Below are 247760 nucleotides of genomic sequence, written 5' to 3'. Positions count from 1 at the left end.
AATGATAATAAAAAATCACAGGCAACATGTTTGAGACCATACTCCATGTTCACCAGTGTACGCTGTGCTTTATGCCCTTTTTCTCTTTTCATTTTTTAAAATTATTTTTATATATAATTTTAGTTATTGATGGACCTTTATTTTATTCATTTATTTATATGCAGTACTGAGTATTGAACCCAGTGCCTCACACATGCTAGGCAAGTGCTCTACCACTGAGCCACAACCCTCATTTCATTTTTTCATTAAAAAAGATATGGCAGGGGCTGGGGAAGATAGCTCAGTTGGTAAAGTGCTTGCCTTGCAAGCACAAGGCCATGGGTTCGATTCCCAGCATCACAAACAAAAAAAAATATATGGCAGGCTGTTCACTATCTATACAACTGTTCTCCTTGTTCCTCTTGTTTTGGTAGCCCAAAAGAACAAATCAGAATCATTTTGAGTCACTCCTCTTTATCCACTCCTCTTTCCCAAATACTCTTTCTTTCCGAAGCACCCTCTGCAGCTGATGAGGGACATCTGACTTATTTCTGGTCAGTGAATACCCTAGAAAAATTCCCTGGAGGACTTCTGGGGAAGGTAGAGCCTCACATGGAGAAAGTCTTGGCCTCCTTCTGTCTTCCTTTTTGTGATGCTGGTGTGTATGTGATGGCTGCTCAGAGTCATGGGAATCATCTCATAGTCACAAGTTCATAGAATAATGATAAAAAAAAAAAAAGTTAATGTGCTAAGGGTGGCAGAAGACCTCAGCTCTCCATGGTATTGTTAAGCTGCTCACCCCATTCTGAACCATCTTCCTATGATTTACTTACGTAACGAACTTGGATATTTAACACTTAAGTCATTTTCACTTGAAGTTTTTGTGTTTTATTGCTACAGGAATTACTAATGGATATAAGTCATGATAATAGAAAAATGGCATGTCATTTGCCATAAGTGCTGTATATTACTAGATCATTTTTTATCTCATGAAACAGGTACCACTATGAACCCCATTTTACAGGTGAAGAAGATTAATGCAGAGATATTAACATGCTAAAAGTCACTCAGCAAGTAGTGAGTACGAATGGGAATCCAGGTGATTTGACTTCAGAACTCAAACTCTCAATAATTACATTATCCTGCCTCCTCCCAGGCAAGAGCATAGTTGTATAAATCATATATATACAATCAATGGAAGATTATTAAATACATGATCAATGGAATTAATCAGGAATCTGTCTCTCCTCCTTACCTGTCAGCCACACTGTCTTCCACCTGGGACAACTCTTCCTGGTGGAATAGGCGGCTGCTGCAACTCCAGGCTTATTATCCTCTCCTATGTTGTTCTCAGTGGAATGAGAGAGACTCTGTTCCATACACTTCCAACAAGAATTCTGGGTTTGAGCTTCCCTGCTTTTATTGATCTCTAGCCTAATTAGGAAGGACAGGTTGATAATGCTCTGATGGGCCAGGCTTGGGTTGGATACTCACCTCTGGTTCCCAGGGAGGAGGAAGCTCCACCCAAACCATAGTCTAAAAATGGAAGAAGCATATTTGTCCATAGGAAATGGAATTGCTATTCCCAGAAATGGGGGAAATGGATGCTGGATTGATACACCCAGTCTGTATCTGTTATACCTACTTCATTCCTCAGAACTAGTGGTGACATGCAAACTCATATAGCAAAAGGACAAAATAAATGTTTAAAGGCATCAAGATGAAGGTAAAGGACATATGAATAACGAATTCGGAAACAAAATTGACATGGAAATTAATACATGTAAATAATTGTAAAATGCAAGATAGAAACTATAGCAATGGGGCTGTAGCAGAAAAATATACACATTTAATATACGTAAGGAAAAAAGACTGGAAGAAAATATTCTAGTGTATTGACAGCTTTGTAAAGTGCCTGGAGATAAGAGAGGGTGGGCAGAAACTTCTTTTTAAGCCTGAGGTCAATATTAACAATTTATCAAAATAAATTAATGAGAAGAATATGATTTTTTCATGTAGACTTGCTGGAAGTCTCCAGAAGGAAATTAATAACTTTTTTTTTCCTCAGAAGAATGTCAGTTGTGTAAGGGATCCCACGAAAACCACGCAGACACAGGGAATAACATAAGGGAGTTTATTAAGCAAACAGAGTGTCTCCCTGCAGGGTAAGAGAGAAAATGAGAGGAAAAGAGAAAGAAAAGAGAATGGGCGTGCGATAGAGAGTGGAAAAGCAAGGAGGAGAAAGAAAGTGAGTCAGGGGGAGAGAAAAGATGGCAGGGTAGCTACCCTTAAGCAGTTGAATTCCGTGGGCTAATGGGACCAATAACGGAGAAGGATACTTGCAAGCTGACTGATGAACCAATAGCTAGCTAGGATGTTCACAGACTGACAGTAGTTGGGAGGTGGGGAAAATGGCTGCAATGGAAAGGGCAGGGAGAGCAGCTTTGTACATTACAAGTTGCAGCCTTAAATAGAAGCCCACCACTGAATCTGCCCAAGTATGGGTCAGAGACTAACTTAGCCCTGGACAGCCACAGCAGGAAATAGGGCAGGGAAGAAGTCATTTATTGGATGCCTGGGAAGTTATCTGGATATAACTGTTTGGTTGGTTCTTTCCAACAAAAGGATGGATAATTGACTCTTCCTTTAGGGACAAAAAAGTAGACTGATGGGGTAGTGGGTACATAGAGAGGCCTGAGGGAAGGCAGAGAGTCTCGGGAGATGAGAAGAGTATGACCATGGCCACGTGGTTCTCTAATAAGAAGCAAACGTGCCCAGGCTAGAGGACCAGCACCTGATTTTCTGTCCCCTACAAGTCCCCACTCCTCTATGAGACATGACTTTGGGAGCATTCCTGCAAAGAGCTGTTCATCTCTTCATCCAGTGTGTGTGTGCCAGTCGGGGAAGGTGGGGATGGCAGTGCTGGACCTAGGAGGCTTATGCTCACCACCCGCTGCCCCTTCCTCTCCTGGGCCTCAGCAACTTCTTCATCCTGAACAGCCAGTGGGCGAGAGGTCTCTCCCAAGAGACAGTGGCTTAGATATGGAAACACATTTGGTGGTCTTCAGAAGCCTGTGGGATCAAAGCTGAATTCTTTGATGGGCCCTCGCACTCAGGCCTGTCCACCTTCAAGACTTGGTTTTCCCTGGATGTGCATTGCTGTCTCCTGTCTCCCTTCGTTGCACGTTGTGTCTTTTCTGCACGGACTATCCTCACACTTCTCTTTGCCTGATGAACTTGTCCTTTAAGACCCTGTTCCAGTGTCACCATGTCAGCACACATATTCTTGCTCACTGTCAATCTCTCTGCTGCCACCCTCTCCACAGTAATGTCATTTCCTCTCTGAGCTTCCTTGCTCTCCCACAATTCTGGACAGGAAAAGATTCTGGTACTGACACAAAGAGCCTGAGACTTCTCTTGCCTTCTTCACATGGGTCTTATTCCTAGACCGTGAGTTCTGGGAAGTCGGAGAACAAATATTGTCCTTGTTTTGTCCCCACTATCACCTAGCACAGTGCCTGACATAGGTAAACAGTGGTGAATGTTTGGAGAATGAATACAAGCACATGAATGATAATGAGTTCATTCATTCATTCATTCATCAGTGAATTAATCCAACATCCTTTTAGTGACAGAATGCTATGGTATAAACATTTCTATAAAATACAGCATTGTATGTTAGAATATTCCTTAAAACTTTATATTTCAAATACTGTAATGTATTAGCATATACATATGAATTATTAATAATATGTACATGTACTATGATAGGTACTATGATAATTTTTCTTTTTTTGGTGCTGGGCTTTGAACCCAGGGTCTTGTGCAAACTAGGCAAGTGTTCTACCACTGAGCTGCACTCCCAGACCCACTAGAATAATTTTTAAAGAAATATTTCTTAATCTCTATTCTTTTCTCTTTTTTTTATTGTAAACAAATGGGATACATGTTGTTTCTCTGTTTGTACATGGAGTAAAGGCATACCATTTGTGTAATCATAAATTTACATAAGGTAATGTTGTTTGATTCATTCTGTTCTTTTTTCCCTTCCCCCCACCCCTCCCATCCCTCTTTTCCCTCTATACAGTCCTTCCCCCATTCTTGCCCCCCTCCCTAACCCTAACTCTAACCCTAACACTAACCCCTCCCGCCCCTCATTATGTGTCATCATCCACTTATCAGTGAGATCATTCGTCCTTTGGTTTTTTGAGATTGGCTTATCTCACTTAGCATGATATTCTCCAATTTCATCCATTTGCCTGCAAATGCCATAAATTTATCATTCTTTATGGCTGAGTAATATTCTATTGTATACTTATACCACAGTTTCTTTACCCATTCATCAATTGAAGGACATCTAGGTTGGTTCCACAATCTGCCTATTGTGAATTGAGCAGCTATGAACATTGATGTGGCTGTATCTCTGTAATATGCTGATTTTAAGTCCTTTGGGTATAGGCCAAGGAGTGGGATAGCTGGGTCAAATGGTGGTTCTATTCCAGGTTTTCTAAGGAATCTCCACACTGCTTTCCAGAGTGGTTGCACTAATTTGCAGCCCCACCAGCAATGTATGAGTGTACCTTTCTCCCCACATTCTCACCAATACCTATTGTTGCTTGTATTCTTGATAATCGCCATTCTAATTGGGGTGAGATGGAATCTTAGGGTGGTTTTGATTTGCATTTCTCTTATTACTAGAGATGCTGAACATTTTTCCATATGTTTGTTGATTGCTTGTAGATCTTCTTCTGTGAAGTGTCTGTTCATTTCCTTAGCCCATTTGTCAATTGGGTTATTTGCATTCTTGGTATAGAGTTTTTTGAGTTCTTTATAGATTCTGGAGATTAGTGCTCTGTCTGAAGTATGAGTGGCAAAGATATTCTCCCACTCTGTAGGCTCTCTCTTCACATTGCTGATAGTTTCCTTTGCTGAGAGAAAGCTTTTTAGTTTGAATCTATCCCAGTTATTGATTCTTGCTTTTATTTCTTATGCTATGGGAGTCCTGTTGAGGAAGTCTGGTCCTAAGCCGACATGTTGAAGATCTGGACCTACTTTTTCTTCTATAAGATGCAGGGTCTCTGGTCTGATTCTGAGGTCCTTAATCCATTTTGAGTTTAGTTTCGTGCATGGTGAGAGATATGGATTTAGTTTCATTCTGTTGCATTTGGTTTTCCAATTCTCCCAGCACCATTTGTTGAAGAGGCTATCTTTTCTCCATTGCATATTTTTGACACCTTTGTCTAGTATGAGAAAATTGTATTTATTTGGGTTTGTGTCCGTGTCCTCTATTCTGTACCATTGATCTACCTTTCTATTTTGGTACCAATACCATGCCGTTTTTGTTATTATTGCTTTGTAGTAGAGTTGAAGATCTGGTATTGCGATACCCCCTTCTTCGCTCTTTCTGCTAAGGATTGCTTTAACTATTCTGGGTTTCTTATTCTTCCAGATGAATTTCATAATTGCTTGCTCTATTTCTGTAAGGTACATTATTGGGATTTTAATTGGAATTGCATTGAATCTGTATAGCACTTTAGGTAGTATGGCCATTTTGACAATATTAATTCTGCCTATCCAAGAACATGGGAGATCTTTCCATCTTCTAAGGTGTTCTTTAATTTCTTTCTTTAGTGTTCTGTAGTTCTCATTGTAGAGGTCTTTCATCTCTTTTGTGAGATTGATTCCCAAGTATTTTATTTTTTTGAGACTATTGTGAATGGGGTAGTTTTCCTAATTATTCTTTCCAAAGATTCATCACTTATGTATAAAAATGCATTAGATTTATATACATTGATCTTATATCCCGCTACTTTACTGAATTCACTTATGAGTTCTAAAAGTTTTCTGGTGGAATTTCCTGGTTCCTCCAAGTATATAATCATATCATCAGCAAATAGGGATAGTTTGAGTTCTTCTTTTCCTATTCGTATCCCTTTAATTTCTTTGGTCTGTCTAATTGCTCTGGCTAGAGTTTCAAGGACGATATTGAATAGAAGTGGTGAAAGAGGGCATCCCTGCCTTGTTCCAGTTTTTAGGGGGAATGCTTTCAGTTTTTCACCATTTAGAATGATATTAGCCATGGGCTTAGCATAGATGGCCTTTACAATGTTAAGGAATGTTCCCACTATCCCTATTTTTTCTAGTGTTTTGAGCATGAAGGGGTGCTGTATTTTATCAAATGCTTTTTCTGCATTTATTGAAATAATCATGTGATTCTTGACTTTAAGTCTATTGATATGGTGCATTACATTTATTGATTTCCTGATGTTGAACCAACCTTGCATCCCTAGGATGAAACCCACTTGATCATGGTGCACTATCTTTTTAATATGTTTTTGTATGCGATTTGCTAAAATTTTGTTGAGAATTTTTGCGTCGATGTTCATTAAGGATATTGGTCTGAAATTTTCTTTCCTCGATGAGTCTCTGTCTGGTTTAGGTATCAGGGTAATATTGACTTCATAGAATGAGTTTGGGAGGGTTCCCTCCTCTTCTATTTTATGGAATACTTTGAGAAATATTGGAATGAGCTCTTCTTTAAAGGTTTTGTAGAACTCAGCTGAGAACCCATCAGGTCCTGGACTTTTCTTTGTTGGTAGGCTTTTGATGACTTCTTCTGTTTCATTACTTGAAATTGGTCTATTTAAATTGTGTGTGTCCTCCTCGTTCAGTTTAGGCAATTCATATGTCTCTAGAAACCTGTTGATGTCTTCGAAATTTTCTATTTTGTTGGAGTATAGATTTTGAAAATAGCTTCTAATTATGTTTTGTATTTCAGTCGTGTCTGTTGTGATATTTCCTTATTCATTCCGAATTTTAGTGATTTGCGTTTTCTCTCATCTTCTCTTTGTTAGTGTGGCTAAAGGTTTATCAATTTTGTTTATTTTTTCGAAGAACCAACTATTTATTTTGTCAATTTTTTGTATTGTTTCTTTTGTTTCAATTTCGTTGATTTCAGCTCTAAGTTTAACTATTTCCTGTCTTCTACTACTTTTGGTTTTGGTCTGTTCTTTTTCTAGGGCTTTGAGCTGTAGTGTTAGGTCGTCTATTTGTTGAGTTTTACTTCTTTTATTGAATGTACTCCATGAAATAAATCTTCCTCTAAGTACTGCTTTCATAGTGTCCCAGAGATTTTGATATGATGTTTCTTTGTTCTCATTTACCTCTAAGAATTTTTTAATTTCCTTCCTAATATCTTCTGTTATCCATTCATCATATAATAGCATATTGTTTAATCTCCAGGTGTTGGAGTAGTTTCTGTTTTTTACTCTTTCATTTATTTCTAATTTCAATCCATTATGATCTGATAGAATACAAGGTAGTGTCTCTATCTTCTTGTATTTGCTAACATTAGCTTTGTGGCATAATATATAGTCTATTTTAGAGAAGAATCCATGTGCTGCTGAGAAGAAAGTGTATTCGCTCTTGGTTGGATGGTATATTCTATAAATGTCTGTTAAGTCTAAATTATTGATTGTGTTATTCAGATCTATGGTTTCTTTGTTCAATTTTTGTTTGGAAGATCTGTCCAGTGGTGAGAAAGGCGTGTTAAAATCACCTAGGATTATTGTGTTATGGTCTATTTGGTTTCTGAAATTGAGAAGGATTTGTTTGACATACATGGATGAGCCACTGTTTGGGGCATAGATGTTCATGATTGTTATGTCTTGCTGATTTATGCTTTCCTTAAGCAGTATGAAATGTCCTTCTTTATCCCTTTTACTAACTTTGGCTTGAAGTCCACATTATCTGAAATGAGGATGGATACCCCAGCTTTTGTGCTGAGTCCATGTGCATGGTATGTTTTTCCCCATCCTTTCACCTTTAGTCTATGGGTATCTCTTTCTATGAGGTGAGTCTCTTGCAGGCAACATATTGTTGGATCTTTCTTTTTAATCCAATCTACCAGTCTATGTCCTTTGATTGATGAGTTCAGGCCATTAACATTCAGGGTTATTATTGAGATATGATTTTTATTCCCGGTCATTTGGTTCATTTTTTAAATTTTATTTATTTATTTATTTTTTTGACACAACTTGGTTCCTCCTTTATTTAACAATTCCTTTAGGATAATTCCTCCCTTTGCTGATTTGCTTCTTTGTTTTTCATCTCTTCCTCATGGAATATTTTGCTGAGAATGTTCTGTAATGCTGGCTTTCTTTTTGTAAATTCTTTTAGTTTTTGTTTATCATGGAAGGATTTTATTTCATCGTCAAATTTGAAGGTAAGTTTTGCTGGGTATAAGATTCTTGGTTGGCATCCATTTTCTTTCAGGGTTTGAAAGATGTTGTTCCAGGCCCTTTTAGCTTTTAGGGTCTGGATTGAAAAATCTGCTGATATCCGTATTGGTTTCCCCCTGAATGTAATTTGGTTCTTTTCTCTCACAGCCTTTAAAATTCTGTCTTTATTTTGTATGTTAGGTATTTTCATTATAATAGCCTTGGTGTGGGTCTGTTGTAATTTTGTGTATTTGGATTCCTATAAGCCTCTTGAACTTGATTTTCCATTTCATTCTTCAGATTTGGGAAATTTTCTGATATTATTTCATTGAATAGATTGTTCATTCCTTTGGTTTGTTTCTCTAAGCCTTCCTCAATCCCAATAATTCTCAAATTTGGCCTTTTCATGATATCCCATAGTTCTTGGAGATTCTGTTCATGATTTTTTACCATCTTCTCTGTTGTTCAACTTTATTTTCAAGGTTAAATATTTTGTCTTCAATGTCTGAGATTCTGTCTTCCAGGTGTTGTATCCTATTGGTTATGCTTTCTGTGGAATTCTTAATTTGGTTTATTGTTTCCTTCATTTCAAGGATTTCTGTTTGGTTTTTTTTCCAATATCTCTAACTCTTTATTGAAATGATCTTCTGCTTCCTGTATTTGCTCTTTTAACTGTCAATTGGTGCAATCATTCAATGCCTGCATTTGCTCTTTCATCTCATAATTCAGTGCCTGCATTTGCTCTTTCATGTCATCATTTGCTTCCCTGATCATTTTAATTATGAACATTCTGAACTCCCTTTCTATCATTTCTTCTGCCATGCTGTCGTTGGATTTTATTGATGTGACATCTAGATTTGTTTGGGGCATTTTCTTCCCTTGTTTTCTCATATTGTTCAGGAATCAGTGGGTCATTAAGATATTGCAGATTTCCTCTATCGACTTATAATGTCCCTGAAGATTGCTAGTATATCCCCTCTTATCCTTCAGTAGCCTGAAGTCTTGGAGGAAGTTGATAGTGCGGTGCTCCACAAGGAAGCTGCCTCTCTAGGGGTGGTGGCCTTCAGGTGGGGTATATTCCCTGCTAGTGGGCAGAGGTGCCTCCACTTGTTGACCAATGGTCAACCAAAGGGGAACTAGGCTGCGGGCTGAGGCAAGGCCTGTTTGGGCCTGCGTCTCCAGTTTTACTGTCGTTGTGGGAAAATCTCACCCGGCGGGGAAGAATCACCCAGTGGGGAGGTCTCGCTGGTCAGTTCCCCTCCTAGAGGTTCCCCTCAATCTACAACTACCGCCTGGGCCGGGTTGCCTTCCTCTGCAACGTTCCCAGGGGCCTGGACCTACCTCCTGGGCCTGGGAGCCTCATCCTTCGCAGACGAGTCTCCTTAGGCTACCCCTCCTCAGAGAAGCTGCCCGCAGTCCTGGAACCTTCGCTCCACCCCTAAGCGTGTCTGTGTGCGGCTCTTCCACCAAGAAGCCTCCTAGGTCCTGGGACCCTGCTCTGCACCTAATCGCCTGGCTATGCGGCCCCTCCTCTGAGCAGCCACCTGGAGCTCCATATAGTCGCTCTGAGTCCCAGCGACCCACCGCACGCCTCTTCCTCTGGGCAGCTGCCCGGTGTTCCGGTGCGGTCGCTAGGAGTCCAAGCAACTCACTGAGCACTTCCTCCTCCCAACAACCGCCCGTAGCCCTGGTGCAGTCACTCCCGAGTCCAAGTGACCCGCGGCGCTCCTCCTCCTCCTCCGGGCAGCCCCCCAGGTGTTCAGGAGCGGTCGCTCTGAGTAATCTCTATTCTTTTTATATTTACAGATTTCTCATGACAAGACAAGGAATGACTTGGAGAAAATTAGGAAGTCCAAATTCTAATATCTAAACTCTGACTGGTTTTAAATAGCAGTACACAAATCTTTCTGATTCTTCTCCCAAGTATAAGATGACAATGAAGATATGTTCTTGCTAGTAATAATCCTACATGCTGGTTTGATTTCAGAGCCCAAGAAATAAACACAAAGATAGCCATTAAAAGCCACAACTAAATTACCAAGAGAATAAAATGAAAAGATCTCACTTCTGAAAGATGCCTGAAATTTGGATACTTCCACTCAATTTCATTTCAACAAAGAATTATTGCATGTCTGCATTCTATATTGAATCAGTTATTCATCAATTTATTCAATAAATGTTTATTGAGCACCTGCTACATGCCAAGCCTTGTTCTAGGAACTAGAGATAGAGCAACAAGCCAAACAAAAACCTCTGCATTCATGGAACTTACGTGCTAGAAGCATGAAAAAAAAAAGTAGATAAATACTGATCATGATAAGGGCTATGAAGAGAAACAATGTTAAAAGGGAAAATGAGTTAGGAAGCATCAGGAGAAAGGAATGGGGCATGTGGATATTAAACACATGGTTACAGAATGTGACATTGAAAGAAAATCTGAGGAGGTCTTGAGTGATTTTTGGAAGAAGGGAGGGGATATTCAAGCACATGAATACAAGACAAAGATATTCTTTATGGTCCTACCCTCAGGGAGCTTGCTTTCCACTAGTCTCTATTTATTATTGATGATCTACACTAATTGAAGGGTGCTGTCAAACTTGAAAAATAAAAAAAACACTTCCTTAGGTAGAGGTTGACTCAAACTTTGAAGGATGGAGAGAGGTGATGTAGGCTGAGGACAGCAGGGTGAATAACATAAGCAGAGATGGCCCTAGACAGAGAGTAACACACCTTCGAGGGAAAAGTGAGATATGCCTTGCTCCAACAGAAGCGTAAGGGACAGAGTGGGCTCCATGGTGTAGGCCTATCATCCAGTATGTGAAGAGGCTACAGGAAACCACAAAACAGGGAGAAGCATGATGAAACAAGTGCTTTAGTGAACTTAATCCAGCAGCAGAGTTAGATTCATTTAGAATAAGGTGAGGCAGCAGCAGGGAAACCATTTAAAATCTTATTTTTGTTATCCAGATGTGACTTTATGGACCAGAATAGAAGCAATGAGAACAGTGATATTTATAAAGGAGTGACATCTATAGCTTCAATGACAGGCCCAGGCACAGTGGCACAGGTTTTTAATTCCAACAATTCTGGAGGCTGAGGCAGGAGGATCACAAGCTGAGACCAGCCTCAGCAACTTAGTAAGACCCAGTCCCAAAATAAAAAATAAAAGGCTGGGGAGGTAGTTCAGTGGTAAAGTACCCCTGGGTTCAATCCCTAGTACCAAAACAAAAAGAGTAAATGACAGGCCTTGGGAAGTGATTAGGTCTAAAGAGTAAACAGAGAGGATGAAGTTAAAGCTGACATATTCACAAAGTTCAGAGAGAGGCATGTAGATGGAATCATTCCAAGTCTGAGGACTCTGATCCAAAGAGGCTGTGACTCACCGTGGATCACACGATTAGTCAAAAACTGAAGCCACAGTCCAGATTTCCTGCTTTTCCCCACTAGGTGACTCCAAAGTTTTAAAACCTGGGAAATAGGAAAGCAGTGTCACCTACAGAAATGGGTGATTATAGAGGACTAGCTAACTCCCAGTTGGGTGGGGGAGATGGAGAGTTTTCATTTTGTATGTGTGGAATCTGAAGATGTTTAGGTGGAACTATCTGAGGGATAGGCAAAACTGTAGACGGGAGATGGCTCTTGCTATACTGTGTGTGATCTTGGGTTACAGGAGTTGCTTGTTATAAAATAGGTAAGGTGTGATGTAAAGAAAGAGGTTGGCTTTGGGGGGAGGTAACAAGGCACTGGGAAAACTAGAGTCGAATTTAGAATGATTGATATATGATCTGTCCTAGAAGTCAAGGGAGGAATTTTATAAAGATGAAAAGCAAAATTGAATGACATAAAGACAAAGACAAAGAGGAAGGCCAAGAGAGGCCTTTGGGTATGAAGGGAGGATTTCCAGAGTTCACTTTGGACGGAGGCTGTGAGGATAGTCACCCAACTATGGAACTAAAGAGATAGTGAGAATGAGGGAGAAAGGCACTTGGATGGCTCTTTTTTAAGTTTACCAGTGATCTGGGAATGTGTCCAAGAACAAATAAAGCTTGAAAATAGGCATTTGATTAAACTAATGGTAACACATTCATGGTGATTTGTTAAACAACTCTTAAGGAAATTTGGAGTCATTTCTAAGCATCAGGGAATTGAGAGTGAGGAGGATAATGATACTGGTCTAACCTCTACAGTTAGGTACCAAATACTACATTAAGCGGAACACATGGGAGGTAAGAGGGAAGATTTTTATGATTCCCTTTACCCATCCAAAATGTTTCCTTCATTGAGAATTATGAAAAATTGACATGTTCTCATTAGGTTTTATTTGTGTTTGTGTGGAAACCAGCATATTTTTGCTCTACATGAAAGTGCATCATAAACATTCAGAAATTTCAGGAAGCCCACCTGAAAGGCTGACTTAGTACACATTGAACCAAAAACTCTAGTTATGTTTTCAGTGAAATATTCATTTGTTCCTAGATTGAAGATGTATTTACAGAATTACTCTTTCAAATGCTTTCTTATCCAAATGTTTGTTCATAAATATAGTGTAGCAAATATACTTTGGAGAATTTTGAAAGTTAGAAACAAATTACCCTCAAAAACTTTCTTTTCTTTTTTTGCATTTTATGTAATGTTATACTTATGAATTTTGTCTTATATATTTGAAGGCATTAATATGGGGGAAGGGGAGTTACTTAAGTTCTGAAAATTATTAAGACAGTGGAATCCAAACACAGAAGTAACAACATCCAGGTCACTGACATTTTAGTATCAGGTTGCAAATTAGATTGTGTTGGATCAGCACTGACCAATAGGAAAATAATGTGGGCCACAAATGGGAGCCATATTACGTGATTATACAATATATATTTAATGCAAGCCACATTGTACAAAGGGGAAAACAGGTAAAATTACTTTTAATAATATGCATTTTATTTACTTAATATGATGTGTTCAAAGTACCATTCTGACATGTGATCAACTCATGAATCATTAACAACATATTTTGCATTATTTTTCCTTACTATCTCCAAAATCTAATCTGTATTTATTTTCCAGTCTATATCAATTCAAATTAACCATAGTTTCAAGCAGTCAGTAGTTAATTATGGCTTGGGACTATCCTATCTGGACTGTGCAGTTTTGAACAAAAAATGTATTGCTTTACTATTTTTCAAGAGCAAGTGGACAAATAGAGAGTGCACTAGTATAGTAGTATAGTACTACTAGAATTAAACCAGCAACTTGAAGCAAGCACTGGCTTTCCCCCTTTGGTCATTGGGACTTTCTGATGTCTTCCTTGAGTTCAAGGCTGGGTTTCTTAAAAGGTATTTCAGTCTGAAACCAAAATAAACAGGGATGCACGGTAATCCCGAATCATATGGATGCTGAGTGTTAGGTTTCCCCAGAGGAAAAAAATTACCCCAGAGTGTAAAAAAAAAAAAGTTTTTATGACTCATAATATTTACGCCTTGTATTCATTTAAAGTGCCCCAGGAAGAATGATGAGCTATGGCTTGCAAAAGCTGATTACTTTCCTAAGAGATTACACCAACTCTTTTTTTTTTTTAAACTGCCTTCTCCAAGGAATGGTGTCCACTCTTAATAAGGTCTATCCTGAAGAGTCCCAGCGTTGGTTCCCGACCTCTCCAACTTTCTGCGGCAGGAGGAAGGCACGGGCTCCCCCCGCTTGCCCACTTCCCTGGCAGCTTCGCAGCTCCGGGCAGATGGAGTTTCCGGCCTGCGCTCCGTGGTGGCCGAGTCACCAGCCCGCACTCCTCTCTGCCTGAGGTCAGGCCTCTGGGAAGAGCGCGCGTCGGTCTGAGTATCCGGAGGGCCGTTCCGCGTGGTGTCCACGCCCTGGTCTCCCGCCGCTCCTGCGTGCCAAGCCGGGCGGGTGGCTGCGCCTGGCGGCGGTGGCTGGACTGGCCGCCTCAGCTCTGAGGTTGGGCCCTCCCCCGGGGTGATTTCAGCGAAGGTGGAAATGCGGAAGTTTCCCTCCCGGACTGACAGATGAGGCTCGCGTCCGACTCGGCATGCGCTGCAGCAGCTCTGCGGCGCGCCGGGTCTCCACTCTCGGTATCCCAAGACCCTAGAGGCCGCCGAGCCTCCGACTGGCCATGGCCACGCTACCAAGCGCAGAGCGCCGCGCTTTTGCGCTCAAGATCAACAGGTAAGACTCGCTGGGCAGTGCAGTGGATGAGGACCGTCCCTCCCCAGGTGCCAGAGCGCTTCTTACCTCCCGGTACTGGAAGCGAGCAAAGTCCTTGCGAATCCGCAGCGGGGCGCGCCTGAGCCTGGCGGCGCGGCGGCCCCGAGTCCCAAGGCTTTTGCCCTTGGAGTGGCTGGCCGCGCGAGAGCCAGAGAGCTGGGCTCAGCCACGTCCTACCCTAGAATGTCAATCCTCCCGGTCGTCCTCAGCCACCTGTGTCCCTTCTCAGAGCAACTTCTTTCTTCCTCTTCCCGACCCCGCCTCTCTCGCGCCATTTGGGGTTCTGACAGGTGGCCCCGCGGGCAGAGTGTGATGGGCGCCGAGTCCGCCGTGTTGGGCTAGCCACCGAGCTTCTAATAAATTGCTCCTTCCTTTCAGGCAGTTCTGAGAAGGGAAAAGAAGCAAAGTGGCTAAAGTGAGAGTTTTGCTTTGAAGCAGTTGCTTGAAGACTCCTGTTGTCCTGGGTAGGGCTCTTTCCCTTTTCGTTTTCTTTTTCCATAAAGTTTGGCACCTGATGACATCGCTTTTGAAGCAGTTGCTTGAAGACTCCTGTTGTCCTGGGTAGGGCTCTTTCCCTTTTCGTTTTCTTTTTCCATAAAGTTTGGCACCTGATGACATCGCTATTTTTATTCCCTGGTCTAAAGGAACCATGAAGTGGAAAAAGTAATTTTAAAAGTTCTTCATTTAACTAAGCAAAAAGGAGTGACCCGTAGCTGAATTTTTTAGATTTCTAGCACTCTGGCAAAGAACTCTGGACACGGGGAACCCTACTCATCCTCCAGTCCAAAATCAAAACTGCACAAACTAAATGCAAGCACATTTACTGCCCAAAGTTCTCAGCAAAGGTGCTTTAACTGCAGTTTTTCCTCCACTGAAAACTGCTGACAAGCAATTTGGGGACATGTTTGCCTGAGAAATTTAGACCATCTAGTTAAAAGATAATAAGAAACTTGTCCTGAAGTGTCAACTGATTTTTCTTCTGCTCTTCCACTTCTAGGATTTTTCACTCTTTTAGTTGAGCCTCTAGGGGCTGGTTCCATAGTAAAATTTGTCTTTGTGTTGCTAGTGTATGAAGTTTGAGTCACCAGAAATCTGAAGTCCAGAATAAGGAAGCGGTAAGGACTTCCAAAAGGTATATTGAGCTTTATTAGAGCTTTATTTGTTTCCACCTGCTGGGTAGCTGTGAGTGAAAAACATTTGTTTTGCCTTACTATTTCTTCCTCTGGAAAAACATTTATTTTTTAATATGGACTGTATATTAATAATAAAGGCCAAAAGCTATTAGTCTGAAGGCATTAACTATATCAGGGATTTTTTTATGGGATTTTTTTTTCTGCATTAGGTGTCATGGTTGTTGTGTGCCAGGAGGGGCAATTCATTTGGGGGAATCGGGAGAAATCAAACCAAAGTCATTGATGGGTATACCACTTGCACGTAGCTGCTTCTCTGTACCTTGGCCCATGAATTTTAGGGCAAGAAGTGTGACTTGGGTAGAAAGATGATCAAGACTGTGAGGTTGGGTGGGGTCAATTTGCTGGGTGCAGCCAGGACCCAGATTAAACTTCTAGGCAATTTTATAAGAGGTCGTAGGTTGATATAACCCAAGGTTTAGGAATAAAGGCCTGGCTGGAATCAGATCAGCTTGCAAAGGGGCTGTCTATTATAAACTGTGTGACATCAGGTCTGTTATTTAACCTCTCAAACTTTGATTTCTTTATATGTCAAATGGGGATAATCAGAGTATCTGCCTCTTATGACTGTTGGGAGGATTAAGTGAAATAATAAATACAAAGTGCTTACAGTGCCTTGCTTAAAATAAATATTAAATAAACATTAACTATCAATGTCAATGTTACCATCAGGTTCAATGTTGTCATCATCATCTCTAGCAGCATCATTTTCATTGGTGCATTATAATTATACATAATAGTGGGATTCATTGTTACACATTTGTACATGCACACAATAGAACAACATAATTTGGTCACTTTTGTTCCCCAGTATTTCCCCTTTCCTTTCTCTTCTCCCTCCCCTTGGTCTCTTCCTTTACTCTACTGGTCTTCCTTCTATTTTCATGAGACCCCTCTTTTTCCCCCTTTTTTCTCTCCAGCTTCCACATATGAGAAAAAAACATAATCCTTTACTTTCTGAGTTTGGCTTATTTCACTTAACATAATGCTTTCAAGTTCTATCTATTTCCTGCAAACGATACAATTTCATTCTCCTTTATGGCTGGATAAAACTATATTGTGTACATATGCCACATTTTCTTATCTATTTATCTCTTGATGGACAACTTTGTCTGGTTTTGTAATTTGGTTATTGTTAATTGTGCTGCTGTAAACATGGGTATGCATATATTGCTACAGAATGCTGACTTTACCTCCTGAGGATAAATATAGCTGGGCTGTGTGGTAGTTCTATTCATAGTCTCAGGGAACCTTACTGATTTCCATAGTGGTTGTACTAATTTACACTCCCACCAATAGTGTTTAAGTGTTCTTTTTCCCCCATGTTCTCTCTGACATTTATTATTATTTGTGTTCTTGAGGGTTGCCATTCTAACGGGAGCAAGATAAAATCTCAGTGTTGTTTAAATTTGCATTTTCCTGATTCTAGAATCATCATTTTTGAGAGCCTAAGAGGAAAGGTAGGAAGGAGAGCTGAAGTTGGCACTCTCTCCAAGTAGAGACTAGTGTGGACTGGGCATGGAGACACCCGTGACCCATTGGAGCTTTCCTGGGGCTAGTGTTCTCTCTCATATTCTTTCCATCCCTGTGCCAACACCCCAGACACACTCAGTGGGACAGATGTGTGATGGAATATGACCAAGAAGAGCCCTCTCAAGTTGAAGCTAATATAAAGTGTTCACTAATCCTCAGGCAAGAATATGGATTGCATATTTCTATTCTTAGATTTCTACTTTCCCTTTTGAAGCACTTTTTTAGGGGGTGGAAGAATTATGCTGGAATTATGGTAGAATGTTCAAAGGAGTGGATTAATAAGAATATACCCAGTATTTATGAAGTTTACCACATGTTGATCACTTACTATGTGCCAGATGCTGTTATATACTTAATGGATTATGTCATCAAATCCCCAGAAAACTATAAGATTCAAGTGAAGTCTCAAAGAGGAGATGAAAATGAAGCTTAGAGATATAGTTGTGTAGGCCATGTAATTTGTTACAGGTCACACACTAGCAATGGCAGAACTGGGATTGCAATGGTTCCAAAGACTGTTCTCTTAATTGGACCTATACTATTTTGATCCATGTATCTTAAGAATTCCCTTTAAATGCAATCAGGGGATTAATTTTTTGATCACTTCAGTAGCAGCCTTGGCAAATTGTTCTGTTTCTGATTAGTGCTCTATATGTAAACAAACTAACAATGTGATGTTTTGCAATGTTGAAGGTGGAAAAGAAAATGTTTTCCCTTGCATGCCTACCTTTTAGTCTTTAAAATAGATCAAATAACAAAGGCAAGACACTACTGAAATATGGCCATTGGTACTTTCAGCATGTGTTCATATTTTTCACCTTTCTTCTTACAATAATATAAACTATCCTTTACAAATATTTATAGGGTAAAACTAGTATGCTTCCTATTAATGAGCTATTGAAATCTGATATATTAAAATTTGTATTTGAAAAGAGCTTAGTCTGTCTGTCCTCAGTAACCTCAAAAGGGAGTGAGCAGACTATACCACAGCCTGTGAAGAATGTCCCCAACTGTTTTTAAATTCTGTGGCTTCCTGCAAGCAGCTTTGCCCAGTTCAGGCTTAGGGCCAAAACCAAGGAGGAACCTGTGAATGCCTGTGGCAGCCATCCCCCACATCTGCCCTGGCTCTCTCCTGCTCTTATAAAGACTAAATTCTACATGGTGAGGTGTTGGACATCATCATATAGGATTGTTCTGAGCACCAAGTTTAATTGTTTAGCTTGTTATAGTTAAGTATTTGTCTGGAACCCACAGCTCAGGATGTTATATGAAAAAGATCCACCACTGAATTTTCCTGAGTTCAAAGAGTGAGATTTAATTTCTCATAAGCATCACATACTTGTTTTCATTTCAGTTTTAATTGTCGCTGATTTCTTATGTTCAAAAGAACTAGATCTGAATTAAACAGTTCATAACATTTGCATCTGGATATTAGGCACTGATGCTTTAAATGTCATCATACAGTCCTTGAAGGAGCATCCAGTCTTGTTCATTACCATTGTTCTTATTTAAATTTAGTGCTTTTATAGATTATATAAATTATTACTAATACTATGAAAATTCATTAAACAAAATCTTGACTTCTTTCAGAAAGAATAGGTGTAGAACTTGATCTAATACTCTAATAAAATAAGAACTTAGATAAAAAGAGCAAATGTAGGGGCTGGGGAGATAACTCAGTCAGTAGAGTGCTTGCCTTGCAAGCACAAGGCCCTGGGTTCGATCCCCAGCACAGCAAAAAAAAAAAAAAAAAGAGCAAATGTATCAAGTGCAGAAAAAACATTAATGATCCTTTAGGCATTCAGGATTGAAAGAAATAAAATGCAATGGTTTATATTTCTATAATGCCTACTGTGTGGCAGATATGAGTCTGTCTCTACGTACCATAATTCATTCACTTCTAAAGTAGAAACAATTACTATACTCATTATACAGATGGAGAAACTGAGCATAGAAAAGTTATACAAATTGTCCAAAGTTACAAATAGTTAATTAAGGGCATACCTGGGATTCCAATGCAGACAGATTGACTCCAAAATTCTCTCCCTTAACCACTATAACACGCTTTTTATTTAAATGAGTAACACTTATTGACTATTTATTGCCTACTTAGTATTGTGCCAAATACTTTATATATCTTCGTTTCATCTTTTAAAAAAGAGGAACAAAGTTGTTGGAATAAGTCATTATCAGAGTGATTTTATGGAAGATAAAGCAAGCTGCTAAGAGAATAAAGTTACATAAAGCTTGCATTCAGGAACAACCCCAAATTCTGATGTGCTATTGCACAGGAGGGTGACTGTAGGTAACAATAATAAATTGTACATTTCAAAAAGCTAGAAGAAAGAATTTTGAAAGTTTTTACCATAAAGAAATGAAAAATATTTGAGGAAACATGTATGTTTAACCTGACTTACACATTATATAATATTCAAGTATAAAAAATCACATGGACCTGGAGCCTGTAATCCCATCAGCTTGGAAAGCTGAGGCAGGAGGATCCCAAGTTCAAAGCCAGCTTCAGCAACTTAGTGAGGCCCTTAGCAACTCAGTGGGATCCTGTCTCTACATAAAATACAAAAAAATGACTATGGATGTAGCTCAGTGGTTAAGTGCCACTGAGTTCAATCCCCAGTGCAAAAAAAAAAAAAAAATCACATGGCATCCTCCAAATAATGTACAATTTCATATCTTTATGTATCAGTTAAAAATAAAGTTAATTTAAATGAAAAAAAAAAAAACCTGCATAATTTTGGCACAAGGACCAGAACAACACAAGGTGTAGAGACCTCTCTAGGCAGTGTTTGCTACTTTTGTCTGCAAAGATAATACAAGCATTACAATACTTGGATTCCCATGTGTAAAATACAAACAGTGCTGTTTGTATTCAGACACTGTTTCCCATGTGTCTGAAATACAAACAGTGCTGTTTCTTAGCACCACTGGTGGCTGGCGGAGGCAGGTGATGGGGCGTTTAGGAACTACTTCATTTGTCTGCTGTGTTCTCGACCAAAGACTGATAGAGGCTCTCAGGCCATCAAACTCAGAATCTTTGGTCTTTAATGTTTAAGAGCACTTCCTTCCAGATTCCTAGAAAAGCTCTTTGGAACTTCACGCATCTAGTGCTATTCTAAAGATGGCTTACAGAACATGTACTGAAAGAACCTTCTGCCAAGGTGAACTTTTCTCCAGTAGGTGTTCTTTAAGCCCCAACAACTCATGAGTGTCTGTGCAGCTAATGTTTACTTCTTCATGGACCTGTGGAAAGATGATATGTGATTCTCAAGGGAGAGGAGTAGAGCTCAGGGGACCAGGTCTCCTGTCTCAGTTCCCCACACAGAACTAGAAGGTCAATGGGATGATGTCAAAAACACCTAAACTTTCCGTTCTCTTTAACAAAGCAGAGACGTGACAATACTAGACTTCTTGCTGGGAAACACTGAGAATCAGAAGCACTTGGGACTTTTTGTGGCAATCAGCTAGGCACTTATTAATGTTTTGGACAAATAATGGGTTAAAGTGATGGTAATGTGCTATCTTTGTTCCCAGAAACCTGCAATCTAATTTATTACCTGTCAGTAGCCAGAAAGGCTCTCTGGGCTGTAGGTAAACAAATGATGTTAATGAGTGTAGTTAAGTGTGGTTCCTGTGCTTCTGGAGTTTGCACATCAGTAGTATGGTTTGTTATATTGACACACAGGGTACATGGAACAAAACCAGGATGGCATCTCTGAAAGTACTTATGAACACATTTGTATGCTGGGGTCCTGGTGAAATCAAACAAATTGCTAAAGTCATCCTGGAATATAAAACAGTCCACGGTGTCCCACTGCATTTTGATCAAATGACTCTGATCATTTATTCATTCATTCATTCATTCATTCACTCATTCCATCTATTTAGGATTATTATGTTCCAAGTGATGAGCTAGGCTCTGGAAGTACAAACACAAACAAAAGCAGAAACAGCATTCACAGAGCCAGATTTTTTATAGCCCTTTATTTTTTTTCATCCATGTTCATCATCAAATAGAAAAGTATGGTAAGCAAAAAAGAAAAACAAAAATTACTCACCTTTCTACCATCCATGAATTATCATCTGTTAATATTTGGATATATGTCTTTTCAATTTCATAAAAATGAGATCATGTTGTACAAACTACCTTATAATCTGTTTTTTAACTTAAAAACCATAAACAACTCTCCATGCCAATCATATAGATCCACATTATAATTTAGATAGCGGTACAGTCATTTACTGTATTAATGCTCTATTATCAGGCATTAAAATAGGTTCCAGTTTTTCACAATAATGCAGAGAGCTTGATGGGGCAGTCATAGCCATACATCTTTCTGTGCTAGTGCAAATACTTCCGGACACATTTCTAATAATGGAATACTTTGGTTAAAGGAGAGAAACATTTTTCAATCTTTTGATTGCCAAATTAGCTCCCAGAAAAGTTATACCTATTTATACTCCCACCAGTGGCCCTAAGAAGGCTACTTTCCCTGCATTCACACCCCTAAGGAATTTTGTCATTCTTTCAAATCTTTTTTAAAATATTTTTTAAATGTCGATGGATCTTTATTTTATTTATTTATTTATATGCGTTGCTGAGAATTGAACCCAGTGCTAGACAATCGCTCTACCACTGAGCCACAACCCCAGCCCTCTTTCAAATCTTTATTTACCAATCATGATGACCCCTTCCCTTAAATGTTTCTAACCTCTTCCTGTTTAGCTTCTCTCCTAGGTTACTGAGTGACCTCTGAAGTCATTCTGTAGTGGTGAAAACAGTCATACAGTTCTCCTTTTTTCTTTGTCTTACACTCGACAAAAGATGGTGATCAAATACTTCCAGCTTTCTCTCTTTCTGCCCCATTCCTTAAATAGGTGGGTTAATGATAAAGATCCAAAATTTTTCCAACAACTTAATTCTATCTTGATTCTGTTGTAAACTCTAGTTACCAGACTTTGAACTGAGCTTTTTATTTTGTATAACAATGTAGTCCAGACTACTTCTCTTTTGAGTGTGTAAACCCTGGTTCTTTAAAATAAAATAACAACTTGGGAGACTGAGGCAGGAGGATCACAAGTTCAAAGCCAGTCTCAGCAACTTAGCAAGGCTTCAAGCAACTTAGTGAGACTCAGTCTCAAAATAAAAAATAAAATAGCTGGGAATGTTGACTCTGTGATTAAGTGTCTGTTTTAGTCAGCTTTTTCACTGCTGTAACTAAATGATCTGATCAGCACAATTATGAGGAGAAAAGGTTTATTTGAGGGCTCATGGTTTCAGAGGTCTAGGTTCATAGAAGGCTGGCTCCATTCCTTGGGACTCAAGGTGAGGCAGAACATCATGGTGGAAGAGTGTGGCAGAGGGAAGCAGCTAATATCAGAAAGCAGAGAGAGACTCCACTTGCCAGATACAAAATATATACCCCATAGCCACGCCCTAATTCCCACCTTCTCCAGCCATAATCCCATCAGGGATTAATTCAGTGATTGGGTTAATACTCTTACAACCTAATTATCTCTCCTCTGAACCTTCCTGCATTGTCTTGTAAGTGAGCTTTTGGGGAACACCTCACATCCAAACCATAACAGTGCCCCTGGGTTCAATCCCTGCTACCAAATTAATTAATTAATTAAATGATAAACAGAAAATCAGAATTCTTTTCAATAACAAAATGAGATAACTCCTTGTCTGTGTTTTCACTTGGACAAGAGTATAGACAGTATAGGGTTTTTTTGGTGGGGTTTTTTTTGTTTTGTTTTTTTTCACGCTATTTTGTGTTCTCTTTCCTCTGGGATTGGCATGTGAGTCTAACACAACATGTAAGTATCACTGTGCTCAGAAACCTTGAAAGCTTCTTGACTCCCCCTACCACTCTCATCATTCAAAGGACAAAATCCATTGTTCTTTTATGATAGAGGCCACAAATTAAACAGTGAAACTGGAACTAGATAAAGAAATGCAGAACTGTGAATTAATCAGTCCCACCCTCTTTCTCCCATCTCTTGATAAATTAGTAGCCTTATAAATACTAGACTGGTTAGTTCAATATTTCATCCACCCATTCATTCATTCGTTCATTCATTCATTCACTCATTCTAGCTCTGGGGATTATTATATTCTAAATTCTATGCCAGGCCTAGAAATATAAACACAAGCAAGCCATGGTCTCGACTGCAAGGAGTGAGGAGACAAACTTAAAATCATGAACAGGAAGAGGAGGGAGGCTTCCCTTGCCTCCTAACCCTGTGTGCTATGTGCTGTGCCTTCAGAGGGGTCATCTTTGGGGTTGTGCCACTAGGGATAAGGCAGCGACATTGTCCAAAACATTTTTGGAAATCCTTTTAGAATTACTCTCAGAGACTAAATTACGTTTATTTTTTAAAAACAAGTTCGATGGGGCTGGGGTTGTGGCTCAGTGATAGAGCACTTGCACAGCATGTGTGAGGCACTGGGTTCCATTCTTGGCACTGCATATAAATAAATAAGATAAAGTTATGAGGTCCATCTATGATTTAAAATATATTTTTAAACTAAGCTCAATTTCTAATAGTGGAATGTTTTAGTTGAAGGAGAGAAACATTTTTTTTTTCAATTTTTTGATTGCCAAACTAGCTCCCAGAAAAATTGTGCCTATTTACACTACCAGTGGCCCTAAGAACGCTCTTTTCCAAAAAATGCTCTTTTACTCTATGGGAGAATCTGCTTTATTTTATTTTATTACTACTTGAAAGGTTTCAAAAGTATAGAAAATACATGTGAATACTTATGATTATGTGGCTAATATTTGAGGACCTAATGAAAAGAATTAACAAATATTAGCATCTTATCACATTTGCTTTAGATTTTTTTTAAATTAAAAAAGTGTGAAGTGCCTCTTGATCCTGTCACTATTCTTGTCCCCTTTATATGCCCTCACAAGTGAGCACCATTGTGAAGTTTCCCTGTGTTCTTGTATGTATGTACATGCATATTCACAAGCTTTACACTGGGTAATTTCTGGGAAAAGCCAGAGAGTTATTAGCACACAAGCAAGCCTATTAAATTAGCTAATGTCAATTTGAGTTAAAGAAGTAACTGTAAAGTCATGGAGCTGTTTTTTAGGTTCTTCTTCAGACAACTTGGAAAGCAATTGCCAAGTTCCAAAAGTAATTTTGGAAAGTGCAGCTTTAGATGGGCTTAGTGGCACATACCTGTAATTCCAGTGGCTTGGAAGCCTGAGCCAGGAGGATTGCAGGTTTGAAGCCAGCCTCAGCAACCTCATGAGGCAGTAAGCAACATTATGAGACTCTGTCTCAAAACAAAAAAAAAGAAAAAGGACTGGGGATGCCGTTCAGTGGTTAAGTGCCCTTGGGTTCAATTCCTGGCACCAAAACAGAAAAGAAAACAGCTTTATCACAATAAATTACATGACACTATTCACATAGAATTATAAAGAAAAGAACAACAGTTGTTTAGATGACCGTGTTTACATCTGACAATGTTTTCCAGTCACTCCTTATATTATGGCCATGTTACTCATTGCTTGAAATGGCAAAAAATTTTTCAAGAAAAGTTTTTCAGATTATTGGACCCATGATTTGTATTTAGCCTGAGATAAACAGATGAGTGGATAAGGTGTTTATTTTTAAACCTATGGTTTTAAAAGTGTGAAATAAAGATTTTTGTCTCATTGCCTAGAGACTTAGTTAGGGGAAGTTTGTAGATTAGCAAGAGGGTATAGTATCTTCTCTGAAGTCTTATTACAGCCATTTTGGCACTGGTATAACTGAAAGGTCCAACTTACTTTACCACTGTTCTGGGAAGTGTCCTCTCTCTGCTGCACTGTACTTAAATTAGAAAAACTGTAAGAATGGCCTTGAGTTAAAATGCTTATCTCCAAGATTCTACTTAACTTTGCTGTACATGGAGCAGTACTGTACACCCTGCAAACATCTTCCCTGGAGGAACTGGTAGAGCTCTCTGTACTCAGCTCTCTGCTGTATAACGTGAACACTTAAGAAAAGGTTGGATCTTGTGTGGAAGTTACTCAACTGGGGTAACTAGGGAGGAAAACTGAAGTCCTCTAAAGGTACTAGTCATCATGGAGGAATTTATCCTGGAAAGAAAGTCCACTTTCCCTTATGCTAGTGGAAAAATTCAGGTTCAAAGTCCACTGACAATGTGGGAGTCCCTTAGCCTGCTAGTTAATATAAATGTTGCAGGGCATGATGACCATCTGTTCTCTGTGGGAACAGGACTGTCATCTCTCTGTTGACATTATAGCTGGTCCATTTCACCTTCTAATATCTTATTCTTTCATTCCATATCCCTACCTGCTCTCACAGTATCCCTTCAGAAGGGGTTTTTATTTTACCAATTTTATTCTCAACCCAATAATTTTCATTCAAATCATCAAGTTTTTTTTTTATTGTCCATAAATTTCTTTAAGCATTATAGGAGCTTAAAAAGCAAACAGACAATATGTGTCCTTGGAATTTGACTGGAGCAGGCAGGTTAACATAAATGCAAAAGTTAGGGCATATGGGAGACAGTGTTGAATCGTGTGGCTGGGGAGGGTGAAGGGTAGGAATGACAGAACTCAGAAGGGAAGGAACCTAAAATGACCCTGGTAGGCAGGAAATATCTCCAAGAATGTGAGGCTTTAGCCAGGCCCAGAAGGCAGAGAGGTGACTGACACATGAAACTGATATGGTGGGAAGAATAGCGAGCAGTGTGCACAATGGACTGGGGTTTCTTGAGAGGGGTAAGGAGGCGTGACAGGCATCCTATGAGGTGCTGAGGTCTTGGGACTAGACTGGGGTAATGAGAATGGGAAAAGGGGGGCTGCTTCTGTAGACATTTGAGAGGGAATCAGGATGCAGGGAGCAACTAGATGTTTATTTGTTCACTCATTTCATGCATGTTGATTGCCTGCTATCTGCCTAGCACTGTTCTAAGCCTGGGGACAGAGTAATGAATAAGTCAGATAGAATTCTTGTTCTAAAAGAAGAAATATTCCAATGACAAGATAATGAAGAAATAAGGACATATCAAATATAATATGTACTATTTGAAGAATACCAAAAGGCATGTAAGGATGTGGATACTTTGGACAGACTGGTCAAGGAAACATTTCTTCACCAAGACCAGGCAGGGAATTACCAAGAGAAGAGGTAGAAGTAGAGGCAGAAGTCTGTTTGGTGTGTAGGAAGACAAGCAAGGGCTCATGCATCTGGACTGGAGTAAGTGGGAAGAGAAGAGCAGAGATGAAAAGGGAAGTAGGCCAAGAAATTATGTAAAGGGGCAGTGAGTGAAAATAGCCTAAATGTTATTAAGTGCAATGGGAAGTTTTTTGGAGCAGGAATCTGAAATGACTGATTGTGTTTAAAAAGATGACTCTGAACACCCTGCAGAGAAGCAAAGAGGCCAGTTGGGAGGCAGGGTAGTATTGTGGGGAGCTGCTGAGGCAGGACCAGAGAGAGCTGAGTCAAGTGGGAGCGCAGAGGCAACTCTGGGATGCATTTTGGAGCTTGGACTAATGGACTTGACACAGGGTGTGGACAGTGAAAGAAAAAGAGAAAGAAAAATATCTCCATGATTGGAGTTATGAGTAGATACTAATGCTTTTGATAGAGATGGAAAGACGGAAGGGGAAGTAGGCTTTTAGGGTGAATCAAGAGCTTAATTGGAGACATGATGTTTAAGATGCTATTGACATTCAAAAATAATTACCTTCTATGCCATTTTATTTAGGAATCTGAAACTCAGGGGAGATGTCAAGTCTGGATTTTTAAATTTGCAAATCTCTATATACCATGTATTAAATGGTGTTTTACTAAGAAGGGAAAGAGAATTTTAAAATGATCCTGATAGGTTTTTTAAGAGCCCAGAAAGTTATGTGTACAGTATATCATTGAAAGACAAATATGCACAGCTCTGTATCAAGATGAATAGATCAATACTCATATATGACAGAGATAGGGTGGGAAGGACATGTGCTATAATGTCAAGAGCGTTTCCCCTGGGTGGTAGGATTATTAATGATTTTCCTTTATTTGCACATGGGGTGTGCATTTATGGGTGTATGTATATTTTCCAAGTTCCCTTCAAATCTTTTGTAATTGGGAAAAGTAACATTTGTAAAAGTAATGACACCAAGATTTCCATTCTGGGCAAATTAGAGAAGGATGGCACCAATGATTAATTATGAAAATTGGGACTTAGAGTTAGTTTTGGGAGGATGCATCAGTACTTCCTGTGTAGAGTTTTTAAGAGGATACAATAGACTGTACATTTATACATTTATACATACTTGCTGTTCCTTCATGAAGGAGGATTGTTACTTTTACCTGTGAAAGATGTTGGAGTCACTTGCAGACAAGCATTGAGAGCCAACCTGGGCTTTGTCACATTATCTTTTTCCCTATTCTGTACACTCAACTGTGCCCCAAATGGGGACTGCTGTGTGTCCTGGAGTGAGGACAATAGTGTAGAGTGACAGTTGCTCTCTGAAGGTATTCATTATAATAAGCCACTGAGTGGTTTTGATTATTTATTATCACAGAGTAATCTTGTCTACCTTGACTAATACAGATGAAAATAAAATACTACTTTTACTGGGCAGCTGGGATATAGGCTTGAGGACTAAGTCATGGAAAATATTGGTTAGGAAGCCACCTCTGAGGTGAGAATGGGGACTGAAGAATGGATCCATTTTCTGAATAGGAAAAGAAGAGGACCAGGGTAAGAGTCCCTGCTGGTTGGTATGAGAGAGAAAAACTACAAAGAGAGAGGAGGGAAAATTTGGCCAAGATGTAGCTCACTGGTGTCCAATTAGAAAGGGGGGAAGCTAACAGGACAGTTGAAAGGTCAGAAGCCAGATTATGAGGGAAAAGACAGAGCCTTTGGGCTTGCCTTGACTAGGTCATTGAAATCCTCTGAAACAGCAGTTTTACTGGAGCTGTGAGGAAGGAAGTCATTTTTCATAGGGTTATGGAGGGAGCCAGTTCAGAGGAAATAGAGGAAACTGATGGAGGTCACTCCTTTAAAAAGTCTGCACAAGGCAGAGGAGAAGTGGGACAATGGTGACCAGAAGTCTCCTACAAGACTGTGACTTTTACACAGACATAACACGCCGTGATGAAAAAAGGAAGCTCAGATCTTAGAACAGGGTGTTTTTCCCCCATAAAATAACACTTAGATGAGGAGAACATTGTTCAGCATACCTGATGCTGTCTGATGTGTAACCACTTTCCCTTCACACTGGCACTAAAACCTCTAACAGTGAACAAAAGCATTCTTCACAGGAGATTTTGGAACGCTCACTGGCACTGTCATATACAATATTATTTTTAAAAAGTTGCTATTCCTTTTAACTTTATTTAAACTTATCTTCATGTGCTCAAAGTAGAAAATTAAAGGACTTTGATAATTATATTTTGCTACTTAACAAACCACCTGTTGTATCAAATTGCATTACCCCAAGAGAGTCCTGAGCCCAGGTACCTGTGAAGATGATTTTATTTGGAAATCAGAACTTTGCAGATGTAACCAAATTAACTGGATTGGAGTGGGCCCTAAATCCCATCCTCACATCCTTATAAGAGACATGGGTACATACATAGACAGTCATGTGAAGACACAACAGATTGGAAATAAGTGCCACCACAAGTCAAGGAATGCCAAGGACTGCCGCAACCCACAGAAGCAGGAAGAAGCAAGAATCATTCTTCCCTAGCACCTTCTGGAGAAGTATCACCCTGCAGACAATTTGTTTCAGACTCTAGTCTCCAGAACTATAAGAGAATAAATTTCTATTACTATAGGCAATCCATTTGTGGTATATTCTTATGGCAGCCCTAGGAAATCAATATACCAACCTTAAATTTAGTGACTTAAAACAACAGCCACTTTCTATTCCCCATGATTCTGTGGGTTGTCAGTTGGGTTGGATTCAGCTGACCAGTTCTTCTGCTGGTATTGCTGAGGTTATTTACATGGCCTCATTTACGTAGTGGTTCAAATGAAGCTGCAAGATGGCCTCCCTCGTGAATCCAGGGTCATCGTAATGACTATCCGATGGGCCATTCCATCTTCTTGTGGTCTCTCATCTTTCAGTAGTCTCAGTGGTCTTCTTTACATCCTTACATGGTGGAATGAATATTCTAAGAGGATGAGGGTGAATGGCTTCTTGAGGCTTAAGTATGGAATTCAGCTACATCACTTCCACCACGTGGAAGTCATAAAGCAACCCAGTCTTAAGGGGTAGGGAGAGAGACTCCACCTCTTGAAGGGAGAAGCTGTGAAAATATTTGGCCATTTTAATCAACCCACACGCTTGACAGAGAAAGTGATCCTGTCCCATTTAAAACTTAAGAATGTTAAAGCTGAGGGTCTTGTCTTTCCCAACTCACATAACAATACCCATTTCATTGGCAGAGAAACTGAGAACAGAGAACCAATTATATATCTCCTTCCAAGATCCCAAATGAGTCATGCTCTGTGAGAGACTTTTTGGCCCATGGAAGACAACTGTATATCTGGAAGAGTTAAAAACAGTCCTGCCTTGAGGCAAGCAAATGAACTTAATAAGTTCTTGGGTCTCCCTTAAATCCCATAATTACATTGATGGAGCCCAGATTGCAGAGCAGTTTGGTGCAGAGATGAAGAAGCAGTTTGGGAGTATCAGAGAGACAAGGTCCCTGAGAATTGCCATATGTCACTCAAAGGAGCAGGATTTGAGACTAAATTAAATTACCAGGATTAGTGAGCTCTTTGTCCTCCAGATTTACCAAATGAGCTTAGAAACTCAGTAACTGCTGCTGTCCACTATAAGTTCTGGGATGGGAAGAAGTAAAACTGAGTAGTGGAAGAAAATAGAACAGAGAAACAGTGACTAAAGTATCAGGAAGATATGTGCTGGGAGAAGTCTCAGGAGGATCACCCCTATATTTTTTAGGATTGCTTTTAACTGCTGCTAGTAACAGACTAACAAACTACACAGTAACTTAAAAAATATTTATTTTTTCCTTGTTTAATAAGAATGCTAGTGGTCATTAGTCCACACTTGGTGTCATGGTCCAAAGTGCCACTGGAGACTCAAGGTTTGTGTCTTTATTTCCACTTACATTAGTGTTTGTTTTCATCCTCACCATCACAAGATGACTCTGAAACTCTGTAAATTGAGTGAATTTTAGAGACAGAAAGATGAGAGGAGGCAAAAAGAAGCATGCCTTCCAATTTTCCCCCATTCAAGAAACTTTTCCAGAAGCTCATATAATTTGTTTATATATTTTATTATTCAGAGATGTATTACTTCTATCTACAAGGGAATTTGGCAAAAGTAGTTTTTACTAGCCCAGTGTACTATCACCCCCAATAAAATTAGAGTCGAGTTAGAATGAATAGTCTAATGAATATTAGACTGGATAATAACAGGCAACTATCAGCCTCTGCCATATCCCTTAACAATTGCTATGGGTATGAATTAGTGATGGAACTTCAATGTGGTATCAAGACACCTTCACTCCACCAATACTTATAGTAGACTAAACTCCCCTAATTCCAGGAGCCTGGTCTAATAGGGAAGAATGTTGGGGCTGCAGGTTCAATATTAACCAAGATAAGGGGGCTATTATAACAACAAAACCTAAAATCTCAGTGAATTAACTAACAAAGCTTATTTCAGGTTTATCTTATAGTCAGAGGCCGGTCAGGTGGCTTCTCTCCAAGAAGTGATTCAGGGACCCAGACTACTTTCATCTCAAAGTGCTGCCATCTTGTGACTTTCAGGTTATATTCTGGCATCATTCTACCAGTGGCTAGAAAGAAGAAAGAATGAAAGGTTGTGCATCCAATTCTTAAATTCCTCAACTCAAGAGTGGTGAATAGCCTCTACTTACATTCTATTGGTGAGGACCAATAAAATCCACCTATATGCAAGGAGGGATGGGGAATATTGTTCTCGCCTAGCAACTACACTCCATCAACCATTCTTCACTGTGAAAAGAGAGCATGAATGGGTTTGGGGAGGGGGTGCAGCTAGCCCTCTGTGTCACAAGGTCCAATCACAAAGAAGGAGCCATTATCAAAATGTTCAGTAAACATTTATAGGCCTGGTTTGGTTTGCTAGTGGTGGAAAGACAAAAACCATGTTGTCTAAGTCACAGGATATGAGTGTAGGGACTACAAGGGAAACAAAAGTCAGAAAAATATAGCTATTGCACCTGATGTTCTAGGAAGAAGCAGTGGGAATTCAAGATGCAATTGTTCTACAAAGCAGGGCATCAGTTAGTAGGGAAAAAGCAAAAACATAAAACCTATAAAGAACACCAGAAGTGAGCTGGGTATGGTGGCGAGCATCTGTAGTTCCAGCTACTTAGGAGACTGAGGCAGGAAGATGGCTTGAGCCCAGGAGTTTGGAGCCAGCCTAGAGCAATATAGTGAGATCAAATCTAAAAACAAACTCCATCAGAAATGTCATAAATAACCGAATACTTTATGGAAATTCCATAAATTGAGATTGCTCAGTCATTTTTTTCTAAGAAAAACCAATTTTAAAATATTTTAGGGAAAAACTACAAGATTGAGATTTTAAAAAAATAGCTTCTGAGTAAACAATTTTGAATTCATACTTTATTGAGATGAAGCAAGATGTTTCTGATTTAAGAAAAAGCAGCATTCTAAAATACTAAAATTCTAAATATACTTCTAAAATTTAGTTCACTGCTATGTGCGAGGAACATGTCATAGTCTAACTTGTCCTCCATGAGAGGAGAATTTAGACCAGAAAGTGTTGTTTTGCTTTTCACAACTAGTTCACTTTGGGTTTGTTGACTCCACTTGTTTTATTTGCTTTCTAATTATGGACTAATTGGTCTTCCTTACTGATGTTAGCTGCTGCAGTAATAATAACAACCCACAGAGCCCTTGCTGCAAGCAAATAGTATCATCTTTGAGTCAGAGCTTTGGGAGACAGGCAGGTTTGGATTCCCATCCCAGCTTCATGGCTGCTCCATGGGAAGACCTTCCACAAGTTCTTTACATTCCCTGAGTCTTAGTTTTCTCATCTATAAAATAGGAATATTAATAATATCAACATCATAGGATCAAACAAAAGTAAATGGAAATGAGAAATGGAGAAATGTTTCAGTAAGAGCCACCACCACAACGTGAAATAAGATTTCAACTCTTTTATAAACATGGGGCTTGTGTTCAAAGTGGACTGAGCTTGGTTTTCTGTGACACAGCTGTGTGCACACACATGCACATAGGTACACATTGCACAAACTTCGAAGGAGAATGATTGAAAGGCAAAAGGGGAATTTTGACCTTAAATTTCTCCAGACTGCTCATTCTCTAAGAACTGAAACAGATGACAGGTAGGGCTGGGGATATAGCTCAGTTAGTAGGGTGCTTGCCTCACAAGTACAAGGCCCTGGGTTCAATCCCCAGCACTTCAAAAAAAGAAAGGAAAAGAAAAGAAAAAGAAAAAAAAAAGATGACAGGTATACCCGATTGCCTTTCCAAAAAGTAACTTTGATGGAAAATCCTGACAGCTATGAAGTACTACAAAGGGGACGTGATAGAACCACTTAAGTAATGCATGCAAAGGGATCATCATGGACGTTTACACGAAAGATGGGAAAGAAACAAAATGTTGAAAGAGCAAAACCATTAAGGAGAAGTAATTGGTCCTGAAGAACATCAACTATAATTACAGCTGGATACCTGCAGCCATGCTTCTTGGTCTTTTCCAAAATGAAGAGTGGCTTCTTATCCCAAAATCTATATGTGTTAATTACAGAAAAAGCAGTAATGCAGATAAGCAAAAATTTTAAAACTAAAAATTACTTCCAATTTTTGACTTTAAGTTAATCACTTTTAACAACTGGCTATGTATTTTCAGATATATACATGTTTTCTACAAAATTGAAAGCATGCTTACATTCTGTTTTTTCACCTGCTTTGTTATTTAAAAGTATACCATGAACAATTTTTCATGTCACTAAATATTCCTATGTTACATTTCCATTGTAAGAATAGAGCATAATTTATTGAACTAATTCTCTATTGAGCTACATTGAATTCCAATTATTCAACATTAGAAACAGCACAATACTGAATACATGTGTGCATTAATCCTTGACTGCATCTTTAGCATTTCCTCAGGATAAATTCTAGAAATGTAATCACAGGTGTCCACTGATACATATGACTGCCTGGTAGTCTTTTTGGAAGTCTTTGTATAGCATCTGTCTTTAAAATGAAGTTTAAAAATATTTTGAATATTACAGCCTTCCTTCTTGGACAGAATGACTCTCCATTCTTGGAGAGTTATTTAAAGGTAGTTTGTGTTCAAATAAGTACCAACTAGTAGTCTGTATTTAATAGGTGCCTTCAACAACAAGTCAACCTCAAAAGATTGGACTGAAACCAATATGGTGATTGAGTCAGGAAAACTAAAGATATATTTGATTTGGATAAATATTAATTACTTATGTTTGCTGGTGACCACAGCTTTTGAAATGAATGCTTTTCTGGGTAATCTTGGTCCTATTTGAGGATATCTTTATATGAATTACCATTTCCAGCTACATCCAAGAATCTGTAAACTAGCCCTCTTTAGGCAATTAAATGTAATTTACATATATTCTAAGAGAATAAAGTTACATAGAATATAAGACCACCTGGAAGAAATTACTAATGTATTTTGCACAATTTCTTTTTTATTGCCAGAGTGACAACTACTTACATTTAAGTCTGATGTCTAATTCTCTGTCGTATTCTTTAAATAATTAATTCATCCATTCATGTAACAATGGTTCTTGAGCATGCAGTATGTGCCAAACACCATGTTAGACTTTGGGCATACAGAAAGATTCTGCTATAATAGATATTACATTGTAATAATGAAAACAGATATTCAATATGTGCACAAATCAATGCATAATATAATGTTAGATAATATCTCAGTTTTCTTAATTGTTAAATAAAACTGTAATATTCCATTCCATGGGGTTGTTATGAGAATTAAATGAGACTGTGGAAATTTATTTACCATACACATGTTTGGTAAATATTATGTCTCTTTCCTTTTATCTTTTGGAAAAGGATATAAATCATTGAATTCTCACTTGAGAGGAAGAAATTTTCAGTCTTTATTCTACATTGAAGGAAGGAATAGATAAAAAAAATTTTACCCGTTTGTTTTTAGTAAAATTAAATATCACTTGCTTCTCCACTGAGAAGGGCATCTTGAACCTTTATTTTAAGTACTTACGATGTTTTAAGTTTTCTTTTGCTGCTTCTCAAACACGGCCATATTGCCTTGCTACACAAACTCATAGGACCTTAGGGGAATTGTACACTTCATCTCTCTGGGTCTCAGTTTTCTCAAGATGGAGTTGTATTAGATGATTTCTAAAATTTGTTTCAGAGTTAACACCAGCTTGTCTGTATAAATTCTTCCCTTAGTAGATCTACCCCCAAAAAAATGAGTACTATGCTTCTGATTATTCTTGAGAAGATTAGGATTCAAGCTCACCAAAAATGATGAACATTTATCTGTGACTTTAAAAAATTCTATTTTGCTGAGAAGCGAAAAAATCAGTTGTGGAAAGATAAAATTATAATTTGTCGTCATTGATGGGGAAAACCAAATATAAACTAGGAGAACGTGATAAAAACTAGTGATAAGTTTCTTGTCATGAAAGAGGCAGTCTGATCATGAATAATTGTTTTTAAAAATTAATTCTTGCATTTAATGAGCACTGCCTATGCTCTTCACATGCATTACCTTGTATAATTCTTGTATTTACCCAAGGATGCAGATGTGGAAACCGAAGCTAGAGTAGGTTATGCAGCTTACCCAGGGAGGTGAGTAGTAGTACTGTGGTGGAGGTCTAGCTTGGGCCAAACCCATACTTTTAACTGCTTATGTCTTGTCATTGCCAACCATTGCTATCCACAAGCCAACTTTCTTACTGAACTAAGTTTTCATCATGTCCTTTGGTGGAATCTGTTGAGATTGTTTTTCCATATGCCATAATATGTTCAGTTTCACCTCAGATGAGTCATAGGATTAACTTTTGAGAACAATGGCCCCCATCCATTCTAAATAGAACTAGAGACCACCTGAAAGGACCTGGAAATCCTGCAGTGTACCTCTTCATCAGAGCTGGGAGAAGATTTTAAGGGTTTTTTCTATCTTTCCATGAGAGAAGCCAAAACTGACTTAGCTAAGAACAAAGTTGCATTTTCAAACCAAAGATGCTCACCTTTCCCTCCAACTACATTGCAAAAACTAGGACAAAGCTGCTCAGTCTTCAGGGGCTTAATCAATTCAGTGGTATAATGCATTAAGCTTGATTATGAGATGGAAGAGAGAATTTGGGGGATACTGGGAAGCATCCTTTCTATGTTTCAGTGTTTCATTCACTTCTGACCCCTTACAACCAGACTCTGGGTGCTGCTGACATTATGAAGTACACTGCAGATGCACTGAGGTGGTATTGGAGAAGAAGGGTGGTGTGATGGAAGATGCCATTCTGTTAATCACACTTGAGTTCTAGTCTCTCCACTGCTACCAATTTGGGTTCCAGATATAAAGAAGAAAGGTCAGATTGGTCTCTTGACAGTTCAGTGTTTATTGATTTACACATTGTTTTAGTTAGCTTTTGCTGTGACTAAAAGACCTGACAAGAATGATTTTGAAGGAGGAAAACTTTATTTGGGGGCTCACAGTTTCAGAGGTCTCATTCCATAGACAGCTGGCTCCATTCCTCAGGGCTTGAGGTGAGGCAGAACATCATGGTGGAAGAGTGTGGTGGAGGGAAGCAGCTCAAGACATGATCAGGAAGCAGAGAGAGAGAGCTCTGCTCAACAAACACCAAAGGCACACCCCCAGGGGCCCACCTCCAGCCATACCCTACCTGCCTGCAGTTACCACTCAGTTAATCCCATCAAGGGGTTAATTCACTGATTGGGTTAAGGCTCTCATAACTCAATCATTTTACCTCTCAGTCTTCTTGCAATGTCTCACACATGAGCTTTTGGGGGACACCTAATATCTAAACCATAATACACATGTTCTGCTTAATCCCAAGATTCCCAGGGTGCCCCAGTTGTCCACTGCTGTGTCCTCTACTCCAGAGCCACGTTTTCCCTTCTTCCTCACACCTCCCATTCAAGTAGTTCTAGATGAAATGGAGTATGTGTTGTGTGGGGGTTGGTCTGTATTTCTCATGACCTGAAACTGGAGGGCTCTGACACCCACCTGTGCTTCTCCCCCTGCCCTCTAGATAGGATGTCAGTGGAAGGGACTCTTGGCTCACAACCCTCCTTCTTTCCACAACTCCATCATCCTCATCCTCAAAGACAATCTTGGAACCATGGTCTTTAATATTAGCTTCCAAAACACTTTTCACCACAGTCCATGGAAGGATATACATTTTTACAACCTTGCTTCTCTCTCTCTCTCTCTCTCTCTCTCTCTCTCTCTCTCTCTCTCTCTCTCTCTCTCTCCCCCAAACACAAACACACACACACACACACACACACACACACACACACACACACACACACAGAAGCAGAAGTTTTAGAAACCATATTCGACTTGTACAATTTCCAATGCACCATGACATTTTTTGTTCTTTTATATTCTATTACATTCCAAAAAAAGCAGATCCTATCCCACTCAATAAATGATCTCAGATCCAAATTGAATAAATCAGTTTTTCCCTCTCATATAACCAGAGCACTCTACTCTTCTTCCCCAGTGCTAGAGATTGAACCAGGGGATTCATGCATGCTAGGTAGGTACTCTACCACTGAACCCCATCCCCAGCCTTCATTTGTAACTCTTCATTCATGTGATTGCTTATTTAATATCCTCCCTACTTGTCCTAGTGGACCATATACTTTAGTAGGGTGGGATTTGTTCATCTTTGAATTGTAAGACTAGCACAACTCCTAGCACATAATACATGTTTAATAAATATTTATTAAACAAATTAATAGACTAGTAAATGTGCCATTTTTCCCCAGGTCTAGAATCCCATCACACTCTTCAAATCTAAAATCTGTTCCCCACTGTGGAGGTTTGAAACTCAAAATTATTGAAGGTGCTTCCCACCATAACCACTGGAAGCCCCACTGGTGTTTTCTTCCCAGTCCCTCTGTGGTTGATCATGAGAGATGGGCCAGCCAGTGCATTTTTAAGAAGACTGTCTATTATTTTACCAAGTTCTTGGATCAGGTGCCTTCAGGGGAGTTGATGGTAGGACTCTCCAGAAGAGGGCAAAGCTCTGGAAGAAACAAAATACTTGGGTTTTCTAAACACTGGCCTTTTGTTTTGCCCACACCAGGTGAACTTATTCTTCTGGCTCACCCATGTCCTAAGGGTGCTTTGCTGGTTCCTGATGTCAGGTCCCAGGCCTATGAGGCCTCATACTCTGTGAGCTGTCTATGCTGCTGTGGGCTGTCCTTAGCTAACAGCCTGGGTTATTTAACCTGCCAGTATATTTTCTTTTTTTTTTTGGTAAGTAACTCTTAAAGATTTCAGAATACATCTCTAATGACAAAATAATTCCACACTTTGGCAAACAATAAGAAAATGGAAGGATTCTCTTATTAGTACCCCAGTGAGGTTGACCTCTACCCTATGCTATCATAGGATGACTTTATTTGCTGTATTGCTGCAAGTTAAATGAAGAAGCTAATACCTGGAGCATCTTCTTTGTTAGGTACCAAGCACCTCCCCAACTCTCTCTCTTATCCTCACACAATTTCAAGTCATTGGCAAGTAGGGCTACAAACCAATTGTTGGGTAGCAATAAGATGCAGAAATTAAATCTTCATATTCATTAGACCAAGTGACATGGGACTTCAAGATAAATATTCAAGCAATTTAGACAAGCAAACAAAAATAACTACAAAGGGCATCTAAAGAATGTTTCCTTTGACCTACTTTTTATCTGATAAAGACAGGAGAGGGGGAGAAATGAAACATAGGAGCATTTAAAGGATTATTCCTTGAGGTACATAGAATGGCAGATATGTGTTTGAAAACTCTAAAATATACCTATAAAATTATTTCATTCTCTAAGTGGTCTTGCTATTGAATTAGACAGTGGGAACGTAATTTTTAGCTAATTTGCCAGTTCAATGAAATCTTCACCAAGCCCAGGAAAGTTATATAAATGGTGGTATCTCAGAAAAAATGAGATTAACATTATTTTTAGATAAATATTAAAATTGGCATTCCTTAATGAGCACTGAAAAATACCTGCGAATTACAAATGTTGAATATGAAGTATTTAAAAGACTTTAAATGACCTGAATATTTGACATTTAGTAAAAGCATTTTCTCACAGCCAAAGTATAGTTCCACAGAAATTACTATTCACATCTGAAATATAGAAAAAGCATTTTTGAAATGTATCATACTATTATTTTGAATTTGCTGTTAGTTTTTCGATGTATCTTTAAGGTCAGCCGGAAAAAAAAAAAGATAAATTGCTATTTTACATATCTTCAATACTTCCACATTTCATAAACTCATCAAATATGACAAAGTAACATGCTGGCAGAATTTACTTGAATTTGCTTATCTATTGACTGGAAGGGTATTTTTGACAGCAAATCTCCTGTGGCGTCCATTTCTCATTTTAAAAATATTCAAACTAGATGATGGCAGAGAAATCTTTCTTTCAAAAGCATGACAGTCTCTGGGGAAATAAATATTTCCAGCCTAGATTCTGTCGACAGTATCATTGTCAATAAATGAAATAAAATGCTTCTAATTCTGTTTCATCACGTGAATGCATGTTATGTTGAAATCTGATCTTATGCTTAAAAAAAGTTGAATAAACAAGCTATATAAATTTTGTATTGAAACTTCAATATGTTCAAGAAAAAGAATCTTGTAGTAAGTACAATTTAGAGATTCCAGTCACTTGGAGGACTTGAGAGCCTCATTTGGAGTGATTTTCCTGTGAACACTGTCACCTTCTGCCACAGTCACCCCCCACCCTAGGCTTGTGTCCTCAAAGCACCAGAAGGACTCAGTTCTCTTGCTGAGGCTGTTTCTCCCTACACTCTCCTTGGCCTATGCCTTGTAGAGAAAACAGATTATCACCCTTTAGCCTCCAACGTTGAACTTTTCATCATGTGGCCTGACTTGCTTCTGGTTTTATTTGGTCACGTTTACCTTTCTTCTTTTGAAAGAAACACCATTCACCTATGTGGTGTGTTCTTTTTTTGTTTTCTTTTCTTCCTTTATCTCATTCTACTATCAAGGCCTGAGGAAAACTATGATATAAATCAAGTTGCCTTTAGATCCTCCTCTTCCTGTTCCTGTCCACCTACTTCCGGCATGTCTGGGATGCCCATCCGTATGTGGTCTCCAAGGGTTTTATCAGTACCTCTCTTTGGTCTTTTCTCCCAACCACCTTCAAAACCAGCCCTCTACTAATTTGTCCTTCAACGTGAACTGGTTTGTGGCTCAAAAGTACTTAGTGGGTTATCGCTCATAGATTAGGTTGTGTTTTTACTGAGATAATGTTGTCACCAAATGCAGGGCGCTGCCTGTGGAAGCAGATCTAACTCTGGAAAATTAGGACTTCTCAGGACCATTGTAATCTTATGGCTGATATTTATGGCCGAGAGTGCTATTTATTCTGGGTGAAAGAGTGAAGTAAGGCTCAAGCTCAGTGTATGCTTATGGAATGAAAATTGCCTCCACCACAGATGAGCCACAGTGGTGGTGGGGGGCACTATGAGCCCAATATCTGCCCTTCTTATTTCTCTCTTTGCATTCATTGTCTTCATAATTGATGTTGCTACAGTAAATGCTTCTCTTACCTGGGATTACACAGGATGTAGGGAAGGTCTAGGCAACTGAGAAGTTTCCCAGAATAGAGGGCTGATTTCAAGGACTGGTCAACTTTCAGGTTTAAAGAGAACCCTGTGGCATGACTTTTGGGGACAGAACTGCCTTCCCCAGAGCATTCCCATCACCCCCAACTTGCCACCTTGAGTTCTCCTGCCAGCCCCAGAGCATTCCCATCACCCCCAACTTGCCACCTTGAGTTCTCCTGCCAGACCATAAACTCTGTGAAGCAGTAAAGACAAGTCACCATCCAGGCTTAGCCTGCCTCTGACTGCAGACTATTACTCCACAAAGGTAAATGAGAAGAGAGAAGCCGGTGATGGTTTACACACTGCCAGCACTGCTCTGACAGCCTCAGTAAATCTCCTTCCAAAACTTTAATATATGATATTGAGCCTTTCTTCTCTGTTCCTACTTGGTCAGAGCATTTCACATCTGCTAGGCCGTAGTTGGCCCTTCAAAGGATATACTATTACTTTTAATTATGCATCTAGACAATTCATAACAGTTTGAAAGCTCCATAAAATTGCAGTTGGCCCAAGAGCCCTATCCCTTATTTTAGAACACAGACTTAGAAGGGAGGAGCCATGTCTTATAGCGATCTGAACTCCTTGCCTGTATTGCACAGGCTAAGGATCTTTTCAGTTGTCCTTATGTCCTGGCACAAGCGTTTACCCTATCGTTGGAAGCATGTGGGGCTCAAGATGTGAGGGCAAGTGGGGGCTGGGTTGTTTATTATTAAACTGACAGGAAATGGCCAAGGTTCATGTGCTACTATTTTCACTTAGGCAAAAGAGGAATTAAATTAATTAATTGCTTTATAGAAATTCCTTTCTGCATTCTTTAGGGAAAATCTTTCAATGTGAGCTAAATGATCAAAAGGGGGAGTTTTGAGCTCAATAGCTTTGACATTGTTCCTTGAAGAAATGAAACAATTAAAGGCACTGATTTCCCCTAAGCAAAAGACCAATTACAATAATATATCTACATAAAACATTCCCAATAGCCTCATCAAAACAGGACCCTTGAATACCTTGTAATAACAACTCCCCCACCCCCAACTTTTTTTTTTTTTTTAACACTTACCATGTTTTAAGACCAAGAGTTTCTTACCTGGAAACTTCCATGCTAACTCCAAAATTTCTTCAAGTTCTACCATTTTGGAAAGAACAACATTTAAGGGGCCTAAAAGGGAGGACATCCTATTGAAGAAATGGAATCAAAAGCAGAGTTGCTAGTAGATGCATATTCCCAGGAAAGAATTCCCTGAAGGTAGGAGAAGGTCAACAGCATCTGATGCAGCAGAAAGATCAAGTTAGAACAAGACTGGGAAGAGGTCACTGGCTGTCCAGGGAAAGGTGGTCAGTGACTGTCTCAAAAGCAGCTTTCACAGAAGTGAAGGGAGCAGCTGCCTGGTGGTCAGGAGAGGAGAGCAATGGCAAGGTTGAGGCAGGTCACTGCCCTCTGAAGGGAAGGCTTTCTTTTCTGATGGGAGTAAGTGGAACAGGTTTACAGAAAGCAGAAAGGAGTCCAGGGATGGAGAATGATTGTCAAGACCATATGAGCAAAGATCTGGAATAAGACTTGAATGAAATTCCTGTATCAGGTGTTTCTTCTTCCTTTCCTGCCCCACATCCCAATAAAATATTTGGAGCATTAACAGACTTCAAAGGACTTCTTTTTTGAAAAACAAAAAAGGGGGCACAGGGAAATTTGGGGCGGTATTGAATGTGTTTATTACTGTGTGGTGATGGAACCTTGATTTTTATCCAAAAGAGGAAATACATCAGAAAGGGCTTCACTTTTCTCATGCTTGAGATTTGTTCCTTGCTGAAACACGAAGAGACAAAGATGTACACAAAAAGCACATCGTAGCTGATGAAAAACCGATCTTTCATAATTGCTCTTAAATTTTTTGCCCATCGCTAATATGGGCATTTGGATTGTGTTTGAAACATGTTCCAGGATGACTTATCCATGAAAGCTTTAATGATATTGGAGCTGGGTTCACAGTGTCAGCAACAGGCCCAAACCTGCTTTCAGGGATAAAGTTTAAAGTCCTGTCATGGGAAAGCCTTCACATGCTGAGCTTACCATTGCTAAATTCCTGGGGAAAGAAAATACCAGAAGCTTAATTTCTGCAGAAGCTTTCCCTGAGATGTTCCTGGTGATAAAATTTTCTATTAGAGCTATCTCTGTCTCCTTTCTTTTCTGTACCTACTAGTAAAGTCTTGTGCAAGTTTCTTAACCTTTCTTGGCCTCAGTTTCCTTTATAAAGTGGAGGTAATAATACCTACCTCACAGAGTTGTGAGGATTAAATGATCTAATTAGAACAGTCCCACTTAGAAAGAAGACTCTATTGAGTGGGACTCACTTTCTTAATTATAGTAATAATAGGGATAGTACTAGGTTTTTCCAGGTTATAAGGATTATAATTACACTCAGGTTAACTCAGATAGTGGTGCATTATTTTAAGGATTCATCAGAAAGTAAGAACAGGAAGCTGCTTAGCCCATCAGGTCCTCAGCACCTAGTCTGACAAGTTTGGGACTCAGGAATTCTACCTGTTCCTCCTTCCTCTGTTGCCAGCCCTGCTGACATCCCTCCCTCTCATGGCTCTGCTCACTCATAGCTTCTGTTGCTTTACATCTTCTGCCTAGTGCCTCCTCTCTGAGTGTCTTTAGGCCCCTGCCCGCCCCACCATCTGTTCAACTGAACCAACCCATTCGTCCAAGATCACACAAGTAGCAGATCATGAAGCAGGATCTGAGTTACGGTTATCATTCTTTGGAAAATGATTACTATGTAAGATAATATGAGGACACTGAGAACAATTTCTTGTACATTTGCTTATTTTTTTAAAAAAATCCTGTATATATGTTCTTGCATACATTCAGACAGGCTTTGTTGTAAACATGTGTTTTAACTTCCTAATCTAAGGAAAACTAGGAAATGAGTGAAGTTGGTTTTAAGGTATCCCAAAACACAGAAGGCTTTATTCTGTCCTTGGGACAAGGTTTGGTTCAAAATATCTTTTTCTCTGAGATCAACCTTGAAAACCTAATTTTATCCTTTTTGGTCTCCATCCTTCCTGGAAGAGAACTGGACCTCTATTCCCACCATTGCTTTTTGAGGACCCATTATCTTCCTCAGCTCCTTAGGTCCCACAGGATGGTTTGAACTTCATCTCCTCAATGTCCCTGTAAGAGATTAGGTGGTATAGATTAATCTGATGTAGCAACCTAACACTGTAGCAAGGTTTAGTTTGTATATTAATCTCTCATTTAACTAATCATCCATCTTTTGTTGTATGTTTTAGGGCATTATGTGCATAGCGAGTTACAGTTGATCAGCAATTAATTTCTTTCCACTTTAAATCATGATCCATAGATTTCTGCCTATTGTACTTACCTAAAGCAACCTTTTAAAGGAAAAAGACCACAATATATTTTCCTGAGCATTAAGAAACCTCAGCTCTTGTCCCAGATTTACCATTTGCAAGGTTTGTTAGCTTTAAGCAGCCGCTAGCCTCTTTGAGCATTTGTTGACTTTTCTTGCGTACTTTATCAGAAGTGAGGCTCAGGAATGGGAAGGTGAGCTTTCATAAGACCCTAGAGGTTATGTTGATGTAAGAGATTGACGAAGCTGGAGACGTGTTCAAATGCCTGCCTGTGGGGAGCACCAAGCCCTGGGCCAAAAGGGCCACCACAGCAGATGCTGGCTTTGCACCCACCCCACAGCCTCTTCGCCTTATGTCGTGGCTTTAATTCAGAAATGGCTTTAGGTTTTTTCCTTCTGAAAATCGCATTCCTGTTATTTGCCATGGATTAACCTCATCATAGCTTGTATAATACACAGTCACCTGAAGCAAAAGCATTTGAACATCCTCTGGAAGCATAACTCCATGCATTAGGAAAGAGGGTATGCCCAAGACTTTGAAATGTGTTCAAATACAAGAAGCTTTTAAAACAAAATATTCTAGAACTGTAGAAAGCTAAAGCTAAGTGTTATTGCCTCATTGAAGGTTTAAAAAACAGCAATGCTATTTTTAGGGAAGTGTTTTTCCTTTTGGGCTTAATATTTGGGAACCACATAGGAAAGTGGTTTAATAAGAACCATGTTATTAACAGTATTACATTCTTAATATAATAGCCCAACCTAGGCAGAATTGCAAACTCTTGGTAGGTGTGCCAGTGGCTGAAGAAGAATTTGGTCAACAAGTTCTCTTTGAGAGATATAATTCCATTTCACAATTTTTTGTGGATTAAGATTTCTGAAAAAGACCAACTTTCTAAAACTTCACAGATTCTGCAAAGAAAATGAGGTCGGAAAATGAGTATTTCTCAACTCTTACTATTTGGTTATTGGCCAGTGTATCTGGCTGAGTTGAGTGCATGTTTTCTGAAGCAAACCCTGTAATCGTTCAGCATTTACAGTCCACTTCATGCCTCTCCTATGGACAGTATTAGGTCTCTTTTATTTTTCCTATAAAAGTTCTTCTCTTCCTCCTGCTTCCTTTCTCTTTTCTTATTCTTAACTTTTCTAATTAAAATGTCTTGAAAACTTTACATAGTGGCAAGGAGTAAAACATTTACTTAGGGCTTCCTGGGAATCTTGAACTTGATGCATTATGGATAAATCTTTTCCCTGCTGGAGGAAGTGGGAAATTGTGGACAGAACCACACTAACTTGCATTCTTTGACTTCCATCCAAGAGAGCACCAAGTATGCATTATTACCTGGGATTTCGAGGTTGGTTTAATGGTAAGGTAGGTTTCTTAATCAGATTTTCCATCAGTTTTGAGTTTGCAAGGCAGTCTTTGCTTGTTCCCTGAGTGTGTTTAGGTAGACTGCATCTGAACCACTGGGGTTGTTAAAATACAGGTTCTGGCTGTGCTCAGACCAATGAATCTAAATCCCTGGAGGTAGAGAAATCTTCATGGCTGACCAGCTCCCTAGTTGATTCTTATGATGCTAAAGTTTTAGGATCACTCCTGGAAGAAAAGAATTTCAAGACAGACATAGAAAGGCAGGTGTTCAACATCTGCTAAAGTTCACCTTGCTGATTCAGTCTTAGCTTGAATAGCGGGTCTTGACTTTAAGTTCTCTAAAAAAAAAAAAAAAAAAAAAAAAAAAAAAAAAAAGGAAGAAAAAAGAAAGAAGGCAGATAAAGGAAAACAAGATTATCAGTCACATATGTTCCCAATTATCAGTATCTTAAATAATTTTCTGAGAGTCTCAACAGAAGGTCTTTAGGTCATCCTTATAAAGATTCTGAGATTCTCTTGACTGTTTTAAGATGGGTAATATGGAGTGAATCAATTAGTACAGAAGGAAATAAATTTATGTAAAATCTCCATATTTTCCATGTTTCCTGAAAAAAAGATCATGTATATATATATATACAATTCATGTCTTCTAGTCACTTATCATTTTTCAATACTAAGAGTAATAAAGGGGCTGGAATTGTAGCTCAGTGGTATAGTGCTTGCCTAGCATGTGTGAGACCCTGGGTTCAATCCTCAGCACCACATAAAAATAAATAAATAAAATAAAGGTATTGTGTCCATCTACAACTAAAGAAAAATTACAGAAAAAATTTTAAAAAGAGTAATAAAATAATATAAATTTTGCTATTTTTAAATTTTTTTTTATTTTTACAGACTGCATTCATTGTACACAAATGGGATACATCATTTTGTTTCTATGGTCGTGCAAGATGTAGATTCATACCATTCATGTAATCATACATGTACATCGGGTAATGATGTCTATCTCATTCCACCATTTTTCATACCCCTCTCCTCCCTCTTATTTCCCTCTATGTAATCTAAAGTTCCTCCATTCTTCTCTCTTTAATAAAAAGTATAGTATTAATCCAAAGTTACATATGAAAAAAAAATACTAGATAAGAGACCTCTTTCCAAAAACAGTAGAGAATTGAAGTTAGCCAGGATTCTTGACCAAACGTAACTTCTTGGTTCATAACTCAGGCCTCACAATCTCACCAAAACAAATACTCTGCAATACAGCAGCAGCTCACACCTATAATCCCAGCAACTCAGGAGGCTAAGGGAGGAGGATCACAGGTTCTAGGCCATCCTCAGCAATTTACAGAGACCTTGGCTCAAAATAAAATAAAAAGGGCTGGGGATGTTGCTGAGTGTTTAAGTATCCCTGGGTTCAATCCCAAGTGCTGCAGGAAACAAAACCAAACCACTTATCGCTGTCACTGTGAATAATATTTAGGGCACAGAATGTACTCTCATTTATTAAAGGGATTTTTACTTGCACGTATATCACTCCAACATACCCAACACTTCAGTAAGGGATAAATAAAGGAACTTATTTTCATACGCAGATGGAAATTTTCTTAAGGATACAGCATTAGGATTTTTTGGCAGATAGTAAATAGAACACAAGAATGAGCCTCTTTCTAAGCCCAGCAGGAAATAATATTTGCAGAAATGATAAAGGACATAATGGTTTCCTGGAAAATGTTGGCAACTGGCCTTGCTCCTGGAAAATGATGAGTACTGAAGCTAAGTGAGTATAAATATGCCTATCCAGGCACAAAACCTGGAAGAGGAAGACTCAGTTCTCTAAGACAGAACAGACTCTGCTTCAGAACCTGGTCTGGTCTCCCAGTTCTTCTCTGCTTTAGTACCCTTTTTGTAAAATGGTGATATTACTGATTACAGGGAGAGCTGTTATGAGTATAGATGTGGCTTTACACACTATGCATGATTCCTGGAACCCGTGAAGATATAAAACTCTGAAGCCTCAGGGTGATTTCCTTTGCCCTGTGAATGACTCAACTTGATTAGGTGGGGTGGGGTCTGAGTACCTCTTCTTCTCCAGCAATTTTCCCTTCTCTCCACCATCTCCACCTCTGTTTGCCTCTTTCACCAGCTGTCAGGAACCACTGTGAGCTCAAAGGATCACTGGATAGGGCAATGTTTAACACAGAATAATGGTAGCAGAAGTGCAGACATCAATGCACATCGAATATAAGATTCCTAAGGGCTGGGCACACGGGCGCATGCCTCTAATCCCAGCGGCTTGGGAGGCTGAGGCAGAAGGATTGCAAGTTCAAAGCCAACCTCAGCAACTCAGTGAGGCACTTAGCAACTCAGTGAGACCCTGCCTCTAAATAAAATATTTAAAAAGGGTTGGGATATGGCTGTGGTTAAATGCCCTGGTTTCAATCCCTAGTACCAAAAAAAAAAAAAAAAAAACCCTAAGGGCTGAGACTTGGCCACTGTTCTCATTGCAGAATTCCAGAACCTTGAGCAGGTGGGTGCCCAGTTGTTTGTTGAAAGAATAAATCAACATCACACATTTGAGTTTATGCCTTCTCTTTCCTTTCTACTATTTTCAGATAAAAAATTCTGGTCATTTTATAATTTTCCTAATCTGGCTCACTTTCATTCTAAATATTCACCTTCCTAACCTCAGACTCCATCTCACCTGAGAGTTTTTTCCTAAAGGAAACAATAGTTAATAATTAGTAACTTAATAAGTTAGGAAGGATGCAGATTCTTTGTTCCCATTCTTCAAACTAAAATAAATTTTGAGGAAAGATGGAGGTAGTTTGGGACTAGAACAGAAGGGAATAGGAGAAGCAGTTATTTAGGGGTGTATTCACTATTTGTAAAACGTGGTAGACTGGTTAAATCTGGCTAAATAGGAAATACAGGTATCATTAAATAAATGACTGTTAGAATCCTGATCTTCAAATTAACTTGCTAGGCAGGGTTATTTAGACTGAGGAAGGATGACTTTAAGTCCTAAGTCACTGAGGGGAAATGGGTAAAGGCAAGGAGGCTGGCAGACAGAGTTGATATTTGTCTGCTAGCAATAGACCAGTAGTTCTCAAACTTGAATGCCAATCAGAATCTTCTTGAAGACTCATTAAAACAGACTGCTGGGCCACGGATGGTGATGCACACCTGTAATCCCAGTGACTTGGGAGGCTGAGGCAGGAGGATTAAAAGTTCGAGGTCAGCCTCAGCAACTTAGTGAGGCATTAAGCAACTTAGTGAGACTCTGTCTCAAAAGAAAATAAAAATAAAAAGGATTGGGAATATAGCTCAGTGCTAGAAACCCCCTGGTTTCTATCACCAGTACCAAAATTTAAAAAAAAAATAATAATAAAGTAGATTGCTTGGCTCCATCCCAATCTAGAGCAAAGTCTTATAATTTGCAGATGTTGCTGATCCAGGTACCATGTTTTGAGAACCAATACAATTGAGAGTGTGTATGAAGATATGACAACAATTACCTTATTGTCTTCAGCTCTGTGTAATTGTCTGTCACAGATTGAGCCTGTGTTCAAGGATAGTAAAAAAAAAAAAAAAAAAAATTCTCTCTCAGCTACCTCAGTAAATTCCACAATTTAACAAAGCAAACTCACAGAAAAGGAAGGACTTAAAACTGCCCATTTCCCCTTGAGGTAAAAAGTGTTTGTACATTGCACCTCAGTCTTTTTGAATAGCAGAGTTCAGAGGGCTCTCAGGTCTTCATGAAGCCACCCAACTCACACAGAGATGCTTCTGTTTCCCTACTCCAGCCATCACATCTGAAAACAGTTCCATTATAGAGTCTTTCATAAAGGCCTAGCCTGAGACCTCTAAACTGGCTGGAAAACCGGTCATGCTGAGACAAATAACTTGGGTAAATCACAAACCAGAATGAGAAAAAAAATGTTTTTAATCAATAGCATCCAACAATGTGTGCTAAGTTTAATTGGTTCAGAAAGTAGGTGCAAGTGTTCAAAATATGCAGAAAACACTCTTGTGTTTTGAAACTCCAGGAAACTTAGAAACCAAACAAGAATGATGAAAGAAACCCTCCAGAGACTCTTAAGATAGTCTTATGGTATTAAAATGTGTGTGTGTGTGTGTGTGTGTGTGTGTGTGTGTGTGCATGTGTGTACAATCATAAATTATGGTAACCACAGAACAAATATTTTGGAAAGAGAAAAGAGAAGAGTAAAAACTCCCTGTTATCCTACCTCTCTCATGTAACTGAATAACATTTCCTTCCCTGTGCTTTTGAAGAGTATGCTTAGATTTAAATGCAATTCTGAAGCTTCTGAAACCAGCTTAGTGACCAGGAGCATGGTGTTTGGAGTCAGGCAGACTTGGCTTCAAATCCTGAGTCCAGTTCCACATTCAGCATTTGTTGAATGGAGATGATAAACCTGACATGTTGCTCTGTGGATTCAGAGGCACATTATTGTGTGCTCACTACGGGCTAGCATAATGTAAACACTCAGTAACTGGTAGCATCAATTTCTGTTTTCCTTGAAAGATTTGTCAGCCTTTCACACTCTTAATCATTAGAACATTTTTCACAGTGACTAGAAGTAAGCCTAGTTTTTTCTGTGCAGCTGGAAGAATATCTTCCCTCAAATTCATTGGTGGTTCAGGAGCTGCTTTCAAGAAGGTATGTGACTGGCTTATTGGAGCTTGTGTTACCTGGGTTTTTCTCAGAGATGAAACCCTTCGATGAGGAGTCAAAGTCAAAGTAAATGAATGGCCATTCCTGCTCAGAGAGAGAGGTTGATTCTGTTGTTTTTAACCAGGCTGTGTGTCTTTGTTCTAAGACCACAGATTATAATCTCACCAGTGTGGGCTGCTCTTAAAGCCATTTTGGTATTCTAGATGGCAGGTTACTAGGGAGATGGGTGACAGACACATTTTGGCTCTTGGTCATAGTTACAGACAACAATAGGCAGGATAACCAGTTAGTCCATCAACTTCTTTAATCCAATGAAACCATTTTGTACATTCTCTTATATTGCTAGTTAGAATAATTGGTAAACTAGTAAGAAGGACAAATATATAAGCCCTTCAACCTAGCAATTCTAATTCTAGGACTTTATTCCACAGAAATATTTATGCATGTGTGAACTAACCTATATACTGTTTTCTGAACACTTTTGCTTTTTTTATTTGTTCTTTTTAGATATACATGACAATAGAGTATATTTTGACATATTATATATGCATGGAGTATAACTGCCCATTCTTGTGGTTGTACATGAAATGGAGTACACTGGTGGTATATCTTATATGAACATGGGAGAGTTATGTCTGATTCATTCTTTTCTTTCCTATTCTCATCCTCTTCCCCTTCATTCCCCTTTGTCTAATCCAATGAACTTCTATTCTTCCCTCCTTCCTCTCTTATTGTGAATCAGCATCCACATATCAGAGAGAACATTTGGCCTTTGGTTTTTTGGGACTGACTTATTTCTCTTAGTATGATAGTCTCCAACTTCATCCATTTACCAGCAAATGCCATAATTTCATTCTTCTTTTATGGCTGGGTAATATTCCATTGTGTATATATATATATATATATATATATATATATATATATATATATCACATTTTCTTTATCCATTCATCTGTTGAAGGGCACCTATATATATATATACCACATTTTCTTTATCCATTCATCTGTTGAAGGGCACCTAGATTGGTTCCATAGCTTAGCTATTGTGAATTGAGCTGCTATATACATTGATGTGGCCACATCACTGTAGTATGCTGATTTTAAATCCTTTGGATATATACTGAGGAGTGGGATAACTAGATCAAATGGTGGTTCCATTCCAAGTTTTATGAGGAATCTCCATACTGCTTTCCAGAGTGGTTGCATCAATTTGCTGACTCTGAAAACTATGTGTGCTGGTGAGAAGCTGGAAAGAATGAAAAGCATGTAAAAGAGACTAAACAGTATCACCTACCTGTGTAGCAGAACATCTACATGTCCTGCAACTGTAAGAAAAATAATGAGGTCACTGAAAGGCCTCATGAAAAAAGCAAATTGCGAATCACTAGGAAAAGGATAAACAAACTGTGCACATCCATATAATGGAATACTCTTCTGTAATAATAAAGGAACTATTGGTGACAGTGCAGCATAGAGTAAATTCAAATACCATGTGCCCATTTGTTTAAAAAATGGGAGAAAGACTCTATACATATATTTGCTTATATACCAGTAAGTTATTACCTGAATTATTGATGGGAAGGGAACTATATAGCTGACAGACAAGAGCAGGAGAAAAGCATTTTACAGTGTTCTTGTTCATACTTTCTACATTTGAAAATGCAGAATGTATTGCATACTGTAATAAAAATAGAAGAGCCCATAGGTTGGGAGCATAGCTTATTGGTAGAGCACCTGCCTGGTAGGTATGAGGTTCTGGTACAAAAAAAAAAAAAAAAAAAAAAAAAAAAGAATAGCTTTTAACTATACCTATGTCTGAATATTACATACACTTTTTCTCTCTTGCTATTTTCTTTTTGGGCTTTTCCCAGTTTTTAAAAGTCTATTTTTAAAAGTCTATGTATATGAATGTAGAAGATTATATTTGAAATTATATCATTTTGTACATTTCATACTCCATATTGTCATTATTATGTCTATATTATACAGTCATTAGCATTTAGGTTTACCTCTTTAGTGCACTTGCTTGCTTTCAGAATTTCTGTGCTTCCATCTGGGTTAATTTTTCTTCTATCCAAAGAACTCTCCTTACTATTCTTTTAGCATGGCTGTGTTACTATTAAATTCTCTCATTTTTGGTTTGTTTGACCAAGTCTTTACTTCTTCTTTACTTATGAAGGATATTTTCACTGAGTACGAAATTTTAGGTTTGTAGTTATTTTCTTTCAGTGCTTTGAAAGTATCATTGCATTTGATTTTGGATTTCACTTTTTTGATTGAGAAGTCAATTATTGTTATCATTACACTTTGAAGTTCATGTCTTTTTCCCTGAACATTTTAACATTCTTACACTTTGATTTTCAACAGTTTTCCAATAATGTGTGTGAGTTTGATTTCTTCTGTGTTGATTCTGATGAGGGGCATAGAGTTTTATGAATCTGCATCTTTTATATTTCTAGGAACAATACATCTTCAAATGTTACTTCTGCTCCTGTTTTGTCTCTCTTTCTTTTTGGGGACTTCAGCTTACATATGTGAGATCTGCATCTTTATATCTAAACATGCTTTGGAGGGGAAAAACCCTTTTAAATCAAAGCAGCTACAATCAAAAAACGCCTAACCTTTACAAGGGCCCTTTTAGGTAATTTTGCTGTTTCACTAACTGGCGAGGATGATGCCAGGAGGGGACTCACTTATATGACGCTGGGGAGATGAAATGTCTTAAAAAGAGGAGCTAAAGACACTGAGTCATCCTTCTTCTCGAGGCTTGCTCCTGGACCCCTCAGACACTGAATGCACCTAATAAATATCCCTCTTGCTTCGGAGGAATTTTCCAAGTGAAAGGGTTTTGGGACTTTCCTGTGAGGAAGAAACTGGAGTTCCACAACTAATTTGTAAGGGGAAAACTACAGTCATGTTTCCATTTGTTCAATCAGCTTTATAGAAGTTGTACGTTTATGGCATATTTGTTTAAGAAGAGATGGAAAATATGAGAAACTCTAAACCTGAAATAAGCCATTTCGAGGTCTTGGACGGAGGAACTTTGAGAAACTCATTCTAGACTCTACTTACACATACACACACACACACACACACACAGATATGGGTATCTGTGAATTGATATGTAAACATATTTTACATATACATCATTATACATTGATTTGCTACAGAATTGACTTTGTAGCCTTTTAAATTTAAAAGTGTGCTAAGAGTTTCTGAGCATGCATCTCAGAAGCAACCTTAGACTTTTATGGAGTCGACTTCAGGAACCACTCACTCTGGAGCCAGCCCTGTGTTCACAGGTGGTACCCACACCACGCACTGCCATCCAACCCTTTGCTATTGACACCGTTCAGAGTCGGTCTTTCTACATGCAACACATTTTTAAACCTTGATTTTTTTTTTTATGCTACATTTCCCTAAACTTGCTATTCAAGAGGTTTGGGGTTAACATTCTTTCGCTGTTTATTTGGAGCAAATCCTTTCTTGTCCCAAAACAACAGCTATTTGCAAGTTTTAGTTAACCATACGTGGGTACATCCATCTACACATCACCCACAAACGTCTATCATTATTGCTTATTACTATCTCTTACTTTACACTTTGTGTTTGTTGGGTGTTTTATAGTCAGTTGTTAGTTACGCATTTGCTTTCCTTTACTCCTCTCCTTTTTACTATTTAAAACATGCCAGATTCAGGAAAAGTGTCCTCCAAACGTCTTCAAATACTTAGAGATATGATTGTTCCTTGAATCACTTTAAAAATCCTTCCAACACTTTGGCTGCTGGGTAAACCAGCACGTAGTGAAATGACTTTCTTTCAGGGATGAAAGCCAGAGAGAAGCCTTCTGGGGCCACATGGTTTCCTAGCACAGCTGCTGGTGTGAGTTGTGGTTCTGATTGTTCCACTTGGAGATTCTTGCACATCTTTGCCAGTGAGGGCTGGAGAGATGCCCAGGAGATCATATAGTCCAGCCCCTTCTGTTTACATGGAATAAAAGTAAGACCCAGCCTTGTTAACTAATGTAGTGGAACTCAAACAGCTGGCGAATGGCAAACCTCAGGACTGTACCCCTGACTTTTCACTCTTCTTTGCTCTTCTAGAGGCCTGCATTATTAAAATAATGGGCAGCCTGACAGTAAAAATACCTGAAGTAAGAATGAGGAAACCTGATGTCTAGATGTCACTGGTGTAAAAAAAAAAAAAATGTTTGAAATGCATTTTTTCTTTTCCATCAGTCCTCCTCCTACCTTTTTTTTTTCCATAAGCTGATTGAAAAGTTTCCTCATCCCAAAAGCTTCCTAAGCATTCCACATCTGAATCAGTGACTCCCTCTTGTTGGCTCACAAGGAATCATGCACATCCCTGTATTATAATACTATATTAAGATACTTATTGTACTATAATTAATCAATTGTCTATCTGCACTCCTCCCACCAGACATTGTACTGAGCTTCATACGTGCAACAACAACATCGTCTTCAATTTCAATCCCCAGCACTTAGCGAGGGGCCTGGCACCTTTTGTGCTCTAAATGTTTAATGGGTGAATGAATGAACCAAACCACTCTCTCACAGATTTACACTTCGGGTGAATATTGGGCTCTTTTGGTCATAAAAATAACCTGGGACTGTTGCCTTAAAATGCAGTTTTCCAGGCCACACACAGGCGCTGTTAATTAAGAACTGGGGTAAAGGCCAGGAATCTGCACTTTTGATTAAGTAGTCAATGGTTTCATGCAAATGGTGCAAGCTCTATTCTGTGATTAGTTCACTGGATCTTAGTCCCAATCACAATTACCTGTTGCTCTGAATAAAAACATACAACTTCTCTCCCCACTCACTACCATGAGTCCCTCACCACCATGCTTACCTCCATTATGCGTATTAACATGGTAAACAAACCCCAAGGCTCCCTTCCAGTAAACTTTGTGAAAGTAAAGAAGATAATATTCAGAAACTATTTTAAGTTCCTTAGAAGAATGGTATCTCAACTCATTAAGGGAATATTTTCATGATGTAAATCTAGAATTATGAAATTTATCTTGAAGATGTCAAACTCAATCTGTGAATCAAATGAAGAGGGAAATAAACCCTGCATGACTTTAGAGCTTGTGTGAGCTCTTGACCTGGCTCCATTCTTTTTTTTTTTTTTTTTTTTTTGGTGCTGGGGATTGAACCCAGGGCTTTGTGTTTGCAAGGCAGGCACGCTACCAACTGAGCTATATTATATCCCCAGCCCCTATGACTCCATTCTTATTTGTGTAGGCAGATTCCCCTTCACTAGGTCTAAAGGAGAAATGAACAGGGTCAATATGGTCACTGGGGCACTACATGTTCTTTTGAGACTGAAGTTCCATATTAGTAAACTTAATAACTGATGTTTACATAACTTTTTAAAATCCCAAGTAACATATATCCTGCATGCATGCTATTTTATATGGTTACATTTTTAAAACAAATTCTGAACTTCAACAATTTCATGGGAAGAAGAAATGCATGAGGTAGTGATATAAACTCCCTTTATATGACTACTAAAAGGAATTCTGATCCTTTGGTATATTTCTATATGCAGAGAGACGCTGACTATTTATTTTTTACTATGGTGAAAAAATGAATATATTGAGAACTTGGTTTTTGGTTCAGCAGATGGTCAATTTTGGTAAATGTTCGATGTACACCTGTACTCTTCACTTAATTGTAGTAGAGACTATACTTCCTGTTTAAATTTTTTTTTCTCAGCTACCAGTTATGCAATAGGATGCTCTCTCCAATCTTCACAGTGAGCTGCAGCCCAAAAGGATCAAAAGGAGAACAACTGATATTTTTAAAAAAATTTTTTAGTTGTCAATGGACCTTTATTTTATTTATTTTATGCAGTCCTTAGATTCAAACCCAGTGCTTCACACATGCTAGACAGGTGCTCTTACCACTGAGCTACAACCCCAGCCCTTAAAAAAAAAAAAAAGATCTTTAAGGGATATGAAACAATTCTTTTTCATGTGGGATGACTCACTATTTTCATTTTAAGGACAATTTGCCTTTATATTTGACAATTTCAAAGTGACAGGCTTAACTGCCTTTTGTACATTGATTCTGTAGGGATAGGAAATGGATCAATGCTCAGTGCTGAGTCAAGCCTGGGGTGTCAGGAAGATCAGTTGTTTAGCTCTGAATTAGGAACCTCTTATGTGGCAGATTAGAACAGAAATGCCAGTTGACCCTAGATAAGGACTAGAAAGTAGAAACATTCTGATTTTATGACAGAAAAAAATGCTGGAGACTTGATGTAGAACAATACATTTTGTTTCATGACAAAAGCAAGAATTTGTTCCTCCTGCCTCATTGATCCTCTCAGGTGTCACTTCCTTTCCAGAACATTTTCTGATATTCCCACTTCAGATAGACCTCTCTGGTCTATTTTAGGAAGGATTTTAGGGTGGCCATGAAACAAAAACATTCTGTTTGAGAGGTCTTGTGGAGAACGTGGAGGCAGAAGTCTCTGGAGAAGTCAGACTTGTCTGTGAAAAAGGTCATATTGAAGGTCAGAAAAGGTCAGGCAGAGGCCTTTGCTTGGTTGTCTTGACCCTCTTGACGTATACAATACATTTGCTTCACAACGAAAGCAAGAATTTGTTGTGCTTGTCTTCTCAAGTAAGCAAATTGATTGCAGAGCTGGTTTGAGTTCCTATGGTGCCAAACCCAAGATACCATGTTTATAATGCAAGATGGAACTTTTGGACAGCCATCTAATCTGATTTTTTTTTAATTGGTAGCTATTTAACTTATACTTAAAATCAGTCTATTAAGTACGTAGTGACAAAATCTGAAGTTTTCCTTCATTTCCAGTTGTCACACTCAATTTGGTAATTTTTTGCATTTACTTTGTCTTGTTAGAATACTTCCATGTACATGTGCATACATGCAATGTATCTATCTGCTTTATGTAGATTTAATACACACTGCACAATTCACCCATTTAATGTGTACAGTTCAATGGTTTTAATATATTCACAGAGTTATTTATTCATCACCACAATCAATTTTAGAACATTTTTGGTCTAAAAAGAAACCCTCTACCCATTAGAAGTCACTGTCCTTTCCTCTATAGTCCCCCTCAACCTTAAGCAACCACTAATCTACTTTCTCCCTCTATAGATTTTCCTATTCTTGCCTTTCACATAAGAAATCATACAATATGTGACCTTTTGGTTTAGTTTATTTTATGTGGGATAATGTTTTCTGGATTTATCTATGTTGTTGTACCTATCAGTACTTCATTCCTTTTTTATTATAATGTTCCATTGTAACATTACTTTTGATTTATCCATTCCTCAGTTGATGGATATTATTGTTGTTTCTACTTTGGGGCTAATATGAGTACTGCTTACATGAATGTACATGTTTAAGTTTTTGCGTAGAAGTACATTTTCATTTCTCTTGGGTATAAACCTAGGAGTGAAACTGATGGAATATATGGAAACTGTGTGTTTAACTTTTTGAGGAACTGCCAGATTATATTCAAAACTAGTTGTACCATTTTACATTTTCACTAACAATGTATAAGGGCCCCAGTTTCTCCATTTCTTTACCAACACTTGTTATTGCTCATGTTTTTTCTTGTAACCATCCTAGCAGTCATGAAGCACTATGTCTTTGCGGTTTTATTTGCATTTCCCTGATGGCTAATAGAATACTTACTCCTAATCCTAGTATTTTTATATAAACTTTGAAACTTAAATAAAAAAAACACTATGGGAATTTAAGGAGTGCAGTTCATGCTGGCTGCTGTAACTTCCTCTGGGGTTTCACAGTCCTTGACATCGTAATGTGAGGAATCACCATATGCTCCATATTCTGCCATTTTCTCCCATTCTTGCATCCATTCATCATTCAGAATTCTGGGAAGGAGACATGATTGTCCTGCCTTGGGATATGTGCCCATTCTTTTTTCTTTGCATTTCTACCCAGGCAGTGCGCAACATCAGCAGGCATTTTGAAAGGAAATTGAGATGTTCTTGTGGATGGAGAATGATGCCAAAGGTGGGGTTAGAATCCAAATTTCTTGCCTCTCTCGCCTATCAGATTGCCCAAGATTGGGAGCCAAGCAGACCATGTGAGAAACTTCATCATGCAGGTCATCAGTAATTATGCCTTGCACGTAAGCATGGAGAAATACAATAAGCTTTACTTATACCTCAATACCACCCAGAAATTTTATATTTAAAATTTATATCTGCCCTTTTGGGATACACAGCATGTTTCACTTGATCCTCAGTAATCGCTGTTAGTTTCTTGTTATATTTAATAGTGGTATTAATATTGTATGCTCTTGGCCTCATGGTATTTTTTGTGAACTAGTCTGAGAATCCCATCACCAACATGATGATGTCATAAGATAATGTGGTCCCAGTTTCAAACAAATGACTAACAAATCAGTGCCCAGAAGTCAACTTGTTTGTAAACATGTCTGGCTGGCCCTTGGTCTGTGCCTGAAGATGTAGGCAGATGATGTAGAACAACTCTCTCATATTTGTTGTTCCTGACTACCAGAAGCATTGGCTGAAGACTTGGCAATGTCAATATGAGTGATGCAAAGGGTCACTGTGCTCAGAGCAGTTTGGAAAAAATACAATCCTTGGGAATTCCAGGTCACATCTAAAGTGCCTGCAGGGAGGTGGGAGGATTCCTATAACAGTTCTCTGGGTTCTCTGGTATAGCCAACAGCCGACCCAACAGGTTCACTGCCTGAATGAGAATGTCTGGATCAATATGGAAGCCGGGGTTTAAAGGATTCTAGTCAGAGATCAGACATCCTCATATAGAGCTAACTCTCTGAATGACAGGAGAGAAGGAATCAAATGCCCTGTATCTTTCTCTTTGGTCTCAAATTCTTCCTTTTGCTGTCATCCTGTCAGTACTGGGTGGGAGCCATGATTGCAGTAGGCATCCTGGCCCCTGAGAACTTCTCAAGGGTGTATATTATCAGACAAAACTACAATATCTCCTAACAGGGACTGAGGTCATTTTAGACAGTTCTGTCCATTACCCAGCCAAGACACATTTTATAACATGGTATCAGAGATTTGCATCTATAATTATCATGATTTTTTTTAAACTCTTTTTTTTTTATTGTAAACAAATGGGATACATGTTGTTTCTCTGTTTGTACATGGCGCAAAGGCATACCATTTGTGTAATCATAAATTTACATAGGGTAATGTTGTTTGATTCATTCTCTTATTTTCTCCCCTTCCCCCCCACCCCTCCCACCCCTCTTTTCCCTCTATACAGTCCTTCCTTCCTCCATTCCTGCCCCCCTCCCTAACCCTAACTCTAACCCTAACACTAACCCCTCCCACCCCCCATTATGTGTCATCATCCACTTATTAGCGATATCATTCGTCCATTGGTTTTTTGAGATTGGCTTATCTCACTTAGCATGATATTCTCCAGTTTCATCCATTTGCCTGCAAATGCCATAATTTTATCATTCTTTATGGCTGAGTAATATTCCATTGTATATATATACCACAGTTTCTTTATCCATTCATCAATTGAAGGACATCTAGGTTGGTTCCACAATCTGGCTATTGTGAACTGAGCAGCTATGAACATTGATGTGGCTGTATCTCTGTAATATGCTGATTTTAAGTCCTTTGGGTATAGGTCAAGGAGTGGGATAGCTGGGTCAAATAGTGGTTCCATTCCAAGTTTTCTAAGGAGTTTCCACACTGCTTTCCAGAGTGGCTGCACTAATTTGCAGCCCCACCAGCAATGTATGAGTGTACCTTTCTCCCCACATCCTCGCCAACACCTGTTGTTGTTTGTATTCTTGATAATCGCCATTCTAATTGGGGTGAGATGGAATCTTAGGGTGGTTTTGATTTGCATTTCTCTTATTACTAGAGATGTTGAACATTTTTCCATATGTTTGTTGATTGCTTGTAGATCTTCTTCTGTGAAGTGTCTATTCATTTCCTTAGCCCATTTGTCAATTGGATTATTTGCATTCTTGGTGTAGAGTTTTTTGAGTTCTTTATAGATTCTGGAGATTAGCACTCTATCTGAAGTATGATTGGCAAAGATTTTCTCCCACTCTGTAGGCTCTTTCTTCGCATTGCTGATAGTTTCCTTTGCTGAGAGAAAGCTTTTTAGTTTGAATCTATCCCAGTTATTGATTCTTGCTTTTATTTCTTGTGCTATGGGAGTCCTGTTGAGGAAGTCTGGTCCTAAGCCGACATGTTGAAGCTCTGGACCTACTTTCTCTTCTATAAGATGTAAGGTCTCTGGTCTGATTCCGAGATCCTTAATCCATTTTGAGTTTAGTTTTGTGCCTGGTGAGAGATAGGGGTTTAGTTTCATTCTGTTGCATATGGATTTCCAATTCTCCCAGCACCATTTGTTGAAGAGGCTGTCTTTTCTCCATTGCATATTTTTGGCCCCTTTGTCTAGTATGAGAAAATTGTATTTATTTGGATGATTTTTTAAAAAATTGATCACTTCATTTAGGTTTTTCTATTTTAATTCAAGGTATTCTTCAGCAGAAATAAGGAAACAGTTTACCCTCCCACCAAACCTTGGCCAGTACCATCGACAGAGTATAAGTACATCTGGCTTCCCCTCTCTTCAACTAGTAAGTACGGGTTCCAGGTTTGCTTAGCAAATGGTCAAGTGCAGAAGTGTCCAGCATGTGTTGGCTTCCTGATTAACTTTAGGCCTTCTCACTGCTGCATAACATTCTCCACCCACCAGTTCATAACTCTGCCTGCTTTTCTTTCTTTCTTTCTCTTTCTTTCTTTCTTTCTTTTTTTTTTTTTTTTTTTTTTTTTTTTACCAGGGATTGGATCCAGGGGTACTTAACCAGTGAGCTACATCCCCCAGCCCTTTTTTATATTTTATTTTGAGACAGAGTCTTGCTAAACTGCTTAGGGCCTCACTAAGTTGCTGAGGTTGGCTTTGAACCTGCCATCCTCCTGATCAGTCTCCCAAGCCACTGGGATTACAGGTGTATGCCACTACGCCCTACTCTGTCTGCTTTTTGACATCAGATAATATGCCTCTCTCACTGAGCCACCCAAGGCTTAGAGGGTAAATAGGACCACCTGGGGCTGTGGTTCTAACATCTCTCAACTTAGAGGGCTTCCAGGCTACTCAATTTCACCCAAATGATAATTCATATCTGGGGAGAGGGGCTAGCCTGGAAACTTAACCACCATTAGTAGCATGCTTTTGTTGGATAAAAAAAAAAAAAAAATCCATTCCAAAATCTGAAAAGTCCATCAAAAACTTTTATTAAATCATTTTTATTTGAAGTACAATTTACTTATAATAAAATTTGCCGATTCTAGGTGTAAAATTTGATGAATTTGGGCAATTTATAGTCATTTAACCTCTACTTAAACAATCATGCCCTTTCAATCTCTCCTCTCTGCCCTGAGCCCCCAGATCCACAACTGAAGAAACCACTGATCTACCTCTGTGGTTCTAATTTTGCCTTACCTAGAACTTTACATAATTAGAATCATACAGTATGTACAAAACTTTATTTTAAAAACACACTCCCCCTTTTGAGTTGAAGATGACCTACATTTTTATATCAACTCCAATTGTTGAGTATACATATCTGTTATATTATTTGAGACTAAAAGCCAGATATGTGCCAGGTGAGATAAATCTAAGTTAAATGAGATAGTTTGCAAAACAGGAGCAGACATTCATTTCCTTTGTGAGAGGGCTCCAGCCCTCTCTACATTCACTTCCTCACACACAGCACAGCGGCACTTTCTGGCTGGTTCTAGTGGTTATCTTGAGGAGGTTAGGTTATTTTTTGTTTCTACTTATTACTTCAAAACCACTTCTGCTCTTAGAAATTTTGTAACCTTCCACTGCATTTCCTGTAGCCGCCATTTTGTCTCCTGTAACAATTTACGCGCCGTGTAACTGTGTGTCCTTTAAAGGTATGTTTTATTGGAGTGATTTGTGGTTATTTCAGAAGGGTAATTTGTGTGTTGTGTCATTAATGAAATAGTAGTACTAAAAAATATCTTTAGCACCTTTTACTGCCAGAGGTAACTTACAATGACATTTCTTAAAAAAAAAAAAATCTATTTATGATCTCAGTGGCTTGCTAGACTGCCCCTTTTATTTGTGCTTTTTCAGCTGTTTCAAAATTGCAGATTACAATAAATGCACATCAAGCGTACACTGTCCAAGTGCCTCTTAAGTGAACTTTATACCTAGATAAATTCCATGTGCTTCTTGATTTCATTGGTGCTAATATATACTTAATTGGAAACCCCCCCTGCCCAAATTTAAAGATTTCTGAGTCGAGTTATATTCCAAACTGCAAAATTTAATTAAGAAGTGACTGAATACGCTTTTAAATCTTAAACAATGTGGGGAGCGTTGGTGCTTTGCCTCTTTGTCAACTGAGACTGTGGCTTTCTGTAGTAGCTGTCTTGGGAAATAGTATGGACATCACTAGTAAGAGACTTTAAGGAAGTTATTTAACAGGACTTAACCCCTTGTCTCCATGCCAGCATTAACTTCTGTGCTGCGGCCTTAAATTTTCTCAGGATGAATTCTTTTAAAAAAATGTTAAGTTACAGGAAAAAAATTGCTTAATATTTGCACATATTCTTTTAATAGTTTGCTGCATCCTCAGGCATTTTGACAAAAGTTAATTTTGATAATTACTTCAGTAGCTAGGAAGTTAACATGCAGCTTAGCTACCCATTTTCTAAGAGGAGATATTAAGAAAGTAGTAAAAATAAGCAAAATGTTAAAACTATTTAAGAAGCATGTGTTTCTAGTTGTCATCATTTAATCCTGGTTCTGTTTGTACATGAATATTCTTTAAAATATATTGAAATACATTGTTCCTGGTTATTCCAATTTAGTTTTAGAGTCTCCTTTCCCAACTCTACTCCAGCTTCAGCACAGTCTCTGTTCCTTCTACCTGTAGAGAAGGAGGTATTTAGGATAGTGGGGAGCCTGGAATTCATATATATATATATATATATATATATATATATATATATATATATATATATATTTTTTTTTTTTTTTTTTTTTTTGGAATGGTCTGCTTAGGAAAGCCCATCTCCTAATGTTTACCTGCTATCGTGTTGTAACATGAGAATACAGTGGTTGTAGTTTCCCTCAAATCATCTTTTAGAATGAGTGTTCCCCCAAAGAAATTAACAACTTACATGGTGATTTCCTTTTACCTTAGATTTTTTTTTCATAGAAAGATAATGGAGCATTTCAGCATAATTCATTTATTGCAAGGCAGAGAAGGGGTTTATCATTTAAAGACTTTTCACCTGCAGTAGTTTTAGAAAATTTTTCTTAAACCAGAGGCTGTAAACTGTTCATTGTATTATTTTGGCCAAATTAATGCATGGTAAGACCAAGTGCATTTGACCTTTATTCCTCTTACCTTTATTTATATAATCACCATTTCAACAGCCTCCATGCTGATTCAAATAGTTGTTTGATTTTTAATTGAAGTTAAGTTATTTAAAACTCAATCAATGACAAGTTTCTTGATGGTGTGGTACAGTTTTATAAGAAGGAAGAGTTTGGAGTCAGACAGACCGATATTGCCACTTACTTGTTATATAATTTGGGACAGGTTACTGAAGTTATCTGAAGGTTTTAGATTGCTCTTTTGCAGAATTGGCACACAAATGCTGCCTACCGTAAGGTCCATATAGACCCTGGGTAAATAGTGACTAATATTACTGTCTTATATATTTGGCACTATGAAGGCACTGTGGAAGAATTAAAAGCGATATGTAGGAGATGGTTTCAGCTCCGGAGGGCTTTTTGATTTCTTTGGGGGACAGGTTATATAGAGATTCCATACTGGCTTTGAATATGGTAGGCATTCAGAAGACAAATACAGTGTGACAGGAGTCAAAGGCCTGATGGAGAAGGCTTAGACAACTCAGACCTGTAGAAGCTTCAGTAGCTTGACCTGTCACAGAATGATAAATCAGAATTCCAGGAAGTGAGTACAAAGTATCAGTATTTTAACATTCCCTGGGGATGTTAGCTTGTGACCTTTGTTGAGAATCATTTAAAGATTCTCAGGTTGGGCGTGGTGGTGCACACCTGTAATCCCAGCTACTTGGGAGCCTGAGGCAGGAGGATCACAAGTTCAAGGCCAGCCTCAATAACTTTGTGAGGCCCTTAAGCAACTTGGTGAGAACCCATCTCAAAATAAAAAATAAAAAGAGCTGCAGATGTAGCACAGTGGTAAAGCACCCCTGGCTTTAATCCCCTCTCACACACACAAGATTCTCAGTAGGTAGAAATACTACAAAATGAGGGAAAGCATATACAGAAAGGTAACAGTTCTTTTGTTGTTCAATATGCTCTGAATTGCAGAATGTGTGGTAAGCAAAGATCACTTGCTAACCCTGTAGATAAATCGCATAGAAGTATACTGGTTTCTGTTATGCATCTGATAAATGAGGGGAAGTTTGTGTGTTTGATGTTGTTTTTTTCTTTCTGCTTTATTGGATTTTTGTTTTTTAACTGTTATTGTAATATTAACTGTGATGATTTTGTGTCCGTATATTTTCAAAGTAGATAAAATATTTTTAAATTTTGCATTTTTTAATATGAAGAAGATCCATCATTTAGAGTTGGATTTTTAGACATGACAATAAACTTGCCCCAGATCTGAGTTCTTTGTGACCAGGGCCAGAGAGAGAGCAGCTCTGGCTAATGAACATCCCTAGATACAGACTCACCCATTTTCACTGGCATTCTCTGTTGCCATAGCAATATGCACAGGTTGACTAGAGACCCTGTGCTGCCAGTTATTTATGTAAGCAAACAACTCCATATTTGATGCTCCTGATAAAACAAAGCTATAAAATACAAAAACTATTTTCTGATTATTGGAAATAAAAAGGGGAGTGAGACATAGAAGGGGAGGAAGGATTGGGACCTATGTCTTAAGGTAGTAAGGAAGATTTGAGACACGGTGTTTGTGGTTAATAACCATAAGCTACATCTTTATGGAGGAAAAATATACTATTTGAAAAAGTAATAATAGAAAAGTTTTTTAATGTAATAGAATGAATCTGCAGACCCATGATGGCTCTGGATGAAAAGGTAGAAAGCCACATCCTGGATATGTACCAAAATACCATGGTTACATGTTTGTATATCTAATGTTTACATTTTTTAAAAAAAGTTTCATACTTTGCAAGCATTCAGTTCTGTTATGGGCATGGATTTCTGTGAAATACAGCAACCTTTTTCTTATACAGCTAAGGATGACTTAAATGGTGAATCACTTGATCAGCATGGTCCCCTTTGAGTCTTCTGCTTCTATTGTTCTTTTGTACTTCATCTTTCAAGGAGTTGGGCTGTTCTTAAGTTTGATTGATTGCACTAGAAGGACATGATGGGAAAGGAAGATCTCAATATAGGTCTCATGCACAGGCACAATGGAAGATAAAATGAAAGAGTGTCAGGCATTCTGCATGCAAAATAGACATTTCATTATTGCCATTGCAAAATCAGGGAATCAAATCAGTCTTGGTAAAAAATAAATCGAAGCCCAGGATGCCACATCAGCATCTTCTGTGGCATCAACAGAAAGTTGCCTTTGGTGGAGGCAGAAAAACATTCATTTGAGCTACACATACTTTGAAATCACTGAAGCTCAAAAACCTTACTTCCTTCAACTCTGTTTACTGAAATATGATGGAGCTGAGGGCTGTCTTTTTCATTCATTCATTCGTTCATTCATTCAAGAAATATTTGTTGGGTATCACTCTGTGCCAGGAGCTGTCATAGGAGCTGGGAATAGAGCAAAGAGCAGCTTACATGTTAGAATGGGAAATGAGCATAAATAAATAGGTAAACATACACTGTGCAGGGGCCAGGAAGACTTTGAAGAATGAAACAGAGAATGGTGACACAGAAGAGATGCTAGTTTAGATTTGTGGTCTGTGAATGCCTCTATATGGAAAGAAGATACTGGGACAGAATTGGAAATTAACTTGGCAGATCTCCAAAGGAAGGGTATTTCAGTCAGAAGGAATGGCATGTGCAAAGTCCCCAGGCAAAGAGTGGGGCATGCTCCAGAAACAACAAGGAAGCAGGGTGTGGCCTGAGCAGAGTGGGTAGCAGATGAGATCTGAGATTGTAGAGAGAGCAGGGCTGGGTCGGAGGCCTCAAAGACCACAGAAGAATGTTGATTCATACTCAGATTAAGACAGGAAGCCACTGGAAGCATGGAGCACAGACCCAGAACCATTTGACTTTTTATGAGGATGACTTACACAGTTCTTGTAAAGATCACTCTGTTCTCTGAGTGGAAATAAGACTGATGAGAAGAAGCAAGATAGGAATAAATTGCTGGGACACAGGAAAACAAAAGACCAGCTTGAAATAGGGTGGAGACAGCAGAGAATGTGAGAAGTAGTTGGAGTCTGAATATATTTCAAAAGAAACATGGAGAGGATTTTTCTTTTGAATTTTATGTAGTGTCTAAGAGGAAGAGAAAAATCAACATTGATTCCAAAGTCCTCGGCACGGGCAACCGGTGGAGTAGAATTGCTACTTGGTGATATGCAGAGGCTCAGAAGGTGTGGGAAGAGCAGTTTGTCAGGAAAAGTAAGAGTTAGTTTTGAATTCATTAGGTTTGAGAAGTCAATTAGATTTCCATGTGTGATGTTAAAGTATAATTGTAGACATCGGCCTGGATTTCCAATGCTATAAATAAACCAGGACCGTGAAAAAGATCATTGAATTCAGCAGCGTGGAAGTCTTGGGTGACTTTAACAAGCCTTGTCTATTGTGCAGAGCCAAGTAGATGTGAGGACCACCCTCCGTCGGGGTAAACACACTTGAGGTCACGAAGCCCATGCAATGGAAACATTAAGCCTTTTCCCCAGTCTCACCCAGAGGGACATGAAGCCTCCCAGCACTGGGAAAAGCATCCAGGTCCTTCGTGACTGTCTGTGTGATTGGGTCAAGTCATTGAACTGCCCAGTTTTCAACATTTGTGAAATACTGTTCGGATGTGTCATTTGAACCAGCTATCAATCTGCTATCTGTGTACTACATTGTGCTAGGAGCAATGTCAGTTAATTTCAAACAGATATGGTTCTCGAGTTTTCAGTTCAGAACAGATTGAATCCTGTCCCTTGCTGGGAGAAATAGCCTTTGACATGCAATAAAAGATAATGCAAAGTCCACACTTGCTTAATTTAAGAAGGGAATGTTTGGCTGCAGATAATTTAAGCTTTCAGGATATTTATCATATTTTTGTTTATTTCCAGTCCGCTGGCCAGACCTCCGAAAAAAGTGACTAAAAAGAAAGGCTGCACAAACATTCCCTAGAAAAATTCTGGAAACTACTTAGGGCAGTGACTATTTCCTTAGCCTCCTGCCTGACCACTGTAGCCACCAGAAGTATCTGTTGAATGAATGATAGGAGGTGTCACAGACAGGTTTCAACCAGAGCATCAGAGCCAGTAGGAAGTACAGATGCATTTATATTAAGGAACTGATTGTAAGTAATAGGCTTATCCACTGGCCAACTAAGCAAGCCTGAAACCATAGGGCAGACAGAAAGGAAGGAAAGATGGTGAGCAACCTGGCAGCCCCAAGGCAGAGGTGAAATGTGGCTCCTCCAAACTTCAAGACAGTCTCCACCCTCTCAGAAAAGGCTTCTAACTGATTAAGTCAAGCCCACCCAGGATAATCTCTATTAACCTAAATCCAATTGACTAGGGACTTGACAGCATTGTCTAAATGAACATTTGATTATATCGCCAGAAGTTGTGGGTCTGCTACTAAATGACTGCAACCTCTATTCTGTCATCCAGCTCTTGCAAAGAAAACTCAGAAAGTGCACCCTGTCTGGAAACACTAGAGAGGGAATTCCAGTAATGTAGTTCAACCTGGCCAGGTTGACACATCACAGAGCCATCACAATAGGTAAAACCTGGTTCAGGATCGTTTGCAATCTTAAGTATTTTTGCTTGCTATTTGTTTTATTTTAAAAAGAGCTTTTTATATGTATGTACAAAATATCACAATGAATCCCACTATTATATACAATTTTTTTAATGTTTATTTTTATAGACTGCATTTTGATTCATTGTATACAAATGGGGTACAATTTTTCATTTCTATGGTTATACACAATGGAGATTCACACCATTTGTGTAATCATACATGTACATAGGGTAATAATGTTTGTTTCAGTCACTATCTTTCCTTCCCCCACCCCCTTCTGCCCCATTTCCCTTTACACAATCCAAAGTTCCTCCATTCGTCTCTTGCCCCCCCACCCCCTTCATCCACTTATCATAGAAAACATTTGGCCTTGGGTTTTTTGGGCTTGACTCATTTCACTTAGCATGATATTCTCCAACTCCATCCATTTTCCTGCAAATGCCATAATTTTATTCTTCTTTATAGCTGAATTATATTCCATTGTGTATATATATATATATATACACCACAGTTTCTTTATCCATTCATCAATTGAAGGGCATTGAGGTTGGTTCCACTGTCTGGCTATTGTGAATTGAGCTGCTATGAACATTGATGTGGCTACTTTACTATAGTATGCTGATTTTAAGTCCTTTGGGTATAAACCAAGGAGTTGGATAGTTGGGTCAAATGATGGGTTCATTCCAAGTTTTCTGAGGAATCTCCTTACTGCTTTCCAGAGTGGCTGAACCAATTTTCAACTCCATCAGCAATGTATGAGTGTACCTTTTTCCCCACATCCATGTTAACACTTATTACTGCTTGTGTTCTTGATAACAGCCATTCTAATTGGAGTTAGATGAAATCTTAGGGTGGTTTTGATTTGCATTTCTTTAAGTACTAGAGATGAGTACTTTTTCGTATATTTGTTGATCACCTGTGTATCTTCTTCTGTGAAGTGCCTGCCTAGTTCCTTAGCCCATTTATTGACTGGATTTTTTTTTTTTTTGTATTTTTGGTGTAAAATTTTTAAAGTTTTTTATAAATTTTGGAGATTAGTGCTCTGTCTGAAGAGTGTATAGAAAAGATTTTCTCCCACTCTGACAAGATTCTATACTTAGAGAATTCAAAACACTCTACCAGAAAACTTCTAGAACTAATAAATAAATTCAGCAAAATAGCAGGATATATAATCATCACACATAAGTGATGAATCCTCTGAAAGAGAAATTAGTAAAACAACTCCATTCACAATAGTCTCAAAAAAAAAAAAAAAAAAAAAAAGATAAAATACTTGGGAATCAATCTAACAAAAGAGGTGAAAGACCTCTACAATGAAAACTAAGAGAACACTAAAGAAAGAAATTAAAGAAAATCTTAGAAGATGGAACAATCTCCTATGTTCTTGGATAGGCAAAATTAATATTTTCAAAATGGTCATATTTCCAAAGGTTCTATACGGATTTAATGCAATTCCAATTAAAATCCCAATGATATTCCTCCTAGAAATACAGAAAGAAATCATGAAATTCATCTGGAAGACAAAAGACCCAGAATAGCCAAAGCAATCCTTAGCAGGAAGAGTGAAGCAGGTGGTATCACAATACCAGACCTTCAACTATACTACAGAGCAATAGAAACAAAAACGGCATGGTATTGGCACCAAAATAGACAGGTAGACCAATGGTACAGGATAGAAGACAAAGAGACAAACCCACATAAGTACTCATACTAGACAAAGGTGCCAAAAACATACAATGGAGAAAAGATAGCCTCTTCAACAAATGGTGCTGGCAAAACTGGAAATGCATATTCAGTAAATGAAATTAAACCCTTATCTCTCACCCTGTACAAAACTCAATTCAAAATGGATCAAGGACCTAGGAATTAGACCAGAGACCAAATAGAAGAAAAAGTAGGCCTGAATCTTCATTATGTTGGCTTAGGACCAGACTTCCTTAACAAGAGCCCCAGAGCACAAGAAATAAAAGCAAGAATCAATAAATAGGATGGATTCAAACTAAAAAGCTATTATGTATAGTTATAATGCACCAATAAGAAAAACAAAATGGGCCTTTTTCCTGACATTGTTATAACAATGGTATATACAAAGTGATAACTCATAGTATAAAAGTAACATCCTTGAAATTGCTTTGGATCAGAGCATTTAAACTAGTCTTTTGTGTCCATTGACTAGGAGGACACATAGCTTAAAAGCAGAGTAAATGAAACAGTTACACTTTTTGCTTGGGTTTAAGCTTCCAAGGGCCCAACTCCTTCCTTGGACTAATCTGAGATTATCTCCTACTTGCTATTCTCCCTGATTCCCACAGTTCATCCAAGTGCAATGTTACTATAATTCTCCTCAATCTTTCTGCATTTATTTGTATATATATAATGTGTATACTACTTGCCTGATGATGAAACCTACTCTTCAGATCAAGACTTCAGCTAGTCCAGAAAACAGAAATCTTTTCTGGTTCCTGGTTACTATTTGCATTTGCAAGCAGAACAACTGCTTCAAGATCTAGTTGGGAGTAGTTGGGGTCTCCACCCACTTGCCAACGGCAAGACTAGTTCTTATCACATTTGGAATGACCAGTTTCTTCCTTTCAGTGTGGAAAGGATAGGGGAGATAAATTACTAAATGCCCACTTGTATAGTACTGGAAGCACTGTCAGTGATAATTCCATTACTGTTGGTGGTTAGTCTGTTCCACCTTAGAATATAGTCAGACCTCAGGAGTTAATGACTATCTTGTGTATATTGTGCTTGGCACATTGCCACATGGTTAACACTCAATGATGATACTGTGCTTTTTATCAATTCCCTCCCAAAGGTGGTAGTATTTATTTGTGAGAAGACTGAAATGTCGTCATCGCATGGGTGATTAGATGGCAGCTCCCTGAGAGCGGCCACCTATTCTCCTCTGCAGCCTAACCACCAACTCAGTGATTAGCACTCAGTAGATGCTCAGCAAATAACTCCTGAATGAGGGAGTTGGCCATTCTTTGCTCCCACTCCTTGGACAGTCTTGTCCTATAGGTCACAAGTGCTGCTATCAGTCTGTTTCGTTTTGTTTTCCCATTATTTGCAGCTTTGAATTTCAAGAACATTACAAGTATTGTACCTTGAGTGGAATTGAACTTTCTTCTCTATGACAGTTGCACACAAATGTCATTTCTTCATGAGACTTCTACTTATAAATTATTAGTGCTCTTCTCACCATGCTTCAAACTGTGCTTCAAGGTCTCCCCCTCCCCCACTTTTGGCAAAAGAGATTAAACGCTGTGCTGCATCCCCCAGCCTTCCTAGACGCTGGGATTATAGGCATGAGTCACTGTACCCAGCTTTCCTTGTCATTTTTAAGTATATATTTCCAGTGCTTCTGCTTGAGTCATTACTATTTATTATTACTTTTATTTATTTGTTCGCCATTATTTCTTTGAGCAGTCAATCCCATGAGAAGTTCTGAGCAGAGTTTGTGATTAGAGGGTAAATTTTTTAACTCACTTCCAAACACAGTTATTATTGCCTTGTTTAATTATCTCAGAAAACACAGATTCCCTGAAAGGCTTGTAAAAGAAAACTATCAAATTTGTAGTAGTTAAGAACACGAGACTGCCCAGGTTTGAATTCCAGTTGGAATTACACTTCTACTTCATAACTGTGTCATCAGGGACACATTGTTAAATATTTAGCCTTCCATTTCATCCTCTGTAAAATGAGGATAATAAGATTGCATACTTCCTAGGGTTCTAGTAAGGATTGAATGAGATGATGTACGTAAGACCTACTCCAATTTCTTGGTATGTAGTGCTCAATGATTATTAGTCCAATGGGCATAAACTTTACTGTAATTAGTTTGGAGTTGTAAAAAAATGTAATTTTCATAATTTCCTATAGAAATCATTTCAATCCCTGACTAAGCACTCTGTTCCGTGGGGTTGGTTGGGAACAGGGAAATGAGAGTCTGCTTTCTTAATTGGGTTCAGTCATATGTGGGTGCCTGTGATGGGTTTGTTCTGTGCATAGATGATGACCCTTGTTCCTTCTGGCAGAGTTTAACAGTGTCCCTTTGAAAACTCAGTCAGTACCTGCTTCCACAGAGGTAGCTGGCTCTTTAGCCCTGTTGGTCCTTGGTGCTTCCTTTTGAGAGGTCCCCATGTGAGGACCCCAGTTCTCTCCTCAGCTGACCTCAGGTCCCAGACAGAACCAAGAGAAACTTGTCTGCCCCTCTCATGCCACCTGTAATGAACTAGGGGTGTGCTCTGTTCTCCACTACTGGGGTCCATCCTCTCACCTTCTCCCCCGCCCCCATTTGCCCTGCTGTCGTAGGGCACTATGCAAGTCACCAAGCTGCATAAATCCAGATGGGAAATAGGGTGCATTTCGCCAATACGCACCTTCGTCCTCACTCCCCAACATGAGTTATTCATGTCTCCATTGCACCAGGGACAGCAAGCGTGGGAGGGGGTGGGGCAGCCACATCTACATTCTCTCCTCTTTCTTCCTTTTGCATCTTTGCTCCTTTTATCCAACCTGAAGCCATTTCTTTTTCCTTTTTTCTTTCTTTCTTTTTTTTTTTTTTCCGAGAACAAGAACAGACTTTATTCATCAATAGTTATATGACTCTGTCAACAAAAATTATATATATATGGGGAATCTGAAGTCCTTTCTTGTGTGTGGCTTTAAGGGGATGGAAAACTGGTTTTTGTTAGCCTTTCCTTCAGACCTGCCCTTGTCTTGCATCAGGGCAGTACAAGTCAAGATCACAGTAGTACAAGTCAAGACTCCGGGGCATTTGTTTTGTTGTTCCATGGCAGATAGAGGTTAAGGAGAACAGTACCCCCTTGGGCTCATGACTCCACATGGTCGACCAGAAGTGAATAGTCCACAGAGCTGCAAGTATTATTATTGCCGTTAAGCAAATTTACTTTATATTAGTGATTCTTTTACTTCCTTAAGGTAGTGGTTCCTAAGTCTTTGGATTTCATGGACAAGAAAACATACTTTCATTGTAGTCTGACAAAGGATTGCCAAATTTTAATTTCATCAGTGAAAGAAAAAATACTATGTTTAAGTTACCTTTTCTCCCAGCAAATCTTTTTTTGTTTGCTTGTTTTTGTTTTGTTGCTGCTGGGATTCAAACCCAGATCTCACATGTGCTAGGCAAGGGCTCTACCACTGAGCTACATCTCCAGCCCCTCTATTCCCTCCCTCTCCCGCTATGGAAAGCCAACATGAAGAACCAAGAATAATTCTTGTAAACTGAGCAAATTCAGCCACAAGAAAACTCAGCAGGTTGCCCTGAGTTTGCTTACATAGCTGGGGTCCAATGAAAATGTCTTCTAGACAAGCGCCAGTCAGTCGAGCTGTGCTTGGAAATCGCTGTGTAGGAGGGGTTCAGCCACCAAGTCTAGCTCCCTGTTGGCTGCAATGATGTATGAGTGTTGGCTTTTGAGAACCAACACATAGGATAACTCAGGCCAAAGGAAGCACTGTGCTTAAATATTCAGCCAAAGCAGGGCTGAGTTTGCCTAAATTTCTGGAAAATTGCCTCCTTTCCCCACCTCGCTGTATTTGGATAAACAAAACATGGCCTCTGAGAGCTTTTACAGGAGAAATTATAAAAATTCTGCAAAGCCTTGTGATCTCATTTTGGATCTCCTCAGGATTCCTCATCAAGATGCAATTAAGCAGAGAAAAATTCTGCCTTGGGGTGTAATTTTAATTACTCATCGTGTTATGACTTGACTTTCTGTTGCTGCATTTCTTTTCCTTTCCATATCACTGCTGCTGTGTTTGACAGCTCCTCCAAAGAGTCACTTCATTTAGGCTAAGAGCAGAGCATTAATTTGAAAAGAAGGGCGAAGCAAACAGCCTCCGTTGCCTTAGTCCTTTCACCAGGAAACCGTGTGGGAACGTCCTTTTTCTTTTCCCCACCCCTCCAGCCTCAGTTTTATGACCCAGTGGAGCCCGTGGACTTCGAAGGACTTCTGATGACACACCTGAGCAGCCTGGATGTGGAACTGGCCCAGGAGCTGGGAGACTTCACCGATGATGACTTGGACGTGGTGTTCACGCCAAAGGAATGTAGAACTTTGCAGCCCTCTTTGCCGGAGGAAGGGTAAATTGTTCCCCTGAAATGTAGATGGGATTTTGATTGTCGTGACTGTTATTGGGAAGGGGAAAGCTGCCCTAATTCTGAACCTCTTTTTAAAATAATCAAAATTACTCAATCCGTTAAGATGTGCAGGAAGACATAAGTGTCTATCACCTACAGGGAGACAGTTTTTTAATTGGTTTAGCCAAAGGCTTTGAAGAGCTGTGTAGGGACCAAGCCATCCAAGGATTCAGTGGGACACGATGGAATGCTCCAGAAAAGTTAAGAGTGCAGATCTGGAGCAGGACTGACTGTGGCCAGCTCAATGACCTTGGACTAGTTAGTTCTCACTGTCTCCACATGTAAAAAAAAAAAAATCACAATAGTCACTGAAATGCCTCCATTCAGAAGCTTCTTAATTGTTTCCACAAAAGAAACTGGATAAACTTAGAAGTATAAGGTCTACCCACATTGATTGAGCATCTACTATGTGCTGGGTACTGGAATAAAAAGAATAATAAGGTAAAATCCCTTCCTTTGCAGAAAGTTTTGTCAAGGGGAAAACCAATGGGGAAAGCACAGTAGAATGTGAGCAACTGCTTGGGGTCAAGTTGCTAAGCATGGAAAATAGCTCTTGATATCAAACAACTGTGGAATCCTATTGAAATGAAACTCCTCTTGCTACCATAAAGTGAATTTTATAGTCTCTGGAGGTTTAGGGTGAACTTTGATTTGTATTCATTTTAAAATTTAAATTTAAATTCACATCTTCGGACATTTTCAACCTTCTCATTTTCCTCAAAATATCCTAGAAAAGAGATCCTAAAACACAGTCCCTACCCTCATGACACTGAGATATTTTCAGTTCTAATGGCATTTTATTTAATCACGGTTTCAGGAGGTTGGATGACAGCGATGTGGTATATTGGGACCTTTTGCTTTCTTGTTCAGACATTTCTCATTCTCATAGAAGAGCTGCCCATCTATGCAACCCTAATGTTTTGGGAATATTCACTTCCCAGTAAACAAATAGCATTATCATCCTTGGGAAGCACTCCCCCTTTGTCAGTCCAATTATTCAGATGTGACTCTAATATAGTATCTCATATTATCTTCACCTTTGGTAGAAAATCATTTAATTTTATTTTTTGTGCAAACTTTATCTTATTTCCAAATATGGCCAGAATCTTAGAACAACCTGTTTAAAACACTTACAACAAATTTAGAAGAAGGAGGGTTTTTTTTTTTTAATATGATAGACAAAGCAATTTTTCCCTAGCATGATTTTTAAAGGATTTTTAAAACACTTAGTTGTAGATAGACACCACACCTTTATTTATACTTTTTTTAATGTGGTGCTGAGAATTGAACCCAGTGCCTCACATGTACTAGGCAAATGCTCTACCACTGAGTCACAGTCCCAGCCCCCTAGCATGATTTTTAAAGTATAACATCGCCTTGTCACTAGAATTTAAGCTAGCATGTTATCAATCGAATGTCCTTTTTCCGGTGCTGGGGATTGAACCCAGGGCCTTGTGCTTACAAGGCAGACACTCTACCAACTGAGCTATATCCCCAGCCTAAGTGAAGTGTCTTTAAAACAACCTCTAGTATTTCGATTTTTGCCAAAGTCTTCTGAATAAGCAAAGCAACGGGAGGCCTACCCCAGAACTATATATTGAGCTCTGCTAGAGTGATGGTCACAGCCTGGACTCTACAGGTGAGTTCCCACTACCACTGCGACTTGGAACAAGAGCCTTGTCATCTCATTCTTCTGCAAAATAAGAACCACAACAGTGCCTGCTCCAGAGGGCTGATTAACACACGTGAAGGGAATACATCAGCACCTAGTGCATAGTCAGTGGTGTATAAAGTAGGAACTATCATGTACAGTTCTGATAATGTGCTGAACACTCTTCTAGGCACTTTGCACACTAATTTATTTCATCTTCATCACAATTCTCTAAAGGAGGCACTCTTTGTATTAACGTCGCCACTCTCAGGTAAAGAAACCTAGGCAGGAAAGTTGAGTGACTGGCCGAAGGTTACAGAGCTAATAAAGGATGAAACTGGGATTTGGACAATCAGGAACCAGAAGTCAAGTGTCCAACTTTGTAAGATTTCATCTCATACTAACAGCATACTACATGGGTAGGTTCTGTTCTTGTCCCCACACTAGTCAGTACTCCATAACAAGTATATACACCTGAGATAAATTGATTTAAAAAGAGGAAAGATGTATTTTGAATTACAGTTTTGGAGATTTCAGTCTATCACCAATTGGCCTTGTGGCTTTGGTGGTATAGCACATCATGGCAAGAGAAGGTGGCAAAGGAGGCCCATTCACCTCATAGCTAGGTGAAAAGGACAGAGAGGGAGAGGCTGGCACCCCACAGTCTCCTTTGAGGACTTGTCCCCAGTGACCTAAGAGCTCCTATGAGACCCCCATGTCCTAAAAGCTTTACTGCTTCCCAACAATGCCAACGTGGAGGCTACAGCTTCAACACGTGGGCCTTTGGGGTGATTCAAGATCAAAACTACAACATCCTCTCTTTACAAATGAGAAAATTATGACCCGTACAATTTAGTCTTATTTAGTATCTCTAGTATTAATGCCTTTGTGACAACAGCAAAAAGCTTTGCTACGACTGTTATTTCTGACTTCAAGACCTTGAAACACAGGTAGAGTATTTCTCAGGGCACACTTCTAAGCAGGTACGACAGGAACTATCCAAGACTGAAGGTGGTGTCTGCAACTTCATCACAACCCAAGACAGCTGTCTTGGCTTTCTAAAAGGAGAATACATAAATCCTAACAAAAGTACACAGAAGTATAAAACTACCCCTGTTAGAAGTTCATATTTATACTAGGATTACCACTAGTTCTGCCCATCTTGTGTTGTAATGCCTTCAGGGATGAGTACAGTTTAGCAATTCTCCAAAATAAAGGAAACCCACAAAATATAAAATGCCAACATATTTGCCTCATTAAATATTGCCTCAGGGGGCTAGGGAGATAGCTCAGTCGGGGAGTGCTTGCCTTGCAAGCACAAGGCCCAGGGTTCGATCCCCAGCACCACCAAAAAATATATATTTATATAGATCACCTCAGGAGCACTTCAGACACTCAAAATGAATGGGCAAGAACATCCTTAGCATTCTCATGGATATGAATTTGAAATCATGTTGTGCCCCTTGGCTATAAGAGATTGCTTTGTTGGTATCACCCAATAATAACATGTTTTTATCTCATTTTGCACCTAATTAGGGTTGAACTGGACCCTCACGTCAGGGACTGTGTTCAGACCTATATTCGGGAGTGGCTGATTGTGAACCGCAAGTAAGTTACTTTTTGTCCTCTTTATATATAAATGGTAATTTTATATTATCAACCTTTTCTTGATGTTTTTCTAATGTAAGCAATTTTTTAGAACAATTTTAGGTTTACAGGAAAACTGAGCAGAAAGCCCTGAGAGTTCTCCTATTCTTCCTTCCAATCCCCCCCATCACATAGTTTCCCCTATTATTAACATCTTGCACCAGTGACACATTTGTTAGAACCACTGAGCCACTGTCCATGTGTTATTAACTGAAGTCTATAGTTTACGTTACTGTTTAGTTGTTGTTGCATTTGTTTGTTTGCCGTGCTGGGGATTGATCCCAGGGCTTTGCATGTGCTAGGTAAGTGCTCTATTACTGAGCTACCTACATTTCTAGCCCTGAGGTTCATTTGGTTTTTTTTTTCTTAATATTCTGTGGGTTTTGATAAATGTATTATGGCACATATATGCCCTTGCAGATCACATAGAATGACTTTACTGCCCTAAAAGTCCCTCATGTTCTACCTTTGATTGCTCCTCCCTCCTTGTCAATCACCTGCCAATTTTATTTTATCTCGTTCCTTCATGTTTCCCTTCTTCCTTCTTCAGTACTGAGGATCAAACTCAGGGTCTTACACATGATAGGCAAGCACTCTACCACTGAGCTACACCCTGCAAGACATTTCCACATCTTTCCATGACTTGATAGTTCATTTCTTTTTATTGCTGAAAAACCTTTCATTGTATGGATGTACCACAGTTTGTTAATATACTCACTTATCAAGAAAGTTACATTTTAAACATAAAAAATAGGGATGGTAGTGGGCCCGTGTAGTCTTATTGACTCAGGAGGGTGAGGCAGGAGGATCACCCAAGCCCAGGAGTTTAAGGCCAACTTGGGCAATATAGCAACCCTTGTCTCAAAAAAATAAATAAATAAATAAAATAAAAACTGGTTTTATTTCTCTTATGATGAATTTATAGGGGGGAAAAAATAAATGAATTGAAACTTGGCCTCAGATTCAAAGGTGTCATTAAAATTTGTGATCCAGACATAAATTACTTGCTAGCCTTCCTGTCAAAAGGGCCTTTCTCTCCTGGAGTAATGAAATGTTTTGTGACATTGTTCTGAACCTTTTTTCTCCATACCACCGAGTTGGACCTCACTCTCATGAGAAACTTCAAAATACACTGAAATTCTCACTCAACCTTCGTGTGTGTGTGTGTGTGTGTGTGTGTGTGTGTGTGTGTGTGAGTGGGATGGGGGCTGTGTACAGATTGGGGTCCACTCTCCTAGAGACATATCCCAAAACCTTTGACAAGACATAAGAAACTTGACATTTGATGGCCTCACCTCTACTGTACCCTAGTAAAAGTTACTGTTCTGTGAGGAAAATAATGAAAGACTTCAGGGGTTGGTCTTTTTCCAGCTCCTGGAAGCATGCCATTGAATTTGTGCTGATGGTTTTTGAAGTAATGTCAGTGTGAGTACTATTTCCAATAGCCGAGGAAGAGAAAGCATTGCCTATAAAAAATAATTAAGAGAAAGTTAGATGCAAATTCATCCTGAGTTCTAATGCAAGTGGAAAACAAAGTTTTCTGGGCAGTCAAATAAGATTATGCCTTGCTGGTAATGAATAGAAAATTTCAGAACAAGTTGTTCTCATTCTTTTAAATGTTAAAATTAGAGATACTTTCTGGATATTACAGTTCTAAAAAAAAATCTAAGAAGGAACAATAAATAGCAAGGTCCATTTTACTAAATTTGGTTTTCAGATTTATTTTCTATTTGAGACACTGTACTTTTTCTTTACTCGTGGCCATGCAATTGAATTATTCTTTTCTATCTCCCACAAATGTTAAAGAAAAAAGAAACTCTTTTTAGAATACCCATTGAAGAAATTTTAGAAATTATAGGGAAAAAACTCAATTTAATTATATATAGATAACTACCTTTAACAATTGTAATTATCCTTTGAGTCATGTTTCCTTGTATATATGTTTGTTTAAAAGCTAAATCAGGTTACAACACTGTTTTATAGCATCATTTTCAATTTTCACAGTAAGTGGTGATTATCTCTCTTTACTATTAATATCCTTCCCCAACATAATCACCTATGATTGCATAATAAATTTATACCAAAATTCATTTGACAAACTTTAATAGATTCAGATGATTCCCTGTTTTTCATTTTTATACTTAAAATGCAGCAACACCCTTCTTACTAATATTTTGTACAGAATTGTGATTTATTTTTTTCCTGTTGGAATAAATCTCTCAAACAGCAATTTCTGTGTCCAAGGGTATACGTGTATTTAGGGTCTAGGGAATAATAGTTCAAGGATTATTAACCACATATGCATAAATCATTAAGGACGTTGGATATTGTCATTTATTAATATTTCCAATTTTGTAAAAAAGTTGTCTTTTATTTTTATTTTCTTTTATTATTAGATTGAGCATCTTTTCTTCCACATATTTATGGGCAATTTGTAATTTTTCTTTGATGTTCTTTTTTTTTTTTTTTGATGTTCTTCTTATTCATGAAATTTATATAACTCTTTATATAAACTATTTGGTCTTGTCTAACTTTAGAAGGACTTTTATTTGTAGAGATATTAACCTTTTGTCTATCACATATTAAAAGTTCCTTTCCAGGTATGCCTTTGTCTTATAACTTTTAACATTTAGAATTACTTATAAAATCTATAAAATCTATATGATTTTTATTTTTGGCATCAGACTTAAAATTTAATTGAGAACCCTAATATTTTGTAGGATTTGGGGGTTAAAGGATTAATCCAGACCCTATCCATAGTAGTCTGTTTCCTTAAGTTTCTCCATTTTTTTTAATCTCTTCTCAGAATCAATGATTACTTATATATTTATTTAATTCAAGTTTTTGAGTCTGTGTCCCATAACTTTTTGTTTGGCAACATACCAAGGATGGAGATTACCATTGGCCCAGTTCTCTGCACAGTTGTGTAATGTGCTGATTCTGTTCCCAGAAATCAGCAAGCAGGTAGAAGAGAGCACCTTCAAAACTCATTGTTAGTTCCTGGTTCACTTTGGCTAGCATTTTATTGAGAAGACATCTTTTTCTACCCTATTTGATTCTCTGTGACTCAGAATCTGACACTCTGAACCCAAAAACCACAATTCCTGGCACATACCCCTGCCAGGCAGCATTCTGTCCCCACATATATCCATAATACTCTACTTGTGGGGAGAATCCAATACCCTATTGCCAGATACCCTTCATCTCCCAGCCCACACATATTCTCATCTCAGTTCTTTCCTGAGTGTTTCCTTGTAGCTGTGAAGATGATAGAAGGCACAAGGCATGGAGAAGGTGCTGGTTCATGTGAGTGCCTTCACAGGTAGCCACTGCAGAGGAAGCAGAGTTCAGCTTTGTATCTAGTGTCGATTGACTGTTGAGCAGCTGGTGGGAAGCAAGGATTGCAGCACCTTCCGGTATCTATTCAGTGAGCTTCCCTTTGGGGAGACAGTGTGGCACATCCTTCTCTTTCCAGCTCCATTGGATCTACAGAGGTTCTTTCCAGATTTAGGCATGAAGCTATCGCTGGTTTGAATGAGTTCCCATTTTTTTCTGTGTCTTCATAGGTGGTTCACTGGGAAGTCAGAGAGAAGGCAATAGAGGCTGCAGTCCAGTTAGTTGTTAATTAGTAATTAATTAATTAGCTCTCCTTTGAATTTTTATTTTATGTGACAACACTTGCTCATTTTGAAAGAAAACCAGTAAAGTGGAAGTATATTAAGTAAACAGCAAGTCTCCTGCCTCCCTCCTGGCCTGCTGCCTGCCCTTCCCCTTCCACTCACTCTTCACTTTTTGAAGGTCATGGTGAGCCTTCTAGATCTTATTTTCATGCCCTTACAAGGATATGTGGCTGTCTATATTTTTATACAAATATGTGCATATATCTTTTTATAGATTACAAATGTTCTTAATATTTTTCCAATAATATCTCTGACATTTTGTGTCAGAGATCTATCTCTTTCTTTTGAACTTCTGCCTTGATTTCCTCCAAGGATGATGGAAACTATCATAAATTATACAATCTTTCTCTACTATTGGGTGTTGCAATTGCCTCCCCTTTCTCCAAGATAAATTACACTACAACAACCATATATGCACATTTGCCCCACACCTGTGTGTGAAATTATCTGAAAGCATAAGTGGAACCAGTTCACCTAATGCATTCAAATAAGTACTGCGAGATTCTTCTCCAGAAAAGTTGTGCTAATTCACTTCATTACCAACTTGAGATGAAACTACCCTTTTCCTCTATATCCTTGCCAATGCTGGATGTCATTGATTAAAATAAAATTTAAGTTCCTCCTGTATTATTCTAGTTATATTTTTAAACTGGAAGCTATTACTACCTATTTTCTGAATACTGTTTCATATCACTGAGGGTTTTTTTCCCCCTATTATCTAAACTCCCAATTAAATATACCCTTACAGATAGCCTGAAGCCCCTCTCTGTTATAGTTTGGATATGAAGTGCCCCTCCACCAAAAGAGTTTTATGTAGAAGACTTGGTCCTCAATGAGCAATGTTCAGAGGTGAGCCTTTTAGGAAATGATTGACTCTTGAGGGTTCCGACCTCATCAGTGGATTGATCCACTGGATGAATTAATAATTCAAATGGTCTATTGGAAGGTGGTAGAAACTAAGAAGTGGGATCTAGGTGGAGGAAGTAGGTTACTGGTCATGTCTTAGATGGGTGTTTCTTATGTCCAGACCTTCCTCTCCTCCTCCCCCTCCCTCCCTCCTCCTCTTCCCCCTCCTCCTCCCCCTCCTCCTCTGCTATAAACTGAGCAGCTTTCCTCAGCCACAACCTTTTGTCATGATGTTCTGCTTCACCTCAGGCCCAAAGCAATGGAACCAACTCTGAAACTCTGAGCCCAAATAAATCTTTCCTCCTCTCAAGTTGTTCATGTCAGCTATTTTGGTCACAGTGACTAAAAACTGATGAACACATACTCGTAGGCTTTTACCCAAGTGAAATGGAAACCTATGTCCACATAAAAGCCTGTATGCAAATAGTAATAGAAATTTTATTTGCAATTGCCTCAAACTACAAATAACCCAAATTATATTCAGTGAGGTAACGACTACAACAAAAACTCTGTAAATCCACACAACAGCATATTACCCAGCAATCACACAGAACAAACTACTGATGCATATAGCAATGTGGATGAAGCTCAGATGAATTGTGGTAGGTGAAAGAAGCCAGAGCACCACCATCCCCCACCCCCCAAAAAAACTGCATGATTCCATTTATATGCATTCTGGAGAAGGCAAAGTTACAGTACAGAAAACAGTTCAGTGGCTGCCAGGGTCTGGAATTGGGAAAAGAGAGTGAGTATAAGAAGGTGTGAGAGAATTTTGATTGTTTCTGGAACTGTTCAATGTCTTGATTGCAGTGGTGGTTACACAATTGTATGCATTTGTCAAAACTCACAGAACTGTACTTTAAAAAGAACAAATTATAGTTGTACCTCAAAAGCAATGGACAGAAATCTAAGACAGTGCCTGCCCCTAAGTAATTAGTCATTAAATGTAAGGTTTATTGTTTTATTATACTATTTTAGAGAATGATGGCTTCTCTGGAGCAGGAATAAATGGATTCAAATCCTGCCTCTACCACTTACTGTGTAACCCAAGGTATATTAATTTCTTTGTACTTCAATTTCCTCATCAGGGTAGCAGGAATTAGAATAGTGCCCTGATTATAGGGCCTGGGGTATGGCTCAGTGGTTCTTGCCTGACATGTGTTAAACCCTAGTTTTAATCCCTAAAAAAATAAAAAGAAGAAAGTTATAAGTTTTGATATATATAATAAGTTAACATATAAAAGTACTTAGAAGACTTCTTAGCATAAAATAATTCATTAGCTATTAGCTACTGTTTATACTATTATTAAATGGTATTATGGAATATGGCTCAATTATTCTTGCCTAAATGACAAATAATTTAAATTAGACCAATGAGTAAGATGTTGTATGCCAAAAAGAAAAGGATAACTCAGTGTTGTTGAAGCTTTCTTATAATTTGATGATCCAGGGTAGATTTCACATTGTAGATACCGTAATTTATATATTCATGGAATGAAGACAAGATTTGGAAAGTCATGAGATTTATACTTTAGGGCTTATGTAGATACAATTTCTCCAAAAGATTTCTTCCAAGTGAAATAAGATCTCCTGAAGTTCTTATTGACATAAGGTAATAATTTAATAAAGAGTAGCTACTATTTATGATATTTATTAAATATTAAATATCAGAAAAAGCCCTTATACCAGCATATCAAAGGAAAGAACAAAACTCTAGCCCATATACTTTCACGCACATTCGTGGTGGGGTGACCTGTCTTCCTGGAGAGCTGTACTTAATGAAGCCACTTCGCCTTCCGCGGACATCTTTGTCATCCAGAACCAGGCAGTCAAGCCCTGATTTAGTTAGCTCTTTTATTCCTCAATTATCTCCTTGCTGATATTACATTTCTCAATAATATCCAGAGATGGGCTTTTACATCCTTGCTTTCGTGATAATGGCTTTGAATCCCACTTTGGGGGCAGAGGAGTGGAGTAATGGCCACAGTGCTCCCTCCCACCCTCATCATCCTGTAGGGCATTTGCCACTCATAATTGAGATATTTAAATCAGACAAATAATGCTGCCCATGAAGAATAGAAGAAAGCATTAGATCTTCTTTTCAACCTAATAGAAAAATATTAAACTACACCTAAGTGTAAATACATGATCTACATTTGGGGAAGATGTGTTTTTATACTAGAAATGCTAGTCCATTTAGACTGGAAGATTCCGTGATCCAACACCATTCTATCTTTCACATCTACAGCACCCAGTTTGGTGTCTTTGCTCTAAACAGAATAGTACTTTTCTCTCCATGGTTTTTGAAAATGGCCACTGGTTTAGTGAGTAGTATGGTGCCATGTTTGTTGATCTCATCTGGTTTCCATATGTCGTGATGGTTTGTATAGATTTATGTTTGATAGTATCCTTTGGGTGATATTAAGTATTTTGAGTATGATTGTTCCCTCTCCTCTTTAAATGAATCAAGGGGTGATTAACTTTAAAATGTTGTTGATGTCTTGGTAGAGAGACAAACTCTTAAGTAAGTAAACATGTATACCTGCTATTTATTCTTGGTGTATTATTCCCCGTGACAGTGAGACATTTCCTGAGTGTTACGGACAGCATCATAAAACCTCTTAGACTTTGTTTTTCATCCTGGGTGATTAAGGCAATTCTGTAGGAAGGTCAGGCTCAAGGAGAGCGGGGATATCAAGGAATGGGGTATCATCTGTTTTATTACTCCATATTTTACTCCCAGTGAACTGGTAAACAATTAAAATTCAAATACATCAGTGCATATAATTCAGTTACTCCCAAAACACCATAAAAATGTCTCCCTGATCAATAATTGCTTATTATGACATGCTGGCTGGCAAGGTGCTTAGCTGCCTGCTTTCTTAAAGCCAGCCAGCCTCATCAGCCCATGTGTTAACACAGAGCAGTGCAGCTGCAGATACCACCTGCCGAGTGGAGACTAGTTCCCACAAATCCAGACCCACTGAGGCCCTGTTCCAAGACTAAGTCTTTCCTGAAATCTCTGTGGCCTGGCCAGAAGTAATCACTCCCCTCTGTGACTTTTCAGCACATGTCATTTGTATTTCTCTTGGAAGTTTTTCCATTTGCTACACTAAATTCTAATCACCTAGGTTTTAATCTCCCCTGTAAACATGGGATCTTTCTTACTAAACTACAACTATGTGGAGGACAGGAACTCCTTTCAGCTAGGGTTCTCATGTTCCCCTCTCTGCCTCCTCCTCAGTGGTTTAGGAGATATTTTGTAAACATTGGTTGAATGGAATAATTGATGAAGCTTTAACAAACAAATACCCATCTCATATTCTAAACCATAATTGTAGTGGCACCTCTGAGAAGAGAATTTAACAAAGACTGCCTGAAAGGGGTGGAATTGAACAAGTTTAATCAGAGTTACAGACTCACTCAGGTGTTGATTTGGGGGAGTAGAGGGGAATACTACAGGTAAAAATTTAAAGTTGGCACTTTTTGGAGTTCTACCCTTGTTCCTAATAACTACATATCCCATATAAAAATAATATGGTTCAGAAGAAATATGGATGTTAGGAGACTTTAAATTCAACATAACCATGAAATTAAAGCATAAATAGCTTTATAATACATTCACTGGAGTTGCATTTAATGGTGTTGTCCTTGAAGGTAGTAATGATAGCTGTCATTTATGGGATGCTCTGATTTATGCTATTGGGAAATGGTACTTAGGAGCCAAGAGGTAGTGTTGGTGTGCTCATTGTCATTAAGGTGTTGCTTCTCCCATGTCCTCTCAGTGCACAGAGCTAAGGAATGCGTGGGGGTGGGGGTGTAGGTATGTGTGCAGAAAGCTATGAATTCATGTCAATACTTGCAATTCCTATCCAACATCTACTTTTCTTCTTTCCTTCTATTCATTCTAGTTTTCTTCTTTTTGTATTTGACACTCTCCTCTCAGTGCAAAATCTGACTCCCACCGTCCTTAGTATGTTTACTTGTTGGTTAATCCCCCTGTATTTAGCCATCACCCACACCCTCTGCCCATCCTCTCAGAGCTGCTCTCCTCTTCCTACTCCATCTCTGACACCCTACCCTGGCTTCTCCCCACTATATGGATGCCCTCTTCAGCATGCCAGTGCCAGACACCCCTCCACAGGGCACCCTCATCACCTGCCTGGGCTCTGACACCTGGTTTCAGGCTTCCCTTCCATATGGTTGCCCTCCTCACACCATTTGGGTTGATTCTCCATGCCTAGCAGTCCTCTGCACCCCCTTGGGCTTTAACTTCCCATTCTAAACTTGCTCAGCTGCTCCCCTCCCTGAGGCACAGACTACAGACTGCTGCATTGTTCTGATGACTTTATGGGGCATGAAACCAAGAAAGTAGATAGGCAGCTTCACAGCAAGGTGTGTGAACAAGAAAAGGGGGGGGATACTTTACTGGAATTTAATACTGGGTATTCAAAGCAGATCAGGGATGCAGGAGGTTGGATATAATAAAATAAGGAAGAAATCCCCAGCACCACAGCCACAGCTGGAGGCACCAGCCAGCACAGTCCCCCCACAAGCAAAGTGGAGGGACAAGAGAATTAAAGGAACCCTTTTAGGAGGCCTGAGGCATGTCTGGGTCCAGGGAGTTTAAAAATCAAAGACCAAAGGCATGCTGGACAATATTCTTGAGCAGGAAAGAAGCCCCATCTTTCCTGGCTGTGTGCAGAGAACAGAGGAAGGAACCATTTTGCAGCCGTGTCTCGGGGACCAGCAGCTGAGGAAGCCAATTCCTGGCAAACCCAAGTCTGGCCTGAAATATAGGCCTGGAAAACACACACTGTTGACTTTATGGTTTTCACACCAAATTATGTGGAAAGTAGAGGAAAGGAAAGAGAAGGTATGGGAAAGAGAAGAAGAGGTGGAGCCTGCATTATTTTCTAAACCTCACAACAGGCCCTCAGAGGGTGCAACAGTTTTCCTCTTTCCTCATTAGAGGAAACTGTGACTCAGAGACATGAGGTCACTGCCCAAGGCCTGTCTCTTAGCCAGCATCTGAACCCAGGTCTATCGACTGCAGAACCTGGATCTTGTCTGCTGTACCACCCTGCCTCTAAATAAAATGCTACCCAATGTTTGGTCTTTCAACTGTCACCACATGTGTAAGAGTACTGTTTAAAGAAAAGGCATGCAGTTGTCCTGGGGCAAAAGACATGTTCATTTCATGAGAATAGTTTTTCCTACCATTTGGCCTACTTCCCCATCTTTCTCCTATCTTCAGAGAGGCTCAATAGAAACCCTCTTTATAGACTTAGTTGCCAGGGTGGGGTAATGGCTGGGATGCTCGTAGCCAGGAGCACTGAGCCAGCAGTCTCAATACCTGCCCAGTGGTGGTTCCTTCTGCGCTGGCACTTCTAGAATGAGTCATCCTACATTCTGCCAACCCTCATCCTCTCCTCCCTAGCCAGTGTTACCCTTGCTGCCACAAGAGAGTTTTGTGACTCTCTGAGGTTTCAAAATGGGGAAGTAGATGATAAATCTAGTATGAGGAAAAGGAGAAAAGTTTTCTCTGACTTCAAACACACTGTCATGGGAGACACTAGTCTTAATGCTTTCCATAGCAAAAATCCAGCAGGCTGGCATAAGCATCAGGTTAAAGCATCTATATTTTGAAATGAGCTTTTAACATTCTCCTTGTAGTTAATTTTTAAATGCTATTTGTCTATGACTTTGGGGTCCATGTAAAGAAATCCAGGTAATTCTCTAATACAATGGAAGACAGAAAAGAAAGCAAGCATCTATTTGCATAAAGTAGCCAAAGAACAAAAGTTGAATATACTTCTTGTTCCTCTAAATGAAGCATCTATGGAAAAGAAAAATTGGATGTTAATTTTTTCAGCTAGAGTATATGAGTTTTTTTATCATAAAATCACAAAACTGGGGAAAGACATCCTAGAATTCACCTCCTGTCCATTTCTCACCCTTTGAAGAAACAGAGAGATGTGACCCAAAGACAATGGAGGCAAGAACACATCTGTAATTTGTGTGTGTGTGTGTGTGTGTGTGTGTGTGTGTGAAAGAGAGACATTCACTTATAAGTAAACAGTCTCAGAAATAGGTTAAAATTAAAAAAAAAAAAAAAAAAAAAAGCTAAGGCAAGTGTTACTCTGGTTGCTACTGTTAACACACAAAGGATCTTAAGCTCAGCTGCTCCCTGAGTTCCATCTCAGGTGTGGCTCAGGGTTTCCTTGTAAGAGGCCTGTGATATTGAACCTCTGACATCAGTACCCTTTGGAGTGGAGAGGTCCTAAAAAAGTCAAAGGACAAATACCAAAATGGGAAATCTGTATTTTAATTCACCATTTGCTTTTGATCTTAGGATGAATTAGCATTCATTTATTTGATCAGTTTTCTCCTTCAATTGAATGTTTCAGGAAAATAATCACTGATTCAGTTTGCTATCATTTGGGGTAGGATAGTCACAGAACACAACTGCTTATTTACTTATATTTGCCACTATTGTTGAATTGAATTATCCCCTCTCCCCAACCTAGGTATTGGCTCATGCACACATTTTTTTCCTTTGAACCCTTAGAGAAAGCCAGAAACACATACCTGACACATACCATACACATACCTGACACAGCACATTGCTGCCTAAATTCACAAGTGAGAATAATTTTTAAGAAGTTAGCAGATTTGTGAAATCCCATGAGAAGCTTTCTCTCAAAAGAACTGTTAGAAGAAAATAAATCTTATGAAATAAAATTTACTCCTACGTATCTCTACTTCTTTTTACCACTGCTATTGTGCACACTGAGAGCGACTGGAACCAAGGAGTTTGCATAAATATTTCAAGCAGTTATTACTTCTGGGGAATTGTTTGAAAGGATCTCCAAAATACTTTTTTTCAGTGATGTTTCTGAATAATATGATTTATATTGTAATTGTCATTTTTCTGGGGCTTAGTAATCCCAAACCAGGAATTATCCTGGATATTTTTCTTGAACACTTTTCTAAATGTTTGGTCTTATTTTTTTATTCAGAGGACACTATATTTGCTTACTTGGCTCTTTTGTTTGTTGGTTGGTTGGTTTTCAGTTCCCTAATTTGGCCTGTTTTTCACCGAGGCTTGTCCATACAGGTTGCCAGGTAAAGTGGTCAGGAAACATTGAAGACTGTCATTGAAGTAACCCTGACTTGAATTAGTCACCCAGCTGTCTTGCCCCTTTTCTAAACTATTATCTCCTTTTGCTCAAAACAAATTGTCTTCAGAGCACAATGAAACCTAGGGAGAGGGTCCTGTTCTCCCTACAGATCATGCTGGGGCATCTCGTTCTTCAATTAATGCAGTGAACTAAAATTTATTAAGTACCTGTTGTGTGCATCACTCCTTCCTCCAACACCCCTCCCTCCCAGAGCGTTATAAACTCTGTATTTGGATCATTGCTAGCAGCTCTCCTACATTCCCTGCTTTATCTGTCTGCCATTCGATCTGCCTGATAAATTCTAACCTCGTTGCTTGTCCCTTTAACAACCTGCTCAGTGGTTTTTCAAATAGTGCAAAAAATCAAACAAAACAGATGCACATGCGTGCACTTCGTAGCATGTTTTCCAAGGAGCCTGTGAGTCATTAAAATGGGGCCTACACCCATCAGTTTCTATAATTATTATTGACAACTTTTACGGGTTGCCTTCTTCATGATGGTTTCATTTCTCTAGTGACGGTGCTACAATTCTATTTTAAACCCTCTCCTTTTTGTAAACACTACACATTTTTTTAAATACTATTTTGGTGGAGTTCAGAGTGGAGTTTGAGAATGTCAACTATGAATTTCGACCGATCAATTACTTATTTCTATTTTTTTCCTTGACCATGACCCGCCTCTTTTATTCATCATGAAGAACATTGATGTGGAGATGAAATGGTTTCCTCTATTTTTATCTTCAAACGATCTCTGCTGCTTCTGCACATTGTGAGATTTATTCCAGCCTCTTACACTAGGGTCATAGTTTAGTGTTAACTTAGAGCCAAGTGCCCCACAGCTGAAATGACCACACCTCTGCAGTGGCATTTTCCCAAGCCGATCCAGCCTTTAATAATGAGCCAGCCAGGAGGCAAGTTTGTATCTCATTACAACGGAGCCTTGTCTTAGGCCTGTGCATAATTAGATGTGAGGAATTACAAATGGTCCTCTCTTTGAAAGCTTTTTCAGCACCATGTCTACACTTAGGCCACTACTTTTATTTTTGATCTAATGGCTTTGCCTCTCTCTCCCTCTCTTTCCCTCCAAATTAAATAATATCAACAATAAAAGAAACCAAGGAAGTTCAGAGATTTGCGGCTTTAAAAAGACTGGATCTCGAAAAGATTTTCACAAGACGCTTCAGAAACAGACCTTTGAGTCAGAAACCTTGGAGACCAGTGAACCCGCCACTCAGGTATTTCCTATCAACAAACATGGTTACCCAGTTACAGGGCTGTTCTGCCCAAGGCATGCTGTCAGTTTTTAAAACCAGAATAAAAAGTAAGACTCACAGAACATGTGAGTCGGAGGAACTCACCATCTGAGTCAGTGGTATATTGTTTTCAAACTTGTTCATAGCTACAGAAATGAGGATGCACGTGAAAACCCAGAAGCTCAATGATTAAAATAGAAAAGAGTGGAGGTGCTCTAATTGGGGGAGGGGAGCCCCTTGAGCCATCCCTGTAGCAATTCCTTCAGAAACTGGGTGGTGCCTCTAAGGAGAACTGCAGTGTGATTAAAAGCTTCACAGGGAGGCCAGACTACCAAGATTCTCTAATTGATTCTATATACTAACTGTGTAGCCTCCAGCAGGATAACTAAACTCTCTGGGCTTCAATTTCCTCTCCTGGAAAACAAGATGATACTACTAACTAACTCATGAGGTTATTTGAGCATTTAGTGAGTTAATTTGTGGAAAGGTTTAAAGCAATGCCAAATGCGCTCAGTACCCAGTAAATGCTGGTTACTGTTATTGTCAATGTGGTTATTATGTTATTATAAAGTGATTACAGTTTAAAACCAGTGCTCTATACACCCATGTTCACAGCATCATTATACACAATAGCCAAAAGGTGGAAGCAACCCAAGTGTCCATCAGTGGATGAATGGATAATCAGAACGTGGTTGTCAGGGGAACAGGAAGGAATGGGGACTTATTGTTTAATGGGTACAGAGTTTCATTTTTGCAAGATGAAAGGAGTTATGCAGATGGATGGTGATGATGGTTGCACTACAATATGAATGTACTGAACAGTACTGAAAAGTGGTTAGGATGATAAATTTTACGTTATTCATATTTTACCACAATTCAGTCTCTTAAAAATCGGTGCTGTAGTTCAACCCACTCATTTTTTTGGTGAGAAAAAATAAACAAGAAGAAGTAATTTGTACAAATTTGCACAGGACCTCTTTGTAACTTGTATAGTTTTCAGCTTTTAAACGCCCTTCATAACTCGGGGATCTTGCAAGGCTGAATAGGACTGAAATGCGTTGAGGAGGACTGAGAGAACCAAAAGGGGGAAGTCAGTCGAGGTTCCACTGCAGAGAACAGCACGCCACCCAGGCTGGAATCTAGGGTTCTCCCTCGACTGAGTTTCATCAGAATCCTCTGGAGGGCTTTTTCAAGCACAGAGTACTGGGTTGGGCCTGACTGGGGCCTGAGGATTTGCATTTTCTCATCAGTATTTTCCAGTTGATGCTGATGCTGCCAGTTCCAGGACTATAGTCTGAGGACCTTAGATCTAAGGAAGAGCTTGGAGTTGTCAAAACTTAGAAACTCATATGTGGATGCTAACCCCCAGCAAGGGATCAGGGAGGGGAAGAATAGAAGTCCATTGGAATAGACAAAGGGGAATGAAGGGAAAGTAGCAGGGACCCCTAGGAAGGAGAGTAGAATTAATCAGACATAACCTTTCTAGCCTTGTATTTGAATACACAACCAGGGTAACTCTGTATAATGTACAACCACAAGAATGGGATCCTAATTAGAATAAGTCATACTGCATGTTATGTATAATATGCCAAAATACATTTTATTATGTATATCTAAAAAGAACAAATAAAATTTTTAAAAATTTGTTTAAAAACATGGAAGCTCAGGGGCCTCAGAGTAAGGACTCCAGATCTCTGAGAGGCGGGCACTGCCCAGCTGATGATGTTATCTCAGAACTTTGGAGGAAGGACCTTATAGAGTCTGGACTCATTGCTGCAGCTAGGGGGTGTTGTCCAACTGGTGCTGGTTCCTCCAAGGATTTAAGATGAGGATGGTTCTGGAAGTGCCAAAACAAGCTGGAAATCAGAACCAACTGTCACCACTAACATGAGAGGAACTGTGGGTGTAAAGGAAGGACAGGAATCAGTCCCTTCTCCCTCCTCCAGTCATCTAGTCCCCCTCTTGTGCCCTGACGTAACCTAAAGAGAGGAGCTGACAAAGCAGAAATATTTGCTGAGTCCCAGGCCCAGCATTACAGAGCAGAGTACAAAAGGGTGAATCTGGAGCTGAGAGACAGTAAGTGAGACCCACCACACCATGCCATACCATCAGAGCACTCAAGTAAGTCAGCTGGTCGAGTTTAAAAGCCAAGTAGTACAAGAGTTGTGTGTTTTGAAGAATTAGAATAATATTCTTTACAGAGAGATGCTCAGACTGTGAGACGATCAGCAACATTTTCCATCTTAGTCTCATTTTCCTGCATTTTTGTAATGGTGAGGCCAAACACATGAATTTATTTAAGTTAAATACATAAACACGACTCCACATATATCCCACAAAATTGGATCATATTATACATATTGTATAACTTCCTTTTTCACTTTAACAATATGAGAGCATGAGTCACGTAACAATGGAGATGCCTTCTTAGAAATGCATCCTGGTACAGACACCAGGGTGTACTCACACAGACCAAGACCACTACAACCTCACTAGGCCAGAGTCTACCATCATATGTGTGATGTATTGTTGACCAAAATGCCGTTACATGACACATGGCTGTACCATGATTAACTTCTGATGAGTACATGTTCTTTTTTTGTGGTTGCATGCTAACAATCCACACTATGAAATTCAAAATTTTCTTACGCTTCCTCTTTTGGGGACCATTTAATTTATTTCTATTATTTTGCTCTTGTAAAAGTGGCTCTGAGATTCTCATATCCTAACATTCTTGTAGATTTGTCCAGTTACACCTCTAGGATAAATTCTTAGAAGTGAAATTTTTTAATTAAAGAGTATGAGCATTTTAAAGACTTTTGGCATATATAAAGCTTGAGATCCTTTGGAAGAAACTTGTGAAATTAAATTCATTTTCCCCAAACTCACATAAATTCTAAGACATAATAATAAAGTAATAATGAAGTGTTAATTTTTATTATTACTAGCACATTCAGCATTGGTAAAATGTATGATTTATTAGAGTAACACTTTTATGAAGTAGATGGATGTCATAAAAAATGTTCAGTATAGAGGGATTATATTATGTCCATTTTGTAGAACTGATGATAACATTTTACCATAAAATTTACAGATATTTATCACTAATCCACCTGTAGTTTTACAAAAGTTGCTGATTTCAATTACCTTTTTTTTTTTTTTTTTTTCTTTTAACATGAGGTCTTGTTATGTTGCCCAAGCAGGTCTCAAATAATCCTTCTGGCTTCCAAGTAGCTGGGATTATAGGCACGCCACCCTGCTTGGCTATAGTTCTTTGCTGAGTCTATGAACAAGCCAACAACTTATAGCAATCCAGCGTGTTTTTCAACCCTGTACTCAGGACTGGTTGATCTACCTCCCATGAGAAATCACCTGTTTCCAGGTGGGGAGGATGAATTGCATTTTAGGAGGGTCCAGTCTAGAAGTTGACATCATTCATGTCAAGTTCTTGATTTGTTCCAGAAACTCCCTGGGGCTGAGATTCTGTAGACTCTAGAGTTGTCTTGAGACACCAGAGTCTAGATCTATTTGGGCCCACTTTCTCTCTCACAAAGGCGCATTGTCTTCTCTTGTAGGCAGGCCCCCGCCACGTCAACGTGCTGTGTGATGTGTCTGGGAAAGGCCCCCTTACTGCCTGCGACTTTGACCTCCGCAGCCTGCAGCCTGACCCGCGGCTAGAAAACCTGGTGCAACATGTGAGTTCCGAGGACTTTGAGAAGCAGAATGAGGAAGCCCGCAGGACCAATCGGCAGGCTGAGCTCTTTGCCCTGTACCCATCCGTGGATGAGGTGAGTGCAACAGTCTCCAAACTGGAAGATTTCACTGAGGACCCAGAGTCCTTAGGAAGATTTTATCATTCATTATCACTGAATTATCCCAGCACCTGATGCTGGGATGTTTAATGGTATGATTCCTGGGGCAGTTTTGTTGTTTTGTTTTGTTTTCATTTAGGCAAGTTTGTATCATAGCAGAGCCAATTATTGATCATCACACAGATGGATTCTGATAATAATAACTAGTATTTTCATAGCACTTTACAAAACATGTTCGCTGAGATTAACTTTTTTAATTCTCAAAACATTTCAAGAGTCTACATGTAGCAGTCCTACTCAGAGTCAAACCATCCAGTTATTTAAGGGTGTATACTAAAATGTTGATGTTCTTTAGTATTTCCTTAAGATTATTTTTTATTGGTCCCAGTGTGTACCTGGAGAGACCTGCTGTGAAACGATTCCAGGCTAAGATAATCACAGCCATGTGCCCAGTGTGTGGAACTTTGGGATCTTGTTTGTCTATCCCTTTATTTATTGAAGCTGACCTGCAACAGTTGGATAATTTAAACCTTGTCTGCCGTCACTTACTGGAATACTTTAGAAGGGGTGAAATTGGCCACTATCCAAGCCATGTGTCTGCATGGGCTCTTTGTATTTTATACAGGGCTTTTGGTCTTCCCTTCTGCATGTCAACTTATCTATACTGTTGGGTGTATTCAAATTTTATTAAAAGTTCAGTTGCAAGAAGTAAGGTTTGAAGAGATTTTTCATAAAAGATGTGCCATACATCTATGACTCTGAATATTTGAAATTTGGTCTTCAGATCAAGCAAGACCATCAGAGAGCCTGATTCTCACCTCCTGTGGTACTATCACCCCCTGGGAATTATTTGCTGACTCACCCTTTGATGTACTTATCATTGATCAGCAAAGAGGACAGTTCAGGAAACAGCATTCATGAGATATGACATATCAAGAGTGGAACATTGACCATCCAGCACCCTTCCTCAAGGAACTGGGGAGGGGGAATAGGCCTCAAGCCCTCAGGCAAAGATTTGTACATCCTGAGACCCTGTGCATGCTGGGCAGGGTACGCATCTCCTAAGTTCCTCACTGAGAGTCACCTTCCTGTTCAGCTCTACCAACCATGGCTGCTTAGTTGCTGGTGTCCTAAAGTTACTTCACCTTTATTTTCTTATTCTTATTTTCTAACCACTTAGTTTTCTCATTTGCAGTTTTATCAGCAGCCTCATATCCTCTTCTTCTGAATGAGGCAAATTAAAAATAAATTAACATACTTATAGTCCCAAACACTCAGGAGGCTTAGACAGGAGGAGCCTAATCTGGGCAACATAGTGAGACCCTTTCTTAAAGAATTAAAATGAAGTTAAATACCTCACTTATATGTGGAATCTAAAAGTGTCTATTTCATAGAAACAAAGAGTAGAAAGGTACTTATCAGTAGGCAGAGGGTGGGGGTAAAGATGTTTATCAAATGGTACAAACTTTTGGTTAGACTGGAGGACTAAGTTTTAATGATCTATTACATTGTAGTGAGCACAGTTAGTGCCAAAAGAATAATTTAAACATTCTCACCACCAAAAAAAAAATATAATAATAATAATAATTGGTAAGGGAATTGATATGGAATTAACTTGGTTTAATCTTCCTAGAATATATACATAAATTATACTTCACATAAATATACACAAGTATCATCAGCTTGAAAAGTAAGTACATATAGGTTGAGGAAATAGCTCAATGACAGAGTATTTTCCTAGCATGCATGAGGCCCTGGGTTCAATCCCTGGCACTGCAAAAACAAACAAAAAAATAAGTACATAAATTAAATAGGAATAATATGGATAATATTATCATTTCCATTCTTAGAGTAAGAATCAGAGAGGTTAAACAAGTTATCCAAGATTCAGCAAGTCAACTAAATTATAAAACAGGGACCCTAACATGCTGCCTCCACATCTCAGATTTGTTTGTTTAGGTGCCTACATACACTACCTATTATATTAGCACATATAACTGAAATCCAAAGATGACATTTTAAAAATCCTATTTTCCCACTGTTCAGTTTCTGTCTACATTAAAATTTTTTGCCAGATTTGCCAAGAAATAGTAAATCTGACCAATTTGACCTCTATGTCCTTCCTTTTCCTCCTATTTCCGTGGAGATGCTAACCTGTAATAAAGAAAGCTAAAGTGAACACCAGAAGCTAGAAAGGGAACCAAAGAATGAGAACAGGGCCAACAGGACATTAGCTAGTCCAGGTCCCCCTGGTGGACTAAATGGGGGGGATGCCCAGTCTGAATTGACCAAAATAATGAAACATAAATTGCCTTTGAAGGAAATTTGTTTTATGGTCCTTGAGACATACAGAAACTTAGATGGGACTGAAAGTTATAATCTAGTAGAGTTCCTAATGGGCTGCTTTTCTTGAGTGACCAGGAATGCTTTATAATTAGTGGACCAGCTACTTCTACATTTGTAGGGCTAAAATGTTTGAGGACCTCTATACCAACCCTTATAATATTTTAAAGTAATTGCACTTGTACTTGTAATTTATACTGTATACAAAGAAAGTTCTAGGGAATTGAAGTGAGTTTCTGCCTAATCTGAAAAGATTACAAATCTTTATTTATTTATTTTTTTGGATGACACATTATTTTATTTCCTGGAAATGAAAGTTAGAAGTGGTAAAGTATTAGATTTAAATTTTGATTAAGTTTGCAGGAGAAGCCAAAGTAGAACTCAACCACTAAACTTTGTCATGTGAGTTTTGCCCCTGATTCACAGTTTCTAGGAAAAGCATTTTATGTGTTGATTCCTAAGAAAGACGCCACCATACTCCAAATACAGAAGAGTTTGCTTAAAACTCTTTTGGTTACAAGTGAGACTCTTTTGGTTCCCAAGTAAAACCCAATTTGGGGGGAAAAAAAGAGGGAGAAGTACTCATTGGCTCACATAACAAGATCAAAGGTCAGCAACTGTGGAGTTGGCCTCAGGATTCACTAGGTCAATAAGGGGAGCATATCATCTCTCTCATACTTTCTTCCCTATATCCCCTCTTGACTTATATGTATTTCCCAAGATAATAAAAACAACAGGTATCCTCTAAAGCTTCCCATTTTCTCTTTCTTCTTTTTTGGGAAATTAACTCCCATTTCAGACAACTAGGAAGGCTCAAGAAATTCATATAGAAGAGACTTGGGAAATACATCACCCAAAAGTAATAAGTGGGGCTTGTTGAGCTCTTGATTTAACAAATTGAGACAGTTGGAGAATTTTAAACTGACAAAATATTTAGTGGCAGTGAGAAATTATCGTTCATTTTTTAGGAGTAAAATGGTATTACTGTTACACATTTTCAAAAGTCCTTACCTTTTAGAGATGCTTACTGAAATATTTACAGATGAAATTATGAGATATTTGGGAACTTGTTTCCAAGTATCGAGTAGGAGAGTAGAGATGAATCAGGCTACCATGCACTGAACTTGTTGAATCCAGGTGAGGGTAAGTGATGGTTCATTGTATTAGTCTCTTCACTTTTGTATATGTTTAAAATTTTCCAAATAAAAAGCTTTATTCGAAAAGGGTTCTGAAAGTTAAAATTCAGACCAAAGGTAGTCTTCAAAATCTACAAATGTCTCTACCTTGAGGTTGTTTTCCTATGAGATGAATCTTGCCTTTAGATATGTGTGTTCTGATCCCAAAAGTTCCAGCTTGCCTGAGGTGGTCCAGTTTAGCATAGGTATCAGAATAAAGCCTCCTGTGAAATCAACTCAGCGACCCCTCAATAAGACAACCACCTGTGACCACAAGGAAGGGGGCTGAGGGCAGAGAGGTGCCAGCCATGGTTCATTGACCACTTTGGTCATCCCACCAAATGGTACAGATTTATCAAGAAGGTGACTTTACCAATTGTTGTGAAGTGTTTGGTTGGAAGCTCCCACCAATTATAGCCCAAGAAAAGACAATTAGATATGACCCTGTTCTTTGGATGCTTATGAACATCAGACCATTTCCAGGTTTTGGATAACCTACTACAAGAATGGGAATTCAAGTTTTCAAGGATTCGCACTATTCGCACTATACATGGATGTAATTAGGATATAGTGATAGTTTGTATTAAAATACTGAAGTAACCATAGTCTCTCTGTGGTAAGGAAGGCAGGTATAGCTGTTAACTTGTCATTACTAAGCTGTCCTGTTCAAAAATTCTAGCTAGTTATGTATTATATAACCTGTAAATTCAATTCCAAGTTTCTATCATCTATTTTAGGAATCAGTGAACTGAGAAAGAGAAGGTTATAGGATTGATGTTTTAGAGCCAGAAGGAAACTATTCTGATTTAGATCTCAAGCCTGAAACTCACATACTCACCAGTTAAAACCCTTAGCAGGAGAAATGTTTTGAGTGTTTATTTACAGCAGGCAAAGAAAAACAAAAGCCAACAATAGGTATAAAATTTTGCAATGCCATCTGGTGGATGTTACTAAGCCACATCCACAGTCCCATTTCCTTCCTTCCTCCCACAGTCTCTTTGTCTTCGATGCCTGGGCTTCTGAAAGAAGAAAACATTTGCTGTAAATGCTGACAGTGGAGGGTGGGGGTGGGAACGACAAACTCTCTCATAAAGGCAGAAATAAAGCAAATGTGAATTGACAAATGGAGAGGGGCAGCCTTTCCTTTCCTGGGATAACTCCAACTGGAAATCCTTGTGGAAATTCACTAATGATTTCTTTACAATGTGATTAATTAATAGGAGGATGCTGTGGAAATACGTCCGATACCAGAATGTCCTAAGGAACATCTGGGCAACAGAATATTGGTCAAGTTGCTGACCCTGAAGTAAGTACTAACAAACACATTAGCCTCTACACTAGTATCTCTTGCTTTTCAGATGCCAACTACATCTGTACCCTCAGAGCTTGGGTCAGGCAGCACCTCCAACACATTTAACAGTAGACAGCCGAGAGGTAGTGGAAGGAGCAGAGCTAGGTTTCTGTTCCTAACAAGCCTTGGGCAATCATTCTTCTACAATAGGGGAGACAAATAGGTGGCTACCCAGGTGAGGCATGTGAGGTAATTGAATGAAATGGCCTGCATTAAAAAAAGTCACAGCAGAACCAGTGGTGTGCTGGCCTTGGCTGGTACTAACTCACAAGAGCTGACAGTAACAGCTCTTCCCAATTCTGTGCCCAGGGAAGTCACATTAGTAGCTTGAAATCCGCCATGGTAGAAGTATTTAAAACATAGAAATCAACAAATGTTACAAGTTAGAGCTTTTTCTTTTTTCAGCAACGTATCTATTAGACATCTGCCAGCCTATCACTGGTAAATGCAATGAAAATGCAACTGAAACCCAGTCTCAGTGCCAGGGGACAATAGGGGGCAGTGGGGACTATAGTACACTATGTACTGAAGGGGCACCTCACTGCTAGCTACAGTCAACTCTTGCCAAGGAAATAGGCCCACTTGGGTCAACTGTCTGGCTTTAAAAACTGGAAATGGAGATTTTTCTGCAAAGTTCCTAACTTCTTAAATATTTTCTCATTTTTTTAAACACCACTCAATTCCAACAAACTATATTTTCAGTCTGTTTCAACTGGTGAGCCAATTATTTTCCACATCAATTTTAAAGAAATTATTCATAAATTTTTGCACTGTTTATTTATTTATTTATTTATTTACTTATTTATTTATTTATTGGTACCAAAGAGTGAACTCAGGGGCACTCAACCACTGAGCCACATCTGAAGCCTATTTTGTATTTTATTTAGACACGGGGTCTCACTGAGCTGCTTAATGCCTTGCTTTTGCTGAGGCTGGATTTGAACTCATGATCCTCCTCTTGCCTTAGCCTCCTAAGCCACTGGAATTATGGGTATATGCCACTGCACCCAGCTACTTTTATTTTTAAAACCATAATCCTCTATATATGTGTAGTAATTTTGTACTTTCATATTAAAACATTATTTATAGAATAAAACATTATAAATGAGTAAATTTGAAGAATGAAGCAAAAATATCTAAAAAACATTTCAAGCCAGGCATAGTGGTGCCTGCCTATAACCCAGGAACTTGGGAGGCAGAGACAGGAGGATTGCAAGTTCAAGGCTGGCCTCAGCAACTTAGCAAGGCCCTACTTAGTGAGACCCTTCACGTAGGTGAAGCTCAGTGCTTAGTGAGACCCTTTACCTAGGTGAAGCTCAGTGCTTAGTGAGACCCTTTACCTAGGTGAAGCTCAGTGCTAAAGCCCATGCTTAGCTTCAGCAAGACCCTGAGTTGTTTTTATTTTTTCACTTTTTAAACATGCTATTGATTCTTTTTAGTTATATGTAACAGTAGAGTCCATTCTGATATGATTATACAAGCATGGAATATATCTTATTCTAATTAGGACCCCAGAAGGCCCCAAGTTTGATCCCCAGCACCACAAAAAAATGTTGTAAATATCCTATGTATGCAAAAAGTACATAAGCATAGTACTTTTTCATATTCTGTTAGGGCCATCCGTCTCACAAAGTCAATATGTGGATTCCTTAAATAATCTGATTTGCACTTAGGTATTGGATTCTGAATTCAGGGTTGTGTTTGAACCCTGGGACTTTCCTGGGCTTTTGAGTTCTTACTTGTAAATGGAGTAGTGAGACCAGATGGTCTAACCTTTTGTGAATCAATGTGTAGCCTCCCGTAGCTCTACTGCCTCAAAAGGCAAGCTCACATGGCTTCTCAGACAGTTATGGGTACTGATAATGTTGTAGCCCTCTCCTTCTCCCCAGCTCTACTGGGAGAGTGTCCGAGTCTGCTGTCTTATACACAGGCTTGTTCTATAAACCAGCTCTGTATCAAGTAATGAGCACAGAATGGCAAACTCTTACCCTTGCAAGCTGACCATCAGCAGAAATGACTGGAAGTGGCTGTGCCCCCCTGCACTGTTGAGGAACTCTGTGCTATTGTTGGAGGCCTTCAATCATCTCCATAGACTGCATAATCAGGTCACTTTTAGATGCAGTAACCATGCCGTATGAGATGGAAGAATTCTCCCCCATCATGCTTGTCACCAAGCCATCTAGACTTTGTCAATAAGTAAATGGAAGCTGCACATAGGGGGGAAACATGACCACTGAGATAGATGTGAGTTAATGTTTGTTTTTGCAGTGCTGGAGATCCACCCAGGGCCTTGTGCATGCTGGGCAAGAGCTTTACTACAGAACTGTAACAGACCAGAGTTAGAAAAACAAACAGAATCACTTGGATTTCTCTTGATGAAACTTGTCAAGTGTATTGCTAGTGATGTTTCCCCAACTGCCAAAGCAGAAATTAAGTTGAATTGATGCTTTTTGTCCAGTGCACTTGGTCTGCTCAAGTGACTTCAATAGTATCTGTACTATTTTATATAACTGAAAGGAGAGATGGGTCAAGGAGATGGTCCTAGGCAAAACTACCTTGAGTAAACTGGACAAAAGAAATTCTTACAGATAAACTTTGAATATGAACATATGAATAGAAAAAAAATTGAATAGTAATATTAACAATACATTTTCCCATTGACACTAGGACAATTCTATTTATAATACTATAGATTTTATCAGCTATGAAATATCTAAAAAGTTTTTGAAATCTATAAATGTCCCTGTTTTGCTTTTGAGAAATAGATAAAACCTCAAGGATGCAGAGAGAATTAAGCTGGTGCCAATTTTTCAAATGTTTATAGTAGCAAAAAAAAAAAAAAGAGTCACAACAAAGTGTTTTTCTATTTTGTTTTAGTGGGGGAATCTTTTAATTTAAAACTTAATGCCATCTTATGCAAAGTAACCTCTGCTCAGGAATCTGCATGATAAGGAAACCAACCACGCACTAAATTTGCCCCAGGAGCTGGTTTTAAATGCAGATTTGGGGAGACTGCCCATCACCATCTCCTGCAAGAGATTCTGGTTCTGTAGGTTTCAGATGGGACCCAAAAGCCTGCATGTTGACAATTTCCTGGTTTGCCTCAAATACTTATTTCTGGAGACTATGCTTGGGGAAAAAAAAAACCTACGTTTTGTAATTAAAAAGTCGGAATTTCTCAGTCTGGCTGTACCATTTCCTAACTTTGTGGGCTTTGTCAAATTATTTAATCTGAATTTCAGTTTTCTTAGGTATAAAATGATGATATCTACATTAGACTATTATGAAAAGTAGGTTGATATGTGTAAAACATTTATCACATCACAATTTTAAGTGTCTAATAAATGTTCATTCTCGTTTCCCTGAAACACACTGAACTTAACACTCAGTTCCTACCTGAGCACAGCACAGCAATATCCAGATCCTTGGACAGTCAAGAAGCACAGAATTCAATACAGGTTGACTACACCAGGCAACAGCTGGGTGTTAGGCACAGCAAAGCCCCCAATTAATGAGCTGTTAACGAATTAGAAAAAGAAAAATCACAGAAATCTCACCATTTCTGTGTGTCTGTTCAATGTAGATAGCATAAACTCTGCCATCTTAACCATCGTACTCCTTAACTGACCTTGTACATGGCATCAAATCCCTTTACATTATTATACAACTGTCACTGTCATCCATCTTCAGGAACTTTTCATCTTCCTGAATTAAAACTTTGTATCCATTAAATATTAACTCTTTGTTCCTCCTTCTGTGCCACCTGACACCACCATTCTACTTTGTCTCTGAATTTAACTGTACTAAGTACATGCTATGAAATCATGCATCCCTTGTCCTTTCTTGATGGGCTTATTTCATTTTACATGTCTTCAAGTTTCATCCTTGTAGTTGTATGTGTCAGAATAATTGTCCTTTTTAAGGTTGAATAATATTGTATTGTGTATGTATTGGTAACATATTTACGTGTGTGTGTGTTTGTGTGTGTGTGTGTGTGTGTGTGTGTATCGTGTTGTTTACCCATTCTTCTGTTAGTGGCCACTTACCTAAGTAAGTTGGATGATTGTGAATAATGCTGCTGCTAGACCTTGTTTTGAAAGTACATTTACACACTTTCTCTTATACAATAACATGTGGAAAATCGCAAGAGTAAATGTCCTCTCCTCATTTTCCAACTAAATAAAAGGAAGTGGGAAATGAACATCCCAGTGTTCACAGGTAGTGGGAAAGGGGGCAGAGTCCAGGTCTATCTGACTCATTGCCTAAGGCACCACCTTGCCCTTTTGTCTGTGCTTACATCCTGCCCAAAGTTTATTCTAAAAGTCCCGTTGAGACAAAGCTACCCAGTGGTAAGGCCATCATCTCAAACATGCCTTGAAATAAAATCTGGGCTAATTCACATGACTTTCAAGGCAGTGGTGATCCAGACCTTTGCTGCTATGGTCAGTGCACAGTGTCTAAAATCATGGGTTATTAAGCTGAGAAACTTGGAAGATGAGCATTTGTGTTTCGTGAGTACTTCTAACATGTTAGAATTATGCTTTGGTGATGTGTTTTCTTTAAACCCACCATTTTAGCAGTCAGGGGCTCCTATTTCTGTCTTTCATGGGGCAGGCTCCTCAGTGTGTTTCATCCTCTCACCTTAACAACTTTCAGCAGTGGAGTTAGGAAGAGCCAGACATTTATCAGCATCATGATGCAATATTCCTCTGACTATCCCACAGTAAACCTAAGGAAAAGCAATTGAACATTTCTTTGTTATTATCTGAAAAGCCCCATCCCTTACAATTGAATCATAGAACTTCCTACACTAACAATAAAAAGTAAACAAACCCATCACCTAAGAGAGAGACTCTAGGGTTGAGGTGATAGCTCAATCGGTAGAGTGCTTGCCTTGCAAGCACAATGCCCTGAGTTCGATCCCCAGCAACGCAAAAAAAAAAAAAGAGAGAGAGACTCTAAAACATGGTAGCTACCATGATAAGTGCTATTTTGGATTAGATCAAGGGTCTAATCAGCCTACTCCTTCTTGAAATGCCACTAACAAGCATTTTCTTGGGAGAATGTGCTGTCTATCACATCAGAACATTAGAAATTGTCCATGAACCTTCTATATTTGTCCACTAAAAATATAGTATGGCTCTCATATGCATGGAGTTATTTAAGTATTTCTGAAAACTATATTTTTAGCCAGTTTGTCTATCCAAGCCCTTCCAAAAAATTGAAAATTATCTAGGTTAAAACCATATTGAATGAACAAGGAAATATCACAACAGACACGACTGAAATACAAAACATAATTAGAAGCTATTTTCAAAATCTATACTCCAACAAAATAGAAAATTTCGAAGACATCACCAGGTTTCTAGAGACATATGAATTGCCTAAACTGAACGAGGAAGACATACACAATTTAAATAGACCAATTTCAAGTAATGAAATAGAAGAAGTCATCAAAAGCCTTCCAACAAAGAGAAGTCCAGGACCAGATGGGTTCTCAGCCGAGTTCTACAAAACTTTTAAAGAAGAACTCATTCCAATACTTCTCAAAGTATTCCAGAAAATAGAAGAGGAGGGAACTCTCCCAAACTCATTCTATGAAGCCAATATTACCCTGATTCCTAAACCAGACAGAGACACATCGAGGAAAGAAAATTTCAGACCAATATCCTTAATGAACATCGACGCAAAAATTCTCAACAAAATTTTAGCAAATCGCATACAAAACATATTAAAAAGATAGTGCACCATGATCAAGTGGGTTTCATCCCAGGGATGCAAGGTTGGTTCAACATCAGGAAATCAATAAATGTCATTCACCATATCAATAGACTTAAAGTCAAGAATCACATGATTATTTCAATAGATGCAGAAAAAGCATTTGATAAAATACAGCACCCCTTCATGCTCAAAACACTAGAAAAAATAGGGATAGTGGGAACATTCCTTAACATTGTAAAGGCCATCTACGCTAAACCCATGGCTAATATCATTCTAAATGGTGAAAAACTGAAAGCATTCCCTCTAAAAACTGGAACAAGGCAGGGATGCCCTCTTTCACCATTTCTATTCAATATCGTCCTTGAAACTCTAGCCAGAGCAATTAGACAGACCAAAGAAATTAAAGGGATACGAATAGGAAAAGAAGAACTCAAACTATCCCTATTTGCTGATGATATGATGGTATACTTAGAGGAACCAGGAAATTCCACCAGAAAACTTTTAGATCTCTTAAGTGAATTCAGTAAAGTAGCAGGATATAAGATCAATGCACATAAATCTAAGGCATTTTTATATATAAGCGATGAATCTTCAGAAAGAGAAATTAGGAAAACTACCCCATTCACAATAGCTTCGAAAAAAATAAAGTATTTGGGAATCAATCTCACAAAAGAGGTGAAAGACCTTTACAATGAGAACTACAGAACACTAAAGAAAGAAATTAAAGAAAACCTTAGAAGATGGAAAGATCTCCCATGTTCTTGGATAGGAAGAATTAATATTGTCAAAATGGCCATACTACCAAAAGTGCTGTACAGATTCAATGCAATTCCAATTAAAATCCCAATGATGTACCTTACAGAAATAGAGCAAGCAATTATGAAATTCATCTGGAAGAATAAAAAACCCAGAATAGCTAAAGCAATCCTTGGCAGAAAGAGTGAAGCAGGGGGTATCGCAATACCAGATCTTCAACTCTACTACAAAGCTATAGTAACAAAAATGGCATGGTATTGGTACCAAAATAGAAAGGTGGATCAATGGTACAGAATAGAGGACACGGACACAAACCCAAATAAATACAATTTTCTCATACTAGACAAAGGGGCCAAAAATATGCAATGGAGAAAAGATAGCCTCTTCAACAAATGGTGCTGGGAGAATTGGAAATCCATATGCAACAGAATGAAACTAAACCCATATCTCTCACCATGCACGAAACTAAACTCAAAATGGATTAAGGATCTCAGAATCAGACCAGAGACCTTGCATCTTATAGAAGAAAAAGTAGGTCCAGAGCTTCAACATGTCGGCTTAGGACCAGACTTCCTCAACAGGACTCCCATAGCACAAGAAATAAAAGCAAGAATTAATAACTGGGATAGATTCAAACTAAAAAGCTTTCTCTCAGCAAAGGAAACTATCAGCAATGCAAAGAAAGAGCCTACAGAGTGGGAGAAAATCTTTGCCGATCATACTTCAGATAGAGCGCTAATCTCCAGAATCTATAAAGAACTCAAAAAACTCTACACCAAGAATGTAAATAATCCAACTGACAAATGGGCTAAGGAAATGAATAGACACTTCACAGAAGAAGATATACAAGCAATCAACAAACATATGGAAAAATGTTCCACATCTCTAGTAATAAGAGAAATGCAAATCAAAACCACCCTAAGATTCCATCTCACCCCAATTAGAATGGCAATTATCAAGAATACAAGCAACAACAGGTGTTGGTGAGGATGTGGGGAGAAAGGTACACTCTTACATTGCTGGTGGGGCTGCAAATTAGTGCAGCCACTCTGGAAAGCAGTGTGGAGATTCCTTAGAAAACTTGGAATGGAAACACCATTTGACCCAGCTATCCCACTCCTTGGCCTATACCCAAAGGACTTAAAATCAGCATATTACAGAGATACAGCCACATCAATGTTCATAGCTGCTCAGTTCACAATAGCCAGATTGTGGAACCAACCTAGATGTCCTTCAATTGATGAATGGATAAAGAAAATGTGGTATATATATACAATGGAATATTACTCAGCCATAAAGAACGATAAAATTATGGCATTTGCAGGCAAATGGATGAAACTGGAGAATATCATGCTAAGTGAGATAAGCCAATCTCAAAAAACCAAAGGAAGAATGATATCACTAATAAGTGGATGATGACACATAATGGGGGGTGGGAAGGGTTAGTGTTGGGGTTGGAGTTGGGTTTAGGGAGGGGGGCAGGAATGGAGGAAGGAAGGACTGTATGGAGGGAGGGGAAGGGTGGGAGGGGAGGGGGGGAAGGGAAAAAATGGCAGAATGAATCAAACAACATTACCCTATGTAAATTTATGATTACACAAATGGTATGCCTTTACGCCATGTACAGACAGAGAAAAAACATGTATCCCATTTGTTTACAATAAAAAAAAATAATAATAAAAAAAATAACACAAATGTATGATCTTATGGTTCTGGGAGTCAGAAGTGCAAATTAAGTTAGTGGGCTGCATTTTCTCTAGTACTCTAGGAAAGAATCTGCCTCCTTGTCTTTCCCAGTTTCTAGAAGCTGTCCACATTCCAATGCTCATGGTGTCTTCCTCCATCTTCAAAACCAGTTGTGTTTCTCTCATCCTTGGACGAACAAGAATGTCTCTTCTAAAAGAGAGGTGGGAGGGGTGGGGGGAAAGGTAAAAATAACAGAATGAATCAAACATCATTACCCTATGTAAATGTATGATTATGCAAATGGTATGCTGTTACTCCATGTACAAACAGAAACAACATGTATCCCATTTGTTTACAATAAAAATAAATTTAAAAAAATAAAATAAAATACAAAAAAAAAAAAAACCATATTGATTTTTTTTCTCTCTTTCTCTCTTTCTGACAGGTTTGAGATTGAAATTGAGCCTCTGTTTGCCAGCATTGCCCTCTATGATGTTAAAGAAAGGAAAAAGGTAAGAAAATAGAAAGTAGCTCATCCCTGAGGTATGCATAGTGTTCATGATTTTGAAGGTTCGTGTTTTTAAAACTCACTTCCATGCAGAAAAACAGCAAGATAAAACATCAGATTTGAAAGTAAATGATCTTTGATGGATCCAGATTTGTGATCTCTTGCCTTTATGATTTTTGAAGAAATGATCTGGGAACATTAATCATTTGTGTTCTTTAAAGAATCTTAAAGGGAAAAGGCCTGTTGGAGATAATAACCTTGTTTAGATAGAGTCAGCACATGGGGTTATGTGTAAAACAACATAATTCAAATCAGTAAACAAACTTGGACATGCCTGTAATGTTTTCTCAGTTTGAAAGTTTTTGCACTGTGAGGCAAGGATAGAAGGATGCTTCTGCCTTTCCTTACATACAACCACTCTGTATCCAAGGAAATGAATAAATATCAATAATCACTAAAATGTATATTAATTAAGGCAGGGTAACTGCTAACACAAGTAAACTTCCAAATTCAGTAGTTTAAAGCAATAGTTCTTAAACTTGAGTGTGTGCCAAAATCACCTGGAAGACGTATTCAAACAACTTGCAAAGTCCTACCCCTAGAGTTTCTGACTGGCTAAGTCTGAGTGGAGCCTAAGAATTTGCATTTCTAACATGTTTCTTGATGATGATGTTGAAGTTGTTTATTGGGGGACTCACATTTTGAAAACCACTGACTTAAAGAACAAGATGTTTTTGTCTTTGTTTCTTAACAATTCAGAGTGGGGGTGTGGGGTGCCTCTGCTCCACTCAGTCATTCAGGTACCCAGGCTGGCAGTGGCTCCTCCATCTTCAATATGTGCTCTCCCCAAATCACTCCTGTCTTTGCCATTGTTGCCCCTGAATAAGAGAAAAAATGGGTGGAAGAGGCCTCAAAGTTTGACACATCACTTCTGCTCATGATTCACTGGGAAAATCTATTCATATAACTCCTCCTAACTGCAAGGGAGTCTGGTTAATGTAGTTTCTGCCTGTGCAGCTGCTTCCAACTAAAATGCTGTTAAGAAGGAAGGGAAGAACCCAGAGTGGCTCTAAAGTCACCTTAAATTTGAAAGTCAGCAAGCACCATTCATGTCATGCGCTCGCTCAAAATGCTTAATGGATCCTCACAACTTTTAATATTAAGAAAAATTCTTTCGCCAGATACAGTGGCACATGCCTGTAATCCCAGAGGCTCAGAAGGCTGAGGCAGGAGAATTGAGAGTTCAAATCCAGCCTCAGCAATGGTGAGGTGCTAAATAACTCAGTGAGACCCTGTCTCTAAATAAAATACAAAAACAGTGCTGGGGATGTGGTTGAGTGCCCCTGAATTCAATCCCCAGTATCAAAATAAAACAAAACAAAGCAAAAAAAAAAAAAAACCAACAGGAATCCTTGCAGTGTCCATGTTAGGCTTTCTTCTGTATGACTCTTACCCTTCTTTCCTTCTGTAGCCTATGCAGAGACCAGCTGGACTACTTACTCTGAACTCAGCTCATTCCAGATCTTCCAGCCTTTGAGCAGTTTCTCTGTGCAATACTCTCTTCCTCCAGCTCTGCCTGTCAGAATCTTCCTCAGTGATCCATCCATCTCCAGTACCTTTAACATGGCTTTGCTCTTTCTCTTTCTAGAACTTCCATAGTGCTTCTTTCTATGAATGTGATGACTTTTATTCTGCCTTTACTCTAGTTATGTGTTGGCCTTTCCCCTCATTATTGATCAGAACCTGATTGAGGGCAGAGGCAACATCCTACTCTTCTTTAGTGCAGTAGCTAGCACATCACTGATAACCCAGGAAATACTGGTAGGTTAATAAAAACTTAAATGTTCAAGGAATCTCTCTGAAATGACTCCAAAATATCTAGAAATTGTGACAAAATATTCATCAGATTTTTCCAGCAGCCACTCATTATACACCGTATCCATGGTTATCCTTCTCTTTTTAGTGAAATTTCTCTGTGACTTTTTCACTGTTTACACATGTTTAGACAAGGAATACAGTAGGTCTAACTTGTTTTTCTCTCTGCTGCTCATTTACAGATCTCAGAAAATTTCCACTGTGACCTGAACTCTGACCAGTTCAGAGGATTTCTTCGAGCTCACACACCCTCTGTTGACCCATCGAGTCAGGCGAGATCTGCAGTCTTCTCAGTCACCTACCCATCCTCAGACGTCTACCTGGTAGTCAAGGTAGTTAAGCACAATGTGATTTGCACATTCTGATGTTCCCATTATTGTGCTATTCCCCGGATGACAGAATATGTCCTGTATGGGATTTGAGTTGTTTCCTTCTCAACTTGCTCCATTTCCCTTATCAGTAAAGTCTGTTTTGTTGCTTTGTTTTTGATTGAACCCAGAGCCTTGTGCATGCTAACCAAGTTCTCTAGTTCTCTACCACTGAGCTGCATTCTCAGCCCATAAATTCTGTTTTGAATACTGGAAAGACTTGAGAGTTTTTGGAATCTACAGTCCTAGGTTTGAATCCTGGCCTTGCACTTTGTAGATACATGACTGACAAATACCTAAACTTTCTGAGATTTAGTACCTCATCTGCCAAGTGGAAATGATCACACTGACCGCAGTGAGTAGTTGTAACTTCAGACTCAAGCCTTCCTAACTAAAGAGTGTTCCCTCAGCTATCTCTGCTGTGGAAGAAAGTAACAACATCTCTCTGGTAGTTTCCTCACAACATTCATGTTTTTCCAGAGACCCTCAACTAAACGTTCCCAAGTTCAAGCCCTGACACACTGAAGTATGGGCTGTGGTTTCCAACTTTCACTCTCCCTTTTTATCACCATTCCACAAACTGTGTCTACTGAGAGTCAAAATCTGTGGGACCATTGCAGCTAGAACCTTCCATTCTACACTGTACTCTTGTAAGAAAACCAGAAACTTTCTCTGTACACCAAAATGATTAGTTAGAATTCAATAGCAGTGGGTATTTAACCAACCTCAAACCAAGTAATTGACTCTACACCAAGACTGTAAAACAAATCAAAAGAGCAAATCAAGGTGTCTGATTTCATGTAGACTCAGCCTTCTGTTTGGAACATTTTCTATTTAGCTCAATATTTTATGTCCATAATACCATTATTTCACCCATAATCTCTTCATTTGTATTCATTTGGCAATAACAAACATATTTTAAATTATCAGGATATAATTATGAAATTTAAATAGACACAGTAAAACAATCCCTGGTTTGCTTTCTATTTATCTTGACCATTTATCATTGCTGCTTTCCTCCTAAATATAAATATTATGGCATCATAATATTTAGCAGACACCATTTGGGCTTCTTTCTTTCTTGTTTTTAGTCCCAGGATGAACACCAGGATCATAACCATATTTTAGGTACAGTCACCTAGTTCAGGTATTGCACGTGATATGACTTTAAAAGGTTATTTCAGGTATAAAGGTTCAATTCAAGATTTTCATAGTGAGGAATAGAGAGTGGACCTTAAGTTTTTTAAGAATTGTTTAAAAATAAACAAATCAGGCTGAACAGAGATGAAGGCAGTCTCTTTACTTTAAAAGTCCCAGATGGAGCTGGGGGTATGACTCAGAGGAAGAGTACTAATCTAACCTGGGTTTGAACCCCAACCCTGCAAAAACCAGTCCCACATTATTCTAATATGTTCCTTTGCCCTAGTTCCCATGGTTATGAGAACTGATACATTTCATCACATATGCTTTTACACATCAGTCATGAAGGACCATACATTGGGTACTTGTATCAGCCTGCAGCTCCTACTCACGAAGTACCTGGAGTCTCCCTTGCTCAGTGTTGTCAAAGGATAGTAGCTCCTGCTCTGGTTGAATCTAGACTCTCCCGCTTCTAGATTCTGGTGATCCCTCTGCCCTAGGTTTCAAATAAAGCCAGGGCATTCCCCATTCTTGCCTCAGGATCCTAATTAAAATATTCATAATCCATGTTCAAAGTTTATTTTAAAGAGCATACTTTTATTCATTGACTTCATGGAGAAGGTTAGCTTCCTTCCTGTTTGTTCTACAAGGTCCTGACTATGAACTTCAAGTGAGTAGGGACCACATTTTTTTGTGTTCACCACCTAATCTCCCCAGTAGCTATCACCATGAATGTTTTTGAATGAATAAAGAAATTCAGATAAACAGGAACACAGGTCAGTTTCTAGCTCAAGTACTATTTGTGTTTCCAGTGTGGTGCATCCCTCATGGGACCAACCTTTCCTTCAAGCTGTGGAAATGAGGAAGGTTTATAAATTCTTCTATGGGAAGAGAGAGTCTGTTTGGAATGCTTCTTAAAACAGCTGTCTATTGAGCAGCACCATGCCACTTCCTTTTAAATCCCATTAAAATACTTTGTGCTTAACTGATAGTGTCTGTTAAAATCATGTGTCTATGGAATATGTTGACCTGAATTTCTTCTTCCAGGACATCTTAACTAATGGTTCAAGTTAATGGATCTAAATCCATTTGTTTTTCTCATCAACATCAAAGTTAAGTTAAATTTTCTTTGCACACAGTATTAGGAAATTTCAAATTTCTCCTTTGCTAAACATGATGCCCAGATCTATGGCATCTCCCACCAGCTTCTTCACCTGAAGCAAAATGGAAGGTGCTGGATAGTGATAGCATCCATTCATCCCACAACCAGCTAGCAAATTGAGAAGCTGCACATCTAATGTTTTTGACTTTCTTTACAAGTCTGCAAAATCCAAAGAAGTAGCCCTAATAGGAAACACAAGGGACACAATTACAGATAATTTATTCTGTTCATTTATTCATTTTGTGGAAGGTTATAGTCCCCAACCTGACTTTTATAGAAATCATATCTCTTTTTTACTTTGTTAGCAATAATAAAGAAAATGAGCTTTTCACTTCCTACATATGTCTCATGGGTTCTGTTTTATAAAATAACTTTTATTGCATTTTTATTATGGATATAATACATGTTTATTGTTTAAAAATAGAAACTACGCATCAGCAGTAGGAAGAAAATAAAAATCACACATAATCCCACCATACAAAGATAACTACTATTAACATTTGCTGTGTTCCTATCATCCTTTTAATTTGCCTTCATGACTTTTTTACAAAACCGTGTGGTACATGTCACACTATATTTTTTTAAATCAAAAACATGTATTATAGACATCCTATGCCATCAAACATTGTCATTGAACATGATATTTCTTTGTTTGTTCCTTTGTTTATTTATTTATTTATCCAAGGGATTGAACCTAGGAGCACTCAACTACTGAACCACATTCCCAGCCCTTTTTAAATATTTTATTTAGAGACAGGAACTCACTCAGTTGTTTAGGGCCTTGCTAAGTTGCTGAGGCTAGTTTTGAACTCACAATCCTGCCTCAGCCTCTTGAACCACTGGGATTACAGGCATGTGCCACTGTGCCTGGCTTGAACATGATTTCAATGGCCACAGAGGTTCTACTATGTGAATGTAATTTACTCACTTTATTTTAATATTACTTTTATTGGCAGATTGAAAAAGTCCTTCAGCAGGGAGAGATTGCTGACTGCGCAGAACCCTACGTGGTTATCAAAGAAAGTGATGGAGGAAAGGTATGATGATTTGATTATTGCTAAATGATTACATCTTAGAATTAGCAGATATTTTAAGAAGTGTTCTACAAAATCATTAATGTGGTCTAGACCATAATATGTTCCCATATGAAACACAAATAAATTGTATTTAAACAAAAGAAGAAAGAGAATCTATTATTGATAATGATCTTTAAAATAAATAAATTATTGAACTTGCAACTGATGATATGCACCATTGTATGACTATAAAATTTGGCTAGGGCAAAACCGTGTCCAACCATCTTGCTTCTGAGGCTCTGACCCAGATGATTGGGAGGACTCTAGAGACCCCATAAAACTAAACAGCATCAGAGGTCTCCTGATCTTTCTCAACACCATGGGGCATTGTCCTTTCTAATATCAATAATTCAGAATGGCTGTGACTATCATACATCATAAATTAACTAGGACATCACAGGTACCAAGCTATGAAGCACCAGTTTACAAAAGTACCCAAAATGATTTTTTTAAACCTGACCTTTCTGGAATAAGACCTCCCTAATCAGACTGGTACATTTCAAATAAAATTGTTTGAACTGAAAACGTTTGTTTTATTTATTTTTTAATCTATCACTCAATCTAAACTTGGAAAGAACACATTGGAAGTGTTGCCAACTTAATAAAGAAGTTGTCAACAATATTTATAGTTCTTTTTGGAGTTTTCAAAGGCAACTTTTGTAGGAAAAAAAAAAAAGAACTTTGGGGGCATCTTAGCAGATGACGAACTAAATTTTTATCCCAAGTTTCTCTCATGAGAACTAGGTCATACAACTAGATCTGAAAGAACTTGTGGGTTCACTAGTATATTAATCCTTGGACATTTCTTTTGTAGTGGAAGCTACAGTTTACTTATAGTCTGTCTTTAACCTTTCCTCCTATAATCTTTATTTCTTTATCAGCTGGACTTCTGGTACAGGTTGAGATATTTTTCTGCTGATTCTCCAGTCAGTGGAGTTGGGGTTGCTGATAACTAACATGTCCATGACAGAGTTGGTTGTCTTCCGGCTGGTGCCATACTGTTTGTTTCAGCTCATCTCTTTCCATTTTCCTCTAGAGTAAGGATAAGATTGAAAAACTGAAACTTCAAGCTGAATCCTTCTGCCAACGTTTAGGAAAATACCGGATGCCCTTCGCCTGGGCTCCAGTGAACTTAGCCAGCATCTTCAATGTCTCCACCCTTGACAGGGAGGTGACTGATGTGGAACCGGTGCTTGGTAAGATTTTCATCTGTAGTGAGAAGGGGAGGGCTCCCCAGTGTACTGACTCTGAGGTCGACTGATTAGTAGCAAGGCTTGAGAATGTAGGAAGGTGTCAAGGACAGGAAGGAGGAAAGAAATAAATAGAATGCAACACTATCCTGCCTGAATTGCATGTGTTTGATTGAACAGGGATCCCAAAACAATTGCCATAAACATTTATGGAACTCAGATATACTCTTACATTAAGAACTTAGGTTGGAATTTTCTGGATTTTTTTAACACTTCAAAAGGTTAATTTTTAGCAGCCACTTCCTCTCAAAAAATAAAAATTATTAAAAATAACAAGAAAATATAGTAACCCTCTATTGTGTGTTGAACAAAGACACCACGGTTGTCTTCTGAACATAGAAACAGCAGCTATTACAAAGATTTTAAAAACCTAAATTTGGGTTTCTCAGCAAAATTTCCAGTTTTTCAGTTTATTTTGCCAAGTGCAATGAAAGAATGGATGCTAAAAAAAATATTTAGTTACTGTTCCAATTCATTTCATAAATTTCTCTCTTTTTCATCACCTCCCTCTTGTTGAACAATTATATCCTACAGTTTGTACATGGAACTGTCCAAGTGGTCTTAAAATTTTCAAGTGAACCCACCCCTGCCACCTGTAGCAGGGTTTCTGTTTCCCTAAATGCCTTTGAATTCAGCAAATATTTAAGCCTACCTTCACATTTATCATGCATTCCTTAGCTCTGCCATTTACTATGGAGTGCTGCTTTTCTTCTAAAGTTACTGTTATGTAAATTCCAGTCAGCTCCTGTTTTTTTCCCTGATTTGTTGATAATAAACCTCATTTTACTATATTCTGACCTCACACCACAATTATTTTTAATACCCACTGCTACATATGCCCATTTTTTAGGTATAAAGGATAGCCTTGGGCTGGGGTTATAGCTCAGTGGTTGTGTGCTCACCTGGCACGCATGAGGTCCTGGGTTCAATCCTCAGTCCATAATAAAAATAAAATAAAGGCATTGTGTCCATCTACAACTAAAATGTGTATATATATATATATATATATATATATATATATATATATATATTTTTTTTTTTAAACCTTATTTGAAAGTGTTACATGGGGAAGTTAAAGGGCCCATCAGGTAGGTTATTTAGCATAGGGCTTGTTGAGTAATCAGTAATCTCTAGGTCAAGGGTAAATTAACTCAACCACCAGACTGATCCTGAGAAAGAAACCCAAGATGCAATGTATTATACTGAATTTAGGTGGACAGTGGCAGCAAAAAATTGTAATTCAGCAAGAGAGTTGGAATTAAAGATAAGATTCAAAGCAGGAATTGGAACTATTAGAGTTCTAAGCAATTTGACTGTTCACAACAGAACCCCTGAGTTTTGCATCATAAAAGTCACAAGATTTCCAACTGAATCCAAAAAGAAGAGATATAACTAAACAGCACTCGGGGTCTTGACCCGGTCTAATCCTCATCACAAAGATCAACAGAGGCAGAAACTGAACTCTGTTGTCTAGTCCACAAGAGAGAGAGGCAGGCTGGATCCAGAATGTACACAGGCTGACCCTAGCATGTTTGGGTCACAGTCCCAAATGCCTTCAGGGGTATTTGAGTACTTGCCTTTCCCAGTGGAATACAAATGTAAAAATAAAAACAAACTGTGTCCTGACTAAATAAAGCTTACCAGGAGACCCTGTTCTGGCAGGAGCTCTGGATTTTTGCTGATGGCATCTGGCCTACCCTGTCGCATGTGAGAGGGGCCTGTGGCTGCTCATGGCCTCTCCATTCAAATCAGAGGAGAATTAGATATACCAACATAGGGACTAAGAAAGGTGGGGTCCCACAGAGGGAAGATTTTATTCAAAACAAGGATGGCCATATTCAGTGACTTTAAACCTCTCTTAAGATATGTCAAGATATGGGAAAGTTAATGACTGCTGTGTATTGAAACAGAAAGGTACACTTTCAAATGACTGTTGTTTTCCTTAAAGGGAGAAGTTCTGCGGGTGAGCGGAGGTCTTTGTCCCAATCTAGGAGGCTTTCTGAACGAGCCCTGTCCTTGGAGGAAAATGGGACTGGATCCAACTTCAAAGCCACCCCCATGACCATTAACAGCTTTTTCAAGCAGGTATCTCTAGATGTTACAGTGGGTCTGGATTTGTCCTTGCAATGATATGGGTGCTGGTACCCCGAGGAGGAGTCTAGGTAGTGATTGAGGGAGCAAACTAGTTAACCTCACCAAGCCTCAGTTTCATTATGTACAGAACAGAGACGGTGGTGCTTGCTTCACACAGTGGTTGGGAGAGTTAGATGACGTAAGAGATGTGAAGCTAGATTATGGTACGTGCTCAGAGTGCTGGCTTTATTAATTGAGAGGGATTTGTTCCTGTTCATACAAACTATCCTATTAGAACTATCTTGGTCAGTTCATTATTAGGCTATAAAGAAAGACTGGCCAACATGTCATTTCCCCACTGGTGTCCAAGTCTCCTGGTGCTGGCCTCCTCAACTCTGTTCCATGTGCAAATTTCCCACAACTCCTCCTTGTTCATAGAGAGTAAGTTCCAGATGGTACTCCTGGTTAGTTCAATAAAGATTAAAGCTATTTAAAAAATAAAACCTTCCTAGAGTTCTCAAAGGCATAGAGACAGAAAGTAAAATGATGGTTGCCAGAGACTGGGAAAAGGAGACAGAGAGTGGTTGTTTGAGGAATATAGAGTTCTAGGGGTTTTTTGTTTGTTTTGTTTTGTTTTATGGGATTTTTTGTTTTTGCAAGATGAAAAGGTTCTGGAGATTGCCTGCACAATAATTTAAATATACTTAACACATCTGCCTTAGAATTGCTTAAGAGGGTAAATTTTTTGATACTTATATTTTGCCCTAAAAAGAAAAAAAAAAAAAGAAAGAAAGAAATTGAGGCCTGGGGTTGCAGCTCAGTGGCAGAGCACTTGCATAGCACGTGTAAGGCCCTGGGTTCGATTCTCAGCACTGCATATAGAAAAACAAAATAAAGGTCCATTGCCAACTTAAAAAAAAAAATCTTTAAAAATTGACTTAGGCTTTGACTGTTCTAGAAAAATTTTCCACAGCTCAAGCAATCTTCATAGTGCATTTAAAGGTACTATATTAACAAACTGAAATGCAGAAAGGTTGCTGAGGGGGTCCATGTGTAGAAATAAATAGAAAGGGACTGAAAGGGTTTCTATCTGGATACGCTCCTCCCTGGCTGCATTACCTTGAAACTAGGTATTTGACTCAAGTCTGAGTGTTCTCATTGGGACTGACATAGCTCTGGGTTGTGTAAGGATTGGAGATCATGCATGTGTGTCCCTTAGCAGAGGATCAGTCCCAGGGTATGCACATAGAGGGTAGCATTTACACTTAACCTTATTCAAGGCAAATGTGAAAATGAGGTAGAAGAGAGGGAAAGATACTTTCTGCATCTTCACATCGCCAAAGAAGAAAGTAAACTAGAGAATAAAACTTGAATAGTGGATTGAAGGTACAGGGAGAAGCTCATGACTGGGATTCCTAAGGGTCAAACAGGCTTCCTTGGAATGCACTAGAAGCCCCGTCCTCAGCAGGGCTGATAAGAGGCTGGTTGATTTCCTGTTGCCTGTCATCCTGATTTCTATGAAAGACCTGTTAGAATAAAACTTAAAGGTAAAAATCTTCCAAAGCATCCAAACATCCTGAGTCCAGGAGTCTACAGCACAGCTACACTAACCCCAACTCCTCTCTTGGCAGGAGGGAGATCGCCTCAGTGATGAAGACTTATTCAAGTTTCTAGCTGACTACAAAAGATCTTCATCCTTACAGAGAAGAGTCAAGTCAATTCCAGGTGTGGATGGCTTGTCTTTTTCTTCTTGAGCTGTGGCGAAACTATTTGTGATTAGATTCATTCTTTGTCCGATGCTGCGATTTATAAAATCATTTGCTAAGTGTGATATGGGATTCTTGCATTTCAAGTTAAGAATCTGAATTGGTCTGTATTTTTGGCAAATCTATTAATTTTTTATTTTTTAAAGGATTGAGTCTATAAATAATATATTCTAGATCTGGTTTCTGAGATAGATAATTGTTTGAACAGAGGAGCCTCTTTTATCAAATGTAATATTATATGGAGACCTGGTATTTAAAAATTAAATGTGAGCTGCTTTGGGGAAAGGTAAAGATACTTTCCTATTCTCAGCACAATATTCCATAAGGTATTTCTGCACCCCGGGGTACCAGGGAACTCAGTTTGAAAACCATCAACTTTTACCACTAGCAATACAGAGAAGTTACTTAGCTGTGTATTATTATACTGTGATGGTTATGGAAGGAACTTGGAAAAGCCTCTGATCCATTCTTAGTCATTTCACAATTTCTTGCCTTTTATTTTACAGAAACCACATCTCGAATGTTGTCATAACATGCTTTTTCTCAAACTATGAGAAATTATCTGGGAACTCCAAAACACTCACACTCTCGCAAATTACCCTTAGATCCATGAAAGAAATACAGTACAATAGTCTTTCTAGATCCCTCTTACATGACAATTTCTGTGCTGAAACAGTCCTGGATTCTCTTTAGGCGTGCTCAAACTGGAGATATCTCCAGCTCCAGAGATAATCAACTGCTGTCTGACTCCTGAAATGTTGCCTGTGAAACCCTTTCCTGAAAACCGAACACGTCCACACAAAGAGATTTTGGAATTTCCAATCCGAGAAGTGTATGCCCCTCATACCATGTACAGGTAAGACACACAGGCTCTTGGAAAACTATGGAACCCACCTCAGAGTGGTGTTTAGATAATGCTTTTCTCATCTTCCAACCTATCTTCCTAAGTTTCGGGGAAAAGTGAAATGTGATGTTCATGTAACTATAAATAATTGCTAGATCTCTTTCTAAAGATGGTTTATGTAATTCTCCTTAACAAGAAAGTGTTTTTGAAGTGCAATTTAGATTATAGTGGCTGATTTAGATTTAGATTATAGAAATGAAATAGCTCATTAACTTGGTTTTCTTCTGTGCAGAAGGGCATAAAAGGGAAAAAAAAATATTACTTCAATGTCCTACTTGTCTAAAAGATGGGTCTTTAGCTCAAGGTCGGCTCTGTCCAAGAAAATTTACAGTAATAACAGAAATGTTCTGTATGTGTGCTGGTTGATACAGTAGCCAGTAACATATTCAGCATTTGGCTATTCCATATTTGAAATGTGGTTAATGCAATGGCAGAAATAAAAATATTATCTTATTTAGTCTGAATTTAAATTTATATGGCAACATGTGGCTGGCAACTACCATATTGGAGAGTAAAGAGCCGAACACTGAAGTCCGGAAAAGCCAGGCTGCTTTGGGTGGTCAGGGTCACGTGAGGTGCCACTGATCCTTCACATGAATGATCTCTTGTCTAGATGCATTTGACAAAAGCATTGCTGCTCATGAACTTTTATCATTTATTTTGAGAAGATTTTTTTAATTGCAGTAAAAAAAAAATGCTTTTTCCATCTTTTCTCCACCATCCAGAAATGACATTTTAGTATTTATGAATTTTTAATTTTTATATAGAACATAAATTAAATCACAGTGATTGAATAAAGTCTCTTTATCCCCAGTATCTGGCCACAGACTTCTACAGTGCCTCCCAGTGTCCACTAGCATCATGAACACTTGTGTGTTCTTCCATTTTCTCTGGTTTTACAAACAGACACACACACACACACACACACACACACGCACACACACACACACACACACACATATGTATCTGTGAATACTGAATGATTTTTGGTTTTGGTTTTGTTTTGTCTTGTTTTGATTGATTGATTGATTGATTGATTGATTGATTTGGGTGCTGGGGATTGAACCCCGGGGCACTTAACCACAGAGCCATATCTCCAGCCCTTTCTATTTTTTATTATGAGACAGGGTCCCACTAAGTTGCTTAGAGCCTCACTAAATTGCTGAGTCTGGCTTTGAACTTGTGATCCTCCTGCCTCAGCCTCCAGAGTTTCTGGGATTATAGGCATGTACCATCTCACCTGACCTGAATAATATTATTTTTATATTCACTTAAAATTTACATAATGACCTCACACTCCACATGTACTTTGGTTTTTTCACTTAACAGTATTTTTTTCCTCTTCCTTTTTTCACTATGTTCTCATGAATTTTATTGACTCAATGCATTACATTCAATTAGTCATCTTTCTTTTAAGTTAGTTGGATTGCCACCAATTTAAACAATGGGAACGCCTAAACATCTTTCATTTTAGAAATTTTCAAACTGTGCCATTTCTTTTAACTGCTGAATGGTATTCCTTTGCTTGAAGGGACCATATCTTATTTGTCCATTTCACTCTTGGTAGACATTTGTTTTTTCCATTGCTTGACTCTTACCAACACTGTGCAGTGAGTTTTTGTCCTTTTCTGTGCACCTGTTTGAAAGTTTGAATATGCCTAAAAGTGAAATTGCTGAGTCACAAGTATCATGCCTTTTCAGATTAGTTTAGACTGCTTTTTTCCAAAATTGCACCAGTTTGCTATCCTGCCATCAGTGTAAGAGAATTCCCATTTCCCCACCTGCACTTTGTAGTATTACATGTGTGGAATTAAAATACAAAGAACTTCAGAGCTCACCTCACCAAACACCCTGGCACCGCATTTCCTAATTCACAGAATTGAGATCCAGAAAGACTAAGTGAATGGTTCACTGGGAGCAAAACTTACAGTGAGAAATACAAACAACCCTTCCGTAGAATCAGAGCTCTTCCTTACACGTGTTTGTCCCCTCCACCAATCCTTCCTAACACAGCTCTTCATTTTCTATCTCATTCCTTAAATGCCAACTCAGCCCCACAAGACCTCCTCCGAGATAAGATAAGCTTTCCTAAAATCCAGTCCTTTCAATTCCCACTCCCTAGGGGAAGATGAAGGCATGAAAATGTTTGCTTAGTAGATGCTATGTTTGTATCTTTTAGACACCTTAGCCTATAATTGGAAAATAATAATACTTGTGGCATTGGAATAAACTTGCACCAAGTGAATTCTGTGGTTATCCAACTTCCTCTCAGCATTTAATCACCCATGGGAGTCATTTATAACTCTCTCTGCTCCTTTCGGCAGACATTATCCCTTAATCACATCACAGCAGGATTTGGAATGCATTTGTGCACTGAAAGACTCAGAAATGTAGGAGTGCTAAGGAGGACGTGTCTGGACAAATTGCTACAGACCCAACTTGGTATCATGAGAAACAGACCCCAAACACTCAGTGATGTTCTTGCGCTGTTCTGAACACAGTAGAAAGGTCAATGCCTCTGCACTGGGAACCAGGTCTTTATTCTTGGGAATGATAGAAGATACTTCCCTTGGGTCTAGTGGTCGCTCCTTCCCTTGGACCCAGGCCACCATATTTTATAACTTACTTAAAGAAAGAGAAATGTAATGAACCTGGTTAAAGTCTTATTACATGAAAACTTCAAGAAATGTAGAGATTGTCTTTTCCTAACCTCTTATGTTGTTAAATTTCTAGTATTTCTTCTCCAGTCCTCATGTGCTTGATAGTGGTGATTAGGTGGGTCTTGACAGAAAACCAAGAGTAGATTAAGTCTCCCCTTTCCTACACCTCCACCCCTGTTCATGAAATGGAAATGGTAAGAATCTAGTGAGATAGATCTCTGGGTAAAATTGTTCTGTTAACAAAGTTTGCCTTGGGAAACCTCATCTTCCAATTCTGTCAATTGTGCCTTCTTTTTATTCCTCACCATCTCCCCATGCCTCAAAAAATCCCAAACCTTGTGGCTTTTCTATTTCCTACCCCCATATGAAGGTCTCTTTCAAGCATCTGGTCTCTAAATTCACTCCCCTATGGTATCAAGAACAGGTGTGTCTCTACTGAGAGTTTTATCTAACAATTCCTGATTCTGTTAGAAAAGCTTTCATTTGACTTAACAGGAGAATTCTGGACATGAGGCTAAGAGCCTGGCATGTAGGGCAACTTCTACTGTGGACATTGCTAATTCTACACCAGTCAGCCTGGGCATAGAAAATCAAATATGCAAAAATGAAAATTTAAGAGTCAGAAAATTCAGGGATGGTTCTATGTTTTATAGAGGATTCACCTTATCAATGTGAAATATGGTCCAACTTATAAAAAGTTGATCTACCTGAGCTTATAGAAAACAGATACGTCTGTTGGACCAATGACTGCCTATACCCATAAAACCAGGATTCAAGTGTCAAAGTAGTATACTTTTAACAAACTGTAGAGTCCCCTAGATGGGGTGAGGGGGACATGATTCTAAAGAAAGATATTGCCTGGTCTCAAGTGAAAATGGTGACCAGAGTCACACAGTGCAATAACCTAACATTTATGAGGTTTTGTTTAATACCATACAAGTAGAACTCAAGTTACCTCTACCTCACTTAAAGGAACTTCTGCCACTGAATTGGAGGAAAATGGCTTAAGATCAGCTGAAATTGCTTTCCAGCCCTCAGCCTCACCTTCCTCCCATCACTTCGGGTGTCTCCTTTCTTCACCTGCCCCCTCAGATGTCCTTGGTCAAGGTCACCATGTTGTACTACAGAGAACACTGCTCAAGTAGCGTCCTATGTGAGCCCTTCCCCCTGCCTCTACCCTAGCCAGGTTGCCTTAAGGAGAGGCTCTGGATCAGTTACAGACTGCCCAGGACTCCCAAGAGTTGGGCATTCAGAAAACAAAGGCTTGTTCTGATGGAAAAAGATCAACTCCTAAAGCCAGAAGTGCTAATCTCAGGAATAACCAGGTCTCAAATCAGGGACTTTGATCCTCTGTGAGGACATATCCACCCCCCAGGAGCTGGAGGCATAGCACCAGACTAGTCCCCTGAGATAGCCAAGACAGACTCAGACAAGTGGCTTTAAGAAATCACATGCAAAAAGATAGCAATTCTGAAAGTAGTTGTAAAAAATTAGATTGATAAAAAGGATTATCCAAGTCTGAGCTTGACAATCCTGTCTCTATGTACAGATTTTTAAAATATCAGTTGTTCGTCTATGAACACGTTTCAACCAACTCCTGGCTTATTTTCCATGTGACCAACAGCTGGCACTAGAGATGCCAGCTGCCTTCTGGTGGGAGCAGCATGAAGACTGATTTGGGGCCAAGGCTCAGCAAGGCCTTCAAGGGCATTTTATCCGGTGGCTGCCACGGGGGTGTGTGCAAGATCACAGGCGCCAAGGTTGTAATGAGCTTGTTAAGCTCCTCACCATCCCTTTAACTGGTGATTACATTCAAGAAAGCCATATAAAGTGTATTTCGTCACTCATCCCAGCCCTTCAGAGCCTCTGAGGTCTTGTTTATCCAATTATCAGACTGTCTGTGGAGGACTGTGCTTGCTGGGAACAGGCGTATCAGTTGGAACATGATTTCTTTGATGAATAACTAGCTGTTTGGGGGCCTCCTCCCATATGACCGAATGTTCTCAGACCAGAGGTCTGATCTGGCCTAATAGGGAGGTGCCTCCTGTTTCAGAGCAGAACTTTAAGGAACATCACCAGACTTTTAGTTTACGTGTGAAAAAGAAAGGTGTAGGATAGATGTAAGAGTTGATCTTGAATGAATGGCAGTCAGTTATGATCAGTGAATAAAATTCCTAAGGGAGGGAATGAACCCCAAATAACTCCGGATGAAGTGGTTAGGCAGGAGTTGGGGTACAGGGAGTATCCTTGAATGGGATTCTATTTTGTCCAAGGAAATGAATTCCCACTTTAAAGTCAGCTAGCTCTATATCCAGATAGATCTTCTGCTAGGGCAGGGTGATTGTGTCTCCCAGTAGTGCCCAGTCTTACCCTAGAGACCCCCATTCAGGAGGGCTGGGGTGGTACTCTGGTGATCTCACAATACTCTCCTTTGTTAAAAATCAGAGCTTCCCCTCTGCATGAAAGAGAAGCTTCCATTCTCCTTGAGTAAGATAAAGGTACTGCACAGCATCATCCCAAGGTCCACATCCAAAGGTAATGTAGGCCTCTGAAAACCCAGTGGAGAGGAGCTACTGCTTCACCTGCCTGGTTTGGGAAGCAGTTCCAGTGTACATCTGGACATGAGCTGAGGTGGATATGGCAAAGAACAAGTACGTGTCTATCAAGAACCTCAACACAACAGCATACCTTTCCATGTGAAGATGGTAGTTTTATGGCATAATCCTCATTAGATACTATAAGCACTCTAGTGTTATTGCTAATTAATGATTGGAAGGTTATGACATATTTGGCCCTTGTCTCTTTAAATCACCATCAAAATTATGCCTGACTTAAATCACTGTCAAAAAAAGAAAATCCCTAACTTGGGCACAGTGGTGTACATGCATGTAATCCAAGCACCTTGGGAGGCTAAACCAGGAAGATTTTGAGTTCAAAACCAGCCTCAGCAATTTAGCAAGGTCTTAAATAACTCAGTGAGACCCTATCTCTAAGTAAATAATTTAAAAAGGTTAGAGATGTGGCTCAGTGGTCAATCCCCAGTACAAATATACATTTATATATATTAGCATCCAATTGTTAATTGTTTCTTTGGTTCTTTGAATTGTATTTATTTTGGAATAGAAAACCTGTTACAGTGGTTCAAGACTTGAAAGGTAAAAAAGTGCACAGAGTAAAAATTCTTCTACCATTCCTGATTTCCAACCATTCAGTTTCCCTCTTTGGAAAATGTCCATACATGTGTGTAAATGGTTTGTTTATAAAAGCTTCTGTTCCACAAACAAATGCTTATGAACCTAGTAAAACCAAGTATTGGGTTTCTGGATATAGAAATATAGAAAGCGGTTGATGTTATTCTTTTATTTATTTTACAACTACTGAGTGCCTGCAGTGTGCCCAGACCCTGTTGTAGACATTGCAGAAATAATAGTGACCAAAACAGATAGAAACTATGCACCTTTCATACCTTGACCATTGGAAACAACCATTTTTTTTCAATTTCTTATGCATCCTTTCAGATGTGACTATGCATATCTAACCCAATACAATCATGCATTTTTCCCTGTCCATATAAATGTGGCATGATCTTCACGTTGTTCTGCACTTGGTTTCTTCACAGAGTACTATATTGTGTGAGCACTTTGATATGAATACATGAAACTACTTTTTTATATCTGCACTCCATCGTATTATATGAACAGTTGTGAGTTTTTTAAATCCTGTGTTGATGGACACTTAAGACATTTCTGCTCTTTTGCTATTATAAATGTTATAATGAAATAGCTTAACTCATGACACACCTACGTATTGGAAAAATTCCTAACCCTTTAGAGAAGTGTTTTAAGAACTCTGCCCTATGTATCAGAAAATCCAAAAGCCCAGTCCTTGGTCTTAGAAGTCTCAACTAGCAGAAATTTCCATAATCAAACCTTTTGGGAAGAGCAACGACTGCTCAGATCAAATCTAGCCATTTGAATTTGCCAGGGACTGTACACAAAGACAAGGGAAATCCTGGTGCCAGTAGAAACTTGGTATCAGTAATAAGGCAAGGACACAATTCTCATATTTCTGATATCTTACTCCAAAATTCAGCACTTCTTTTTATAAGAATGAAAAAATTCAGGAGGTGAGCCAATGACCCAGGCTTACTATGCTGAGGTTTTGCAGAGCCATGGTTCCAGTACACCATTCAGCCACTGGGGGGCACAATTAGCTCGCTTTCCAGATTCAGGCACTTCTTTGCCTTTTTCATTAGAAAAGAGAGTGATGGTTTATTAAAGTAGAATATGCATTTCATTTTTTGCCTTTGAAACCCAAGACCAAGAAAAACTAAAAAGTATTCCAGTGTCCCAAGAGATTTCTGTTGTCATTTTTTGCATAGGATTTTATTCTCATGTGCCAGCTTCTGCCTTCTTTCATTAGTAAGTCCAATGCTTTTTGGAAGATGCAGTGGGGAAGGGAACCAAGAAACACATCCCATTGTGCTGAGAGTGAGCTCTCCCTGTTCATTGTACATGTGTACACACTCGCCAATGTTGCCTTATATGAAAAAGAATGTGAAGAATTTTGCTGGAATCCATGGGTGAGGCAGTGATGAAATATGTAAGAGGAGAGGTGCTGTGCACACCTGTGTCACTGGTCCCACAACTCACGGCCCTTATCAGTCTGCTTATTTGTACTCATTCTGAATCCACAGTGTGTTAGTGCTGCTGCCTATCAATGACTATTCCTCCATAGATCTTTTCTTTTACGTAGCATTCAGCAGGGAACTTCATGAGGCATCGTGTTTTCACATGGCTGGGGGTTAAGATGGGTGAGGGCAAGAGGTAATGAAATGAAGGCAACTCCAGGTCTGCGTTTCACTGTGATGACAAATGGTTTGTCCAGACTAGAAGGAGCACCCTTAAATTCAAGATGCCTTCTTTCATTGATTTCAGTACTTGTGTTTGTTTTCTGTTGTTTTTGTTTGTTTTTGAAGAGGGCCTTCACTCATGTTGCCCACGTCTGTCTTGAACTCTTGAGCCCAAGTGACACTCCTGCCTCAGCTTCCCAAATAGCTGGGATTGTTGTTGTGTACCACCATGTCCAGCCTAAGTCGTTATTTTTAAAACCAGTCCTTTAAAACAGCTTTTTCTCTTCTGATGGACTACCCTTCAGGGAGCTGTTGCTATCTGTGGGGAGAGGACTTTCTATGCTTTTTGGCTTTTTTACCCTTAGTTCTAACTTTCCTGTGTGCTTCACAGAGGCCCCAAAGGTTAGCAATCATCCACTCCTCTGAAGCAGAGGCATTTTAACAGCTCTCCATTAATGGATGTCCTGTGGTTTCAGGCCTCAGACAGGCTGCCCTTGGCCCCTCTCAGAAGAAGTGGGGCAAAATATGAGATGCAGTGTCAGGATTTTCTGGGGGGAAAAGTGGATGTGGGTAGGAGGTGTAGGCAAACACCACAGCACGGAATAAATAGAACCATGAGTATCTGGAAGGACTGAGTTTTGACAGCATAAGATAATTTTTACTTGTTTTTGCCTTATTTCCGGTGCTGGGGGTTGAACCTAGAGCCTCATATAAGCAGTAGACAAGCTTGCTATTTACCACTGTGCTGCACCCCAGCTCCAAAATAAGGTAGTTTTTTTTTTTTTTTTTTTTTAACTGTAACTAGTTGCTTAGATTTCATGTATCTTTATTAACTTTAAAAAAAATGGATTTAATTTTTCCACTGGCTTAAAATACCAGAAAGTTTATACAACTTCCCAAAATGGCCCAGTCCCACCTCCTGTGTTTCACACTATTTGTTTGACAACTATTTGTTTTTCAAAGTATAAACCAAGATCTATGGAATTATTTGTTGAAATGTAAATATTATGACTCGATTAGGACAAAAAAGAAGTCAGCTTAATGAGGTACTGATTTCTAAGGGATTTCCATGCCCAAAGTAATAATTATACATTTTAGCATTGAGAAAATCTCAAAGCCCGCATTTTATCATTTTGTACTTAGTGTTAAAAAAACTAAGCAGTTGGTTCCTTTTTTTTTTTTTTTTTTAATCCTTCCGCTTACTCAATAGGAGTGACCTGAGCTAGCCTTTCTCTCTTATCCAAGTTCAAAGACTAGTTCAGCTGCTCTTCTGAAATTCCTTCAATCAATTCACAGGTAGGAGGGAAATCCACTTCTTCATGTTATTAATAGATTTATATTTCTGTTATCTGAAGGTACCAGTTGATATCCTCAAGGAGGACACATACAAAGGCACTCAGAGTCACCGTTTACATTTTGGGGAGGTGAATAAGAAAGAACTCTGACTTGTTCTCTGTAGCTCAGTGTTATAGGATTTTTGCCTCCCCAAGTAGAGACATGGGATTATTCTTCAATTAATGTCCTCTGTTCCTTTCCCTGACCACCTCATTGGGCTCTTGGTGGTTCCCTCTCAGCCTCACCTTTCTGGAAACTTCCCCGTGCTCCTTCAACTCGGCTCATCTCAAACTTGCAGTTCTGTCCTCCCATGCCCTTCTTGCACCCTTGACCTTCACATTCCCTGGTTACAATGCTTTTTAACTTCAGGACGGTTGAGCTGGATGCTGCCAATGTATATGCCATGCAGGAGACTTACATGTGATTATAACTGTTCCATAACACCCACGAGATAGTCTTAATGGGGAGATATAGAAGGGAGGGAAATGACTTATTCTGCTCTGGCAGGTTTTCTTTCACTTTAATAACCAGCCAACCCAGGGGTGAAAACTTGATTGATGGCTGCTTCCTCTTTTGTTAAGAACACACATCACATTAGTGGTCTGTCCTCGCTTTGTGGATAAGCAAAATGATGGTACTTATGCTCCCCAGCCCCTCTCCCTGAATTATTTGGAAGCCAGTGAAATTCTGTTTAGACAGAACATAAAGAGCAACCTTTTTGGTGAGGAATTAGGTGGTGGAAGAGCTACTACTTCATTTAACCTGCCAGGAGGATCAGACTCATTTCTTCATCTATAAAATGTGATAACCCTGTGATACTTACCTCAGGGACTTTGGGGGAAGATTAATAAATACTTTACACATAAAAGTCTTTTGCTAAATGCAAGATACTTTACAGTGCACATTTTATTTGTGGTTGTTATTTATGGTATGGGCATTATATGCCATGGATCCCCATCCTGCTTGCAAACTCCTTGATGGTGGCAGAGGTTCCTACTGTTTCTCCATTCAGGACCTGAAATGGTGTTTTGGGGCCCACTCAGGAAATGCTCTTTGGAATTGGCATGTGGAAGGGGATGAGGTAGGTTGATAACTAACCTAGTTTGCTGGTGTTTTGTTCTGGCAAGAGTTTGGTTGCACCAGATGGCCATGAGAGGTCACTAGTCACATCACTGAGTTCTCAAACTTTCTAATAAGTTATCTCTTCTGCAAGGTCCTGGTAGTGCCTGGTGGCCACCTTGATTTTTGTTGCATGGTCTATCTCTCATTGAGAGTAAACTCTGAGTAGGTGACTAGGGAAAGCTTTTCTCAAGTGAGAATGTTTAGATGTGCTCTCTGCTTTGACTTTGCACCTGGAAACATATGTCTTTCTATAGTCTTGAAATGAGAGTGGAGCTTTGGTCTTGCGCAGGTCAGGAGGACAGGCAGTTGGTGACCACCTTCAACACCAATCATTGCTGGAAGAGAGATCTTGCTGTTCCTCTGATGCCCCACGGGGTGCACCTTTCCTACTCACTGATCACTAAGGAGAGATGATTGCCTACAATTCTATCCGATGCCACAAAGTTGTCATTGTAGCTACCTGTTACCAAATTATATGATATTTTTAATAATCTTGTTGTCTTTGCTGTTTTCTTGTCTTGAATCAGGTAGTCAAGCCATGGTCCATTGATGAGTTATATTCTATGCAAAGGAAACAGACTGGGTTAATTGTACAATCTACTCAGTAAGCAGAACAGCAGTCACTGAATGGGACTGATAAAGTAAAATGGGAGGGAAACTCATGACGAGTGGGAAGTTTTCCACTTAAAGTCCAAGGTCTTTTTACTCATAGGGGTAGATGGACATGATGCTTTTTGGTTGAAGATGTCTTGGTAACAGTCTTCTCTGGATGACTTTCTAGCATCTTGCAAACCCTACATTTTGGCACTGTACCCCATGTTCTGACTCCCATGTAGAACTTTCACCAAAGTCAGTAAAAACTCTGCAAGAATCAGAATTTATTCAGAAATTTAGCTTGTACTTAATAAATGATTCCATAGATGTGTCAGCACCTCTAAGTGTTCATATGCTTGTTTGGTGGATTCTGGGTGTGACCGTTTGGAAAAGGTAGTGGAGAAAGATAGCAGCAGCAGGAGTAACATTTGATGTTGCTAAATAGAAGTCCCAAGGCAGGCCTGGTACACAGGTGGGTGGGACCATGGTTTAGGTAACTCCTGATACCCAACTCTGAAAAATTGAAAAATCACTTCCTAAAGAATTAGATGCCTTGGGCAATAAGCCTTTGGACCTAACTCTGCCCCCTTGAGGTTACTGACAGGAGCTGTGGTACTCAACAAGACCAAAAATTCTTGTTACTACAGAGTGTGTCTCCCCCATGAATTCTTGTTTGGGGATGAGGTGAGGGAACACTAGAGCTTAGAGAGGGATACCCTTCTTTGATGCCACCTCTCATATCTTCTTCCAGAGTTGAGTTCCAACTCAAACTCTTATCATCAGAATGGGAATCCAGACATCAAAAAATGTCTTTCTGTAGGTCAGGAAGAGGTGAAGTCCACACAACTGACTATTAACCCTTAGGATGATCTGGGCATGGGACAGCCCCTGTGGACTTGTCACACTGGTGTGAGTGTGGGGGGTAAGAACAACCCCCTCAGCTCCTTCCTCACCCTCTTGTTCAGGGACAGAGAGAGTGAAATATTTTCCCTTTGAAAATCTATGACTACTGTTGATGCATCCATCTAACCAGCACATCTGAGCCCCTGCTGTATGCCAGGCACTGTGCTTGGTGTTGATAGACAAGGAGGGGTGACTGGCTGCCTCTGGGAGCAAACCCCAGTCTCCTAGAAGACACCAGAATTACTCAAAACCACCCCAATCTACAGGTCTGATACACAGCTTCATCCTGCAGCCACCTTGAGATCTTTCAAAGTTGTCCACGCAAGCCTTCTCTCTCACTAGCTGCCCAGAGCTGCATATGATTGTAGAGGTAGCTGAAGGCATCTCGAATATTTATTTCCTAACAGGCCTACTGCTTCTCTATTTCAAAAATGTCCTTCCCCAACCCCAACCATGGCCTATGGCAATATTAAAAACATTGGAAGTGATCAAATTAGCATCTTGATGAATAGTGTTGTTTTGTTCATTGGTCATTTCTTTGAATGGACAGGAGACTATTAAAGGGTCTGCCCAAAATTAGAATAAAAAGTCAGCTTTAGAAACAGAAAAATTGGAAAGTTTCTGGTATGCATACGTGTTTCTTCTCTGCTGGCAGATTTATTTTAGGAAACTATTTGCAAAGCCTGGAAAAAAAATGTTCTCTCTCTGTCCATTAAAGAAACATGCAGGTTAGTTCCTACTAGTTCTCCAAGTGACACTTTAGTACGATGGCCTTTTAAAAGAAATGCAGCATAGTCTAGTTTTGGTATCCAAACAGTGTATTTAAACTTGAATTTTAGGTCTTGTACAAAGACCTAATATTATTCAAATATTTGTTTTGCTTTTATTTACAGGAGATTTTCTTTAAAACTTTGTGGGTTCAGAGGAGAGGGACAGATATTAGTAGTAGGTACTTTTTAGTATCTTCTCTTTTGTGTAAACTGTCATAGCCTCTTTAGGGGACATTAGTTAATAAAATCAGAAACTAGAACCAAAGAAAAAGTATTTATATTTTTAGAAATTCTCAAGCTTTTTTTAAACTTACTTGGAAATTGAATTGACTCCAAGGAGGCTCTTTTGAAATTAAGAATATTTCCCCACAGGTAGTTATTGCATTATGCTCCACAGACCAAGAGGATAACTCTGTGACTAATTCAAGAGGCAGAAATTTTAAAGCCATTTTTTTTCAAGGAAACATCTGTTTAAGTATCAGAGAATAACCTAATGTATACTTGAAGAAATAAATGCACTTGTCTTAGTTACTACTCATTGATGCCTCCCCAAAACTTCGCAGCTTAGAGCAACAGTTAGGATTCAGCTTGTGTGAATTATCCAGTTGTACTTTAACTGGGTGTTCCTGCTCAGGTCCTTCAAATAGCTGTGATCAAGATATCAGCCAAGGTTGAGTCTTCTCAGCGACTCCGTGGAGAAGGATCTGCTTCCAAGCTCACTCTGTGATGGTGGGAAAAATCCATTGCTCCTGGGTTGTTGGACTGAGGGCCTCAGTTCCCCACCAGTTACCAGATAGAGGCATCCCTAAGACCCTTGCCACATTGGTCTCTTCCAAGGGCTGCTCACAACATGGCTACTGGCTTCATCAGAACAAGCAAGGTGGAAGCCAGAGTCTTTTTGTAACCTAATCTCAAAAGTCATATCCCATTCTCATTCAAAGCCAGTCACTAGGTGTAACCCATATTCACAGGAGGAGCATCACACAGGGCAAGACCACCAGGAGGCAAGGTTGACTGGCAGCTATCTTAGAAGCTGCTAGCATAGTTCTTAACCAAGCTACCTGTTTTAATCATCTCTTTTCACTGCTGTGACTGAAAGACCTGACAGGAACAATTGCAGAGGAGGAAAGTTTATTTGGGGTCTCATAGTTTCAGAGGTCCCAGTCCATATGCAGCTGGCTCCATTCCTTGGAACTCAAGGTAAGGCTGAACATCATGGCGGAAGAGTGTGGTGGAAGGAAGTGGCTCACGTGCTGAACCAGAAGCAGAGAGATTCCACTCACCAGATACAAAATATAAACCCCAAAGCCACACCTGCAACGGCCACCTCCTCCAGTCACCTTCAGTATCCACCTTCAGTTGCCACTCAGTTAATCCCCATTGGATGACTAATTCATTGATTGGGTTAAGGTTCTCATAACTCAATCATTTCTCCTCTCAAACTTCTTGCATTGTCTCACACATGAGCTTTTGGGGGACACCTCAGATCAAAGCCATAGCACCACCAAAAATTGAGAGAGTTCCAGTTGTATGGATTGGGAAGAACACAGAGGGTGGAGGGCAAACAAGGGAGTCTGGGTGAGTCCTGTGGATGCCACGGGAAAGGCTGTCTAGGGAAAACATCCCCCCCAGCCTGGTATATTTCCCGCACAGCTGCAAGGCATCACTTCCTAATAAAAGAAAAATAACCAGTTTTGACAGATCTTCAAAATCGAGAAGTGTCCTTTCCCCCCACCTGCTGTCTAGACACACTCCAAAGAAATAAACCTGCAAATTAGGGGGGGATTTTTTTTTACCTAAGTTAAAGCAGATTTCCCACATTTTCTTATATTTGGTAGTTGGGGACCAGAGGAAACCCTGAACTACTGTATATACGAAAGGATAAGGTTATTTCTCCTCTTGGCCAGCACCCCAGTACCTTGCTCACCCCACCCCTCTCTAATCCCCCACCATATACTCCCCAAGCATCTGAAGATCTGTGTGTGTGTGTGTGTTTGGTACCAAGTACACTGAGCAAAAGCTATGAAGGGTAAAATTTGCAGGATGTCTGAAATGTACATTGCTTGAGTTGTTACAATCCCACCCCATTTAGAAAAAAACACATTCTTGTATTTGTAGGCATCCAAAAAATAACTGAAATGGAGTTATTTCAAGTGGGGGCTTAATCTATAGAACAAATTCCTAAGCCCTCCCTATATGAAAAGCACAAGGACAAATAAGATAAATATCCAAATCACTTAGACCCTTTAAACCACATCACAGGTGCCATGGGGAAGAGCCAGAAGTTGACAGCGATACATTTGCCCAATAAATGTTTTGAATATTTCGTTAGTCTCAAATTTAAGAAAAATTGTAATATAAAAAAATTTTGATTTGGGTGCCTTTTGACCTTTCCTTGCTTTGTAATTCTCCTCGACCCCTCCAACCCCCTTCCCCCAGCCCAAGTTTGCATCCAGATCTCACTAAACAATGCCTCTTGGTAATGACTCCATTCTCTTTCAACTTCTTTCTCCATTCACATTTTCAGTCCAAAAGTCCAGCCTCTTTGTAAGAAAAAATACTGAGTAAACTAATTCCTACTAAAATGAGGGTGAACGATACATAAACCTCTTAATCCATTAAATCTGCTGAGCAGAGTTTCAAAAGGAAGTTTGGGGACATGGATACCTTAACTGGTAAAATTTCAGTTCAGTATGGTTTAAAAATATTTTCAAGCAGGGTTAGAGGGAGATTTATTTTTTGTTTATTAAAGTAGTCAGGTTTCCCCCCCAGTAGGTTTCAAATGCTTGAATATTTGTGATTCTTTTTAATAGAAACCTGACCTGAGATTCTGCTTTATAAGGCAAAAGGAATGTGAGTTCTGTTTGCTCATTTAAAAGGAATTTTTAACCTACCTCCTAAAAAGGCATGGGATGGGAATTGATATCATAGAAAAATTACCCTACAAATATCATAGTAGCTGTGAGTATTCAAATGATGTTCAAAGATAAACTATTGGGTTCAAACTCCCCACACACAAAACAAAAAGACAACTTATTGGGAGTAATGATAGTTGTTTTATACAAAATCACCATATCTGATATTCAAGATGCAGTTCATTGATTGAGAAAGCATAAATAACCCAAAAATTATTTTAAGAGGGTGTAATAAGAGGTATTAGGGCTGGCTATCATTTGGGGTTCTCTCCTTTGATTTCTGGTTTTGAGTGCATTTGTTTAACATAAAAAAATTGCAGAAAGGGAATACTGGGTCACTTATTGTAGTGTTTCTAAACAATTTGGTAACGTTTTCTCTATGGCTTCTTAACTGCATTTGCTTTTGGGGCTGGAGCAGAGGTCCCTGATGTTCAGAGAACAGAGCCAGCCTTGATCCAGAACATAGCAGCCTCACCCAAGGAGCCCAAGGTCACTTGGGGACACACTACTGCTGGAAACCACCCCAGTGCTTCCTTGCAGTCCTGTCCCCTCTCCCAGCACAGGCAGCCTCCTGCCACTCTGTCTATGCCCTGGAACAGGTTTCACACTCTGTTTTCCTCCATCTGAATTCTTAAGGTGGCCTTTCTCTTCATCCTACATGTCAGGGGGGTTTCTTCCCATTTTTTCACTGATTCCTTTGTGAGTTTGCATTTTGATCTGACCTGAAACGTCAGAAACAGGAATAGACACAAACAATGTCATGAGTCTGTCGTCATAGAATGACAAGAGAGGACCTGGCCAGTGTTCTATTTTTATGCACTTATTTATGAAACTTCCCATTTTAAAAAAGGGACTGAGGCAGCTTATAGAGATTGTATAACAAGGTGTGAATTTTCTGGGTGAAAATAAAATAAGGAAAGGAAAATCAATCAAAATCTGGTTAAGTTTATTTTACAAAATATATCTTAATGTCTGACAATTCCTCTAAAGGCACCTGCAAATTTGTCATCGAGCTTCCTAGTAGCCGAGGGGCAGAGACTCACAATGACCTATAAGATTCATGTCTGCCAAATTAAAAACAAACCAGTTCTCTTGAATTAGTGCTTCTCAAACTTGAATATGCATTTGAATCACCTGTGCAGGTTCTGATCCAGCAGGTCTGTGCTGCATTTCTAACTGGTCTGGGGTGGGGGATGAGTACTCATGTTAGTTACTGCCCCAGCATCCCTGGAACATCCTTTGAGTAGTAAAGTTTTATCTCACTTGTAAGCATGTATTTACGAAGCATGCTTCCACTTTAAAAGAAAAAAAGAAAAAGAAAAAAAAGCTACATTAGGTTTGCAAGCTTCTTAGGTAATTCCAGGACATATAAAATATTGAGCTCTAAGATTTCTACATTTAATTTGCTCTTGATGAATTTAAAATGTCCACACCTCTAACATAAGGGGACAATACTCTCATCTTAGTGCTAAGCAATTTCAAATCTATTTTTTTTTTTAAATCTTATAGTTTGTTTAGGGGGGATGTTTTTTAGTCAGTATAAATATTTTAAGATCACATTAGCATAAACTTCTGGTGGATCTGATTGTTGACCAAAGACACTGTTCTTAGAAGTAGGTGGGTCTAACTCAGAGCACCTGGATTTGAATTGCATTGTACCATTTGCTAGCTGTGTTAGTTGGGCAGGTTATGTACTCTCTCTGTGCCTTTACTCTCTCATGAACCCAATGAGGCTAGGTATCTGTCATAGGTGTTTAGAAACAGTGCCTGCAAATAGAATAAAGTAATATTAGCTATTTTTATTACTGTATCTAAAATAGACTTTCCTGGCAGTGAAATATGTGTGATAAATTAAAATCACCTCCTCAGCCGATTGCCTTGAAATACCTTGAAAAAATATATCTAGATATGCAGTTTTCTTTTGAATTCTAAAGGAAAAAACACCAGGTAACTCTAAGATCTTATTGCTATTAGTAGCCATTTGAGATTCACTCTGATAGAATCAGTTTGTTGCCAACAAACTGCTGAAGAGAGTAAAGGGCACTGACCTTTTCGGTATTTTTCCAATGAAATCATCTTGTTTGTTGGTACAATTGGTTTTGCTGCATTTCCACTGCAGAAAATAATTCATCAGCTCCCTCACTCTGTCTTTGCAAAAAAAAAAAAAAAAAAAAAGACTAGAGAGGGAGAGTTTTAAAACACAAGTAAAGAAAAACAAATTACTTTGAAATTGCCAAACTTGTTAGGTTGAGGAAAATAGAAAGCTTTTTATGTGTAGGACTGTGGCAGTGGTGGACTATTAGGAGAACCAGGTGCTCATTTACCAGCCCATCTCCTTTAATCCAGTGCATATCACTAGTAGTATGCTACTAAACCAACACAAATGTCTCAGGCTGTCAGAAAACTAACAAAACCAGTCATGGTGGTGCATGCCTGTAATCCCAGTGGCTCAGGAGGCTGAGGCAAGAGCATCACAAGTTCAAAGCCAGCCTCAGCAACTTAGTGAGGCCCTACGCAACTTAGTGAGACGCTGTCTCAAAATAAAAATAAAAGGGACTGGGGATGTGACTCAGTAGTTAAGCAACCCTGGGTTCAATCCCCAGCACCAAAAAAAGAGAAAATTAATCAAATATAAAAACTAGTTTTTCTGGTATTTTATTCTCTCCCCCTTTTCCAATATCCATATCCAAGGATTTTTTTTTAAGATTTCTCTAAGTTGGAAGCACCTGACTACATGATATTTAAAACATGTTAAAACATATTTAAAACATGTGCCTACGTCCTCATTTATTAAATGCACTTTACGTATAATTTTGTAGCAGTCTACAAACTAGGGAGAATTTTTTTTTAATTGCAAGTTAAAATTAGTAGTCTTGTCATTGACTGATGAAATTTTGCATTAAAAAAAGCATTTAATTAAAAATTCATTAATTCTGATTTTAAGGTTTTTTTCATGTTTTATAGCTAATAATTTTGGGGGTCTCAGACTTTTTTATGGAATCCTAAGATGTCCATAGGTCCTAGGCTCTGTGCTTGTCATCGTGAATGTTAAAGTCCCACCCACAACCCAATCCCAGCTCAGAGTAGAAATTTGTCCAACACTTGCTAACTAACTGGTAAAAAATGAATTTCAGTGACAAATGGAACTGGACTTCTGAATGCTCCCTTATTTCACCATTTTCTGGAATGCAACATGTTAACCTAGGGGCTGGTAACCAGAAGACACAGAGACTGGGGAAACTGAAAGAGAGACAAAGAGAACACACATAAAGACACAGAGAAAGCATTAGACATTGAGAGAAACTAAAAAACAGAGAGGGAAATCCCCAGAGATGGATCAGTTCTCTAAGTAATATACATTAATATCTCACAATTCAGCAGAATGTTTGAAGATACGTTTTAAAATCCACTCCGCTGTTGGACACAATCCTCATAAGATCATCCGAATCTGTGTATTTTGCAGTTTACAAAGCAGTTCTCAGGTATCCTTACGTTGAGACTAAATCCAAACCCTTTTTAGTACAGGTGAGGAAATTGATTAGTTCTCCTTGTATATGTGGAGCATTTTGCAGTGTTTCAAAGGACCCAGTGTCTTCCTTGGTTAGGGCCACTGATGACACATCTCCATACAAACCCATCTCTTCTGGTATAAAAGCAACTTCAATTACAGGCCCTACTGATATTCAACAGGCCACAAAATCAGCAATTCTTTTTCTTTTTTTCTTTTTTTTAAGTGTGTATTTGTTAGTATGACTTTGTTGCAAACTGTTCATTGAAATTTCAGCAAGAAGACTAAAATCGATACCTATTCCATTTCAAAATCAAACCCACTCTTTTATTTCCCCACACAGTCTTCTAATGTTTACCTTTCGTGCATATTCAGTGTTTGTGTATTGACAGCCCTGTCAGATATAAAAATTTTATCTTCCAAGTTTGCGCTGAGAGCATAAGGCGTTTAACTCCCTTCAGTCCTACTTTCAAAGAGATACACACACAAAACAGAAGTACCTAGGGTTGTTTGTTCTTGAACAATTACAGTTAATTCCTTAACTCTCTTTGGTATTTCCAAGGCCCTGTATTGAAATATTCTCAGAGGACAGAGGGCTAGGCTTCTGGTTTTATGACACAACTGATTGGTACCCCATTTACCTTGGCAGGTGTGGGGTGACACAGAAAAAAATGTTTCATTTAAAACATGGTTTAAGTTGCCATTACCAAGAATGGAAGACACATAAACATTGCATCATGGGGTTAACTTGCACCTCCACCCTTCATAACCAGGCTTTTTTCACAAAAGAATTAACCCCCAATATCATGACTCTCTTACCCCCTGTGGCTTATTCTGCTAAAATAAGGTCAACTCAAATGATCAATAATGTCTACTCATCATAGTCGTCCATCCCTTTCATCACAGAAAGTATCTGCCCTGAAGAACTGAGCATTCTCCAACTTCTGCTCCAGCAGCTTCATTTTCTCATTAAATTTCTCCCTGTACCTCATCCCTGCACCTCGCTGATGCTGGGAGGTTGGCTACTGCTGACAGAGGCCTTTGTTCTTCCTGTCAATCTGCTCAGCTCTCCTCTTAAGGCATTCTGCTCTTTCTCTCTGTTCTGGCTGACTGCGCTAGAAGCTCAGCTGCAGAGCAGTTCAAAGTGTCCAGTTGCTTAAACTGGGGACTGGTGTGCTTTCTTGCTATAGCTCACTTGCTCCAAGCTATGGAAGTCCCTGAGAAAGCACATGGTGGTCATCTTGGGAATAAGGGACAGGGATAGGTTTTTTCCCTTGTTTCTGTACACTGAATGAGGCTAAACTTAGGATAAGCCAAACTAATGTTTCTTGCATTGTGACTTTGAATGATTTTGAGGTTGGTTTAGATTAAGGAAATAAAAGAGGGTCCCCAAACAGATAAGTTTGGTCCACAATTTGATGAAAGAATAACTGAATTCCACACTTATCCCCAAGACCTGCTCCTTTATAACAGTTTAAAAATAAGTTGAGCACTTATTATAGCTCAGTGTAGAACAGTACCTAGCATCCCATAGGACATAGGTTCCATCCCCATACTCTGGCAAATCAATCAATAAAAATAAGTTGAGGGTGTGTTGCTGAATCTGTGAGAGAAAAAAAAAATAGAGTTTCCAAAAACAGTTTTTAACCAAGAGAAGCCATCTAAAGAATTCTGGAAAGAAGTTGATTACTGATGACTACTAACTGTCCCATTCTCTATGTATGGTACATATGACTGAAGAAAACCATTTTGGGCCACATTTAGGGAAAGATAAGATTATCCTAAATGCCTTGTTCATGGACTAGACCTGTAGTTACTAAAGACTTTCAGAATAACTTTGTCATAACAAGTGATTCATATTTAGGGTATGGGCTATAAACTCACAAATCCTTAGATAATGTTATTGTTAGGATTTTTCTGTGGCAAATATGAGGCATTTCATTTATCAAATATAAAATATTAAGAGCCTGTTTATCAGGTTGTTAATAATTACTCTGATCTGGTTTAGGCACTGTGGATTACTGACTTTGCAGGCAGATCTTCCCTCCCAAGAGAAAACATTACTATTCTCTTCTACTTGTTATTTAACAGGATGCCAGTTTAACAAAACCTATTACTTAGTATTTTTATCAATTAAAAAAAGTGGTGATCCCTAGGAAAAGCATCTCAAAAAAATTTTAGGGAAAGTCATCCAACTTTTCTGATAATGACCTGCAAAAAGAGATGTGGGACTAGACTCTCTTGAAGTTTCCTTGCAGCTGTATGCTCCATAGAAAGTGCAGGAAGCCTGGGCAGAGCAGACTACCTGTGCTGGTGAGGGTGGAATATAGGAGCTAGCAGCCCCTTCAGAAACAACATGCTAAACTGTTGACTGAGTTGCTGTTGTGTAGGACAGGGTCACGGTACCCCCTATATGGGGCCTAGGACACGTGTGGTGACAGCCAACCTGATTATCCAGTCTGGCAGGGCTACTTCTGCTGTGATTTACACAGCCCTTTTCATCTAGCTACTTCAAAGCATTTTTACAAACTTTGGCTCATTATTCCTCCAACCAACAGCATTAAAGCAAGGTTGATTGGTGTCTTTTCAATTAACTCAAAGATTAAGAAACTGAGCAAAACAGAATTTAGACATATTCTTCCAAAAGTATGCTGCATTGCAGAGGAGCAAAAACAAAGTGTTCATGACCATTTTATAATTGAAAAAAAAAAGGAAAAAATCTAAATGCCTATTTTCAGAGGTAGTATAAATTATGGCACATTCATATTATGGAATATCATGCAGCCATTAAAATAATTTTTATTAAAACTTGTTTTAAAGGCTGCAGTTGTGACTCAGTGGTGAAGTACTTATTACCTAGCATGTGTGAGACCCTGGGTTCCATCCTCAGCACCACATAAAATCTGATAAAATAAAGGTATTGTGTCCATCTACAACTAAAAAATAAATAAATTTTTTAAAAAAGACTTGCTTTAGTTAGCTTTTGTATTGCTGTGACCAAAATATCTCACAAGAACAACTTAGAGGAGAGAAAGTTTATTTTGGAGCTCATAGTTTCAGAGGTCTTAGGCCATAAATGGCCAACTCCATTGCTCTGAGCCCAAGTTGAGATAGCATATCATGACCCACCTCCTCCAGCCACCCCACCTGCCTACAGTTAACACCTTGCCAGTCCATTCCAACCAGGATGAACTGATGGGTAACAGCTCTCACAATTCAGTCATTTCCCCTCTGAATATTCCTACATTTACACAGGAGATTCTAGGGAACACCTCATACCCAAACACTCATAAGACTATTTAGTCATGTTGGGAAAAATATCATAATTGAACAATGTTAAGTAACACAAAAATAAAATAAAGCTTTGTATATCCAGTAAAGAGATTTAATGTATAGAGGAAGAGACTAATGGCAATATTCTAAAGTTTTAACAGTGATTTTTCCCAGTGCAGGGGGTCATTGAGTGGTGGCCATTTTCTTCTTTATGCTTTTTCTGTACTTTTGGTTATTCAGGATTGGCACACAGTACTTTCTTATTTTGCTTTCATAATCATATGTGTATATATGATAATTATGTAATTGTGAAAGAGAAGAGAGAGGGTGTAATGAGAGAGAGTGGAGTGGACCAGTTAATGGTAGGAGAGACCTGTGAGGATGTGAGCTGAATACCAAGAGATGAGAAAGAGCCCATCATTTAGAGACCTGGGGAGAGCTCCAGGAATCGCAGGGATGAAAACCTTGGGGTGGGAGTAGTTTGAAAATGACCTTGGTCTTAAAAAAGGCCAGTGTGTAAAAGTGATGAGAGAAGGTCTAAGAATTTTCCAAGAGGCAGATGATGTAGGACCTGTAACAATGAGTTTGAGAAATTCTTGCAGGTACCTGACACAACCTATTTTACATTTTTGAAAAATCCTTCTCACCAGTACAAAAGGAGTAGATTATAAGGAGCAAGGGTAGAAGTCCTAGGCAATTAAGAAAGCATGGCAGTGGTCTGAGTGGAGAGACAGGGACAGTGTGGGGTCACAGTGGAGTGCACCTAACTTATCAGCCATGTGGGGGAAATGATCATCATCATAGCTGTCCCTTGTTAAGCTCTTGCTCATTAAGGCCCTCTATAGTCTATAGGTTGGAGCTATGATCAGTCCCATTGGGGTTTTGGAAAGGCTGAGTAACTTGCCCAAGGCCATACAGCTAAAAGAGGCAAAGGAGGAGTACCACAGGTGCTCAAATGAACATTAGCTCTCTTGTCTGAGTGGCAGCAGTGGAGATGAACAAGATCAAGCAATGGGCAGAGAGAGGTCTGTACCCCACATGCATCCCACACCCCAACTGTAAACTCTTCTGCCATCCATCACTATCCCCACATCCACTCCCAATAGCAATTGTGTTCTCCTCCGTCTCCTGCCATCAGGGTTGGGCTGCGTTACGTGGACAGAGCAAGATCTGGGGGTGCTGCTGAGTTAGCTGTGAGGTACAGTGGAACCAGCATTGCTCTGAACCCTGTGACTGGTTGTGGCTGACCCACAGAGTGAGCTGACACTTTACCTTGAGGGCCTCAGTTTAGTCATCCTAAAAAGTTGGAGTTCAAGCCTCTCAACTGCAGCATCTTCATCTGTCACAGCCTGTTACCTGCTTTCCTGGGTAGGGCCTCTATGCTTAACTGATATTTGATGCTCATTGAGTATTCTGCCATTTAAATTCACTTCCTTTTGATGAAACTGTTGCCTCACATTTATCTTCTTTTTCATTTGAATGTAAGTGGTCAATGCAGCCAGTAATGAGCCTATTAAAAGAGTCCAACGAAAGGACAAGATGGAAACTAGAAAGAGCTGGGAGCCAAGGCCAGAAATCAAGGGGGAAAGCTTGTGCCAGTTGCTGCCACATCAGGGCAATGATACCATTGTGCAAAGAACCCAGAAAGACCACAAGATTACAGCAACTCAAACTGTTCCCAGCACAGTCACCCCATTCTGCCTCCAGTGAGTCTCCCAATTTAGAGATACTGGGTTAAATGAAAAATAGGAACTGCTACTTACTTGTCTATGTACTTTTGTTTTTTTTTTTTTTTAGACAGGGTCTCAGTAAGTTGCTGAGGCTGGCCTTGAACTCAAGATCTTCTTGCCTCAGCTTCCCAAGTACCTAAGACTACAGGAGTGCACACCATGCCCAGCTCCTTTATGTTCTTGACAGTTCCAAATATTGTTTTTGTTCTTGAATATCTGAGGGCATTCATTACTGAGCATGATGTTTGAGGAGAGAATCCTTATGCTATGGCTTTTCCTTCCCCAATGTGGGATGTTCTTCTGTAGCCAGATACATTTATTTCAATGTTTTTCCAAGTGATTTCTAAGAATATTAAATGTGTGAAATACATTTTGAAAGAATAAACAAATGAATTGAGTTCTGAGGTCAAAACACTTGGGGAGCCAGGCACGGTGGTGTACAACTATAATCCCAGCAACCTGAGAGGCTGAGACAAAAGGAGCAGTGTTGGGGGCTATGCCATGCGAACTACGCCAAGATGGCGCCTGGCAGCCAGCCAGAAGTTGTTTTGATCACATCGGCGGTGAGGAAGTTGGTTAACATAAACACACTCAGGTGCTCTATCATAGGCCGTGTTCAAGTGAGTCCACGCACACAGCGTGTGCACATGAGTTCCCGAATGCTCCTGCTCGTGCCTGCTCTTTTTGACCTTTACCGTGATTGGGCAGCTGGCTCTTCGTCTGATCTTCGCTTAACTGGCATGGCCCTACCCTCCGCCTCCTGGAGGGAATATAAGCGGGCAGTAGGCAGTAGGCAAAAAGCAGAAAGCAGTAGGCAGAAGGCAGAAGGCAGATGGCAGATTGCAGAGCGGAAGACTAAGAACACACCTCTAGGTCGCAGATTGCAGATCGCAGATTGCAGATCACAGATCACAGTATGCGGGACACACCACTAAGAAGCACCTCTGATAGACAGCACCTTTAGCATGCACCTCTAGCACGCACCTTTAGTTCGCAGGATGCAGGATGCACCTCTTAGAAGAAGCAGCAGAACTCTAAGAAGAAGTAGATCTCTGAAAGCGTAGCAAGTTCTCTTTTCCTCTAAGCAAAGTCTTTCTCCCTCTCAAAGCCTCTCTTCCTCTATAAGCTAGAGAATAAGCAAGCAAGCAAGGAAGCAGCTCAGGAATAGAAGTAGTTTATTTCCAGCCCACCTCCGATAAATACCCGCGCGATTGTTGCTGCAAACGGTAACAAATATCCGTGGGTTTGTTGCTGCGGGCGGCGACAGATCAGCAGTTCAAAACCAACCTGGGCAACATAACAAGACCCTGTCTCAAAATAAAAAATAAAAAGGATTGAAAATGTAGCTCTTTAGTAGAGCACCCCGGGTCCATCCCCAGTACAACAATAACAACAAACATTTGAGGAAAAAAATCCATCGTCCTCACTCTAGGGCATTCAAATGCACACTAGCCTGTTTATCTTGATTCACCCCAGTCTTTCCCAACAGTGTTTGATCACACTGTTGTGTGATTCCCACTCCCAACCTCTTCCCTATATACTTGATAACACTTTACAGAGCCCTGGGGGTCCCTGGAACTGATTGGGAAATACAAGTTTGTGATGCACTTTTCAGTGACCACCAGGCTAATGGAATCAGATTAATACCTGGTATGAGACTAGGTGAGGTTTTTATGACCCTCAAAGAAATAAGCCTCTTTGCTTTCAGTAATGGTAAGTTGCCCATGAAATATACTATGCAATACAAAGTTCAAACTTGCTCTGAAAATAAAGATAGACTATGGGATGTGAAAAGAAAAGATAAGCCTGGTTCCCAATTCTAACCTTCCTAATCTAGTATGTATTTAATTCTGAAGACTGATTCATTTTGAAAAAGAAATTCTCTCACATCCTTTTACCAAACCCGAACACAGGGATTTTGAGCATCAACCAGCCCCTCCTGGCTTCACAGGGATATCACAATGACCAGTAGTTTTGAAACGTGGTGTCTCTCACGCTCTTTCCTGCATTCATTCATATTCTCTCTCTCTCTCTCTCTCTCTCTCTCTCTCTCTCTCTCTCTCTCTCTCTCTCTCTCTCTGTTCAGCAGATACTAAATGATTTCCTCAGGGTAGACTATGTGGTCCATCAGAAGCATGTCCACTCATCCTACTCATTTGGTCCTATCTTTTGCTTTCAGTTTTCCAGTCTCTGACTGCCCTAGACCTCATTGGTTAAATAGATTTAAACTTTCATCTTCTGCCTCATATCTGGCTATTAACTTCACACTTTTCCAATGGAACATACTTTGTATTTGAATATGGGCCCACTAAGTTATTTATTTTAAGTGTATGTAGGAAAGGGAAGAAATCTGCTGGGTATATCTGTGTAGATCTGTACTGTACAAATTCACATGTATACGGCTATAGTCCTCAAATGTGGGTGATTTTGACCCCCCAGGGAATATTTGATAAAATCTGAAGACATTTCTGGTTGTCACAGCTGAGTGGGGTGAGATCTCAGTGGTATCCTATAGGTGAGGACTAGGGATGCTGCTGAGCATCCTGCAGTGCACAGGTCAGCCCCGTACAACAAAGAATCATCTAGTCCAAAAGGTCAATAGTGGCCAGGTTAAGAAACCCTGGTGTCTGTTAATATGCAAATCCTTATGAAGTATTATGAGACCCCACGCTCACTGGTGGAATGTCTGGTGACCCGGACTTCCTTCTCCTCTCCTAGTATTCAATCCACACAAAGGTGGTTTTGGTATCTTGGAAGTCCTTGTGGGCAAGAATGTGTCTGTTTGGGGAGAAGATATGGCCTGGAAGTTAAGAGAGAGATGGACCAAGAGTGAATAAGACAAACACTTTCCCAAAGGACATGACACCAATAGAACCAACCTTTGTTTTACTATTGACACTCTAATAATGAGACCCGAGATTGAAGGTAGACATGTTGTTGAGAGACGTCAGAGTACCACAGTATGAAAAGCCATTCTTAGCATTTCAGTAAGAGACTTCGCTGGGGGAGTGATATATGGTTAAGAGCACCGGGCTGCCTGGCTCAAATCCTGACTCTGCCATTTCCTAGGCATATAGTTTGGCATGTGTTATTCAATATTTCTGTGTCTCATTTTTTCCTCACTTCTAATATGGGGATGATAATGTGGTTATGATGACAATCACAATGCTTCTTACCTAAAGGATAATTATGAAAATTAAACAAGTTAATAAATGTGAAGTATTTGGTTTTATGGGGGTTATTTGACTTTTGGGGTTTTTTTGTTGTTGTTGTTGTTTTGTTTTGTTTTGTTTTAAACACAAAAACATTTATTTAGCACACAATTCTGCAGGTGGGAATTTAGGCTGACTTCAACTTGGCAGTTCTTTAGGTCTCACATAGTATGTGCTCAGTTCCTGGGTCAGATCAGTGCTAAACAGTCTAGAACAGCTTCAGCTCAGAAAGTCTATCTCTTCTCCAGTAGGTATATCATTCATTAGGAGGCTGTCCTTTCATAATTGTTCACTTGGCAGCTGAGCAGTTTCCAAGAAAACAAGCAGATACTTAGTTTTAGAATTAGTCCGGCATTATTTCTGCTGTGTTGTGTTGGCCAAAGCACAGCATAAGGCCATCCCAGAATCAAATGCTTAGGAAATATACTCCACCTCTTGAGGGGAAAAACTACACAGTTAATTCACAACAGATGTGAATACAAGGAAGGGGATAATTGTGGCCATTTTGCAAATGGCTTTCTGAATCTGGCTTATTGCACTTAACAGGATGTTCTCCAGTTCCATCCATTTTCCTAAATGACATAATTTCATTCTTTTTAATGGCTGGATAAAACTCCATTGTGTATATATGCCACATTTCCTTCATCTACTCATCTGTTGACAGACACCTAGACTGGTTTCATGACTTTGCCATTGTAAATTGTGATGCTATATACATGGGTAGGCAAGTGTCTCTTTAGTATGCTGGCCTTAATTCCTTTGGATAAATATAAAATAATGGGATAGCTGGAATCACATGGTGGTTCCATTCCTACTCCTTTAAGGAAACTCCATACTGATTTTCATAGCAACTGTACTAATTTACATTCTCATCAACAGTGTATAAGAGTTCCTCTTTTCCCACATTCTTGCCAATATTTATTGCTATTTATATTTTTGATGACTACAATTCTAACTGGAGTGAGATAAAATCTCAGTGTAGTTTTTTGGTTTTTTTTTGCTGGATGGATCCAAGTTACTTTATTTTTTTTTAAATTTTTTTTTTATTGTAAACAAATGGGATACATGTTGTTTCTCTGTTTGTACATGGCGTAAAGGCATACCATTTGTGTAATCATTAATTTACATAGGGTAATGATGTTTGATTCATTTTTTCCCTCCCCCCACCCCTCCCACCCCTCTTTTCCCTCTATATAGTCCTTCCTTCCTCCATTCTTGCCCCCCTCCCTAACCCTAACTCTAACCCTAACCCTAACCCCTCCCACCCCCCATTATGTGTCATCATCCACTTATTAGCAATATCATTCGTCCTTTGGTTTTTTGAGATTGGCTTATCTCACTTAGCATGATATTCTCCAATTTCATCCATTTTGACTTTTTGTTTTTTGATACTAGGACTTGAACCCAGGGCCTCACACATGCTAGGCTGAGCTACATCCCCAACTCTACATATGAAACATTTAAAATATTACCTGACTCAGGATAAATCCTGTATAAATTTTAATATTATTACTCTTTCTTTGAGTCAGAACTACTCTTCGTCAAAAATATGCAAATATTCCTTTATTCACCATAGGTTTACTTAGCAACTATTATGTCCCAGGCACTAATCTAGCTGCTGAAGATATATCAGTGAATCAAAAAGCATCAGATAAAAAATCCCTATCCACAGATTCAAACTAAAAAGCTTTCTCTCAGCAAAGGAAACTATCAGCAATGTGAAGAGAGAGCCTACAGAGTGGGAGAAAATCTTTGCCAATCATACTTGAGATAGAGCACTGATCTCCAGAATATATAAAGAACTCAAAAAACTTTATACCAAGATTAAAAATAACCCACTCAACAAATGGGCTAAGGAAATGAACAAACACTTCACAGAAGAAGATCTACAAGCAATCAACAGATAAATGAAAAAATGTTCAACATCTCTAGTAATAAGAGAAATGCAAATCAAAACTACCCTAGGATTCCATCTCACCCCGATTAGAATGGTGATTATCAAGAATACAAGCAACAATAGGTGTTGGAGAGGATGTGGGGGAAGAGGTACACTCATACATTTGGTGGGGTTGCAAATTAGTGCAGCCACTCTGGAAAGCAGTGTGGAGATTCCTTAGAAAACTTTGAATGAACCACCATTTGACCCAGCTATCCCACTCCTTGGTCTATACCCAAAAGACTTAAAATCAGCATACTATAGTGATGCAGCCACACCAATGATCATAGCTGCTCAATTTACAATAGATTGTGGAACCAACCTAGATGCCCTTTAATTGATGAATGAATAAAAAAACTGTGGTGGATATATATATATATGTATATATATATATATATATATATATATACACACAATGGAATATTACTCAGCCATAAAGAATAATAAAATTATGGCATTTTTCAGGCAAATGGATGAAGTTGGAGAATATCATGCTAAGTGAGATAAGTCAATCCCAAAAAAACAAAGGACGAATGAAGTGGATGGTGATACATAATGGGGGGTGGGAGGGAGGCAAGAATGGAGGAAGGAGGGACTTTATAGAGGGAAAAGAGGGGTAGGAGGGGTGGAATAAACAAAAAATAACAGAAGGAATCAAACATCATCTTATGTAAATGTATGATTACAAAAATGGTATACCTCTACTTCATGTACAACCAGAGAAACAAGTTGGACCCCATTTGTTTACAATAAAAAAAAAATCCCCGAGCTTACATTTAGTGGAATATACTAGTAATAATGCAAATTATGCTCAGCCTAGTATCCGTTGCTTATTGAATGAATGAATATATTACTCATGTTGTTGTCATTATTTAATGATTGGACTTGGAAGTTTGTTCTGACCTCTTACACAAGAAGGAAATTTAAATTAACACAGAGCACCATGCCAATAGGAAATGGAAATTACCACGTAAAGAATAGGAAGAAAAAAATAGAAAGAGAAGGAATAAAGTCAGGGCACGAATTTGGTTTAAAATGAGCTAAACCTTTGTTGCCTTTTTATCTGTGTATCAGATCTACAATCACCTCTTTGCAGATTTCAACATTCCAAGACATTAAGACTCACTAATTGTCTGTAGACACATCTTTCTACGGAGCAAAACAAAGTGTTGGTTTTTATCCCATGGCTGAAGCTGATGAGGAAGAATCAACAGTAACTCCACCCTCCAACAATAATTGACATCTGAAGGGGAAAATTCCATTAAAATAATTACTCTCTGAACATTGGCCTAGGTACTCAGTGAAGAACTCAGTAAAAATTAACTCTAGACCTTATGCATTGGTTCTTTATCTTTTCTTTTCCAGAAATCTTCTCTATGTCTACCCACAGAGACTGAACTTTGCTAACAAACTAGCATCTGCCCGGAACATTACAATAAAAATCCAGTTTATGTGTGGAGAAGATCCTAGCCACGCTATGCCGGTAAATAGGGGGTAAAATTTGCTTCACAGCAGGTGAGAGGCACTTCCCTTGTGAGACCAGATGGGCAGAATCCAGGGCTCATCCATGTACAAATTATTGTCTTCTAGGGAAGCTCTACTCACTATGTCCAGGGGCTTTTCCAGCTAGTCCAGTATGGTTCCAAGAATAATCGCAGGAAAACAAGCTCAATCTAAATTGAAAGCCTCTTTCCTAACTTACTCCATGATGAGCTATGAAGTGTTAGAAATGCATATCATTTTAGAGGAATAAAAATATCATAGTCTTTTCATGCTACCCATAGGACCACACCACTCTAATAACCTACAATATGAATAGATGGGCTCGGTTGGGCACAGTGATGCTTACCTGCTATCCAAGCAACTTGGGAGGCTGAGGCAGGAAGATCACAGGTTCAAGGCCAACCTCAGCAACTTAGTGAGCCTGTCTCAAAATTTTCAGAAGGATTGGGGATGTAACTGTTAGAGTCCCTCTGGGTTCAATCCCTAATACCAGGGGAAAAAGAGAGAGAGATGAGTTCAACTTCTCCACCATGTTTTCTGAATGTCTTCATATATGCACTGCATTACATACTTACGCAAACAGACCAAATCTACTGATAAATATAAAGTACTGCCTAGTAATCATAAATGCACACCATTCAACACCTTTTAGGGGATGGCTCTTCATCCTGAGGCAAAATATAAATCAAATAATAAACTATAATACAATGTTCTCCAAAGAAGTCAAAATGCCAGAATCTGTACTTTTTAACTACCTGCTACCAAATGAGATGGGGGGTTAGCTTAAATTATTTTTCATAAGTCATAAAACTCAGGTAATATACCTTTCTTCTGAACTCAGGGTATAGCTCAATGGCAGAGCACTTGCCTAGTATGCACCAGACCCTATATTTAATTCCCAACACTGCCAAAGAAAATTATATATTATATATAATATATATAATGCATAAGGTCTAGAGTTAATTTTTACTGAGTTCTTCATTGAGTACCTAGGCCAATGTTCAGAGAGTGATTATTTTAATGGAATTTTCCCCTTCAGATGTCAATTATTGTTGGAGGGTGGAGTTACTGTTGATTCTTCCTCATCAGCTTCAGCCATGGGATAAAAACCAACACTTTGTTTTTCTCCATAGAAAGATGTGTCTGCAGACAATTAGTGAGATTAAAGGGATATATAATATATCCCTTTTTCTATTGAAGTAATTTTCCCCAGTACTTTCATTCCTAAAATATCTACTTTTAAAAGTCTTCCTCCTAAAGTCCTACCTATCTTTCTGATGCAAGGTGTCCTCTTGCAACAGTGGTGGGGAAGGAGGAGGGAAAGAGGAAGGAAGGGAATAAAAAGTGTCTGGAGGAAGACTCCCTTAGTCCTCTCTGTCCAGGACCCTGGCAAGTCACCACTAAGGGCTACCAGGTACAGTTAGTTGTGCAGATCCCACATGTAGCCAAGATACTCAGCCAAGGGGTAAGTGGGGGTAAATTCCCACCAGTTCTCCACTCACCAAGCCCTGGCACCTGGCATAGGGGTCACCACATCTACAGGAAAGAAACTTTTTCTTGGTCCGAAGATGAGGCCATGTGTGAAATCATATGCCTTTAGGGCTTCATAAGACCCAAGGAAGTATCTTTAAATATATGGGCAAGTGCAGTGGAGATTGGTACCACCCAATGACCAAGACCATAGCTTTGGAAGGAAAAAGAACCTGGACCAGGGATCTTTCATGGGACAGAAGTATGTGACTGCCCTGTTGTACAGACCTCTGGGGAATGAGGCAAGGGGAAAAGAACACTGGTTTTCCAATCTCACAAACCTTGTGTCCCTTGGTCACTAATATAGGCCCTCGGAAGCCAGTGTTCTCTGCATGGTCAGTTTTTTTGTTTTGGTACGAGGAACTGAACCCAGGGGCACTTAACCGCTGAGCCACATCCCCAGCCCTTTCTTGCAGCAGGTAATGGGGCTTGAACTCAGGGGCACTCAACCACTGACCCACATCCCTAATCCTTCGTTTTATTTTATTTGAAGAGAGAGTCTCACTGAGTTTCTTAGGGCCTTGCTTTTGCTGAAGCTGGCTTTGAACACATGATCTCCTGCATCAGCCTCCTGAGCCTCTGGGCAGCCCTTTTTTTTTTTTTTTTTCACTATTTTTTTTATTTTGAGACAATTGCTTAGGGGCTCACTAAGTTGCTGAGGCTGTCTTTGAACTTATGATCTCCTGCCTTAGCCTCCTGAGTCGCTGGAACTTCAGGCATGTGCCACCACACCCATAGTCAGTTCTTTTGTCCCTTTAGTTGGGTCAGTTGTAGAACTCTGCACCCTTAATTTATAAAATATAGCTCTACGAAACCAGAGCGTCTTACTAGCCCCCTGGTAGTTGATTTGAATATACCCAAAAGTCACTGTTAATTTTGTTCATTCTATGTTGGTGAACAGGTCATCTTTGGAAAGTCCAATGGGCCTGAATTTCTTCAGGAAGTGTACACAGCCATTACATACCATAATAAGTAAGTTTATTTCCGAATTCCAAACTTACGGCAAGATTATTTCATTATCTTCTAGTTTTTATGAATTTCCCAAGTGATTCTTCCTGACAGTTTTTACAATTTAGGATGTAAATAACAGAGGAAATTTTTGCCAGTTTCATTACTCTCTTGGCCATGCAAATTTTTCATTATCAAATAAGACTGGGAGAAGAAAATATCTTTAAAAATCTAATACAAACTTGACTTTTTTTTTTGAATCTCAAATCCTAATATGATACAGAGAGATTATATAGGGTTAAATAAGGAAATAAATTTTCTAACTTGCTCTGAGATTCCAGAAGTGACCAGAAGCAAAATCCAGCTGTCCTTGTTCATCTTCTTATCTTCTGTATATGACTTCTCACCTGCCCCAGAGCCTGCTTTAAGTTCACCAGAGCAGAAATGGAACTCTCATAAGTATGAGAGTAAAATGAACCATGGAATAGTATTTAAACGGTTATTAACATTTTATAGGATGGGAAATAGGGCTTGATCCTGGCCTGATAACCCAAACCCATTTACATGCTTCATGTAAACACCGGCCACACTTGGTGTAAGGGTTAAATGGGGTAAGGTGCATGAAGCCCTTAGCAAAGTGTCTGGGGCTCCCTCATTCACTAAAACTGACTTCCTTTTCTTTCCTGCATCCTTCATTTTTTTTCCTCCAGTCCTTTGATGAGAGCAGCCTCATGCCAGGTCCTGGTCTTGGGGTAGAGATGAAAAAAGAAGTCACAGCAGGACTCTGAACCTCACCCCTTTTTTCAGATTACATTGTTGGGTTTTTCCATTGTATGTGGAAATTTCTTTTTCCTTGACAAAGCCTTTCATTTGTGAGCAGTTTTATGGAAGTGAAGTGTATCCAATAACAAGCTTGGTCTCAAGGACATCTCCCTCAGGAGCAGAATAATGTCAAATGAAAAGGCCTCACACCACGCAGACTAACTCAGGAGCAAAAGGGCCCCTCACATTGCAATTTATAGTCAGAGAAGTCATCCTTCTTGCTAAAAGTTATTTGTGTATAATGTGCTTTTGAAACAGGTCTCCTGACTTTTATGAAGAAGTGAAAATTAAGCTCCCTGCTAAGCTCACAGTAAATCACCACCTCCTATTCACCTTCTATCATATCAGCTGTCAGCAGAAGCAAGGAGCCTCCGTAGAAAGTCTCCTGGGATATTCAGTGAGTTGCTTCCAACTTGCCAATTCACACTGCAGTGCTGGGCAGCCAAGGTCCCTGTAGAGATAAACAACTAAATTCCTTTCATTTGCTTTATTCCTGTCAGAAGTAGCAAAACGTGCTAAACCAGATTATAGGAAAAAGCTGAAATGAGTTGACTTAGTAAATGACAGATTTTACAAATGGAAAGTTACTTGGTGATAGCTACTGAAAGAATATTCATTTAAAAAAAAAAAAGCATTGCAATGTCTGTTCTTTCCAAATTTAATATATGTGCTTCACACATAGAACTAACTCTTTTTCTTTTTTATTCCTTTAAAAATATAAAAGGTAAAATGAACATTGATGTTCAACACACACAAACATTGGTTATAAAGAAAAATGCTACTACTTTGGCTTTGAAAGCAGTAAATCATTGATATTACCATCTCAGGAACTGTCAGGGAATTTAAAATGCAAAGAACTGGACAGAAATGACTGCCAAAAAGAGACCTGGTCAATATCTAATCATTGTTTAGTTGCATTTGATTATTGTGAGCCAGATAAATTGCCTGAATTATATGCTATAATAAATACCACTTTATTCTTTGCATCATCTGTTTCAGTGGCTGCCAATTCTCTTAAACGAACGTCTTCAAACTGGATCCTACTGTCTCCCAGTTGCCTTGGAAAAACTGCCTCCCAACTACTCCATGCATTCTGCAGAGGTAACCAGCAAGGGGCCATCAGCTGGTTCTTGTCTACCATAGTCTTGGATCACTTCCCATTCCCTTAAATGTGACTAAGGATGCTCATTGTGTTTTCTGGATTGCTCATCTCTCAATACATGGTGTTTCCTGAGAACACATGGTTCTGATAGGATGGGAGACATATCTGACTTTGGAAGACACCTCATTCATTAGATGCCACCAAATCAGAATGTTCAGTAGATGCAACCTGTACCCTCCACAACGCTACCTTGGGTTATCTAAAACAAAGGAATCCACAGAATAATGTATTCTAGATGAGGAGACAAGTCGAGTCCACTATTGATAAACAAATGCTCCCAGAAAGGATCCTTAGAAAAGGTTTCCAGGCTAGAATCTTCTCCTATAGGTCAGTGGTCCCCAGGTGGAAATTGGAGTTTTTACTCCTCTAAAGAACCCAGCACCAACAAGCTTCTCCCTTTCCTGCCTCCTGTCCTCCCTCTCACCTGTGCATTCTGCCTGTGGTGAGCCCATTAAAAGAGAGCCCCACGAACTCGCCATCCAAGCCACACCAACTCCAGTTCCTGGGCTTCTCAGTCCCTTTGGTTTAGGTTTACATCAGTATATTATTAACATCAGAGTATTATTTTGAAGCAAGTTCCAGATATATCATTTCACTTATACATATTTTAATATGTATCTTGAAAATAAGGGCTCTTTTTTAACTTTCACAATACCATTTTCATACCTTGAAAATTTAATAATAACTCCCTGATCTCATCCATATCTAGTCAGTAATCAAATTCCCAATTATCCCAGTGAGATCATTTATTTTTTACATTTGTTTATTTGAATCAGGATCTAAATGAAGTCCACATATTGCTGTTGGTTGATGTGTTTTTCTAAGACCATTTATTCTACAGCTCCTCCTTTCACTGTTGGATTTTCCTTTGGGTTTCTAAGTTGAAGAATTTCCCAGGGCATTGAATTTAGATCTGACCTTTACAGCCAAGTTTCTTCCCAACTCCTTTGCTACCCACCCCTTTATCCAGGTTGTTTTCCTCTTATTGTCTTTTTCTCCTGGAAAGAGGCATCTTTTGCCCTGGCCGTAGGCTCATGCCTGGCTTCACACTAAAACTGCCCTCCTCACAGCCAGCTGAGGGTCAGCCTGAGTGTGTTCACAGGTTCCCTGGTTGCTCTAAATGACTCGGACCCAGAGCACCATGCAGAAGTCCTCAAAATCACTTTCTCATCATATTCTAACTCCCAATTATCTTATAAAGCATAGAACAAATTTTTGTACACAGACAAATTTGGATCCAGAATCTGGATTAGGCCACACTTTGTGTGGACATGGGTGAATTACTTGCCCTCTCTGAGTCTCAAAGATGAAGCCAAGTCTATTATCTGCCTGTAAGGCTGCTGTGAACATGAAATGAGGTATTGCCTGTTGAGCAATAAACTTAATGCTGGGTAAATTTAGTTCCTTTTCCTACTTGACCCAAGTTTCCCCCTCCACCCCTGTGGTGCTGGGGATTGAACCAGGGCTTTGTGCATGTGAGGCAAACACTCTACCAACTGAGTTATATCCCCAACTCCCAAGATTTTTTTAATAGATACACCCCCATCACTTCCTAATATCCTTCATACAATTGCACTGTCCAATATGGTAGCTACTAGTAGACCTGCCAATGTATTGACAAATAACTGATGGAAAAGGGGCTTTATGAGTAAGGTAGAGCCAAGTAGGACTGCAACTCGGAAACACTTTGTTTATAAGAGAAGTCATTTCCAGTATTCAAATGCATTAGAGTTTCATGTCTTGTGTAGTTACTCTACACTTTGTCCCGACACTCTTGATTCATGGGAAAATTACTTACCTCAATTGCTAGAATCAAAGATCATCAATGCTGGATGGGGGTTTAGGTACAGATCATCCATTTCAACCCTCTCCTTGCTGCATGAGAACATTAAAACCCAGGGAGTGATTGACATGTCAAATGAAAATAACTAGTTTGGTGCAGAATGGAACTTGAACTCAAGGCTCTTGACTCCAGGTCCACTTGCAATAGTTTTCTGGGAAGTTTTCTATCTGTCGGACCCCAACATTTACAGTCAAGTTGCTGTGCACTACTTGTCAGCAATCAGAAAAGGGCATTGGATTGCTAATCTTTTCTTATTCTTCTTTAAACAGAAAGTCCCTTTACAGAATCCTCCCATCAAGTGGGCTGAAGGACATAAGGGAGTATTTAATATTGAAGTGCAAGCTGTTTCTTCTGTTCACACGCAGGTAAGGAACGCCAAGGCCAAGTTTGATGAAGAGGGAGGTGCAGCAGAGAAACCTTCAAAGGACAGGCCAATAAAAGACCAATGCAGGTCTTCATCTGTGGATAAAAAAAAAAAGAACCTTGATTTCTTTGTGAGGACTTACAAGCCGACTGATTCAGTTTTCATTTTCCCTTTAAAGGGGAAGACCGTAGGAGAATGTCATGTGTCTACAAGTTGGGTACCTACTCTGTAGCTTGAGAAATTTTGTGGAGAGACTTAATCCGAAAAGCTTTTCTGCTGTTACCACCTTTCCTTCTGTGCCTTTGCTGTTGTACCAGCTTTTTTAGAAAAATTCCATCCCCCCTCCTTTGCCTGCCACTGAGTTAGGCATCTGCTTAGACCTCTCTTTTGCATTTACCTACTGTGACAACCTTTGCTTACAGAACGCATCAGAGACTAAATTATTTTTTCTTTAATTAGTAATTATCGAGAGGTCCTATTTTGTTCACTGCCTTCTATACAGAAGTCCATTACCTTGCTCTGCTCTGGAACACTGGCTCAGACGTTGTGCCCATACAGAGCTGTTTGATTGTCCTTATGGATCTGTGGGTGAGCATTGCTGGGATAAGACCCCATGAGTGTCTTCTGCCTTTTTTCTTCCTAGGACAACCACCTGGAGAAGTTCTTTACTCTCTGCCATTCCCTGGAGAGCCAGGTGACCTTCCCTATCCGTGTGCTGGACCAGAAGATCAGTGAGAATAAACTGGAGCACGAGCTGAAGCTCAGCATCATCTGCCTCAACTCCTCCCGCCTGGAGCCTCTGGTGCTCTTCCTGCACCTGGTGCTGGACAAGCTCTTCCAGCTGTCCGTGCAGCCCATGGTCATCGCTGGCCAGACAGGTAGAGGCCTGTGGGACTAGGAGGAGGCATGGGCAGGCGGGGTCAGGCCAGGGTAGATAGGTGGTAAAGAAAACATAGTTTTCCAGGAATCCAAGAACAATGTGCTTCCTTTGCACTTATGACGAGAGTTCAAGGGAAATCAAGTCCAGTGCTGCTGCTGCTTTTCTTTTTTCTTTTCTTTTCTTTTCTTTTTTTTTTTTTTTTTTTGAGACTCAATGCATGTTTACAAAGAAAGAAAAAGAAAAGAACATGAAAATGGTATTCTAAATATCATAGCTTTTTTCATAAACTTTATTGAATGATTAGAGGAAGCCTTTCAAATTTCATTTCTGACTGGGCACGGTGACACATGCCTATAATCCCAGCAGTTCAGGAGGCTGAGGTAGGAGGATCTCAAATTCAAAGCCAGCCTCAGAAATTTAGGGAGGCCCTAAGAAACTCAGGGAGGCCCTAAGAAACTCAGCAAGACCCTGTATTTAAAGAAACTATAAGAAAAAAAATAAGGGCTGGGGATGTGGCTCAGTGGTAAAGCACCCCTGGGTTCAAGCCCTGGTACCCAAAAAATATCCATTTCTGGTAAACTGGTGGATTTATTTTAAGATTTTTTTTTCTCTTTTTTGCTTTCTTAAAAACTGAGTGTTTTCTTTGCCATCAAAGTCAAGGCACTTAATCTCCAAGAGTTTATTCAGTGTCTACTCTATTTAGCAGTATGGAAGGCACAGTGTGCAAAGACAAAGTATGAGAAGCATTTCTGACCTGGTAAAGGGTTTCGGTCTTCACAGAGACTGAGTTTACCACTAGAAGCAGCAGAGAAGCATGTCATTTGGATATACGTAAGCCCTGTACTGCACAGCTTCACAGGCTTCAGGAAGGGGGGAATCTGTGCAGAGCATTGAAGGATCAGTGTAGATAGAAGCAAGGAAGGCTTTTCAGGTGAGGACAACAGCCTGAGAAACCAGGGAGGAGAGGAGAAAGCAGACATGCAATGGAACAATACGGCTGCTGCCTCACTGGAAAGGAAGTTGAATTTGAGCAGAAACAGGCACAGGGCTGGATAAGTAGGTTGGAGCCGACTATGAAGGGCTTGGAGCACCAGAACAAGAGCATACATAGAGTAAACCAGTAGTTTGGGCCCACCATGGGGAATGACATAACACACATACATTTTTAGATCAGACTGTGTAGAATCTGTGTTATGCAACAGCACATCTCAAATCTTAGTACGCTCTCAAATCCCTTGGGCAACTGGTTGAAATGCAGATTTGGATTCAGCAGGTCTGGGTGTGGCCTGAGACTCTGCATATCTGACAGACTCCCAGGCAATACCAATAATGCCAGCCTGCAGGTCCCACTGCATAGCCCCAGTTTACAGCAGGGTGTACAGAGGAAAGACACCCACACGTGTCTTGGTCCTGAAAAGCCATTGTGCTGGCCAGAGGCAGTGAAAGGAGGGAAGGTGAATGGCTGTGGTGAGCAGAGCCAGGGCTGGAGCTAGCTGCAGCTCCCCTGGCCCAGGCTCACTCCACAGACTGGCTAAGGTGATCAGTGGTCAGTACTCACAGTTGCCAGCTGGAAGAACATTCACCTCAGGTTCCTGTTTCGCTTGATTCCTCAGCCAACTTCTCCCAGTTCGCTTTTGAGTCCGTGGTGGCCATCGCCAACAGTCTGCACAACAGCAAGGACCTGAGCAAGGACCAGCACGGGAGGAACTGCCTGCTGGCTTCCTACGTGCACTATGTCTTCCGCTTACCAGAGCTGCACAGAGACTCGCCCAAGCAAGGTAGCCTTGCCCGTCCAATTGCCATGTAATTCAAAATCAATTCAAGTTTGTTTTTCAGAATGCAAAATTCATGTAAGTCCTGAAATTGAAAGTTTCCTTCTAGATTTTTCTTCCTCCCTTCCTACCTCTTTTTATGCTCTAGACGCTTATTTTGTTTGCTTACTTGATAATCTTTCAGTGTTCTTTATCCAGTTGCTAATTTATGATTCAGTTGAGGATTTCTTTTTAAAAATGCATGATATTCATTTATGAATAGTCAGAAACAAACCTCACTGACATATAGAACTATAAGGAACTAAAAAAATTTTTAAGTAAAAGAATTAAATACCTTGATCAAGTATGATTCACATACTAGAAAAATAAAAATAAAAAGATGGAGAAGTGTTGACTAATGCCTGGGATTCTAGAATAATGTCTATCCATTGGCAGTGGTATCAGTGGTTCTTAAACTTTTCATTATTAAAAAATAATTATATTTTTGTTTTAGTTGTAGGTGGACACAATACCCTTATTTTATTTTTACGTGGTGCTGAGGATCGAACCCAGGGCCTCATGCATACTAAGCAAGCACCCTACCACTGAGCCACAACCCCAGCCCTGCTATTCTTCTAAATTATTTACATAGGTAATAATCAACCAGAACTTTGGATCAGCATGATATAATAAATAACATCAAGTTCATCAAATTCCATACCTAAATAAACTTGGCACTTTATTAGTCCGTGCAGCCTTATTTCACATAAATCTGTAGTTTCAGTAGTTTTTTTATTTTATTTTTACAGACTGCATTTTGATTCACTTTACACAAATGCAGTACAACTTTTCATTTCTATGGTTGTGCATTGTGCATGATGTAGATTCACACCATTCGTGTAATCATACATGTACATAGGGTAACGATGTCTGTCTCATTCCACCATCTTTCATACCCCCACTTCTCCCCTCTCATTTTCCTCTACATAATCCAAAGTTCCTCCATTCTTCTCTTATCACCCACCCACCCCCATTATGGATCAGCATCCACATATCAGAGAAAACATTGGCCTTTGACTTTTTGAAATTGGTTTATTTCATTTAGCATGATATTCTCCAATTCTTTCCATTTACCTGCAAATACCATAATCTTATTCTTCTTTATGGCTGAATAATATTCTATTATGAATATATGCCACAGTTTCTTTATCCATTCATCTCTTGAAGGGCATCTAGGTTGGTTCCACAATCTAGCTATTGTGAATTGAGCTGCTATAAACATTGATGTAGCTGTATTACTGTAGTATGCTGATTTTAAGTCATTTGGGCATAAACACAGGAGTAGGATAACTGGGTCAAATGGTGGATTCATTCCAAGTTTTCTAAGGAATCGCCATACTGCTTTCCAGAGTGGCTGCACCAATTTGCAACTCTACATTTGCAATGTAGAGTTTTTCCCCACATCCTCGCCAACACCTATTATTGCTTGTGTTCTTGATAATAGCCATTCTAATTGAAGTGAGATGAAATCTTAGGGTGGTTTTAATTTGCATTTCTCTAATTACTAGAGATGTTGAACACTTTTTCATATATTTGTTAATTATCTGTATACCTTCTTCTGTAAAGTGTCTTCCCAGTTCCTTAGCTCATTTATTGACTGGGTTCTTTGTATTTTTGGTGTAAAGTTTTTTAAGTTCTTTATAAATTTTGAAGGTTAGTGCTCTATCTGAAGTGTGCATGGAAAAGATTTTCTCCCAGTCTGTATGCTCTCTTTTCACATTATTGTTTCCTTTACTGAAAAAAAGCTTTTTAGTTTGAATCCATCTCATTTATTGATTCTTGCTTTCATTTCTTGTACTTTAAGAGACTTGTTAAGGAAGTCTAGTCCTAAGCCAACATGATGAAGATTTGGGCCTACTTTTTCTTCTGTTTGGTGCAGGGTCTCTGGTCTAATTCCTAGGTCCTTGATCCATTTTGAGTTGAGTTTTGTACAGGGTGAGAGATAAAGGTTTAATTTTATTTTACTACATATGGATTTGCAGTTTTCCTAGCACCATTTGTTGAAGAGGCTATCTTTTCTCCAATGTATGTTTTTGGCACCTTTGTCTAGTATGTAGTACCTGTATTTATGTGGGTTTGTCTCTGTGTCCTCTATTCTGTACCATTGGTCTACCTGTCTGTTTTGGTGCCAATACCATGCTGTTTTTGTTAGTGTTGCTCTATAGTATAGCTTAAGTTCTGGTATTGTGATGCCTCCTGCTCAGGATTGCTTTGGCTATTTGAGGTCTTTTATTCTTCCAGATGAATTTCATGATTGCTTTCTATATTTCTAAGAGGAATGTCATTGAGATTTTAATTGGAATTGCATTGAATCTGTATAGCGCCTTTTGTAGTACAGATATTTTGACAATATTAATTCTGCCTATCCAAAAGCATGGGAGATCTTTCCATCTTCTAAGGTTGTCATTAATTTCTTTCTTTAGTATTCTATAGTTTTTATTGTGGAGGTCTTTCACCTCTTTTGCTTGATTGATTCCCAAGTATTTTATCTATTTCTTTTTTTTAGGCTATTTTGAATGGAGTGGTTTTCCTAATTTCTCTTTCAAAGGATTCATCACTTATGAAAAGAAATGCAATAGATTTATGTGTATTGATTTTATATCCTGCTGTTGATTTCATTTATTAGTTCTAGAAGTTTTCTAGTGGAGTTTTTTGGATCCTCTAAACATAGAGTCATGTCATCAGCAAATAGTGAGAACTTGAGTTCTTCTTTTCCTATTCATATCCCTTTAATTTCTTTGGTCTATCTAATTGCTTTGGCTAGTGTTTCAAAGATGATGTTGAATAGAAGTGGTGAAAGAGGGCATCCCTACCTTGGTCCAGTTTTTACAGGGAATGCTTTCAGTTTTTATCTGTTTAGAATGATGTTGGCTGTGGGCTTAGCATAGATAGCCTTTATAATTTTGAGGTACGTTCCTACTATCCCTATTTTTTCTAGGGTTTTGAGCATGAAGGGGGTGCTATTAGTTTCACTAGTTTTAAAAATCTAGTATAGACTAATTTTTGAGAAATATAAATAATTAAAGGTGAAAAACATTCATACATTGCATATGCTTGTCCTCATAAAATTCAGGTGACTCTGGGTTTGTTGCTGGTTTTGTTGTTGTTGTTTTTGGATACTGAGGATAGACCCCAGACATGTTCTCTGTCACTGAGCTATACCCCCAGACCTTTTTATTTTATTCTGAAATACGGTCTTGCTAAGTTACCCAGGCTGACCTTGAACTTATGATCTTTCTGCCTCAGCCTCCCAGTTTGGTGGGATGATAGATATACATCACCATGCCCAGGTCAACTCTATGGATTTTTTAATCTCAGAAAACCTTACTCCATGAATTATAAAGTTATCACCATTTAAATATTGATCAATTACAAATAGCCATATTTAGAGCTTCTCTTAAGAGATCAGAAGCTCTGGCAACCCTGGGTTCTGTTTCCCCTGACATAGGAGACCGGAAATGAGGCGCGTGTTTCTAGTTCACCACATTCTCATCACTTCTACTGCCTCCTACCTCATCTACTTCCCCCAAAAAAGTGTCCCCCCCCCCAAGTTTTTGATGGTAAGAGTCTAAGTTTAAGGCCTGATCTGGTAGGTTTTCATTCCACTACTACCCTATCCCTCTTCAGTTCCTTCTCAAGGTCTGTAAGTGACTCTGGTCCTCTGTTGACATGTCTATGCCTGGTGGGACACAGGCGGGTCCACTGCCATCCCAGACCCTCGCTACCACACGTATGGACGCACGTCTGCTGCTGCTGTGAGTTCGAAGCTGCTGCAGGCCCGGGTGATGAGCAGCAGCAACCCAGACCTGGCAGGGACACACTCTGCAGCTGACGAGGAAGTTAAGAACATCATGTCTTCAAAGGTAGGGAAAATGGCAAACCCTGGGGGTAACGCACAATTTCTCTTTGGTTGTGTTTTTCTTTGATGCACACTAAATACTCATGTTAATGAGCCGTAATATGAGGTTTCCATACATGTATACACTGTGTGATGATCAAGTCAGGGTGTTTAGCATATTCATCACCTCATACGTTTATCATTTATTTGTGGTGAGAACTCTCAGAACCCTCTCTTCTAGCTATTTTGAAATATTCAATACAATGTTGTTAACCATGGCATCCTTTGGAACACTAGAGCTTGTACCTTCTATCTATAGATTTGTAAAGGGGTTTTTTTTTTTTTAATATTTAACTAGAATTTGGAGAACTAACATAAAACCAGCTATGACTATGGCCCATGGTGTTGGTCAGATACTTAATGCTCCACTTGAGTGATTAACCTTCATCTCTTTTGAACTGATGGATTCCATTCTGAAAGATGTAGCAGCAAGACTGGAACTTAAAGATTTGCTTAGAATCAGTTAAAGTGGGAGGAGATTGTTAGGGCATAGCTGGTTTAGCCACATGGAAACAGTGAATACAGTGAATTTTATTTTCCAGCATTGGGGTCTGCGTGCTGACATGCCTTACAGTGGGGTCCTATGCAAGCCACCTGCCCTTGGCCTCTGTCCTCCTCCTGTAGAGGTCCTGACCTCTGACTGAACTTAAGAATCATTTATGGATCATTGAAAACATTGTACTCCCAGAGATTCTGATGATCAATAGGTTAAATCATATGAAATTATTGATATTCCACCCTTTTTGACTTAGAAAATCAACACAGGGATGTACTAAAGTTGGCTAATAGCAGTTTCTGAGAGTTGATTAATATATTTTCTGGATTTTTTTGAGCCAGTTGTGAAACAGACATTATTAAAAAATTAAATTATATAAACTTACATTTAAATATGTGTATTAAAAACAAAGGTAATCAGTATAATGTAGTATCCTAGATTTATCTTAGAACATAAACAGAACCTTAGTAGAAAAACTGATGAAGCCCAAATAAAGCCCGTGGTTTAGTTAATAGTAATGCACCAGTGTTAATGTCTTAGTTTTTCAAGTGAACCATACTGTATAATGCATTATGTACATTAAAAGAAACAGGGTATAAGGCATAGAAGAGTTCACTGTACTACCTTTGCAACTTGTCTGTAAATGTAATAATAATAGTAATATAAATAATTATTCCAAAATTGAAAGTATACATTTAAAAGGTAGTACTCACCCCTCATTTCTTCCTAATCATTTTACTACTTTTTATTGTCATTTGTGTTTGTGAGATTATTCATGTCTATCATGTCTGTCTGGTGGGAATACTGTCTAATGATTGGCTGCTGCAGTTTCCATCCCAGCTCTGCATTTCTGGTGATAAGTTGAAATTAGCCATGATGGAACTATATATAGCATGTAAATTAACAAATGCAGCAAAATGAGCCCTACCACCCAGAACTGGTTTTAAATACTTGCTGTACACCATGCTTCAAACTCATATTTAAGGCTCAGTAAGGAAATGATCGGCAGTCATTTTTCTCAGCCTTTATCTTCATAGTTTCCTCTACTGAAAATGAAAATATTAAATTTCTACATAGACTAGAATACTTTTTTTGTAGCAAGGAGAGAGATTTTTGTCTAACCAAAAAATTAAAGCACGACCATATCACAAGTGATTTTTGACAATTTGTGTTTAAGAGACTAAGTACAGTACCATGCTAAACCGCAGAGAGGCACTGTTCTCACATTTTTCTGCTTACCCAATAAATTCACAGAATGCTAAAGGAACTATTTGGTATCTGAATCCAACTTGTTTTTAGCTATAGGATGCTACACACCAAATTATTAATGGTGATTAACTTAGGAACAAGTGGAATTAGGTGTGAATTTACCATCTTTGTTTTGTATTTTTACATAACAATTATTTTACCTTTGTAAATAGAAAAAAAAATAAGAAATATATTAAAAATGAGTTCTGAGCCTAGTGTGGTGGTGCACACCTATAATCCCAGCAACTTGGGAGGCTGAGAAGATCACAAGTTTGAGGCCAGCAACTTAGTGAGGCCCTAAGCAACTTAGTAAGACCCTGTCTCAAAATTAAAAGGAAAAGGAGGCTGGGGAGATAGCTCAGTTGGTAGAGTGCTTGCCTCGCAAGCACAAAGTCCTGGGTTCAATCCCCAGCACCGCAAAAAAAGAAAAAAAAGGGGGGCTAGGGGTGTGGCCCAGTGGTTAAGCACCATGAGTTCAATCCCCAGCATGAAAAGAAGGAAGGAAGGAAGGAAAGAAAGGAGGGAGGAACGGAGGAACGGAGGGAGGAGGGAAGGATGGATTCTAAGGTAGTGATTTCCAGACTTGCCTTCCCAGTGTGTCAGTGTCAGTTAGTTGACTATTTAGTCATGGTTTATGTTTCAGATTGCTGATCACAACTGCAGCAGGATGTCTTATTATTGCTCTGGCAATAATGATGTTCCAGGTTCAACTGCAGCCCCAAGGCCTGCCAGCAAAAAGGTACTGAGCAATTTGGAGATAATCCCAGGACAAGGAAGGACTAGCCTGGGCCCTGCATTAAGATTGAAAATAGACACTATTAAAGTGCTCTCCAGTCTTGTCCCAGCCCAGTTAACACACACACACACACTCACAATCACACTTTACAACCCTGTCCCTCATCCCCCATTTTTTGATCACCCAACTGTCCATTAACAACACAATAGTCCTCCAACTCAACCATGCATTAGAATTACCTGGAATGCTTCTTAAAACTCATTGCTAGATCCTACCCCCTGAGTTTCTGATTCAATAGAGCCAAGCATTTGCATTTCTAACAAGTTCCCAGCTAATGCTTCCAGGGACTTCACTCTGAGACCCATTGCATTATCCTCTTTTTTAGTGGAAAGTGAGCTAGGGACAATTCATCTGTGTCAAAAATGAATGGCAATAATTAGATATAATACTATTTAAAGTAATCTGAAATGCTTCCTCATAATTCTCTATAATCAGCCTCACTTCTGAGTTCAGAAACTTTACAAGGTGTAGAATTTCTTAGACCATAAGAATTCCTTAATCATAGCCAAAACCAGGGTAGTTTAAGGTATAGAGGGGCAAAAGCTGTCAAGCTAGCCATCTGATAAGTTTTCCCCTCTGCTAGACTAGAGTCTCACCATTATGGTAGCTTCTTAAGGTCTATAATGTCTTTCAAGACCCTAATTCAAATGTGAATCTGCTAATTGCAAAGAGTAACACAGGCAGCCATTTGCAATAGCTAATGCCACAGGGGAAAGTTTATTAAACAGGCAAGGAGGGGATGCGCCTCCACACAGCTTTCTTTGGACTAGAGGAAAGATGAATCATGGGAGACACGGCCAGGGCCTGGTGCTGAGGACTGCAGTAGTCCAAGCACCATTCATTAGGGGAGAAGTACCAGGAGTTAATTATAAAAGAAAAAGTGAAAGATGTTCTTAGGCTAAAAACAAATTTGTCACCTACCCTAAACTTTAGCATTAAGCTGTCATAGCCCCTTTGTAGTGACTGGTCACAAGTACCACCTTCCTTCTTAAAGAATATTTGCTTACATCCTGACTTCCCTGTAACATTTCCTGTTTGGTTTTGCAATTGCCTTATTTTGACCTGAAATGACCACAGGAGAATCATTTCATTGCAGGGGGAAGTTCAATGTATTTCCTTAATAGTTCAGCAAACAGGGTTTTGTGACTTGGTTATTTTAAATAACCTCTGGAGCAGGGTGTTCTTGTAATAAGGCTGCCTGGTAAGCAGCAAGCTGCATAAATTAAGAAGCAACTTATCCTTGTGTAATCTCTTCCTGCCATAAGACTCTGGCAGTCAAACTGACCTATTTACAGAGGCTAACTCGGAAGCTGGTGGAGTGTGTCTTTCTCACCAGGGGAAGATAGAGGTGTGACCAAGTTATATTGAGTGCACAGTTGACCACCTGCTAGACTAACCCTCAACCCCACACCTCTCCCATTTGGCAGAACCTCACTTAAGACTCAAAAGAGCAAACAAGTGTGTTTCACATGTATGAAGATGATTAAGCTTTGACCCGCCTGCAAAATGAAGTGAGACCAGTTCATGAGCTAAACCAAATGGGGATGGAAGCAGAGATGACCCAGACATCTACACAGAAATTCTCCACTTGTCTCCTTTCAGTTTGACTAAGTAGCTCTCAAATTTTAATATCCATAAAATGGGTAAATTGCCTTGCATGCATACTGTATTCTATGGATAATTTAAAGGAGCGTTGAATGCAAACTTATTATAATCAATTTTTGCTTTAGGCTGACTTTAAAACTTAACTCCACATAGGATGTGATATTAGGGTCTTCAAATAGTTTTAACTTCCTGAACCACTAAACAATAAAAAAAAGAGCTCATTCATCTGTATTTATTCTAGGTTCTGTAGAAATAAGATGAATGAAAGCCACAGAAAATTCCCAGATAGTACTTTTGCCTTTAGTTAGGGTTTACCCAGGACCGAGGGGGTCCCTGAGATGCATGACTTTCCAATTTGAGACTAAGATAGTATCAGGCCAGCTATGATGAGTTTGTAGCTCCACCTTGAGTCCTAAACTGCTTCCCCATCAAAACCACTGTCAAGAATATTATTAAGTATCTAGAGAAGTTGAAGAATGGGAAAGATGGGAAAGGTAAAATTCTGCTCCATTTACTGTGGAGCAGACAGATGACTTGAAGGGAAGTGAAGACATAAAGTGGAGCTGAGGAATGTTCCAAGCATCTGACTCTGGGAATGCATTTGTGGGTTCAGGCTACCACCATGTCCCTCAGTGCAGAGGAACATCTCATCAACCCATCTGATCATATTCCCACCTGAAGCCATGGTGGGAGTATGCAAAGAAAAATTATCCAGTCAGGAAGGGATTTTTAGATACCACCTAGATAGTGGTCCCCAAAGTGTGCCTCTGAACCAGTAGTATCAGTGTCCCCTAGGAACTTGATAGAAATGCAAATTCTCAGACCCTGCCCCAGACCTAGCATCTCTGGGAGTGATGTCCAGTCATCTGTGTGTTTTATTTATCAAAGTCACCAGGGGATGCCATTATATATTCAAATTTGAGAATGGTTGCTACCTATCAACTGATTTTATGGATGAGAAAACTGAGTACGAAGAGAGGAATGGTTTGCACATGGTCGAATTCTCCACATGCAAGCCATTCTGCTCTTTGTACTCCATGTCACCAGTTTAATCTACTACCTTAGAATGCTTCCCCCATAGGACAAAGTTTGGCTCACAGGCTGAGTCCATTCCTTCAAACCTAGCTCTCCTGCACAGTATCGACATCACCTCAGGTTATTTCAGCACTGTCTTGCCATTCACTGCCGATGGCCCAGGACATCTAGGAATTAACAAGCTATTAGACTGGAAAAAAGAAAGGGGGTGTTGGTGAGTCATAGTCTGTCATCACAGCCTGGTTTTCCTGATTGTTGTCAGCATTTCCATGAGGAGCTTGCCCTACAGATGGTGGTCAGCACTGGGATGGTGAGAGAAACCGTCTTCAAGTATGCCTGGTTCTTCTTTGAGCTTCTGGTGAGTCTTGCATGTTCATATCTGTGTTCTATAAGGGCTAGAGAAAAACATGTCAGAAAAGCAGTCAAGTTTCCCATATCAGAAACTGACACCTTCTCACCAAGTTGTTCCTGCTGAAAACCTGGGGTTGGTCCTTGAAATGTGACTCTCTTCACCTCTTCATCCATCTTCTACAGAATCACATTGATTCTGCTTTGAAAATCTGCCTCCAAACTATCGCATCTCAGCCTGTTCCGCACCTGCCAAGCCACCGTCATTGATCACATGCATCTTGCAGTAACTTCTTCTTTCTTCCTCCGGTATCCACCCTTGCCCTCAGCCCATCCACCCTCCACAGGGCAGCCAGTGTTGAACAGATCGTGGTGCTCCTCTCTTTAAACCCCTTCAGCAAGTTGCAGTGTACTGGGGGAAAAAAAGTACGAATTTTTAACAAGACTTAAAAAGCCCTTGAATGATTCTGCTGTTTTCCTCCATTTCTTTCTTTATCTCATGACGTATCCCCCCCTTATCCAGCTACATGGTTCCCCTTGTAGTTCTTGGAAGATATCAAGTTCTTTTTCAGCCTCAAAGCCTTTTCTGGGTTCTCTCACTAGTTCCTACCTTTTGTTCCCCCTCCCCACCCCCCACAAACACACACTGTTTTCTTTAGGCTTCAGCATAAATGTCACCAACTCCAGTAGCCCCTTTCTGACCACCTTATTCCATAATATGTGTTCTACTTTATAATTCTCCTTTTAAACACCCTGTTTATCTCTACTTATCACTTAACACAATTTGTAATTGTTTCTCTGTCTCACCTACTAGATTTCTAGGATTGGGATCAGTCTTCTTCATTCCCCCATCTCTAACCAAAGCAGGGTTACCCCAGATCTACCCCAGATCCCTGCCAACAGAATCACATGGGGGTGCTTGGTTAAAATAAAGCAGATTCCTGAGCTTTTGTCTAGAACTACTAAATAAAATCAGCAAGGATGGAAACAGTGGTGTGCAGTTGTCTATCCTCCCAACTGACTTCTAAGCACATCTGCAATCCACCAATTCACACCACCTCTGCTCTGTAAGTCCTAAATAAAACTGAGGTCTTTGAAATGTGTATCCAACCAAAATAAGCATTTTGCATTCCAAAAGCCAAACTGGTTAAGGTGAATGGCTGCAGCTCACAAGTCCTGGTACAAGATCACCAGCAGTGGGACATAAGCTCTGTGCTCTGGCAGAAAATGGACTGGTCACAAAACTACTCCCCTCTTTTTCCTTAAGGCATGAGAAGTATTAAAATCAATACTCAGTGACCTGTATGTATATCCTGCTCCTGTTTATCCACCTCATCCATCATGAAGCTTCTCCACAAAGAAGATTCACATGCGTTATGATCCATCTGTAAACAGTTTATACAAATTATCCTGAGTTCAACTGTCAAAATTGCAGATTTAAAAAAGAAAGCATGAAGCAAAAACTGAATTTGATCTTGGAGAATCTCATAGAAGAAAGTCTCAAACAAAACACAGCATTCCAACTCCAAGATGATTGGTATTACTCATATACTTGAGCACGCTTCATCTCTTCTTCTTAGATATTATCTAATACTTACACACTACAAAGCACTATAGTTGTTTGACCGAGTAACCAAGTCCCTTGGACAGTGTTTCTCAAGCTCTGCTATGTGAGCATTCTAATAGCATCTCTAAAGACTCTTTAACTCATCCTTGCAACTTTATTAAAACCCTGTGAGAAGGTCGAGGGTGTAGCTGAGTGACAGAGTGCTTGCCTAGCATGCATGAGGCCCTGGATTTGATCCCGAGCACCACAAAAAAATAAATAAAAATAGGGTGTGAGAGTATCACATACCAAGCACATACCAAGACAGAGTAGGGATTTGCTAGCTGCTCTGCCAGTGAGGTTCAGAGCTTCAGTTTCCAACTCTGAAGTTCAGATTCCTTTCTTCCATCACTTTGCCCCCTTGGGAAGCTCAACCTTACAAATCATCTTCTTAGGCTAATGTATTGACAACATGGAAACCATTTGCATTCAGGAGTCAGTCCACTTTAATGCAGTGCTACATTGTTATTTCATACCCAATAATCATGAACTCAGTATTGCTAAGTCTGAGAAATCCACAAGGCACCATAGAGATGTTTTGAAGACCAGTTTGCATTCTCTGTGAGTGTAAGGATGTCTCTTTCATATAACCCCAGTAACAGCTGACATCTCTGAAGAACAAAAAAAAAAAATAGCATCCAAAGTATGATGATCATATATATAAATATATATATATATATTTACACACACACAATGTGGCAGGTACTGTTTTAAGCATTTTGAAGCATTATCTTTTTTAATCCTCATGCAACATTTGAGGCAGGAGTTTTCTTTATTCCCAATATATAGACAGTGTTGGAGGAAGGATGATAGCCATAAGGAGGGTCTCCAGAGTCTTCAGCAATACTGCTTCACTGCCCCTAACTGCAGGGAGCCAAAAACCATGGAAAAGGTGAAAATTGCTTTTGATCTTGCACATCTATTTACTAGGACTTGGTGGGCCTCAAAGAAAGAGGAAAAAACTAAAGCTAATAACCCTCCTTATCTCCAGGGAGCCCCTTATGCTAAACAGATGAAATAGCTGGGAAGAAAGCTGCAAATTTAAGCACTCTGATGGGGTTGGTCAACTTGGATCTCAACCAAGGCAGTAGTTACACAGGGCTCAGCAGGCTATATACCCTGTCAGGGTCCCAGCAGAACAGAGTTGAAATTACTCAACAGGGTCAACTGAAAAGCATTTATCCAAAGGCCTCTGCCCAGGGCATACACATGGTTACAGGAGTCAGTAAGGTGAGGTATACAATGTGCAGCAACTGCCTGAAGACTTTGTCTGTCCTAGCTGTAAGGAATGAAGAGTAGGGAACAATGTAACTGGGGCCTAGAGAAAGCTGGAGGCAGAGAAGAAGGTCCATACAAAGGCAGTGGCATCTTAGGAAAATGTTGTCACCACCAGAACCACACTGTGGCAGGGATTAGGGTGGGAGGAGTGGTTAACCGCCCAAATCTCTCTGTTCTCCCACCCCCTGGTCCCCTGCTGGTACCTCCCATTGCCAACTCCAACCAGTAGCCAAACAAAGGGTAGGGGACCCTCTGCAGTACATAGAGACATCTTCCCAGTATTCAGAGGTAGGAATTTAGGATGAGAAATTTAGCTGGGGGCTGTGACAGAGGCACATGGAACCTCTCAGTGCCCAGACAGGACTTTGCAAAGAAAATTGATCTCAACAGGAAACCTAGTCCTTCATGTGTTGTTATGTACTTACTTGACTGATGCCCAGGAAATTACTAAAATCCCAAACAGTTTTTTTCCCCAAGTATCTTGACAAGAAAGAAACAACAGCTTCCTTGGCCTAGCCAACAACCTGGGTAGTTTACACCCTCCAGTTTGTGTTGATGGCCAAGCACTAATGAACAACCACTTTGTCATGAGAGCTGTTGAATACAACCCTTGGGTGAATTTCACACTTAGCTAATGAATAAGCTCCTGTGCTTCTGGGAACTGCTGAGCCAGACCTTGGAGACCCAGAGGTAAATGGGTGACCTAGTTTACTCACTGAGGACATGAAGTTCTGCATTAAGGAGTTCTTGAAAGCTACCCCTACTTTGAATGGCCCGCAGAGGCCAATGTGGGAGAAAAGATTTTCCTGCCTCACCCCACCCTACAAATAATGAGCCACACATCCACTAGTATTTCTGCTGCGTGTTCTTCTCTGGAGACCAGGGACACAGTAGCTGGCAAGTGCTGACAGTCTGGAAATAGGCCATTATTTGGAAGCATGGTATTGTGAGAATTATTTATTGGTTGTGAGATGGCCAAACTCTGCAGGAAGGAGCCGAATGCAGCTCTAAAAGCCAGGGAATCAGGATTGGGGTCACTCAAACAAAAAGGCCTTGTCTTCCTAGGTCCCTGGTTAGCAGTGCAATGAGAAGGTGCTTTTATCAAACAAAAATGGCGTCTGGTTCCCACCTTCATTCAAGTCCCTCATCAAGTACGTATGTGTGGCTCCCTGGGATGAGAACAAGTCTGTGGGTCCTAGACCAAACAGGCCCCTGTGGTGAGGAGAAACCAAGGTTCTTATACTCAATTTTGTGTGCTTAGTTCCTCCCCAAGCTGGTCTCAGCATTATCTGAAAACATGAAATATAAAACCACCTCTCTGTTTTTCTCTTCTTATTTTGCCTTCTCTTTGTCTTTGTCTCAGTGCTGGCAAAAATCACCAGTCCTGCTTTCTGAGAGACAGAAATCTTCTGTTAATGTATAAAATTTCTCCCATCCAGTTCTCAGGAAGGGAAGTTCAATTTCCAGGGCCATTTCCTTTTGCAGTGATTCACTAACATGAACTAATTCAGAGTATAAGTACCCATCCACAAGGATTCCCAGTTTTTCCCATCAGACTGTTCCTAATGGCTTCAGCAACTTTCAACAAGGATGAGACTTAACCTCAGATGATGTCAAAGAGGGTTGTATTGACCCATGAATCTCTTGGCCCCAAGAAGTCCAAAAAACAAGTATGGTCTAGATTTGTGGTAGACACTGAGCATGTGTTACACCAGTCACCAACTGATACATGGATAGATAGAACTATAAGTTAGACTTATAGAACTCAAAAGGTATTCTAGAATTATCTTCAGAAATAATCTTCTAAATAGTGGTTAAGTTTCCAACTAGCCAACAAACTCCTATTCAACCCATAACATAGCTTAAATTTATAGAAGTAGAAAGTAGCCTGATTGTAAACTATGGAATTGTTTTTGGAAAAGCTGTGTTCTCCATTTCATCTTGAAACTCAGGATAGGAGGGACATTTCTTCCTTATTCTCTTTACCATACTTCTAGGAGCAGAAAAGACTTCAGTTCCCACTCAAATCAGTCTCATAAACAGTTCCTGTCCCTGTCCTGTGACATGCACTGTGTTAGTCATGCCTACATGGTCAGGGGAGCCCAGACACACCTTTCCTTCCAGGACGGAAGCCGTGGAAGAGAGACAGATCTTCTGACACTGGAGCTAAAGAAGAAAGCTCCTGACTCTATCAGCAGCAAGAAGGGAGTCCCTGACTTGGGGTCAAGAAGAGGACACCCTTCCCACCTCCTGCCACCATGGCAACCACTCGCCTGTCAGAAGTATTTGTAGTCCAGAGCCAGCCTGGGCAGCATCAGCACCAATAAAGTGTCAAAAAGTCCATTGTGCAAAAGCTTTTCTTCAAGTCATTCCACCTTTTGCACATTTTATAAGCAGCAGGTCACCGGTGTCCATGTTGACATTTCCCCCATCCCTCTGTAGGTGAAAAGCATGGCCCAGTATGTACATAACCTGGACAAACGGGACAGTTTTCGGAAGACTCGGTTTTCTGACCGCTTCAAAGATGACATAACTACTATTGTTAATGTGGTCACCTCGGAGATTGCAGCCCTGCTAGTGAAACCTCCGAAGGTAACTGGGGCTCTTAACTTTCTAAATTGTTTACCTTGGACATAAGCAGAGAAAAGTGAGGGTCATTTTTGAAATGGTAGTTAAAATACAACTGTACACTGTCATCAAATGCAGCGTGTTATGCTGAACTGGACCCTGGGGTGGGGCTGGGGGATTGCTGAAAAGAGAGTACAACATACACAGGCATTTAAATCACTGCCTCAGTGTTGCTGTGGAAGAAAACACTCTTGCTCTTGGGAAATGCATGCTGAAGTATTAGGGATTAAATGGGTACAGGGCTGGGGATATAGTTCGGTAGGTAGAGTGTTTGCCTCGCAAGCACAAAACCCTAGGTTCAAATCCCCAGCACTGCAAAAAATAAATAAATAAATAAATAAATGGGTGCAATGTTTGCAACCAACTCTCAAATGGTTCAGGAAAAGAAATTTTATACATGTAGAGAGAATGATGATAATAATACAAATGTAGTAAGATGTCAAGTATTGATGAATGTGGTTGAAGGAGACACAGTTTTTGTGCTATTCTTGTACCTTTTCTGTAAGTTTGAAATCATTTCAAAATAAAGTTAAAATATATAAAATGAGTCAGGTTGGTGGCACACACATAATCCCAGAAACTTGGGAGACTGGGGCAGAAGGTTCACAAGTTCCAGACCAGCCACAGCAACTTAGTGAGGCCCTAAACAACTTTAGCAAGATCCTGCCTCAAAATAAAAAATAAAAAGGGCTGAGGTTGTACCTCAGTGGTAAAGGACCCCTGAATTCAATCTTTAATATGTAATAAAAATTTAAAGGTAACTATAATATGTTAGGGAGCAATTTTTATTATTAATGACTATATCAAATTAAGAATTTGTGTAGTATCAAGTGCTCAGGAGATTTCATTTGCTTATTTTTCATGGTAGAAAATATTAGAACAACAATGGTATCTCCATATTGGTAGGCATGAAAATAAGGCACAGTGGATTGATACATTTTCCATGTCACACAGCTTGCAGAAAGTCCAGACTGAAAATTGGATATTCAGACAGTCATATAAACTACTCAAGAGGAATGGCCATGTGGGAAATGAGAGGAAAGCTCAAGGATTTCTCACTGTGACTCTGGGAACCTCTTTATTAGGTCTCCATCCATCTCAGTGATTGGTCAGGTTGGCCTGAATTTGCAAACTGTAAATCATAAAAAGAGGAAAATAGTTTCAAATTATATTTTCAGTAGTGTTAGAGAAAATTGGTTTATCATTCTGAGAATAAAGAACATAAACATGAAAGAGTGAATCCCTGATTACTCCAAAGTGCTATAAACTCCTCATTTATTACTAAGAAGTGATTAAAAAATGAAAATTAAGATAAAAAAAAAAAAAACTCATACAAGAATTCACTCTACCAAGTATGACTCTGACCTGTCTTGGGTTGGGAAATGCTGCCTAGCTTGGAAAAAAAAAAAAAAAAAAAGTTGCTGGGCAAGACGGTGCACACCTAAAATCCCAGCAGCTCAGGAGGCTGAGACAAGAGGATTGCAGGTTCAAAGCCAGCCTTAACCACTTACCAAGCGGTTAAACAACTCAGTGAGACCCTGTCTCTAAATAAAATACAAAAAAGGGCTGGGATGAGGCTCAGTGGTTAAGTGCCAAGTGCCCCTGAGTTCAGTCCCTAGTACCAAAAAAAAAAAAAAAAAAGGTTAAAAACTGATTCTTTTATCCTGATTGGATTTTCTGCAATAACCCTTACAAATTAAGAATGTGTGTCTCATCGAAGACTGTGAATACATTTTTGACTTGAAAGGAAAAAAAAAAAAAAGTCAGGTTCCAACCTTGTAAACAGAGAAGTAGTTCAGTTATATACATACAAATCGCAGGTAGGGAGAGGTGGCCAGAGGGAAAAGCACCAAAATATTAACAGCACAGAAAGAATCACCTGAGTCAACCCAACAGTCATAGCATCAGATAAGAGCTAAGTTGTATTAGCTACAATTTTTCAGACTTAATCTGGTTTACCTAATGCACCCTGAGGGACGATGGTTAATATAATAGGATTTGCCTCTCTCAATGTTCCCATCCAGGGACCTTGATGTCCAGGGCTTACATGAAATTATTTGTATGTTTCTTTTCAAGGAAAACGAACAGGCAGAAAAGATCAACATCAGCCTGGCTTTCTTCTTGTATGACCTTCTCTCACTCATGGACCGAGGCTTTGTGTTTAACCTGATCAAACATTACTGCAACCAGGTGAGTGTTTCTGGGAGCCATTTCAGTCCTTCTCTCCAAAGCACTGCTCATTATGTTCATGGTCACATTAGAGAGTGTGGAACGTTCCTCGTGTCTGGACCGCAGACATCTCTCCAACTCACTAGTTTACTAAGAGCGTTTACCAACCCAGTCAACAAGTTCCTCTGTGGGAACTGAAACTGGTTAGCGATCTGATTTGATTTCTCCAATTTAACATTTAATAGAAATTACATGACTATGCATTTCTTTTCTTTAATCAGGCCTCGTTCAAAGTATGAGGTCTCTTTACATCTGTTAAGGTAATTAATTAAATTGCTGTTATGACATCTTGATGAAGTCATATAGATTGAATTTTACTGAGCCTCAAAGCAAATCTGTTATAATCCAAATATAGTTTGAGTGTTATCCCCCCAATTTTTTTCTCTTTTCAGTGATTTCCATATATTTTATTTTTAAAATTTTGTTCTAATTAGTGATATATGACAGTGGAATGCATTTTGACACATCATACATAAATGGAGTATAACTTCTCATTCTTCTGGTTGTACATGATGTAGAGTTACACAGGTCATGTGATCATATGTGCACATAGGGTAATAATGTCTGATTCATTCTACTATCATTCCTACCCCCATCCCTCATCCCTTTCCCCCCAGTTTTTAATATAATTCTTCCTTCTTTCACTGTCCCCTGTAAAATGCCCTAACAATGGTAATACAAATAAGTTATTGTTGCTTTTCCTCTCCTAATGTATTTCTACTCTAGCAACTGCTCCTACCACAACTGCCACAATTGTAATCCCCTCTACACCCACCATCTCCACCTAACACCACCTCCACCAACGTCACCATGCCCACCATCACCACCATTGCCACCTGGTGCTTTTTTGAAATTTTTATTTATTTATTTTTATTTTTTACAGGCTGCATTTTGATTCATTGTACACAAATGGGGTACATCATTTTGTTTCTATGGTTGTACACGATGTAGAGTCAGACCATTCATGTAATCATACATGTATATAGGGTAATGATGTCTGTCTCATTCCACCATTTTTTAAACCCTCCTCCCTCTCATTTCCTTCTACATAATCTAAAGTTCCTCCATTCTTCTCTCACTCCCACCCTCTCCCCACCCCCATTATATATCATCATCCACTTATCAGGGAAAACATTTGGCCTTTGGTTTTTTGGGATTGGCTTATTTCACTTAGCATGATATTCTTCGATTCCATCTGGAAAGCAGTGTGGGATCCTTAGAAAACTTGAAGTGAACCCACCTTTTGACCCAGTTATCCCACGCCTCTGTTTATACCCAAAGCACTTAAAATAAGCATACTACAGTGACTCAGCCACATCAATGTTTATTCAATGTTAATAGCTAGATTGTGAACCAACCTTGATGCCCTTCAACAGATGAACAGATTAAAAAAACTGTGGTATATATACACAATGGAATATTATTCAGCCATAAAGAAGAAGAATATTATGGTGCTTTTTTTTTATTGGTTCTTTTCAGTTATACATGGAAGTAGAATCCATGTTGACATAATTATGCAAGTCTGGAATATATCTGGTTCTAATTCAGATCCCAGGACCTCCCTTTCCCTTCCCTCTTCCCCCTCCCTTTCCTCTATTCATCTTTCTGCCTTTACCCATGGTTATTTTTTAATTAATTTCTTATGGATGTACATGTTAGTGAGATTCACTGTGGTATATTCATATATGACATAGGGAAGTTATATCAGATTCATTCCACTATCTTTCCTTTACACATTCCCCTGCCACTTGGCTCTTTGCAGTTAGTAACTTAGTGACTTTAACTAAGTCCTTCAAATTGCATGGATCTCAACTTCCTCATTTTTAAAATAAAATAATTTCCCCCTGTAGCAGTTTGAGGGATGGGGGACCCACGAAGTAAAAAGATACAATGACAAGAAACAATGGCACTCAAGGTTCTTTGGGTGGTACATTGACATGTGAAGACTGTCCAGATGCTTACAAAGGGGAACCAAGCACTTCGAAGAGTAGGAAACTTCCAGGGAAAAGAGTGGAGTGAAGAGACATGCATGTCTAGGTGACGTGGCTCTGCAGGACAGTGGGGCGTCTCTGGGTCAGAGGAGGTCCAAGGGACTGTAGTCACTTGGTGCCTTATAGCTATAAGGCTCTACCTTATAACTGGAAACAGCTGTCCAGTCAGTTTCCTGGGACCTACAAAGCAGTCAGGTGCTAAAAGGCTAAAAATCTTGTGAGTTCTATTTTTCACATAATGGAATATGTCAAAATTCAAGTTTGGCGTGAGCTAATGTGTTGGGTATCAGGACAGAAAACTCAGGAGCCAGTCCAGAGAGACTATCTTTGACTCATTTACATAACACCCTTCCCCAAACAAAACAAAGCTCATGATTTTCTAAAGGACAGCCTAGCAATGAAGCAGAAAAATAGAAGAGAATCCTAAGGCAATGTCAGAGTCCCAGAGCTTTACTGCCCCTGCAGCAGACAGTATGTCCCCAGATCCATCAGAATTTATCACAGAGGAAAGACTTCACTCCTCTTTGTCCTCCCGTTTAGGCGTTTAGGATTCCAGGTCACTGGATGAATTTTGAATACAAATTACTCTGTTTTCAAAACTTGAAGTCCGATGTTTAGAAAAGAGACCCTAGAACACAGCCGCAGACCCAGTGCACACATGGCTGTACATGTGTGGGTGGTTTTCCTTTCAAAAAGGAAATAAGACAATCCATGGTAGACATCCACCTACCCTGCAGAATGCATGTTTGAATTTCCTTTTACTCTATCCTTTCTTTTCTCTTCACTCTCTTTCTCTTTTAAATTCTTTTTTTTTTTTTTTTTTTTTTTTTTTTTTTTTATCTTAGCTGCCTATTCTCTCTTTTTTCCCTCTCCAGCCTCAACTTCCTGAGAGCACTAGACTAGGGGTCTAGAGACCTGTGTTCTAATTCCAGTGATGCCATTTGCCACTTCTGTGATTAGGGACCACCAACCTTCACTGAGGCTTTGGCTTCCTCAGTGCAAAAGAGTTAGGCTGGATTGGACTTGTCCATGCTCTGACACTCTGGTTTGGTGCTCTGTCTGCCCATGACATCCATGGATATTGCTTAGCATCAATGTGGCACACAGGTCTCAAAAGGTCACCAGCCTCAGTCACAGTCAATGGTATACTACTACTGAGCTACATTTCCATTTCCAGTCTTTCTTTTAAGACAGAGTCTTACTAAAAATTGCCCAGGCTGGCTTCAAACTTTCGATCTCAGAAGTCACTACTATTACTGGTGTGTACCACAACACCTGGCCTTAGTCTCTTACTAATAGCCATTAATGACCAATAAATCTATTTCTTCAATTATTTTCTCTTACAATGTGCCACTAGATTCACACCCATCCCTCAATAGAGCTACTGACGTGTCCCTGTGGGTCCCCACCTTCGGAGAGAACTTTTCAGGACCTGCACCCCACTCCTCTTTTCTAAACAACACTTGTGCTTTCACGTTCTGATCACCCAACAGCTCTTTTTGAGTGACCCTAAGTGAGAAGCATGTGATCAAATTCTAATTAGTTCAATTTGTTGGACTTTGTTGGTCCAAAGTCAGGCAGGAGTGTTCATGGAAAGGGGATGGATTCCAGTCACTGTCCTTACACAGAAGTTTGATTTTTTAAAAATATTATAATGGCATTAATTTGTTTTTAAGAAAATATCTGTAGATTGATTCTATAGGCAGAATGCCCCCATAACACCATGACTTCTCTTAAACTGGTTGATGATTTAAATTACATAGCTCAGAAATCTGCTCTTAAAGTGAATGAAGACCATCCTTGGCTATTTGCAAGGATGAGGTGCTTACTGCTCCTCCGCTGGGTGTTCATGATGAAATCCTGGGGACTCAAGACCCACCAACCTCTGTCCCCTGCTTTGTGTATGGGCAGCTGTCTCTGACTGTGGGTGCTTCTACTCTTCAGCTCATCTGTGAGGAGGGAGGCATCTTCCAAACTGTCCCCATTGTCTATTTTCAGTACTTGTTTCATGATTTACTTTTTAAACAAAGATTTTCCCTAAAAACCCTTATAGCTCTTTCTTTCTTTCTCCTCCATTTCCTTCTCTCCCACTTCACAGCAAACTCCTTGACTTTTCTTGTAGTTAGTTAATACTTTCCTAGGCATTTTGATGCCTTCCTCTGAAGGAACTGATTTGATGACTTTCCAATGGAGCTTTTCATCAGAGACTACAAGAGAACACTTGGGACATTGAAGTCATTCAGTCATATTCCGTTCATTTCCCGTGGCCCTGTGTGAGGTCAACTCCTTTCATTTAGCTTCTCAGACACAGTGGAGTTTTCTGTAAAATTACTTATGTTACACTGAGACATTCCTCAAGCTTATGTTCAACATGGACTTGCCGAATTCACAAAGTGGGGATCAGGGCAGGGATCCTCATTTGGGGCAGCTCATAGGCCAGAATCATTAAGGATAATAGTCACAAATGAAAACTTACTTATTGGACTGTCCTGGAATGCAGAATTTGCCATCTGTTGCCCTATAAGATCAATTTTTATTAAATTGATTGTCTTAATCTGTGGAGAAAAGATATCACTGTGTCTGTCACCCTCAACTCCATGTCCCCTATCATAAACACTTCTTTCCATTTTCCTTTCCAGCTCTCAGCCAAGCTTAATAACCTTCCAACACTCATTTCCATGAGGCTGGAGTTCCTGAGAATCCTCTGTAGCCATGAACACTACCTCAACCTGAACCTCTTCTTTATGAATGCTGATACTGCACCAGCATCTCCTTGTCCTTCCATATCTTCCCAGGTAAGCAGCTAACTGAAGGATTTAGTCAAGATGTTTCATTTAATTAACTAAATTGAATCATGTGTTTTCTAAAAATGTTGGTCTTATTAATTAGAAGGAAAATCAAGCTCTTCAGACCAGATCAGTTGATACAGATATGGATGGTATGCTACCCTGAAGATGTCCTATCTTAACTAATAATTTATAAGCTAAGTAATATGTTTTCTTCCTAGGCTCAAGGGTTCCTGATAAGGCGAAGTATAGCAAGGAATTCATAAGCCTATGAAAATTAAGAAACTCACAGAAGAGTCTCAAATCTTCCTTCATCTGACTTTAGCCAGTTATTACATTATGCATATACAGGATTCCAAAGTCAAATAAGTTTTGGAAACTGTGTGTCATCCAGGTGTTGTTGTTTTGTTTGTTTGCTTTCTTTTGTTTGGCAGTAGACCATCCAAGAGCTTTTAGCATGTTAGTTAAATTGTTGCTGTCCAAGGAGTAGAAGAGGAGCTGGCAGGAAGTATGTGTAATGCACACGGTGATTCCCAAATGATTTGACTATGAAAAGCTTTGTTCCCTATAGATTTCTCAAGGGAATAATGTCCTCTAGAAAAATCTTAAGGAAATGCTGTTTTATAGTCACATTTCATTTGTAGGGAATAAATTAATAGCTCGGGGCAGCTGACAAGATTTCTTAATATTAGGTTCTTTTTCCGCTGCATATTTCTGCATACTAGCACAAAAGTGAAGGTGTATCAGATTAATTTAAAAACAAAACCTGAGACCTCCACGCCAGATGGCATGCTGTATCTTAGATACCACCATATTAATGTGAACTGAGATAGATCTGACTGACAAAGAGCAATTTCAAATGTGTCCTCTTTACATTGCAGGCTAGGTCCTAAGACTACCCTGGGGTCACCTTGCCCTTGGCCCTCTCCCCGGACATTCCTCTTCTGACTACCCCAGGAAGCAGGCTCACCAAAGCATGAAGGAGTTAGAGACCCTTTAGATGCTCTTAGTGAAGTGTAACATGTACTCCTAGGATAAGAACACAGAACAGGCATTGTCTTGGACTGGTAAATCTGACACTTTCCTGCCTGACACTTTGGTTTCAGGTCCCCAAAATTCAGAGAGAGTGTTTAAGCCATATTCAGAAGTATTGCTGAATGAACAGGCCACAGCCACAGGATTGAATGCAGTTCTCAATTCTCAATACACATTTTATCCTGGGATTTTTAACCTTAAGCTTGGATTTCAGGTGGGGAAGGGATGTTGTTTATTTTTCAACAGACCCGGAGTACTTCGTTTTCATCTTTCCCAATTGGCAATCCTCCATCTGTGGGAACGGGAAAGACAAGTAACCAGGCTTTATCTCTGCTTCCTCACCTGTCATGTGAGACCTACTCACTAGGTATTGCTCACAAGGCCTGGCCAGAGCAAGCGCTCCATACATACTAGCCATGGCTATTTTAATTCCAGTTCTTATTACTCATAAAATTGTCATTTACTTTTCTGTAGAACTCAAGCTCCTGCTCCAGTTTCCAGGACCAAAAGATTGCCAGCATGTTCGATCTAACTCCAGAGTACCGCCAGCAACACTTCCTCACTGGACTCCTCTTTACAGAGCTGGCTGCCGCGCTGGATGCTGAAGGGGAAGGGTATGTTTCTGACACTTAAAATGGAACATAAAGCAAAAAGAAAAAAAAAAAAAAAAAAGATACTTCATATTAAAGTTTACAGTTCAACTTCTTGTGCTTAGTAAAAAACTCTATCATTCACCAGTTCTAAGAAGAAGTAAAAACATCCTTGTTTGGAAAAAAAAAAAAAAAAAAAAAAAAATGGCACCCATGGGAATGTAGAAAGGCATCGGGGAGGGAGAAGAACCACAAAGTGACTTTTTTTAAAGTCACTTATTTATTCAGTGGAATTTACTGAGGATCAATAAGCTCCCTAGGAATGAAGTCATTTGGGGTGAGGGCCTGTGGATTGAACCCAAGGCCTTATTTATGCATGCTAAGGATGTGCTCTACCACTGAGCTACCCACCCAGTCTAAACAAAGCCCTTTTAACAAAGGTATGAGCATGTGGAGGCAACAGAAAGATGCCACTTGGCTCAGTGCTGACAAAGGAAGTAACTGCTGAAAAGGCAGTTACCCTGTATCTCCATTAGGCTTCTGTGGTCAGGCCTTGTCAGGCTAAGAGGGTCAGGACTTACAATTTCTTTCACCTCCTATTTGTATCAGCACCCAGGGGGTATACGGCAGTATCTGGCCTTGATGTTGGTCCATGGCTTCAATTCCATTTTGTTTTGACTGTAATTAAATTACTCCCAATTTTTTCATAAGAATTTTCTGCCCTGTAACTACAGCAATAAAAAGTGCCCTAACACAATAAGGTGCTGAGAAGAAAGTTGGAACACAAAGGACCTTACTCTCCTATACAAACATGCCCCACTTCCTAATCCTCCTTTGATACATTGCTTTAAGTGGTTTCTGAAAATAATCTTTTGTATTTACTTTAGCACTAGGTTTTATATTCCATTTTCTGTCTTATTGGAAACAGCCCTGACATCTGTTTTTGATTCCTTGTAAAACTGTTGCTGTGATATTACTAGCAACAGGGTAGAATATGTTCAGAGGCTATCTTGTAATTATGTTTAATCAGGTAGATACATTCTTCAAACACACAAACCAAGTACCTTTTCCACCCCCCAGAGAGAAACTAATTAACAGTGTCACTCTTTGGCAACACAATAATCCCTGATTGCTGAGTTGTCAGTTACTCTCCTGCAAAGTCATTAGAAATATTGTCACGACTCTACCATGTGGGCTAAAACTTCAGAAAAAAATTTGTGCCTTTTAAAAAACTTCCTATTGATCAGCATTTTCTTTTGCTGCCAAGACAATTAATAGACCTAGCCACCTGTGGAGCAAGGGCCAATGGGACCCATCCCAGTCGTTGGACCCCTGTAAGGAATCACAGCTTGTTTTCAGTGGGTCTCCTTGGAACCCTCATGCCTGGGTGTATCCACAAGTGTCGTGCATCATTAACACTGTGGTGTTTTTCAAGCATCTGGAAATTGCTCAGCATCTTTGTGTTAAGCTAGCAAATTATAGTGAACACAGTCTACTGTGTCAGAACACAGTCTACTGCCAGGACCACAGACTAAGATGGTAGTCAGAACAAGAACAGCTTCTAAAAGGCAGGTTATAAGAATCTGGGTCACTTAAAAATTTGGTTAATATTTTCTATCTAAACTTATATTCTGAAATAGCATTATTTTGTTTTAAAGAAAAAAAATTTTAAAATTGAACTTCTAAGGCTAGCTTCCACATACTCTTACTAGGTTTTTAAAATTTTATTTACTTTTTATTGAAGTATAATTTATGTGCATTAAAGGGTCGCAATCTTAAGTGCAAAGTGCAATTAACTTTCACTTCTGAACACTCCAGAGTAATCACCAGCCAGATGAAGATAGAGGGTGTTTCTAGCACCCCAGGATATTCCCTGTTGCCCCGCTCAGCTTTAGGCCCTTGTAGGCAACCACTGTTCTGATCCTTATCACCAGAGATTGGGATTTATTGAACGTCACTTTCTTTTACTGAATGCTGTGCCTGTGGTAGCCTTCAGTGTACAGTTGCATATATCAGGACATCTTTTCGTTTTAGCATTTCTTTTACATTAATATACAACAATTTGTCTACTATACACAGAAGCATCCACTTGGGGCTGTTGTGAGAAAGCTGCTGTGAACATTCCTGGGTGTGCTTTTGGTGGACATTAGAGCACATTTCTTTGGGGTATAAATACAACCTACTTTTTTAATTTTAATTTTAGTTTGCTACTTAAATAGGTAAATATGTATACATGGTTTTAATAAAATGTCAAAAGAATATACATTGAGCTATGAAAAGAAGAGCTAATGAAATCTAAAGCAAGCAGATTATAGGAAATAGTAAAGATTACAGTCAACTAATGAAATAAAGAAGAAAAAACAATAGAGGAAAAATCAGCATAACTAAAACCTCATTATTTGACAAGATCAACAAAAGCAACAGAACTTTAGATAGGCTAATCAAGAAAAAAGTAAGAAAACTCAGATTACTAAAATTGAGAATGAAAGGACCTGGGGTGATGGCACACACCTGTAATCCAGGTGGCTGACAACCCAGGAGGCTGAGGCAGAAGGATCACACTTTCAAGGTCAGCCTGGGCCTTAACTCAAAATAAAAATGAAAAAGAGTTGGGGATGAGTAGTAGAGCATCCCTAGTTTCAATCCCAGTACAGAAAGAAAGAAGAGAGAGAGAGAGAGAGAGATCACTACTTTAGAGAAATAAAAAGGATTTAAAAAAAAAAATACTTTAAAGAATTATACACCAACAAATCAGAAAATCAGATAACCCAATTTAAATGAACAAAATCCTAAAAAGACAAACTGCTAAAACTGACTCCAAGAAGAAATAGAAAGTCTCATAAATCTATAACAAGTAGAGATTAAGAAAGAAAGAAAGAAAGAAAGAAAGAAAGAAAGAAAGAAAGAAAGAAAGAAAGAAAGAAAGAAACTTCCTAGGAAAAAAGTCCAGAACCACGGAGTTCTCCTAGATAATTCTACCAAATATTTAAAGAATTAACCCCAATCTTTTTTTTTAAGACTCTTCCAAAGAATAGAAGAGGAGGGAACATTTCCCAACCCATCCCATGAAGCCAGCATTACCCTGCAACTAAAACCAGGCAAAGGCATTACAAGAAAAAAGATTTCATGGACTGGGGTTGTATGTAGCTCAGTGGTAGAGCGCTTGCTTAGCATGTGTGAGGCTCTGGGTTCAATTCTTATCACCACAAATAAATAAATAAATAAAGGTCCATCAACAACTACAAAAATATTTTTTTTAAAGATTTCACACTATGGCAAATTAGGATTTATCTAGGAGTTCAAGATAAGTTTAGCATCTGAACACCAATTGATCTAATGTATCACATCAATAGAAGAAAGAACAACAAAAACCAATTATTTTGACAGATGCAGAAAAAGCATTTGATAAAATCTGATGTCCCTTCCTGATAAAAACACTCATCAGACACTTTACAAATAAACAAAAACCTCCTCAGATTGACTAAGGGCCTCCATGGAAAACACATAGCTAACTTGATATTTATAAGTGAAAGACTGCCTGATTTTCCCCTAAGATCAGGAACAAGACAGAAATGTCCACCTTTGTCATTTCTAGTCAACACTGTGCTAGAAGTTGTATCCAGGGCAAAAAAGACAAGAAAGTGTAATAGAAGACATTGATATTAGAAAGGAAGATGTGAAACTATCTTCATTCACAGCATATTCATGATTATAGAAAATCCTAAAGAATTCACTAAAAAGCTATTAGAACTAATGAGTTCACTAAGGTTATAGGGTATAAGAGCAATATACAGAAATCAACTGTATTTCTACATACTTACAGTGAACAAGCTGAAAATGAAATTAAGAAAACAATTTCATTTAAAATAGCACCAAAAAGAAGAAAGTACTTAGGAATAAATTTAGCTAAAGAAGTACAAGACTTGTACACTGAAAATGACAAAACAGTGATATAGAAATAAAGATCTTAAAAAATAGAGATGTATTACATGTTTGCAGATCAGAAAATTTAAGATTGTTTAGATGGCAATACTCCTCAAGTCCATCTACAAAGTCAGTGCGTTCCTCCTGAAATCTTAGCTGGCTTCTGTGCAGAAATTAATAAGCTGATCCTAAAATTTGTGAGGAGTTTCAAGTAACCCAGCATAGCCAAAACAACTTTTAAAAGGAATAAAATTGGAAGACTCACACTTCCTAATATCAAAACTTACTGCAAAGCAAAAGTACTTAATACTATGCAGTTCTAAAATAAAGATAGACATAGAGCAATGAAGTCAAATTGAGTCCTGAAATAAATCCTTACATTTATAGCTAATTAATTTTTTTTTTGTACTGGGGATTGAACCCAGGGCCACTTTACCCCTGTGCTACATTCCTAGCTTCTCTATTTTTTATTTTAAGATAGGATCTTGCTGAGTTGCTGAGGGTCTCACAAAGTTGCTGGGGCTGAACTTAAACTTGTGATCCTCCTGCCTCAGCATCCTGAGTCACTGGAATTACAGGCATACATCACTATGTCCAATTAATTTTTTGAAAGGGTGCTTAAAACAGTTAAGCAGGGAGGGGAATAGTGTTTTTAACAAATGTTGCAGAAACAATTAGATATCCACATTCAGAAGTATGAAGTTGAAAGCATATCTCACACTACATACAAAAATTAATATAGTGGTAATAACTTTGATCTAATAGATGAAAGACCTAAGTGTGAGAGCTCAAACTGTAACATTTTTAGATAAAATCATAGTAGCAATCTTCATGAACTTGGATTGGTCAATAGTTTCTTAGATTTGTCACCAGAAGTACGCCACCACACTTGACAAGGAATACCATTATTTCAAAAATAAAAAGGAATGAAATTCTCATGCTACAACATGATAACCCTGAAAACATCATGATAAACAACAGAGTCAGGATTAGAACAGTCTGTCATTGGATTCTGAACATGACTATCCTATTTTGTCTAGTTCTCACATTGTCACCTCATTGCTTGGGAGTGTCTTATCACTCCTTTTTGTTTAGAGCATGTTGCTCAGTTTCCCTTTGCCTTAACCTCTAGCTCTCCACGTTGTGCCAACAGAATCAACAAAGTGCAAAGGAAAGCTGTCAGTGCCATCCACAGCCTGCTAAGTTCTCACGACCTGGACCCACGATGTGTCAAACCCGAAGTGAAGGTCAAAATCGCTGCCCTTTACCTGCCTTTGGTTGGCATCATTTTGGATGCTTTGCCGCAGCTCTACGACTTCACAGGTGAGGACCCTTGTGTTTCCTCCCTTGGACTGATCAGGGGCCCTGCCAAATGCTGGCTCCCCCCGAGAATGAGTCTCTGTTGTTAGTTCTAGTGCTGGTACACGTGTATGAGCGAGGCTTCACAGCTGTGGCCTCCAAATGTTCTTAGCTCAGGCCCCTAGCAGTTAAAAAAAAAAGAAAAGACACATCATCAAAAGTATGTTTTTTGTTCAGAAAGTACTTGTTCATCCATTCATTCAGGTACTCCTTCATCTGCTAGTGTATGATGAACTCCATAACTATGCAGCACAAAGCATGAAATATTATAGCAGAATTACTCCCTTTGGAGCTCACTGCTCTAATGCCTTGAAGTGGTTTATACACTTCCATATTACAGTGTGGATTAGAGAACACAGATTGGTCTTTATAATGTTACCAGGTCTTATGTAATTTCCATGTGCTATTTATTTCATTATTTGTTTAAAACCCAGTTGCCTTAAAACACCACAGTGAATTATTATTTCTAAAATTTGAGTCTATTTTCAGAACTTTAGCAAATGGAATGCTATCTACATTTAAATTTTTCTGAAAAGTTGAAGATTCAAATTGCTATGGTGTAGACAGGTTCAGTAGATTTTTAGTGAACCAGTTGATACTAGGTACTTTAACATACTTTTCCAAGAACTGAAGAAACAGTCTCTATGTATGTGACTGATAGCCTTCTTAAAAACAAGCCTTTTAAATGGTTGGTTCCTTTTTGTTTGTGTACATCTAGTCCTATGTATAAATATAGATATGTCTCTACTATATTGGTGCAATAAATTAACATTTACTTCAAACACTTGAAATTTAATGAATTATTGCTAAATGTATGAAAATAACATTCTGGTACCTTTTGGGTCTTTAAGATTTATTACAAGATACTTGCTTAATTGCACAATAATAGGTTCTTTTCTATTCAATCATTATTTAAAATGAATGAATAAATCTTAAAAATTATATTGCAGGAAGCTATTATGAAAGTTTTGAAAGCTTTAATTCACAATTTGAAAAATTCATTTCCATTCTAATCTTGTGTTCATCAACATTTTGTCTGTATTTAACCTGTCTGCTTTTTGCTACAATGGTAACAGATTAATTAATAAAATAATAAATTATTTAAACATCAGGTTTAAAATTACTGTGCTGATTTTAGTGACTGGGAAGTGTCAGTCACTTACTGGACATTGGGTAATAGACACAGGGAATGCCATCTTTGGCTTGACATCACCTTTGATATTTTACCTGCAGCTGCAGATGCTCGTAGTGGGAAAAACCGTACCAGTGGATCTGATGAAGAACAAGAAGGCACCAGTGCAATTAACCAGAATGTCGCCCTGGCCATAGCAGGGAATCATTTTAATATGAAGACAAGTGGAACAATGCTGTCTTCCTTGGTATGTTGCTGCACACTTTTCTGGTTTCCTTTTTACTTTTGTCTTCTCCCCTCTTCAGATAAGGGAGCCTGGTTTACAGCAAGTAGTGATGGTTACTCTTTGCTGAAAGGAATCACAGTGAGGTTGACCCTAGGAAAATAGACTAGAGAAGGTTCTGGCAACAGTGAAAGATCTACAGCTCAGATTTCAGGCAGCTGAAGTAACCTGAGTTCAAGGTTCAGGAAACTCAGAAAGAGGAGAACTTGTGAACTCTGAGATCTTTACAAAGGAGATCAAACCAAGCTTCCTTGTGTTGGGGTCCTAAGCTATGCTTATTCCATGTTTTTATCAGACATACTATGTCTGCCTCCAAAAATAGATCAAAGTGGCCAGAAGCTTGGAGTATACGCTTCTCAAGCAAAAGACTTAAGTGTTCCTAGGTTCCCAGGGAACCTATGATATTTGTTTGGCTCAGTCCTTTTGCACAAACTCTGTGGGCTTAAGGAGAGGCTCCTCCAGGAATAAGTCTTCTGATTCATCTGAGATGGGATTCATCACTATTTGTTGATGAGTTCTGACTAACACTTGTCAAAACAGCACCATGTCCTCTAGCTTAATTTAATTTTGCATTTACGTGTAAGATATCTATCTGTAGAGAATATATCTTCTCATCTGAGAAGGCAGGGTTTTGACCCAGCTCTTCTTTGCTAGATGACTTTCTTTTCTTCCTCCACCACTTAGCAGGGAGGTAAGAAAGAAGGAGAAAGAACATTTGAGAATTGACACCACTGATCTTACAGTTTGATAAATATTGTGTGTTCTGACCTCCTCCACCTTTCTGAGATCCCGTCTAATCAAAGGTACCTGCTTGAGGCAGTGTCTGCTTTTATATCATTTGCCTCTAAGGAAGGAACGCAGAAGCCCCAAGTGCACCTGTTAGAACATATTCCCTATGAAGTTATATCTAAGGATTTCATTTCTTCCTGTCAACACATCAAGGGTAATTCAAGTTAAAGTAACTTCATCATCTCTATTATTTCCATCCAAAACTAACATTTCCTTCACATAATTCACAAATACCTCATTGCAGTTTCACCACTACATTCCACTGGATATTAGCTACACCACATGAACCAAGGGTGCAGCCACATGTTGTTGTTTGTGTTGACTTGATGAGTAACAAAGTGTGCTCAGCACTGGAAAATGAATACTTGTGGCCAGAGTAGAATCACAAATGGCCTGAGAGCACACACTCCACCCTCTGGCAAACAGATATTACTGTTAAATTCTTATCACAGAAGACTCCACTAATGTATGGATTTGATTAATTTATCAAGCAGCTTATGACCCTTATGTTATATTTCAGGCTATGTAACAAAGAAGCTAAAATCGTAAACAGTTACTTTTGGTTTTTTGTTTGTTTGTTCATTTGTTTTTGTTTTTTGTGGAGCTGGGGATTGAACCCAGGACCTTGTGCGTGCTAGGCAGGCACTCTACCAACCAAGTTAAATCCCTTGCCTCCAGTAAGATTACTTATGGTGCCCAGTCAAGCTTGTTCTCTTCTGTAAGTCCAACTTTCTTCTGTCTGTCTCCAAAGAGTAACAATTAAAGATCTTAGCAGCAAGAAAGTCCATTTGTATCACTGAAGAGCATGGCCAAGGTACGGGGCTAACCAACAGACCACACCACTCCCTAAGGCAGAGGATGCTCTATTATTTGGCTGAAACCTGGTTCAAACACTGCCCCAGGTGAGCAGCCCAGCTCCAAATAACATAGTTTCCCTGCCCAGGGAAGGCAAGGCTACCGGAAACATCCCCAGCCAAAGAAAAGGTGGTTGCCCTGTTCTAAGAGATTGGTATCCCATCAGCTTTTGATTTTTCTGTTGCTTGACTTCTTCCCCTGCTTTCAACCCCCAATTGCCTCCTTCCAGCCCTATAAGCAATATAACATGCTGAATGCCGACACCACCCGCAACCTCATGATTTGCTTCCTCTGGATCATGAAAAACGCTGATCAGAGTCTCATTAGGAAGTGGATTGCTGACCTGCCATCAATGCAACTAAATAGGATTTTAGACCTACTTTTCATCTGTGTCTCCTGTTTTGAGTATAAAGTAAGTGTGGGGTATCTCAATTTTATGCCTGCTCTGTTCAATCCTCTTGTATTCTTCGCCTTTGGAAGACCAATGGTGGCATTGTTAGTTTTTCATGTTTCTGTGTTCAAATCTACAGTCTATTTTCATTTATATGTATGATCACCCCACAGGGAAAGGATCTCTGCCTTCTGCAGAAGGCCCCATTAACGAGAATGGGGCCTCTTATAGTACATGTCAAACTGGCTGACATGACTGGAGTATTCTGTTTTGACAATTCTCCCATCAATAAATATCTTACCAAACTGTCTCTATCCTAACCAGGGAAAACAGAGTTCTGACAAAGTCAGTACCCAAGTTCTACAGAAATCCAGGGATGTCAAGGCCAGACTGGAAGAGGCTTTGCTCCGTGGTGAAGGGGCCAGAGGGGAGATGATGCGCCGCTGCCGGGCTCCAGGTATGTTGGGGGAGCCCTTCCTTGCTTTCTGTCTACAGTTCTGCACCCTTTATGGGAAGGATGGTCCTCCAGAAATCACTTTCTTAGGACATTTGCAATAATAGCAGAGGCAGCAGATCCTGAATTCTGTGCATGGTGTATATAAAATTAGCCCCGTGCCTCTAAGGGAAGGTTGCTACTCAGATCAAAGAATCCTGAAAATGGCCCCAAATGGCATGTTTTAATGAAAACATGGTGATGGGTAAAGGTCACATCCAAGAATGTGAGTCATGGACAAGGTGAGACGTGCCTCCCTCCAGGCAGAGAGGCCTCTTTAGAGGATATTTGACTAATCCTTCTGGAGCATGATCAAGAAACTGGAGCCAGAAGGGCCCAAGATCATCTCACCAAACCATTCAGTGCATTATTGGAATGGAACCAATTCTCCAAATGGCCTCAGAGTGTTCCAGTCCGCCAAGGATCCTACCACACCAGGAATGACCTCAAAAGTTTGAGCTCATCACTCTAGAATAGAGTGAAATGTCCAGGTGCCCTCAGTCTTAGTCACTGTGCTCACAGTACAACAGAATGACAGCTCGTCCTATTCAATGAGACCTAATAGCTAGGAGCTTGGAGCGAGCTCAGCATTTTCAAGTGGTGACTAAGCACCTTCAATCGACACCTGCTCTCTCCAATAATTCATTGATACCCCCTGAGTTTCACTGGAACCCCCCTGTTTGTGAAAAATATGCTCCCTGGCACCCCAGAAAGGCAGGGATACTAAGCCTCTAGCCTGTGAATCAAAGAGCAAACCAACCCAGACACAGGCACGATGGCTTTGTCTCCTACCAACATTTTGCACAGACTAATTAACGGGAGAAATGGTGCTGAGTCCTCTCAGCTGAGCTCGTTATGGAATTTCTGGTTATCTTGGAGGGTTTCATGCTAATCAAATTCCTATCATGCATTTCTTAACTCCTAGGGAATGACCGATTTCCAGGCCTAAATGAAAATTTGAGATGGAAGAAAGAGCAGACACATTGGCGGCAAGCTAATGAGAAGCTAGATAAGTGAGTCACTCAGCAACTTTGTTCTACCTTTATTTTAAATCCAAAACTATTTTTCCCAGGCTACTTGTATTACTGAAACAACTGCATCATTCCAAGGGTAAGAAAATAAAACATCTCTGTCTGTATAAATATTGTTCATCCACGGACCCATGACGCTCAAATGTTTAAAGGAGTTGTGATTTCCAGCTATTAAAAATGCATCACATTGCTTAGCATTTAAAGAAAATTAATATTAAGCAACCTCAGATAGCTTAATGAAAGCAGCTGATGGGGAGCAGAGAATTAGAGAATATGAGACAAAGTACCCAAGACCGTGCAGTTTCAAATCCCTATTTCCATTGTGGAAATGAGTTCAAAAACGTATATTCAGGGATATTTCTGTCAATATTACTTGAAATTATTTTTTAAAAATTAGAAATGCTGTAAACACTAAAGCATAGGAAAGTATGTAACAAAATGTTAGGTTGTCATAAAAATGTTTTTAGATCATTGTAATGATGTGGGGAAATGCCTATGAAATAATTAAGTGAACAGAAGCAGGATAGACATTTAGTTTTAGGATATAATTTCAAATCTTTAATTATAGATAAATGCATTTTTAATAAACTGGAAGGAAATTTACCAAAATATTAATAGTGGGTTTTTTTTGTGTTTTGGTAATATAGGCAATTGTTGTTCTTTTTTTATACTTTGCTGTATTTCCTTCAGCATTATGATATATATTGCAGTTCAGAAAAAATTATAAAGAAATGAAAGAATAAAAATCCTGTTTGGATTGTAATGATATATAGATAGATAGATAGATAAAAAGAAATAGATATAGATATCAATAGAGCACAAGGCAGTGAAGCAATTATATGCGACAATTTAGACAAATGAAGGATAAAATTAATATATTTGAATAGATGGTGCATATCTCCTCTGCCTAATAGCAACAGGTAACCTAATGAATCCAGGGTTCACAGAGAACAACACTGAATTGTTGAAGACCCCACACACATTTGACAAGGCTTAAGTGGAACATCCCCATGGCATATGATATATACATCATAGGAAAAGATGGGAATACTTGAGTAGCAATCTTGCATTGTAAATAAATGCTAGTTCATATCTTTGCTTTCACTATAGAATATTCTGATCCACTTATGGAACTTTTGGGAGTGAAATTTATTTTTGAACCTCAAAGAAATTAACATATTTTTTGTTATAGATGTTACTTGGAAAACCCAGTCACTGATTTTATTAATAATACCCATTTGCTTTGGGCATTTTATTCTTGCTCCACGTTCCCTAAACTGGTTCTGAGAGTCTACACATTCTAGTTTGGATAATGTACAACAACAACAATGTGCATCCAGTAGGTACAGAATTGCTTAGATGGTTAGGTCATCTACGAGATTTAAAGTGGAGACTAATAAGGCCTGTCTTACCTGGGCCATATAAATAGATGATTTGGAAAACCTCTCCCTTTTGTTTGCAATAACAACACAATACTGAATCCTACCACATAGAACCTGCAGTTTTCTCTATATTAGTTCTCAGCCCTGAGCTACGTGGTGAGCTGCTCACTACCAGAACTTATGATGCCCACCTGCAGATCTTCAGTGGCTATGGCAGAGAAAAATTAGAACTGCTCACCTTAGCTCATTGGAAACTTTTTGTAATTAATACAGTGGTCTTTTTCACTGTTTTTGTCTCATTCACCAGATCACTTTTCACTCTGTTTCTTTTAGAGCAGTAATTTTCCACATGGCCTGCACATTAGAATCACCTAGGGGCTTTTAAAGCTCCTAATTCAAAGAACCCAAAGGTACCCCCTGTCACTTAATTCAGAATCTGCAATGGTAGGGCCCAAGAATCAGTATTTGTAAAATTCCCCACATGACTCTATTGTGCAGCTAAGTCTGAGAATATGGTTTTAAAGAAATAGCTAGTCAGCTTTTTAAACCCCGAGTAGTAGTGGTGATGATTACATTACAAAGTGAAGGCACTTAATCCCATTGAACTGCACAATATAACATGGTTAAGATAGTAAATTTTGTTCTATATATTTTACTGCAATAAAAAAAATGGAATAAAAAGATTAGGACACTCAAGATCTGTGCCATCCATTATAGTAGCCACTAACCACATAGGGCTATTGAATGCTTGAAATGTGGCTATTTTGAAATGAGATGTAGAATAAGAGAAAAATACACACCATATTTTATAATTTACTAGGAAGTTTTGTATTGATTACACATTGGCAGTACTTTTGATACCAGTAATTTAACAACAATAAAGAAATCTTTTGAATTTCACTTATTGTACACAAATGCTTTCTCTTGGAGGATGACGGGGGAGGGAATGTCAAGCAACTTGGGACCAGAGAGCCTATCCTAATTGTGGAAACAGTTAAATTGTACAGAATTGTTTGTTCTGGTCACTCAGTGGTATGTAAGACACTGCAGTGACTCCTACTGGGTTAAGGGCATTAGAGAACAGTAAAGTAGTAGTTCTGGTCATCTAAGGCATATGAGCTGGCAGCATGATGCCCCACCTCCAAAATAACATCCTGGCCACTGGGGTCACTTTGAAAAAGTCAATTCTTCACACCTTCCTTTCCTGGAAACTAAATTTGGATGATGATACAAAATATAGCAGCCCCTCCACCCCCACTCCACCTTGTCCACAGGGGATACATTCCAAGAACCCCAGTGGATGCCTAAAACTTTACATGTTATCAAATCCTCTATGCAAGCACAATGATACTATGACAATGAATCTGATAACCAAGACAACTAATGGGTAAGTAGAGTTTATGGCATGAATATACCAGACAAAGCAATGATTCACCTGGTAGGATGAAGTGGAACAGCACACTACTCAGATTGGCGTGCAATTTAAACTAATTAATTGTGTACTTCTGGAATTTTCCATTTAATATCTTCAGGCTACAATTGACCATGAATGACTGAACGATGGAAAGCAAAACTCTGGATCGGGGTGTTGGGAGGCACTTACTTCATCCCTTTCTAGTCTTAGTTGGATTTTATGAGAATGCATGGACTAGTCCATAAAATACACTGATTCCTTAAAATGAAACCTAATAGAGGAGAGCACTTGGCAATTTCCCATTCCTTAGTAAGTAACACCAGGTAGATGATGTGCCCCATGAGACTGCAATCTTTGCTTTCCAATGAAAAAAAGACAAAATGTCCCATACTCGGCTGACCAACCCCAATTCAGTCTCTTAGCTTCCAGAGGCTAAATTTCCCCTGACACTGTTCTAAAGCATCACCCTTTTCTTTTTTCAATATTTTTTTAGTTGTAGATGAACACAATATTTTTATTTGTTTATGAGGTGCTGAGGACTGAACCCAGTGCCTCACATGTACAAGGCAAGCGCTCTACCACTGAGCTGCAGTCTCAGCCCCAGCATCACCCTTTTCTAACCTAGCAGCAACACTGTTTGCCAAATTCACATCACACCCAGTCTCTCCAGCGTATTGCAGGAGCTTCCCCCTCCGCACCACCAGATCCAGACAGAATTCTCAGGCATGAAATACAGGCATGGCCCTGAGGCTTTAGGCAGTAATCTAATGGGCTCCCCTAATTGCTAATAGCAACCAATGATTGCTTCTCTGCCCATCTTGTTATTTTTATAGTTGTCATCATTATTAATAATAGTAGTGATGAGGATGACCTGGAAACTTTACCTCCATAACAGTATTTCACAGCACAGTTGTCACCCCTGCATTAATGCATATTCATGAGTATTCAGTGCATCCTAATCTTGCAGCAAAGACATGTTAGTAGTAGATGATTTTTAAGGAATACCAGCACAAGGTTTTTTTTTAAAGCTCCACATAATGGTTGCTCCCCACCTTTTTTTGCAAAAGAAAAAAATTGCCTAAAATCTATGACAATTATATGGTGAAATACAGAAACTTTCTAAACACACATGAAGCTCAGAAAACACCTGCACACCTTGGTTACTTGGGACCAGCTGCTTTTGTTTACATTTCTAGGTTGACTCTTCTGAAGATTTCTTTAGGCCTTGGTGCAGAGATTGCCATTACAAGAACTTGGCCAACTTTGATTTGTGTGTTAATTTGATCCTCTTTTTGTTTCTTAGAACAAAGGCAGAGTTAGATCAAGAAGCCTTGATTAGTGGCAATCTGGCTACAGAGGCAAATCTAATCATTCTGGACATGCAGGAAAACATTATCCAGGTGAGGAAAACCGACAACTTGACCTAATTTGCTTACCATGAGTATGCTCACTGGAATTTAAGAAGGAAATATTTATTCAATATTGTGAAAAAAACAAATATGATCCTTTGAAAAAGTGATGCCTTTTAAAAAGTGAACTTGGAAGTTTACTATTTACAATAGCATCCACCTTATAAATTCCAGAGATACCAAACATTCTTCTGGCTTCCTGGACTTTGCTCACTTGGAAAGAGGTGTTTGATGAACTGACTTTGTGGTTAAACTGGCCCAAGAATGTGCCAAATTTATAATGTGAATGGTGAAATTCTAGTTTAATATCTAGACCTGGGCTGGTAACTAGTTTTCTTCTGAAGGGTCTACTCCAGTTGAATAATGGTCACTGTCTGATATAGGAACTATTCTTATGAAAGGACTGGGTAAAAAAAAAAAAAAAAATAGTGCTAAGTATGGTAAATGATATTTATTTTGGATTTGAATTACTGAGGAAAGGTCATTTATCCCAGGAATTTACCATCCCTGCTATAGAAAAGTACAATCAGCCCTCTATATCTACCAGTTTTGCATACATGGAAACTACCAACCATGGACTGAAAATACTAAGGAAAAAAATTGCATCTATATTGAACATGAACAGATCCTTTTTTCTTATCATTTTTCCCTGAACCATACAGTTTTACAAGGATTTATGTAGCATTTACATTGTTTTAGATATTTAAATTAATCTAGGGATGATTTAAAAGTATTTGGAATGATATGTGTGAGTTATATGCAAATACTACACCATTTTATATAAGGGACTTGAGCGTCCATGAATGACTCAAGTATCTTTAATGACTTTAATATCTTTGATAACTTAAATGCTTGGCTTCACATTGATGGTATCTTTATACGACTCAAGTTTGAATGCTCTGTACCTAACACCAGGCCTCAAATATATTTGCAATTTTCCAAGAAAGGTGAAACTTATTTATTGTTATCCTTGGTCTTTTTAGTCCTGCTGTAGCTGGACTAAAAAGTGAAACATCACTGACACCAAGCAACCTCTGTTGTACTAGGAAACCCACAATGTGTTTTGAAGCCCACAAGGCAAGCTAGGCCTTTGTACACAAAGAAAGAACATTCTAAAGCTTTGGCCTAGGATGGAGGGAGGTGTGCTTCATTTAGGAAGCCAGGATTGTCCTTCTTGAAATCCCAAATCAATTAGGAGTTTGGAAATTAGTCTTCGGTTCTCATGGTTAGTGAATGACAGGGTGGCTCACCAAACCCTGAAGACCTTCAACGGAGCGCAATGGAACGTCAGATCCCCAAGATAATGTTTAGCAGCCTCTCCCTTCTCCCTGTCTTTGGCCCTCGGTTCACTGGCACATTAGGGATTCAGTAATGCTGTTCTTCCATCCCCCAGGCAAGCTCAGCTCTGGACTGTAAAGACAGCCTGCTGGGAGGCGTTCTGAGGGTCCTGGTAAATTCCCTAAGCTGCGATCAAAGTACCACCTACCTGACTCACTGCTTTGCAACACTTCGAGCCCTCATTGCCAAGGTAAACACGAGACACTTGTTTTCTTTCTCTTAATTAAGGGTAAGTAAGATTATCATCTAGCTTCACTTCTGTCTTTAGGTGAACCAAAACCCATGGAGTATGTTAAATGGCATGGCAGCAAAGGTCTTAATTCTTCTTAGGAAGAAAGCAGATATACTTCCTGTGGAGGAAATCACCATGAGGGGACAGGGTCTCCAGTACTTGAAATGTGGGACTAACTAAAGAATATGCAATGGCCACCGACTGAAAATCTATAACATAAGAGCAAAAATCATTTGAGCAAATTTGTAATTTTACCCTTTTCCTTTAATCATAATGAGATTAAATTCTATATATGACTCCCATTAAGTCTTATAAAATGTCATATCATAAAATGCCAGAAGGTTTAAATTAATTTTCCGAGAGCCTGAGAATGTATATTATCTTTGGTTAGTATAGTCTGTGCAGATTAAATTTTCTCCTTTGTGGGAAATCTCGGTGTGTGCCTTCTCCATGGGGTCTTTTAAATTTAGAAAGAGGAATTCTTCTGCTATTCTCTACTAGAATCATTTTCTCTTTCTTAGTCACCAGTAATTTCCAGGGAATCCAGGAAATTCACGATTCATTTCTTTAAAGCTAGGATTTCACCAGTGAATTCAGCCTAGTTAACAATGAAGTTAATAACATAGCCCTGACCTTAGCTTTGCGGTTCATAATTAAATCTTAAGTCAACTTCATTGCTTAAACCCATCTTCTGACTCACATAGGTCATTATCTTTATGGAGCAATGCATTAACTCTTCTGGGCTTTTTGCTTGTCCAAGCAGACATTTGCATATTTCAACAGGCATCCAGTCCAAAAAACTTATCAAAGTGCCAAGTGATGCCTGATCGTGCCTTGTGTCTCTCCTAGTTCGGAGACTTGCTGTTCGAGGAAGAAGTGGAACAGTGTGCAGACCTGTGTCAGCGCGTGCTGCACCACTGCAGCAGCAGCATGGATATCACACGGAGCCAGGCCTGTGCCACCCTCTACCTCCTCATGAGGTTCAGCTTTGGAGCTACCAGTGTAAGAACTCAGACCAGCCAGGTGACCCAGAATCAGTAGAGAAAGTGAATGCAAAGCATAGGTAGAGAGAAAAGCCTAAGGGAATGTATGCAGTTTACCGAGTCCTTCTAGTCCAAACAATTGAGTACCTGGGTGGATAGCAGCTTTCACCTGAATTTGCATTTAAAGGCAACTACTGGTGAATGCAGCAGTTCCCATCAGTCTGTCTCCCTAAGACACAGAAGCGTATACATGGATAAAAATGTTATGTGTGGAAATGAATGCAAGACAGTGTAAGAATTCAGAAGAATGTATCCTATTTCTAAATTCTGAATTACTACCAATTCTAGCTAGTACCAGAATGGGCTGTGGAAGAGAATTTTAAATGACCAGCAACATCTGGAACTGGGTTGTGTTTTTGTTGTTATTTTGTGGTACTGGGAATCAAACCCAGGGCCTTGTGAATGCTCGGCAAGTAGTCTACCACTGAGTCACATTCCCAGCCCGTAGACCTGAGTTTTAATTGAAACCTACGAACCTTTGGAATTCAACTTTATAGAAAAACACTCAACCTTTGCTTTAGTTTGTGCAGATTTAGGTGTGTTCATTTGGAATTCTGTCTGTGGTCATGTTAGTGAGCATACTCCAGTGATATTAAAAGATAAATTGGAGCTGGGCATGGTGGCACATGCCTATAATGCCAGGAGGCTGAGGCAGGAGGATCAAAAGTTTGAGGCCAGCCTTGTCTCAAAATAAAATAAAAAGGGCTGAGTCTGTAGCTCAATGGCAAAGTGCTTGTCTAGCACATGTGAGACCCTGGGTTCAATCCCTAATACCACACACACACACACACACACACATATACAAAGACAAATTGGCCCATGAAAGAAAGCAGTTTCATCAGAGAGACATTAGCGATAACTACTTAAAAGTCTTTAGGACATTCCCCAGGGGCCCTTGGGATAGCCATATTTTCCCACAGTCCTGGAAGGAGAGGAGAAATAGAAAATTGCTGCTTTCTTAGGTCTAAAATCTCAGAAATTTCTGGCCTTGGAGGTCCTATTCCTTGTTGCAGTGCGAATGAACTTTTAAGAAGAGAATCTTGGCATAAAGAATATATCCTGGGCTGGGGATATAGCTCAGTTGGTAGAGTGCTTGCCTTGCAAGCACAAGGCCCTGGGTTCAATCTCCAGCACCGCAAAAAAAAAAAAAAAAAAAAAAAAAGAATATATATCCTGTGACCCAACTTTAGAGGAATCTTCTAGCCTTGCAGCATGGAAGCAACCCAACCCTCAATGAAAATTTAAAAAGGGAACCTGACAGATTTATTTGAGCCCAATATCCATTCAAACCATTTAAATGATAATGTAAATCTTGAGCAGTGTAGCTCACCTTGCATTGAGAGAAAAGGAAATGATTAAGACAGGAATAAAAGAAAATGTGGGGAGTTGTGTGTCTGGCCCTACTGCCTTTATTTATTTCAATTATTTACTAGCTGAGTGCCTCTTTTTTTTTTTTTTTTTTTTTTTTTTCTCGAATGCAGAACTTTGCAAGAGTAAAGATGCAAGTAACTATGTCTCTGGCATCTTTGGTGGGCAAAGCACCAGACTTTAATGAGGAGTACCTGAGAAGATCCCTGAGAACAATTTTGGCCTATTCAGAAGAGGACACGGCCATGCAGACAACTCCTTTTCCTACCCAGGTAGGAAATGAACATACCCCTTGTCTCAAGAATGAATTTGGGAATCAGCCAATTATAAACAAACACACACACACAACCATACGATTGTACATATGTATAATTTGCATGTATTATGTATATAATTTGCAAATATGTATTGCCTGTTCAATAATTGCATCCTCTCAGTGCTCTAAGAAATGAAAAAACAAAATGTTCACCACTGTCCCCAACCTCAGGATGCCAAGTGTCTATACGGAGAGCTCAGTCTCAAAACAATTAGGAGGCAAGACAAAACACCTGATACTTAAGTGCCTGGTAAGAAACTACATGTGGAGTAAGATTAGAGAAAAGGAGGGGTGAGTTAATAAACAACCTAGTGACCTGGAAAGGTTTGTTTTTAGGGGGAGCAGTTTAAAAGGCTGGAGTAGGATTCACAGGGAAATAATGAATAGGGGTGAGAATGATTTGTGTATAAGGGATGCTAAAGGGACCAACCTGACCAGTGAGTACTTGAAGGAGAGGAAGGACCAGGTTAGAGATTATAAACAAAATTAGTCCTAAGGACACTTGTGAGAACAATAATCTCTCCCATCTCCATTGCAATGCTCAGGGAATAAAGAAAAAGATAAAGCATGTCCCCTTTATCTTTTAACTTCAGCTTCTAGCCTACTCTAAGATAGGTTTCCCACTGGAGTGAGTGAGTGAATGAATGAATGAATGAATGAATGAGTGAAGTTTTCTTTCTTATCTTAGTCTGAGAGCCTTATATGCCCAGAGCTCTCCTGCCTTCTCCAGTAATGTTACATCCTCATTCTCAGAATCTTTTTCCTCTCCTGTCCCCTGCACCAAATCCTGCCTCACCTGTCTCTTCTCAACCATGTTCCTGTAAACTAAACTTATCATTCATGCAGAGATATTCATCAACAAGACCAAGCAAGATATGGGCAGGACAATAGAGGTCTTTTATGAAATAAGTATGGTGTAAGAAATTTTAGGAGCCCTGGAAGATGGGAGAAGGGATAAGACAACATTCTGTAACTAAGCCTCTTGCCAGGATCTATGGACAAGATACAGTCTCTCAGGCTTTATGTGATACAGTCTCTCCTGGCTTCTCCTCTGTTGACTTTTGTAACTAAGAATAAGTTGTTCTCAGAGGTTCTAAAAACTCTGAAGCTTTGGAAAGATCCAGGAAGCTTCAGAAACATGAAACCCGAGCTGAGGTCCCAAGCTGCCTCCTATCTAGTATAAGAAGCCCTGATGATCTACAGTAGAGTTTAGAACTTCCCAAGTTGAAATAACTGAGACTAGTTCAAACAAATTAAAAAGAAAAAATTGGTGAAGAGGGAGGTAGTATAAAGACCCAGGGCTGCTTCATGGATCCCAAGGCCAACTCATTTCAGGGCCTACAAAGCACATGGACTAGCAAAGATGAAACAACAGAGAATCCATCTAGAATCCCCTTCACATCTATTATTCACTTCTCTCTGAGCAAAGCCTTTCTGTGCCTTCCACATGTACATTCTATATCATCCTGTCTCCTTGCCACAAACTACAAAGCCAAGGTTATTTAAGGGTGTACACTTTTTGCAGGTGGAAGAACTTCTCTGCAATCTGAATAGCATCTTATATGACACAGTGAAAATGAGGGAATTTCAGGAAGATCCTGAGATGCTTATGGATCTCATGTACAGGTAAACTTTTCCGTTAAAATCAAAAGAACATCACCTGGGGATCCAGTATTTGTCACTCTGAAGTTCTTAGGTAATATGGACAGAACCGTTTTGAATGACATACAAAAAGGTATATGGCAATCAGTAGAAATTAAAGTTGTTAGATTCATATATACATTTTCAGAAAGATCACCTTAGTTTAAAGTGAGGTGTCCACTCTATAACATTATCTTCTGTTTGACATAGAATGAGAAAAAAAGAACTATCAACTTCTATCTGAATTGTTATCTAAATGGTTTGGTTCCAATTATGTTCAGGCATACATATAAATTTTACTTTAGAAATATATTCTTTCTATAGTTTAAAACTTTGACTTCCAGACCTTTTTTAGGAGAAATGATTTACACGGGAAAAATTGTTTGTATGTAGCATCATAAGAAGCATAGTACTTTTAATGTCTCTCATTATTTTGAGAAAAAGGAAAGGAAGATAATTGCTTGAGATTCAAGACAAAGGACATTATTATTTTGCTAGGTCTTTTTTTCTCATAAAGCTTTTACTTAAGCTCTCAGGGTCCAGAATACCTTAGACATGGAACAAAAACAGTTGGATGCAAATGTTTGACTTTTCTCTCAGGTTTTAAAGATGCAGGGAAAAATCTGGGTGAAGAAATGTAGAACAGTGTCATTAGCCACTTGTCCTTGAAACTCTCACTCAATCTGTCTTCAGAATTGCCAAGAGTTACCAGACATCTCCTGATCTGCGGCTGACCTGGCTCCAGAACATGGCAGAGAAACACACCAAGAAGAAGTGCTATACGGAGGCCGCCATGTGCCTGGTGCATGCAGCTGCCTTAGTGGCTGAGTATCTGAGCATGCTGGAGGACCACAGCTACCTGCCCGTGGGCAGTGTCAGCTTTCAGGTGAGTCCATGTTCAGTTTTACCTCAGAACAGTGAACTCAACCAGGGAGACAGTTCTGCCCACATACCCCCACCCCTGCACTTAACAATGTCTACGAGCATTTTTCATTGTTAGAACTAGGGGTGGGAGGATGGGTATACTGACATCTAAAAAGGATGTCACTGAACCTTCTACAATGCATAGGAGAGTCTTGCCCAGTAAGAGGTACCAGCTCAGTTGTCAACAGTGCCATGGTTGAAAAACTCCATTTTACTCTATTACATATGCCTCTCTAAGTGCTTTGCCATCTTTTTTTTATTATTGTTGTTTACAATAATAGTATCTAGAGTGAACAGGCACTTTAGTAGATGTTCTGGACTGTTACTCCCACTCCACAGATGTAGGAACTGAGGAAGCAATTTTTCTAAGGTCATTTAAAATCTTTCTCAAAAACTTATAGCTGGTACCATATAATGACAAGCAGGAAATGCTTCTGACCACTGAAGAAATTATTTCCCTCATGGCCCAGTCCTTTGATTCCACTCCCCAACTCTATAGGGTCCCACTCTGATCCAAAATTAAGAAAGAATGAAATTGACCTGGAAAGGGAAACAAAAGGCCAAATTCATGCTTTCTGATAATAACCTAAAATTACTCATAGTTGACAAGGAGAAATTGTCTGCCAGACCTACGAGATGGCTCCATGGCCACTTGAACTGTTCTTCCTACATAGTTTAATACAGTCTTGAGAGAGAAAAAACAAAAACAAAAACAGTGTTTCCTTTTTTTAAGAGGCACAATCTGTAGAGATGACCATCCTTGAAACCATGAATGATATAGCTACAATAGAATTCATTTCAAGCCAAACTTACAAAGTCATTTATAGTGTTTATATTATTATTCTTGTCTGAATTTCCATGACTGATTTTATGAAAGGCTTTGTTCTCAATATTGTTCTTCAACATGGTATTGTGATGCTTTGTGAACCAGAAAGAAAGAACAATTCAAAGTGGCTTTCCCAGGCTCAGAGAATAAGTCACTGAAACTATTGCTGGAGGAGTCAAGAGCCTCTCATTTCTAGAATAAAATTCACCTGCAAAACTGGGTTTTACCTCATATTATTAACTCCTCCTTCCTTATGGTCCTCAATGACAAAAATATGTATTCTATTATTTCATTCTCAGTAATAAATTTTATTCTCAGTTCAGAAACGTTTGTTATGAAAGTCAGTAATTTATTTCTCATCCCAAAGCATAAAAACATTACATCTTATTTTGAATCATGCAAAAGCAAACAAGAAAGTTATTAAATTCTTTTAGGTTCATCTTCTTTCATCAAATTTATTTTGGCAATTTGATATTACCAAGGATAAGTATTGTAGCTTCACTTGCCAGAAAATCTTCAGGCTTATCCCTTAGCGTTGAATTATATCATTCCCTTTTCTTACTTTGTTTACTAAACTATTTCTTATAATTTCTCTATGCCTTTTCCCCAGTTACTGTATTTTTTTAATATTTAATAACTTAAGTATTGATTGCATTTTATTTTTTACTTTTATGTTTAGTAAGCCTTCCTTTTCTTCTTTTACCTACAATTCAGTTGATTTGCTTCTCATGAGACTCACCAAGATGAGACAGAATTCTAGACCCAATAGAAAAACTCCATGTTATCCCTACCTGGGAGCATATAACCCCATCTTTTCATATATCTTTAGATCCTTTCATTTCTGCTTTCAGAGCATATTTATTGAAAATGTCTTCTGTCCTCATGACATTTACATTCTAGCCAGAAAGACATTATCTAATTAATTATTCCATTCTTAATCATAATTGTGATAAATACTGTTATGAAGAGGCACAAGACGCTGTGAGCTTTTATACTGTGGTCCCACCTGAGAGTCGGGGAAAGGGTGCTGCAGAAGACGAGAAGGAAGGTGAAGGGAATCGTGGAACATGCCTCCTCATGATATAGCGTATGCAAAGAGCTAGGTGTTTGTTCTCAGATACAGAAATAATTTCAAATTATGTGATGCTTATGGGTGAATTGTTATTTCTCTCAAATGACACATAACCAATTCGTTTAGTAATGGGTGCTTGAAAGCAAGAGAACATGCAATCCAGAGTGCCTAAGGTACAAATGGAACTTACCAGCCCACATGAAGGAGGCTAGCCTGGAGGCTCTAGCCTCACCAACTAGAGCTAGAGGCCTCAGAGGTTGTCAGATCTCAAAGTCATCACCTCTTCCTGTCCTGGCCTTCTGTTGGGCTTCTTGCATTCCCACTCTAACTGAGTAAGATTTAGGCTTCCATCTCCAGGTTCAAGTCCAGAAGAAGAGAGAGCTGATGCCTCATTTCACGCTGTTCAGAGAAAGTCTCAGAGCATCTTTTCATTCTTATGGGGTCATAGGCTCATCCTGAATCGATCGTAATTGCCAAGGAAACTAAATGCTCTGACTGTCTGAACCAGAGTCACTGGTCCATTCCTAAACCTATGAGTAGTTCTTCCAAAGAAAATTAGGGTGCTTTACATTGTAGAATGAAGAACTTCTGGCAATGTTATCAGATGTCCACTGTTAATTTCTTAAATGTTCTTTGCTTTAGTTTTCACCCTTGTTCTACTCCAATAAAATTGAGCCTTTGGAAAATACTTGTAAATTGGAGATAAGTCTGTGCAAGGAAAAATAACTTCGAGGTCATTGAATTCCAAGAAACTGAAATCACTGAATCCTATGCCCTAGAGTACAATATTTATCTCACAAACATAGATATGCACATATTCTCAGACTCTGCTACAATTTTTACATCCCTAAGTCAAAAGCCAAGAAAGTCTTTCCCAAATTTTTTTCCTCAGAATACAGCTAATAAATTGTTTAGCTTCATATCTACTCCTCTACATGTGGAAAATTGCATACAATAGTATAGTTTCCTGAGTTATTAGATTCTTCCAGCTGAATTTCTTTTTTTTTTTTTTTTTTTTTTTGCGGTGCTGGGGATCAAACCCAGGGCCTTGTGCTTGCAAGGCAAGCACGCTACCAACTGAGCTATCTCCCCAGCCCCCAGCTGAATTTCTTGAACCTTCTGTTATTTCCAATTCAGAAACATAATAGGTCAGGTTTGGAAGAAAGACTGGTAACAAAAGACTTTGAGAAACTCCACCTACATTACAATATTAGATAATAACTATTTCTTTATTGGTTGCTAAAGTTGATTTTCTTGATCATGATAGCCAGAACTAACAGACAACATTTAGTTCACAAGTCATCTCTGATCAATAGGTAGTGGCTGACTGGAGCATTATGCTGAGTGAATTTTGAAATTATATCCAAGTTCTAAGGGGAAGGCATGCTATAACTGATTAGTTATGTCTGCCATGTGTACAGCAATTGGAAGGCATGTGTGCTTCTGGTTTACAATACCTAAGCTAAGAAGGCATTCCATTTCTTTTATGCTTCATATGTATTTCTTCCATAGCTTTGAACCAATAAACAAAAACGGACTTTTGACCTATCAAGAGAACTAGAGTAGTTGCCAAGATCAGAGGTTGGATGAGGAAAGTTAAAGAGCACAAGATGCAGAATGTAAGGGGCGGGGCTTTACTCTCAGGGCCAAACAAATATAGAATCAGCACTTCCATGACCTTGAGAATGAGTACTTCCCCAAATTTTGTGCCCCGGTTTTCTCATTCAGGTCACCCTAGCTCTGGTCACTGTGTCTCCTGTGAGAGGCTCTGACTTCTATGATTTATATAAATAAAAAATGTGTAGAAACAAAAAGATTCAGGGGGAAAAGCAGTAACTGCTGCACTGCTATAAAAACTTCCATAAAAGCCTGGCAAGTGGCACATGCCTGTAATTCCAGCCACTTGGGAGGCTGAGGCAGGAGGATTTCAAGTTAAGGGTCAGCAACTTAGACCCTGTCTCAAGGGAAAATAAAGAGGGGTGCTGGTGATATAGCTCAGGCATAGAGCACTCACCTAACATGTGCAAGGCCCTCGTTTCAATCTTTAGCACTTAAAAAGAAAAACAAAGAAAAAACTTCCATAAAGAAAACATTCTTATTTGGTATTGTCATATCAATGTAACTACAACTGGCTATTTATCTGAAAGTCAAGACTGTAGTAGCAGCATGCTTAAGAAAAAACCCCAAAAGAGATTTACTGAGCTGATGAGAAAAGGAGCCTAGTCAACTGAGTGTTGGCCTTTACTTTTTAAAAACCAAGACCTTTACTGTTGGTCCCTTAGGGTTCTTTTTCTAAAGTGGGGTTGTTACAACTCCATTGTTATTATATGAAGGGAAGTGTTCTTTATATAAAATCTCCTGGTGGTTGAAAGTGGAAAGGACATTTGGGGATTTGAAGACTGGCTGCTCATTGTGTGCTTTCAAAATGAATGGCAGCCAGAAACTCTTCTGGATAGAATGTCAGACCTGCTACATTCACAGCCTTGGTGAGGATCCTGGAGTTCTGCTGGTTCCCATGGTCCAGTATTCGACAGGGCCCCATGTTCTCTGGGCTTATACTGTGATCTCTTACAGAATATTTCTTCCAACGTGCTGGAGGAGAGTGCAGTCTCCGATGACACCTTGTCACCAGATGAAGATGGGGTGTGCTCAGGCCGGTACTTCACTGAGAGTGGCCTGGTGGGCCTCCTGGAGCAGGCTGCAGAGCTCTTCAGCACGGTCAGTGCCCAGAGGGCATCCCAGGACTGAGCTCGGGCTGGTGGGAATGCCCAGCCTTAACGGCCCAGTGAGCCCCTCTCCACACACACATAAACACACCAGGGGCATTCAGGACAGGGGCAGGACCCAGGGAGGACTTTGATGTGCACAGGTTGCATCAGCTCTCCAAGGGAGGTGGGAAAGCCTTTCATCACTGCTGTCTTCTGGTTTTCACTGCATGCGTGTTGGCTGGGCAGCAGTTTCACAGTATTGTTTCCATTTAATAGGGGTGGAAACTAAGCCACAGAGAGGTGAAATGGCTTGCCCAGGGTTACACAATAAGTGACGAGGCATGTTCTCACTCCCTCATTTTCCCTCTCAGAGAGAAATCTGTGGTATCCTCCCTCCCAGCAACCAGGTCACCTTCAAGATCATGACAGGCAGGAGCAGCTTGGAGAAATGCAGGAGCAAAAACCACAGATACTCCCCACAGTAGCCCAATCAGGGTCTGAATGCTCCAAATAAGAGCAGAGAGAGAGAGAGAGACATTACTGAGATTCAGAGTCAGGGAAAAAAAACCTCTTGTCCATTTTCACTTTAATGATCTCCTTCTTCCCCCACATTGGAAGTCAAGTAAATATTTAATACTTCACTATATTTAGAAGAACCAATTTTATTTTCATCCCTACATTATTCTTTATTTTCTACTTTCATCTCCAAATTTCCTCCCTATAACTTCTATGTACATTAATTTTTGTATTAACCATTTTCTTCTTTTTTTCCTGCTTTCTCTTTCAGGATTCAGAAAAAGTCCAATATACTCTTATTTTCTGGAAATTTTAGCTAGAATCCTGTGAACTCTGTGGTGGGCATACATTGAGTGTCTGGCTAGAGGAGGACCTCTTGAGGAGGATCTCTGACACTATTTAAATACACAAAAGCTGCCTTCCTGAATGTTCTTAGTCCTAGCTGCCAAATCTCCTCTCCCCCTTTTAGTCTGTGAAAGCCCGTCTCTCTATTTAACATCAGTACGTAGGACCATTTAGCCAGGTGTATGGGCCAGTTTGAATGCTGAGATGCTGAGACAGCGTTCCCGCTCTGTAAGATACTGTGGTGCGGTGGTACACACATTCTGCAGCGCATTTTTTGCATAGTAAACTCTGGTTGCTCTTCAGTGTCCATTACATTTTCTTTGATGCTCTCCTCCTCTCTCCAAGGGAGGCTTGTATGAGACAGTTAACGAGGTCTACAAGCTGGTCATCCCCATTCTGGAAGCGCACCGAGACTTCCGGAAGCTGACTTCCACTCATGACAAGCTGCAGAAGGCCTTCGACAACATCATTAACAAGGTAGCTGGGGATCTCTGCTCATGGGAACTCTTACTAGGTGGCAGATGACCCTGTCCTGGGGAGGCTCAGCCCTTCTTCCTCTCTAGAGACTGATTGACCTTGAGCACATTACTGCAGTTCTCATCCTTCAAACTGAAAAGGACTCGAAATTGACAAAGTCTAGATTTCACAGTATGAAAGGCAACTTGACTTAATTCATAACCAGAAAATGTGAGACTCTTTTAAATTTACTTAAAAGGAAGTCCCAGAAATCTTTCACAAAATTTCTTTTGTTATTATTTCCAAAGTTTATTCTATAAACCTTGAATTTGCTTAATAGGGGAATTTCTGTTTATATCAACTGTAGAAATAAAATGTTTGTAACACAATAAAAGGTCCTTTTAACCCAATGGATCCTCAAAAATTGCATCACTAAAGAGAAATTTTCTCATTTTGCTTAATAGGATCATAAGCGAATGTTTGGAACTTACTTCCGAGTTGGTTTCTATGGATCCAAATTTGGGGATTTGGATGAGCAGGAATTTGTTTATAAGGAACCTGCAATTACCAAGCTTCCCGAGATCTCACATAGACTAGAGGTAAGAAAAGTGATTTTGTATACTTGGCATTGTATATTTCACAAAAACAAGTTAGAATGAATCATTACCAAAAAAAAAAAAAAAAAAAAAAAAAAAAAAAAAAAAAAAAAAGGCAAGGATTCAGCATTGAGCTATATATAAATTTTTTTCATATTGCATTTATAATATGAAGGGATTAGATGAGATCATGAGGTAAAGCAAGGTTTGCATAAGATTCTGTGCATGTCCTTAAAATTTTATTAATTTACATCATGAATGTTTATTTTCAAGTCTACATAAAATCCAATCAAGGTCATGTTTTCTTATAATGCTTTCCCAATGTTAGTAATATATACTAACAGATGCAGAGTAAAAGAGTTTTCCAGTGTGAAGATCGCCATCTTAATCTCTAAGCAATCTGACCATACTTCTGAATCACCCTCCTGCAAAATGTTGTGGCTGTCATTTTGGTGTTGCTGGACAACACATTCCGTTCTGATCAGGACATGCTTGACAGTAGCTGCACCTTGGGCTGTCCAGCCCTGGCTCCAACCTGCCATCCATGCTAAGTATGTAGTGTAACAGAAAAAAGCAGCAGGTTCTGGCAGGAAAGGCTGGAAATCTGGACAGAAAAGAAACAGAATAGAGAAAAATCAGAAGAAAAAAAAAAAAAAAAGAAAGAAAGAAAAGTAACAGTTGTTGAAAGGAAGACTATCAAAAACCCAGGAAGAAAGTCAAGAAGTGTACCCAAAGCAAAACTTTCTGGGGCTAAGTAACTAAGGTCCCCTGAAGTGCTGACAACTATTTACCAAAGATTCACTCTTCATTCTTTCTTGCTATGGCTTTGGATATATGCCCTCTTATGTCTGTAAAACTTAAAACACTTTTGTTACCTAATTGCTCCTTGAACTATTCATCCTTGCCAAATAAGAAAGGGACTTTTATCCTTACTTGACTCAAAGAAGCCATGGCCCAGAGTGGTTGGGCATCTTGCCCAAAGACAATCAGCTCATGAGAAGTAAAACAAGTCATTGACTCAGTCCAGTGGGTTCCCTAATATTGTTTCCCCTACTTAGAATTGGAGGTGTATATATTGTCTTCTTGTATGTTGTGGTTTGCCACATGATGGGAAGCCTGGTGACCTCCAAGTTCTCAGGGTAAAAAAAGAAGTAAATAGTGCCATACTTTTGCAGATGCCTCAGGAAATAGGATGACGCTTGTTGAATTTGAGACTGTGTACACTTTGTCGAGAATCATATATCAGTTGACGGTGCTGGACTTCCTCATATTTTTATTTATGTCTCAGGAAATGCTGAACTTTGCTGATTAGCTGAGAGAGACTCTGAATAATCAATGAACAAACTGCACTTGTTCCAAATTTACTCCACTTCTGAGAAGACAGAAAGTTGCATTGTGTTACAATTACCTTTATAAACTTTGTTTCCTCTCCCCTAGGGGTTTTACGGTCAGTGTTTTGGTGCAGAATTTGTGGAAGTGATAAAAGATTCTACCCCAGTGGACAAAACCAAGTTGGATCCTAACAAGGTATGGAGAAAATTTACCAAAAAGAACCATCAGGCTCTGAGTCCTCTTATGCTACCCTGAGGACACAAAATGACCTCCCTCTGTCTGGACTGACTTGCCAGTCATTTAAAGGCAACCAAACATTTTCGTCTAGGGCTCCATTACTGATTGAGTAGGTCTCCATTCTGCCCCTGCCCCTACTCCCAGTACTGGGGATTGAACAGAGGAACATCCTACCTCTAAGCTACATCCCCAGCCTTTTTTGTAAACGTTTATTTTGAGACAAGGTCTCAATCGCCTGGGTAGACCCTGAATTGCAATCCTCCTGCCTCAGCCTCCCCCATAGCTGGAATTACAGATGTGCACAACCACACCCAGCAACTGCTTAGATCTTAAAGAAAACATACTCAAAGGCAAGAATCACAACAGGAGCTGTCATTTATCAAGTCCCAACTGGAACTAGGGGTATAGCCCTGTGTAGGTTTTCTAGCATGTGGGAAGCCCTGGTTCAATCCCCAATCAGAAAGGAAAAAAAAAAAAAAAAAAAAAAAAGCACCAACCCTGTGCCTGGCACTGCCTGAGACCCTTAATCATCCTTTCATTTCATTCCTCAACAGCCCTTAGAAGTAGGTTTTGTTGTTTCTGTTTTACAGATGTGAAAACTGAGGTTGAGCAATTTTGTAAGAGTATGAAAGCGACAGAGCCAGTATTCCAACGTGGGTTCTGTCATGCCCAAACCCACATCACTACTCTTTACTGACTTTCTATAAACTCCTTCAACTTCCAATTTACAATATGTTTAAAAAATGTAGACTTCTGCTTGCCAGCATTTTCCCCCATATTTTTATCAGTGCATCATAATCGTATGTAACAGTGGGATTTGTTGTTACACATTCGCACATGCCCACAATGTAATATCCTTCCTCAGCGCTCCCTGTCTGTATTTAGAGCCATCTTTCTTTAGGATGCAGGTATTCCTTCCAGCCAAGTGCAGGATCACTGTGCTGTTTGAGGAATGACAAAAAGGGCTTGACCTTCAATTTTCCCACCTTCCTCCCAAGCTGTGTTCCATTTCACCCCCATCTGGGTGTACCACCATACAACTCTGATGCTGACCACCCAGAATTAGCACCAGACTCCACAAAGCTCAAACTCTAAAAGACTACTCTTACTTTGATGCTAGCCTCAAGGGGGGCTCCCAGGCCACCCACACTTCTAACTAGCTGGCTACAAATTTAGAAATTCCTGTGACACCTCTAACGTCAGATAATTCACTAGCATGACTCACAGAACTCAAGAAATAATATTCTTCTGATTACAGATATACAGTGAAGGATACACATGGGGAAGTTCTGGGATAGAGCACATAGTTTCTGTGCCCTTGCCAAGTAGAACTCAGGCACAGTACTCTCCCAGCACATCACTGTGTTCACCAGCCAGAAGTTCCCCTGAGTCTCCAGGTGTCTGGTTTTTATTGGGGTTTCATGACATAGGTGTGTTTGAATAAATGAGCAGCCAAGTGATAAAACACACTTCCAGCCCTTCTCCCTTCTCAGAACTCAAGCCCAAAGTTCCAGCAGTCTGATCACAAGATTGGTCTTTTTGGTGACCACCCAAAGTTGTAGAGCAGCCCACTGTTGGTTACCTCATTAACATAACAAAGACTCCTATCACTCAGGAAATTCCAAGGGTTTTTGAAACTCTGTGGAAGAAACAGAGACAAAGAGCAGACATATTCTTTATCTGCCACTGAAGAAGAGCTGCCTGCCCTGTCCCTTTCACAGACACATAGATGTTCTAGGCTGCTGGAAATAATGCAGTGCAGGGTGCTAGGAAAGCCAGGGACAGAGGGCACTCACCATCTGACAGCACTGTACATGAAACGTCTAGACTCCACCCTCAGCTCTGTCTTCTAGATGTTACAAAGATAATGCAAATAGGGAGGAATTAACAATATTTCAGAGATTGCTCTTCTACTACATTTTTCAGAATACTTGCTCGTTTAAGACATATTCTTAACCTAGATTTGAAATCAGTAACTGTGATAAGAGTTGAACTAAGTTTTAGACAGAAATATCTGGAGCCCTTGGATTAACTGTGTGGCCCAGAGCAATCTGTGCATAGTGTCAGCTCTGTAGAATCACCACTGACCTTCCTGACACAAGGAGCATGTCTCCCTTCTTTTCAAATTCCTGAGGTAGGTTATGAGAGCTTGGATGAGAGCCTAAATCCAGAATCACTACCAGATTTCATTATACTAATAACTAAACAGTGATTCACAGTCTGAGGTCAGTGACCCCACCCGTCCACTCCACTGGGTGGGTGTCCCAGCATCTGTGTCCACTGCCATTCTTTTTCTTTCTTTCTTTCTTTCTTTTGTAAAGATGCCTTCCTGCTGGGTATAGTGGTGCACACCTGTAATCCCAGCAACTCAGGAAGCTGAGGCAAGAGGGTGGCATATTGGGTGAAGGTTAGCCTCAGCAACTCAGCAAGACCCTGCTTCAAAATAAAAAAATAGGGTTGGGGATATAGCTCAGCTGGTAGAGTGCTTGCCCTGCATGCACAAGGCTCTGGGTTCAATTCCCAATACTACACACAAAAAATAATAATAAAATAAAATGAAAAATATAAAGAACTGGGATGGAATTCAGTGGTAGAGCAACTCTGGGCTCCGTCCCCAGTACCACAAAAAATAAAAATAAAGATGTCTTCTTCATTAATAAGCTCCCTTTTCACAGTATGTGTGTGTGTGTGTGTGTGTGTATGTGTGTGTGTGTGTGTGTATGCATGGATGTGTTTAAATGTGGCACCTGCAGTCAAACTCACTGTTTTGGTTTTAGTTCTTTTTGTTTTGACAAATATGTCAATCATGATACATCATTCCAAAATATTTCCCTGTGCTGCTTCATGGTGATTCTCTGCTTCCAGCCCTGACAGTCACTTGCCTGTATTCCATATCTGTACCTGTGCCTCTTCCAGAAAGTACATCTGTGGAGTCACACAGAGCCTTTGAGGCTGGCTTCTCTCACTCAGCATGGCCCCGCTGAATGCACCCAGTTTGTCCTGGTTGGTTCCTGCCTGCTGATGAATACTATTCTGCTCTCTTGCTGTACCACTATTTGTTTATCCCTTTGATTTGGTTTATTTCCAGTTTTGTCTTATGAACAATGTGGCTATCGCCATTTGTGGACAGGATTTTGTGTAGATATGCATCTTCATTTCTTTGAGCACACAAGTAGGTAGGAGTGGGATTGCAGGGCTGTAGACCAGTTCATTTAACTGTATGAGAAATTGCTCACCTGTTTTGCCAAGTGACTGTAGATTCAGCATCCCCCAATCCTTGCGTGAAAGTTTCAACTACTCTCTGTCCCTGCCAGCACTTGGTACCATTAGTTTTCTTAGTCTTACCTCTCACACTTTCTAAGTGTGTCACAGTCATGGTAACTCTGGAAAATAAAGTTTGGCTCTTTGGAATAGCAGTTTGCAAATTCTTGTACCAAGGCTTCCATTGGATCGGTTTGCTCTGCTTGGAAAGTGTGGCTGGTGGAGCCGACTCTTCCCACGAACACATTCCTCTCCCCTTCCTCACAGCCCTTTCTTTCCCTGGGGTGGAAAGGAGGAGCTGCTGATTCTGAATGCTCGCTTGCTGTGCTCAGCCCCAGTAGCTTCCATGCACCGTGTTCCAGCATGCCCTTCAGTGTGTCATGGATCCTCTTTGCAGAATGGCTCATCTCCTCCTTCCCCTGGCCTCTCCCTCCAGGCCTACATACAGATCACTTTCGTGGAGCCCTACTTTGATGAGTATGAGATGAAAGACAGGGTAACCTACTTTGAGAAGAATTTCAACCTGCGGAGGTTCATGTACACCACCCCCTTCACCCTAGAAGGGCGGCCTCGTGGAGAGCTACATGAGCAGTACCGGAGGAACACGGTCCTGACCACCATGCATGCCTTCCCCTACATCAAGACCAGGATCAGTGTCATCCAGAAGGAGGAGGTAACGTGCCTGGAGGGGAACAGCCACCACCAAAGGAGTGGGCCAGGGTGATCCCCAGGACACACACAGCTGAGTGCTCCTGCTGGGAGGCTGGAGCAGAACATAACGAGGGGCATGCTTGAAATACTAGGACAGAGCCATACCCTCACTTTCATGATGCCAGGGAATCCCATTTAGGCATGTGCATGTTTTATAGCACTGTTTTATATTAAATATTCAACACTTTAAAGCTATATCTCTACTGTAAATATGTTTGCATATTTGAATGCAATGTTTAATATTTATTTCTATTTTAAATATAAGCTTAAAGAAAATATATATGCGATTGACCCTTCATATCTTCCAACTCCACAGCCATCCAGTCAACCAAAGACAGACTGAAATATTGGGGGAGAATCATTGCATCTATGCTGAACATGTACAGATTTTTTTCTCTCGTCACTATTCCCTAAACAATCTACTTTGACTCTATTTACATAGCATTTGCACTGTGTTAGGTACTATAAGTCATCTAGAGATGGTTTAAAGTAAAGGAAGTATGTACACATACTACACCATTTTATATGAAGGGTTTGAGCATCCTCAGATTTTGGTATGGGAGGGAATGTCCTGGAAACAATCCCCATGGGATGAATTATTTAAATTCTAAATATTTTATGTAAAATACTTATATACCTAAAAGCTCATAAATGATTCAGGCATAGTTTTTTTATTAATTATTAGAGACAGGCACCAGAGTGAGCAGTCCATAGAGTTAGTGGTGTGCTATCAGAAGAGACCATGAGGGAGACAAGTGAACCAGCTGACTTCTAGTCCCTGCTTTCTCCTGTGACTTTACACGAGCTACTTGTCCCCAGTTTCTTCATCTATATATTGGCAGGAAAGACCTCTGTGTACAAAAGACTGTTGACATGTTTTAACAGGACTGATCAAGAAAGTCCTCAATGCTGGGTATGGTCACAAACCCCTATAATTCCATCAACACAAGAGGCTGAGGCAGGAGGAATGCAAGTTCAAAGCTAGCCTTAGCAACTTAGTGAGACCCTATGCAATTTAGCAATACCCTGTCTTAAAATAAAAAGGGCTGGGAATGTGACTCAGTAGTTAATTACCCCTGTTTAAAAGAAATTCCCAGTTTTTAAAAAAAAAAGGGAAAGAAAAAAAGAAAGTCCTCAAACCACAGAATTGTTCAAAATTATATATGCTGTAAGCATTTTATTTTTCTTTAAAACAGCTACATGTACCTATATATGTCATCTTTTTTTTATGTAGTGACACAGTCTTCTCTGATTATGGGTTGACTAATCACAATTCAGGATTGTCTTTCTTGTATAAACCACACCCATAGTGCATTGTCCGTGATTTTCAGTTTTGCTTTCTGTAAAGCCAAATAAGGCCTTAAAGATTCTTGTTCAACAGTACGAGAGCTTCTAGATTTTTATGATTTCTTCCCCTCATCTTTTATAGTTGTCTTGAGCACACCTAATATGACAGGAATTTTTATAACAGCTCACTTTCATAATGTCTTACCCAAGCACTCGGCTTAGTTTTCTTAGAAACAACTCTTTTTCTATCCACACCCATGGTTCATCAGTTTATCCTTTATTTAATTAGATTAGGTCATTAAAATAACAAGTATAACAGGCATCATCAAGTCTGTGAGAAATAGCTTGGGAATATCCACTTCACTGGGCAGGCACAGCAATGGCTGAGCCCACCAGTCAGTGTTGAGCAAGGCAATTGTCAGAGAAGGGGAGTCACAGAGGGCCCAGAGGGCCTGCCCTGGGGACTTGGTGAAGAGGAGGTGGGTTTGGAAGGCATTGCTGTGTTTTTTACTGTTTTGACTTTTGAATACTAAGTCATTCTAGGCACAGCACAGAAATAACTCGTTGTTCCAAAAAGCTCCCTCATGGCTCTTGGTGTCAGTAATTTCCCCAAGAACCTCATTTGTTAGGGTTCTATAACAAAATACTGCAGGCTGGATGACTTAAACAACAGAAATGTACAGCCTCACAGTTCTGGAGGCTGGAAGTTCAAATTTAAAGTACTGACATGTTGATCCCTTCTGAGGCTGTGAGGGAGAATCCATTCCAGGCCTCTCTACTGAGTTTGGAGACAGAGATTTTCTCCCTGTGTCTGTTCACATCACTTTTCCTTTGTACATGCTCAAGTCCAGATTTCCTCTTTTTTTTTTATGCAGAATTAGAATCCATTTAAATGGACTCAGTTTAACTTGATTACCTCACTGAAGGCCTGTGTCCAAATGGAATCACATTCTGAGCTACTGGAGGTTAGGATTTCCACATATGAATCTGGGGGACAGGATTTAACCCATCACATTTAGCATCAGTATAGAAAGAACATAAACTTGGAATGTAGACATAATTGTGATCAAATTAGAACCTCCCCACTTACCACCTGTGTCATTTTATAGAACTTAAGCTTATAAATCCCCCGTTGATTGTAAAATGGAGAGAATAGGAAAATTGTTTAAAGGAATAAATGTTAAATGTATGTAAAGTTCCTAGAACATAATAAGTACTCTGGAAATGTTAGGTCCTTCCTTCTTTTAAACCTATTAAGATTACTCTAAAAGTCTTAGCTGCTTCTTCAAATCCAGGTGCCCTCTCTGTCATAGCTCCAGGTTTGTCCATGGCTTATGAGATCAGACAATAACTTCCCTATCTATGTCTTCTGTTCAGTTTGTTTTGACTCCAATGGAAGTTGCCATTGAAGATATGAAGAAGAAGACCTTGCAATTAGCGGTGGCCATTAACCAGGAGCCCCCTGATGCAAAGATGCTTCAAATGGTGCTGCAGGGCTCTGTAGGAACTACCGTAAATCAGGTAAGCAAGCGGGCTAGTGACAGCTCCTCTAGTTCTTAGTGTTGTGGTTATGATGTCTACTTCCTTCCTTGGGGTTGATGAGTCTGATCCATATACAAACAATATTCCTTAACTTAAACTCAACACTTGTATGGTTTAGAAGACTTCTAGGAGGCCTTTTTTTCATTTAACAACTCAAGTGGACCAGGTTTAAGGAATACCATTTTCTTGGAGTCTCTACATTAGGACCAGACCTGGCAATGTGATCCAGGATCAGGGTCCTGTTGAAGAGAGCTTAGTCATGCCCATAATAGGTAAGGTTGTTTCAGGACTTAAGACTAAGCTAAGCATCTCTGTAGAAGAGAAGGGCAAGGGCTTAGACCATCCAGTTCCTGGGTCAGTCACCAGTTGAACCTACAGGCCAAGGGCCTTATCAGCAAGGAGTTACAAGGATCCAGGCTCCTTGGGACACTTCAGACCTGACTGGACCTTCTTAGACCTGTTAGAACCCTAATTCCTGAGCTCAGCATGGAACTCAGCCTTTCTCAAATGGAGAGAGGTACTAGCCTAGAACTCTATTCAGTAGGCCCCCTTAAGGTCAGTTCTAGATGCACCCTTGTCTACTCCCCTACACTCAAAAATTCAAGGAGCATCATGACTCTTACTCACTGAACACATTCTCCATCTGAGGATTCCCTAAGAAATTCTGAATCCACTTAACATCAAGAGAGCAATATCAGCTAGAAGAAAAATGACTGTTATATTTCTGAGATCAGAAAATAATTAGGAAGATTTCTGTTTATGTAAGTGCCAATCCTTTGATGAAAATGGAAGACTTCGTAAGCCTACAGCCACAGATAATCTAAGTACTGTGCAGATCTCTGACTCTAGCCGGCACTTGTGCAAAATGGTGTCAATGCTAGGGTAACTAGATAAATGGGTATGAGTGGAGGAATCAAGGCAATCCCCATTTTTAGAAAAACTGGAAGAACATAGCCTTTGATGCATTTGCTTTACCTTTATGTATCAAGGAAAGCCTATTTACCTGTGGATGTTCTCCTAAAACTTAGTATTCCTCCTAAGGAATCAGAGTTGCCTAAGAAGCTCAAGACCTTCCTTGACTTTTTGTTTTAGTCAAACCAACTACAAAATTACATGTTAAAACTAAGAAGCCACTCCAACATTTTCTCCAAATAATGTAATTTTCTTTCCAATATCAATATTGTTCTTTTACTTTTTCCATCAGGGACCACTGGAAGTAGCCCAAGTGTTCTTGGCTGAAATTCCAGCTGACCCAAAACTCTATCGACATCACAACAAGTTGAGACTATGCTTTAAGGAATTCATAATGCGGTAAGAATGGAAATGGGTGGAAATTTAAGTACATCAGTGGTTTTCTAAGTATGATCCCCAGACTGGAGGTGTATCTCAGTGGTAGAACACTTATCTAGCATGCACAAGGCCCTGGGTTCAGTCCCCAGCACTGCAAATATGGAAAGAAAGAAAAGAAAGGGTGAAGGGAGAGGAAGAAAGAAAGACAAAGTCTCAGGCATCTCTCAGACCTACTCAATCAAATACTTTGGGGCGGGTTCCAGAAATTTCTGCATTAAAACTCCTGCTGGGTGATGCTGATGTACATTGAAGTTTGAGAAACACTTCAGTAGAGCAACACTACAAATACTTCTGTGAATTTTTTTTTTTTTTTTTTTTTTTTTTTTTTGCCATGCGGGGATCAAACCCAGGACCTTGTGCTTGTGAGGCAAGCACTCTACCAACTGAGCTATATCCCCAGCCCTACAAATACTTCTAATAAGTAATTTACACTTAAACTGTGAAGTGCTGCTTTATGTCTGTCATTTCATGTATGCTCACAATCACAGTGTAAAACAGGTACGTCATCATTTTACAAAAGAGGAATCAGAGGTTCAGAGATGGGATGTGATTTCACTTATAGTCAAGCCAGTCAGTAGCAGAGTTAAGTTCAAACCAGCTGTTCTGAATCTGAATAGTCCACCCTTTCATCAATGTTCTGATAGTCCAGTGATGCATTAGAGTCCCAAAAGTTCTTGGCATTGACAGTTTTTGCAATTTCCCAAATCATAAATGACTTATTTTTAAAAACCTAGAAAGAGACACCATCTCAAATTGAGAGGTACAGGTAAGGTTCTCAAGTTGGGATTTTGCAAAGGTGTCATCTTGAAAACACTTCCCCATGTCACACAGGCATCATCTCTGCTTCTGAATTCTGCAATGGAACTGGCTTCCAGATCGGCTGGGTCAACCTGAATAGGAAACAGGTCTTTGGGCAAAGTCTTAGAATCTCTTGGAATATAGACAGGTGTATTGTGTCTCCTGAGACCTTAAAAGAATGACTAGATGTGATAGCATTTCACCTCCAAGAGAAAAGGACATCAGAAAAATGTATATCAATATTTCTTTTCATCTAGAACCTTAGAGTAGCAGTTGTGGTTTGGATATGAAGGGTCCCCCAAAAGCTCCTGTGTTAATGTAGGAATGTTCAGAGGAAAAATGCTTGGATTAGGAGAACCATAACCTTATCAGTTCATCTTAATTTGAATTGACAAATGGGGTGATAACTGTAGGCAGGTGGGACTTGGATGGAGGAGGGAGACTAGGGGTGTGATCTGAAAGGGTTCATCTTCCCTGTGGCCCTTTTCTCTTGCTCTCTTTCTCTGCTTCCTGGCCACCATGAGCTGAACAGCTTTCCTCAGCCATCCCCTTCCACCATGATGTTCTGCCTCACCTTGGCTCAGAATAATGGGATCCACCAACTATGGACTAAACCTCTGAAACCAGGAGTTCAAAATAAACTTTTCCTCCTCCAATTTGTCCTTGTCAGGCATTTTTGTCACAGGAATAAGAAGCTGACTAACACAACAGCATATAAAGTATAGGAATAACCTTACTTGGCAGATGGGGAGAAAGGAGACCAAAAGTTAAAGTTTGCTAAATTCTTTAAAAACTCATCAGAGTGCTAGTGTTGGGTGAGGTTGGAGATATAACCTTCAAAGTTTGCAGTGGTTCAGGCCTCTCTGGACCTCTGAAGAGACCTGTGAAATCTTTAATGAGTACTTTCTGTGACCCAGGTATGATATTAGTTAAGGGAACATAGGGTATTCCTCTGCTCTTGATGAGAGGACACACCTTCACACAGTCGAATCACAACACAAAACAACCTACAGTAAGAACACTAAGTGTTCTAAATATAGGACTACAGAGATCAGAAAAGGCAAATCCATTACAGAATGGAATTACCAGAGGAGGCTTTGTGGAAAAACACCACTTATACCTTGTCTTGAATAACTGTTTGGAAGAAAAGGGGTAGTGAGAAGAGGAAGCCATTACTGGTAAATGGACCATCATGACCGCAAGACTTAGAGTCAGGAATGCCAACGGTGCATCTGGGCTTCTTTGAGTCCTGCTAGAGCAGCGTGTTCTTGAGAGCATGCCCCGGCAGGAAGCAAAGATCAGAGCAGCAACAATATTAGTAAACAGGATTTGCATAGAGTAAATGTAAAAGGAAGCTCATTAGGGAAGAAGTGATTTTCATTTTGTTTAGAGTTCAGATTGATTTCCTCTACTACATCTTCAATCCAGTATCTTGTGGGTGTGATCCTCTCCATGACTCCTCCTAGTTTAATGTATCTAAAAAAATCCCTATTGAACTCACATTCCTAACTAGTTTCAAGCCCCAGGAAAAGTTACTCCAAATGGAGCTGAGAAAAATTAGTCGCAGGCAAGAGATACAGAAGACAGTGGGGTTTTCTAGGAATGGTCCTTTAATGAAGTCATATATTCAGTTTTAAGGACCTTGTCTTCCTCCCCACATGGGCTGCAAAAATGCTGAATTTTTAGACTCAAATTTCCCAGTTGCAATGCTGTTCTCCATCTCTATTGTCACTGTCCTCTTTCACCTTCCCCATCCTCCCTTCAAAAAGGTAAATGTGCTCAAACTGCTACTCCAACGCTGCAGTGTGGGTCTATCCATTCAGCATCAACAAACACTTAGCACGACTTTCTGCAACTTGTGTGGGGAGATGAAATGGGACGAGGCTGCAGGCAGAGCCACACTGCCTCTCACATTTCATCTGTGTCAACCCAGGTGACTCTTCCTCCACTTTATTTCACACAGATCAAAGGTGGGAGGCAAGATGGTATAAACTCACTAAAACTCACCAAACTGTACACTTAAAATAGGTGAACCATGGTATTATGTGGATTGTACCCTCAGTAAGTAGTAGAAAAGTCAGGTGTGGTCGTGTGTGCAACACCACACCAGGTAATCTCAGCTCACGAAGCTCAAGAAGCTGTGGCAGGAGGATCACAAGTTCAAGGCCAGCCTTAGCAACTTAGTGAGACCCTGAGCAACTTAGTGAGACCCTGTCATAAAATGTAATGAAATTTTAAAAGGGTTGGAATGAGGATCAGGGGTAGAGCTGTGCAAAGTCCTGGGTTCCATCCCTAGTAGTGACAAAAGAGGAAGAAGAAAAAAAAAGAAAACTGTAGATGTGGAAACCTTCCCTTTCCCCCACTGCTTTCTTGCTTCTAAGTCCAATCAGGAAGTTACAGCTGTGCAGTCTGTAGAGTAACTATTTTGTCAAGTGCATTTAGTGCCGCACTCTGATTTAGATAGCAGAGGTGACACAAGTGGAAAGTGGGGGTTGAAGTGCTTTCAGCCTTCCCCTTTAGTAACTCCAGCTTCTCAGCAGACCGGGACTGCCAGTCAATAAGCCCAGAGTTCTGGGGGGTCCAAAACGAGCCTGCCGACACAGAGCTCGTACAGGAAACGTGCCCTTGCCAGGTCCACGTGGCTCGTTCTGCTGCCACCTGGCAGTGGCCTCTCTGACTCAGCTGTAGCGGAACTAGACACAGCCACAAAGAAGGTTGGCAGCTGACCTGCTGCGACCAGCACTCCTCCAGCCAGGCCTGGTGTCCTTCACATGGCTGCCAAGTGGGACCTCTGTCCTCTTCTGCCTTTCCCTGAAGTAAGAGAGAACACCTCAGAACCCCAGAAGCCAAGAGGTGCCATGCTCTGTCCTCGTCCTGGTTCCCCAAAGCACTCAGACCATTTTAGGGACTGCATTCTTTCCAAATTTTCTTCTTACATATCTGGATTTCTCCTTCCTATAAAGACTAATGGATTTAATTTTTTTCTTTTCTTTCTTTCTTTTTTTTTTTTTTTTTAATTATACCAGGAATTGAACACAGGGACACTGAACCACTAAGCCACATTCCCAGCCCTTTTTATTTTTTTCATTTTGAGGCAGGGTCACACTAAGTTGCTGAGGGCCTCACTAAGTCACTGAGACTGGCTTTAAACTTGTGATCCTCCTGCCTCAGCCTCCCGAGCTGCTGGGATTACAGGTGTGACCCACTGCACCTGGCTAAATTTTATTTTAATGTTGAAATCAGAGATAGCAGTACAGGTGCCCTTAAGAACGGTGTTTCAGATACACCCCAAGAGGGTTCTGCTGAACATATTCAGTCATCAAGTCAGAAAACAGGGTGTTGAGTGATGATGGTTTGAAACTGGAATTAGGATCTGTGAAGAGAAAGGAGAATTTGCCCAAGTAGTCAAAAGAAAGCCAAGCATGCACAGTGTGGGTGGAAGAGAAAGCAGTAAAGGAAAAAAGACCCAGATATTTCGTGTGAAAACAAATCTTTAAATATTGTGAGAGGTTGCTCAGAAGCAGATCAGCAATGGCAACATGTAAGTGAAAGATGCTAGATAGAAAACTGAAAACCAAGTGGAATAGCATGCCAGTACACACACACAAACACACACACACACACACACAGTTCGCCCCAATTTCTCATTCCACCTGCAGTGACTGAAAACTCCATTTTTGCTGTTCCCCTCTCCTAGCCCACTCCCCTTCCCTCCCATCCTTGGACATACTTTTGGAACTCTTGACCTCTTGCTTTCAGATGGGGACACCTTCCCAAGCCCGTAGTTCTGACCTAACCCCCTCTGCACGGTAGGCCACTGGGCTACTGCACCTGTGCCAAGGAGGCAGCCACACAGGCGGCTCTGGGGTGGCTCATCCAGAAGAGGTACAGATGGCTCCAGGGGGACAGCAGGAAATCAGGCCACAGCTGCTCCCCATGTGCCCTGGGGTCCACTCCCTGCCCCCATAATCATGCGCTTCCAGTCACGTGCTTCCCCATCTGCAGGGCAGGGGCCACACAGGAAGAGGCTTCCGGGGGCTGTACCCCTCCTTCACACTGAGGACGGACGCCTGGGCTGTGCTGAAGGAGCCTTCACTTGGCTAGGTGCTCACCCATGGACGCCATTTCATCCCCGTGGACCATTTTCTAAAGGAAATGAGGCAAAAGCAGCTGTGATTAGTCCAGCACCGTGCAGCAAGCAAAAGGCAGAACCAGGATTTTAACTGGGGTTTTAAATGGGCCTCACATTGGGCCAGACTGTCCTTAACAGCTGGGGCAGACAGGTCAGGCTGTAGGGGGAGGCAATGCAGGAGGTGAGATGCAGAAAGCCACTGAGATGGGCCCCAGTGGAGGTGCGGTGCTCATGAGACTCTCACATCCACTGTCACTCTCCCCAGGGAGAGGTCAGGATTCCTCTGGGGTCCTGACCCCCAAAAAACCCTTCTTTACCCTAAAGCTCTGGATCCCATATTACTGCAGCTGTGGGAGAAATAGGTGCCACTGCTCAGCTTCTCCCTTCTCACCAGGTTCTCTCCTCATTTCAGCAGCTGTTTTCTCACCAGGCCCTGAGTGGAGATTTGCTAGTTTTCAGGAAGGATCTAAGAAAGGCAAGAGACTACAAACGGAGACTCTAGAGGAAAGAGTTTCAGCTTGATACCAAGGCCCCATGCCTGGATTTTAGCTGGACATGGTAGTGTCTTTCTCCGGTGGTATGTGTGGTGTTGGGGTTAAGTGTGGGCACTTGGGCTTGATTGCCTGGGCTCAGATACCCATTACACTTAACCAGCTGTGTGACCTTGGAAAACTTACCTCAGTTCTCCCAACTGCAAAATGGAAATAATAATGGTAGCTACCTCCTAGAGTTAGTGTCAGGATAAAATAAATTAATACAGGGAACTGATCAATTTCATAGGAACAACTCAATCTGATTTAAATATGGAGAATGTCTTCCATGACATCTGCCTCTATAATGTACCATAGGAAGCAATGGGGCTGCTGGGACACACTGGCCTGGGAGCATCAGGATTCTTGGTTCATGTCCTACCCAGTTGTTCCCACAGGTGTGTGAGTCTTGACAGGGCACTTACCTCTCTGGGCATCTTTGTTCCATCAACCATAAACTAAAAGAACTGGAATATAAAATCTCTAAAAGTCCAGCATGGGCATATTATTCAAGTGGATTCAGGCTGGATGTCAGAACAGAAATACTAAAAACAATACTGAACGTTCTGGGTTTTAGTTATGTGTCAGTACCTAAGTATATGATAGGTTTTAACTCATTTAATCTCTTAAATGAATTGAATTTTTTTGAGGCAGTCTAGTGTTATCTTTACATCACAGATGAAGACCAACAAGTGAAATAACTTGTTCAATTTCACGAAGCCAGTAGGAATCAAAGCAAGATGGGAGTTGAGCACTCTGGCTCCAGAGTCTGTCCTCTGAACTACTATGGTTTGCTCTTCCTCTAGGAACTACATTTGGTTGCTAGTAACAGAATGAGAATGACTAAATTAGAAACTTGTTTTTCCTCTCACATAAAATAAGACCAGAGGTTCAACACAGAGCTGTGTGCTGGCCTTACACAGTTATCAGAGCCCCTGGCTCTTTCCATTCTTTTGCTATGCTATCTTGGATACAGCATGCTCATTCTGATGGTTATGATGTGGCTGCTAGGGCTGCAGTCATCATGACTACATCCTAAGCTAGTACAAGGACTACAAATGAAATTTAAAAAAAAATTTTTTTAAATGCCCCTTTATAAGGTTTTCCAACTGATTTCATCTTATATCTCATCAGCCATGCCTGCCTGAAAGGAAAGCTGGGAAATAGAAATTTCCAGATGGATACTTTTCCTGGAGTTCTGCTTCTAAGCAAGAAAGGGAATGGGCAATAGGAAAGCAGCTGGCAACTTTTTGCCACACTGAGGACTGACGCCTGGGCTGTGCTGAAGGAGCATTACGGAGGAAGGGGGCAAGACCTGCAGAGGGTGAGGGCAGGTGACCACCCTCGCTGTAGGAGACATAGACCCCAGAGTTAGGAACCACCTTATGGAGGACCAACTTGCTTCTCTTTCTAGTCCCCCTCAGCCTGTCTGCTGTAGGGCTGTGACTGCCGAAAAACCGTGGGCACATTCATTTTAAGAAAATGCTGTGTTCAGGGAGTTTACCAAGGAAGGGAAGGGGTACAGAGTGTCTGCCATAGACATCCCTAAGTGAAAGCAGCATAGCCCAGGGGTCTGTGGACCTAGCGAAAGTGCCACAGATAAGACCCTGTCTTTACAAAATTGTTTGCACCATAGTTTCATGATCCTGTGCACAATTCCCAAAAATATGACTCTTCTCTCGGTGGGAAATGTAGTGCATAGGCCTCTTTAGTTTATGGATTTAAAATAGCATAATAGAAATTATTTTAATGTCAGTAAAAGAACCCAGAGGATATAACCCAAATGGAAGAAAGGAATATATACAGGAAATATAAATTTTTGTAGATTATAAAAGTTGTTAAAATATAAAGTAATATTACTATATAAATCAATATTTTTAATCTAGCTATTAATATTGCAAAACACCATGTTTCTCTGTTGCCATGGGACAGACTACCCAAAGCTTAGCAGCTGAACAACAGCACTAACTTGTAATTGCTGTGTGTGTGGCTCTGGGTTCAGGGGGCGGTTCTTGCTCTGAGTGTCTTCAGTTGCCATCAGTGACTGGGGCTTGAGTGGCAGATGGCTTCCCCTCTCCTGTGTGGTGTCTGGCTGAGATACTCCAACAGCCACTCCTCCTCCAACTTCTCCCGTCCTCCTTTCCAGCATGGCGATTGCAGGTGATGGGACTTTTCACAGGACAACTCAGTCCTGGGGCATCTGTCTAGACAGGCAGGGAGGAAGGGAGGGAAGCCACATTGCCCTTTCCTCCAGTCACACAGTGTCACTTCCCACCACATTCTGTACACAGAGGCAGCCACAGGATCACCCACCTCTCAATAGGGAAAATGGGCAAGGTTCCGGGACAGTATACCCCTGTGGCCATTTTTAGAAAAGACACTCTGCCACACCATGGAAGCACCAACCTGCCTTATCCTCACATCTTCTTTAACTCTCCCAACAATCCTAGGGGATTATATAAGATTATATCCCCATTTTTCAGATGATAAAATCAAGGATAACAGTGGTTCATGGTGCTAATGAGTGGAGTTGGTTTCAACCCTAGTCCTGTCTGCATATAAAACATTGAACCCAGTCTAGGTCACAGGGTAGGAATCATGTATGTTAGCTTGCTGATACTATTTCTGCAAAGACTTCAGAATGGGGGCTGAGATTGTAGCTCAGTGGTAGAGCATTTACCTAGCACATGTGAGGAACTGGGATTGATCCTCAGCACCACATACATATAAATAAATAAAATAAAGGTATTGCGTCTATCTACAACTAATATATATATTATATAATATATAATATATTATATATAATATATATAACATATATAATACATATATATATATATATATATATTTTTTTTTTTTTTTTTTAAGACTGCAGGGCTGGGGTTGTGGCTCAGTGGTGGAGTGCTTGCTTGGCAGGCATGAGGCACTGGGTTTGAGCCTTAGCACCACATAAAAAAAATAAATAAATGAGACAAGGTATTGTGTCCATCTACAACTAAAAAAAAAAAAAATATATATATATATATATATTTAAAAGAGACTGCAGAGGGTTAATTTCGACAGAATTGTTAGACATCCTCAAATTAGCAATTAGCTTCGGCAGACCTTGTCCCACCTCTTATAGTCTGACAGTGCTGCTAACCTTGAAGTCATCCTGAGACTGATTTTATTTCTCCCATGGTGGTAGCTCATAACTGTTAGTTAAAAAGCAATAAAAAAATAATAAGGGGTGATATGAATTTCTCAGGATTCAAAGGCTATATAACCTCCCTCCCAGGTCTTCCCTAAAACCTTTGATAAATATCTCTTTGGGATCCTACAATTTGCTTCAATTAATATCAAACTTAAAAGATAGGTGAAAATCCAGTGAAGGAAGTTCTTTTGGTTTTAGTTAAATTAATTTCTTCTTCTGTAGTAGGCTACTTCCAGATGAAGCTATGCTCATAGGTTTAATTTTTCCAGGGGCCAGGTAGCCTTCCCTAGCTTCATAGCTGTGTGCCACTTTCTTCATTTTTGACTGTCCTTCTGCAAATGTGTTCAGTATTCATAGGGACATTTGGTAACAGCATTGGGGCATGCAAAATCTAGCACCATTATTAGGAAAATACACCATATCATAATATTGATCCTACTGAATCTCATTCATTTGAAAACAGTAGAATTATTACTAATTATTACATCTTAGTTGTTACAACTATTACTTTGTCCATTTAGGGATTATTGACTTGTAAGTTCCTTTGGATAGGACAGAACAAAACAAAAGGCAAGACTATCATTTTTAAAAACTGCACGATTTTCTTTTCTGATAGATACCATACTATGTGGGAAACTGTGTAAATTAAGTTTAACACTCCACAAGTAAGACAACCATGATGAGTTTTAAAGATTTTTCTTTGTCTTTAATGCTCTGCAATTTCACCACAATAGGGCCAGGCATAGATCTGTTTTTGTTCATTAGAAGATTTGCATCTGTTTTAAACTCTGAAAAATCATCTGCCATTATCTCTTTAAATATCACCTCTGTCATTTTCCTTTCCCTAGGAGATTCTATCAGATGTGGATTTATCCTTTCCATTATATCTTCATGTCTCTTAACTATTTTTTTCATGTTTTCATGTTTAAATCTCTCTGGTGACTTCCTTAAATCTGTCATATATTTCATCAATTCTCTAATCTATTTTTTAACCTATCCATTGAGGTTTCTCTCTATTTTAGTGATGACATTCTTACATCTATGGGTTCTCTTCTGAAATTTTCCAATTTTTTTTTTCTTCATGTTTTCCTGTGAGTTTTTGTTGTTGGTTGGTTGGTTTTTGTTTTAGGCTTTTCATGGTTTGCCTAGTTGATTGATTTTTTTTTGTCTTGGATTTCATACCTTCCACTATTTATTTACACTGACTGGTTTTTTACATTGTTTTATTCTCTCTAATTCTTACTGGTTAATTCTCTTTGCTGCATCTGTGGGTTCTCTCATCCTGGTTAGTTTCCTCATATAATTTGTAATTAATTTTCTATTGTGAGCTCTTCCTTGGCAGGAGTCACTCTTTCCATGGGTAGCTTATGCACCCTAATTGAGAAAGCCTTCCTCCCAGGTAACTTCACCTAGGTTTCTGAGGCTGAGGGATTGCAGTAATCATGGGCTTTTTTTTTTTTTTTTTAACATAATTTTGCACATTGGAGCACTCATGAAAAAGGAATGGAAATTTTTAACTTGTACCCACATGTGATGTAAGCCTACAATTTCAAATTCTATTTTTCTTTTCTTTTTTTTCCTGTTTTTTTTTTTTCTTTCTTTCTTTTTTTGCTTTTTGTTTTTCGTTTGTTTGTTTCACACTGGAGATTGAACCCAAGGGGCTTTGAAGCCTCTTCTACCTAGTCCCTAGAACCTATATACAACCCTAACGTCCCAATGGGCCATGGTGACAGCTGCCATGGCGCCTGCTCTTTTGTCACTCTGGCTTTGATTTCTTCTTCCTTCTGACACCTGGATTTCCCTCTCTTTCAACACAGTTTTGCTGTGCTTTTCTAGCACTTCCACATGTAGGCGACAGGAGGGGACTTAGTGGTATCTGCTCACTCCACCATATTGCCATAAATCACAGCAAGGTGTTTTGTTTTGTTTTGGTACTAGGGATTGAACCCAGGGGTGCTTGACCACTACTGAGCTATATCCCCAGACCTTTTTATTTTTTGAAACAGAGTCTCTCTAAGTTGCTGAGGGCCTCGCTAAGTTTCTGAGGTTGGCCTCAAACTTGCCATCCTCCTGCCTCAGTCTCCTGACTTGTTGGGATTTTAGGCATACGCCACCACCACACCCAGCACTGAGTTTTTTAAATAAGTATAGCAGGTTCTATTCCTCGCTGACTTAAGTTTCAATCTTAGATTCACAGTTCCTCACAGTACTTTCTTGAGCCAGCGTCTTAACATTTCTGAGCTTCAGAGACAAGACAGAAATGTTGGATTGCTGAGAAAATTAAACCTGTATTATATGTAAAACTCCTTTCATAGTATTTGCCACATAGCAAGGCAGAAGTTCACAGTTCTGGCTAGGGGGTTCTTGATACCCGCTGGGCAACTTTCCAAACCCAGAGATTCCTGGACGCTATCCTTCAGTCATAAAGTCTGAAGTGGGTCCCAGAAACGTGCATTTTTAAAGAGCTCCACACATAATCCTGGTTTGAAAACATCCTTAGAGGTACTCAAGAACTGTTTAACACTAATATCACCCCTGAATTTCTTATGAAATAAAACCTCGTTTTTTCCTCCTACTCTGATATCTCCATCTCAGATGTGGTGAGGCTGTAGAGAAAAACAAGCGTCTCATCACAGCAGACCAGAGGGAGTATCAGCAGGAACTCAAAAAGAACTATAACAAGCTGAAAGAGAACCTCAGGCCAATGATCGAGCGAAAAATTCCAGAACTCTACAAGCCCATTTTTGCAATTGAGAGTCAAAAGAGGTAAGGAGGCAGAAGAGGCTTTTTCCTGGGGACTGAGATAGTGCTTGGTGGGCAACCCCCCCCATGCTCGGTGCCCTCGGCGCCCAGGGTAGGAGTGGGGCCTGGAATCAGAGCAGCCACCAGGGCATGATCCATTCAGCTCCCGGCCTCCCTGACCTTCCCCTTGACCGCCCCTCACCCTCCATGTTGGCCTTGTGCCAGCGGGCTTCCCGGGGCTGTGTGTGGCCTGTGTTGGTGTCTCTGTTAGGGCACAGTGTGAAAGGATCTCAGAAACTTCACTTACTTACAGTTCCCTGGGATCCATGTCCTTTTCTGTTCGGTGATTTCCTCCCTCTCCTTAAAAGGCTAATTATTCTTTCTTCTGTGTTCTCCCCTCTATCCTATTTCTTAATTTCAGGGATTCCTTCCACAGATCTAGTTTCAGGAAATGTGAAACCCAGTTGTCACAGGGCAGCTAAGGAAAGCCATCTTCACCCATGGAACCTGAGGCCCAGAGACCTGGAGAAGGACTCGCTGGTACTTAGAACCTGACAACTGCCACTCAGGACTGGTGCACACCCCATGCCAGGCAGCGCTCTGGAAGCTTCGGGAGCGAAGGGGCCATGGAATTACACCCAAATGCACTCTTAACTAGACTTTGGCCATACTAGGGGGTTGTGTGGGTGAGAAGATGGGTAATCGGGGTTGGCTGTATTTATTAAAGTGTGTTTTCACAATGTACAAAAGCAAGCTTAAGCAGCATCACCATCTGAGTGATCAGTCACTGTTCAACCAAGAAGTGACTTCCTCTCGCCTCTATTTGAATTTACAGGAGAAACTCAAATTTCACAAGAAGAAGTGGAAAAGTTGCCCAATAGCCTGTTCTAAGTAAACTTCTCTCATCCTCTCTTCATGAGAAGGGAGGATGAACTCATTGACGCACAGAACATTTCAATAAGTCCATGAGGGAGAGCCTTATTCAAAATTATGATGATTAGAAAATTGGGAATAGATTATTCATGAACTTGTTATACATTCAGTAATGCTAGACTCATTGTTGTATAGTTATTTTGTCTTCATTGTTCCTGTTAATTTAACATGTGTTTATAGAGGAAAACACTCAAAGCACTGATTTAGGATACATGGTACTCAGCACTCAGCCAAGAATCGCTGAGACTGCATTCACATAATTGGAAGCGATTCTATAACATTTAGCTTTTTATTCCCCCCTTATGCTTGTTCTTGCTTGCTCTCTTTTTTCCCTCTTCTCTCTGGGACCAATTGTACTTTTTCTAAAAGGATAATATCTCTGCTTTTGTTTTGGAACATTGTACCGTCTGCTACAAAATACATTCAGCAATGAATTCTTTTGACCCTGTACGTTAAGAGAAAGATAAATGAAGTTATTATTTGAAAATTAAATTATATATTTTTAATATGACTGATGACCTTGACTGATACTATATAGATGGAATGAGAAATGCAAGCAAAATATTTCCCTTTGCAACTTGTGTTGTTACTCAGAACAATTTAAAGTGTTAGAAAGCACCCAAGAAGCTTTAGGGAAGAAGAAGAAAAATGCATAGTTGTGAACTTGGTCAAATAGTACTATCCAGGTGGCACCTCTAATGCACTTTTTAATTTTGTTGGTCCTGGGAGAGAATTCAGCTTGGATATTGCAGAACTTTTGCTTATATTATTAGGTATGCATTGGTTTATATTCAGAAAGAGGACTTTATTTTTCTTTGTGGTACTGGGGATTGTGCACAGGGCCTCACACATACTAGGCAAGCTGTCTACCACTGAACAACATCCCCAGCCCAAGAAGACTTTTTTTTTTAATGAAACAGTTGAAGTTTAGTAGTTTAAGTGCCAAGATTTTATTTTTTAGGCACTTGGAACAGAACTTTTTCTCAATTAGCTGCACTCTAAAGTCTCTTATTTTAGTGAGGAAGATCATATATGTATGTGGGCAGCTGCAGTACAAAACCAGACTAGAAGAGAGTCTATGGCACGTCACCTTTTCTAAGTGGCTTCAGGGTAGCCACTATTATCAACACCTATTTTGCCCAAAATAATAACAGTTAGGTGCTAAGTTATATAAAGCTGGCTTCTAATTCCAATAACACTAATAGTCTAGGATACTCCTGATAAAATATTCCCTGCTTTTAGATACCTGGTGTCTATTTTTGATATTTTGGTTTTTCTTAATCTCTCTTGCACTATAGTGGGTGCTCTTGTTTTGTAAGTGCAGGAGGAGCTGTGTTCATGGCAGGTTCCTATTCCTTGGCTCCACACTGAACACACAGAACAGGCTCAATAACTATTTGTCGATTAACTAAATGAGTGTGAATTTCTAGAAGAGCTCTGTCCAAAAGAAATACAACGCAAGCCACCTATATAACTTCAATTTTTCTAGTGGCCACATTAAAAATTATCATAAAAAGGAACCAGTAAAGATAATTTTGCCAATATATTTTATTTAGCCCAATACATACAAAATATCATTTTCACATGTCATCATTATAACAATTAATGAGGTACTTTACATTCTTTTTCCATATTGTCTTAGAAATTTGCTGCTTTTTATACTTAATATACATCTTCCTAAGTCACTTTCTTTTTCCTTCGGTGGTACTAGGGAACCCAGGGGCACTCTACCACTGAGGAACTGAATTTGTGTGTGTGTGTGTGTATGCTGATAATTGAACTCAGGGGTGCTCTACAGGTGACCTGTATCCCTAGACCATTTAAAAATTTTTCACTGCCAGTGATTGAACTGAAGGGTGCTTACCCACTGAGCCCCATCCCCATATCCCCAACCCACTTTTTTTTTTTTTTTTTGCCTGCTTTTTTTTTTTTTTTTTTTTTTTGAGTCAGGGCCTCATTAAGTTGCCCAGGCTGGCCTCAAACTTGAGATCCTCTTCCCTCAGCCTCTCAAGTAGTCAGGATTACAGGTGTGTGCCATGGTACCCATCCTCATAGTACATCTTTTAATTAGGACTAGCCACATGTTGTTCCTGACTATCATACTGGATAGTGCTGTTCTAGAAACTTCCAACTTTGCTAACTTGATGGCTCTGATGTGTGGGTCTAAAATGTAAATGACCAGGCTGGGTGTGGTAGTAAGCACTTATAATCCCAGGTATTTGGGAGGCCAAAGGAAGAGGATAGCAAGTTTGAGGTCAATCTGGGTAATTTAGCCAAACCTTATCTCAAAATAAAAAATAAAAAGGGCTGGGGCTGGGTATGGTAGTGCATACCAGTAATCCCAGTAAGTTGGGGGCAGCTGAGGCAGGAGGATTGTGAGTTCAAAGTCAGCCTTAGCAACTTAGGGAGGCCCTAAGCAACTCTTTCTTTAAATAAAATATAAAAATGGGTTGGGGATATGGGGATGGGGCTCAGTGGGTAAGCACCCTTCAGTTCAATCACTGGCAGTGAAAAATTTTTAAATGGTCTAGGGATACAGGTCACCTGTAGAGCACCCCTGAGTTCAATTATCAGCACACACACACACACACAAATATTAACTCCAGTAGTGCAAATTCCAAAGTAAAACTGCCAGAATTCTAATTGAGACATCTGGGAACTGACCTAGGAGTGAAAACGGCTTGACCAAGACTGAAGCATCCTATACCAAGGTGGCTCTTTCATAGCACTGGTAAAGTGGTGCTGAATATTGATGAGAGCCCTTAGCTCCATATGAACCTTTCTTTAGACATCTTGACTACACTCATGGTATGGCAGCTTATTTTGCCTGGGTGTGTGAATCAACAGAAAGAAGGCAAAAATAGTCATGTCTTTTATGACCCTGCCTGAGAAGTCATACACCCTCATGTTTGCCATATTCTATATTTTAGAAACAGGTTGCCAAGGTCAGCCCACATTCAGGGAGAAAGCAATTCGTCTACATTTTGAGTGAGGAATATTGAAGAATTTTTAACATATCATCATCATAATGGGGCACGTTCAAAATTTGAATATGTTGTCTTACTGGGGAAATGAATTCGGCTCCTTGTTGCTGGAGATGGCCAGCTCTGGAGCTCTGTCTGTCCCTTGTCCATCCCACAGGGCTAAGGTGAATAGCATCAAGGAATATCTACAACCTTGCACATGCGTGTCCCATGGCACACCACTTGGGAAGCTCCAGCCTAAGGGTAGGTCTCAGCAGGGCAATCTTTTGTGAGGGACAGAAAACCAAACTCGAATGGGCATGTTTTAAAGGGGGTGGTATTTATTAGCTCACTTAAGAAGAATTCAGAGAGCCAGGTACAGTGGTGTATGCCTATAATCCCAGTGACTCAGGAGGCCCAGCAAGCTCAAGGCGAGCCTGGGCAACTTAAATGAAACCTTGCCTCAAAATTAAAAAATAAAAATAAGAAGGATCAGGGATGTAGCTCAGTGGGAGAGCACTTGCCTAGCATAGGCAAGGCCCTCCCTGGGTTTAACCCCCAATACTGGGTGTTGGGGAAGCCCAGATACTAATTCAAAAGTAGTGCTGATTCAGACCCAGATTTCTTCAGGACCCATACCACAGAGATTTTCCATCTCTGCTTTCTCTTGGTTGGTACTGCACTTAGGCTTTCATTAGTGGTCCTTAGAAATTCTGGACTCATCCATCACAGCAAAGATAGTCCTGAGCCTCACAAATAAGAAAGCACCTACATTCTGGGATTCGCAACAGAATTCCTTGGGTTCACTCTGATCAGAGTGGATCATGCTAATCAAGTGTCCTCTCTTGAGCTAGAAATGGGGTCAATACCAACTCAACCCACATGGCCAATGAAGGGGGTCTAGTCATTCCTGAGGGAATCAGGAGGAAAGGGAAAAGGCAGTTGAATCACAGGGCTAATTACAGGGGCATCTTGCTTTAAACCATATGCATTCGGAAGGGCCTTGTGTGGAGGGATTAAATCTAATTCATATAATTTAAATCTAATTCATATAATGTCTGCAACCACTGAACTGGCAGGACTATCCCAAGGAGGAAATATGCAGTATATGAAGAAGGAAGATTTAGGGCTTATCTGGTCCTAAAGAAGAGTAGAAACTGGAGAAGATGAGGGTGGAATTACTCCACTAGTAATTCCTCTAACAGAGTGACTTGCCAAAAATGGTGCAAATGATCACATATCAGAACCATAGAGCTGGAAGTGATGAGGGTAGGTAATAGGAGAAGAGAGAAGGCAACAGGGAAATAGCATAAAATATTGGTTTCATTTTGAAAGCCAAGCATCAAAATGGGGTCTTTTGCTCAGTACTATATTTCTAGTGACTAGCCCATTGTGGTGCTCAATAAATGTGTATAAGTAACCAAAATAATGAATGAAGGTAGCAACCGTGATAGTCTGGAAATGATTTCTGGCAGACTATTCCCTTTTTGTAGCTCAAGGCTAAATGCACCACCCAAAGGAGGAGAGACAACAGGATCAAATGGTTTCAGAGGAGTGACTTTAGATTTGCTTGACTTTACCTATGATTAATGCATTGCAAGAATTAAGAGGATTTTTTTCCTTTTCTATTGCTTTCTCTTGAACTATCTTTAATAATCTTAAAACCAACCTCCCAGAACCTGATTAAAAACTAAATCTCTGATAGTCACTAAGTCTTTGGTCATAAAATTACTAGACGAAATACAACATAGCCTTGGTTGAAAACCATTTGGAGATTTGTCTGAATTCCTAAATCCTAAGTTCTTCATGCTGCAGTTTATTTCTGGGGAGAACTGCTCTCTGGAATGATGCTACTAAATCCATCCCAATTCCTAGTTTGAGGAGGGCTTTTGTAGCATTAACTTGACAGCTAAATGGTTTTCACCTTTACTATTTTTCCACACATTGGAAGATGGTAGGAGCTGGGGAGATAGCTCAGTTGGTAGAGTGCTTGCCTTGCATGCACAAGGCCCTGGGTTTGATCCCCAGTACCACCACCAAAAAAAAAAAAAAAAAAAAAAAAAAAAGGAAGATGGTAAATCAGTAGCAAGAAAGAGGTGATTTTCAGGCATTGCAGCTCTAAAGAAACAGTTGAGAAATCAGTTCCCCCACCTCTGTTCCTCATTAGTTCCTTTATGCAAAGAGAGAACACAACATGGATGAACAAATTGTTCTGTTATCCAACAGGATTACTGGGGTTATTAGTGAAGTATTTTAAAAGTCTGTTTGACTGCCAAAAGTCTCTGGACGAAGGATCAGAAGTCCTAATTTCCCATTCTTCCACTTTGCAGTCTTGCAACTGTAGCCAAGTCACTGTACTACTCTGAACTTTGGAATTTTTTCACTGTGAAAGAGGAATAAGAGTTACTCCACCTTCTTCCAACCTACTTAGGAAACCCAATGAAATAATTAACACATGGGGATATGTTTTGGAAACTCAAAAGTGCTGCCCAAAATATAATGTAGCTGTACTTAGAGTTGACACTTTGAGAAAGTGTAGAGAGCACCCCCACACATTTCATCGGCAGCTGGCAGCATTAATCAAAATCAGGCCAAAGGTACAGGCAGGACAAAGGTCTGATTTACCAGAAAATAAATCCCTTGTCTATTTCACTTACAGTGCCAGTTTACATGTCTGGCAAAGGCCAACAGCAAAGGCCTCGGGGTAGGAGGGAGAGAAGATATCAGTGGAACCAAAAGGGTATACACTGGCGCCTGGAAACCCAACCTGACCCAGCTTCCCTGTCTGCTCATGTGCAGCGTGTTTCCAGTGCATTCCTCTGAAAGGTAAATACACCGAGTGCAACAGCCCACCTGTGTCCTCCAAGCCTGGACGTGCCCCCTGAGGAAATCAAAACACAGACTTCCACTTGAAACAAAGTCACTGGTCAGCTACTTTCCCAGTTAATAATAAGGAAGAAGGAGAGGCCCTGGCAGCCATGACGGATTTGCAATAATTAAACTGACACTGCTGGGTCAGAAGCCTGGGGTTTGTCTGCAGCCTCCCCTGCTCCACTCCCTCAGATCCAACTTTAGAGGAAGACATGGATGCCTCTGGATTCCTATTAAACAAAAAGTATCAAAGGAGGATAACGCAGAACCCAGCAATTGATTAAGAAACTCAAAGGCCCTAATCCACCCGAAATTGACAGGGAAGGACTCCCCAGCAAGCACTGTAATTTAAATGGAGCTTAGAGAAATTAGGCTTCCCCTGGGGTGTTAAAGCGCATGCGCATGGGGGTCGGTAAGCGCTGCAGTCTTTACAACTGAGAATGACTGGGGATTAGAAAAGGGAGATGCCTCCCAGCCTCAAGGGACAGCTCCAGGGAGGCTCAAGAATTGTGAAGCTCCGAGGGGTCAAGTAGGAATCAAGTAAAGGTCGTGACAGATGGTCATGGTCCTAAAATGTTGGTTCAGTTGGGAACCCAGAAAGTGCAGAGAAATGTGTATTTGAAACTGGGGAGAGAAGGGGAGTCTACTGGAGGTACCAGAGGATAAGAGGGGAACCTCCTAAAAAGACTTTCCTGAAGAGATGAGGGAATAAGACCCAGGTCTACTCTCAGAGAGCACCCCAACTCCAGTGAGTGCACCTGTGTGCACTTAGCTTTGGTGGAGATTTGAAGGAGACCTGCTCTCCATTACAACCTCCAACATGGAACCCAGTCAGACTGAGCCCCATTCAACACTTGCTTCTGGAAAACTTTGTTCCCTTTCCATCCTATCACCCGCTGACTTTTCACTATACTTTTATTTGTGGATAGGATTCACCTATACACTTGACTGTAAATATCTAGAGGACAGGAACTACCCCTCTTTTTATCAGGAAAGAGAATTGAAGATCAGGAAGTTCTTCAAGTGGATTCTAGGTCACCCTGGGTTGTCAGAAGAGAGCCCTGTATAGTTAAAGTGATTTGGTTACAATGCCGGGGTTATTGTTTGGCAAGGGACAGGTCATGTAACATCATATTGCATTGTCACTGGGAAATAATTCTCACTTTGCTCAAGTTGCTTGTTTCCTAGGGAACAAATGAAAAAAATCGGCCACAACTCTCATTGGTGGGAAATTTCTCCAGGATCTGATCACCTACCATAGCCTCCATCCCCAGAACTGAACCTCACCCAACCTGTGCCTTTCGGTGCCAACAAAACTGGGTGGAGGAAAGCTACAGCACCAGCTGAGGTTGCCAGTAGAATTGTCAAGGAGAGACCAACAAGGAAACAAGGAGAGCGTTAATGTACTGGGAGAAAGAGATGGAGTTTCCCGAGTTAGAGGTAAGGACTGTGAACTGAGAGTGTGAAAGAAGGAACTAGAAAGCGGAAGGGGAGGGAAAGGGGTCACATCGAGGAGAGAGGACTAGAGATGGGATTATTCATGTAGGTAGGAATCCCTCCTTTCTCAGAGCCTAAATCTACCATCTTCCCGGAAGTGGGATTGAACCAAATTAAGATAGAGTTTCAATTTCTGGTCCTTCCTCACTCAGCAGTCCTATGAGGTTAATTGACATTTCAGTAAAAGAATGCATTTTTCTGTGCCTCCATGGTAAGTGGATGTGGATGGCAGATGAAGATATGTGGGCCAGCCAGCAAAGAATGGCACTGACTCCCTAGGGACCATCAGTGAGAATAACTGTCCCCCTCATCCCCAAACCCAGCTTCCATCAGAGTTAATGAGATACACCCTACATGACTGAAAAGAAGGTCACCACCTCTCCTAAGGTCACAGTTATATCCCATAGGCATATATTTCACAGTTCCCCTGACCCCTACTCCAAGCCATGGTGGCTGACCAAAGAAGCCATTGTGACCCCAGAGAGGCAAGATGTAGCCTCAGGCCCTGAGTTTCTCTCTTCCCACTTTCCTGAAGTATGGTTATGCCTCATTTCTAATAGGTTTCTGACTCTCTGCCAGATTCTTTTGTTTGTTTGTTTGTTTCCGGTACCAGGGATTGAACCTGGGGATGCTTAACCACTGAGCCACAGACCCTGTCCTTTTTATTTTTTATTTTGAGACAGGGTCTTGATAAGTTGTTTAGGGCCTCACTAAGTTGCTGAGGCTGGCTTTGAATTTGGGATCCTTCTGCCTCAGCCTCCTGAGCCGCTGGGATTACAGATGTGCACCACCACACCCAACAGATTCCTCTTTTTATGAGGGCATTTGGAGAGGTATCCACTTCTTAACACTGAAGAGTTCTATCAGGAACCAGTTGCGCTTGGGAATACTGAATGTAGGAAATGGAAATGAAATAATGGCACAAAAACTTGCCTGCTCTTCCCCGTGGATCAGGGATGGCCTTGTGAGTTGGGTTGGCCCATAGAATGCGGTGAAGTGATAGTGTGTCAGTTCCAAGCTAGACCTTAAGAAGCCTGCCAGCTTCTGTTTTCACCCTCTTGAGTTCTGAGCCACTGTGGACAGTGGCTCAGTCCAGAAAGACTGGCTAATTAATTTGTAGAGTTCAGTATAAATGAAAATATAGGGTCCCTTGTTTGAAAAATATTATGAATTTTAAGGTAGTGACAATAGTGCATTAAATCAAGCAGAGGGCCTTCTGAGCATGGGGCCCTGTGTGACTGCTGCACAACTCAAATTGATTTAGCTGGCCACCCTGATGGGGAGACCTCATAGAAAGAGACTCCTGGTCAGTTCCTAACTCTTCCAGTCATCCCAGCCAAGGTGCTGGACATGTGAGGAAACTATCTTGGATTTCTAGTTCCAGTGGAGCCTTCTGTCAGGAGGGCTGAGTGCATGAGCAACCTCAGTTGAGACCAAAAGAAGAACCCCTCAGCTAAGCCCGGGTGGCAGAACTGTGAGCAGATAAATGGTTGTTACTCAAGCAAAGCTCAGTAAAAGCTCTTCATGGCCAATGTGTAATCATTAGGGCCACTAAGGTTGGGACAGTGGGAAACAGTTATGTACTAATTAACTAAGCCAGAGTTAGTAAATTAACCAAACCAGAGTTAATTAGGGAGCTGAAACAGCTGTCCTTAGGTGTTGGCATCCAACACAAAAAGACTTTCTATTTTAATCATGCACTGTTTTGAATTTTCTTCGCTAAAAGTTACTGGGAAACAGCAGTGAATTAATGAAACAGGAGGACAGAGAGTTTGCAGTGAATGAACGTCTATCACGTTCCAGGCCCTGGACTGGTGCTTTGTGTCTGCCAGCTCACCTGATGCTCACAACACCCTGGACTGTGATTCCTCTTTACAGGAGAGGCTAAGGTTAGGGGACGGGTCCCACTCCTCCCTAGTCACTAAGTGGCAGAGGCAGAATTTGAACTGAGTCTGACTGATCCCAAGATTCGGAGAAGATTCTTACAGTAAATGAGGAAAAGATCCAGGAAGGTGTGTGTACCTTGGAGATTGTTGTATAGGGATCTGATGCAGACCTTCCCAAGTTTCCCCACAGTGGAAATGCTAGACAGGCAAATGGTTGCCATGTGAAATTCCCCTCATGGTCATCTTCACATTGCAGCTTTATAATCTTCAACCACGATTCTTGTGTCAGGTGATCTAGAGGTATCCAACAATGAGGCTCACTCTGAACTTCTAAGGGACCACGCTGAGAGGATGTGATGTGGTAAGCTAGCAGTAGTCATCACTTATTTATATATGTATTATCCTCACAAACCTGTAACAAGCTGGTCACCAGGGGATGTGTGCAGGGATTATCTTTGTTAGGTCAATTGGGAAACAGATTTGGGATTCTAGCAGGTGAAAGAAGATGTAAGGTACAATTGGGATTATAGACATGCTTTATTTGGGAGCAGCAGCAGTAGCAGCAGGTTATTCCCATCCCCCAATCCCCACCATAGACTTTTCTTATATGTAGACCAGACAAAGAAGGCACACTGCCAACAGGTTACATAAGTGGAGCATGCTCACAAGCAAAAGTTTATGCCCTTCAGTACATATGCTGAGTCAGGGTGTCCATGACCTTGGCTACATGCTAAAACTATAGCCCAACAGAAACCTTAGCGAGGGAGCCTAACCATAGCCATCTTGAGCCTGCCTTATAATCTTGCATTCAGAAGGAGCAAGAGTTAATTTCAACATTAGACTAAGCCAGAGTTAATGAGGGAGGTGAAACAGCTGTCCCTATGTGTCAGCATCCAACACAAAAAGACTTTCTATTTATATCATGTAGTGTTTTAAATTTTCCTCACCAAGCCTTCCTGAGTGTCTTTCTGCCATTGGTAGTGAATACACCCTCTGGGTCAGCCGTGAAACCAGTTTAAATGCTAACTTGACCTTCAGTGAAGTAATGACCTTGCTAAAAGGAGTTGTTGACAGAAAAGCAGTATAGATGAAAATTTATGCACACAGTCTCTGGAGTCAGAGACTGAGGTTCAAGTCTTCATCCTGCCTAATTACTAATCAGTGATGTTGGGCAAGCTAATTAACTTTGTAAGTCTCAGTTTCTCACTTATCTGTGAAATAAGATGATGCGAGGACTGAATGAGATAATGAATGTAACTTTCTTCAAGGTGCCAGACCTGGGACAAGGCTTGTAAATGTCATTTGATGACTAAAAGAAGGTAAATGTTCTTTCTTTGATGCCCCTGCCATTTCCCATGTCCTTTCTCTAAAAAAAATGTATGTGCGGGTAATTTCTGTGGATTCCCTCCACTCTCCCCTACCTCTGCCACTTTGCCATACTTTTTCACTACCTCCTCTTTTTCTTCTGTGTCCTCCATGTTTCATCTCAGCCAGGACATCCTGTCTTCCCAAAGCCCTTTACCTGCTTTCCTATTCGACTGTTAAAACAGCGAAGCATAGCAAGGTTTTGGGGCCATGGTGGACTCCATTCTGTGCATCCTAAGATACTTACCTCCCTGGCATTAGCAGAAATGACATAAACAAATAACCTGCCATTTATTCAGAGCTCTCTGTTCTCTAAGCATCCACATGACCTTATTTAGTGAATTTTTTTTGTTTTGTTTTAAATTTGCAACATTTTGTTTGTTTGTTTGTTTGTTTTGCAGTGTTGGGGTTTTGCACATATTAGGCAAACATTCTACCACTGAGCTACATTCCCAGTCCCAAAGTTTTAGCATTTAAATAAAATGTTTACCTTTTGGGCCAAAATGAAAAAAGCAATAAATATACAAAGTTTTGCAATGACTTTTCCCCCCCAAATGAGTTCTGTTACATTGTATATGTCACCTTTTCTAATCTCCAGCTTCTTTTCTGTCCCTAGGTGTTTGAATATCTACAAGGTTATTGTAAAGCTTAAAAGTACATTTCTGTGATACCAAGTATTTAATAAATAGCAATTGTCATTACTCCATTTAGCAGTTTGAGCAGGGGTTGACAGGGAATTTGGGTGATAGGATAAGGTAAAGGACATTATGGAAAATTTGAAGGCATGTAATAAAGAAAATATATTTGAAACAAATTCTTCTCTTTTATATTTTATGAATGAATTTTCTCCTGTATCTCATGTCTCATGGAAATTTAAGATTTTTATAGTAGGAATGCAAATAGAAAAAAAAAAAAAAAGGAAAAGAAACTACTGGTAGGTCCAACTTTTGACTTCCAAATTTGAGTCCTTAGACAGTCTTTAAAAGTTAGAGGTTGCAGAGAAAGAAAAGGATTTTCTAAATTCCTATAGTTTCCATTAACATATCAAGGATCAGAACCAAGTGAACCTGATCTCTAAAATCATTAGCAGAGAGAACTAAAGTTTGGCATAAAGGGTGTTCCTGATGCACACAAAAGATGGGACATTTTTCTCTTCCAAAAGAAAGGAATGACAGTGGAAGAAAAGATAGAGGTTTTTGAGGGGAAAATGAGTTTTGTATGTCCTGGCTTCTGTTTTCAGGTCTGAGATCAGAACTGGTAGATAAACTGAGGGAATTCCAAAGGAGAGGGAGCTTGTGTCCTGATCATCATTTGGAATTTGGTGAAGGAATGTTCGCATAAGTGCACCTGTCAATACATAGCACTGAAAGAGAATAAAAATAACAGCATGGGTCTTAAGCTTTATTTTAGAGAAACAAAAATGTAGCATTCTTTGATTGTCCTGTATCTAGGTTCATCCAACCCTGGTCAGGGCTACAATGCTGCCCATGTTTGAATCAGACAAATCAGTCATAATGAGGTGTACCCAGTGGAGAAGTCTATGCTACACTTTTCTTGACCCCCAAGATGGGCTCCTGGAGTTAGTATCCAAAAAAGGAGACACAGCCAAGCTACCAGTGATTGGAAGTTTCAAGGGATCACAATGAAACTGATTATTCAGAATATATGGGCTCAGATCAAGGTGGTACCTTCTACCTCTGCCCTGATTATCAAAGCCCTCAAGGAATCATAGACAGAATGAAACAGAAAAATATCAAGTGTGATGAAACTATTGCTTTTGACAAGATTGCCAACATCATCCAATAGATACAGCACTAATCTTTAGTCAGAGTCCTCTCTGGAACTGTTAAAGAGATCCTAATGACTACCCAGTCTGTGGGCTACAATGATGAAGGCCCCCATCCTCATAGATGCCCATCTAGGAAAGTATTTCAATGAAGGATCATTTGATGCTGAGTGTTGTGGTACACACATGTATCAGTAAGGCCCTGCCTCAAATTAAAAAATAAAAAGAAAGACTAGGACTGCAGCTCAATGGTAAAGCATCCCTGGGTTCAATGCCTAGTACCAAAAAAAAAAAAAAAAAAAAAAAAAAAAAAAGGTTATTAGAGGGTTTGCATGAACACCTTAAACCTCTTTGACTAAGTATCACGAGTAGAACTGGGGGAAAGTCACAAAGACCACTGAGCCAGAAAAAACTACAGTTCCCCAAGTACAGATGTTAAAAGTCAGGCAGGTACTTGGAGACATTGCAATGAGAAGGGTATGCAAATCTAGAGCTCACTGTCTTCAATTTCCATAAGGCTGCCTACCTGCCACCCCAATACTCCAAGGAGCCATCTTGGAAAGGAGGGCAGGAAACAATAAAAGATTAACTATTTACTTTAAAAGGCAAACAAAGGGCTGGGGATGTCATTCAGTAGTAAAGAGATTGCCTAGCTTGAATGAGGTCCTGGGTTTGATCCCTAGAACCAATCAGAAAGCAAAAACAAAAAATAAATAAATAAATAAACACCAAACTTTTTTCCAAATCCAAGGAGACACGGATACAATTAATGACAGATCTAGAATCAATGAATAAGATTTGGTCAGGTGTAGAAAACAAATGAGGCACATGGACTTTGCACAACTGAACATAGTTTGATAAATGTTTTACTCAATTATATGAAAAAGAAAAAAAAATCACCTATAACTGTACCATGCTAAACATCCATTACATTTTTTAAAAAACATTTTTAGGTGTAGATGGACACTTTGCCTTCATTTATGTTTATTTAGTCTTATGTGGTGCTGAGAATCAAATCCAGTGCTTCACACGTGCTAGGCAAGCGCTTTACCACTGAGCCACAGTTACAGCCCTGACATCCATTACATTTTGAAGGTATTTCTTTTCTACTTGTTTGGCAAGTGCATAATTATTTTAAATGGGTGAAACACATATCATTCACATAATTTTATGTCTTCTTATTTGCAACACCACTTTTCCATGCTGCTATGTGGTATTCCTAATTATCGATGTTAATGGATTCATAAACAATAAATCAAAATTCTTGCAAGAGCAGATAACACAAAATGAACAAGTAGCTTAAGGGAAAGGGGAATTTAATGGGAAACTTAGGTCATTAACATAAAGCAAACACATTTGTGTTTTTCCACTTGTCAGAATTTATTGAAATAACACTAAATTCACAAGCTACACCACTTTCATTAGTGGCAGTTCACTGAATACCTTTGGGTCACTGGGTAGTCATAAGCCAGGCAAACACAAGTTCTTTTCTTCCAATCTTAATTTCTAATATATATAATATTCAAGTCACACATCACACTTTACACAATTACACACACACACACACACACATATGCATATATATTTATAAAACCTAGATATTTACATGTGTGTGTGTGTGTGTGTGTGTGTATTACAGAAAGGCTAAAAAAGGGTTAAGGCAACCGGAGGTATTCAGAAGGTGCAACAGAGAGCAAAGGGAGAGCTGATACAGATGCAAAGAGTCACTATAGGAGCTCAGATAAGATTATGAACCAGACAAAGAACTTGTTCAGGGACAGAGTTGTCAAAGCACAGGAACTTATCCTAAGCCAGGGTCCAGATGGCAGTTTCACAGCGTCAACTTGGAGTGGGACTTGAGTGGTCACCACAGACAGGAGAAACACACTCTGCTACAGCCCAAGGACACCGATTTGGAGGTTTGTCACTGTGCAGATTTTCCTAGGCAAGACCCCTGACATGTGACCAGGTGACGGAGGCTGGGACCCTCCAGGGACTTGATGTCACCAGAGCTCTTCATTCTTTTCCAGGTTTCTTAGTGTGATGCAGGCCATGCTACGTGCAAATACAAATGTCAATCATTCATTTCTCCACCAAAAAGAAAGGACAATCTTTTCAATAGGAAAAAAGAAAATCTAAGAGAAGAATTTTGACGTGGATTGAATTATGAATCTATCCTTGACCAATCATTAAATGGGTCTCAAGTGATGAAGGTTTTGCATCAAGTTGATGCTCTGATGTGTTCAAGAATCTTGTAGACCTGGTTTTTCCCATATGAATTTGATACACCCATGCATTCATGTGCTTGTGATTCATTTGATAAATTCATGAGTGGTCATTCTTTTTTTTTCCTTATATACCTTTATTTCATTTATTTACTTTTATGTGGTGCTGAGGACTGAACCCAGTGCCTCACATGTGCTAGGCAAGCACTCTACCACTAAACTACAACCCCAGCCTGTGAATGGTCATTCTTATTATCATGATTCATTTATTTATTGGTTTATGCCTTATGGTTGTGCCAGGCAGATGATGTTTGTTTACTTTTATAAGCATGGTGTGAAGTCCTTCCATGACAACCCTTAAATTCAAAATGGATTAGCTCATGGCAAACTACTGTTTACAAAATGGAATAAGAAAGATTTAGGCACAGCCTGAAAACTGCTGTTCTATACATCATGGAGTAACTCAGAGAGGGCATAGCCTGCTCACCACACTTACTGAACTGCAAGAACCAAGTAGTGCTAGTGATCAGGGACTTGATGTCACCACAGCTCTTCATTCTTTTCCAGGCTTCTTGGTGTGATGCAGGCCATGCTACATGCAAATACAAATGTCAGTCATTCATTTCTCCACCAAAAAGAAAGGACAATCTTTTCAACAGGAAAAAAGAAAATCTAAGAGAAGAATTTTGACATGGATTGAATCATGAGTCTATCCTTGACCAATCATTAAAGAGCTGAGCTACAGTGGCCCTTTCCAGGTTGATTCTCCTTGATAATAGAAATAGGGCAATATCTATAACATATTATTGATATATACTGTTAATTGTCTAATATTTAGGTTGTATCTATTTTTTTAAGAGTTCAAAGACTCTTGGTGTTCTAATTAGTTATACGTTAGAATGACGGTAGAATGCACTTTGACACATCATACATAAATGGAGTATAACTTCTCATTCTTCTGGTTGTACATGATGTAGAGTTACACTAGTCATGTAATCACAGATGCACATAGGGTAATAATGTCCCATTCATTCTACTGCACTTCCTACCCCCATGCCCTTCCTCTCCCTTCACTCCCCTCTATCTAATCCAAAGTAACTCTTTTCT

The 247760-nt window shown here is 39.6% G+C and overlaps 1 protein-coding gene across 2 annotated transcripts; it reads left to right on the top strand.

Moving 5' to 3' along the window:
* The first annotated feature begins 13988 nt into the window (after positions 1-13988).
* Positions 13989-232602, top strand: Dock8 (dedicator of cytokinesis 8). Of its 2 annotated transcripts, XM_047524520.1 has the most exons (48): positions 13989-14369; positions 60015-60117; positions 73409-73584; positions 76829-76900; positions 89820-89943; positions 93537-93749; positions 98512-98597; positions 107251-107317; positions 109371-109520; positions 112815-112895; positions 113971-114130; positions 116133-116269; positions 117889-117982; positions 118717-118879; positions 149103-149220; positions 151672-151742; positions 152799-152937; positions 153540-153641; positions 155815-155910; positions 156553-156787; positions 158403-158567; positions 162294-162463; positions 164886-164981; positions 167941-168036; positions 173353-173502; positions 175615-175728; positions 180398-180553; positions 182054-182193; positions 187247-187416; positions 188686-188831; positions 190741-190923; positions 191227-191359; positions 192321-192408; positions 196526-196622; positions 198025-198159; positions 199051-199203; positions 200726-200884; positions 202454-202554; positions 203263-203455; positions 207966-208109; positions 209306-209437; positions 209881-210015; positions 211450-211539; positions 215279-215515; positions 218218-218361; positions 219587-219693; positions 230981-231151; positions 231549-232602. In XM_047524520.1, the coding sequence occupies exons 1-48, from the start codon at positions 14317-14319 to the stop codon at positions 231607-231609; spliced, it is 6306 nt and encodes a 2101-aa protein (XP_047380476.1). In that variant the 5' UTR covers positions 13989-14316; the 3' UTR covers positions 231610-232602. The 2 variants fall into 2 exon arrangements, with proteins under 2 accessions (XP_047380476.1, XP_047380477.1); XM_047524521.1 differs by lacking the exons at positions 13989-14369; positions 60015-60117 and adding an exon at positions 61371-61441.
* Positions 232603-247760: the final 15158 nt, after the last annotated feature.

Source organism: Sciurus carolinensis, chromosome 14 (assembly GCF_902686445.1).
Source record: "Sciurus carolinensis chromosome 14, mSciCar1.2, whole genome shotgun sequence".
Lineage (NCBI taxonomy): Eukaryota > Metazoa > Chordata > Mammalia > Rodentia > Sciuridae > Sciurus > Sciurus carolinensis.
The sequence above is the reverse complement of the archived record's forward strand: the minus strand, read 5'-3'. Positions and strand labels throughout refer to the sequence as shown.

What these genes read in the sequence shown, in the direction of transcription:
- Dock8 (XM_047524520.1), top strand. Translation starts at nt 14,317, where the DNA reads ATGGCCACGCTACCAAGCGCAGAGCGCCGCGCTTTTGCGCTCAAGATC. An exon ending in TGGCTGATTGTGAACCGCAA is followed by an intron (nt 76,901 to 89,819) that starts GTAAGTTACTTT and finishes CAACAATAAAAG; the next exon opens with AAACCAAGGAAGTTCAGAGA. An exon ending in ATGTTAAAGAAAGGAAAAAG is followed by an intron (nt 107,318 to 109,370) that starts GTAAGAAAATAG and finishes GCTCATTTACAG; the next exon opens with ATCTCAGAAAATTTCCACTG.